The sequence below is a fragment of the Ictidomys tridecemlineatus genome, chromosome 9 (genome assembly GCF_052094955.1).
Source record: "Ictidomys tridecemlineatus isolate mIctTri1 chromosome 9, mIctTri1.hap1, whole genome shotgun sequence".
NCBI lineage: Eukaryota > Metazoa > Chordata > Mammalia > Rodentia > Sciuridae > Ictidomys > Ictidomys tridecemlineatus.
This window is the reverse complement of record NC_135485.1, coordinates 57,271,468-57,541,739: the sequence shown is the minus strand read 5'-3', so window position 1 is coordinate 57,541,739 and position 270,272 is coordinate 57,271,468. Positions and strand designations below refer to the sequence as shown.

The 270,272-nt window shown below is 36.8% G+C and overlaps 7 protein-coding genes, 1 non-coding gene and 1 pseudogene across 17 annotated transcripts; 6 read left to right on the top strand and 3 right to left on the bottom strand.

The window, feature by feature from the left end:
- Positions 1-5,766: 5,766 nt before the first annotated feature.
- Scarb2 (scavenger receptor class B member 2) lies at positions 5,767-64,220 on the top strand. The gene is made up of 12 exons (XM_078021427.1): positions 5,767-6,265; positions 25,385-25,542; positions 38,869-39,016; positions 40,242-40,430; positions 41,545-41,636; positions 48,196-48,315; positions 52,772-52,941; positions 55,133-55,251; positions 56,788-56,861; positions 58,351-58,402; positions 60,972-61,130; positions 61,654-64,220. Exons 1-12 carry the CDS (start codon positions 6,149-6,151, stop codon positions 61,690-61,692), a joined length of 1,437 nt encoding a protein of 478 aa, XP_077877553.1. The 5' UTR covers positions 5,767-6,148; the 3' UTR covers positions 61,693-64,220.
- Positions 32,422-32,933, bottom strand: LOC101968676 (superoxide dismutase [Mn], mitochondrial pseudogene; annotated as a pseudogene).
- A 5,587-nt stretch (positions 64,221-69,807) lies between the features above and the next one.
- Nup54 (nucleoporin 54) lies at positions 69,808-101,986 on the top strand. 4 transcript variants are annotated; one of them, XM_021734538.3, is made up of 13 exons: positions 69,808-69,980; positions 70,656-70,817; positions 74,064-74,147; positions 74,240-74,389; positions 81,163-81,389; positions 84,221-84,408; positions 85,160-85,356; positions 86,948-87,002; positions 87,385-87,478; positions 89,440-89,547; positions 94,253-94,372; positions 94,660-94,770; positions 100,360-101,986. In XM_021734538.3, exons 1-13 carry the CDS (start codon positions 69,914-69,916, stop codon positions 100,453-100,455), a joined length of 1,659 nt encoding a protein of 552 aa, XP_021590213.2. In that variant the 5' UTR covers positions 69,808-69,913; the 3' UTR covers positions 100,456-101,986. The 4 variants fall into 4 exon arrangements, with proteins under 4 accessions (XP_021590213.2, XP_021590212.2, XP_005337315.2 ...); XM_021734537.3 differs by lacking the exon at positions 100,360-101,986 and adding an exon at positions 97,069-97,870 and having other exon boundaries at positions 69,812-69,980; XM_005337258.3 differs by lacking the exons at positions 70,656-70,817; positions 100,360-101,986 and adding an exon at positions 97,069-97,870 and having other exon boundaries at positions 69,816-69,980.
- On the bottom strand, positions 100,145-190,274 carry Art3 (ADP-ribosyltransferase 3 (inactive)). 5 transcript variants are annotated; one of them, XM_040292293.2, is made up of 10 exons: positions 190,148-190,274; positions 128,730-128,807; positions 121,503-122,214; positions 110,390-110,422; positions 109,194-109,226; positions 107,321-107,350; positions 105,553-105,585; positions 103,768-103,800; positions 102,453-102,485; positions 100,145-100,589 (listed from the first exon to the last, which is right to left on the bottom strand). In XM_040292293.2, the coding sequence occupies exons 2-10, from the start codon at positions 128,796-128,798 to the stop codon at positions 100,414-100,416; spliced, it is 1,152 nt and encodes a 383-aa protein (XP_040148227.1). In that variant the 5' UTR covers positions 128,799-128,807; positions 190,148-190,274; the 3' UTR covers positions 100,145-100,413. The 5 variants fall into 5 exon arrangements, with proteins under 5 accessions (XP_040148227.1, XP_021590214.1, XP_005337314.1 ...); XM_021734539.3 differs by lacking the exon at positions 190,148-190,274 and adding an exon at positions 150,245-150,475; XM_005337257.4 differs by lacking the exon at positions 190,148-190,274 and adding an exon at positions 130,110-130,244.
- Positions 150,575-160,216, top strand: Cxcl11 (C-X-C motif chemokine ligand 11). 2 transcript variants are annotated; one of them, XM_078021430.1, is made up of 5 exons: positions 150,575-150,792; positions 154,478-154,551; positions 159,005-159,131; positions 159,232-159,304; positions 159,522-160,216. In XM_078021430.1, the coding sequence occupies exons 2-5, from the start codon at positions 154,545-154,547 to the stop codon at positions 159,561-159,563; spliced, it is 249 nt and encodes an 82-aa protein (XP_077877556.1). In that variant the 5' UTR covers positions 150,575-150,792; positions 154,478-154,544; the 3' UTR covers positions 159,564-160,216. The 2 variants fall into 2 exon arrangements, with proteins under 2 accessions (XP_077877556.1, XP_040148230.1); XM_040292296.2 differs by lacking the exons at positions 150,575-150,792; positions 154,478-154,551 and adding an exon at positions 157,854-158,291.
- Positions 153,450-153,553, bottom strand: LOC120892460 (U6 spliceosomal RNA). Its single transcript, XR_005737183.1, has one exon. It is a non-coding gene; the product is annotated as a U6 spliceosomal RNA (small nuclear RNA).
- Cxcl10 (C-X-C motif chemokine ligand 10) lies at positions 164,497-171,301 on the top strand. Its single transcript, XM_005337256.5, has 6 exons — positions 164,497-164,971; positions 165,894-166,028; positions 168,153-168,978; positions 169,711-169,837; positions 170,062-170,151; positions 170,420-171,301. The coding sequence occupies exons 3-6, from the start codon at positions 168,918-168,920 to the stop codon at positions 170,436-170,438; spliced, it is 297 nt and encodes a 98-aa protein (XP_005337313.1). The 5' UTR covers positions 164,497-164,971; positions 165,894-166,028; positions 168,153-168,917; the 3' UTR covers positions 170,439-171,301.
- Positions 190,275-190,375: 101 nt separating the features above from the next.
- On the top strand, positions 190,376-199,772 carry Cxcl9 (C-X-C motif chemokine ligand 9). The gene is made up of 4 exons (XM_005337255.5): positions 190,376-191,811; positions 193,119-193,245; positions 195,867-195,951; positions 197,459-199,772. Exons 1-4 carry the CDS (start codon positions 191,664-191,666, stop codon positions 197,558-197,560), a joined length of 462 nt encoding a protein of 153 aa, XP_005337312.2. The 5' UTR covers positions 190,376-191,663; the 3' UTR covers positions 197,561-199,772.
- A 12,505-nt stretch (positions 199,773-212,277) lies between these two features.
- Positions 212,278-265,065, top strand: Sdad1 (SDA1 domain containing 1). Of its 2 annotated transcripts, none has more exons than XM_078021424.1 (22): positions 212,278-212,501; positions 217,371-217,475; positions 217,908-218,006; positions 220,778-220,888; positions 222,271-222,342; positions 222,419-222,519; positions 223,983-224,040; positions 224,744-224,818; positions 225,891-225,992; positions 227,419-227,488; positions 228,322-228,425; positions 242,796-242,853; positions 244,279-244,337; positions 252,231-252,307; positions 253,065-253,162; positions 253,279-253,355; positions 253,892-254,018; positions 255,579-255,673; positions 255,825-256,015; positions 256,121-256,205; positions 256,684-256,845; positions 261,352-265,065. In XM_078021424.1, the coding sequence occupies exons 1-22, from the start codon at positions 212,412-212,414 to the stop codon at positions 261,397-261,399; spliced, it is 2,064 nt and encodes a 687-aa protein (XP_077877550.1). In that variant the 5' UTR covers positions 212,278-212,411; the 3' UTR covers positions 261,400-265,065. The 2 variants fall into 2 exon arrangements, with proteins under 2 accessions (XP_077877550.1, XP_077877551.1); XM_078021425.1 differs by having other exon boundaries at positions 259,345-261,388.
- Positions 265,066-270,272: the final 5,207 nt, after the last annotated feature.

The window sequence follows — 270,272 nt, the reverse complement described above, 5'->3', positions numbered from 1 at the left end:
GGATTTGTAACCTGTCTTCACAAAGAAGTTTGCAATGCCAGAACTTTGGAACGATAGAAGAAAGGGAGGAGACAGTAATTTTTTTTCTTATGAATCCCATGATGGTCAGGGTAGAAGATGCTCCACAAACATTTAGAAATAACACGTCAATTACTACAGTGTGATGGTACATTTTATAGATCATCTTCAAATAATAATAAAGTCAAGAGTTTTAGAAGCGTGTTGAACCCAGACTTATCACTAATTTAGCAAAGCCTAGGGTCACTTCCATTCTTTTTCAGGCTCCTTGAATATTAAAATAATCAATAAATAACAAAACACATGATGAAACAATTCACTCCAAGAGTTAGTAGTTTTGTACCTAGTCGTTCATTTGCTCACCATTCTGCAATTCGGGCAAACCTCAGCAGCAATAGTTTATTACTTCTGACCCATGGGGCATAGGTTATTTTCAGCTGGGAACTTGGTTAGGAGTATGACATCATGAATGGCCTTTCATGCTCCAGGGTCCTTCCCATGTGGTCTCTTATCATTCAGTCATCTAGTCTGAGCTTCTAACACAAGTTAGATCCCAAAAAGGCAAAAGAAGCAGCTGCCAAGCTCAGTAAAGTCCAACCCTAGATATGGCTCAGTATCCTTTTTGTCATGTTCTGCTAGTTAAAGCAGGTCACCTGGCCAGCCCCAGCTTTAGGGAAGGACTTTGATAGTACACAGGACTATAGGAAGAACAAGAACCATTAGCAATTACAGGGAACCATCCTGGTTGTTAAGAATAACGATGTATTATATGATGGGCATGATGGAGTACATCTGTAATCCTAGGAACTCAGGAGGCTGAGGCAGGAGAGTCAAAAGTTCAGGGCCAATCAAAGCAATTTAGAAAGGCCCTAGGCAACCTAGCAAGACCCTGTTTCAAAATTCAAATTATAAGTTCTGGGGATGTGACTCAGTGATGGAGCTCCTTGAGTTCTGTTCTTAGTACTGGGGGAAAAAAGTGGTATATAATAAATATTTACACTATAAATGTTTTCAGCATAAAAGCATATAATGACTATATGACTAACCTCCTTTAAGTGTAATGTCAATATTCTAAATTTAAGTGGCCCAAACCGCCTCTTGCTTCCCCAGGTAGCCCTGTCTTGCAAGATATGGACAAAGTTCTTTTTTCATCCTGAATGACTGTGTAATTTCAAAAGGCACCAAAAATTATTTATTCATTAGTATACTTGCTCTTTTTCAAGTATTCTGATTTTATGTGTAGAATTTTTCTGATTGTCTCCCTACTAGGATATGAGGCTCCCCATGAAACGTAGGAGCAGTGGCCCCTTGCCTTAGCACCTCGCCCTCTGGAATTTCAGGGGTTATTAGTATATACTGCCAAGCAGTGGCCACACCCTGAAGTAAAGTGCAGAATGTCACCTGTAGGGTGAGATGATTCTATGGCAATTAAATTAATGATGTTAATTAGTGGTAGAGGCAGAAATGAATGGCTATGTACAAAACTACTATCTCTTAGAGTGATTTGTTTCATCATGTGTTTTGTTATTTATTGATTATTTTAATATTCCAGCTCAGAAATGAGGAGGAAGTTCCAAGGAGCATTGAGAAGCTTATATCAGATTTTTATATGGGGAGCCACCCGTGAGCTACTTGAGGGATCTTCATTTGGTACTGAGCCATGGAGACTCAGGTTTTTTCCCTGGGAACTATCCTGGCTCTCCTGTGTGCATCAGATTGCCCAAGGCATGAGATCTCTGCCTCTGTTCTAGGGAGACAGCTTTCGTGGCTCTGGAGTGGGGTGTAACCCATTGGGAACTGGACAGCCCACCTCCTACCTTATTTGGCATAGAACATTCCATGGAAAACCTTTGATGTTTCCCCATATAAATAAAGCAAGCAGAGGCTCCAGCTCTCTCTTTCTAATGTGGAAGCTCCATCCCTAAGATCTGCTAGGCGTTCCACCCCTGCTTTTTAAGAATTACTTTCTGTGTCCTGTGGGGTTTTTTTGTTTTGTTTTTTTACCGCCTGCTCTTTCTTAGCTTGTATTTCACAGCCAGACAACTCCACAAAGAGGAACTTCAGTTCCGTTGACTGTGAGGGACGCAGGCGAGAATTTTAGTCTTTGGACCAAAGTCCCTGAACATAGAAGTCATAGGGTGGAGATGAAGGATGCAAACAGAAAGGCCAATAGGTTCAAAAGTTATGCTAGCCTTCATGATAAGACAGAAATTACTGCAGGATTAAAGACTGCTATTTAGGGAATATGTATTCTTTTTAAAAGCTGTTTATATTTTCTGTAATTAGGTCATTTTTGTTCTGTCATAGTGTTTAGTACATTTTTAGAATGCTGGTCTAGTCAGCTGTGCTAAGAGGAACCAAGAAAGAGCTTTTTGTCAGCTTGGGCCAGAGATTTAAAAGGGAAGTGGTTCACAACAGCCTGACGCAGTAGAAACAATCAAGTGAGAGATCCTCAATGGGAAGGTAAACCGAGGACATCAGAGCAGGAAGCCCTTGTTGAGAAACTCTCCCCACACTAGATATCTGTCATATATGGCTCCATCTCTCCATCCTCCCAGTCAGTGACTTATCCTGAGACCCAGACAAGAGGCAAGAAGGAATCTCAATGAATAATGAGATAAATGCGGTGGAAATGGTGACCAGGGCAGGAATGGGTAGGGAATAATGGACTTTACACTCCAGAATGACGCCAGCAAACAGAAAATATGGTTTTAGTTGTCAGAGGTCGGGGGGTAGGGGTTCAATTTGAGCATGAACCTGTGAGTTCCAAGCATTTGTTCAGACATGTTACCAAATCATTTTTCTAGTTAGAGAAGGAAAAGACACACAAAGATTGCTGCAGAACCCCCACCTCTCCCCCACCCCCAAAAAATAAAAACCTAGGAAAAAGACAAGTGAGGGTTGATGGGTTAGTGTGGTCCCTCAAGCAAACTGGAACACTGGACAGAGTGAAGTTGTTCAGACAAATGAAATCTAGAGCAGAAATGGGGACAAAATAGACTGTGACCATAGCAGAATTCCAGGTAGGGAAAGGCTGCTGGTGGTGAACACATGAGGACTGCGGGCCACACAGGCACAGGAGCCACCAGGCTTGGAATAGTTGAATCATTCCAGTCTCCAACAGGATCTGCCACTCAAAGATTGTTGTAGCTGCAGCTGGGTAGAGCCAAGGAGTGTACAGCTACAGTCACTGCCAATATTCCAGCCTCAGTCCTGTCCCACTATCTGCTGCAGTTACCTATGATTGAGTGACATACCACACCAAGACTTGATAGCTTAAACCAACAATCCTTTATTTTGCATTTCAAGCAGGGCTCAGCAGTGGTCACTCATCCCTGCTCCATAATGTCTGGAGCGAATGACTCAAATGGCTGGGGACAGGTGGGAGACAGGAGAACATCTTTTTTTCTTGCAGGCTCAAATCATCTCCCTGCAGTCCTTCCCATGCCCTCTCTGGGATAGAGTGTCAATGTAGTTAAACTTAGGGGAGGCTCATGTTCCAAGAGAGAGTATGTCCAGAGTCCCAGGTAGAAGTTGCAAGATATTTATGTCCTAGCTTCAGAAGTTCCAGGATATGGTCATTTCTTCCATGTTCTGTTGGATTAGTAAATCATTAAAATTCAAGAGGAGAAGGTATCGATACCACACTTAATAGGAGGAGTGGCAAAGAATTTGTCACCTTTTTAATCCATTACTCCATCTCAACAAGTCCTAAGCAACACCTCTTGATTCCTGTCCCCAGGTTCTCATTAGTGACAGCAATGCATGGAGTAGAAAAGGTGAGGGCATTAGAGGTCACCAACCCTAAATTGGTCCTAGGCAGGATCCACCACTTAGCAACTAGTTAAACTTGTTAGGTTGCATAACTCTCCGGAGCCCAATTTCCTCATGTAAAATGAGGATAATATGATGTTCCACAGAATCTTTAGGAGATTGGCTCCGGGACACCCTCATGCCCATGGATATCAAAATCCCTGGATGCTTAAATCCCTAATAGAAAAATGGCACAGAATTTGCACAGAACCCACACTCATTCCCCATATACTTTTAGGGTGGTGTGTGTGTGTGTGTGTGTGTGTGTGTGTGTGTGTGTGTTGCTGGGAATTTAACCCAGGGCCTTGTGCTTGTGAGGCAAATACACTACCAACTAAGCTATATCCTCAGCCCCCTCTACATACTTTTAAATCATCAGTAGATCACTTATAATACAAAGTAAATGCTGTATAAGTACTGTTGTACTGGGTTTAGGCAATAGTGACAAGAAAAAAGAATTTATAATTCCACACAGATGCAACCATCCTAGGTCTAACTATATAATACACATTAGCAAAAAGGTAGCTTTTATTTCTAAATTTAACTACATTGTATATATCAGCAACAATCTAGCTTTTACTCCAATGTTTTCAATCTGTGCTTTGTGGAATCCTAAGGATAAGGAGGACTGACTGTACTACTGCACTGGCCAAGAAATGTACTTCTCAGATCTTCCAGAGCAGATAGCATAACTGCCCAGGGGCTCTGCCCTAGCTGCTGATCTCTGCTGAAATCTATCCTCTGATATCTATCTCCAGGTCGGGCAAGAGGCTAGCTTTCCAAGGCTGCTCCCAGCCCAGGAGGAAGCACAGCAGGGATACTAAGGCAGGACATGCCAGACTTTGGGGACAAGGTTCAAGAACCAACACCCCTCCCTGCCTCCATGACCTTGCTAGACTCGCACAGCAGTGTCACCTGCTTCCTTCCATCCACCTTCCTTCTTTGCCCCTTTCCTTCACAAGAATCACATCTGCATCCCAGGTCCAACTCCTTGTCCAGTTCCCCTCCTACATTTCATTGTGCAATACTCCTATGGGACATTGTTCCTTGAGGACTCAAACACAACCATTTAATCATAGGGCTGCCGCAGGTATTAAATGCATGGGTGTGTGTAAAGCACTAGGAAAGGCTTAGCACAGAACTAACATTCATTCCACATTTATTGAATCCTTGCTGTGTGTAGGCCTGACCTGGGTGCATGGGACGAAATGATGAGCAAAGCAGATGACACTACCAATTTAATTTGCTTAAAGCTCTTGCAGAATCCCAGCTCTTCAACAGGACACAAGAGCCTTTCAAATCTGATCCCCAGGGCCTAGATATCCATCCAATGCCCTGCACATCTGAGCCTATGGTCAATAGAAACTTCCTTCTTCCCTCCTATAGATTTGGCTCTTTCAATGCCTTGCCCTCTGTTTCCTACTCTGAAATGCCTTCTCCACTCTTTCTTGCATACTTCCCTTTGGAGACAAACTCTTACATATCTTCCAAAACCCAGTTCAACCATGGGGTCCTAGGTCATCCAAGAGAAGTCGCTGGCTGGCTCAGATCTCAGCATGCATTTTGTAAAAAGCACTTGTTACACTGTGCTATAATTTCTGTGACAGTGTGCTGGCTAACTTGGAAGTTCCTCTGGAGCAGGAGCAAGGTCTCATCCTATATGAAGCCCCAGCATTTGGCCCATGGTAGGCTCTCAGCATTTATCCACAGAGTGGGCAAGTCAATGAGCAACCCGAGAAAAGCTATTTCCCACTGCCCTAGCCCGGGATGACTGCGGAGCCTGTGGCGAGGGGCTGGGGGCGCGGCCCGGGCTGGCCGCGGTCCCACAATCACAGCCGCAGCCGCTGAGGGCCTGCGGGGACCTGAAGCTGCTGGCATCGGCCGAATCGCGGCTGCTGCTGCGAAGCACATGACTGCAGCCTCGCCTCGGCCCCGCCCGCTTCCCCGCGCAGTCGCCGCTGGTCGCCTCCCCGGGTTGCTGCGAGGCCGACCGGCAGGCGTCTAGGCTCTGCGAGCTCCCTCCACCCTCCCAGCTGTCCCATCGAGGAAAACCGAAACCAAGCCTGTCCTTCACCCCGCGGCCCCGCCTGCCCGGTGCTCCGAGGGCCGCGCTCGCCCAGCTGCAGAGCCGACACAGCGCACCGCCCCGGCAGCGCGGCGAGCTGGGCACCGAGGACACGGGCACCGGGAGGGCGCGGGCGCCAGAGGGTCCCAGGTCTTCTCGCCGCTACTGCAGCGGCCTTGGCGGCTGCTCCTCCCTCCTTGCAGTTAAGAAGCAGCGGGTGCGGCCTGACCCGGCCCGGGAGCCGCGCGCAGAATGGGCAGATGCTGCTTCTACACGGCGGGGACACTGTCCTTGCTGCTGCTGGTGACTGGTGTCACGCTGCTAGTGGCCCGGGTCTTCCAGAAGGCCGTGGACCAGACGATCGAGAAGGTGAGCGGTACGGGGCGTGTGAGTGTGTGTGTGTGTGTGTGTGTGTGTGTGTGTGTGTGTGTGTGTTTCCAGGACACCGGGCAGGGAAGACCTGCACCCGGTCAAACCCTGCAGACGGGGACCCTCCTTTCTTCCTGTGCTTTGTAGAGAGGGTTAAAGGATGAAGATGGAGTGAGAGGAATGCAGATGACTGTGTTTCCTTTCATAATAACAAATTGGACTGTGACTCTTGACTTTTCAAAAATGCTTGTGTTTAGATTGTCATTTGTATTTTTCCCTACCCTCCTCACACACCTCAATCTCTGTTGGACCCAAACTGTTTTTCTGTTTCATGAAGAACTAAAAGTAAATGAAAGACACCACAGAAGAGGCAGGCTACGTTAGCTTCTTGCCTAGCCTTTGAAGTGGTGTAGGGCTGGGGAGGAGAAGTGGGTGTGTGGTCTATTGTGTTCTTGCCTTCCTGTGCTGGGTAGGGCAGTTGGAGTAGACAGACCAAGTCATTGGACTAGGTGACATTTCATCCATCACAATCTGCTTACACAGACTTAGCAGCTTTGTATCTTGTACCAACAACCTGTGTCACCTTGTCCCACCATCATTCTTGCCTTTCTCAGACAGCCACCACTCTCAAGCACAGGTGCATGTAGATCCCTCTAGGAATTGGGACCTGTCTGTCCCCTTGCATGAGTAGGCTGCAAAGCTAGTTATGTCAGGAGCCCTCTCCATCCTTTAGACTTAACCGGTCATTTCCTCTGCCCTTTCACCCACATCCACCAAGCCATGTGGAAAGAGGAACAGAGAAAGGTACTGGGATCTTTTTCCTTTTTTTTTTTTTTTTTTTTTTTAAGTCTCTGGAGCAGCCTTTCTTTTTAGCACCAACAATTTCATGCCTTTATACCACTGATCTACACTTGTTATCAGCTAGATAAAATAGAGTCCAGGCCTTGTCCAGGTTGAGTTACTCTACTTCCTGGTTAGTAAAGTTGTTTTATTCCAGGTGATAACAGCTATCTCCTTCTAACAGAGGTTTTGAGAAGTAATCAATTACTTGGAATCTGACAATTAAAGGCAATTTTTAAAGAAAGTGCCATGGCAACGCATCATTTAATTTTTCACAAGTTCACATTGCCAAGGGAAGACAAGGCCTACTGTCTGAGCTTCTCAAAGACCATTCTTTTCCTGAGCACCGAATTCAGGAACAAAATAAGGCAAATCTTTTCTCTCCACATTCAAATGAAGATTTCACAGGACTTGTTTGAGGATGTAAACCCTTGTTTTGAGGGTCTAAGTAATCTGATAGTTGATACATGAATTTTTTTGTATAGCTTTAAAGAGTTGTTTCAGGGGAGCCAGATAGGGTGAGTGATCTTCCCAGTTCCTCAGCTCTAGCCAGCCCTCAGATTCCCTGTGGGTCTCCATTTCATGTTGGCCCGGATTGCAGGTGGGGTGTTGCTGTAAGGCAGCCTAATACCTAAGTTTGTATAGGTTTTTCCAGTTGATTTTCTCCACAAGGAATGGCCTCAGACTGATGTTCCAGTACAGGGGTCCTTTAGAACTGACCAACCCCAGCTCTGGAGCACTGTACAATGGGATGTCTGAAATAAAAGGTTAGGGCTAGTTTAAGTGAACAGATTCAGCAATGTTGTAACTCCACCAGAGGACACACCTTACCATTTCGCTCTTTCCTGGATAATCTGTAGGGTACAAGGTAGCACAGGACAGTGGGAAAGAGTAAGGACTTTGCAGATAAAAACTCCTGGGAATGAATCCTGGCTTCAGGTTCTAGCTGAGTGACCATGGACTAGTTGTTTAATCCCTCTTCATTCATTTCCCCTATCTGTAAATGGAGATAATAACAAATAGTGTATGTAGAAAGGTTATAAGAATTATTCAAGGGGCTGGGGATGTGGCTCAGGTGGTAGCACGCTCTCCTGGCATGCGTGCGGCCCGGGTTCCATCCTCGGCACCACATACAAACAAAGATGTTGTGTCCGCCGAAAACTAAAAAATAAACATTAAAAAATTCTCTCTCTCTCTCTCTCTCTCTCTCTCAAAAAAAAAAAAAAGAATTATTCAAGAAAATGGATATGATTTTCCTGGGATATAGTTAGTACTTAATACATGATAGCAATTTTGTTTTTATTAGAAGACACACAATGAAATCGTACATGAGATTGGGAGTCAGACACACTGTATTTAGATCCTAAATTTGCCATTTTCACGTTTTTTTCCTCTAGGCAACTTCTCTGAGCCTCAGTTTCATTACTTGTAAAAGTAGGAATGAGAGATGTTAGTATTTTGGACACAGTGGTATATTTACTATGGGGCTCATAAAACTTAAGCTTTAGATCCCTCACTTGCAGAGGCCCTTCCAAAGCCCCTGTACCTAATTCTGTATCCCAATTTTTATTCCCAGGAAGGACCCCTCAATTTATATGAGGTTCAGGACCCATAAAATCTGAATCTGCCTCTGCATAATATTATGGGGCAAATGTAGAATTTTACATAGTGTCAGGCAAGAAACACATGACCAATGTATGACAGTCTTTATATTCCTATTAGTATTATCATGTAATAATTCTTTCATAATTTGACTATTATATAGTTGTAATTGAATCCACTCTTATATTTCCAGTTCTTAGTGTTTTCATTGGAAAGTTGTCCATTGAAAAAAAAGGGGAGGGAAAAGGGATGAAGTTCAAATGCATAGTTTGGCTAATTGTGAGAAATAATTAGTACAGTAATTCCTGTAAGAATAATTTGTCTCAAAGTGAACATTGTCCTTGTGCTCTGAAGTGACCAGAGGTGACTAAAGGGAGACTTTTATGATGGCCAGTGACTATAGTGGAAAAAACTAAAATATTCTTGTACCAACAGCCTGTGTTGGCTCACTGGAGACTGCCTTGTATTGGGCAAGCCCTGTAATAATTGCTGTTCAATGTTCTGCTTTGCAAAAGAGGCCTTGTAGTACCTTCCTCCTTTTGGGCCCATATATTCATTTCCTGGGGGACATTATGGCATTAACAAGGCCTTTTCTATCAAGCACTTGAACTTTCCTAAAGACCTAGTGCAGAGACCCGGCAAACCCTTTTCCTCTTACAAGGGAGAAGGGAGAATTTCATGTTGTATTTCATGTAGTAGCCCAACCAATTGTCTTGACACCTGGCACAGTGCCTGCTACATTGTAGGCACATAATAAATGCCTGCTGTTTCTCTTTTTAATTTTATTCTCAGAGCTTTGCACATGCTAGGCAAGCACTCCAAAACTGAGCCACTGTTGTCTCACTTTTGATCGTTTTAATGGAAAGAAGAGTGCCCTGAGAAACAGCAGAACTAGACTCAAATCCTTTTGTCACCTACAAATACTTGGATTATGTTGAGTAAACTAAATAGCAAGTTATTTTAAATTTATTTTTTAATTAAACAAATTTCCTAGTAGCAAATTATTTAACCCTGAAAGGTTCAGGTTTCTCATTTTCAAAATGAGGATAATAAGAATATATTGGGTTGTCAAGTAATGAAATAAAATTATTTCTGTAAAGCCATCAGCTTAGTGCCTCACACAATGCCAGAACATTAACATTTGTTATTGTGTTTAGCTATAGTTTTCTCTCCTCCTCCTCTTCCTCCTCCTCCTCCTCCTCCTCCTACTACTAGTACTATTCTAGGGATCAACAACTATACTAAGTTGCTAAAAGTCTCACTAAGTTGTTTCTAACTTGTGATCCTCCTGCCTCATTCTCCCAAGTCCCTAGGATTACAGGCGTGTGCCACCATGCCCATCTCATCTGTTGACTGAAGCTTCTATGGTAACTCAAATTCCTTCTAGCTCCAAATTTCTGAGATTCTATGATACAGGCACAGTGACTTTTATTTAGGGGCAGTTATACACCTCAGAATAGTAAATTTACCTCTTGATCCCTACAGACTTGTTGACAGTTTGAACATTTAATAGAAACAGGAGTGTGGAACTAACCTTAGGCTAACAAGAAATGGGTTGGCAAGAAAACTAATGAGAGGAAAAGAGACTTCATACCTTTTACCTCTTCTTCACAGGCCAAGGCAGGGTATAGCAAATGAACAGGACAAACACACTTACCCTTCACCTGGATGGAGGCTTTGGGCAAATGAGTAGCAGCTGGCCTCTTTGGGAATGTAGCAACTTTCAAGGGTTCTACTAATGCCTCAAGAAATAAAATAGAATCATTTTTAACCAAGTAGCTTTGGTTGGTGAATATATGGAGTCTTCTTTTTGATTTTCGTTTTTTGTTTTTTGAAGTCTTCTTTTTTAAAGTCAATGCAGTAAAACAGCTTTGTTGCTGTATATGTAAAGGCGATCAGCTATATATTATCCTAAAGGGCCCTTCCTGGGTATGTACTTTATCTCCTGAGTTGCTTCTATTGGAAGCTAGGAAAACTTAGAATCTTAATGTAAGATTTTTCTTTTTCTCCAGTTTCTATATCTAATATTTTTGTCTTTTAAAATTATAGTTATGAACATATCGATTGTACAAATTAATGAGATTCACTGTGAAATTTTCATATGTGAATATATCATGCATTACAATTTTTTTTTCTGAATCAGAAAAATGAAGAGATTGCTTTATATGTTATTTTGCATTTAAGCAAAGTGAGGCCTAGGGAAAGTAAGTAATTTACCCACAGTCCAATGGAGAGGTAGGGGTAGAGTTAGGCATGTGTGCTGAGTCTCCTGATACTGAACCCACTTTCCCCACCTCAAGGATGGCCACACGATCTGTTTGCCCAGGATCATCCTGCCCGGTACCTATTGTTCTGGTTTAAATATTAGCACCCTCTTTCCTCCAAAAGATTTCTGATTTGGACAATAAATCCTATGCCTCCCCACCCCCCTTCATGTCACATTCTTCATATACTGCACTGTCTTCCCCACTCTTTGGCATTAAAAAGGACTCATGCTCTTTAAGAGCTGTGTCCTATTCAAGCTAGCTCAAGCTAAGCTGGAGGGGGGGCAGCCCTTAGATACCTAAGGATGAGAAGCACAGCATATTAAGTCCTCCTGAGAGTACAGCAAAAATTGGAAAGTCAGCAGGAACCAGGCATACTTTCCCACTCTTTCCTTTTCTTTCTCCACCAACTAGCTTCCTCTTCTGACTCATCCTGCCCTAGCTGTTTATGCATCTGGGGCTTCCCAAGCCCCACCTCTGCATGGCTTTTCAACTGCTGAGACTCCCATAGTCATGCTTCATCGCTTAGTTTCGCCTTTCTGGATTTATATCATAGTGATGTGGTTGACTCAGCACAAGCAGAAATGACTGACCTACAAAGGCAATATCATTTATTTCCTTGCAGAATTCTTTGATTCCTAAGCAAAATTATGCAACTCTTTGCTGGCTTCTAGAAATATGATCTTGTGATAGCACAATCATAGTATGTTTCTTTCAGCTTCTTACTATTCCACCTTGACCACAAATGCACCTATTATTAATATTTATGGCAATGGAGTAGACCAGAAGTTCTCAGCATAGTACCTAGACTCTAGGGAGATGCAAAATCGCTTATGGAAATGTAAAAAATAGCAGACCTTGCCCAAACCCGTTAATCAAGTTAAAGAGCTAACCATGAGATCCATTACTAGTTTGGATAGCGATTATAGTAGCCCATATCTTCATTTCTTGAGATGGGGATTCTAGTTGAGGATATTACTATTAATAATTACTACCATTCTCCAAATTAAATTAAAACAAAGATTGGGGTGAGGGGAAGTTTTTGCCTATGAAAATTGTTTTGCTTTGCTTAATAAAGAGCAAAATTTCAGACTGTCAGGCCACAGCAAAGGGGCCGACCATCTGTTCTACCAGACATTTGCTTGTTTCCCAGAGAAGAATCAGCAGGTGGGAATAAGCTCATTAATGATAACATAGGAGGTTGGCCAAGTGAGGCGACATTTGTGGCCTTTATCATCAAGATATGTACTATTCATACACAATACACTGAGAAAGGGACTGTTTTTAATCAGAGATGGTAACTAAGTATCTAAAAGAAAATAAAGGTTGTTGAAGCTATTTGCTTTCTATTTCTAAAAGCACTTTTAGGTATATGCTTTGACAGTCATTCGTTTATTTAGCAAATATTGACAGAGTGTGTATCATTTTCAAGGCAGAATGGATTAACAGTGAACAAGATACCATGCCTCCCCTTACAGACTTTATAATCCAATTCAAACATTTTGGCATCTATCTTTTTTAACCTCTTAAAAAATGTTGAGGATCCCAAATAATTTATGTTTCTGTGGGTTATAACTATTGATGTTTACACTATTAAAAATTAAAACTGGTGAGCTGGGGCTGTAGCTCAGTGGCAGAGTGCTTGCCTAACATGTGTGAGGCACTGGGTTCGATCCTCAGCACCACATGAAAATAAATAATATAATATAAAGACATTCTGGTCCATTTACAACTACAAAAAAAAATTTTTTTTAAATTAAAACTGATATTTTTAAAGAACTTTGTCAAACACAAGAACACACACATACTCCAGTAACCATTAGAGCAAGGAAATGTTACATGTCAGGTAGCATCTGGAAAACTCCACTTTACTCTCAGAATGCAAGTAAAAAAGGCAAACACTATCTCAGTGTTATTATGATAGTTTTGACTTTGTGGAATCCCCTGAGATCCCAGAGGTCCACATACTATACTGATCCAGTTTTCATTTAACTATGTTAATTTTTAGAATAATTTTTAAAATACATAATTTCCTTGTCTTACATTTCTGTAAGACCAGTTTGGAAACTATACTACTAACATTTTCAAACCACCAGAATTTTTTTTTTAAGTGTGTTATTTGTTGACTGTGTCCTTCAAGTGTCCCCAGGAACCCAGTGTTAACAATAGTTTGGGTTCACTGTTTTAACCCAGTGTTAAAACAATAGTTTAACCCAGTGTTAAAAACAATAGTTTGCATATCTCCTGTCTTTAGCTGTGTGATGTTCAAATTAAATGAGAATACCTGCATCTCTATAATTAAATTTCACTGATTCCCTTCTAGCCGCATCCCTGTAAGGATTTTCAATCCATATGACATTGTTTGGCATTTTAAACTAGCTTGAAATCTCTTTCTGAAGGTAGAGGTCCTGTCTTATTTAATTCTATACCATCTTCTCATACTGTCAAATCAATACCTTATACAAAATAGGTGGTCAGGGGTTGGGGGTATAGCTTAGTGATAGAGCACATATCTAGCATGGTTAAGGCCCAGCACTGAAAAAAAAAAGGGGGGGGATGTCAATAAAAATTATTGGATGAATGGAAGTATGGATGAAATTTATGTCTTTGGGAATGATTTTGTTTGCATGTTATCATTTAGCTTTACATTTGTCCCATTCTGTAGGACAGTGGTCACATATTTGCCTCATGAATGGCTTATACATTTAAAATTGGGAAACTGCTGTGATTGGTGGCACATTCATGTAATCCTAGCTACTCTGGAGGCTGAGACAGGAGAATCACAAATTCAAAGCCAGCCTCAGCAACTTAGTGAGTCTGTCTGGAAATAAAATTTTAAAAGGCTGGGGATGTATCTCAGAGGTGGAGTGACTGCCCAGCACATGTGAGACTCTGGAGGTTCAATCCTCAGTATTGGAGGTCGGGGAAAAGATCTGGAAATTTCACCCAGTGATCCAGATTTCTAGCTTCTCTTGAAACCTGTGGATACTCTGCAGTGCTGGCCCCACCAAGTCCTGTGTAGCAGCGGTCCATGAAGATAGGGACCAGCCCTTAGTTGGAACCTGCCTTCCCTGTTCTCTGCTGTCTTAGCCAGTTTGAGCTGCTTCCATAAAATGCCAAGGACCGGATGGCTTATAAACAATAGAAATGTATTTCTTACAGTTCTGGAGGCTAGGACAGATTTGACATCCAGTGAAGGCACTGACAGATTTGACATCCAGTGAAGGCTTGCTTCCTCATAGATGGAGGTCTTGTCAGTAGCTTCACACAGCAGCCTCTTTTATACGGGCACTGAATCCAATTCGTGAAGACTGTGCTCTTAGGACCTAATTACTTCCCCAAAGTACCTTCTACACCACTACCTTGGGGGTGAGGATTTCAACAGAGACATTTAGTAGAGACATTCCTACCACAGCATCCACTGTCATTAACACCCTCTTAGATTCCAATGCCCAAGAAAGTTTCCCTTGTCATCATGCTTTCTCTGTTGTCTTTTTTAGAATAGAGAAATATCTCTCTGTATCTGACCCTATTTACCAAAAGAGAGAAATCGAAACACAGCTCGAAGAGGGTCACTTAACAAAAATGGGACAAGGCATATTTCTACCTAGAAGTGAGTTCTTTCATCCATCTGACCCCTTCACTGATTTTCACACCCTGTCCAGAAAGATTGAAGCACAATGCCATTGCTATAGTAAAGTCCCATTTTAAAAAATTTATTTCACTGATTAAAAAGCTTTTTAAAAATTGTAAATATTTATAGTATACAACAAGATGTTTAGATGTATGTTTACATCATGAAATGACTAAATCAAGTTAATTAACCCATGTATTATTTCATATACTTATTATTTTGAATGGTGAGAACTTAAAATCTGGGCCAGGTGCTGTGGTGCACCTATAATCCCAGCCACTCCAGAGGCTGAGGCAGGAAGATTGTGAGTTCAAACCCAGCGTCAGCAACTTTGCGAGTCCCTAAGCAATTCTGCAAGACCTTATCTCTAATAAAATATAAAAAAGGGATGGGAATGTGGCTTAGTGGATAAGTGCCCTGGGATCCAATCCCTGATATCCCTCACTCCCCCTGGAAAAAAAAAGAACTTAAAATTTACTCTTAGCAATTTTGAAATACAGTTACACATACAATACATTGCTATTTAGCTATAGTCACCATGATATACAACAGATCTCTTGAACTTTTTTTGTCCTTTTCAATACCCACCCCCCCATGCAAGTCCATTTTAAGGGAATCTTCTTTTTATACTTAATTTCTGATAATCAATGATGGAAGGAAGAGGGGACACAGGTATAAATAAGAAGGTAAGGAACACATCACATAGTTCAACTTTAAGAGATATAATCATAACCAAACAAGTTGTAAAAAAAGACTGGACATACAAGTTACGCATAGAACCTGGACATTGTTCCCATGGCCACATTTCTTGTTTATTCAAACCTTAAAATTCTTTTTCTCACCCACTCTCTTATGTTTAAGTTCCCTTCTGATAACTGCTTTTTCCCATTAGACTGGCAGTTCCTAACCTTGGCTGCACATATGTAATCACCTAAAACCTCTAAAAACATACCTAGTAGGTATTTCATGGCAGGAGGATTTTTGGGATAGCTATTCCTCCACATGGTCCTGTATGGACTTTATAGACAGAGCAGCAGCTTACTCACGAACTAGCCTTTGAATCTCAACTATCAGATCTTATTAGCTAAAATCATTGACAGTTGCAGTTAAAACCAAATGAGTTAAACAACAGTGCTACAAAAACAATGAATGCCAATATTTTGGTTCCTAAATTAAAATAAGGATAGAATGATAATGGCAGCTTATTTCTTTTAGCACTAGAAAGAAATGTTGAGTAGTAGGCATTTCTTAAATAACCATAAGAGCCTGGTTTGAGTTTGGTTAATTGAGAGAGAAATTTTTTTATTTAGTAAGTTTTATTAATCTGAAATCCAATAAGATCCATTTATATACTATTCAGCCAGGTCTGCATCACCTCTGGGTGAATTAGACTTTGTAAATGGCAGCATGGATGTATAAGTTGTGTTTAATTATTAAGTCATCCTGTTGCCCTGAAACAGTGACTAGCAGTGCTCTTGAGTCATGAAAGTTTTCTTAAAAGTATTGCTGATTGCCATCAAAGTCTAATGCAATTCTCTAAGTGCTTATTTTTATCATTTGGAATGGCTTATACCAGGACAGTTTGTTCAACAACTCTTGTGGCATTAACTTCCTGAAAGGTCATCTCCAGACCAACTTGGAGGTGATGTGCCTTGTGGCTGTATTAAATCATGTCGGTGGTCAGCAGTCGAACCTAATCCTCTGATCTATTTGCATACACATCAGGCCACAGCCTGGTCAGTGACTTCCTGCCCATTGTCATCCACTCATGGAGATTTCTTCAGTCCTGCCCCTGATCTACTTTTTTTCCATTCAAGTTTAAGATTATGCTGGTGGAAACTTTACTTTTATTTTAAAGCAGTCTTACTTTATACATAATCAAAAGTATCATACTTTCCTAGTAATCCAAGATGCTATTTTGCCACTATTAAATAATCAAAAATTTCTAAAAATCTTTTAAAATCAGTATTGATGTGGAAATGCTGAGGTAATTGCTCATAAACTGTTTTCTGAAAATAACTTGGCAATATTTACAGGCTCATCTGTTTGTGACAATTTTGACCCACTAATTCTAATTCTAAGAAATTAATCAATGACTTGATATTCAAAGATATTCAAGAACATTTGCTGCAGTAAGAAAAAAAAACCCACAAATATCCAATAATAAGAGAATGACTAAGTAAACTGATTTATCACTGCAATGGAAAAGCATACAGATATTAAAATAATATTTTCAAAAACTAATAATAACCGTGTATAAAAGGGCGAGTAAAAGTTGATATGAAATGAAATAATACATATCTTATGATCTTCATTTTATCCAAAATACACTTATACACATATATAAAATACCAGAGAGAAATAAATCCACCTGTTAATAGTGATAGCATGGATGACAGGGCAAATAAATTTTCTTCCTTTTAGTTCATTGTCCCAATTTTCTACAAGCAAGATGGAGTGGGTAGGGAAGAACAGAGGAACAGTTTGCTTGATTTAAGGTAAACAACCATCAGTAGCTTCTTAGGTGAGTAGAGATTGAAAGCAGCACTTGATTCTTTGCTGAACATTTGAAGTAATATTATTTGCAGCTTTAACTGTCTCTTCTAAATATCAGTATACAAATTCCTGTTGATTGATAATTTATCATGATATCTAAGTATTTTTACCTGATGAAATGCAATATTTTCTTGCTTATAAGTCAGTGGGACTTTTGTGTCTTCACCTAAACAGGCTTATGCCTGTCAGACATATTGACCTCACTATATACATATTGGCTGATTAACAGAAAAGTAAATTCTCAGAATAAATTATAAGTTTGGCTGTTGATGCTGCAAATTCAGCACATAAGTTGGTCATCATTCTAATATTTCTTTTACTGATAGTGTCCCAGTATTGTGCTTGGAAACATTCATCATGTTCTGCTTGACCACATTTAGTGCCATCCAAAGTCACATGGTAAAATTGATTTAGGATCAATTATGCTGATTTTTTAAAAATTGGTTTAATGAAGAAAACTCAGCTGATTACAAGTTTCATCCGGTGGCTGTCACTGAGGCAGAATCCTCAGAGAAGGGGATCAGTTGTTCCCAAGCCATGGTGTTAAGTTTAGGCTGGCACTGGGCTGTGACCGGGGATACTGGCTCCTTGTATCCCACAGAATGAATGCCTTCTTGTGCCAGACATTCTCCAGGCCTGAGCTTAAGGTTATTATTTGTTAGTTTCCCAGTCCTTCCCTTGCAGAGCAAGCTCTGGGAGTACATGTTGAATATCTGGGGCAGAAATTTGAAATTTAAATCAAAACAGGACCCTCTTCTGGACATCTTTGGTGGCAAGGGTTAGAGGGGTTTTCTCTGGATACATTAGCATAAGGGGGACTGCGCAGTCACCAGGAGCTCTAGGTTTCAGTTCACCCTTTCTTGGTTCCTCCTGTGTGGGGAGCTGCCCTGGTTTCCTTTCCTCAAAAGATCAGGGTGACTCCTCCGGAAGTAAGAGATCAATTTATGGCTTTTCTGTAGTTTTACAGTCCCTCTGGGAGTAGGGTTGCCAGATAAACTATAAGATGTACAGTTAAATTTGAATTCCACATGGTAACAAATGTTTTAGTGATAGTATGTGTCCTGCAATATTTCTATTCACTGTGAGTTATTAGTTGTTAACATCCTGCCATATTTATTTCGTCTCTCTCATGTACACTTTTTTGGGGAAAGTATTTAAATATAAGATACAGGCATCAAAACACTCTGCCCCTAAATCCTTCAGTATGCATCTCAGAGGGATTTAAGCATTTTGTTTACAAAACCCATGTGGTATTTGGGACATACTAATTCAAAAAAAAAATTGTTGTTTATATGAAATTCAATTTAAACTGGAAAATCTGTGTTTTTATTTGCTAAATCTGTGACTGTAAATAGGGGTGCTGTGGGGTGGCCAAGCACAGGCTTTGCAACACTACAGACCTGGACTTGATCGATTTTGACTTAATTTATATATACGTAGATAAAAGACCAGAGAAAAATAAACCCACATGTTTACAGCGATAGCATGAACACAGGGGTAAATTCTCTCTCTCTTTTTCCTGTGACTCTGAAATGTCATTGCAGTGGGAAAGTTTACAGAATTATACAAACCGAAAAAAAAATGGGAATTCTTATTTTGTGCGACTCGAATTAAAACTCATAGATAATGTACGTAAAGCCTCGTGCAGCCCCTAACTCTAGCCGCTGGCAAGTGGTACTGATAGTAACTCTCTTCTGAGCCGAAACTCAGGAGAAGATAAAAATAAAGATGCAACTGTTTTAGAAACGCTGGCAGCTAACTGTATTTACAACTCCCCTCTGTTCTCTCCTTCCCCTTCTCGCTGCGGACTTGGCGATGGAGGGCGGTGGAGGGGACGCGCGCGCGTGCGCAAGGGCGCGCACCAGTGCACAAACACAGAGCCCCCGGTGTACCCGGGGTTTAGAGAAGGTTCCCTGACGACCCTCAGCCGTGAGGTGGAGAAAAAGAGACACATGAAAAGTACATAAAAAGCACCACTGTTGAAGGGGAGATTCGAATGGAATAAAAGAAGTGGGAGAGTTTGTTGGATGTCATCCACTCAAGTAGGAAGCTGCCAGGGCAGAGAACTACCCCTGAGAGGTGGCCTACCAGGGACAGCCAAGCCGGGTGGAACCGAATTTGCCGCCAGCTGTGACTCTGGCCTGCTATCAAGGATTGTGTGTGTGTGTGTGTGTGTGTGTGTGTGTGTGATATAGTGTTTTCATTTGGCTTATTTAGTTAAGGAGTCGAGTCTACCAAATGTTTATTTCTATCCTAAAAGTTGGAGTGACGAGTTCAAGTCAGACTATTCATAGATGCCTGAACAGCATGGCGTATCCCCCTTTCTGGAAATGGTTTTGTCTTCCTTCTTTCCTTGCTTCTGGAAACTTTCCCACTTTTCCTTTGGATCTTTGGTTACCTAAGAGCTGGATGGAAACCAAAAGAAAAACCTGAGCAGTGAAACATCTGTTCACTCACATTTGCTGATTCTCATGAGGTCATCGTTTGGAGTTGGTTATCTATAACAAAGAAAGGAGATCTGAAGTCCTGTCTCCCTATAAAATTCCCCATGAACTGTGATGGCTGTCAGCATATAGGCTGGTCTCCAGGTGAATCACTGACTCGCATCCACCCTAATTCTTCCCATACCCTGTTCTTTTGGACCTGACTGCTTCCTGTAGAAAACTCTTTTGCCTAACCCTTGAGATTGCTGGAGATATCATTGTTAGAGCTGTCTCTCAAATATTCCTTGCAATAATCCTTTCAAATAGTCTCTCCTCACCAAAGATTTGGTTTTTATTTGACACTCCTGACCTTGTGCCAACTGCCTATGTTGAGTTGACACAGGAAAGAGTTGTAGAAGATTAGACCAGTGTAAATGGGAGGAGGGTGGACTGGGAGCAAGATAAGGATTAATTGAGAGGAGTTGTGTGTGTATCTCAGGACCTGTATTTCAGGACCTAGTCAAAGGGCTCAGTAAATGCTTGTGGTCTTAGTTATTACCATCTTTAGGTTGGGGTTAAGAGGATGTTAGGGCATGGTTTAAAGAAGAAAACAAACAAACAAAAACAGATCATGTCACTCCAGTGAGTCTGGTGAAATATAGACAACTCAGCAAACGTGAAACAGAACAAGGGGGCGGGGCAGGAGTCATTAATCACGGTCCTCTCTTCCAGCCCAAAACAACAAGCTGTTAACATAAGATTGGAAACAAGGGCTGGAGTGCAGCTCAGTGGTAAAGCTCTTCCCAGCAGTATCTGCCCTGGGTTTGGTCCCTGGAGGGGGCAGAGAGGGGTGATAACCGGAAGGTGGAACAGGAAAAGAATGACTTAGAAATTATAGTTTAGATTAGAAAAAAAGCAATTAAAAAATTAAAAAGACTACATAGATATAAGCAACGTACTTAATGATCTATGTTAAATGTAAAAAGCAGATGTAAAGCATGCCTGTGTGGGGACACAATGAGCAGATAAAGTGGGGAAAATAAAGATAATTTAAAGATTTTAATTTTTTAGTTACCCTAAAAATAATTGTTCCTTTTTTTTTTAAGTGAAAATCAGATTCTATTAAATGCTACTGATAAACTCTAAGGGAGGGAGAAGGAATGGAAACAAAGAACCGGTTCCTTCTAGTCTTCCTTTATTCTTGCAAAACAAGGTGAGCTTAGTGCTCCTAGGTTCAGCTCCCCAGAAGCCCCAGGCGCAGCCACCTGACATTGCACTTCCCTGGTTGATTTAGCACTCTAAATTCCTTGCTGATTTTTCTGGACACTTTTCACAGTGTATGAATAATTTTACCTATTTAAAAAAAATCACCTCAAAACTATGTACCCTGGGGTGGTGGGCTGGGTTGTGGCTGGCTCAGCAATAGAGCGCTTGCCTAGTATGTGTGAGGCCCTGGGTTCTATCCTCAGCACCACATATAAATAAATAAAATAAAGGTATTGTGTCCACCTACAACTAAAAAATAAAATAAAATAAAAAGAATTATGCAACCCAAGAGAATTCTCAAGTGTCAATCAGCCTGGTTAGTCCTCTGGTTTTTCTTGCCTGCTTTGACTTTAACATGTCCCTCTGTCTCAAGAGAGAAATAAACATTTAGTAGACTCGATTCCCTAACTAAACAAGCAAATTAAAATATTAGTGATAACAATTAAAAAAGCCCCTGACGGCTTACTAGAGTCATGGCTAATGGCAGATTGTGCTGCACCTGGCTTCTCCCCAATCTTTGCCTCCACCCTTGTTTTTTTCTGCCTGGCTGAAGGAATCTGATCAAGACTATCTTCTCTTCCAATATCACAAGCAAAATCAAGGGAAGCTAGTGTCTATGTTTCCTAGGATTATATTTAGTTGATTGAACAAATATTTCTCCAGGGAAGTCACTGTTCTAGGTGTCCCAGGTGCTATAGGAAGTATTAAACAAACAAACAAACAAACACCTATTCTTCTTTTTGTAGATAAGCACTTTTCATTTTGAGACACCAACAGATAACTTAATACATTGACATACTGAGTAGTGGCATTTTTCTTTCCATTTTAGGTTGCTAGATTCATATGTTTTGTGTTAATTCCTAGAAACTTCAGTTTTTAAATGTTTTCTGTACTGACCACTTTTCCCCTCAGCAATTCCTGTATAATATGTCAGAAGGTTCAAAGGAAGGGAGAATCTGTCCTGTTGAGGGACACTCTAGCAATTTGTGGAAGAGGAAAAATTATTGTCTTGCCCTTTTCTGGAATGTCATGGACAAGAAAAAGAGATCCTTGTTTTAATGAAATCAACTTTTTAAATATCCATGGATCTTCAAAATCCTTTAGAAGTTAAGTAATATTATTTACACATTAGACCCCATTTGTAACATATTAGTTGTAGGTAGGTTAAACTCCAGTAACTGAGCTGTTTTTTTAAGTGAGTATGTATACTTCATCATGAGGGACTCCACCATATAACATGTATAATCAACATGTAAATATTTTATTAAAATGTTTTATGCAGAGATGGCATAAGAGAATGGAGAATGGAGGAAAAGCTTCTCCGAGTTCCAGACTCAGATCTGACATAAATAGAGGAAGTTTGGGTATCTCTTACCAGCCACAGGACCTTTCCAATTATGGTGTTTTCTTGTACTCTGGGCTTGAACTGACTGTTCCTCTGTCCTCCTCAGATAGGTTAGGCTTCTGTTTAGAAGGTAAGACAAAAGGTTACATCCTAATGATTGATTAAATATCTCCCACACCTGGGGCAGGAAGTGATCAGTGTGTGGCAGAACAGATCAGACCTTGCCAAGGAGTCAAGAGCAGGATCTTGGAGGTTGGAAGAACACAAGGGATTTCATAGTTTGATTTTTTTCCATCTCATCATCCTGATCTCAGCTCATCCCATTATGTCCCAACACCTATAAATACCTATAAAAATTTTAGGATACTTATAAAATTGCTCAATGTAAGTTTTTATAGGAATCCTGTAGATAGGATGATGGGACATAATGGGTTAAATAGTGAAGACCAAGAGTATTTGAACAATGCATGGTTTGGATAGAAAACTGAAGGTTGGCCATTTCAAACTGACTTGAAGTTTTTCTGCATTTGTTTATTCTATAGTCACCTTGCATTTTTGTTTTTGTTTTTTGTTTTTTTTTTTCTTCAGCAGAGATTCTTGGTATTTTTTCTGTTCAATAATAGAGCTGTGTCATTGCGTTTTCTTGCAGCATTGCTTCTATTAAATTGGAGCCCTGGGCTACTCAAAGTTGACATTCTGTCATGTGCTTGTTACATTTATAGCCAGTGGTTTTCCAACCTGTTCCGAAGCTGGGCTCTGTTTATTGTCACTCAGAGCTTCTTTGTCAGAGGATTGACAGGGAGAGCAGGGGCTGCTTTGCTTGCAATCTGATGCTGTTTTGTGGGGGAGGGGATAATACCAGAGATTGAACTCAGAGGCCTTTGATCACTGAGCCATATCCCCAGCCCTACTTTGTATTTTATTTAGAGATAGGGTCTCACTGAGTTGCTTAGTGCCTCGTTGTTGCCGAGGCTGCCTTTGAACTCCCAATCCTCCTGCCTCTTCCCCGTCTTGCAATCTGATTCTTATTGTTTCACTAGTGTCCTGATATTCTGTCAGTGGACCCCATTTTCCTTTCTTAGTTTTATTTTTAAAATTTTCTCAATATTAATTTCCCTACTCATTATTTTAAAAGTTGGAAAATACAAAATCTCATCAAGGAGAAAATAACAGTGATCCAAAGTCCCAACTCTTAGAGTTAACAACTATTTTCCTTTTGGTTTATTTATTTTTAGTGTATGCTTCTATCTTTCTTGTGTCTTTTAATAACTTCTGCTATGGAAATACAGTTTTTCTCCTTTAACGTATTGAAGACTGTTATGGCTACAAGGTAAAAGGAGTCTGCCTGTTAGTTGTGGCCACTTTATTTATCAGGCTTATGTTATCAGGCAACTGTGAATAACATACAGCACCCAAATCTCACTGTCTTGAAGTAACATCTATTTCACCTTGATGGGTGTAGGCTGGCTGCAGTTCCTGCTTGACTGGCTGAGCTCAATTAGGCTGGCTTCTAGGCTTCTAGGCTTCTAGTCAACTTCAGGCCTGGTCTGCACATTTCCATTTTAGGATCTAGGCTGAGGATCACCAGCTGCCAGGCTCTTCTCTTGGCAGAAAGTGACATCTCCAAGACATCTGATAGAGAGGTGCCATGTATCTTAAGACCTTAGCTTCAAATGGTGCATTGCAACCACCCATTTACATTCAGTTGGCTAAACCTTGGCATTGGCCTGGCCTGAAATCAGTAGGGTGGGAAGAATACTCCTGCCCTAGGGAACCGTGACAATTCATTTGGTAAGGCTGCCATAATAAGTGCCACAGGCTGGGTAGCTTGAACAACAGAAACTAAGAGGCCATTGTTTCAGACAGAGCTCTGTACCAGGTCCCCAGAGATGCAATTAAAAATCAAAATGGAGCCATTCATAATAAAGTTAACCAAACTAAAATTAAGTTATCTTCTGCAAAATAAAGAGAGAACCAAATTTCCTAGAACCTGAAGTAAATTGTTGTTAAAAATGAATTTCTATTGCCCCTGCTTACAAGGAAAATAAAAAAAATGACAAATCTACTTTATTGTTTTGTTTCTACTTTCCTCATGCCTTTTCTGTCTATAATATCAACCTCCTCTGCTCAGTACATCAGAACACTTATTCTATTTTGCAGCACATAAAGTCAAGTAAAATATTTAAATTATTGTTATCTTGTCCTTTGACAGCAAGATTGACTTCTTCTGAAGCCTCTCTCCTTGGCTTGTAGATGCCCATCGTTCCCTGTATCTTTATGTGATCTTTTTCTATATATGTATATATATAGATATATATAGATATATATATATATAGATAGATATGTATAGATATATATATATATATATATATCTCCTGACTTCTTACATGGACACTAGTCATATTAGATTAAGGCCCAACCTCATGACCTTATGTAACTTTGGTTACCTCTCTAAAGAACCCAGTCTCTGCATATAGTTACATTCTGAGGTCCTGGGAGTTAGGACTTCAACATAGGAACTTGGGGGTGATAGGGGTATATAATTTGGCTCAAAACACCTGGCAAGGGTAGGAAGCAAAGGAAGGATTATGGACAAAGAATACAGTCTACCGTAGTTGCTTAACCTCAGTGAGGCTCGATTTCCTTGTCTTTGAAACAGGGTCAAGCATCTCCATTTTATGAATTTGTTGGGGATTTATATAAAAATGCATATAAACTCCTGGTGGTGAAGTGAGTCAGGATCAATGTGGTTTCAGCTCAACTAGAAGGACCCAAACTGGTCTGGAGCCTGTCTCCTTGTTCTTGTCTCACCTGGGCAAGCTGGAAGTGTATGGTACTTTTCAGAAGAGGCTAAATTCTTCAGCAGCTGTACCATCAGTGACATCTTTGAAAATAACAAAGCCAAGTGGGGCATTTGGTTTTGGCAATGTCATGTTCCCACCCATGAGCTATGTCTCTAGCAACCTTCCTTTACAACAAATATTCATTGAGGACCTAATGGCTTTGTGGGATTATGGGGCCTCTTGGTGTAATGCATGGAACTGTTCTCAAGAAATAGCCGTTGAATGCCTGTGAAATAATTAAAATAACTGAGGTAGGACATCTGAGTAGGGAGCATACTTCCTGCTTCATGTCCAAAACCAACGGCCTTACAGTTTTATAAATCTCCTTTTGTTTTTTCTTCCCTAGAATATGGTGTTAAGGAATGGTACCGAGATCTTTGACTCCTGGGAGAAGCCCCCACTGCCCGTGTATACTCAGTTCTATTTCTTCAATGTCACCAATCCAGAGGAGATCCTCAGAGGAGAGATCCCTCGGTTAGAGGAGGTGGGGCCATATACCTACAGGTAAGTCCCGACCACTTGCCTCCTTGCCATGCTAGAAATATGGAAGGACCCCATTGTGCCTGCTCCTTGTTGCCTCTGCTGGCATCACCCCGTGAGCCCTGTGGGGAGCACAGGTGTTGGCTCCATTCTGTCTGAAACACTGCTGATGGGCGTGATACCTCCATAGAAAATGACTGACTGTGTGGACTGGGCCCAGTTCTAGTGTATTCTATTTGCCATGAAGAACTACTCCACACCTCTGGCCATTTTAAGGTCACCCCTTGATACTCTTTAGTGACTTTCAGGGTCTCCCCTACCATTTCCCTTTCCCATATACCTTTTAAAGTCAGTTTCCAGAATTCACCATGGGTCTGAGATACCTTTCTGTTTCTTCTCTGCCCCTTCCCCTGACGTATCCTGGGTATGAAAGATAACTGAGTGGCAGGGTTGGTTAGAGTCTTTGGCAATAACCACCAGTTTCAAATATTGGGGAGGTAGAATTGCATTAATTATTTTTTAAAAGATGAGCAGAGGGAGATGCTTGTGGATCTTATAATCAGAACTTTTTCCCTCTTGCAATATCCCCCTTCTCCCTGCTAAAGTAGCTCCTCCTCCCCTCTGCAATAATCTTTCCAGTAAAGTCTCTCCTTGCCAAGTTAAAAATGGATAGGTTAACAGAGGAAGCTGAGAGTAAGTTCTTTCTTTTTTAGGACCACTAAATGGTCGAAATGCCTATAATCTGTCATAACTGTCCACTCAGTGTTTGATGCATGGCTGATTCATTTGTTATGAATCAATATTTTTCTTGGTGCTGAAAATTCAGAGATAAAAGCCCTGGTCCTGCCTTCAGTGATCTCACTCTACATTTGGAATCAGACGATGACCTGTTTCTAATCTTACCTCTGCAACTTATTGACTCACTGTGTTTTAGTTTCCTTATCTGTAAAGTAAGGATAAAAATAAAACCTCCAAGTAGGATTATTTGAAGATTAAATGATTCGATGAGTCAGTATTTATAAAATGCTCAAACTAGTGCCTAACACACAGTCAGTGATGTCAAGTAAGTGTTTGCTATTATTATTAGTCTTAATGGATTTATTTGGTCTGGTCATAATTTAAAAATCCAGAATGGTAAGATGAACCCAGTTGTTATGTAAAGGAAATTTAAGAAAACGCTTAGGTCCTTATTTTTATTTTCTTATTTATCGAGAGACAAGGTCTCACTGTGTTAACTCAAGTTGACTTCAAACTCCTGGGCTCAAGTGATTCTCCTGCCTCAGTCTCCCAAATAGCCAGGGCTGCAGGTGTGTGACACAGTGCCTGGTGGGGTCCTCATTTGTTAAAGCACTTTTATGTCTATGACTAGGGACTGGGGTTGTGGCTCAGTTGTAGAGTACTTGCCTGGCATCGAACCTTGTGAGGTCCTGGGTTTGATCCTTAGCACCATATATAAGTAAACAAATAAAGTGGAAAACCCATTAGCAACTAAAAAATATTTTTTTAAAAATGCTATGACTAAAGAAACTGTGCTGTGTGGTAGAGCAGTTCTCTATCTGAGGCTCTCCTGGGCAGCAACAAATGGTTGCAGGATTAGGATCCAGTATACTGCATGGTGGTAGTTTTATTGTTTTAACTAAATTTCTTAAGGTGAGGGGGAGGCTGCCTCCACAGGAACAAACCTCCCCTGAGAACTCAAAAAGAACCCCAACACACGACTTCCCCTCTGGGTCTCCTGGCCTGTTCCTGTGGTCATTACCCTTGACTCCTGAGAAAAAAAGACATGGACTCTAAGCTGGGTGCTGTAGTATGTGCCTATAGTCCCAGCTAGTGAAGAGGGTAAGGCAAGGGCTGGGGATATAGCTCAATTGGTAGAGTGCTTGCCTAGAATGCACAAGGCTCTGGGTTCAATCTCCAGGACCACAATAAATAAATAAATAAATAAATAAATAAATAAATAAATAAATAAATAAATAAATAAATAAATAAGAGGGTGAGTGAGGCAAGAGGATTACTGGATCTCAACTCCAAAAACAAACCACCAAGAAGACAACATGTTTTCTAGTCAACTGAAAGCAAATTCAACATTCTGCTGAAATGTCTCCTGGTTGTTGTATCTGGGTGTAGGTATGCTCTGTTAGATGTGTTTTAGGAATAAATCCTAGAATTAAAACAGTGTTCAACTATAAACATAGCCCTCCATGTTCCCATTTAATATGGGCCTTGACTAATTACTCCTGGGGAAAGTTCAGGAACATTGTTTTCAGAGCAAACTGTTGAGGACTTCTAACTAGATTGAATGGGTTGTGAGAACTGGGATTCATAGAAAAACATGGCTTTTCAGGCCCCTCTATGGGGCCTGTTGGGCTCTATATATTTGCTTTTGGTAGTCATTCCTTGGATCTAATTTCTGTCACTTGAAACTGTTGTTTCCTGTACAGGATAGGCTGAGCATTCAGTAGCTCCTGCTCAGGTGTTTGGTAGCTCCACAGGCTCCCTCCCTCCACCTGAGTCAGCTGACTGTGTCCGCTGTGCCAAGGGACCTGGGGCAAAGGAAGGGGAGGGTGTGGGGCTGCTGGTGATGGGAAATCTCTGAGTGGGGAAAGGCTGTGCTAGGCCTGACTCACCTGCCCACCATTGACAGTTGGCACACTTCCCCCTAGGTTGACACCTTGGGCTAGTTCAGACTGTGATTGTTCTTGGGAAAAGATGACGCAGTTCCACATGTTGATTAAAACCAGTCCGTCTGGTGTGAGGAATGTAGTGCCTTATTTGTATTTTTGTAAAGCTGTGGATCGACACGACTTTGCTTCATGAATTCTTTGTTTAGTGACAAATGTGCCTAAAATTTGTATCAAATTTATAATATCTTGTGACTTTGCAACCATTTTGAGATTTAAAAAAATTTTTCTAGGCATCTTTTTTCTTTTTCTTACTATTTAACATTTCAAAACTTAAAAAGATAATTGTCCAAGTCCTTTTCAACTAATTTCTTTTTTCTTTCTTTCTTTCTTCTTCTCCTTCTCCTTCTTCTTCTTTTTTTGGTGCTGGGCATTGAATCAGGGTCATGTGCATGTGAGGCAAGCACTTTACCAACTGGCTATATCCCCAGCCCTCTTATATGAATTTGTTAAAATGTCCCAGTATATAATGTTGGGTTTCTTAGTTACACTGTCGGTTTTGTTCATTTCTTTTTTAGGCCTGATAGTAAGAAAAAAAGATGTGAGGCAGGTGTGTTACCGCACACCTGTAATCTCAGCTACTCAGGAGGCTGAGGCAGGAGGAGTGAAACTTTGAGGCCAAGCTGGGCAACACAGTGATACCCTGTCTAGAATAAAATTAAAAGGGCTGGGGATGTAGCTCAGTAGTAGAGTGCTTGCATAGCATTCACGAGGCCCAGGATTCAAAATCCAATACTAAAAGAAAAGAACATATGAGGGATATAAAGTGTGCTTTTAAAAAACTGTTCATTGATTATAAAGTAATATTGAATTATGAAATAGTAATCAAAATATATAATATCATATGTAGCATTATCTTTAAAGGGATAAGCTATATTTTATATTATAAACATTATATATATGCATGTATGTATACCTATATTTGTGTATTTATATGTTATACATACATATACAGTAATCACTAAATATAAACTTGAAACTGCAATAAAGTAAAACAGGAAAAATCTACTATCCAAAGTTTCACTATTGCAAAGATAAGCAATGTTAATATTTTGGTGGATGTCCTCTCAGCCAGTTTTCTAGGGTGAGTTTAACTTTTAGGTAGTCCTCATACTATATGCACGTGTAAATACATTCTATATATGTAAATATACATAGGCATTATATAAGTATATATAGTAAGTATATATATAGGCATTTCCCCATGTTATATCTTTTTTAAAAAAACTGATAGATTATTAACAATCATAAAACTATACAACTGCAATAGGAAAATCAATGTTTCTTTAATGAATTAAATGAAAACTAACCTGGATCTTACAGGGTTTTCAGCAGGTTCTGGGTTTGGTGCATACCTCCAAGGACAGGACATCAGCTTGCTGGGAGCAGCAAGGAGTGAAAAGGAGGAACAATAATTTATCAAACATTTTCCTAATGGTTTCCCCCCAAAGTTATTCCCCTGAAATTAAAACAGAAAATAAAATATAGGTATACCCAATTTTGGACATGACTCACCACCTGCATCAATCTTCATTTTACTGTTTCGTTATTACTTTTTTAAAGGTGCTCAACACAAACTCAAATTTCATTTTAAAGCCATGAAATTGAGGGATGTGATATAGCAATTTCTTAACATCAAAGTTTAATTACTGCACAACAGTTCAAGCAACAAATACAAAGAAAATATTTGTATTGCTTGCATCTTTCCTTCCAGCACAATCATGACTACAGCAGGCACTGTTGAACTGGTCACAAAAATCCTTGCATGAACAATATTCGTTCTTTTTTTTTTTAAATGGAAATTTTACTTGTTTTTCTTTTCTATTATGGAAAAGAGAGCTAGACAGTTTTAGCATCGTTTTCTGCTGGCTGATTAAAGTCGTGAGTATATAAGTCCTCTTGGTCACTTAACCTCCATCTAGCATGGAGGAGACACAAATAGTGAGGGAGTGTGCTTCCCTCATTCTTATCAATAGGAAAGCCAAAGCAAAAATAGAGCCCCATAGAAATTTCAACATTGAATTGTTTTGAAATCTGGAAGCTTAGGAGTCAAAGCTTTATGTGTCAGTAGACTCTGCAAATCTTTGTTAGCTCAAAATAAACCCTGATCTAGTAGATGATGTGTATTTCGAAGCCTATCTCTCAAAAAGCCCCATGTTCCTAGAAGGTCTATTAAACAGAGGCCAGCGGTAACTGCGGTTACTACGGTAACTACTTGCCTCCCATTTGCACTCTGTGAGAGTCAGGTCCCTGTGGTATAAAGGACAGCTATAAGTCTCCAGAGCATTTCAATCCATGCACACACACACACACACACACACACACACACACACACATACACACAGTTATCAATAGCCAACACTGCTGATACTCAGAAAACTAAATACTTTCCTAACTGAATTCTAAAGGAAAAGTACCTTGAATTTAAGGTTTTTTTTTTTTTTAACTTTAGTCTTCAGTATTGAAACTGCTGTGTTACTCCATTTTTCCATGAAAAGAAATAGAAAAATTAAGTTGGGAGAAAAATGTTTAAAATGAATGACCTTGGGAAAACATTATTAAATAGGTTGAGAAAAAACCTATGTATAAAGAAAGTATCCTGGGCTGGGGTTGTGGCTCAGTGATACAGCACTTGCCTATCACATGTGAGGCCCTGGGTTAGATCCTCAGCACCACATATAAATGAATAAAATAAAGGTATTGTGTTCACCTACAACTAAAAAAATAAAATAAAAATAAAAATAAAGAAAATATTCCAACAGGAGGTAAAACCTACATGCATAGGGTTGCTCACAAGAGCATAACTGATAATAACAGAAGCAAATGAAATATTCAGTAATAAAACTATGAAATAAATGAGGAAATGCCCAAATGATAAGATGTCATATAGCCATTAAAGATAATTAGGGAGATGATGAAAGATGAAGATCCGTGACGTTGCTAAGCCAGATACAAGCAGAATCCCTGCCACGTGTTAACAGCATGTATACTGCGCTCCTGTGCAAAAACCACCTGGAATGTATGCTGAAATGCTGTGTCACTGATATGGGTAGTTTTCCCTCCATTGAAAAATGATAGAAAGCTTTTATAGTGGCTAAAAATTCTTTAGAAGAAAACAAAAATATAAAACATATCTTTGAAAGAATGCACCTGAGGGAGGCACAGTGCTGACACTAGGCAGAAATCCATTTGCCTCGACTAGGGAAGGTGGCATCTGTCCAGGCGCAGCTCTCAGGAGAGGGAGGCCCTTCAACAGGAGGGAGAGGAGTGCCCTAGAATATCCATGGCCTCACCAGAGGTCCCCAGTGTCCCCACTGTGTCCCCAGCCAGGCCCTGATGTGCCCACCTACAGCACTTTCATAAATACACACTTCTATGTTTGAGAACAAAATTTTACATCAGTCTTTGTAAATACAGATGCATAATTATCTCCTCATAATAAAACAGTTTTCAATCAGCAATAAGTTATTTGTTTTTTAAATGACAAGATGGTGTTAACTATTTATACATGTGACCATAGAGACCATTGGATGATAGCCATCACAAGTACCACTAGATAGAGCATTATGTAAGAAAAGAACAATTTCAATACAAAAGAGAAATACTCCATTTCCTATTTTACTGTGAGAACTGGGGCAAAAGATTACATTTTCTCTAAGTGCAATAGAATGGAGTTACAAAGGCTTCTCCATAAGCCCCAAAATATAGGGATGGAATATTTTTTATTGTTTTATGTTGACAATTATAACTACTAGCAAATTTAGCTCTCTGAGGAAAATGTTCAGTTAAGACTAAATCACGCAGAGCAGTAATGATTCTCAAACAGTTGCCTAATAAAAATTTTTTTTTAAATAGGAAATTATTTATAACACTAAATTATTGTTATCAAATATACGTATATCAATGAATCACCATGTCATCATATATCATCAACATCAATAAATGCTGTAGTCAAGTGGCTTATTAGTATATTGCAGTATTCTACTACAAATAGCCATAAGGAGTTTAACATACTCAATATAATGATAATGCTTTAATTTTTGCATGCCATGTATCTTTCAGTTACATTCTCCCAATTGATTACATTCCAAATAGCTTTTAGATAATCAGGTCTGACTTTTTAAAAAACATTTTTTAAGTTGTTGATAGACCTTTATTTTACTTATTTATATGTAGTGCTGAGAATCAAACACCAGTGACTCACACATGCCAGGCAAGTGCACTACCGCCCAGCCCCAGCCCCAGTCCCAGAGCTGACGTTTTTATGCTGAAGGTAATAAGCATGCTCCCAGACATCCATCCCCTGCAGTGGAATAAGACCTGTTGTTCTTTGCGAAGGATCCTAATTAGAACAGGCAGCCATCTGCAAGCGTCCCTGCTCCTTAGTGAAACAGAGCCAACCCCAACCAGACCCCCCCCCCCACACACACACACCAACAGAGACAGCTGCCAGCTTCTCTTTAAACTTGTGGAAAGAACCAAAGTCACATTTGATGGCTTCCAGCAACTCTCCTTTGGGTTCTCCACCACCATTAGGACTCAGATTTGTCCAGAAAATAGTGTGATTGACATGACCTCCGCCATTGAACTTCAGTGCAGGTTGAAGGGCCACCTGAGCCGTAACACCTCCCTGGGCCAGTGCCTCCCGGTACTTTTCTCCTCCGCCACGTTCAGGTTGTTCACATTGGCCGCATGGTGCTTGCTGTGGCGCAGCTGCATGATCTGGGCGTTGACGTGCTGCTCCTGGACGCAGTAGTTGCTGGGCAGGCAGGTCGGGGAGGCTGGGCTTCTGCCCACACCCTAGAGGCACCTCACAGCGCTCAAGGTCCTCAGCCGCAGCCTCAGAGCCTCTCAACCGCAGCGCCCACCCCCGGGGTAGCTAGTGTCTGCCCCCATGTTATATCTTTTTTAAAAAAAATAAATTATTTATTTGTTCTAATCAGTTATACAGGACAGCAGAATGCTCTTCGATTCATTGTACAGAGATGGGGCACAATTTTTCACTTCTCTGGTTGCACAAAGAAGGGTCCATGTTGTATCTTGATCTTTATAAAATAAATGTTGATCATGATGATATTTAATAGAGTGAATAAATTATTACTACACCTTCTTCTATGATTCCTTCCTTTTTGAACATACAGATCCAGTTCTTGTATCAGAATAGAATAGTATTGAAACTTAGAAAAGGAGGAGCTCCTATCTTTTGTGGCAACATAACTGAAGGCCGATATGTTAAGTGAAATAAGTCAAGCACAGAAAGGCAAAGACTGCAGGATCTTATGCATATGCGGGATCTAAAAACCTTGCTCCCCTAGAAGCAGAGAGTAGAATGGAGGTTACCAGAGCCTGGGGTGGGGGGGGTTGAAGAGATGGAGGACAGTGAGTTCAAGAGATAGGAGGAGGAACTTCTAATATTCTAATAGCACACGGTAAGACAACAATTAATTATTTCCAAATAGCTAGTAGGAGAATGCTCCCAGAACACAGGAAGGAACACTGCTTCCTAAGCTGGGCCATAGATATGCCAGTTACCCTGATCTGATTGTCACACATTTTATAGTGTATTGGACTACACTGTGCCTCATAAATGTGTACAATTATTATGTGTCAGTTAAAAAGACAAAGGTTTGATATTCAAGTCTATTTTCTTGTAATTCAGACTTTTTTTTTCACATGTAACTTTTTAAGGATCAAACTGTCTTCCTTGCCATTTAGCAAAGGTAGAAACTTTGTTCAGACTTTTAAATTGTGTACTTCTGTTTCTTGGATTCTTATCTCTCAGCTAAGCATATAATTTTTTTAATATCAAAGAAATGATAAAAAAATTAAAATCCCACGATTGTTTCCAAGAAGAGTGCCTACCCTTCTTCTAAGCCTGACTTGCTCTTCTATGATAGTCTTTTAGATTAGTAGCCCCCCCCCAAAAAAAAGGAACAGAAGTGGTTTTGAATGAAATAATGTATTTTTTTTTAAATCCTTAAACTCAAAAGTAAGAAAAATAGAAAAAGATCCCCCACACCTTAGTAGTGCTTGTCTTTGGCCTGCTTCCCCTCTGAGACTTGGAAACTCATCTCCACGAGACGTGTTTTTTCCGTGCAGCCTTGCTCTTACCTGATGCTGCTCTTTCACATCATCTCAGTCATGTCATCCTCTGCCCTGACTACAGCTTTCCCCTATGCACTCAGAAGTGGGTCCTATGCTGTCATTCTGTGCTGTCTGTCCTGTTGTCCATCCAGCTGTCTGTCCGTTGTCCCTCTGCCTCTGTCTGAAAGGCATCCTCCACCTCCTACCTAGGGGCAGCCTGTACTATCCAGAACCAACCCACAGGTGCACGATGATGTTCTCAGGATTTGCTTTCCCGTTGCTACCCTCCCCATGGTCCTCCAGCTCCTGTGGTCTTCCAGCAGAGCACTTACCACAAGGAAGGAAGTGTTTCAGTGGCAGTTTCCCTGTCCTGCTGTGGGTTCTCTGAGGACAAACAAGAACCAGGACTCATCCTGCCTCTCAAGAGCTAAACACAAGCCTTTGCACATGGTATTAGTATGTGCCAGGTGTGTCTTCACTGGATGGTCGATTTCTGTGGATTTAATTCTCACAACAACCCTACAAGATAGACATGTTATTACCTCCATTTTGCAGATGAGGAAACTGAGCACAGAAGCAATGAGCAACTTCTTAGTCCCAGAGCACGTATTGATGATGCTAGGGTTGAATGCTAAACCAAGCAGTTAGATCTCAACTTATGCTTCTCTCTTGTGCTCAGTTACTCCCTACAGTGATTCTCAGCAGAGGATTAGGTGAATAAAGGAACCAAAAGGACCCAAAGAAAGGGTTGAATGACAGTATTGCAGACAGCCAATTTATCCAGTAACCTAGATGATTAGATGCACAGATGTTAATTTTTCAGCCAATTAAAATTATTCTTTTTGGTTTCCATCCCTCATCTCAGACTATTTTTCCTAAAATTATTTCTAAAATCAATTGTGTGTTTTCCTGCCTGATTAAATAGTTCACAGCGCATCATCCAATCATTTATTTTTCTTCCTTCCTTTCTTTTTTTAATACTCTGTTTCTTTTTTTAGTACTAGGGATTGAACTCAGGGCTGGGCACATGCTTGGCATACACTCTATCACTGAACTACACCCAGCCCTTTTATTTTTTATTTTTTATTTTTCTTTTTTGAGACAGGGTCTCACTAAGTTGCCCAGCCTGATCTCAAACTTTTGATTTGCCTGCCTCAATCTTCTGAGTTGCTTTGAATTACAGGTCTAGAGCACAGGCCCAGGTCATTTCTTAATGACTAGAACCATCTTTGAGATTAACAAATGTTAACTGTGGTCTGAGTTTCATTAGCATCTCTTAATTAAGAGGGACCTCCAGGCACTTTTAAATATGGTTTCTTGACTGATTTACTTTTGTTTTTGTCTTAAACTCTTGTTTGTATTTCTAGATGCTTCTTTGGTCTATTTTTAAAAGTGTCTTTTCGTGTTCTCTGATACCATAGGGCAGTAAGTCACTTAAGATCACTTCTTGCTCTCAACCCGCTGTTTACCAGTGGCCTCCTTGATTTTAGTTGACTGTTGGTGATCACTCATGGGGGATTGGGGTCACTAGATTTGTTGATGTTATTACTAAAAACCCTTCTTTGTGTGCTGTGTCCATCTCATTGTTGCCAAAGTGACCAGAGTGCTTGGGAGGAAAACATTTTAGTTTCCTCAGACTAACATATATATTTTTTAAGTATTTCTTTTTTAGTTACAGATGGATACAATATCTTTATTTCATTTTCAAGTGGTGCTAAGGATCGAACCCAGTGGCTCACACATGCCAGGCAAGCGCTCTGAACCACCATCCCAGTCCCTAGCATGTTGTTTTGAGAGGAAAGCCCTGGCTGTCTCTCTCTGTGGTTGCTTGGCCTCTGTGGAATCAGAGGTCATGTCTTACTGTCTTCTTTCAGTGAGAGCGTAGAGGCCAAGTGTCAGTCATGCCTTACGATGACTGGTGGAGGACTCCAGACTGTGAGAGAAGTCACGTAGTTAACTGTAAGTGACCCGACACAGTCAACCTTCAGGGAATTACTTTTTTTTTTTTTTTTTTTTTTGAGATTTGGAAAACCTTGATCTTCCAGGGTAAGCAAAAAAGAAAACATTTAAAAAGCTATCTCTAGTCAGTAAATAGAAATAAACATAAAGAAAGCAGGCTCTAGGTTTGGGGTTATCCAGGCTTCTAAGTTCATGACCTAGGGCCTGGGTGAAGAAAATAAAATAAGCCTTACTTAGCCAGGTCATTGACTTTTGACATTAGTCTTCTAACTTGGCAGAGTTGACCCCTGGACCTATTCTGAGTTCTTCCTCTTGGCTCCCCAGCCTGGCTTTCTTTGCCTGCAAACTGGTGTTCACTCTCGAGTCACTTTTTCTACATCTAGTTCCTTAGCATCGAGCTCAGTTAATGTGCAGAGCTAAGCACATTTTGTAAACGGCTACTCTTGCAGAAGGTTTGGTCCTCATACTTGCCACAGAGAAGCTCTGGGGTTGCCAGTTGAATGTGGAGAAATGTGTCCTCTCTGTCAGCACCAGCTGTGGCTGAGCAGGGGTTTAGCTTTGAAATTCCCTCTCCTCCTCCATCTTCTAACAAATCACTTTGTGTTGTTATTTCTAGTCTAAACCTTAATTTTATTCATTTATTTTTCCATATTTTTATTGGTTCATTATAGTTGTACATAGTGATGGGGCTTCATTGTTACATACTTAAACATGAACACAATATAACAATATAATTTAGCCAATATCATTCATTCCCCAGTATTTTCTCTTTCCCTCCCCGATAGGCCCTTCCTCTACTCTACTGATCTCCATTTGATTTTCAAAAGACACCTACCCCTGAATACCTTTCTTTTCCTTTTTCCTCTCTAGCTTCCATATAGGAGAGAAAACATATAACATTACTGAGTTTAGCTTATTCCACTTAACAATAGTCTCAAGTTCCATCCATTTTCCTGCAAATGACATAATTCTATTCTCCTTTATGGCCAAATAAAACTCATTGTGTATATATACCACATTTTCTTTATCCATTCATCAGTTGATAGACACCTAGACTGGTTCCATAGTTTGGCTATTGTGAACTGTGCTGCTATAAACATGGGTATGCATATATTACTATAGTATACTGACTTTAATTCCTTAGGATAAATACTGAGGAGTGACATAGCTGAGTCCTATGGTGGTTTCATGTCTAGTCTTTTGGGGAATATTCATACTGATTTTCATAGTGTTTGTACTAATTTACAATACCATGAACAATGTAAAAGTATTACTTTTTCTCCTTATCCTCTCCAGAACTTATTCTTGTTTGTATTCTTGATGACTACCATTCCGACTGGACTGACATGAAATCTCAATGTTGTTTTGATTTTCAATTCCCTAATTGATAATGATGTAGAACATTCTTTCATATATTTTTTGGGCCATTTGTATTTCTTCTTTGAGAAATGTCTATTTAATTCATTTGCCTATTTATTAATTGGTTTGTTTTCTTGGCATTTTTTGAGTTCTTTATATATTCATGTATGTAGACATATGTTTGATTGACTTAGTAATTATATATATTGATGCTGAACAGTGTGACATTTCGATATATGTATTATATGTGGGATGTGGACTGATCTAATCATGACAACTAACTTATCGTCTCATTTATTATTTCTTTATGTTAGGAACATTGAAAATTCTTTCTATTAGCTATTTTGTACTATTCAGTTATTAGAGTCAACCATAGTTATCCTACTGTGCTCTACCAAACACTTTCTAAGAGATTTCCTAATACCTCATTTGGGGAACTAACTTGAACCAAACTGAACTATGCATCACAAACAAGAGTAAACTTTTTTAACTTACTAAGCCTTGGGCCTCATTTTTTTTTCCCTCAGTAGTGGGGTTTGAACCAAGGGAAGGCCCTTGCATATGACAGGCAAGTGCTCTATCACTTAGCTATATCCACAGCCCTTTTCAAAATTTTTATTTTGAGATAGAATCTTGTTAAGTTGCTGAAGCTGGCCTCAAAGTTTCAATTCTGTCTCACTCAGCCCCCTAAGTAGCTGGTCTTACAGGCATGCACCACCACATCCAGTAAACCAAAATTTCTTCAATGAATTTTCAACTGAATTCAGGATAGAAATAAGAAGACATTAATAAATAAATTGAAATTCAAACTGAAGCTATAAACTAAAGTGAAAATGTTGATAATATTACAGGATCAAACCATACCCAAGGAAAAAGAGTTTCTTGGTTGCTTCAATTCTGAAACTATAAACTAAAGTGAAAATGTTGATAATATTACAGGATCAAACCATACCCAAGGAAAGAGAGTTTCTTGGTTGCTTCAATTCTCTGGTCAAGATGGCCGTTGATTGCCGTACTTTCCCAATCATGGGGGGAAAGAATGAAAACAACCTTTTTGGAGAAAACTATCTGAAGCCTCATTTTCTTCAATCCCACATTTGAGCTTCAATCTCAAGGTTTTAAGGGTTTTTTTTTATATACAGCCTCTCTAAATAATTTATCCTTTAGAAAGAGTTATATTGAAAGTATAACTTTGATACTGAAAAAAAAAGGAAAAGTCTTGTTTATGAAAGTGGTATCTATTTTCAAATATTTTTTTTTCTTTTAGGGAAATCAGAAACAAGGCAAATGTTCAATTTGGAGATAACGGAACAACAATATCTGCCGTTAGCAACAAGGCATACGTTTTTGAACGGAACCAATCTGTTGGAGACCCTAAAGTTGACTTAATTAGAACACTGAATATTCCTGTACTGGTAAGCAGACATTTTTATGTCATTGTGAATTTTAGAAGAAAGGAAAAAGATAAGGCTAGTATATGGTTTTGGTTTTAGGAACCACTATTTAGGAACCTATTTAGGAACTACTATGTTTAAAATATATATAAAAATATATATATATAAAATGTAGAAAATGTATCTTCCTTCTCTTCTTTAAAGCCATCTTAGACTTTTTCCCCCTGAGGTCTATTAACAAGGTCTTTTCAAATGATAATAAAAATACAAATTTTAGGATTTGTTTTCACAGTTTCTTCCTGTGTGTTCAACATTAGCACTTGTGAAATAAATAAGAATTTCTTTGGTAGCTAGTAATTTAAAACATACTTATTTGTCCCCCCCCTTCTTAGTTGAGATTTCTATCTGGTATTTCAGATTCTAGAAATATGCGGATTGACTTTTTTCTCCCTTTTTCAAATTGCAAAGAATGGGCCATTGATTAGAACCTATTGATAATGGCAATTCCACCTTATAATGGCACCTATACTCTACCTATACTATACTGAAACCCAGGAAACTTGTTTTTGGTGGTTGTGGAGGACCAGGGATTGAACCCAGAGTGCTTAACCACTGAACCACATCCCCAGCCCTTTTTATATTTTTTAAAATTTTGAGACAGAGCTTTGCTAAGTTGCTTTAAGGCCTCGCTAAGTTGCTGTGGCTGGCTTTGAACTTGCGATTCTCCTGGGACCAGGAAACTTTCTGATTCAAGTACACCAACCTCTTCTGAGGTTCTCACTGTACCTCCTAGGTGACTGCCCCATACATATTCAGTTAGACACTTGTTGGATCTAGAACCTAAGAGAATATGGATCCCAGATCCTGCCTTACCCTGCCACCTAGTGGTGTACCGTTTATAATGAGGGTTCAACTTTCAGCTCTGCTCAGAAGGAATCGTTGCGCCACCGTGTGGTCAAAAATGCCACGTATTCACAAGAACTTCCCCCTTTGTGATGTTGGGATAACAACCTGCAAATGAGGATGCTAAGCTCACGTTTACAAAACGTAATATGAGAAGGAACAACAACTGAAGAGCCTTATTATTCCACATGCAACCAGAGAGGAGCTCACAGACTGATTTTCAGCTCTTTAACCTCAACATAGAAGTTTCCAGCCCCTCTTGATGAGGGATAGTAGAAGAGAGCAGGGTGGAGGTGTTTGGGAGAGGAGCACACTCTGATCTTAAGTTGCCTTTGTCACCCAGACCGTCATAGAATGGGCTCAGGTCCGCTTCCTCAGGACGCTCATCGAAGCCATGTTGAAAGCCTATCAGCAGAAGCTCTTCGTGACTCACACGGTTGACGAATTGCTCTGGGGCTACAAAGATGAGATCTTGTCCCTCATCCATGCTTTCAGATCTGACATCTCCCCATATTTTGGCCTGTTTTATGAGGTACGTTGAGTTTTCTTCAAAGCTTCTTTGTTCAGCTTATGGTGAGGGCAAGGGGAGAGGCACCCCAACTAAGATTTCTTCTTAGATTTTCTTCTAGAATTCCAAAATTGTCATTCTAGATGTGTCTTATACTGTATGAGAAGTAAGAAAGTGTATGTGTGTGTGGTTTTTTGTTTTGTTTTTTCTTTTTTACCCTGAAGCTGGGGATTGAATTCAGGGCTTGCACGTGCTAGGAAAGTACTCTGCCCCTGAGCTACATCCCCAGACCTTTTTAAATTCTATTTTGAGACAGGGTCTTGCTAAGTTGTCAAGACCGGCCTCAACCCTCCCTGTTTCAGCTTCCTGAGTAGCTGGAATCATAGGCATCTGCCACCATGCCTGACAAGAAAGTGGGGTTTTTTTGTTTTTTGTTTTTTTTGAAGAAAAAATTATCGAATAACATAAATAGTTGGCAAGTTGGTAATAGACAAAATTAACCTCAGGAACAAAGTGTTAGATTAGGGGTAGGTAGGCTCCAGGATCGCAGGTAGCTTGCTTATCTTTAAATATGTAGTTATTTTCAAGTTCAGCCTATCTGAGAATCTTACTCTTATCTATGGCACAGCCGTCTGAAAAATTCCTTCTCCAGGATACTTCAAATTTTGTTCTCAAGCCTTTGAATTGATTGAATGAGGTCCACTAACTCACAGTTTTTTTTTAATATATATATATATATTAAATACACATACATACTAGGAATTTAACCCAGGGTTAAATTAATCACTGAGCCACATCCCCAGTGCTTTTTAAAATTATTTTCATTTTGAAACAGGGTCTTGCTGAGTTGCTTAGGGCCTCACTAAATCCTGAGGCTGGCTTTGAATTTGCAATCCTCCTGCCTCAGCCTCCTGAGCACTTGGGATTATAGGCATCTGCCTCACCTACTCATGTTCTTGAGGGTGATGTCTTTTAGTTAGTTAACTGATTGCAGGTATTTATTCCATCCATGAAAAGCTGTCACAATAGCACATCTAGATTTGTGTTTAACCAAACAACTGAACAGCCTATCCTAGACAAAGTGACACAAAGTTAACCACCATAGTTATTTTAAATTATCACATTTATTTATTTTCAGAAAAATGGAACTAATGATGGAGATTACGTTTTCCTAACTGGAGAAGACAATTACCTTAATTTTACAAAAATTGTGGAGTGGAATGGAAAAACGTAAGTCTAACGACTTATAGGTTTAATTATTTTTTTCGTTTTTTATTTGAACTAAGTATACATTCTTTAAAAATTTTAGCATTTTTGGATGAAAATGTCTAAATATGTAAATGTGAAAATGTATAAATATTCTTTAATTATTTTGTAAATTAAGGGGACATAATATATGTTTCAAATTAAATAATAATGACTTATAGAGTTATCGGGATCAGGTGTAAATTACAAGTCAGGGTCAAATCTCTCTCTCTTTCTCAGTAGTCATGGAAAGATGTGCAGTAGCCACAGCACAAATGCTTTACAACCAGTGATTGTTTGAGGAGGGAAGGATGATTCTGGTTCTCTTTTTAATTTCATGATTGTGAATTTTTGATGTATTTTTTTAAAGATAAAATATGTGTAAGTTCAGTATTATAGCATTTTAAGAATGTTTTATATTTTAATACTTACATTGTATCACTAATCTACTTCCAAAACAGGAGCTGAGATAGCTTACAATAAAGCTACATAGAAAACAAAATAATTTGATTTTTTTAGAGTCAGAAAAATGAGAAACCTTTAGGGAGAAGGAGGCTAATTCTTCAAAACCCAAAGTCAAGGAGTTCCATTCCTGAACATTTGATTTACTTGTAAACTTCAGAGCAATCCAGGAAAAGGGATGTACAAAGAGTTTTATAAGTTTTATTGGCTGTATTATTTCAAGAGAAATAGTCTGCATCCTGACTTCAAAGAGAAATTCATCATGTGTATTTTTTGTAAAAAGAACTTTGGGTAACATAATGAAAAATGTTAATAGCAATTTTAGGTGTAACGTAAGCATTTCATATTACCATATTTCTAATTCATTGGAATAATTTTATAGAAAGCTTAGCTAATATCTGTGAGGTGCAATTCTTTCTGTTTCAAAGATATATTCCAGAAAACCCAGGAAATGAGCGGTTAACTTGTCCTGTTAGTACTTATTCTGTATCAGTCATCTGGCTAGTTAAAGAACAGGAAAAAATAAAAAGCATTTTCTGTAAGAATTATTAAGGCAAAATGCTTCACGGTGTACCTAACATACTACTTCTTTTAAGAAATACAAATTTATAAAGACATTAAACAATTTTTTGAATATACAAAAAAAAAAGAAATACAAATTTAAAAAGCATGTCCACACATGAACCATGTCAAACAAACCAAGGAGGCACCAAGGAGGGTGAGCAGTCACTTCACAGAAGTGAAAACATCAAACTCCTCCTCAGTCAGGTAGCCAAGGGCATCAACAGTGGCAGGTCGTGTGGATACCCAGGTGATAACAGGCACAAAGTGGTACTTGGTCTCTGTGGTCTTCTTCCCAAAGCCCAGCCATGAGAAAAATACCAGACTAATCCTCAAGGAGGGATATTTTTAAAAATACCCAGCCATCCCTGCTCAAAACTGCCAAGGTCATCAAATACAAAGGCAAGTGTGATAAAGTATCACAACACAGAAGAACCCCAGGAAATATGACCATGATGTGACTTCGTGGTGTCCTGGATGGATCCTGGAACAGAAATAGAACATCAGGGAAAAACTAAGGGAATGGGAATAGAGAGTGGACATCAGTTAATAATAACATATCTACGTTACTTCATTAATTGTAACAAATGTTCTACAGTAATGCCCAGTGCTAACAATGGGAGAAACTGGGTGCAGAATGGGAGAACTCTACTAGTGTCACAATTTTTGAACTATTTTTAAATTAACAGTCATATAATTTTTAAAAGCATGCACATATATGTACACAAACATATTTACACATACACACCCGAATATATAAGATCTCTAAAAGAATTTAGAAGAAGCCAGGACAACTGTCTTAACAGTCTGGTGGTGGGGTGGAGGAAGTCCGAGGTGGCTAGGTATTTGTACTTGTAAACAGGATATAGCTGGATGTCATTCTATATCCAATCTGTTTTCCAGGCTTTTAATAGGAGAGCTTAATCTTTTTATACAGATGTTGTAATTATGGGAACATTTGTGATACAATGATATGTTATTTGATATATTGGACTTATTTCTACATTTGCTTCCACACTTAGGTTTTTATATTCATATTTAGCCATACCTTTTCCCAACATCTGTTTCTTCTCTTTTCTCCTTCCAAACAAGACAATAACCTTACCCAGATCTTACCACCCACACATGTACCTCTTCCTTGTTACTCTTTTCTACACCTTACTTCTCACTCTTACCAAGTTAAATATAAGCTAAAAAAAAATCATTATCTCACCAACATATTTACTAATTTATACTTCTTTTCTTCTCATGTCTTCCTCCTGGGTTCATTTTTTTTTCTTGCTAAAGATTGTCTGTTAATATGGTGATTTGAAATCACAGGTCATTTTGCTACCCGATGCCACTCCCCTACACCCCACCCCAGGAGACATTTGTTGGTGTCTGGGCGTTTTTTTAGTTGTCTCAACCTAAGAGTGCTGCTGGCATCGGTCTACTGGGTAGTGGCATTGCAGCCCTAAAGCCTACCAATACAGGACAGAAAAGTCCCAAGTCCAGAAGGTTAATAGATGGAGAAACCCAGCATGCTTAGCTCTTTCATTCAGTAAGGCTCTGAGGTGGTAAAATCTCTATGACTTTGCATATATTAAATGTCATTATTCCACTCTGAGTTTTGAATGATTTTAGCCAGGTACAGAATTCCAGGACAACCATTCAATATTACAGTGCTGTTACTCCATTGATCTTTGGTCTTTATCTTTTCCCTTTATCTTCTGCAAAACCATATCCAGATCTGAATTTATTGTATTTATTTTGTTTGGCCCTTGAGGGATACCTTGAATACTTTCAGCAATTATCTCTCTTCAATCACTGTTTCTCTGGTATTATTTTTAAAATATTTTTTAGTTGTCAATGGACCTTTATTTTATTTATTTATATGTGGTGCTGAGAATTGAACCCAGTGCCTCACACACACTAGGCAAGTGCTCTACCACTGAACCACAACCCAGCCCCTCTGGTATTTTTCAGCCTAGTCTTACATACTCCCGGAGTCCCTGAATTCCTCTCACACATTTATTGAAGCCTCTCATCTACTTTCTGTATCTTGGTCCTTTAATTTTTAATTTTTCTGAGCTTTTATTTTTGTAAATTCCTTAGAACTATCTTCCAGTTCAGTTTTCTCTTTAGCTATGGGTTTTATTCCTATACTGAGTGCTCCCGCTCCAAAAAAATAACCTATTTTTTTAATATCTAAGATTTCTTTATTTTACATTTTTGTATATTCCTTATTTCATTCTTTTTTATTTTTAAAATAGTTTTCCACTATTTTTTAAGGCTGTTATTTTTTTCATTTGCCTCTTGGAGGATACTAACCAGCATACATATTTAAAGTATTGGCGAGGTTGTTTCATTATTTTAATTTCTTCTAAAGTGAATTCATTTCTTTGTTGTTGATTTTGTTTCTGGTCCTTTAATGTAAGTTTCCTTCAATTAAAGGAATCTTTTTTTTTTTTATTTTCTTAGTTGTTAATGGACCTTTATTTTTTGCTTATTTATATGTGGTGCTGAGGATCGAACCCCGTGCCTCACACATGCTAGGCAAGTGCTCTGCCACTGAGCCACAATCCCAGCCTCTAAAGGAATCTTGATTTGCAGAATTACCTTAGTTGGGAAGGGAGTCTGTTATCAGTGTGCATGGGTTTACTTATCTCTCCTTACCTCTCTTTGTACCGATTTTGTACTTTCCTCCAAGTCTCACACTCCGAGCCCCCAGTCCAAAACCAGTGTGCCCACGGGAGCCTCCGGCAGTTGCACTGGGGAAATCAGCAGAAAGCTGGGCTCCACTTCTGGTTATGGGTGTATATCTGGGTTTTCCCGCCTCCCCAGCCACTAAACTTTTTACAAGTTTAAATCCAAGCAGCAGGTACAAGCTGCTTTCTTTGCCGTTTTTTTTTTTTTTTTTTTTGGATTGGGGGACTTTGCACTCTACCACTGAACCACACACAAGCCCCCCTCCTTTTTTTTTTTTTGATTCAATAACTCTTTATTGTCCTGCAGGAAACCCCCAACAAAGGGACCTTCGAAACAGGGGAATGAGACAGGCATCACAGAGACCTTTCTGACAACTTGAACAAATGGGGGACTGTCGTCGGGTGGGAGGACACAGCTCACCTCTGCTTTCTGATGGCACTCTCTGCTCTGATGGGCCATCCATGCTTGGACCCAAGGAATGCCATCAATAGCACAAGGCCCAGACCTGGGCTGGGGCCAAGTGTGGTTTACATTACCTGTTCTACAGGGGACACTATGGACATGTCACCTCCACTCACCTCACCCCAAACTACAGAGGGAGACAGACCCAAGTGCTGGGAGGCCTCGGGAGAGGGGAAGAGGGTGTTGCATGGGCTGGAGGGCACACAGTGCCCTAGTGCAGCTTCTGGCAGACATCTGAAGAGGGGGCTCATCCAGACCATTCTAGGGGCCAGTGGAGAAGGCTCCAAGGGCACTGAGCTTGTAGAGCCCCCTTTGTGTGCCCCATCACACCTGGGGACCAGAGCTGTCTGCCAGGGGCAGGCTCCTCACCCATGGTGCTGCCTCACAGGTAGGGGAGGTCATTGTCTGCCGGGGCACCAGGCTGAAGCAGGAACCCAGCAGGCAGGGACAAGAGCTCTAGGGGAGTTAGGCCTTTTGAACTGGAGGACAAAGGGGTTTCCTCAAGGTGGGGTCACAAGCCCAGAGGAGGGGACAGGGAGATTCTGAGTAGCCAGTGAAATACAACAGCTCTGCCACATGCTCACCCTCAGCCATTCATTTTATTTTATTTTTTATCTTGAGATAGGATCTTGCTAAGTGCCCAGCCTGGCCTCGAACTTGTTATCCTCCTGCTTCAGCTTCCCAAACAGCTGGATTCCAGAGGTGCACCACTACACCCTGCTCTTTGGCTGCTTCTTTTTTTCTCAGTATTGGAGACTGAACCCAGTTGTGCTCTATCACAGAACTACAACCCCAGACCTTCGTATGGCTTTAAAATGTTGAGACAGTATTTCTCTAAGTTCCCTGGACTGGCCTCAAACTTGCAATCCTCTTGCCTCAGCCTTCCCAAGTCATTGGCATTACAGGACTGCCACCGTGCCCGGCTCTTTGGCCTCTTTGATCTCTGCCCATTAGACCCTGATTTCAAACCCATGGTGGACCACTTTTAATCTTTATTAACTTCAAGGTGGAACTTCTAGTTCTTTCTCCTTGCTTTCAAATCTGCCACCAAATGTCTTTAGACCTACTCACCACTTGGCATCTCTCATCTCTACCATATCTAAGGAGAAGTTTGAATTCTAGTATAGACTTTCCAGATATTCTCCTTTCATGTTTTATCACCCACAACTTTACTTGGACTTGGGAAAAGCCCCAAGTTCTTGAACTTAAAGTGTCATCTTGAACTGAAATTGGGGAAATTACTATGTATTGCCTGCCCTGCCCTTTCCTTTCTTTTGTATTTTGAACTGTTTTAGTCCCTTCAAACCACTAAAACAAAGTATCATAGACTGAGCAGCACAGAAACTGGAAGTTTATTCCTAACAATTTTGGATGCTGGGAAGTCCAGGATCAAGGCCCTGGCTGACTCGTGACTGGCGAGGGCTCAGTTCCTCATGGTGACTTTCTTCTCACTGTAACTTCACATGGGAAGGGGAAGGGAGTCACTGGCTTCTCTTTAATAAGGGCACTAATGTCATTCATCAGGGCTCTGCTTTTGTGATCTGTTTACCTCCCAAAGATCCTATTACTATCACCTTGGGGATTAGCATTTCAACACTTGAATTTGGAGCGGACATAAGTATTTATTCCATTGATGTATCATTAGTTTAAAATATACATACAAACGTGTGTGTGTGTGTGTGTGTGTGTGTGTGTGTTTGGTGCTGGGAATTGAACCCAATGGTGCTTTACCACTGAGCTACATCCTCCTTCATTTGTTTGTTTGTTTGTTTGTTTAGACATTATGTTGCTAAGGTTGGCCTCACATTTGTGATCCTCCTGCCTCAGCCTCCTGAATTGCTGAAAGTATAGGCATGTGCCACCACACATGGCTAAAAACTGTTTTTTTAAAAAAAACATGCTATCTCAACTGCGCTTTCAGTTAGCATAAAGTCATTTCAGTATTTCTTGTGATTCAAGAGAAGTCCTCCATTATTTTTGGAAGAGAGTAGTATTCAGAAGATGCATTGACTCTGTCATGAATATTATAGAGCCAGATATGTCTATTCAGAGTCTGTCTGTGGCCTGGGCTGGCTGTGGACAAGGCATTATTAATGTTAAATTGGGTTACTGCTTTAAGTAAATCAATATTCCTAAATCTTTATGTAGGATACACAGTTTGGAAGAAGAAAATAAGGCTTTGGAGCTTTTATGTTATTAAGATGGATTTGAGGTCCAGGACCTACTTTTTCTCCTCTCCTAATCCCTAGGACTCTGTGTCTGTGTATGAATATAGCCACCTCCGATTCCATCATGGAAAGTCTTGACCATTTAAAAGGATCTATATTCCATTTTGATCATCATGACTCTTTCTCGTGCTTATCAATTGTAGGTCACTTAACTGGTGGGCAACGGACGAATGCAATATGATTAATGGGACAGATGGAGATTCTTTTCATCCATTAATAACCAAAGATGAAGTCCTTTATGTCTTCCCATCTGATTTCTGCAGGTAAGAACTTTAAAAATGAGTTCTATTTTTTAAAACTACGGATTTTTACTACAAGAACACCTAAAGCATGAGGAATGTGTGCAAATGTACTTATTATGCCTAATAGTGATAAATGCTGTTGGCACATTGAGAGAGAGCACAGACTCCAGAGCCTGTTTGGGTTTTTTTCCAATTATTTTTTTATTTGTTCTTTTTATATATACATGACAGTAGAGAGTATTTTGACATACATACATGGAGTACACTTTCCCATTCTTGTGGTTATACATGATGTGGTGTTTCACCGATCACATATTCATATGTGAACATAGGAAAATTATGTCCAACTAACTCTACTGTCTTTCCTACTCCCATCCCTCTCCCTTCCCTTTAGTCCCCTTTGTCTAATCCAGTGAACGTCTATCCCCTTACCCCTTATTGTGCGTTGGCATCCACATATCAGAGAGAACACTGGACCTTTGGTTTTGGGGGATTGGCTTATTTCACTTAGCATGATAGCCTCCAGTTCCATGCATTTATTGACAAATACCAAAATTCCATTCTTCTTTAAGACTGAGTCATAGTCCATTGTATATATTTACCACATTTTCTTTATCGTTCATCTGCTGAAAGGCACTTGGTTACATAGTTTAGCTACTGTGAATTGAGCTTCTGTAAAAAGTTGATTTGGCTGCATCACTATAGTATGCTGATTTTAAGTCCTTTGGGTATATGCCGAGAAGTGGGATAACTGGGTCAAATGGTGGTTGCATTGTAGGTTTCTGCGGAATCTCCATACTGCTTTTGAGGATGGTTATAACAATTTGCAGTCCCACCAGCAATGTATGAGTGTACCTTTTCCCCCACATCCTTGCCAACATTTATTATTATTTGTATTCTTCCTAATTGCCATTCTGACTGAAGTAAGATGGAATCTCAATATAGTTTTTTTAATACATTTTTTTTAGTTGTTAATGAACCTTTATTTTATTCATTTATTTATATGTGGTGCTGAGAATCAAACCCAGTGCCTCACACATGCCAGGCAAGTGCTCTACCCACTGAGCCAGGACCCCAACCCCATCTTTTCCACTTGTGCTTTGCTGGGGTCTTACACTTGGTGTCACCTTCTCTGCTTGTGGTCACCACACTGGCATCTGTCCATGCTGGTCTAGAGGACTGATTTATTTATTTATTTTTAAATATGTCTCCATTCCAAATGTCTGCCTTCTTTTCCTCCATCTCTTCTTTTTGACACGGGGTCTTTCTATGCTGCCTCAGCCTCCCAAGTGGCTGGACTGCAGGTGTGTGCTACCACACTCTGCTTACGTTATCTTTTTAATTTTTAACCACACATTCTGTTTTCCCTGGCCTCATCCTCTCCACCCTGACCCTGCTCTTCTGTCATGCCACCTCTGCTTCTATTCTCAGACTTCTGGAACAGCCAACCCCTGCTTCCTCTAACTTCCTGCTTACCAACTCCTTTGGGGCTTCCTGTGAAACTTCTCCTCCAGGCAGAAGGAACCTGTAGCATTTCACACTGTGATTCGTTGCTCTCACACTTCTCTACACTGCTGTTCTGCCAGGGTTTCCTGTCTCCCACGACTGCACCACCTGCCATCAGCCACACCCCAGAGTTCTTGGCCTGCAGACCTGTCCATCTCCCTCCTGTATTACACTTATGCAGGCACCACGTGATATCAGTCCACCCTCAGAGGTGGCACTTGGATTCATCCTGCCTCTCCATCCCTGCTCCCTGTGCCCACAGTTTGGACCCTTTTGGATCCTTGCCACCTCTCCTATAGAACATCACACTCACCTTCTATCTAACCACTCTCTTTAGTAAATACCTATGGAAGGAGGGAAAGAGGAGATGTTTGAGTGCAGTGTAGAACAGAGGAACTCAGAAGGGCCAGAGGAAGTTTCAAAGGTTTGGGACAGACATCATACTGTAGTGATGCATGCTTACCCAGGTTTATAGCAGCACCTTTCATGGTAGCCAAACTATGCATCCAAGGAGTGTGTCACCATAGGCAAGGATAAAGAAAATGTGGTATATATACAAAATCGAGTTTTATTCTGCCTTAAAGAAGAATGAAATTATGTCATTTGCAGGAAAATAGATGGATCTTTAGACCATTTGAGATGAGTCAAATTCAGAAGGTCAAGAGTTGTGTTTTCTCTCATATGTGGAAACTAGAGAGAAGAAAGGTGAGGGGCAGGGATCTCATGAAAATCAAAGGAGACCAGTTGAGTAGAGGAGAGGGACAGACTAGGAGAAGGAGGAAAGGAGGGAAATGAGAAACACTGGGAAATTATATTGGCCAATTATATTGTAATATTGTGTGCTTGTATCAACCCCACCATTATATACAACCATAATGCACCGATAAAAATATGGAAAAATAAATTTTAAAAAATGTAAACCCTACCCTTCATGTACTCAGTATCCTGAACCAGACTTTGGTTTGCTGATACTCCTTTTTCCCTTTATTAAGGACTTTATGGGACATAGATACTAGAGCTGGCTTGTTCTGACAGACCAGTTGAATTTGGGGAAGTTTTGTGACTCTGTTGATAAATATAGATATAATTAAAAATTAAATTACATGAATGTATAATTAAATAAGTTAAATGTATAGTTAGTGTTTTTAAAATAAATTAAATAAGTCTTTTAATAAATACTCAAAGCTTAAAAAAAAAAGATTGGGGACAGAGGAAACATATTCTTGTCTGGCGTAACTGGCTTTGGAGAACCATTTTGGTAAAGATTAGTAAAACAAAGAGGTACAAACTCATGACTCTGTAATTCTCTACTAGATGGTTCCAGGCATGAACTCTTGTATCTGCATGCAAGGAAACACAGAAAGGAAGTTCATTGCAATATGGACTATCCTAGTGAAAAATTAGAACCCAATCTGTGCTTATGAAAAGGGAGAATGTAAATAAGTTGTGGTGTATTCATATGATGGAATATCTTATAGGATTTAAAATAAAAGAACCAGGATATATGTACATTATTGTTAATATAATAAAATTTTAAAATATAATGTCAAATGAAGCAAATTACAGAAAGAGAATTTGGGGTATTGTTTATATTTCTAAAAATCAACAATGACATAGTCTGTGAATACACAAATATGTGAAAGTAAAAGACTTGAATGGAATGACAAACCCCAGATTCAAGAGAGTGATTTCCTCAGGGGAGGAAGAGAAAGAATGAAACCAAAACATTATATAGAGAGCATCAGTGGTATCCATAATATAGTTTTTTACTTACCTAAGAAGTGGGTATAAAGGTATTTTCTATACTCTTTCTCTGTTTGCTTAAAATATTTTATTAAAAAATGCCCTGGGCTAGGATGTACAGTGGAAGGCCTCTCTCATGTGATTCACAACCTTGCAAAGATGCATCAATGTCTGGTTCCAAGATGAAAAAGTGAGGCCCGGGAATCTATTCCCCTCATCTTCAAATGAAGAGCTGGAGGATCAGTGGGGGCGGTGTATGTGAATGTGCTGTGTCCATCAGGCCCCATGCAGATGTAAGGGGAGGGGGTGGTATAATAATAGGTGGAACTGCATTTGAAACATTTAGGAAGGCGGATAATATTGAACTCTATTTAAATGAATGATTGGGACAAAACATGGAAACTCTTTATTTGGGGAAATGGGTATCAAAGTGCAGTCATGCATCGTTTAATGACAGGAAAATGTTCAAAAAAATATGTCATTAGGTGATTTCATCATTGTGTGAACATCATAAAATATACTCACAAACTCATAGGGCACTGATGTCACTAGGCAGTACCCTATGGGACCACTGTCCCATATGTGGTCCATCACCCACTGAAATGTCATTATATGGTTCAAGACTCTATGTTCTGAAATCAAATATCTCCCTGATGTGGCACTTTTCAAGTTCCTAAGACTCTACCTGGCCAAGTCTTTGGCTGCCTTTTCCCCTTGTGCTTTGCTTGGGTCTTACACTTGGTGCCACCTTCTCTGCTTGGGGTCACCACACTGGCATCTGTCCATGCTGGTCTAGAGGACTCTTTTATTTATTTTATTTGGAATGTCTCCATTCCAGATGTCTTCCTTCTTTTCCTGCATCTCTTCTTCTTTTTGACATGGGGTCTCTCTCTGCTGCCTCAACCTCCCAAGAGGTTGGACTGCAGGTGTGTGCTACCACACTCTGCTTATGTTATCTTTTTAATTTTTTACCCCACATTCTGTTTTCCCTGGCCTCTTTGGATATTACCATAGTTTCCACCTCTTCAACATCTTTCATTACAATCGACCTACTTTATTTCACAGTGAGTTGACCGAACACCTTTCAATCATTCTTTTGCATCTTTATTTTCCACTTACCCATAGCTTTGGGCTGTGTAGTCCCTGAGAACTATTGCTCACTTACCCATTCTGGGCAGATCATGCTGACTAGAGCCCACACTGACTTTTTATTCTTACACCCTAACAGGTCAGTGTACATAACTTTCAGTGACTTTGAGAGTGTACAGGGACTGCCCGCCTTCCGGTATAAGGTGCCTGCAGAAATATTAGCCAATACCTCAGACAATGCCGGCTTCTGTCTACCTGAAGGAAAGTGCTTGGGGTCAGGAGTGTTGAATGTCAGCATCTGCAAAAATGGTAAGAACTCAGAGAGACTTGGATCGTGGTGGTCTAGGGTACAGAAAGATGGGGAGTGCAATCAAGAACATGACGCCAGCCCAACAGAAAGAATGATTCTGACCTTTCCAGAATAATGTTTTGTAGCATGGCTATTGAATGACAACAACCAAAAAATGTGTGTGATGTTGTTTTAGAATGCCATGTTTTTGTTTTTGTTTTCTGAGCAGTAGTTTAGAAGTCTTAATTGTAATAATACCTTATATTTACTGAGCATTTTCTACTGCATGTGCTGCTATTCTAATGGCTTTGCATATTTACAAGTAGTTAATACATACAAAGCAATGAACTGGTTTTATGTTTCACACAATGCTAAAGGAAAAGCTGGACAATCTGATTTCCAGGAAGAACATATCTTGGCAAAGATTCATAATGATTTTGAGGTAGAATCAGTTTTGAACCCTGACCACAGATTTCCCATTGTCTTTTACTGTCTGCTCCTTTATCTCCTTTATCTGTACCACTGATAATACTGAATGAGGCAGAATTATCAGTGATATGGCTGACAGAGCTATCTTCTTTTTTTAAACATTTTTTTAATATTTATTTTTTAGTTGTAGTTGTACACAATACATTGATTGATTGATTGATTGATTGATTGTGGTGCTGAGGATCAAACCCGAGGCCTCGCACATGCTAGGCGAGCGCTCTACCGCTGAGCCACAACCCCAGTCTCATCTTCTTCTTGAAGATTAGTTTTAACAGTCGTATGTTGAATTATCCACAATAACTTACTAAATAGATGTTCAGAATCCTCTTTTTATAATTGTAGACAGTGTCTGGCCCTTATTAAACCCTCAAGAGACATTTAAAAGGTCATCGTAGGTCAGAGAGAAGAAAATTGGGGCTGTGTGGAACTGTTTAGCAGTAAAGTGCAAACTGCTATGCACATGAGAGATGATGTATACCTGGAGCCATGGGCTGGTATGTTTATAAACGGATTTAAATTACTTGCCAATAAGCTCGTTCCTCCAAAACCATATTTTCCTGGCAGCAATATCTTCTTTTCAGTATCCAGATCTGGAATAGATTTCCTTTAATAATTATTTCTCTGTTCAGTTCTTAAAATGAGTAAGAAAGAAAAAAAATCCGTCTTCATATGGGCAAACCTTGATCTGGTTAACAGACGTACAGCACAACCAGGCAAACTCTCTTTTTTAATTCTTTAATTGGTGCATTATAATTATATATAATAGTAGGATTCATTATGCCAGGCAAACTCTTTAAAAATTCTTTCATCAACATATCCAGGAGCACAAAGTTTATCTTTGGTAAATAATAAAAAATAAATTTAAAAAAAAAGCAGAAACAAGGAAAAAATACATTTCTATTCACTGGTAGAGAATTTTTCCTCTCTTGGTGGTGGGCATTGAACCCAGAACAAGATACTTACTAGGAAAGCACTCTCTCACTGAGCCAGACTGCCAGCCCAAAGAATTGCAATTGAAATGGGTACTTAGAGGTGGGATGTCCCTATTCAATTAGAATTCTGCCTTCCTAACCTGAGAGCTACATATCCTGGGAAAATTTCTTTCTTTCTTTTTCTTTTCTGGTACTGAGGATTAAATTTAGGGGCACTCCACCATTGAGCCACATGCCCAGTCCTATTTTTTGTTTTTTATTAAGAGACAGGGTCTCACTGACTTGCTTAGCAAAGCCTCACCATTGCTAGGCTGGGTTTGAACTCTCGATCCTCCTGACTCAGCCTCTGGGGTTACAAGTGTGTGCCACCACACCCAGCCCCCTGGGCAAATTTTGTAACTTCTGTGAACCTCAGCTTCTACAAATGCAAAACAAGGATATATTAATTCTAATTTCATAAAACTACTAGGAGTATTACTTAATGTACATAAAGTTTGCACTTTATAGGTTCAATAAATATTTGTTGAAGAATAAATAATTTAGCAAGGACTTCTGTATATATAATGTGCAATAAAATAATGTGGGGTATATGAGATGGAAGAAAATGATGCATAAGTCTTGAATTAGGAGGTACAGAAAAGTATTTTAGTTTGTCTACTGTCTTCAAGTTTATGTATGGCTTTTCTTTTTACTTTAGGAACCAAGTTTGTATTCAGGAACTTTATATACATTTTATATTTTAAAAATTTAATAACCACCTTCATTCATTTCTATTTCCATTAAAATGCAGGTGCACCCATTATTATGTCTTTCCCACACTTTTACCAGGCAGATGAGAAGTTTGTTTCTGCCATACATGGCATGCATCCAAATAAGGAAGATCATGAGACATTTGTGGACATTAATCCTGTAAGTACACACTTCTTCTTGGTAAAAGAGTATATTTTTTATTCTGTATATGCAGTGTTCACTTAGTCCTGAGCATCTTAAGAAACACACTTTTTTACATATGTGTATTCCTTCAAGTGGGGAAGAAAAAGTAGATCAGTGCAGGTTGAGGGATGGTCTTACAGCCCTGTCATTAGAGGGCTGAGTCTGAGGATCTAATATGCAGAAACACCTTCAAACTTACTTGAAAAAAAAAAAAGGAAGGAGGGATGGAGGAAGCAGCAGTGAAAATTCAGCTATTGGAAACACCTGAGATTGGATCCATGTAACTAACTTCGTCTTCTGTTGCCAACCCTGGACCTGAGCATATATATGTTTTTCCCATTGGGACACAAATCAGTAAGGTTAAAGACATCTTTCTGCTTGCTCACTGTCAGGAACATTTTGGCTGAAATTTAAATATGTATATTAGCTTCAGTCACTTGTGGTAAACTTCTTTCTATGGTACTTTTGAGAGTTTATTATATGATATTATTAATTTTTAAAACATCAGATCTATTTATGCATTTTTGATCCTGTATTCACAGAGGAGAAAAACTAAAACCATGTTGAAATGATAGGAATATCATTTCACAATGTGAGAGTCTCTCACTGTAGAGGCTAAATCAGGTCAGATAACTTTATCTTGGAACTTTGAACATTATGGGATAATAAAGAAAAGCAACAATATTCTTTTTTTTAATATTTACTTTTTAGTTTTTCGGTGGACATAACATCTTTATTTTATTTTTATGTGGTGCTGAGGATCAAACCCAGTGCCCCGCACATGCCAGGCGAGCGTGCTACCGCTTGAGCCATATCCCCAGCCCCGCAACAATATTCTTTTAGTACCACATTTCATGGGCATTTCACTCTCAGCTACACTCATCACATCGGTATCTGAGAACCAGTGATCTTACCCTTCGTTGAATGAGATCAGGTGTGACTCTCTTCCTTCTCTCTTAGCCACCAATCAGTTCTCATCAGCCAACGGAGTGCAGTGCTTGTTGCCAAGGGGTGGACATGGTTCTATTAGTGCAAAGATGGAGCTGCCCTGGGGAAGACAACTGATGTAGTTACTCTTCCTGGGCTCTGTGATGTAGGCCTAGACTTGGATGCCATTCCCTAGATGGGACCACCATCCTCCTCTTAGCTCTGGACAATTGTCCAGCCCTGACAGGGGATCTGGGGCTGTCCTTCCTGCTGGGATCCTCTCAGGTTTTGCCATGCAAAGTGGCAGTATCCTGGGAGCTTTTTAGAAATGCGCAGTCTCAGACCCTACTCCAGACTTACTGAATCAGAATTTTTATAGAATTCCCAAGGATTCACATTCATATGAAAGCATTGGTCTACCTGACACGATCAATTCTTGTTCAGTTTTCCCTTGTATTACTCTGCCCATTAAACATGGTAATAGCCGCCTCTTTATCAGAGCCTCATAGAAATGATGCTTGATTGAAAATATCATGTTTGTGATATAATAAATCCTAATGTTCTCTTCTCACTTCTGATTTGCAGTTGACTGGAATTATCTTAAGAGCATCCAAGAGGTTCCAAATCAACATTTATGTCAGAAAATTAGATGACTTTATGTAAGTTTTGCTTTTTTCTACAGAAGCAAGAAACTAGTTTTGCTACCTTGACTTTCTGGTGGGGCAGTGTCTAATTGCTCACCCCATTCTTCAGGGAGGGGAAATGATCAGCATTTTCATGGGTGCCAAGGTCTTAGAATTTACTTGTTTTGTTTAATCAAATGATTTCTGTAGATGTTCTAAGTCCTTAGTTTACAGCTTTGTAGTATCCTCATTTTACAGATGAGGAAACCAAGGCACAGAGAATTTAAGAAACTTGCTGAAGCTCACACAGCTAGTAAGACTTGTGCATACAACCTGCTTTAGCCTACTCCATCGAGCCTTTCCCATCATACACCATGACTCTGGTTGCCATCCCTTCCCTGTTTCTGCTCCCATATGGGGCCAGCCAAAAGTCTCATTTGGACAGTTAAAAGAGTTTCTTGAGTCCAGGCTTTTCCTCCCATTTTCCACCTTTAAACCACTCCTTAGATAGAATTCTTAAGTATAACCTCCTGCCCAAACTGTCAATGGGACTTTTTTTAGCTATGCGAAAATGCTTATGATAAAATGTTGAATGAAAAACAGGATGCAAAACTGTACATACTGTCCTATTCTATTTATCTATCATCTTGCTTTGTTTCCCCATTGAATTCACCAAATTTAATCTTAATGTCATGGTTCTTTTTAAGAAGCAAATGGGGTTTGTAAGAATATGCTTTCTCAATCAAGTATGGAGGAGTGTACCTTAGTCCCCGGTAGTTGGGAGGCTAAAGCAGGAAAAGTAAGAAGATTGCTTGAGCCCAAAAGTTCAAGACCAGTGTGGGCAACATAGTGAGACTTTGTCTCAAAAAACAAAAAAAGAAAAACAAACCAACAAACAAAAAAAAAACCCTGCATATATGTATTAAAGAGGCAATATAATTTAGTAGCTAAAATCTGGAATACAATTCTGGCTCCACCACCTGCTCTTGGCAATTCTCAGCAAATTATCTTCTCTGAGCTGTAATTTTCTCAGCTGTAAATCTTTATTAATGCCTTCTGCATGTGACTGCCATCAAAAATTGAATCAAATAATGTCCTCAAAACACCCATCACAAAGCTGGCACATGAAAAACATTTAGTTGACTCTTGTTTCAAAGTTAGTACTTAAGTGGCCTAGTTACAAACCTTTCTGAGGAACAGTGGCATTGTTCTATCTGGAATAGTCTTCTTGTGATGATTCTAGGGAGAACAGTGATCATTTTGATGAGTTTAATTTCAGTGATTTGTGTTTTAATAAGATGATGATAATAATAATAATAATACAATGATAATCTAAGTGCAACCCTTGGAGTTGCTAGACTGACACACTGAAATATAACTTATGATTGATGTTTGCAAACATAACTAAGAAGTCTGCTGTAAATTTCAGTAATTTAATGAAAAACATGTACTGAAATTTTTATAAAAACATGTTCTCCAGGTGATGAGGAAAACTATTAAATAATGTCATCATTTGTCTTTGTAGTGAAACAGGAGACATTAGAACCATGGTTTTCCCGGTGATGTATCTCAATGAGGTAAGTTTTGAGAGGGAGAGAGCCACAGGTATGTTTTAACTGTCTAGTCTTGGAAAACTTCCATTATAATGTCTTCTATTGTAGCTCTGAATAATTTAAGATATGAAAAAGTGGGGAAAGATACTTGTAGAGGAGCGGGTTCTGGGAATAGCACATGCTAGGCAAGTGCTTTATCACTGAGCTGTACCCCCAGCCCTTTATTTGTATTTTGAGAGAGAGGCTTATTAAATTCTCCAGACTGGCATTGAACTTGTGATCCTCCTTCCTCTGGAGTGGGTAGGATTACAGACACATGCCATGCTGGAGGAAAGATGATTTTAAAACTGTTTGTCCTCGGAAAATTTCTCTTAAAAATGTTTACATGGCAATGCCTGTGTCTGGGAGTTTTGGAGAAATGACAGAATTTTTCCTTCTCAGAAACATTAGTTGGGTAAAACTCCCTTCTGGAACTGGTTATGTGAGAAAAAAAATGCAGAAGTGAAATGAGGCATTGTCCAGCTCTGCTAAAGCAGAATAGCCAGAGCTCAAGTATATGTCTTAAGTCTCTGCCTCCTTCTTTGAAACCCTGTCAGTTTAAGACCCCTGTGATAACTCTCTTTAAAATCACGTATCTGATTTACTGTGATTATATGTCTTCATTTCCCCTCTTTCATCTAGTTTTGAAGGGGAAAACATGTAAGTTTTTCTCCTTAAATAAATTATTGACCATGGATGGTGGAAGGAGACGCTCATCATTATACAAAATACATGTATGAAGATGTGAATTTGGTGTCAACATACCTTATATACAATCAGAGATATGATAAATCGTGGTATAAAGGTGTATTAAGAATTGTAATGTAAGAATAACAATAAAAAAGAAAATAATAATAAATTATTGATTGGTAAACTTCTATTATTAACAGTTGCATTTTAAAGTTTTTATTATTTCTCTCCATTTCCTTAAGATACTTGTTATTCATAGAAAATTTAATGAAATTAGTAAGAAAAAGAATTTTTTAAATCACTATTCACAAAATCTAATGCCCACTTAAGGTATCGTTTTTATTTCTCAGTGTTTTCTAAAAATTTTTTCCAGAGACAACTAAACAAAGATTAATGTTTTCTATTTAGTAAAACCTGTGCCCTTTGTAGAACTGTTGGGAAATGACAAAAAAAAAAGTGTATAAAGTAAAGCACTGATAAGACTTTCAGTCCTTGAGGAGGACAGTTGACATCTTCAGATGTTTGTTGCCTCCAAGTATTTTTCTAGTTTTGATATTATGAGTTATTGAAATAATACCATAGATGCAGGTTTGCATCGTTTATTTCTTCATTTAGCATTATGTTGATGGTCATGTTTATAAATTATGATTACAGTTCTAAGACAAGCCTTATTGTTTCATAGGAAAAATTCAGCCAGTATTTGCCAATTTAGAGGACCTGGTTGAGATCACTCCAGGAATTGTCATTGTGATTGTTTGTGGGGAAGGACACAAACATAGAACTTTTTGACAGTACAGACAGATGATTTCCTGCCAGTTTGAGTTCAGAAGAGTGGCATTTTTGAAGTGCTCTCCCCCTAGCTTTTGCTTTGCTTTTTTGTTAAATACCTGATTTAATCCCAAAACATTGAATAAAAGCTTTTGCTTTTGCTGTCTCCTAGAAGTTCAGTTTTTCTCTTCTCTAGAAAAATGAAATATTAGACCTGGAAATGACCTTGGAGATTCCTGCCTCAACATCTTTTTACCAATAAGGAAATTCTGACCCTGAGGAGTATTGGCCAGTTTTTGAAAGAATCGCCATTCCATCTTGTGACTCACTCCAATGCAAATTAAGTCAGAATTGTTGCCTTTAGTTTTTATGGGATTATGGTCTTTAGATACCTCATTCATGACACTAGATGAGAATTCCTCTGCACTGCATGCTAAAAACACTCTGGAATTCTGGGTAGCCCTACAACTTACCTGAACTTTCTGTTAAGACATCTGGTCCTGATTACTATAGATGAATCAAGAGAGAAATGACACTTTCCATGCACCATTTTTGGAGTGTTTCATTCATCCATGGAGTCAACCAGGATTAACTGGTCACTTTATTTGTGCTGGGTGCTGTATCCAGTGGCAGAGGTGACTGAGATGTCTTACATTCACTGACCCTACAGTCACTGGGAGATAAACAGGTAAACCACAGTTATGATGGGGAATGCAGAAACAACAAATGGAGGTTCCATAGGGTGAGGAGGAAGTCTAGAGAACAGGCCTTTTGTCAGGTGGCCAGAGGTAACTTCTGGAAGGAAGCAATGCTGAGCCAGATTTTGAAGAAATTATCTGATACAAAATGCATTATCTCAGCATTTCTGAATTATTTTTCACTCTTTTATAATTTATGTTAAGAGTAACATATGTCTTCAGGAGAAAAGATATTCATGAATAAATTCCTCCTCTGGTTACTCTAATATATAAATCAATTTTCAATATATGTGGCTTGCTAACAAAAGGACAAAACCAAATTGTGTTCAGTGATTTGAAAGAAAACCATTATTCCTGATACTTAGTCATCAAGGGAATATTATGTTCTTGCTTCGCAGAGTGTTCTCGTTGATAAAGAGACTGCTAGTCGACTAAAGTCTGTGATTAACACTACTTTGATTATCACCAACATACCCTACATCATCATGGCACTGGGTGTATTCTTTGGTTTGGTCTTCACCTGGCTGGCTTGCCGAGGACAGGGATCCATGGAGGAGGTGAGTACTGATTAAATGAACTTCTTTCTCCCTTACTTGGTTAACTTTCAAGAGGATTCCTCAACTGTGCTTCATTGAAGGGCCATTAGCTGGCTCAGTAGGATGGATTCTGGGGCTTTCTATGTGGGAGCACAATGATTTCCTGGTTACATTATTGATGGACCAAATGGTAAGCAAGGCAGTGTGTCAAAGAAGAGTGTGTCAAGTAAGGCAGGGGGATAGAGTGGAGCTTTCTTGGTGGGAATGGAATCCACTCACATTTCTTCTCTTGGACTGCTGCTTCAAGGGCCCCTTAAGAAGCTTCAGACGTAACCTTCTCCAGTAGGCCTTTTCTGACCACTTTCACGCCTATACGAGAGAAGCACCCTTCTCTGTGTTAGCCCAGGCCACACTTACTGATCACACTATTAGGCTGTCTTCCTCCATCTTCCTCCACCTACCACCCCAACCCCAATTCTTCACATATGGGGCAGTTTCTGACATGAACACCTGACTTCCCTTCTGTCTGTCTTCTGTATCTCAGGGAACAGCAGATGAAAGAGCACCACTCATACGAACCTAACTGAATTTAACCATCACTTGAGCTTGGTGAAGGAACATGTGAACTGTCCTGAAACAGATGAGGGGAAACTTCACATCCTCGTAGACTCCTCGCCTGTTAGGAGAGAGAAGACAGTGCTGGCAAGTGATGACAGCATGTTGGCCAGAGGTGAAGAGCAGACTGACATGGCTGACCATTATGCTTCATGAAAATCACATGGTTTCTGAAACTGTTTTTTTATGTGTCTAGCAAGTATTTAATAAACTCTTGTATAGTCATTTTTTGTTGTTGGGTAGCTACAGAATTTTGTGACCAGTTGTAGATATAATGTCTCTGCATCTCTTGTTAATACTACCTGTCAATATGTTTCATTCACCAAATTTTGTGCTCAAAATACGTATATACTACTTTATGTTGTATTCCTCCACTTCACTCCCCAAACAAAAGTAAATAAGAGTTTCGAATACAGGGTAAAATGATAACCTTTTCCAGTACATTATTCAAATGCATTTGATTTCCTCTTTAAAACATTACATATTGCATTTCATGTTAGTCTTTAGTTCAAATTCCTCCAGGAAAATAACATGGTCTTCTGGTTACATTCATACTGTGTGGGAATCAAGCAGGGAAGGGATCAGGTGAGGTGGTACCCATGAGTGGATAGTGATATGCTCCTAAGGATTTTTAAGTTGTACTTTTGTGAACAAAGAGAATGCATAAGTAAGCTTGGTGAGGATAGCTCCAGATATTTCATGTAGAGTAGAACTAAATGCTAGGTATGATATTTGTAGATAGTTAACTTTACTTTTAGTCAAAATTATCTTGATGTGGAAAGATGCTTCTGGGAGGATATAATCAGTGATCCCCCACTCAATACTACTGAGTGATTTTTTTGGGTAAAATTATGAATATAAAAAATCTACCCATCCATAGCCTAAGTTACACATAAATTTCAGGGAGTCTGTCTAGATCAGAAAGACATTTCTTCTTCAGCAGTCTTCTTGGTAACTTGAAACTTTATAAATTCTTTCCTCAGATTCAGTTTCTTCCAGTGTTTTGTGGCTCACTGTCATTCACTGAGTAGAGAAAATGCCCTACATTTCCTGCGACAATCATTTTGCTGACAGAATGACGAGTAAAGTACTACACCTAATGTGCTTTAAAGATAGGTCCCCTTGGGATGAGAAGCAGAGACAAGTCTCTTCAAAATACTTCTTGGTTTTCAGTGTAACCAAAGGCAGAAGATTGGGAATCATCATTAGTCACAGTGTTCAGGATTCAAGGGTATTTTCTTTGATTCTCAAAGTTCACCATGCATTTTTAATTGAGAAGCCTATACAGTTATCTGGCAAAGTGCCTATAGAACTTCCTATCAACTGAATCATTCGAAGGGATTTTTTTGATATTTGTTTAAAACTGAATTTCACTGTAAGCAAATGAAGAAAAAAATCATGGATTTCACTTACATAGTTTCTTAGCCCTACAGGGAAGTAATAAATCACGTTAATTTACATGCCCAAATTTTTCTTCTCTATAGACTAAAGCAATATATAATGTGTTTCCCTTCTTGAAGGGGCAATTCATTATACACTCAAACGTTTCTATAAATCAACATAAAAACCTTAGATACCACAAATCATCAAAACATGAAAATTTATATCAAATATATTTGGTCTTCAATAATGTCAAATACCTACATTAAATATTTATCAATATTTAATTATATAATTGGAATATTTTGTTCATCATGTATCTACTTATCCACACTAATGAAATGGATAGGCCAGTATATACTCATTGGTTCTGTTCTCAGGATATGAACATCTGTGAGAAGACTTTTAAATACTATAAATGATGTACACATTTAGACTAAATTTCATATAGGCAAGGAGACCAAATATACATTGATTATATTTTTGTGCCATGATTCTTAACAGTGACAACTTAAAACTACATTTGATATTTTCCTTCTGAAAAGTCTGTGGCAAATCCATAAACTATAGTCAAAATTATAGGTTGGTTAAGAAGAATGATTATTCCTATTTGATTTTAGGTTGAAAATAGCAAACTGTTCCTCTTGCTTATTCCCTTGCAGCCATCATCCTGGAAAGACCCCAAAGGCTTTGTGATTGTCAACATTGCTGTGATCACAGCATGGCAGGCAGGGAAAACTGGGAGTTGAGCACAGGGCAGGAAATGGCCGTTGCCACTTTTAGCTCCCGGCTTTTCCCATTAGACTTTATTTCATCATGTTCTAGAAAGATCACTAATGGTCAAGTGGAATAAGCACTACACAACTAACCCCTATTGGGGTTTTTACTTAAGGAAGACTAATTTTTAATTTAAATTGCTTGAGACATGAATTCTGCCAAAAATGATCCTCATAGTTGGCCCTCTGGACATTATTACTGGAGTAAACTGCTTGTGTCAGAATGTTCTTCATGTATCTTATACAGTTGGTTTATTTCATGTGATTCTTGGCCTGATTTATTTCTACCCTTAATGCAATGAAATATTTCACTAATAAAAAAACTTTATATAAAAGTTCACTGAGAATCATATGTCATCTGATGTCCAGTTGTCTATGGAGTTTCTCTTAAAAAATACATCTTAACAGATGCAGCCCTGAGGCACACCCCTTCAGGCTACCCTCAATTGGTCCCATACTCTGCTTTTCTGCCTCGGGGGTTTCTCCAGAGCCCTTGGAAGCCCCAAAGGAGTGTGGGGAGAGCTAATAATACAAGAGCCACCCTAAATCAAAGAAGGCACAATGAGCTGATCAGTGTTCTAATCCACAGAGGAGCAGTGCCCATGCTTATTCAAGATGGCTCCTGAACCAGGACTGGGCACAGTGGGAGCTGCTTTCTATTAGCATTTCCTCATTCTGCCTCACTGGTCTTGTGCCTGAGCTGCTGCTTCCTCTCAAATCATCTATCTGCACTAATATCCTTATCTCAAATCTGCCTTCAGGAACACGCAAATAAAATGCAGACAAATCCACCCAGAAGTGCTCAGGAGGATAAGAAAGCTACTGGAGAGGTTCTGAAGCTTCTGTTTCTAGGGACACTGGGACTTTTATTATTCCACAATTCCAATATTAGGAATTATTATTCCTATCATTAGTCCAAAAATTCAGATCATCTTCAAAATTTTTCCCTTCTCAATATTGCATCTTATTCCTCAAATCAGAGAAGATCCAGATCAGTCATACAGTTCCTTGCTCTGTGTTACAAATGTCCCTATACATCAAGGACGTGGTCCCTAGCATATGCCTTTCCTAGGAATCCCAAATCCAATTTCAGTTGGTTTGTGTCACAAGGGGAATGCCTCGAACCTATATCATCATCTTTTTTTTTTTTTTTTGAGCATCGCACCATTTATTTGTTCTTTCAGTAATTGTTAAGCACCTACTGTGTACCAGATAGTAAGACTCTGTACAGTTTCTCCCCATTTTTCAAAGTAGCTAAATGCCACCAGAGGACAGAAAGGAGGTCCTCAGTAACCCCGGAGTCTTGGCTCTGCCCCTTCGGCTTTGGGCTTTTCCTGCTCCTTCCATCCCTACTTCACTTAGAGGTTGTTACAGGCCCATGAAGAACACAGAAACCAGTCTTCATCCACCACTTCTCCAGCCTAGGGCTTAATCCCTTTGGCTGAGAAGGCAAGGTCTAATGTTATACCTTTAGTCTTTTCTCCTTCAGTTTTGGGGTCCAACCGGAAGGCTTCCAGAGAGGATCCTCTAAATCTGTATCTTCTTAACCAAAGATATATAAAGACACATGGAACTTTGTAACATACCAAGCCTAATTATTTCAAATCAAGGAGTAGAAAAATCCAGAAAACATATTCAAAAGGCTAATAGGTATTAAAACATACCCAGGAACAATAATTAAGACAGTATGGTATAAGGTGAAAGGTGTAGAACACAAAAACCAGAAACATGTGTACGTGTATAACAAGATGAAAGTTCCATTTCCAGCAATTATATTCTTCCACTTGTTCAACTATTTTTAAACTTTTAAACACCTTGACATACAGTTTACACACCATAAAATTCGCCCTTTTTATATATACAATAGAATGATCTTTAGTAAACTTACTGAGTTGTACAATTTTATAAGATTTTCATCATCTCAATAAAATCTCTCATGCCAGTTTACAGTCATTCCCTTTACCCAGTCCCTGGGAACCACTAAGCTGCGTTCTGTCTCTATAGATTTGCCTTTTCCACACATTTAATGTAAACACAATCATACAGTATGTGCTACTAAGGCCTGACTTTTCTACATTATACCTAAAAATGTGCTCAACTAATTTTATTGGGCATCCACTATATGCCAGGTACTAAACCATAAACTAGGCTACTGATGACCAAAAAAGAGACATGAACCTTATAGTCTAGTGGGAAAAATAGTAACTAAACGATCATACAGGTAAATGTAATAATTCAACTAAATTTCATGCAAAGCAAAGCATCTCAGACAGAAGGAATGAATGTGCCCAAGAGCAGGAAGAAGCATATTTACTCCAAGTGACTTGAGATGTTTGGCTGGAGTTCAGAACGGGAAGCTAAGGCTGTGGAGAAAGGAGGGGCCATGTCATGTTGGGTCACATTGAGCTATATAAAGATTTTGGTATTTTGGCTTATTTTATTTTAAGACCAATGGTAATTTACTGAAGTATTTTAAACTGGATTGTGAGGAGAAGGTAAGTGAGATAACAGGTTTGTTTAGAAAGACCCATTGTAGCTTCAGGTGAAGAATGAATTAGAAAAGTGGACATGAATGCAGAGAAATGCTAGAAGGCTGTAGTGCCAAGTGGGTCCTTTTGATGTCCCCACTGATAGGGAAGATAGGTATTCTGTTTTCAGCTGTCATATGCCATCCTTCCTGATGAATTCCACAAAGCCATATAGCATGGGCTAAGGAATGGGTTTTATGGGGGAGAAGTTAAAATGTACAAGGTGAAGACTGTCAGAATAAAAGAAGGTACAGACTCTCCATCCTCCTGCTAGCCCATGGGGAAGTAAGTTGAGGGTCACAGTGGTCTCTGTAGGGAGAATGTGTCTCCCTGCTCATCCTCCTTCCAATAGGAGAAGCATGAAGAAGCAGTCATAGCAACAGGTGGTTTGGATTTGGACTGCCATTGGTTTACTGTTAGTTGGGAATGCCAGTTGTCCCTAGAATGTTACAATCTTGCTGGGGAGATGGCATTGGTTCCATGGGACCCTGAGTTTGGGTGCTCCTTACTAGAAGAGGGTTACTCCAGCCACAGCTAATTCATTTTCCAGGTGACCCAGAATGAACTGCCTGGGTCACACTCAGATAGTCCTGCTCACGGCTCTACAAGGGCCCCTGCAGAAGTCTAGGTTGGGATTATTACTTTTTCTGCAAAGGACCAGATAGAAAATAGTTTTGGTTTTGCCAGCCACAGCCACATGCTGGCATTAGTTATGCTCTGCCAAAACTTATCAATTCTGCTGTTTGCAGCCTGAAAGCAGCTATAAACAATTGTGAAAGATGTGCCTGTGTTCCAATAAAGCTGTATTTTACAAAAATAGGCAATGTTCTGTGCTGCAGTCCGGCTGCAGCAAAATAACCGGGGGTTACGAACAACTTGTGTACATTGATACAGCAGGAGTGGGAGCCATTTATTGTAGGACAACAGAGGTATTTATACATTCCACAGAGCTTATCTTAATTAACATAAACTAGATACATCAGTCAACCAATAAGGAATTTCCACACTTAATGGCTGGCTGGAGTTACTTCACAAACCACTCCCTCTGGCAAAATGCCAGGCGCCATCCAGACTTGTTTACAGACCTTAACAGTTCTGGACTTGGACACTCTATCTTAGGCTCCCATGAGGGGTCTCGGCTCTCTTCTTAAAAATGGTGCACAGGGCTGGGGATGTAGCTCAGTTGGTAGAGTGCTTGCCTTGCATGTGCATGTACAAAGCACTGGGTTCAATCCCAGCACCACAAAACAAAACAAAACAAAAGGTGCACAATTGAAACCTCCCTCCCTTCATACTTTCTCCCTAATAATAGCATTTATTTCCCTGCTTTCAATTATAATCTACACATGAATCTCTCTGCTCCATCTCAACCCCACAAATCCAAACACCTGTTGGATATCCCCAGTCACCTTGTCCTCAAGTCAGTAAGTAAAGAAAACTCATTTTCCAAAATGTGAAATGGCATCACAATCTGTCTTGTTGTTCAAGCCAGAAACCAGAGATTCCTGATAGACACTTTCCCTCCCCTTTACATTGCATCAACCAATCATTTTTCAGTCTTCATCCTCACCTGCATATCATAGCTTTCACTAGGAATCTGGCAATAATGACTGTTAGCATATTATTAATTTTTAAATAAGTAACCTTTTTACATTTTCAAAAAGTGAAAAGTCTTCCTTTACTATTATCTCCTAGCCACTCAATTCATTATCCCAGATACAACCAATATTGTTTTTTAAAAAAGTATATCTTCCAGGAATATTTTGAATATGTATATTTATATTTTCTAGCTCTCTCTTTTTTAAACCCAAATTGTGGCATACTATAGTTGTTCTGAATTGTTTTGTACCTGTGTGTGTATGTGAGATTTATCTTTTGAGAGCTTTCTTATTAATGCATAAAGAGCTTTTCTTTTTGTTCCAAGTCTATGGTTGAATAATACCCCTTTGTAAAAATGTCAACAATTGATTTAGCCAAATCCCTGTTTCCAACCATTTATCATTAAAGTAATACAATATTGAATAACCTTTTGCCAAGTCATTTATAAGGTAAATTCCTAGCAGTAGCAATGGACATTCGTTAAGTTTTTGATAGATACATGGACTTTTATGTTTTTATTTTTATTAAAATTATCTATACAAGCACATACAGAATTCTACAAAGTATGGTATTAAAAAAAAAACCAACACACAATGGTACCTCTTTTAGTCTCTTTTTTCAAATTTAGCCCCTTGACTCTAGATAGCATCTGCTTTGTATATTTTCAGGTTTATTTATTTATTTTAAAATTGAAAATTTTAGTATTACCCAGACTCCCATCTATGAAGGATGAAGACTGGCTCTTTCCTACCATTTTCCCTATACCCTCATATTTTTTTTTCTATTTCCCCCATCTTTTCAGTAGGGAGTTGTGTTATAATTTTGGATCATAATTACTGGGATTATGTGAAAACTCTCCACAAGTAAGCCATGTCATTACCTTTTATTATTTTTCCTTTCTGAGATATTGTCTCTTTTCTCTACTTTCAAATTTGTTCTGTCTAAATATCTTTATAATTTAAAAAAATTTGGGTTTTGGAGGCAAGAAACCTGAGTTCAAAATTAGGCTCCAAAACTTACTAGCAAGGTGATTTGGGGTAGTTTGGGTAATCTGCTTAGCAACTCTACCTCAACCCAAAAGGGCTTAACAACAGACTCTTCTGTAGGTTATTGCGAGGCACAGATGTCAGCAGTTACAAGGCTCAATGGCTTCAGCAGGGCCCATTCTATTCTCAGTGCTCACCTTACTGTTTATGGGTCAAGAGTACAACCTCCCCAGTACCTGTTACTTCCACCATAAAATAGGAATAATCGTCAACAATCGTCAACTGTCTCCTTGGACAGTTAAGGATTAAAATAGTGTAAAATGATAAGCAGACTGCCTGGCACATGGTACACATAACGTGTTGCCACTACACAATTATCTTTCAGTTCTTCCGACATGCCTCCTCTTTCTGCCTCTGCTTCTCCAACTCAGCTTTCAGGGCTGGGTTCAAACATCACTTCCTCAGGGAGCCTTCCCCAGATCCCAGGCCCTCTTTTTAGTGGGTCAGCATCATGTACTCTCCAGCACGAGCTCATCCCAAGCGGCCGACCGCCCATCTCTACAGTAACAACTTCGGCCCCTGCAGAACTTTTCCAAAGAACCCCGCTATGGCAATTTCTAAGGGCGCTCAGGCGGGCGGCACATCCTGGCCAGCTCTCCAGCATTTTCCTGAGTTGTGACGCTCCACGCCACGTGAAGCCACGAAACACCCCCCCGGAAGCGAGCGGGTCCTGGGCGTTCCCTTTCGACTCTCCACCCACTACGCCCAGGGTCTGTTCCCGCCTCTTGGGCTAGGCCCGAAAGGGGCGGAACGCTGTAGTGCGGCTGGTGGTTTCTCTTCCGGACGGAAAAGAGGAGCGTACTGAGCGTCGCGTCGCGGGAGCAGCTCTTTGGTCCGGTTTGGTTCCCCGCTCCCGCGACATGGCCTTCAATTTTGGGGCTCCCTCGGGCACCTCGGGCACCGCTGCAGCCACCGCGGCACCCGCGGGTAAGTTATCCCCCGGACCTTCTCGGAACTGGGGAAGCTTTTGGTCCATCTCCCGGGTCCGAGACGCGGGCTTGGAGATCCTGGGTCTCCCGACCGCGCAAAACACTTTAGGGGGGCAATGGAAGAGGGTGGGCGGCCGCAGGTCGGGTGGAGGCGGTTCCTGAGGAGGCCGCTGGGGTACTCGAGGCCCTATCTGGATCTCGCGCCCTGCGCTTGGGTCCCCGCGGGGCTCCATCCTCCCGCGGATTGCTTCCCGCCCATGAGGAGTCCTACTCGTAGAGGTTGGAGACTGCTCCGATCTCCTCGTACCCGACACCCCCAGCTCCTCTCCGCATCAGCCTCCGGGCCAGGCGGGAATACACACTGGTTCGGGCGAGTATAAGGTTGGGGAGCCCCGAGCTGCCCGGAGACTCCTTCGTCCTAGCCCTGGGGCGGAGTGGGGGGGCGGTGCCTAAGCCCTTAGTGGTCTTCGCCGAGGGAATTCACGCTCCTGCTCCTTCCCTCTGTGTCCCCATCTCCTCTGCTTTCTCAACCTATTTGAAGCGAAGTAGGTTTGTTCACTTCTGTGAAATCCCTTGCTGAATCTTGTAATCCTTATCTTACTTTCTTTTTCTTTTTCTTCTTCTTCCCCTTCCCCCTTTTAAATTTTTGTTTCTTTGCCTGCACGCCTATCAGGATTTGGTGGGCTTGAGACTGCCAACTCCACCGCCAGTGGGTTTAATTTTGGGGGTTTCGGATTAACTGCTAATCCTGCAGTGAACTTTAATATTGGGAATTTCGGTGTTTCTACTACCTCGGCGACTCCGTTCAATTTTGGTAACAGTCTGGCAAGTGCAGGTAGATAACTGCGGGTCATAAACGAGTGTTGGGAGCTGGAGTCCAAGAATAATATTTCATGGTTTCCAGAGTTTGGGAAAGAACAGTGACTTGTCTAATAAGGGAAGGAAATTTATTTCTTAATGAAAATCGAAAATAAAACATTTTTATCAAGTGGTGACTGTCTTAAATTATGTGGGTTTTGGAAGGCCTTGCAAGTTATAAGGTTCCCTTGTTAAATCTGCATTTCATTGAACGAATAAAATAAGAATTTGGAATGAATTTTTATATCTTCCAAATTATTAGATATGTCTTTCAAATTGTAAGCTCACCAGACAGGCTGATTTTCCTGGAATTCTTGGACTCCTGCAGTCATTTTTCATTTTTTTTTTTTTTGCATTTTTCATTGGGATATCATTTTATTGTTCTTGTGTTTCCAAGAGAAACAGTCTTATACGAACAGCAGTAAGTCTTGTTTTATAACCCTTTTAAAATAATGTACTTCTTTGGTCAACTCATCAGATTAGGATATATTTCTATAAGACATATAATTATAGGAAAAATTATCCACATCTTTACTGGATTTTTAGGAAATTCTCAGAGAAATTTAACTTATTAGATAACATTTTGAGTTTTAAAAGGTGGACCAGGTGTCTTTGCATTCAAAAAGATAATTATGAAGATTGTTTATGGATTGTTTGAAGCTCATCAAAATTTTTTCAAGACACAAACAATAATAGATATATGTCTGAATTTAAAATAGATTTATGTATACTTTACATATAATGATACCATAGAAAAATCTTGTTTTTCAGCTGCTCGTATATGAATTTTTCATCCATTATGCCTTTTATGCCCATGCCAATTATATGCATTTTGTAAACTTTCTTTACTTCTTAAAACATGCTTGGAAAGTTATGTATTTTTGTTCATTCACTTGTTACTGAAATAAGACTATTACCTTAGCATCTGAAAACAGTTTGAGAAATAGTTTAAATTCCAAAGATAAAATAACCTGTTATCATTAAGATATATTTGAAGTGGACACTAATTACTGTCCTTTGGTATGTTTACTTTCCTGATTGCTTAAAATTGGCACTGGGTAAAACAAACCTTAATTTGAAGTTTGTGTTTCCAAGTAAAGCCACCCAGCTCATAATTCAACAACAATAAATAAACCTGTTGGTATTCGCTTGATTTAATGTTGATTTGGAGTTATCATGGTTAATTTTGAGTTTTGATAATAAAATGATGTTTCAGTGCCTTTCATATGTTGACTAATTTAGTTTTCAGCAAAGGACTGGTAGAAACTCTTTTTACTTTCTTATTTTGTGTCCATGCAGATCCACTAATTCAATAAAACATTTTTGGTATTGTGGAACATGATAAGTCACTAACTTGTGTTTTCAGTGTGTAGGCAATTCAGATTATATCATAAGTTATTCTGTGGAAGGTGAGGAGTAATGAAAAGATTAAGAACAGTGTTTAATACTTTAAGGTTTTTTTTTATCATTTAGTTTGCAGTATGGCAATAAACCTACAAGTTAATAGAATATTTAGTTGTGCCTATACATGGAAAACACAGTCTACTCTGAGTAACTTTCCAAATCAGAATTAAATGGTGATATCAAATTGCTTTTTCTTCTTATATCTTTTATTTTGCAATACTGATGAATCAGTTTTATTACAAGAACATGAGATTAAAGTTAGCTCAGAAAACCTGTGTTATAACTCGGTATTAATATTTCAAATATATACTTTGAAAGGTTTTTTGCCATCACATTGATAATCAGCTAAAAACTGACAATAAGTAAAAACGAAATGATTTTAGATTGGCTCCTATTCCATTCCATTCATATGTTGTTAGATATGGTTAAGGTTAATTTTGTTATTATTATTTGTTATTTCTACCTAAAGTAGACATTTGTTGGAGTTTCCACATTGTAGTTCAGAGACTGGTGCTAGCTCTGCTCATCTTCCCTGCCACTGCTCCCATTTGTGTTTTTTCCCCTTATTTCTTCCATTAAGAAACACATTCTTATATAGTAAGTAGTATGTTTTCTTTGAAAAGTTGCTTAGTCTTGACATGGACTTAAATAGAAATATAAGGTAATGTAGATATAAATTAATTCGCCAATTTCAGTCTCTCTCTCTTTTTTTTTTTCTTTTTCTTGAGACTGGGTCTTGCTGTGTTATCCAAACTGGGCTCTAACTTGTAATCCTCCAGTCTCAGCCTCCCACAACACTATTTTTTAAAACATTTGAAATTGAATTAAGATTTAGAAATCTATAAATGAGGGCAGGGGTAGTTGTCTAGCATGATTAAGGTCCTGGATTTGAGCCCCAGCAACACACACATACACAAAACCAAAAACTGTAAATTCTGTGTAGAAAATTCAGATTTTCTGACTCTTGGGGGGGAAATGGGAATAGTATTATGATCTACTAAACTACCATTCTTTTGCAACAATAATCTGCTGGAATTTAGGAACTGCTGTCATTTTTAAAAAACAGTTCAGAAAACATCTGGTCTACTTTACTCATTAATTTTATTGGTCTAAATCTTACATTTGAATTTGCAATCCTACTCTAAAAGTACATGTAAGAGCCCGGCGCGGTAGCATACACCTGTAATCCCAGCAGCTCATGAGGCTGAGGCAGGAAGATCGTGAGTTCAAAGCCAGCCTCAGCAGCAGCAAGGTGCTGAGCAACTCAGTGAGATCCTGTCCCCAAATCAAAATAGGGCTGGGGATGTGGCTCAGTGGTGGAGTGACCCTGAGTTCAACTCCCGCTACCAAAAAACAAAAAAGGTACATGTAAGAGCCAGGCATGATGGCTCATAACTGTAATCTCAGCTACTCAGGAGGTTGAGGCAGGAGGATCTTGAGTTTGAGACTAGCCTGGTCAACATAGAGAGATCACATTTCAAGGTAATAATAACTATAATAATTAATAATGAAAATGCGTAATAATCATTTTAGAGTTATGGCAGTAGGCTTATATGTTTTCTCAGCTGTAAAAGAATCACCTCTTTAGGTGGAAGATATATGTGATATTTCTATTTAAAATATTTAGCTGCATTTCTTGTTATATATTGACTTATTGATTAGTATAGTTTTAAAAAATTAACGTTGAAAGTAGAGGAAGGAAAATTTAGATCAATATATTTTGACTTTATGTGTAGCAATTACTTATGATATAATTTGAAAAATTGCCTTTATATGTAGAAAAGAATCTTTCTTTCTATTTTTATCCTTTTTTAATTAGGTGGGTTTGGAGGATTTGGTACAACATCTACAACTGCAGGTTCTGCGTTCAGCTTTTCTGCCCCAACTAACACAGGCACTACTGGTAAGAAGCCATCGGAAGTCATTGTTAAAGTAAATGTGGTAGAGGACAACTTTTTTTTTTAGCAATTCCAATTTTTATTTCTTCATTCAAAGGACTCTTTGGTGGTACTCAGAACAAAGGTTTTGGATTTGGTACTGGTTTTGGCACAACAACAGGAACTAGTACTGGTTTAGGTACTGGTTTGGGAACTGGACTGGGATTTGGAGGATTTAACACACAGCAGCAGCAACAGCAGCAAAATAGTAAGTATAAGGTTTTCATCTTCAACTGTAAAGCCATAACAATAATAGCTAACATTATTGAATATATCATTTTAAATGCTTTAGTGAATTATCTTCTTTTTTTTTTTTTTTTTTTTTTTTAAGAATTATAAACATTCCAAGGAGACCAAAAGCTACTTTTTATGTTTGTGTATGATAGCAACTGTGGAGAAAACTGATGGACATGATTAGGATCATAAGGTCCCTTGTATAGGATCATTTCATTAAATTCTTTTTGTTAAAAATAATACAGAAAACTACTCAAGAGTTCAGCTTACTGAAGTGTGCATAAGATGAACGCTGGAGAGATGACCCTGGCTACCCACTTCAGAAGTCCACCACCTTTTTTGTTCATAGTCAGAGGAACTATAGACCTCTTTTATTATCATTTTCTTTTCTCATGTGTGTAATAGTATTGATTGCCTGTGTTAAATCTCTGTATGTTCTCCTTTTATTGCTCTTTCTTATTTTTCAGTTTGTTGAAGACATCAGATTACTTGTCTTAGTTTTTTGTTTAGAAATTTATTGGTTGCATTTTTTTTTATTGGTGCATTATAATTATACATAATAGTGGGATTCATTATGCCACATTCATACTTGTTTATAACATAATTTGATCAATCTCATTCCCCTGATTGCATTCTTGTAGTATGGTTTAACACGTCCTCTATATTTCTTAGTAGTTGAGTTGGATCCAGGGGCTTTTTTATATTGATAGTTTAGATTTTTGTTTTTAAGCCTATTTCCTAGGTAGTGTATTCATCATCAGAAGGGCATATAATATCTGATTGTTTCTTCGTGTATGATGTTAGCAGCCATTGATGATCATTACCTAGATCCATTAATTCAGTAGGGGTAAGAAACAGTGCTATTTTACCTTGATTTCTCTTCCATTTGTTTGTTGGAGTTATCTATAAAGCAAACTTTATCTATTTGGTTGATTCTTTCCCTTTATTACTCTTTTCAGAATTGATTCCCTAACATTCTTCAAAGTTGACTATTTTTTGGTCAGGGACTCAAGCATTTTTTAATCCAATGCAGTTATTCTTATTGATGTTTAAATATTTCCATCTTTGACCTTTGCTTACCTCTTAGGTTAGCTCCCAAGTCTGTTTGATATAATCTCTTTAACTGGCTTAGACTGCATGGTCTTACATATCAGTGACTCTTGTCAGTATGCTAAATTCCCTTAGTAATGTTTCCCATTAGCCTGGGGGCGGGGGGAGTCCAAGCCTGTGTATTTGTCCAACCAAATAGTGCTTGAGAAAAAAAAAATCACACAGAAGATTGTATAACCTCTATAAATTCTGTGCATCCAATCTCAGTTGGAACCTCAGCATTGCTTGGTAATCAGACAAATTTTCTATTTTTAACTTATTCTCCCACTTTCTATGGTAGTTATTTTGGACCTTTATTTTCCTAAAAATCTCAAATTTCTCTGTTCTCAGTTTAGCAGATGGCCTTGACCCCCCCCCCAAATTCAAAGAATAGATGGAATCCTTCATTGCAGTTCCTTCAACTTTCCCTACTTTTAAATCTCTTTCTCCATCTGTAAGCAGTTTTTTCTTCTTACACCTGTGCTGTGCATCTCTTAATGCCTATCTTTGAGAGGGGCCCTTGTGCTGTTGGTCTTCTAGCTACATTAGCTATGTTCCCCAACCCTTAAAAAGTCTTCAACTTTTCTCTGTGTCCTTTTTATCGAAAACAACCTGAAGTTGTTTTTTTCCTCTTCAAAACAATAATAACAATTGTAAACCAACAAAAAAACACACTTTCACATTTCACTTCAACTATCACTCTTCTCCCTTTCACAAACTACTTCAAATGATTGTTAGAGTACACCCTCTAGTGCTCTTTCCTTTTAGCCCACACTAATCTGGTTTCTGTTTACTCTGTCAAATAGTTAAGGTCAATTATGATCTCAGTGAATCCAGTGAACATTTACTGTTTTTTATATATCTGCAACCTGGAGTCATCAAGTCAGAATGTGCTACATTTGTTTTTATCTAGCTCCTTTTCCCCTTTTTTAAAAATTGGAATACTTTAAAGCAAATTCTAAACACATCATTTCACCCTTTATTTAATGTTTCTCTCTTTAAAAACGTGGACTTCCAGGGCGCAGCGGCACACACTTTTAATCCCAGCAGTTTGAGAGGCTGAGGCAGGAGGATCGTGAGTTTAAAGCTAGTTTCAGCCACATTAAGGTGCTAAGCAACTCAATGAGACCCTGTCCCTAAATAAAATATAAAATAGGGCTGGGGATGTGGTTCTATGGTCAAGTGCCCCTGATGAGTTCAATCCCTGATACAAAAAAAATAAAAAACAACCATGAATATCATTCCAACCCATGGTAATTCCTTGTTATTATCTAATACCTGGTCCATAATCAAATTTCCTCATATGTCCCAAAATGTTTTATTCATTTGTTGTTTTTTGTAGTTATAGGTGGATTCAATACTTTTATTTTATTTTTATGTGCTGCTGAGGATCAAACCAAGTTCCTCACGTGTGCTAGGTGAGCACTCTACAATTGAGCCACAACTCCAGCCTCTCATTTGGTTTTTCTAATCCTAATAAGGTTCACACATTAATTTTCTTGTTCTGTCTCTTTAAGGTTTTTAGTATACAGAATTTCCTACTTTCTTGTTCTCCTTCTCAGGAACTGTTGCAGAAATTGGGCCAGTTGTCCTGTGAAATGTCCCCCATTCTGGATTTTTTTAATGGTTATTTCTTTGTATTATTTAGCTTCATCCTTCATAATTCTTATAAATGAAGTTAACTTTAGAGACTTGCTTAGATTCAGGTTAGACTCGTGGGCAAGAATCCTGGCAGTGGTGTTATGTACTTCATATTACATCACACTGGGAGGCTATCCAGCTTTCACTAATGCTAAAATTGATTAGTGGGTTCATGTGGTAGTAGCTGATCTCTTTATAAAGTTCCTCATCAGCCTTTAATCTGATGGCTTCATTCATTGGTGATCATTGCCTTAGTTATTTTATGAGAAATTACAAAATGTTAATTTTCTAATTTCCTTCTTCCTCACTGAAATTCTCTATAAAATGAATTTTTTCTTCATTTCCCCAAGCCTACTTGATCACCCTGATACAAAGTTTATATGGGAAAGACAGGAAAAATTCTAACAGACAAATTTTTGTAAGGAGTTGGTGGCCTCATTTCCAGTAGTGTCCAATGAGTTGGAATTTTTTAGATTTTTGATCTTTTTAAAATTATCATTTGAAAGTGGGGACTTTAATAAATATATTTCAGTTAGTTGCATTCATTATTAGTATTATTATTATTGGTGCCTGGGGTTGAACCCACTGAGCCACATCCCCAGCCCATTTTTGTATCTTAGAGACAGAGTCTTGTTGAGTTGCTTAGGGCCTTGCTAAGTTGCTGAGGCTTTCTTTGAATTTGTAATTTTCTTGCCTTAGCCTCCCAAGCTGCTGGGATTACAGGAGAGTGCTACTGTACCCGGCTCAGTATTATTCTTGATGCTCACTTACCTTGTCACGTTTCTAGGAAATGGGAACACTTCATTGATACTCTCATTCTATTTTTATCACTGCCACATCCTTCAGTACTCTTTAAACTTTTTGCCAGTTTCTTCTTCCCCAGAGATTTTGCACATTCTGTTTGTCTATACGATTACCTCATGGACTAGCTGACAAGTTCCAATTAGACAGATTTCTCTTGACTCCCTTTCTCAGGCTTTATTTACTCCCTTACGTAGTACTCATAGCCTTTGTTCTTCTCTGAGAAACTTATCACAGTTGTTATGATATGCTCAATTTGTTTAAAAGATATCATCTGTCTTATTTACCATTGTATCCTTAGTATATAGCTCTATCTGACACATTTGTTGCATGAAGGTATGGTAAACACACACACACATATGCACTGTATGTAGCCAGACCTGGTGGCACACACCTGTAATCATAGCTGCTTGGGAAGCTAAGACAGGAAGATCTCAAGTTCAAGGCTAGCCTGGGCAACTTAGCAAATAAAGTAAAAAGGTACTGGGGCTAGGTGTGGTAGTCCATAATCCCAGCAGCTCAGGATGCTGAGTTAGGAGGATTGCAAGTTCAAATCCAGCCTTAATAAAAGGAAGGCACTAATCAACTTGGTGAGATGTCTCTAAATAAAATATGGAATAGGGCTGGGGATGTGGCTCAGTGGTGGAGTGCCCCTGAGTTCAATCCCCAGTATCAAAAAAAAAGGTGCTAGGGATGTAGCTCAGTGGAAGGTTCTACTAGGGTTCAATCCTCAGTACCACAAAAAAAAAAAAAAAAATATATATATATATATATATATATAAAATATATTATATATATATTATATATATATAATAAAGAAATAATAAATACATACATACACATGTGCACTTACACATATACCAGGAGAGACAATTTTGTTAAGAACTCTAAATGACCATAACATGTTCAGCCTCCCAAAATGGCTGTGCACTCTATGTAGGTATGATATGACAAAATACATTCTACTCTTACATATAACTAAAAAGAACAAATTAAAAAAAATTCTAAAGGTGTGGTATGTTCAATGAAAAAGATTTTCTTTGAGTAGCTAAAGAAATAATGGCAAAAGGACTCTGACAAGGTAGGAAGATATAAGAAATCTGATACGCTAAGGCTTGAAGAGAGTCTATTGGATTTTGTAATTTGAGTTCATTAATGTCTTCTAGCTTATGAATTTTGAGTAGACTAGTGTGACTGTAATCCAGTGTGAAATGTAAAAGGAGAGGCAGAATATAAATCAGTAAAGATCTTCTCTCATTGAAAAGTTGAGGAAGGAGTTGGGGTTGGGGCTTAGTGGTAGAGCGCTTGCCTAGCAGGTGTGAGGTATTGGGCTTGATTCTCAGCATAAATTAATAAAATAAATGTTCATTAACATGTTAAAAAAATTTTTTTTAAAGTTGAGGAAGAAAAACCTTGGAATTTCTTACTCAATGCTAAAAAGTAAGCTTATAATAAGCCAGGATTCATGTTTTGATTTCCAGTCCATTTCTTTCTAATTTTTATGTACCCATTTGGGTACAAATAATACTCTTCTGGATGGTAGGTAACAGGAGCACCTCTCTATCTCTGTAGAAGACCTACAAACCTTGGTGATACTTTTCACTCTTTAGAGCTGAGAGAGAACTTAAATGTAAGATATAGTGTTCTAAAACTCAGGTCATTTTGGTAATGTCTTCATGTTTTTTTTTTTCTTATCTACATATCCTTTTAAGAAGTTTCCTTAAATCTATTTCCTCTTTAATATCATGTAGTTAAAATTTTAAGGAAGATCTATATTGCTGATATAAATGGAAAGCAAACCTGTATAATTTGCTATAAAGAAAATAGAACCAGCCAAGCACAGTGGTACCAGCTGCTTAGGAGGCTGAGGCAGGAGTGTTACTTGAGCCTACCAAAGCCCAACTTGGGCTGTAATACTGAGACCTCATCTCAAAAATTAAGAGGAAAAAAAAAGATGACCAAAATTAAGTACAAAGAAAATATGATATTAATTATTAATAAGCTAGATAAACTTTGCCTTAAGCTCTGAGCCTTAGACTTTTTCTTTCCTTTGTTTGCAACAACCTGAGACTTTTGATATAATCAGATCATCAAAAGGTAACTTTTTTGTTATGTGAATTAATGCCATGTAGTAGTAACTCAGCTCTTGCTTGACAGCTTTCTTTGTTATTTTGGCTGGGGGCAGGGGGGGGCTCTTTTTTTAGTCTTTTCTTTTTTGGAACTAGGGATTGAACCTAGGGCTTCCTGAATGAATGCGTCCCAGTCCAAGCTTGACAGCTTTCTTAACTCATACTTTGGGAATATTTTTCTGCTCTATCAACTTTGCCATTGTTACATTGGAGAAATTGTAGCCCAGAGACTTGCTCCAAGTTACACAGTTATCTAAAGCTTTAGCCTGGCATCCTGATGCCGATTATGTTAGTCTTTTTACTACATATTACTTTATAATCAGTGATATAATGATTTTTAGAATCATTTTATATTATTTATATTATAGAAACTTATATTAATAGAAATTTATATTATTGAAATACAATAGCAATATTGTTTTTTTAAAATCCTGTAACTTCAAAAACTTTACTTTTTCATATTCATACGGTTTTTTGGGGGGGGGTCCAGTTTTAGTAATGGAATTAATTGTATTAAGCTATCGTCATTAGAAAAAGCAAGTTTAGTATTTAAGACTTGTTTTGTGTCCCTTTGTCTTATTTTCCTATACTGCCATAACAAATTACCAGGGTGGCTTATGACAACAGAAATTGATTACTTTACAGTTCTAAAGATAAGAAATCCAGGAATGGGTTTCACTGTGTTAAAGTGATGGCAGATCTGTGATAAATTCTGGAGGCTCTCAGGGAGAATTTAGTCTCTTACCTTTTCCAGCTCCTAGAATCTCCCTACACTTCATGGTTTGTGGTTCCTTCCTCCATCTTCAAAGTCAGCAGCATAGTGTCTTTCAATCTTACTTTGACTCTGAGTTCCTTTTTCTATCTTAAAGGACAATTGTGATTATACTGAACCCATCCTGATAATCCCAGGGTAATCTCCATATTGCAGTACACCTAACTTAATTGTATCTATAAAGTCCCTTTTGCCATGTAAGATAACACATATATAGGGTCTGTAGATTAGGATAAGGACATCTTGGGGGAGGGGCATTATTCTGCCTATCCCATCTAAGGATTTGAATTGGGTTTTGTTGTTGTTTGTTTTTAGCATTAGGTGGTCTCTTCAGTCAGCCTGCCCAAGCTCCTACCCAGTCCAACCAGCTGATAAATACTGCAAGTGCTCTTTCTGCTCCGACACTATTGGGAGATGAAAGAGATGCTATTTTGGCAAAATGGAATCAACTGCAGGCATTTTGGGGAACAGGAAAAGGATATTTCAATAATAATATTCCACCAGTGGAATTCACACAAGAAAATCCCTTTTGCCGATTTAAGGTATTAATTCTGTTTCTGCTCTTTATTTTAAAAAGAATACATTCGAAAGAACATGATTTTTTCATTAAAATTATATCAAGAAAACAGTTGCTTGTTTCTTTAGTACTCCTTGAACATGGTATGATTATACTTTTAAAAATATAGAAATTATAAAATCAGAATGTTTTCTTTTATGGCTCAGAGGGATCAGAATATGGCTAAAGATAATGTATCACTAGAATGTGACTTATAACTTAAGGGAAAATGGTCTGCCTTGCACACCTGTAAAGGGGAGACTCAAAATTAGACATTAGTTGTATTCATATAACATTGGTAAGTAAACTGCAGCCTGGCCAGTGGACAATTGTCCTTGGCCCGTGTAACCCTATTGCCATTTTCTTTGTTCTAATTTCTTGTCTACCAAGCAACCATCTCATTTTTAAATTTTTTTTAATTAGTTACACATGACAATACAATGATCTTTACATATCATGCATTTGAATCAGATGGGATATAATTTCTCATTTTTCTGAGTGTACAGGTTGCAGAATTACATTGGTCATGCAGTCATGTATATAACCAAAGCAATAATAATATCTATTTTATTCTGCTGTCCTTCCTTTCCCCCCTTTCCCTCGCCTCTCCTCTCATCACTTTTCTCTACCCAATCTAATGTGACCCACTTCTTTTTTTTCCCCCCTCACATCTTCATACCTGTATTCTGTACAATGAAGGGGATTTCCTTCCCTCTTCCATGCAATTCCCATTTTCCTCCCTTTCCCTCCCACCTCTCTTCCCTATCTAAAGGTAATTTTCTTCTCATGCTCTTCCTCCCTACTCCATTTTGAGTCACCTCCCTTATATCAGAGAAGACATTCGGCATTTGTTTTTTGGGGATTGGTTAACTTCACTTAGCATAATTTGCCACCATTTCCCTGCAAATGCCATGATCTTGTTATTTTTTAGTCCATTGTGTATAAATGCCACTTTTTTTTAATCCATTCATCCATTGAAGGGCATCTAAGTTGGTTCCACAGTCCAGCTATTGGGAATTGTGCTGCTATAAACATTAATGTGGCTGTGTCCCTATAGTATGCCATTTTTAGGTCTTTTGAGTATAGTCCGAGAAGAAGAATAGCTGGGTTAAATGATGGTTCCATTCCCAGTTTTCCAAGGAATCTCCACACTGCTTTCCAAATTGGCTGCATCAATTTGCAGTCCCACCAGCAATGTATGAGTGTACCTTTTTCCACGCATCCTTGATAGCACATGTTGTTGTTTGACTTCATAATGGCTGCCATTCTTACTGGAGTGAGATGGTATCTTAGAGTAGTTTTAATTTGCATTTCTCTGATTGCTATCAATGTAACCATCTCATTTGAATTTGACTTCATATATTTATTCATCAGTGAAAGAGAGTATGTAGGTCTACTTAAGCAGTGTATTTTCCATAAAAAGTTAATGTATTTTAGTCAGTTTTATATTTCAACCTGTGTTTGTTTGTGTATGTGTGTGTGTTGCTAGGGATGGTACCTAGGGCCTTTTGCATGCTAGGAAAATGTCCTACCACTTAGCTGTATACACACGCAAGCCTTGTAATTAAGCCTTTTCTGAGTTATGTTGACCTGTGTCAGTCCCTTAAACTTAACCAGTAGTCTTGGGTTTGGAGCTACAAGGCTGAGGATCAGATGCTTGAACAGAGTGAAACAAAAAGTGGTCAGCCTGTCTTTGTTAGAGTACATATCTTAGTCTCATCACTCTAACAAAAAAGTACACATTTGGGATCAAAGGCATTTCAGATTGCACATCTGAATAAGAATATTTGCATATGCATAATGAGACTCACCTTGGGGGTAGGACCCAATCTAAACGTGAAATTCATGTATTATATAGTTTTATGCACAACCTGAAGCACGTTGTTGTTTTGACTGCAACCCATTACATGAGAGCAGGTGTGAAAGTTTCCACTGAGCCATCATATCAAAACAATTTCAGAATTTGAAGCACTTTGGATTTCAATTACTCAACCTATATATTTTTTGAGTAAATTAGTTGAAATTTTAATCCTTTTGTTTAGTGATAAGAAATGCAATAGTAGATATAAGTTGAATATAATGATTTAAACTTTTTCTTTTTTCAAAATTTGAAGTATACTTGATAACAAGATAAAGAGCAATGTTTTAGCCTGGGTCTGGGTAATGGTTCAGTGGTAGAGTGCTTGCCTAGCACATGTGAGGCACTGGGTTCAATCCTTAGCATTGAATGAAAAATAAATAAATAAATATATAGATAAAGGCATTCTGTCCATTTACAACTACCAAAAAAAAAAAACAACAAAAAACACCCAAAACTAACATGTTTAATAAAAGTTTTGTTACATGAAACCATAAAATGATAGACATTTTTTTAGTGATTTTTAACCTGACAGTTTCATTATTGTACATTAAAAGTATTTATTTGTAAATCATTTCCTTATCTAGAACTTTAAGATTCTATGAATCAGGTATATTGTGAAATAAATTCAGTTGGCCTGTGATTTTTGCATTAATGTTTATAATGACATGCAAAGTAGTTTGATTGGTTCTAAATATTCAACAATAATGAATATCAAACTTTTTTCTGAGTAAAAGCTCTTCAGTTACTATTTTAAGGAGCAAATTTTAATTTCACCCTATTTATATTATTCTTGGGTAATATAGTTATAATTGTGTGACTTCTTTGGGTACAAAATAATGTATTCTTCATAACCAAACATAAGCTGTTTTGCCTCATTGTAGCAGCTATTAAGCTATTAATTTTAAACACTTAAGATATGTACATATTTTTATATTATTTATTTTGTCATTTCGCAGGCAGTAGGTTATAGTTGTATGCCCAATAATAAAGATGAAGATGGGCTAGTGGTTTTAGTTTTCAACAAAAAGGAAACAGATATTCGAAGCCAACAACAGCAGTTGGTAGAATCACTGCACAAAATTTTGGGAGGAAACCAGACCTTAACTGTAAATGTAGAGGGTATTAAAACATTGCCAGATGATCAGTAAGTATATATAAAATATACTATTTATTTTTATGTCCCCTGGTCCAGAGAGTAGTCAGCAGAGTTTTTTTGTTGTTGTTGAAACACAGATTATATCTTAGAACAGAATGTTATTTCCCAGCTGGTGGTTATTTAGTATTTGTAGAAATGTTTGTTTAAAAGCTTTTTTTTTTTTTTAATTTTGGATTTCTTATTAGATGCTAATAATTTCATAGACTTTCATTCAAGACCAGGAGGAAATATTTTATCACAGTTATACAAACTGAATGCCACATGATATTACTAGAAGGTTTAATTAACTTATTACCATTCATGTTCATTCATGACTAATTGTGATTACTTTACTTCCCTTGTCCTCATATGATTTTTAGTCTTAGTGGCAAGGCATTTTACTTTAGAATTTTAAGATTGAATTTTATTTCTTGCTATCAGTAATGCAGAAAAGTAACCCATAAGTTTCAGCAGAATCTTCAAAGTATTTCTTAGTTCTGGAAAAAATATCAGATAACATTTATGTAGGACTTCGCAGCTGACCAAACCTTTTCACAAATTTGATCTTGTTGACCTGCATTTTAACTTTTATCATTTAAATTGGTTGACGACTGAATTTGAGGGCTTATTCTCCAAGATTTGAGGGGAAAAAGAATTCTGAATTAATCTAGCACCCTTCTAAAATCATACGTTGTATTGATATTTGTGGCTGTGGGTTATATGTACTCAATATTTTATAAGTTGGGTTTTTTCCCTACAGGACAGAAGTTGTCATTTATGTTGTTGAACGTTCTCCAAATGGTACATCAAGAAGAGTTCCAGCTACAACATTATATGCACATTTTGAACAAGCTAATATAAAAACACAATTGCAGCAACTTGGTGTAACACTTTCTATGACTAGAACAGAACTATCTCCTGCACAGATTAAACAGCTTTTACAGAATCCTCCTGCTGGTATGTTTCTAGAGTTATACAATTGAGAAAATTAAAGATTTAGAAATAAGTGTTCCCCTTTTAGGAGATGTATTAATGTTAATCAGTATGAGCTTATCACATGTGTACTTATTTGTGAGATCGTTTTGAATATTTGCATTCATTCATTCATGTAACTTTATTATATAGCTAATATATTTGTTAGAAATATTGAGAAATTATCAACTAAAGAAAAAGAATACATAATTCATCTACCCTCTTATATTATTTTGATTTCCTATAGCTTATCTCTTAAGCTGAATATTCAAATAAAACCTGAATTTTTTTCCACCGTAAGAAATTCTAGATGGCCTAACTATGTTGACTAGTTCTCCTTTATTTCCCTTCCCTAGAAGTAACTATTAATTCTTTTTTTTTTAACAAATTTTTTTTTTTTAAAGAGAGAGTGAGAGAGGAGAGAGAGAATTTTTAATATTTCTTTTTTAGTTCTCGGCAGACACAACATCTTTGTTGGTATGTGGTGCTGAGGATCGAACCCCAGCCGCACGCATGCCAGGCGAGCGCGCTATCGCTTGAGCCACATCCCCAGCCCTATTAATTCTTTATCTGTGATTTTAAATGTAAGCATACGTACTTGTAGTTTCTTTAAAAAAGGATTTTGCGCTGTACATTTGCTGTAGCTTGCCTTTTCACCTACAGTCTTCCTTAGTACTTTTCATGTCAGTACATGAAGGTAAATTTTATTCTGTTTAAACACCTACATAGTATTTTACACATATGTGTTGCTGTTTAATTCAAGTGTTGTTTCTGAGTTTTCAGTTTTATAAACTGTTTCCTTGTAGATATGTCTAGAGTACATGGGTATGTACTTTTTTAGAATGGATCTCTGGAAATGAAATTGGAGTCAATATTATATATGTTAGATATATACGTTTCATATTGCCAAATTGCCCTCTAAAAAAACCCCACCATTTAAATTTCTTGTTTTTTAGGGGGCTACTGGGGATTGAATTCAGGGACATTCGACCACTCAGCTACATCCCCAGCCTGATTTTGTATTTTATTTAGAGACAGGGTCTCACTGAGTTGCTGAGGCTGGCTTTCAACCTGCGATCCTTCTTTCTCAGACTTCGAGCTTCTGGGATTGTAGGCATGCGCCACCACACCTGGCTCCATTGGAATTCTTAACAGCAATATTTTTTGCTGCTGCTGTTTTGCTACAGATGGCAATAAATTAATTTAAAAATTAATATTTATTTTAATCTGCATTTTCCTGATTACTAGCAAAGTTGAATTAGCTAAATATTTGCATTTTTGTGTTTTACCTATTTATATCCTTGGTCCATTTTCTATTAGGGTCTGTCTCTGTCATTATAGGAGCTCTTAACTGTATTCTGAAGGTTAATCTATTATTCTGTAGGTTTTAGATATTTCCTTTCAACTTGTATTTTTTGTTTTAGCTTTGTCCTATAAAACTTTTTACTTTTAGAATGATCATATTTGACAATCATTTTTCATTATAGCTTCTGAGTCTGTCTTTGGGGAAAATCTTTCCCATACACATATTTTAAACACAGAAAAGTGTTTAAAAAATATTTTTTCTTTGTGGTAGGTGTTGATCCTATTATTTGGGAACAAGCCAAGGTGGATAACCCTGATTCTGAAAAGTAAGTATATCTTCAAGCTAATATTTACTACTATGGAAGCAAACAGATGTAAGCTAAGCTCTTAATTGTATTTCTAACATTTGAGGAGTCTATTTTCATTGCTTTAAAAAAAAAAAATGTTTGGGGAGACCCATAGTGTGGTGAAAACTACTAGAGATGAAGAAATCTGAGTGCCATTTCCCCAATTAACATTGAGTTTCATTATAATTTTTGACAACTATATTTCCTCATTATTTCCTCATTTGTAAAATAGGGAGGAACACTTGATTTCATATTGATCCATCTAGAAATTTGATGTAAAATTATATATTACTATGAAAATCTTATATATTTTGTAGTAACAGACTTAAGATCAGATAATTGACTACTTGCATTTCTTCAGGTTAATTCCTGTACCAATGGTGGGTTTCAAAGAGCTGCTTCGAAGATTGAAGGTTCAAGATCAGATGACTAAGCAGCATCAGACCAGATTAGATGTAAGCAACTAGCTTTTTATTCTCTGGTTCTGGTAGTAGGTAGAGGGACTAGAGACATTTAATTATTTTATCATGGGTGCCATTTTTCTCTTATGGGGAACCAGTATACTGCACATTAACAATTATAGCTTTATACAACTACCTTCTTTATAATAGGGTTCTTAATATCATATAAATATGATTTGATATATTTCAAAAATATTGATTTTCTTTTTTGGTACTCAAAATATTTTCTAATTTCCTTTGAGAATATTGATTGTTTTTGATTAGTGAATTATTTAAAAATATTTTTCATTTGCAAGTGTTGGAGGTTTTTCGGGGATTGAACTCAGGGACAGTAGACAACTGAGCCACATCCCCAGCCCTATTTTTTATTTTATTTAGAGACAGGGTCTCACTGAGTTGCTTAGCGCCATTGCTGAGTTTGGCTTTGAACTCATGATCCTCCTGCCTCAACCTCCCCAGCTGCTGGGATTACAGTTGTGTGCCACCATGCCCAGCCCATACATCTTAATATTACAAGTAATTTTTAGTTTTTCATCTATTATCTCTGCTTTGATGTCCTTTGTGGAATAGAAATCCTTAATTTTATTGTAATTAAATTGGGGTGTTTTTGATTTTCCTTTTTTGTCCTTAGAAATTTTTTAAACCATTCTTTACCCTAGGATCTAAGAGTCACCTACATTTTTTTCTAACATTTGGAGTTTAATCTTTCACATTTGCCTCTTTTGCCCTCAGTAGTGGAGTTCACCTCTTTACATGTTATGTGACTTGAACTTTTTTCCTGAATGGTGGGTCTATTTTTCAAATATCCATAAAACATTTGATTTACCCCATTTAACTAAGAATTTGAATTATTATATGTATATATATATGTATATGATCTAATTCTAGATCTATTATGTTTCAGGGTCCAGTTGGTCTGTTCTCACAAGAGTTTTTTACTTTTGTGGCTTTGCAACACATACTAAAAGCTAGTAGATTGAATTTCCAGTTTTTGTTCTTCTCAGGGTTTTCTTGGCTCTCTATGGACCTTTATTTTTTCATAAAGATACTGGAATCAGTTTTTCAAAATGCCAGAATTTTGAAATTGCATTAAATGTAAAGACTAATTAGTAAAGAATTGAATCCTAATGCTAAATCACTCCATACATGAATATAAATTGTCTCTTTAATCACTGATGTCTTTTATGTCCTTCATAATTATTTTAATATATTCTTTTTAAAAATCTTACATGCTCCTTTTTGGTTAATTCCTGGATGGTCAATAAATACTGCAGATGGTAACATGGTTACCTAGTTTTGTCTCTTTATAATGGCCTGGCATTTATTTCCTTCAAAGGTGATATGCACAGATAGACTTGTTAAAATATGTTATACAATCTTCTTATCCTCTTTCCTATGTCTATGTTAGCCAGTGACATAGAATGACTCATTATGATGGGACAGTTATGGGATTAAATCCAGTTGGAATGCTTTAGTGACATGGAGAGATTTTTAACCTAGTTTGTTAAGATTTTGTAAGGTAGAAAGTAGGATTTTAAGCCAGCAAAGAATAAATTAAAGATCCAGTGTCATAAAAATGTATTCAGTTGTAGAATTTATATTTCTTTTCCTCTCCAATCTGATTACTCCAAATATTCTGTAAACAGTTGTATTGGGCTATACTATATTTTATGGCAATAGATTGAGGTGATTAAGCCTACCCCTACCCTCTGCCCCTTTTTACTATGCAATGCCCAAATATCCTAGTGCTCTGAAGAATTCTTTTAATAGTAACTTATGATTTTTAGATACATAAGAAGGAAAAACTGCAAATGCATAATTAAAGGGAAAGAATTTTATATTTTGAGAGATAAATTTCAAGTTTATTTCAGATTTAGGCATTGCATATAGGCATACCTGATAAATAATTGTAATACTCATACCTGACTTTTATAAAAGGCATTTTTCCCCCACAGATTATATCTGAAGATATTAGTGAGCTACAAAAGAATCAAACTACAACTATGGCCAAAATTGCACAATACAAGAGGAAACTCATGGATCTTTCCCATAGAACCTTACAGGTAGTAATTTGGAATTTTTCCCCCAACATTTACAAGATGATACATGTGAATTACGTGCTGAATATAGGAAAAAAAGAGACTCAGAAGAAATAATGATCCAATCTGTAAGTACTAAACTTAGTAAAGCCTAGACATTGGAGGAGAAGTCTTACAGGGTTGGGTAAGGAGAGTAAAACTCTAAAGTTCACATCTTAGTAACAGAGTAAAGGAAAACCATGAAGAAATAAAGCATTTTAGTATGAGGAAAGCATATATGAAATCACTGATATCTAGTCTTCATAAAGTAGAAAATACTTCTTATTTTTGAATGCCAGAAAAGGGAGTGTAACCACTAATGGTTGAAAAAAACAACAGAACTTCCAAACTAACAAGAGAAAATTAAAAATGAACAACAACAAAAAAAAAACACCCTGAAATTATAAACTATCATGAAAACAAATATTACATACCAGAATCAGTGGGATGCAGCAAAAACTGTCCTCAAGAGGAAAATGTATAGGCTTAAAAAAAAACAACTTTATTTCTAAAAATCAAATGAAAGAAAATAAACTCATGTTGTAGCATGTTAAAGTACTTCATTTTCTTTTATTGCTGAGTAATACTTCATCATATGAATGTTCTGCATTTTTATTCACTCATCATTTGATGTACACTTTGGTTGTTTTCACCTTTTGGCTATTGTGAATAATGTTGTCATTAATATTTGTGTACATTTTATTAGATGTATGCTTCCATTTTCTTGGGTATAAATCTAGGAGTGAAATTTCTGGGTCATATGGTTAATACTGCATTTAATTGTTTGTGAAATTGCCAAACTGTTTTTCAAAGCAGCTGTAGCATTTTACATCTCTATTTTTAGCACCTTAAAAAAAAAATCTATGAACAGATATTTCTAATAAAAATGCAAATTATGTTTAGTGAAAAAAAGACTTACTGGCTATATAAGGCAAGATTTCATTTATATGACATGCAAAAATGGGACAATGCTGCTAGAGGCTGGAGATGAGAACTTTGGGGGATGATGGAAATAGTTTATACATACTTTTGTGGGTTGTATGGGGGATTACCCTAGGGCCTTATACATACTAAGCATGAATTTTGCCGTTTAGCTATACTCCAAACACCTTTTTTATTAATTTTTTTTTTGCAAGTTTTTTTGTTAGTTTATTGTTGTTGTTGTTGTTTTTTAATAAAGAAGGATAAGTGTTTGAAACTAGCTTCTAGAGGGATAAAAAATAATGATGGACTTCCTCTATCAGATTTATAACTTACTTTAAACTTCTTGTACTTTTGGGGTATCTTTTTTTTCTTTTCATTCTCTCATGCTTTTTTGTGGCAGGTGGGAGGCTCTGCAGTACTAGTGATCAGACTTAGGTCATCATAATTTTGGTGGTGGTTACATGACTGTATATATTTGTCAAAATTAACTAGAGACCTATAGAACTCTACACCTAAGTGGGTGAATTTTGTTGTATGCGGATTATACCTCAGTGAATTGGGACCAGAAAACCCCAGAAATTCTAAATGAAGAAATGACAGTCTTTCAATATAACAGTGTTCTAACACATTAAAGGAAAATATATAATAGACTATATCCAAAAATAGCAAATATTTCAAAAGGCAAAACATAAAAATGAATATTCAGAACCTAGACCCTGAGATACCCAATCTTATCATTATTAATCACTGTTATCATGGAGGTTTTCAAAAATATAATAAGCAATAAAATAAATATCAATACTGGACAGGAGATCAAACAATCAGTTTGCTGATGACATTATTTAGAAAACTCAGGACAATTTATCATAGAATTAGTGTAATCTGGCTAGATATAAAGTGTAAAAATTAGCTTTTCTTATATCATCATGAAAACAGGAAAATACAACATTTGTTATGATGACAAAACTATAAAATACTTAGGAATAAATTTATGGGGAAAGTACATAATTTGAGGTCTTTACAAATAGAAAAAACCATATTTTTAAATGAAAAGACTTCATAAAGTTTAAAAAGGAATTAACATTTTTTTTAAATAAAGAAGGATAAGTGTTTGAAGCTAGCTTCTAGGACAATATAAAAGAAAAAATGAAGAAGACCTTCCTTTATAAGTAAGGTTTAAGAACCTACTTTAAAACTCTGTGGTCAGGCTGGGGATGTGGCTTAAGCGGTAACGCACTCGCCTGGCATGCGCAGGGTGTTGGGTTCAATCCTCAGCACCACATAAAAATAAAATAAAGATGTTGTGTCCACCGAAAACTGAAAAATAAATATTAAAAAAAATTCTCTCTTCTCTCTCCTCTCTCTCTTAAAAAAAAAAAAAACTCTTGTGGTCAAATCAATGTTAAATTGACAATAGGATTAGACATAAAGATCTCTGGAAGAGAATCAAAAATCTAAGTAGATGCAAGTATATCTGTATGCTTGACATATGACAGAAGTGGTAGCATTTATTTTATCTTTAGTGTTAATATATGTTAATATATGTATTATACAAGAGATTCTATAATTTGACAAGAAAACCTAATTGAAATGTGGGCAAAAATATTTGTAAAGGCATGTCACAGAAAAACAAAGACAAAGTTACTTCTTAACCAGAGATGCTCCTCTAGCTTACTAGAAGTCAGGGATTTGCAAATTAAAGAAAAAATTTTTTATATTCATCAGATCAGAAAACTTTAACCACCACTACCAGTGGCTGGCAGGAATGTGGGGTAACGATAGCTCTGACAAGTAGTTTGTGAATCTACACTGTTGGAATTTTTGGAGAAAGCCATCTTAGCAGCTTCTATTATAACTGAAAACATACTTTTAAGCCCAGCAATCTCATTCTTGGGGGTCTACAAAGATCTTTACACAAAAATATGTAGTAAAGCATTGGTCATAGAATCATAACTAGAAATAAATACGTGCCTATCAAGATAATAATGATTGATTATTGGTTATTACTCATGAAAAGGCATGAAGCTGTTAAAAATAACAAATTAGAGCCACACCTCTTAAGGATTTTAGTATGATTATAATTGAGTTAACTTTGTGGGGGAAAAAAAGGATTAGGAGTGTGGATGAAAGTTTGAAGGAACTTGCAGTTTTGTCACTGTGTATCTTGGGATTGGGAGTAAGAACAGAGCAAGTCTGCCTTTAGTGGTCTCAGCACTTATTCCCGATGTACTATTAAGTTTGCTTAAAGAAAGAAGCACGACACAGAATAACAAACAGTATAGTTGTATTTTAGATACATGTATGTGCATGTATGTTTTATATGTGTGAACGAAAGTATAGGGGAATGAACTTTAGTCAGGGCTGTTTCTCTTGAGAGAATGAGAGAAAATTTGCCAAAATTCTTGTATAGTTTCTAGACAGGCAAATACTGCTTTTTAAATCTGAAGCAGAAGTCCAATAAAATTTTTAAAAACTTAAAATTATTATAAGCTCACATTTTTATATAAAGAACACTTGATTCTGAAAGGCTATAAAGGTGTAAAACTGTGAGGTGCATAGAGAGCCTACATCTTGGGGGCAAATCTTTACCCCTCACACAACCAACAGAGCACTCATTTCTAGGGTATATAAAGAACTCAAAAAGCTAAGCACCAAAAAAATAAATAACCCAATTAATAAATGGGCCAAGGACCTGAACAGACACTTCTCAGAAGATGATATATAGTCAATCACCAAATGTATGAAAAAATGTTCTTCATCACTAGCAATTAGTGAAATGCATATCAAAACCTCTCTTAAGATTTCATTTCACTCCAGTCAGAATGGCAGCTATTATGAAGACAGACAATAATAAGTGTTGGTGAGGATGTGGCGAAAAAGGTACACTCATACACTGCTGGTGGGACTGCAAATTGGTACAGCCAATATGGAAAGAAGTATGGAGATTTCTTGAAAATTGGGAACCACCATTTGACCCAGCTATCCCTCGCCTTGGTCTATACCCAAAGGACTTAAAAACAGCATACTACAGGGACACAACCACATCAGTGTTTATAGCAGCACAATTCATAATAGTTAAACTCTTGGAACCAACCTAGATGCCCTTCAACAGATGAATGGATTAAAAAAATATGGCATGTATATACAATGGAATATTATTCAGCAATAAAAAAGAATGAAATCATGGTATTTGCAGGTAAATAGATGGAGTTAGAGAAGATAATGCTAAGTGAAGTTAGCCAATCCCAAAAAAACAAATGCTGAATGTTTTGAAATAAGGAGGCTGATTCATAGTGAGGTAGGGAGAGAGGGAACCTGGGAGGAATAGACAAACTCTAGATAGGGCAGAGGGGTGGGAGGGGGGGTATGGGGTTATTAATAATGGTAGAATGTGTTGATCATTATTATCCAAAGTACAGGTATGAAGACACAATTGGTGTGAATATACTTTGTATACAAACAGAGATAAAAAATTGTGCTCTGTAAGAATTATAATGCATTCCGCTGTCATATATAAATTTTTAAAACAGTGTTTTACAAAAAGAAAAAAAAAAGTATAAAAACCATAGGTTTAAAAGAACTGTTGTACTCCTTCTACCAGCACTTAAGTGATACTTCTACGTAGTACCACAGAAATGTGAGTCAGCTCTTGAACTGTTAAGCCCAGCTTTATTGTTAATTTTCAGCTAATTTCTGTCAACAGCTAGTAAAATTACTTGCATAACTGAAAAAAGTTCTGTTAGTATTGATGATTTCTTTTTAATAGGTCCTAATCAAACAGGAAATTCAAAGGAAAAGTGGTTATGCCATCCAAGCTGATGAAGAGCAACTGCGGGTTCAGCTAGATACAATTCAGTGTGAACTGAATGCACCTACTCAGTTCAAAGTAAGCATTTCTACAACATAAAGCTAGAATTTATTTCAGGTGGATTTGCAGACAAGTTTTGAGTAGTTTTCAAACAATAACTTTGCATTTTTTTAACATTCTTTAATTAAAAAACTCTAAATTGAACTTAGTCATGATTTTTGGCTTGTGTTAGTGCTTCAAATAATGTACAGAGCAAGAATTGGAAATTTTTAATTGATAATTTTGAAACTCTCCTTTCAAAAGGTTCTCTTTTTGAAATGGTTGCTGTTGTTAGCAGTTGTATTTTGACCCATTCTTACTCTTAGGGCCGACTAAATGAACTGATGTCCCAAATCAGAATGCAAAATCATTTTGGAGCAGTCAAATCTGAAGAAAGATATTATATAGATGCAGACCTATTGCGAGAAATTAAGCAGGTAAGTGTTGTACAAAGATGTACTTTTAAAAAAGTGTCAGCTTACCACTTCACATGCATTAGAATGGCTATTATCCAAAAATAATAATAATGTGTTTGCAATGATGTGGAGAAGTTGGAACCTTTGAACTGTTAAGGAAAGTGGAGCCTGTAGAAAACAGTGTGGTAGGGCCTCTAAATGTTATAAACAGAGTTACTAGGTGATCTGGCAGTTCCACTCTAGATGACCCAAGGAAATTGAAAGCAGGTATTTGAACAGATATATATCCATGTATATACACACACAATGTGTTATTTCTTCCTAAGAAGAAGAAAATTCTTACACATGCCATAATATTGATAGACCTTGAAGATGTTATCCTAAGTGACATAAGCCAGCCATAAAAGGACTAATTTTGTATGACTCCACTTACATGAGGTACCTAAAATAGTCCAGTTAATAGAGAATAATGGTGGTTGCCAGGGGATGAGAAGAGGGGGGAATGGAGAGTACTATTTAATTGGCACAGAATTTCAGTTTGGGAAGATGAAAAGTTCTAGAGATAGATGGTGGTGATTACTGCCCAACAGTGTCAATGTACTTAATACCCCTGATTTGGGCTTAACAGTTCAAATGATAAATTTTATTTTCTGTTTTACCACAATAAAAAATAAGTGAATCATGCCCATCACCATCTCCTCTGAGCATATAAAGGGTGAATTTAGAGGTAATAGAATCCCTAAAGTTACCTAGACCTTACTACTCAAAGTGTAGGTGGCAGCAGCACCTGGAAGATCATTAGAAATGCAAAATCTCAGTCTTTATTCTAAATCTACTCAGCTTGCATTTTACCAAGGTCATAGGGAGATGAGTGTGCATGTTAAATTGAAGAGCAACTATTGGAGATCATACCTTCTCAATCTGTATGCCACATACAAGTATATAGAGTTAAGGGACCTATGCAGAGGTTGGGGTAGCCAGAATCTTCAACCATGTGTCTAAGGCTCACTTTAAATGAAAAAAAGATTTTTTTACTATAGCTTATTTTCATACAAATTTATTTAATGAAAGCTATTCAAATATTGATTGTGCATAAATAAAATATTAAACGAGGTATAGTGTCTCATGCCTGTAATCCCAGCAATTTGGGAGGCTAAGGCAGAAAGGATCACAGGGTTGAGGCCAGCTTTAGCAATTTAGCAAGACCCTGTCTCAAAATAAATTTAAAAATAAAAAAAGGACGGGGGTGTAACTCAGTGTTGAAGAGTGCTTCTGGAATCAGTCCCTAGCAACAGCAGCAGCAACAATGACATATATATATATATATTATACCCCCCCCACACACACACACATAAGTACCTATATGTATGTGTGCATGTATATATATATATTATGTATATATTTATGTGTGTATGTATACACATATTTATTTGTTGTTTGTATAAAAGATGGTAACTTAGTGAAACACTAGGTGTACTGGCATGAACTTGAGGATTTTAGATAGTTATGTCATTAACAAAGCAAATCTAGTGCTTTGTGGAAATGTAAAATAATACATATACTTTTGATTATTATGTGCTTCTCTTTTTAAAGTAAATATAGCTTTAAGGGGTAAATCTTTTGAAGGTTTTGAAGAGTTGTGAGGTGACTATTAGCACATTATAGTACAGAGCCATATTAAAGAGTCTGTACGTGCAGTAATATTGGAAATCATATAAACAGCCATCTTTCTAAAATGTTTTGGAATTGAACCACAACTTGCCCTCTACTTTATTGCCTTGGGCAAATGACTTATCAACGTCTTTAAAGTAAAAATGACCCTGATACTCCAAAGGGTGCTCAAGGATTTTAAATGAATAAGCAAGTTAATTTCAGTGAGGCTATTAAACAGTATGTTAGTATATGGGAAGGACTCCTAAAATGTTATCAACTATATTCATCATCACCCTTACCATTATTACATATACTTTGTACTTCAAAACATGAAAATTGTTTTTAAAATGTTTACTAGAAGTCATCTGTATTCATCTGTATTTAAGTACCTTCAACTTAATTTTGTTTTAATATCATACTTTTGTTTTTAATTTAAAAATATATCTGTTAAAGAAGCTGCTCATATTTTATCTTTCTTGAGAGTTTACTTTTACTGTGGGTTATGTAAAAGTTTTATTAGTAAAAGATGTAAAAATGTTTATGCTTGCCTGTTTTATTTAGAGCAGTTACTACGTACTGTATTATTGCTAGTACAATACTAAAATTTCTTATGAGTAGCTTGCAATTTAGCAGAATAATACATTAATATGTTCTATTTTATTCTAGCATTTGAAACAACAACAGGAAGGCCTTAGTCACTTGATTAGCATCATAAAAGATGATCTAGAAGATATTAAATTGGTAGAACATGGATTGAATGAAGCCATCCATGTCAGAGGTGGTGTCTTTAGTTGACAGTTCACAAACTTGTGTTGGTGGTTGGTGAAATACATCCTCTCAACTTACTTCATCAGGCCTTCCTTAAGAGAATGAAACTGACCACGTGGAAAAAAAAGAAAATGATCCTCTCCTGGCTTGGGTTTTACCGAAAAATCTGAAATAAAATAGCCACCTCACAACTCTTTAAAGATAACCTTCAAAAGATTTACCTCTAAAAGCTATATTTACTTTAAAAAGAGAAGTACACAATAACCAAAAGTATATGTATTATTTTACATTTCCACAACAGCATTTTCTTAACTATAATCAGTGTTTAATGATTATTCTTCATTCAGCTTTCCATAGCAAGTAAATATATGTCTACTTTGCACATAATTACTGAGCTGTTGGATATTTGTACTTCAGAGAGTAAATGTACATCAGTTTTTATATTTGTGAATTCATCTGTGGGAGGAGTAGAGAAAAATCCAAAAGTATTTAATGGTTAATGTGGTTTTCTTTTTTGTTCTATAAAGATTTGAAAATATATTTTTATATTACTTTACTTGTTTGGAATTTACAGAACACACCTAAGCAATTAGGATATAACACAATTACCATTTTTGCAAATTTTTTGTTTTTTAAATCTTTTTATTTCTAAAAAAGATGAAAACTTTTAAATAAATTCTTTATTTGTAATTTTAGATAATTCTGTCTGTGCTTTCTTTATTTGGCTTTTGGGGAAAGACCATTAATGTCCACTCAAATCCTAAATTCATAATTATAATCAATCCAGGAGTTTTAGTCTTAAGAGATCATCTAGGATAAGAATTCCCTGTGGTAGCATTATTATGTGAAAACAGATAATCTGAGTTAGACAACATAATGTTTCTTTAACAACCCAATTTTTTTTTTTTTTTTTTTGTATTTCTGGCTGCAGTCTATAAATACCTGGGCTGCATATTGTTGTCACCTCTTAAAATGCTATAACTTTACATTACTATGTGATGCTTTGGCTTATATTAAGAGGTGTAACAAGAAATTATCTCATAAGTCTTCCTATTGTATTTATGGGGAAGGTGAGAGATAGGATGCATGTATATCCAGAATGAGACCTCACTGAAGATTTCTCTGTTAGTACTGCAGACTAGGAGTTGCATAAGACGACTAGGAACTTTTAAACTGATTGTTCTTTCCAAGTTAACTGCTATAGTCACTTTTGACAGTTTAGGGCATGCAAAATTTGTTATATTCACTGAGCCACATAATCTAGTGGGCACATCACTAACCATGTATGCCGTGCTCATTTTCATGTTCTGGTACTATTAGGTTCTTGGTTCCACAAGATAAAAACACCTAGATAGAAGTCAGGGTCTGCCTTTTAAAGACAAGCCAGTCATCCTAGGCCCCACTGGGAACATATGCATACGGCACATGTAGTACTACAGGTGTGTTCCTATTAAATGATAACCGAGTGCTGTAGACTAAATCTGTTTCCGTAAAGTTCATAATTAAATTCTAATACCTAGTATGAGAGTCCTTGAATGTGGGGTCTCTGGGAGGTGATCAGGTCAGGAGGGTAGAGTCTTCAATCAATGGAATTAGTGTCCTACCTCTCCTGTTCGAGCATTCTGCTATGTGAGACCCAGCAAGAAGACAGCTCTTCTGCAAGAAACAAAAAGGGCCCTTACAGGAAGCAAATCTGCCAGCACCTTGATCTTGGACTTCCTAGCCTCCAAAACTGAGAAATAAATTTCTGTTACAAACTATCCAGTCTACAGTATTGCATTATCATAGCAGCCTAAACACATTAAGTTCTAAATTTTGGGTGAGTATGAGGAAGAATCACATTATCCTGACTACTAAGTTGTATTCTATAAGTCAGTTTACCAGAAGTAGGTGGTTCTTTTAATTTTGAATGAGGGCTACTTAGCTTGTACAAGACTCTGGGTTCAATACCCACCAACACACACACACACATACACTGCTTTTTAAACTTGTACAGTTGGGTTCCTGTTGGCTTTTGCATTCCATCCTGGGATCCCAGGCCTCTTAAATGAGTTTACAATTTATGTAATTGAGGTTTAAATCCTTGTGTTGCAAAGTTCTGTGGATTTTGCCAAATGTGTCATATCACGTATCCATCAATGCCATGTCATATAGAGTATTTTCACTGTCCAGAAAAAAATCTCCAATGTTTGCCCTGTTCAGCCTCCTCCTATCCCACCCCTGGCAGCCAGTTACCCTCTCTATAATTTTTCTTCTTCCAGTTCTGGGGATTGAACCCAAGGGTACTTAACCACTGAGTCTCATTTCTAGCCCTTTTTATTTTTATTCCTTATTCCTTTTATTACTCATTCTGAATCCTTATCACCTAGTTCAGATTTGAAAGTGACCTTAAATCTGTTTTGAAACACTGACAAAGGCAGAGCACAGTGGTATGCACTAGTGTACAAATCCTAGCAATTCTGGAGGTGGAGGCCCTAGAAGTATTGCTGGTTCAAAAGCCAGCCTCAGCAACTTAGCAGGATTCTGTCTCAAAAAGAGGGCTGGAGATGTGACTCAATGGTTGAGCACTCCTGAGTTCAATCCCTGGTACTAGGAAAAAAAAAAAAAACCATCAACAAAGTATAAACCAGTCTTGGCTTGGCTACCAATATCCACTGCTAAATTAGTCACTATTCAACTGCCACAGTACTATATAACTTCTTTTTTCCTTTTTTGATATATTCACTACCCTGTCAACCTTCCTAGATTAACATGAGATTCAAGTTAAGAGACTGAAATGTTTTGTAAACTGTCAGTGTTTATAAAGACAACGATATTCATATGTACTAAGGGAGGATGAAGAGATTGTCAAAGTCTTCCTACAAAGAGATGAGAATATCTTTTAAAACTGATTCAGGTATTAAATTTATGTTAAATCACTAACAATAGTGATGGACAATTTAATAGCTGGCAATTCTACAGAAATAATATCTACTAATATTAAAGTCTTTTATTGAATCCAATCAAAAGTACAGTTTTGTTTTTTAAAAATAAGATTAATATAGAAATAAAAGAAAAGTTAATTCTGTGACATTATATCTGGACCAACTTTCTGAATTGCAAAACAAATAACAAATATACAGTTCTCATTTTATAAAGTGGCTTTGGCCAACAAGTGAAAAATACATCATTCCTTTTGATCTCCTATAGGATCCCTGTAGTGTATTTCAAGTAAAGAATAAGAAAGATAAAGACTGTATCAAACTATGGAGCAACAAAAAGATTTACAACAGAAGCACTGATTAAAATGATGAATGTCCCAAATGGTGGAAGAAGCCTTTTGCCAGAGGATGCAGAAGGATTGGTTTCGGGACCTGGAACAGGAGCTGGACCTGGACCTGGACCTGGACCTGGATCTGGACCTGGAGCTGGAGCTGGAGCTGTTAATGAGAACACACAGTCACTGACACATCATTTTTTGGTATCAAATATCATCATCTATACCATATATCCTGAATATGTAAATGCTATAAGTTAGAAGCTTACTGAAATGCTTCTACTCGGGAACAATTTTCAAATAAATGTAGTTCTTAAGAACTACATTTACACACACACACACACACACACACACACACACACAGATCATCAGGTCATGCTGCTCTGGGTTTTATCTAAGGTTTCACAGGATTTAAAAGCCAAGATAATTTTTTAAGTTCTCTTGAATTTCTTAGAAATTTTTGTTTCTATTTTCTGTATATTCGTGCAAAGTAAAGACTGTCTCTTCTATTTCAAACAAGACAACACATTTCACATGCATATGCAAACCGCTTCCAGATAATAGCTTCCTTTTAAAGCATTGATTCTGCAAGCTGACAGAAAATAGTTTTTCCTCTACGTATACATGGCTATAGAGAAAACTGCTTTCCTTGCATCTGAATTCTTATAGAGAATCAGTGGACTCCATCTACAGGATAATCCGTTTTATGCTGCTCTAAACTCAGATAATGGATTTAAGGTATGTTTTTCTTTAAACAGACTGTACAGGGAAAGATTATCCCAAATGGGATAACCAGACTTCATAAGTGAAACCAAGAAAAAGAATTTTATAAAAGCCTTCATGTCACAGGACGTGGTGGTGCATGCCTGTAATCCCAGCGGCTCAGGAGGCTGGGACAGGAGGATCCTGAGTTCAAAGCCAGCCTCAGCAAAAGCGAAGCACTAAGCTACTCAATGAGACCCTGTCTCTAAATAAAATACAAAAACAGGGCTGATGTGGCTCAGTGGTCAAGTGCCCCTGAGTCAATTCCCAGTACCCCCCTCAAAAAAAGCCTTCATGTCAATTTATTTGCCATAGTTATAAATCTGCAGTTGTATGAGACAGGGAAATAGGATAAACTCATGCATTAGTATGTCATCATAGAACAGTGGTTCTTAAGAGTATAGTAAGCCCTGAGAGGCAATCTGGACAACTGTCAAAGGGATTTTCTCTTTTATTCTTTTTTTTTTTTTTTTTAATGGTGCTGGGGATTGAACCCAGGGCCTTGTGCATGCAAGGCAAGCACTCTACCAACTGAGCTAGACACCCAGCCTGATTTTCTTTTTTATTGTTATACCAATGGGGTGCGGGTAGGAGGGCTAGATATGCTGAGATGATTAAGAGAGTTTTGCACAATGAAAAATCAACCTACTTCATGCCCAACTTTCAAATGCACTGCTAGACACATATGCAAGTTAAAAACCTATTTATAGTGATTAAATCCAGAATCTAAATCAGTTTTACATATAAACAAAATATTTTCAGATGGTTTTAATAAAAATTAAACATTTTTATCTAGTATCCACTGTGTTTCTTTAGTTCATTTTCTTCTTACATAGAACAATTTCTAATCTCTTAAATTCAAATTTATTTGAATTCATAAATGAAAACATCTGTTTTCATTAAGCCTTTCAATATAAGCTAAGCATTTACATATTGAAATATGTTCTTTTGTTATAAATTACATTCAGGACATTATTTTTTATGGGTATAAGTACATCTGATCTATGAATCTTATTTTAGGATAATACAAGGGCTTTGTAGAATATTATTTAAAAAAAGGGTTGAAAAGATTTCAACTACTGTTTTAAAACAGCATAGTCTCCAGTCATAGCTGAAAATGATTTTTCAAGAAACGAAGTTGCCCCTATACATATTGTTATAATACCTTAAATTCTTGCAACTTCCTTTGATAAGAAAAATTAATTTCTCACTTTTTCTACATTGCAGAAACATTAATCAACAAAAGAAATGAGATATTTCTTACTAGGACTGTTGGTATCTCTTTGACTTTCATCTTCTAAAACAAAAAGAGATTTTGAGTTAATTGTATTATACATCTATTTATCTGGAAGGAAAAGATAAAAAAAAAAAAAAGGTCCAATAAAGATTAAGCAAACTTGATTATCTCGAGAGCAGGCAGGATTAATAAGTTTAGAAGTATATGGCAGGTTGCAGAAAAGTTTAGTTTTTACTCATTTATGCTCTTTGAAAAATTTCTCCATGAATATGCATTTCCATTAAAATAGAGGTTAAAATGTTGTTTACCAAAAAGGTATTTTTTCTACATACTGAACTCAGATTTTCCCAAGTATACCATTAATGATTTATTGTTTATTATCTGTCAGGCATAATGAAAATGCTTTATGTACATTACTTCTTACAATCCTAATAGGCAGGTATTGTTAGCCATATTTCACAGATGTTCTTTAAAACACGTGTGACATGTTTTGAGGTATGACATACCAAAAATCACAGAGGTTAAGTGGTAGCAATATCTGATTTCAAAACCTTTACTTTTAATCACTATTCTATACTATCTCCATGTGTGTGTCTCGCATTGAAATATTTCATTAGTTATTATATTTTCACAGTTTTAAAACTAAATTCTAGGAGCTCAGGATAGAGAATAGAGGTGTATATCAAAATCTGTCTGGAAGACAAGTGTCAAGTGGCAGAAAGTGAACAAAACTTGAAACGTTTGAGTCATGGTTGTCTCTTTCTAGCCTTTCACTGTTCCTATGTTCCACTTCCTCATCTTTGAAGTGACACTGGATTAAATGAGAACTTGTGAACTGTTTTGACATTGCCTTTTAAAAAGGCTGCACTGTACATAGTTTTAAAGGAGAGTGCACAATCCAACACAGTCTCAGCAAAACCCAGGGTCCTATTTGTGAAATAAGGGAGAGTGTAGTGAGGAGCTCAATGTTAATATGTCATAGTTGTCATTCACAGTTCTTTGATGATGCTATTCCTATGTCCTCAGATTCCCTCCCTATTCCAGTTCACTCTGGAAAGCCTCCTGCCTCATTCTGGAACAGAAAAGCCCAGCTGGACAGTAACTGTTCCAGTTTCAGGTCAAGCATCATTTTTCTTCTTGGCCCAGAGAACCTTAATAGCAGCCCACTGCTCACAATAATAAGTTCTCAACCTTCCCCTCCTCTGCCATTCAGAGAAGGATGTCAGAAACTGTAGAGCCCAAATATCTTCCCTAGGCCCCCTTAAGCCTGACATAACTGAGTGATTACAGTGAAGGACTTAGAACCGCATGGTGCCTCCACCCCCAATACAGAATTTATTACCTTTTATTTCATCTGGTTCTACCACTTTTATTCCTAAGTGAAAAAAATATTTTCAGTTAATGATTATTTACTATTTTATTACTATTTATTTTATCATGTATTTTATACTTCATTAGGTCCTAATTTACTCCCAAAAGACTGAAGTATCCTCATCTCACACAGGTAGAAGCAGAGGCCCACAAAAATTAAGTAACTTATACAAAGTTACCTAAAGGAAAGTGGCAGAGGAGCGACTTCCTGAAGCTAGGTATGTCGGTCTACACAGCCCATGTTCAACCCCCACTCCCTGCTCAGTGGCCATCTTTCAAACAACCACAGTGTTACTATCAGACCCTGACGAAAGCATCAGACAAACTCAGGTCCACACAGTAGAAGAGATAAGGACGGATGAAGTGTGTCATCAGTATCACTAAGGGTTCACTTTCAAATTGTGGCCAAACAAATCCATCAATGCTAATCTTGGTTAGTACAAAAGAGTTGCTGAGCCCGCTTTCTGAGCCTGTATCCATAACTGAACTGTGACCATGCTGTTTCTGCACATGGCATGCAGTTTTCATAGGCAGCACTCAGTACTATGTGGTTAGATTTAATTTAGCAGATGCTGAAAATCTAATTTCTTTAACAGGTTACCATTGCCCTAATTAAAAAAAAAAAAAACAACTTTAAAAACAACTTTTTTTTTTTTTGGTAGATGCACACACAAAAAAACACTTTTTAAAGCACTATAATGAACTCAGGAAAAAGGATTTTAAACATTAGATAGGGGATGGCATCTGAGATTTTATGGTTTGATAGTCCTTACAGATATTCCCATGAAGTAAATATGACACTTGAAAGATGACAATTTTGAGGCATAAAAGTGCCATTACTATCATAGTTCTCTGGCAAAATATGATATGTCCATTTTTTTATTATCTCAGGAAAAAATTAATTTGAGGAGCTTTTTTCTTCCCCTGTACATATAAAGTTCTGTACACATAAAGTTCTGAGGTTCTTCTGAAAAATGGGACTGGAGTCACTGTTCAGTTTCTCTGGCCAAGAAACTCAAGGTCCCTCAATAGCCTTGCCCTCAGTTACAGCTCTCACGTTAAAAATGCTCATTTTTATAAAGGTTATTTATTCAAGGTATGTTAAATCTGTCATGGTAAATATGCTGGAAGAACACACTTGTGGAATCACAGGTGTTTTCAGTGACTTTCAGTTTGTGCCAGTGAATACGATTTTCAAATTCTGGTCTGATGTATTCAAGAGATATGAGCCCCAAAGGTCTGACTGCACTATAGTTTTTGGGTTTTGACTGAAAAATTCTGGCTCCATAAATCCTTATTGTACAAATCTACACCAAGCTTAGAGGAGCTTTCTTCATAGCACTTCACTCAGTGTGTGTCCATGCCAGGAAAATACTGGGTTTTGTAACCTGGAGATCCCACATGATGAGTTGTTAACCAAAACTAACAGCTTGTGAAAGAGCTGAAGTTTCTATTGAGTAACTTTAGCTGTAAAACCTGGAAGGTGCTGGCCTAGTGCATCCAGGTTCCGGCAACTTTGCTCTTAGCCAAGATCCCAACACAGCTAACTTCCTGTCTTGGAGACTGTTCCAAGAGCACAAGAACACTGGAGAGGAAAGGCACTTTCTCTAACCCTCGTCCCAGGCACATTTTTGTAGGTGATTGATGCAGTCATAAGGGAATATTAGTGAACACTGCCTCATGATAATATTCTCTTTAGTCTAGGTAACCATTCTCACCTCATACTTGGGTTCAGACCAACAGAAAACTATCTTACCAGGTATTTCAGTGGATTCAAGGCTTTTCATACCTAAAGGAAGGAATGATTATTGATTAGTGACAATTAATTACCTTGCATTGTTAATGTTCCCATCCTTTTACTACTTCCCCCAACAGCAGTCGAGGAAAAAAAAGAGGGAAAGAAGAGAAAAGGAGAAGAAAGAGAAGGAAGAGAATGGAAAAAGAAAGAAAACAGCCACAACAAAAAGCACCTTTTCAATGGTTTTTTCACTTTCCAACAGGATGAAGTCCAAACTCCTTAAGCTAGAACTACCATGATCTACCCCTTATATCTCCACCTCATCTTCATAAGGCAGTCCCTATAACAACCATTTTTAAATGAAATATTAATGGGTTGAAGTCTCTGCTTGGTTTAGCTCCTGTCATTACAGTTATTAGTTCTATAATTTTGGGCAGGCTACTTATTTACATTAAATTGGGAGTACTTTCTTATATCATTAAATGATTTTAAAAACAATTTTAAGCTTAGTGTTTCATAATGTATACATAATTTATTTAACAACACTCAACTGCTAAACACTAAGAATGTTTCTAAATTTTTGGTACTGTAATATCTGTGATGAAATATTTTTGTACATAATTTTTTGCGTTTATTTCTAATTTCTCTGGACAAATACCAACAGTGTTATAACTGGATAAAAAGATAAAAACATTTTTAAGGCTAGTAATATACATACTATTAAATTACCCTGCAGAAAATTTTTTTCAGGGGCTCAGGGGTGTAGTTCAGTGGTAGGATATTTGCCAAACATGCAGTAGGCCCTAGGTTTGATCCACAGAACCCCAAAAGAAAAAAAAAAAAGGAAAAGGGAAGTCATTCTAATTTATAATCTCACTAGAAAATTATAAAAATAGAGTCCTCTCCCAGGACTCTTAAGAGAATCTGAATAATATCATTAAAAAATAAGCCAGCATGGTGACACGCATCTAATCCTAGCAATTTAGTAGGCTGAAGTAGGATCACAAGGTCCAGGGCAACCTCAGCAATTTAGCAAAACCCTGTCCACAAAATTTAAAAGTTAATTAATTAAACAAAAGGGCTGCAGATGTAGCTCAGTGGCAGATCATCCCTGGGTTCAATCCCCTATTTAAAAAAAAGTAAATAAATAAAACAGCTGGGTGTGGTGGCATATGCCTATAATCCCAAATACTGAGAAGGCTAAGGCAAGAGGATTGCAAATTCAAGGCCAGCTTAGGCAATTTAGCAAGACCCTGTCTCAAAATAAAAATAAAAGATCTGGGAGTATAGTTCAGTGATAGAGCACTTGCCTAGAGAAAGGCTCTGGATCCAATCCCCAGAATAATAGTAATTATAATAATGATAACAGCAACAACATTTAAAATAAAATAAAAATTTGGAGATAATGCTGTGGCATGTACTAATAATCAAATGGCTATAGCTAATAGCATCTATTATTGAGACTGCTAGAGACAGAAATAAATAATCATCATTTTCATTTAGAAAAAAAGTAATGCTATTTGTTATGCCCATCCAAAACTCCCAGTCACAAGAGTTCATGTAACAAATGTTCTCTATTTTCAGGAATTGCCTGAAGATTGTTAGACAAGAGACAAAACTGCTGAGTCATTTTTATAAAGAGATGCCAAACTAAGGCACTAGCAGTGCTAAGGCTGGCACTGCTTTCTTCCCATTCTTCCTTGCTATACAACATGCCTGCCTGCTCACACCCATAAAGTGAACTGCTGCAAAATGAAAGCCCCCAGAGTTCATGAAAGTGTCTTACCAGGGTCCTCAAGACTCTGGTTTTCTTTACCTAAATTACAAAAAAAGAAAAATCAATTTAATTGATATAAATAACAAGAGATCAAAAGAAATAGGACTTACTAAAGCTACAACATAACTATTTTCAAGGAAGGCTGAGACAGGAGGATCACAAGTTTGAGATCAATGGGGTAACTGAGCAAGACCTTGTCCAAAATAAAAATTTTAAAAATTTTGGACAAGATCCAAAATTAGCTTTGTAGTAAAGCATCTTCCTAGCATATGAGGCCTTGGGTTCAATCCTCAGCAATACACACACACACACACACACACACACACACACACAAACTTATTTTCATGGTAGTATGGCTATAAAGAACTCCTTGGTATATCCGTAACTACTGCCACTGAATTTTAGTGTCAGCCAGAAACTAAATGTAACTTGGCTCTCTGGCCCTCTATATTAACAAAAACCAATATATATATATTGGATATATATATATATATATATATATCCAAGTAGTCTCAAGAAAGCAGGAAAATATCTGTTTTGAATCGTTAGCTAAGGTCCCTGTGAAGTGACCAGAATTTGGGACTGCAATAGGCCATTTAAGAGGGGTTGCTGCCAGTCATGGTGGCACACACCTGTAATCCCAGCAACTTGGGAGGCTGAAGCAGGATAATAGCAAGTTCAAGGTCAGCTTCAACAACTTAACAAATCTTTTTTCAAAATAAAAGATAATAAGGGCTGAGGATGCAGCTCAGTGGTATAGCTGGGTTCAACCCCCAAAACAAAAAAGACAAAAAGGAATGTGTCTGTCAAGTCCATTAAGACAGGAAGTATCACCCACTTGAATCAAACTGTAAAATATGATATATTAAGAACTATGTAATGTTTTGAACGACCAACAATAAAAAAAAGACAGGAAGTATCTTCCAGAATATGAAATAAATGACATATTTAAGGAAAGGGTGAATTTTTCTCAAGATAAACTTATTGTAGCCACACGGGCCAAACACACAAGGAATGTAAATACAAAGACATGATTTTATTGTATCTCCATTAATGGAAACTTAAAAAAATTTATAATCACCTGGATATTTTTAGTCAAACAATACTTGTCCAGGGGCAAAAAATTACAATGGAGTAGCATTGGTTTGGGGCACTTAAAATGGAGTTCGGGAAGCCATGAATCAGATCCCAGGTGGAGTGCAGACATGCCCACTCCTAGCTCTGAGATGACCTTTGAAACACTGTTAACCTCTACTGACCTTCTGTTAAGGTATCCCTTATCCCAAACTACCCAGAGATTTCATGCCCATTCCCTCTCTTACAAAACAGTCTGATTATAAAACACCAATCACAGTTCCTAACAAGTATTTCTAATTTTCACCCTTCTTGCAGTTTAAAGCTATAAATTCAGCTGCCATTTTATAAAACCCTGGAGCACATTTTCAAGATTGCCTGAATCTGTTTTCCTGGTTTGTGATCCCATTAGTCCCGAATGAATGTAATTTAGATTTTATTCTCAGTGGACATATCACGTGTCAGTATATTTTAGAGTTGCAAATATAGTTTTCTACTTACATTTGAATGTTGGCTTCACACAAGTTAATCTCAATGACTGAATATAGAGCTACAGCTCACAAACCTCCCAGACCAGGTCTTGAGCAATTAGCTTTTCAGATCTCATCACCCTATTCCTCAGAAAGTTTCTATATTATTCAGATCTCCAGAGCCAACTCTCTCTCCCTGGAGGAAGGTAAATTTCCCCAGAATAGGTTTTATTCATCTAAGATTTCATTTGCTAAACTGGAAAGAGCCATTAAACATTCTTATATTTATGTTAACTTTATATTATAATTTTATTTTTTAAAATTAAGAGCATACTCACTAGGGTTGTAGATGTAGATGGGCTGAAAATATTCTGAAATACAAATATGTTTTCATTACTTGCTATTCTACTCAGATGTGAATGTCAGTTTCAGTCTATCTTTAAATGATTACTAAAAATATAAAGATCTGAGTTGGCTTACTTTCAAGAAACATAAAACATGGTTATTATAAGAAATGTAAGACTTCAATCAATAGACAAATGGATGTGGGTTCTTTTTAATTACACAAAGAAGAGAAAAAGTAGCCAGGAGGGCATTTAGAATTGGACCCTTGTTTTCAAAACTTTTAATAAGGAAATCTTCAAAAGGACCCACTGACAGGATACATCAGGTACAAGACATTTTCTGGCAACTTTGGTTCAAATCTATTAGACTTTCAATAATGCCATTCAAGAATACTCTTGGGGGGGCTGGGGCCGGGGCTCAGTGGTAGAGCGCTTGCCTGGCACATGCGAGGCACTGGGTTCGATCTTCAGTACCCCATATAAATAAATAAATAAATAAATAAATAAAGATATTATGTCCAACTAAAAAAAATTAGAAAAAGAAAAAAAAAGAATACTCTTAGAATTTCCTGTCTACCTTCCCAAATCTTTCCTGACTTTCTTCTAAGAAACATTTTTTGTTACATCCTGTTTTTTCATGGCAAAGCGGAAACACCTCACTATTGTTCTGTCAGCCCATGTTTTCCCTTTCAGTCATTCACTCCATTCATTAGTCTTCCAAATGTTATTTCCTAAGAATCAGGAATGGGAGAAGTTTAGCTCTTTGCAGATGGGCAGTGACTAGAGATGCAGGCGCACTCTGGAGTCCTTAGGCTCCATAAGGACAAGCTGGGGTGAGTGGCCTGTTCCCTGTTTGCCTGAAGGCAAGGCAGTGTTTGAGAGAATAGCAAAAGCAAGAATGGGAGGGCAGGGGTTGTGGCTCAGCGGTAGAACACTTGCCTAGCACATGCAAGGCCCTAGGTTTGAGCCTCAGCACCACATAAATAAAGATATTGTGTCCAAAATAAATATTTTTTAAAAAAGCAAGAATGGAGCTGGGGAGGGGAGTTACAGTAAAGGTGGAGCTCACCACCTGAGAAAATGATGGTGGACAGAACAGGAGCACCATGGTGGGAAGGATTTGACTCATACTTGTGAGAAACAACACTGACGAAATTCCATTAGAGAGAACACTTGAAAGCGTATCTTACCCAAGTTCTCGACACAACTTTCAGTTTTCAGTCCTGAAACAAAAAGATTAAAGCTTTGTTACATATAATCTAAACTAGTAAAAATTTTAATTGATCAGTGGCTATTGATAATTTAGTCTGTCAATTCTTAGCCTATAGACCCATAATTTTGTGGGATGCAAATGTGTTCTTAGAACAGCCACTGAATACTATATAACTTTTGACAAAATATCTAACTTTTCTGGAATTCAATTTCAGATAAGTCTGTATCTTTTATTGGGCAAAAGAGAATTAAGATTGTAGTGCAAATAATCCTGCAAATTAGCTGAACTTCAGAGAGGACAACTATCCTGCATCATCCAGGTGAGCTTAGTCTAAACACAAAAATCCTTAAAAGTACGAGAGGAAGAAGAGAGCATCAGAGAGAGGCAGTGTGAAGAGGGCTCAACATACTGTTTGTGGTTCTGAAGATGGAAGAAGAAAGGCCACAAATTTAGGAATGGCAAGTAGCTGTCAAAAGCTAAGTAAGGCAAGGAAACATTCTTGCCCAAGATTCTAGAAAGGAATGCAGTTTTACCAACACCTTAATTTTAGCTCAGTTAGATCCATGTCAGACTGCAGAAATGCAGAATAAATAACAATCATATATAGGTATATATAAAACAATATAACAGACATTAATAACAGAATTTAATGATATATAAATATTAAATAAATACATAATTTACATAATGAATATTTATAATATATCTTATATATAATAAATATCTAAGATAATAAAGCTTTGATGTTTTAAACCACTAAATTTGTAATTTTTTTACAGAAGCAACAGAATACATGTACACATACATAAAAATAGAAAATATCTAAAATGAAAGGAAAAACTAAAAAACAATAGAGACTCACTGAATTATGGAACAACTTCAAGAAGCTCACTTTAAATAAATAAATAATAAGTAAATAAATCACTTAAAGAAAGGGGAGAATAGGCTGGGGTGCGCCTTGGAGGTAGAATGAGTGCTCAGCATGCACTCAGCCCTTGATTTTATCCTCAACAGCATACATGAAAAACAAAAGAGGAGTGAAAAAATATTTGAAGAAACAATGGCCAAAACTTCCCAAAATTCGATGAAAACCACAATCACACAAATCTTCTATCTTTAATAGATAAAAAACTCCAGCAACAGTAAGAAAACAAGCCACCCCATTAAAAACGGGCAAAATATTAGAACAGATGCTTAACTTTATATATATATATATATATATATATATATATATATATATATATATATAAATGGCAAATACATACATGAAAGGATATTCAACATTACTACTCATTAGGAACATGCAAGTTAAAAAACATATCTTTTTGGAACTATAAAAATGAAAATGACATAGCATACTAAGTGTTGGCAAGGATGTGGTAGAATTGGAACTCTTATTTAGTCCTGGTAAAGATGTAAAACTACTTTGGAAAAATACTTTGGCAGCTTCTTTCAAAACTATACAAATACCTACCATATAATTTAGCCAACATACTCCTAGATATTTATCGAATGGTAATGTATGTATATATCCATACAAAGACTTATAAAGTTAACAGATGATTTATTTGTAATAGCCCCAAAGTGGAAACAATCTAACTTTTCTTCAACAGTTGAGAGTATACAAATATATTGTGTTGTCTCCAGTATTCTATAATAGAATGTAAGGAACTATTGATATATGCAGCAACATGAATAATCTCACAATTATTATTAAGCAGAATGAAAGAGGCTATGCAAAAAAGAATATGATAGTACTTGAATGAAATACTAGAAAGTACCTACTAATATTTATGGTCAGAAAGTAACCTGTAGCAGAGCTGGGGTTGTGGCTCAGTGGTAGAGTGCTTGCCTAGCACTCTAGTTTTAAAATGTTTGATACTCCGAATGCTACCAAAGGATATTTCAATGCTTCAAAAGAAACACAGTCACACTTGTTATCTGTCTGGACACTGAGTGAACTACTAGCTTGGGTAGAAGGCAGTTTCAGTTATATGTTAAATGTTACCTATCATGTTACATTCTGTTTGATGTCATCATATATTCGCAAAGCTGGGTCTTAAGCAATTGTGATAAAAGGCAAGTATATGTGGAAAACAATGTGGAACATGAAATAAGATAGTATTTAATCTGATTCCAAGATCTGAGAAGCTGTGTGCAGTGTCTAACAGGCACATACCTTCCATCAGCAAGTTAAGTGTGGTAAAGAATGAAATAATCACACTTTATTGAAAAAGTAAGTGTAGCATTTTTTATAACAATTACTAAAATATTAGGATATACTTACTGAGTTATTTGTATTTACTTAATAAACAGAACTCTTGTGTATTTGTTTTAACCTAGGGACATGGAAAAAAATTATGACTAAGCATCATGAACTGAAAAAGTTTGAGAACCCCTGCATTAAACACTGCTCTAGACTTATCTACGACTTTACCCAAACTACTGACTCAATGAGTGCCTTGCTTACAAGACTTGATACATGAAAAGACAACATAGTTCACTGATAAAATAGCCTGCCCCAGGTTGGGCAAATCCAGTGGAATGTTGCATTCATCTGTTGTAGTGATGTAAATTGGTCTTTGCCTTGGATGCTCTGTGGGATGAGGTGAACCTCAAAAGGGCATCCTGGAAGGGATACAATACCTTGAAAGTGAAACACACTTATATTGGCTCATGTGACAACACTAATACCTTAACTGTAATGGTCAGGCTACTGGGTCACTCAGAACCGGATTACTAAAGATAAATCCATACTCAAGTGTCTCTATATGGTGTTTCCAATGCAGAAAATATAACTTGTGATTTCAATCTTATTTTACTCACATATATAAACATGAGTGATAGCATCTAAAGAAACCATCTGGGAACTGACAAAGCAGGTGAGGTGTATGTGACCATCGTCTCTATTATAGCTTATGAATCTATAAGCAAATCTACCACAGTAAGAAAATCATTTATAAGGACTAGGACTTCAAATGAAAAATTCTACCAGTCTTCCCAATGAGATTTCTTCAGGGCTGTCTGGTCTGACTATCTTCAGATACTTATAAGCTGTAAACAGCCATCCTAATTTACCTTGATTGAGTTCCCAAACACCAAGGAATCAGGAGTGGAAGAAAGAAGGGAAGTGAAAGAAAAGTATACTTATGTAGGTATGCTTGCTCTGACCTCAGTATTTTGGTGGATATAAAACTGGCTTTTACTACAGTAAAAGAATATATTTCCTGTAACCTCAGCAAAGTACAGATCATATTAATCTGATAAAAACACTAGTTTATGAAATTAGAGGCTGACTTTGCTTCCAGTGGCTAATTTTCTCTTGTTCTCAGAGGTCAACACAGAATTCATCATCATGGGAAAAGGACAACCAAACTGGATTTTCCCCAAGAGGAGGTGACAAGACTGTAATGGATTGGACTGGGATTAAGCAGGCAGCTTCTGACATGGCTATCAATGATCCTGTCTCTTGGTGTTCACACTCCTTTGTAATCCTCTTCCCTTGAGTGTGGGCTGAACCTAGTAACTTGTTTCTAGCAAACAGAATGCAGCAGAAGTGATGATCTGACACTTCCATGGTTAGGTTGTAGAAGTGTAACTTGTTGGTACTCTCTTGCTCATCTGATGAAACAAGTTGCCTTGTTGTGAGATGCTCTATGACAAGATCTATGTACCTAGGAACTAAGGAAGACCTCCAGCCAACTACTCATGAGGAACTGAGGTCTTGGTTGAACTCATGAAGGACTGCACCCTGCAAACAGCCATGTGAATAAGCTAAGAAACAGATCCTTTCTAGTCAGTCTTAAGATGATTGCAGTGTCCACCTAAGTATGCCTGGATTCCTGACCCACAGCAACTGTAAGATAATAAATGTTGTTTTAAGCCACTAAGTTTTGGAGTAATTTGGCATTCAATCAGAGGATGACTAATATAGGCTTAGGGTCTGTTTTCTATATCAAACTGTCTTGGATACAATTAGTCCTCAGTTATTCAATAAAACACTAATCCAGTTGTCATAATGAGTGTGTTTTGTAGATATGTCTAAAGTCCACAGTTGGTTAATTTTGAATAAGGTAGATCACCCCAAATTACTGTGCAGGCCTGGTTCAATCACACCTGAAAGGCTTTAAGAGAAGATGCTTTCCAAAAGAAGAAACTCTGCCTGTGAACAGCAGCATAAACTCATGCTTGAGTTGCTTCCAGCCTGTCCTTCACCCCACCCTGCCTTGTGGATTTTTAGAATTGACTTGCTGGTTTCTTAAAAGCATAAGCCAATTCTTTTAGCAATACATTTCTAAATAAATATTTCCTGCTAATTCTGTATCTATGGTTGAACCTTGACTGATTCAATAGTGATAAATGAATCTGGTGGATGAGAGTCTGAAAGAGTTGTTAGTGAGCAGTCTTCCAAATTCTTCTAAGCATTGACTCATAGTGGTGAACTGGATATGTCACTTACTCTATGGTATTGGATATGTGCTTTCTTATTTGTTTTAGCTACATGGATTGATATTCCAACCCCAGACATTCTTAGACAACAGCACAGAAATTTTGCCATTCCAAGGAAATGCTAATGGGTATCAATCAGAACCAATAGAGATACATACATTTATTAAGCTCTCAGGAGCTGCAGGTGAATTTATAAGAAATAAGTTGGATAGCCTCATGGACTCATTTTCTTTCCCCCTTTAATGTCTTAACAGAGAGCTGGCTTGACAGGCCTCAGTAAACTCAATAAAATACGCTAAAATAGCCATTGAAGTCCAGAGGCATATTCTTTCTAATGAGGCCACTTTCCCAACTGGGGAACACTGATATTCTCTAATCCCCAGGCTCTGTAAATATATAAATCATTATACCAAGGTTGCCCCTCATTACAGAAACATTGGCCAAAATACCATATCATCTATGCCAACCCTTCAGGGGATAATATTGCTCTATAAATCTTTCTCCTGATAAACCTGTTATGTTTGCATTGTAGGGAATCCAAAAGCTATTGCTTTCCTCTAGGTATGAATAATTTATCCACTGTTCTACCAATCCAGAAGTAATTTTCCAATTGTGTAATTTTTAAAAATAAGGAAAGTAGCCTGATTACACTGCTGATATTCTACTTTTATCAAGTTTTGTAGGAAAATAGTATCAATGATAGTTAATCTGCAGTGATTTTCTATTGAGAAACAAGAAAGGATTTTTTCCCCCTCAGAGTTCATTCTCTTATTAGATGACTTCCATTAATGAGATATCAATAGTCTCTCTACCTCCTAACAAACTATTTTTAGTTAACTAGTTTTTATAAAATCCACTAAAAATTTTTAGCTTTAAATTCGTAGACAGTAACACAGGTCTGTGTTTAGTACATTAAATTTAGTGCTGTAATTTTTTTTTTTTTTTTTTTTTAGTGCTTGAGATTGAACCCAGGACCTTATGCATGTGAGGCAAGCACTCTACCAAGATATATTCCCTAGACCCTAGTGTTGTAACTTTTTAAAAATCCTTTTAGAAATATTGTCTCTTTGTAGCTATAGTCATAGGTAAATCCTGTCAGTGGAACAAGATTCTGAATGTATCCTCCTGACTTGAGCTTTTAAAATCCCTAGTCAGATTCTTGCAAACAGCTTGTTTCTATTTTTAAATCAAGCTTGAATTAGTTAGCCATAGGGAGTTTTTGGACTCCATTCTCATAGTTATCTCTAGATGGCAGCAAAGAACTCCAATCTAGGATTAAATACCATAATTCCTCTCAGTTTCAATCAACACTCAAGTACAGTGGCTTAGAGCTCCCCAAACACATGATACATATAAGTATCCACAAAGGCCTCCTTTTGTGGCTAGTCTGAATATTAATTTGCTGTGCATCTTCTGCCTAATCCTTGTTCCCCTCCCAACATCTTCACATAGGACTCATAATGCATTTTTCCATGTAGGTCTTAAGCCCTGGCTCATTCAGAATCAAACCAGTTAGCTCTACCTCTTTTACTATATCACAATTCCCATCACAAACATGGAGTCATTGCCCAACATAACCCAACAACTAGGGATTAGTACAAAATCTGGCTTGTAGCCAGGGACCCATAATTAACATTTGTCTAAGTGCATGATAACACCAAAAGTAGAAGTACTTCATTTGTGTACAATGTGTCAAAATGCATTCTACTGTCATGTATAACTAATTAGAACAAATTTAAAAAGAACACCAAAAGTACTTCAACTATGTTTCTGGCTGTGATACGCTGGTAAAGTTTAACACACTTGGTGGTGTAGTACTCCTTAATTTTCCTTTTTTTTTCCTTTTTTTTTTTTTTTAGAGTTTTAGAGTTTTATTAAAACTGTGTTTTAAAAAATTATTATTTGTTTTAATTAGTTACACATGTCAGTACTGTGATCTTGACATATCATACATTTGAATCTAGCAATCAGAGAAATGCAAATTAAAACTACTCTAAGATAACCATCTCACTCCAGTAAGAATGGCAGCCATTATGAAGTCAAACAACAACAAGTGCTGGCAAGGATGCAGGGAAAAAGGTACACTCATACATTGCTGGTGGGACTGCAAATTGGTGCAGCCAATTTGGAAAGCAGTATGGAGATTCCTTGGAAAACTGGGAATGGAACCACCATTTGACCCAGCTATTCCTCTTCTCGGGACTGCATACTACAGGGACACAGCCACATCAATGTTTACAGCAGCACAATTCCCAATAGCTAGATTGTGGAGCTAATCTAGATGTCCTTCAATGGATGAATGGATAAAAAAAAATGTGGCATTTATATACAATGGAATATTACTCAGCACTAAAAAATAACAAGATCATGGCATTTGCAGGGAAATAGATGGCATTAGAGCAGATTATGCTAAATGAAGTTAGCCAATCCCCCCCAAAAATGCCAAATGATTCAAGTGGGGTAGGGAGGAAGAGCATGAGAAGAAAATTACCTCTAGATAGGGAAGAGAGGTGGGAGGGAAAGGGGAGAAGGGGAATTGCATGGAAGATGGAGAAAATCCTCATTGTTATACAGATTACATGTATGATGATGTGAGGGGGAAAAAAGAAGTGTGTCACATTAGATTTGGTAGAGAGAAGTGAGGGGAGGGGAGGGAAAGGGGAGATAGGAAGGACAGCAGAATAAAATAGACACAATTGCTATATGTATATTTGTGACTTGTTAATTTTCATTGTAAAGCAGTTTCTACTTCTCAGTGATTTCACTTTCAGTTATCAGTGGCCAACTGCAGAAAAATCTGCCTTAATTCTTTCAAAAAAGAGACAGCATTCATAGCTTCTATACAGTATACTGTTATAATTATTCTATTTTATTAGTTGTTACTGTTGCTCTCTTGCTGTGCATAATTTATAAATGAAACTTCATCACAAGTATATATGTATAGGAAAATATAGGGTTTGTTATTTTCTGCAGTTTCAGGCATTCTCTGGGGGCCTTGAAACATATCTCCCATGGATAAAGGGGGTAGAAATATATAACCAAACCATGGTCAATTTTAAACTCCTGTGACATAAGAGGAACTGGGAAAAAGATATATGCCTTTAATTTGCTTTGATTAATTCTCAGTTGATTATAGTTAGCTTGGTTTTTGGTCAGGTCCAATGTATAGTTGTTGATGAGAATGAACATTTTCTTTCAACACAAATTTACTCACGGTATCCTTCATCTATCCCCTCAAGAAAAATAGTCTTATTCAGATGCAACTCAAATACAGGAATAGAATAAGACAAATGAGGGGCATAGAGTATAAAATTTAAGGAGACACTCCCTTTCAGAATCATGCAAGTGCAAGTAGTTTAAGTATATGGCCCTAAAAGTGAAAACTTCCTTCAATTTGCAACCTTGGTACCTCAAGAGCCACAAACCTTCTGCCATCCAATCCTATCAGCTCCTAACTCAGGCATGTCTCACCCTACTCAGCTTTTTAAATTTACAGTACCTTGGGCACAATGAGGCAAGATCTAAAGGTCTAACCCACTTCTAAGACCTATGTAGTATTTAATCATAATGCTTGACACAGCAGCAATAGTTTTTGGTTCAGCTAGAGAGTCACACTTACAAGACCCCAAAAGGCCTAATCCTCATCAGTTTACTAAGTTTTGCAGAGAAAAAGAAATGCAAGGCAAGGAACATATGCTATTTAGCAGCAGGTGAGCATTAAGTATGGCCCTTCAGTGCAAGTCTTCATAGTCCAGGAATATTCTTTAATCCCCCAAGATTACAGTTAGTCACAAGGAAAGATTACACAGGGAGGTGCAGGAACCTCTGTAGTTTAGTAATCTCATACCACATAAGAAGACAGTATCCTTGAACCTGCCAATCTTGTACAGGATTGATACAGGTCCTGTTTGCCTTCTGGCATTCAACAAGGAGAACACGTGGGTGTGCTGCACCACATTCAGGAAGGCCCCAAACAGTGGCCTCCTGCGGGTATTTATAGTTCATTCACAATCCTCCCAGCTCACATGAACTTTGTCAAGTTAGAAATTTATTTCCCATAGGTTGTGATTCTACCTGTTGTGCGAGAAGATCAACAGGAGGCCAATTTCACAAAAGAAAGGTTTTTTTTTTTTTTAAGAGAGAGTGAGAGAGGGGAGAGAGAGAGAGTTTTCATTGACCCTTTAATCATATACATCAAGGCACAATACCATAAAGTTTCAGAATTTTAGGAATAAAGAAAACACATTAAACCTTTCAGATTAAAAAATAGGTTTCAGGAAGGGGTTTTATAGCCCAGTAAGAGAGTGTTTGATTAGTATATATGATGCTTTGTTTGTATTCAGCACCACAAAAAAATCAAAACAGGGGCTAGGGCTATAGCTCAGTGTGTGAGGCACTAGGTTTGATCCTCAGCACCACATAAAAATAAATAGATAAAGATATTTAAAAAAAACAGACTCATCCAAAGTTTTAGTAGAGTAGCTTTCAACTTTTTTTTACAGAAGTTACAGATTTAGATGTCATTGGAGGAACATCTTCAAGTTTCCAAGGAAAATAATCTCTAAAACAGAAATATAAATTTACAAAAACTACTACTCAAGCAAAAAAGTAGATCTTTCAGATCACAGTCTTAGAAAATTTGCCTCAGTGTATAATTTATTAGAAAACTGGAGAATCCCCAGTCCCACACCACTAAACAAAGGAGTGAATCAAGGAAGAGCTGCAAATGCAAGAAATAAGGAGTCTCTCGTAGGAAAGGTTCCAGGACATTCAGCAAACCTAAAGAGCATATTATAGAGCAGGATGTTGGGGAAATGCAGGAAGAAGAGAAGAGGAAGAAGAGGAGTAGGAAGAGGAGGAGAGAGAAGGGAAGGAGGTGGAAAAAAAGAGAAGGAAGAGGAAGAAGAGAAGGAAAAGTAGAAAATGGGGAAAGGAGGAGGAGGACAAAGAGGAAGAGAAGCGGAGGAGAAGGCAGAGGAGAAGAAGGAAGAGAAGAAGGGGAGGACAAGAAACAGAAGAACAAGGAGGAGGAGGAAGAGGAGGGCAAGGAGGAGGAAGATAAGCATGAAGAGGAGGAAGAATAAAAATGACAGATTATCTGACTGTATTAAGAGATTTCTATTTCTGTCAAATAATTTGGAGATGAATTAGTGATGAGATATTAAAAAAACTCAACAAGTGGGAAAAAACCCTAAACAAACAAAAATCATAAAATAACCCTTAAGCACTGAACAAACAACTCTGATTCAGCTACGACTGGTCTTTGCTACACGGGGAGAACAAGAATGGCAAAATGCACACATGGTGGAGAGGAGGGTGGTAGTTATCAAATGCTTTGGGTTTAGTGACATAACAGCCATTTCTAATTCCCTTCTTTTTTGTCTCCCTACACTACAGAAGCCAGTAAAGCTAATTTTTCCATTTCCAAGCATGTCTTCCAGCTATGATTGAAAAAATAGTTCTAGTAAATCATCTGTAATCAGAAATCTACTAAGGTTTCTGGAAAAGTTTTTACTTTCCTAATTAAATAGGTCGATTTGGCTGTTAACCCCCTTCCCTTTCTGTCTTGGACATAGATCAATGCATACAGCTGCAACAGTTACACTGCAAACAGGAATCCATTCACCAAGGATGGTGAACAGACAGAAAGGTCCTGAGTAACTGATGATGCAGATGAGCCACTGCACTAGACAGGCTGCCTTGAGACTTATTAAACAAATATTATCAGCCAGGTTTTCTGTTGGAGCTAAAAGCAATAAAGAATTCTTGGGCTGGGGATGTGGCTCAAGCGGTAGCGCGCTCGCCTGGCGTGCATGCGGCCCAGGTTCGATCCTCAGCACCACATACCAACAAAGATGTTGTGTCCGCCGAGAACTAAACAATAAATGTTAAAAATTCTCATTCTCTCTCTCCCCCTCTCTCTCTCTCTCTCTCTCTCTCTCTCTCTCTCTCCCCCCCCTCTCTCACTCTCTCTTAAAAAAAAAAAAAAAAAAAAGAATTCTTAACTAAAACATTGTACATGAGGGCTAAGTGCTCATGCTTTTTAGCAGGAATTTAATAGACAGTGTCTAAAATTTTTTAAATGAAGAAATAACATGTTGAAGCACGTTATTTCTTTAGATACATGACAATAAGTACCTGAAAAAATAGCTATAATAATTAAAAATAAATGCCACTGAGGAGTAAGTGGATAGGTAGGGCGGGGATTGCTATTTTTCATTGTAAAGTAGGTTTAATGGTCCACCAGGGGTTCTTGACAATAGCACTACCCTATATTTTAGGTCAGTTAATTCTCTGTTGTGGGTCAGAGTCCCTGACCTCTATCCGTCAGGTGCCAGTATTAGTTCCTCACGTCTTCCTCAGTTGTGACAATCAAAAATATTCTGACCACTGTTAAATGACCCTGCAGATCAGAGCTGCTCTGGCTGTTAACTACTCTTATTATACTATTCTGCTTTTTAACTTTTAATAATACTGTAAATGTATTATTTTGATAAAATTAAACTATGGATAAAGAAACAGTACAAAACAAGCTAGACTGGAAACTGCCAATGTCATTTCTCCTTTCTAACACTTCTCTCCTGGGCCTAAGAAACCCATTCAATTCCTCCCAGACAAGCAGAGTTAAGAGAGACACTTACCACCTAGAAACGCACACTCATAATGGCTGCAGGTCTTGTTTGTGCTTTGAAGGATAAGATTATTGCTATCCCCTTCCCGTGAAACCTGGAAAACCTCACTCAGAGGTATTAAAGTAATTTTTTCATTTTCTTTATCAAAAAACTTTTCAACAGCAATTCCAAAGCATGTGTGGATGGTTAATACAATTTGTTGCTCATCAACTGTTTGAGGTTTGGCTGAGTATGCCATTGTGAAATTGCTAAGCCTGGCTTGGTTTAGCTCTCCAAATGTAAATGAAGTGTCCTGGCTTATTCTATACACCACATTTTTGTAACTTTCCTCACAAGGTCTTCTCAGCAACTGCAGGGCTCTTGTCAGGTAAAAATGAAAAGCTTTGAACTGAAAGTCATAGATATAAGCTTTTCGAGATTTCCCGGCCATCTTCACAGCTTCGTTGAAGAGATGGTAAAAAGGAGTTTGCTGTTGATATTCAGAAACATACGCTGTCAGGGCTATTCCATGGTTATCCTTAAAATTCAAAGGAAGAAAGAGTTGAGCTTTCTGGGCTTCCCATTTGGCTTTTGCATTTTCCCACACAGTCTGTAAGAGCTGATGGGTTGATTTTTCCTCTGTGAGCAGTTGGGGAACATATTTCGTTTCCATCCTGTCAATACATTTCAGGTATTCATCATCAAATGTATTATCAGCCATGTCCAACATTTCAGCCTTCACCTTCAAAGGAAAAGGAAATTAATACTCTTGAAATGAGATATTTAGATATTTATTTATCACTTTGTCTTACATTACTATACCCGGCCTCTCATACCATAAGATTCTCTCCTTACTTACAACCAACTGTGGATATAATTTTTATGCATAAAGCATATTCCATTGCTATTGATGTTTTTTTCCCAGTTATGACTTTTTTCCCTGGGGATTGAACCCATGGGTGCTCAACTACTAAACTGAATCCCCACTCCTTTTTATTATTTTGAAATGGAGTCTTGCTCTATGGTCCAGGTTGGCTTTGAACCTGCCTTAGGCTCCCTAATTGCTGAGATGACAGGAGTGTGCCATTATGCTAGGCTTTAATTATGACATATTTATGTGAAAGAATACATATAAATAGATGAGAGCTATATGAAAGAATAAATATAAATGGCTGAGAACAGGACTAAGCCTGTAACTCATTTACCTGCATACTGTGATGCAGAGGAAACTGAAGAACTTGGGGGAAGGGGGTAGTCCTGGCTTGGAACAAAATCCTTAGCTACATTTCCTCAAACAAGATTGTTGAGAGAGTCTAAAATATCATATGCAAAATACTGTACATGATAGGTAAATATAACGGCAATATTACCTCCTTTTCTTTGGGCATACCCTGTCTCTTGTCCATATGGCATAGACAGTACTGATTTTGCACTTCCAGCCCAAAATATAAGCAAGTGATCAAGGCCTAGCAAACAGAAAATTCCCAAAGGAAGAAAAAGATCTTTCTTCCTCTAAAATCATAGGCCCTAAAGATAATATTGGTTGGGGATTTCTAATAATTTCTAATAATTATCCTTTTAGTTTAATAAAGAATCATTTCTGAAAGTAAAGTAATAAAGACTTAAATAACTGAGAGGGAAAGAGAAAGATAAGGCTCATAAAACATATTTGAGGCCGTTAATCTAGCTGAATCAGAAGACCATGCTTTATACCAGTCATAAAAGTTAATAAAGTCTCTTATTTCTTGAGCTATTTTGAACTATATTACTGTAGCATACATTGGAAAAGGCCTAGTGCATCATCTAAATGACACATATGCTCATATACTGTAAGAAGCAGGGTGGTATAACATTAATTTAAAGCCAGTCAGCTCTGAGTTCAAATTTAATTTCCATTACTAACCAGGTACTAACTACATATGGGAAAGTAACTTGATATTTCTGAGTTCAATTTTTCATTAAAAAAGGATAAAGCCCTTAGCTCACATATCAAGCTTTCAACTAACTATAATTATTGATTATTATTATTTCAGGATAGGAATCATGCATTACACTGCAAGTTTCTCAAGAGCAGAATCTGTATTGAATTTATCTTTAATTCCCAAACACTCAGTATAAAACCTGGCTAAATATTCAAGTGAACTAAATAAGAACCCTATACACTGACTTATGGATCAAAAGTAAGATGAGAAAGTCTGTCCAGGAATACTATTTATGAGTTTCTACAGTTTCTTTTTCTACTACTCCACAGTTTTATGGTACATGGCGACCTACATCTGCTTAAGGATTTCAGTTGGAGACTTTATAGAGAATGGAATATAGTGAAGAGCTGTTAAGTTAGAAGCTTCATGTGAACAAATCATAACAGTGTGTGTGTGTGTGTGTGTGTGTGTGTGTGTGTGAGAGAGAGAGAGAGAGAGAGAGAGAGAGAAACATTTTTTTAAAAAAAGTCTAACCCAAAACTTGATCCTACTATCTCTTTTCTCCCTCATAATCAAACTTCTTGACAGAAATATCTATCCTTGCCATCTCTAGTTCATTTCCATCTACATCTCAACTTTTCCAACCAACATTCCTCCACCTATTCAGCTCTGAGGGGATATTTCTTTTTGTTCTACCTGGTCACTAAATGTTGAGGTTTATTTTTTAAAAAATATCTTTTAGTTGTAGATGGACACAATTCCTTTTTTTATTTTTTATTTTTTTAAAGAGAGAGTGAGAGGGGGGGCAGAGAGAGAGAGAGAGAGAGAGAGAGAGAGAGAGAGAGAGAGAGAATTTTTAATATTTATTTTTTAGTTCTCGGCGGACACAACATCTTTGTTGGTATGTGGTGCTGAGGATCGAACCCGGGTCGCACGCATGCCAGGCGAGCGCGCTACCCGCTTGAGCCACATCCCCAGCCCCCTTTTTTTATTTTTATGTGGTGCTGAGGATCAAACCCAGTGCCTCACACATGCTAGGCAAGTGCTCTACCACTGAACCACAACCTCAGCCCAAAAGTTGGGGTTTCTTAGGCTATTTTTATTCTAATTCTCAATTCTACCCTCTCAGCAATTATGTACACTCTCATAGTTTCAATTATCATCTAAATACTCTGACATGTCTTGTAAATGCCAGATTTACACACCAACTGACTACTTAATACCTCTACTTGAATATCCAAAGAACATGTCTAAAGCCAAACTTTTAAATTAATTGACTGTAATTACTACTGATAACAACCTGGTTCTTAATTTGTGAGGCTTTCCTGGGTAACTCTTTCTTAAGTCACCCTCTGTGTCTACATCATCTCTAAGGCCTAACAAATATTTTCAGAGTTCTTTCCACATGCCAGGCACTAAGTGCTTCATATGAACTATGTCATTTAATCCTCGAGGAAGGTACAATCATTAGAAACTTTTTTAAAAAAGACTTTGAGGAAACCAATATACAGAGAGATTGAGACTTACATTGGGATTTGAATACAAGTAGCCTCCTCCAGAGTCTTGTCCTCTTAGTCAAAATGTTCTGTTGCCTCTCAAGATTAAAAATGTTTCAAATGATAAAGACAACTGACATTTATGTAGCACTTTTAGACTATAATTTTGTTTTCATCAAAACCCTTATGAAAGTCGGGACAGATGATTATTAATTAATATTAATATTTTGTATATTAATATGTATTGATATATTAATTATATGTTATTATTATTTTTAAAATGAGGTAACTAAACTAGAATAAGAAACTGTCTTGATTATTAGCCACAGAGTATCCTCCCGCAGAAATCACTGAGACCCCTACACTCCTGGGTTTGTAGGTCAGTGTCTTGACATGGGAATTTGAGCTTCAGGAGATCAAATCACTGCTGTCTCATAGTCAAGAAATGCACTTTCCTCTGCAGCACAGAATGTACCAGAATGCAGTTTGGGCACCAATGCCTGATTTATCTGCAAGACTTCAATATAAGACATCAGACTCTGAAACCACTTCCCACATTCCTCACCTCATATCAGAGTTGATCCGATATGTTCCTGTCTTTTCCCTTTGCCTCTAACCAGTCTCCACATGTCTAATTTTAGATGTTAAGCCTTTCTGGCTAGACACCACAGCTGATTGTGTGTTCTGTACAGTGCGTGCCTTGAGCAGTGATAAAGTTCACAAATGCCACTAGTACTCAGGGACAACTGAATGGATACTAAGAAACAGGTACAAAAGACTAGGTGAACAAGGTGATTATATATTTTTTTTCTGATTTAGCCATTGAAACAAAAGCTCATACTGATGAAATTCAATTACTGAAAAATGTAATACAAATATATGGAAATGATTTACATAAATGCTCAAGAAGAGAGAGGGTTAAACAAATTACAGAACATTAATAAAACATTAACAAAAGCATTACAATTATGTTGCAAGAGAAAACTTAAAAGTACAAACTAAAACCACAAGATACCACACCCACTGCTATCTTGATAAAACAAAAACAAAAGGAAAATAACAAGTAACACAAAGACACAGAAAAATCAGAATCATAATACATTGTGGTAGGATTAGAATATGGTATAGTCACTATGGAAAATGGCTTAGTAGTACCTCAAAAAGTTAAACACAGAGGTGCTCAGGTGATCCAGCAATTCCACTCTGGGTATATACAAAAGAGAATTGAAACATGTTCACAATTTTGTTAGCATGTAGCAAATAGTGTAGCCCCTGATATACCACTTACATATATATTTCCTGTATGTATGTAAGTAAACATTACTAGGTAATGCTACCACATAGTGTTTGTATTATTCTCCAATATATATAAAAAAGATTGTGATTATATAATTGTTTAAAGAGAAAAGAAGGAAAACTTATGTTCACACAAAAACATGTATACAAATGTTCACGGGAACATGAACATAATACAATAGCTGTAAAACAGGAGCAACTCCCCAGCAGCTTGAGAGGCTGAGAGAGGAGAATCCAAGTTCAAAGGCAGCCTCAGCAATGGCGAGGCACTAAGCAACTCAGTGAGATCCTGTCTCTAAACAAAATTCAAAACAGGACCGGGGATGTGACTTAGTAGCCAAGTACCCCTGAGTTCAATCCTGGTACCCAAACCAAAACAAAACAAAAAGAAAAACAGGAACAACTCAAATTTCCATCAACTGATGAATGGATAAATAAAATGTGTTATAGCCATACAAAAGATATATTATTCAGCAACAAAAAGAATGAGGAACTAATATGGGCTACTACCTGAATAGACCTTGAAAACATTGTTAAGTTAAAGAGACAAGACACAAAAGACCATTGTTTTTAAGATTAATGTCCAGAATAGGTGAATCCACAGATGCAAAGTAGAGTACTGGTTGCCAGGCAATGGGGGAAAGCAGGAATTAGAGCTGCCTACTCACAGGTTTTTTTAGGGTGAAATTTATGAAGTTAAATGGTAGTGATGGTTGCACAACATAGTGAATATACTAAAAATCAGTGAAATGTTCACTTTTAAGTGGTGAATTTTTCAGGTATGTGAATTATTGCTCTTTTTTTTTTTTTGGCTATACTGGGGATTGAACCCCCCAGGAGCACTCTACCACGACTAGAGAGCTACATCCCCAACTGTTTTTATTTTTTCATTTTGAGACGAGGTCTTACTAAGTTGCCAAGACTGGCCATGAATTCATGGTCCTCTTGCCTTAGCCTCCTCCCAAGACTTTGGAATAACAGGCCTGTGCCACCACACCTACCTAGCTCAATTTTAAAAACACACAAGAGAATGTGCAGACAATAGAATATACAATGATTCTCTAGACAATGTATCAAAATATTAAACTAGAAAATAGATAGAATTTTAATAATTTAAGACATTTTAAAGAAGGCATTCAAAATCAGTGTATAAACAGTGATGATGTAGGTGGCTGACATCTGGGGGAATCAAATGAGATATGTCTGATATTTAAATGAAAATATATTATACAATCTTAAATATTTAACTGCAAATAAATACAATTTCTATCAGAGAAAAAAATCTTCATATGAAAAAAGAGTAATTATATAATTTGATTTTAAAAACCATGTAATATATAGAGGATAAAAAGTGTTATCTTAATTTGTCTGAATCCAGCATGAAGTATTAAAGTGGGAATTAGGCAGCTGAAAGTGTAGTAGCCTTTTGATTATAAATAAAAGTGAAATATGTATCTGGTTACATGTAAATGTTAATGGTTGGGAGTAAGAATAATGTAATCTCTTTCTTGTCAGTGCTATCCTGGAGCATGACATCCTTTGCAACTGAGGTCACACAACTGAGTCATCGGAGTTCCTCTTTAAAGCAATGCCTGGACTATACTCTAGACCTTCTGACTCAGAACATGGCCCCATCCATGTAGATTTTAAAATTCCCAATAATTCTGATGTGTGCCACTGGTGTAGTAACACTGACCTGGATACTACTTAGCCCTAGCTTTCTGATTTTGGTATCTTAGTATCCTCATCTGTAAAATGGGGATCAAATGAGATTCTTAGCCATGGGAGAAAGTATTTGGTCAATGACTTTAAATGAATAGACTGCTGTGTTGAAAAGGCTTTATTGCCCTGCCTCAAAGTATATAAATACAAGATATATATAGATGGATTTTCTTACCTTAGCAGTCTTGCAAATAGCCATTTGTCTTGGGAGAAAGACAAGTTTTTCTAGGTGCCATGAAGGAACACTGATATTGTTGATGTGTCTTTGGAAGTGGGGTATGATTGAAAAAGGTAAACTGATATTTTTGGTTCATATGTACACACTAGAAGAAGCTTTTCATAATAAACTACACAACAATAAAAAACATATGTAAACAAACAATATAGCATTACCTTATTTTGGGAAAAAAAACATGATATTTTCAGACTATTTTTTGACATGAAAAGACATGTATCGCAGTATTAACTTAAAAGCAAGGTTAAAAAAAATACTATGTATAGTGTCAATCTATGTTCTGTAAATTACACACACACTCATACACACAGAAATGCCAAAGGATGATATGTACCAAGACCTTAAAGAGTCTTTGCCTCTGAGTGGAGAGATAATGGATGATTTTTATTCTCCTCTTTTTGCTTAATTTTTTCAACTTCCCACAGTTAACATAAATCATATCGGCAAAATGACCAAAAAAACCCCCTACTTGTAATAAATTCATTTACCTATCTTACCTTCTCTTATTTCCATACAGATGCCTCAGGCAATGTTATATCAAGTGTTTCCATTCCAGTGACCCCATACTTCCCATTCCCAACATTACCTGGAAGACGTCCATTAGAATCATGGCTGCCAGAAGCATGGTGACCATTTCAAAATGTCCTGTCTTCATTTTTCTCTTCTAAATTAAAAAGAAATTACAGGAGTTTAGGGTAATAAAGCAGGATGACACTATATTTTCATCCTGGATAGTAGTGGATATCATGATGGTCAGGAAGTGGTTATCAATAAATTCCTAATGAATGCAAGAACCATTAAGTTTCATCTACTTTTCTAACACCTTCATTTTAGAGATGAGGAAATAAAAACTCAAGAGAATTTCAGTGCTCAAGTTTAAATCTGTCCGTTTCTTTATCCCTCCAACATGTCCTCTCTCCTACCATAGTTGCTGATAGACAAACTTGTCCCTCTAAATCTCAGTATGTACAGGAAATAATACAAACTAAAATACCACAGTCTCCAATGGGTACCTTAGGCCCCAGTTTCTAAGAATTCTCCAAGAACACATTCATACACATCTTCCATTCTTCTTCTACCTCAAAGAAGGTAGACAGAGAAGATAAGTAGTGGTACAAAGCAGATTATCAAAGGTGATCGCCTTCTCCATATATTCATGATAAGAAAAGCCTAAGGAAAAACAAGTGTCTCATCAACTTTCTGAAGGCGGGGAAGAGAGTAAGAAAGAACTGGGTAAGCAGCAATTCTAAAAGATTATATAACTCTACTGGCTGAATGCCCAATATTCATTCCAGTATTTGTGATACTGAAAGGGGTAAACAGGAAGATGAGAGGTCCTCAAGAGCTAAAGCCATCCTAGAGCCATTAAGCAATTTAATTAAAGGATACAGCAGGTCAGTCTTGGTTTCTTCCACATACCAAAAAAAAAAAACAAAACCTACTTGTAATAAATTCATTTACCTATCTTACCTTCTCTTATTTCCACACAGATGCCTCAGGCAATGTTATATCAAGTGTTTCCAGAAAAGGGAAGAAATATTAGTGGATAGAAAAAGATCTGGAGGATTCTCAGAGGCAGCAGGCTGCAGAACGTGGGCTTTGAAGTTAGAATCAACATTACTGCACTGAAATGAAACCTCTATTTTATCTTACCAATTACCATATTCTAGATTCTGAAAATGGGAATAAATAACAGATTAAGGGGGATAGTCTTCCTTTTTATAGCTCATTTTGGCCTTAGGTTCCCATCATTCTTCAGAAGCAGTTTCTTTAATTAAAGATGTTAAAATATAGTACAAAATGTCACTTCTGTGTTAAACTTACCTTTCAAAAAAATCTGGAATATAACATTGGATAGGTAGGTACCTGTCACAAGGCAGTATGTATCAAGCAAGCTCTAGATCAGACTTTTCCTTGTAATTCTTCACCTCTATAATCTGAGTGTAAATAAAGTCAAAATGTTTACCTGGATTTTGTGCCTTTGAAGGAGATTCAAATGTTTCTAGATCTGAAACTGACTCCCTGCTTTCAGCTGTGATGAGTGTGTCTTCAGAATGGGATGTTGTTGACAGTGAGAGTTCAGAAGGGAATGCTTTTCTTTTTATAAACACCCCCAGCAGTAGCTTGGCAGTGGCATATTACCCCACTTGTGTTCAGCTATTTATATCTGGCTCCCACACAGTGCCTTGGAATCACCAATGTTAACACTTTAAATTTCCAAGAGGCTTGTAAAGCCACAGCAATTCCCTGTAACCACAGAATGCTCAGTTCTGAGTTCAAAGTTCTGGGTTTCTTTCAGAAAGCAACAACTTCCCATTCCTAACCCTTTGACACTAAGATGTCAGACTAAAGCATGGATTTTATTCTAGCTAGATGATTCACATAACTATGAGGACTTGCTTGTTAATCACTGGCAGAGTGATGGCTATCACCATTCACTTGGCTGGCTTACTATATTTCAGGTACTGTGCCAGGAGCAGGGATACATAAGCATGTGAAACAAACTGAAAAGTATTCACAATCTAATAGCAGACAGGAATGTACATGAATAATCTAAATATAACATGTTAGGAATCCTAAGTATAAACAAAGTCCAGTAAGAATAGGAAAGATTTGATAATGCCTGTGACTATAGTTCCCATTTTTAAAAATTTGTTCTCATTAGTTATTCATGACAATAGAATGTATTTTGACATATTATTCATATTTGGAATATAACTTCTCATTTTTCTGGTTGTACATGATGTGGAATTACATTGATCATGTAATCACATATGCACATAGGACATTAATGTCCAATTCATTCTATATCTTTCCTATTCCCATTCCTCCTCCCTTCCCATCATTCCACTTTGTCTAATTCAAAGTATTTCTATTCTTCCCCATCCTTATTGTGAGTTAGCATCCGCATACCAGAGAAAACATTCAGCCTTGGTTTTGGGGGATTGGCTTATTTCACTTTGCATGTTAATTCTCCAGTTCCATCCATTTACTGGCAAATGCCATAATTTTTTCTCAAATGGCTGAACAATTTTCCACTGTGTGTGCATATTATATGTATCACAACTTCTTTATCCATTCATTTGTTGAAGGGGACCTAGATTGGTTCCATAGTTTAGCTATTGTGAATTGTACAGCTCCCAATTGAGTAAGGTGAATATCTTGGCTACAATGCCAAAGAACACTTTGGACTTCACTGACTATGGGTAAAAAATCTTGAGATGTCCTTCAAAATTCATGCACATTGACATCAAAATACATTAAGAGAATATTTATTGCATCATTTCATAACAACCCAAAACTGAAAAACACCCGAATTTCCACCAACAACAGGCTAGATGGAATTTTATGTAGAATTGAAAATGAACAAACTAATGTATGTTAACAAATCTTATAAAATTTTGAACAAAAGAGAAATAAACATATATACTGTATGATTTATCTTATACATATAGAATATTTAGCAAAACACGTTAATTTCATTAGAAGTCAGAAGAGGCGTCACCCTGGGTAGTAGGTAGTAAGTGGAAGGTATACAAGGGAAGCATCTGGTATGTTAGCTAGGTTTTGATTACACTGCTGTATTATTCAGTTTGTGAAAATTTACCAAGTTGTACACTTATGATATGTGGATTCTCCTGTACATACACATGTATTACCTTCAATGATGCATGAAGGATACCCACATTTATATAATATTTCTCTGCGGTACAGAGTTTGCCCAGTTCTTCTGGACCAACATTACCTGTCTGTATCATGACTGCTGGAAAAGCTTACATTTCTGGCCTAGGCAGAACTTCCGTTATAAACCATGGGAAGAGAGGTGACAACCCTTATTACATTATGTCCTGATCCGATGGAACTGAGCCCAAGTCTGACCCAGCCATAAGTACTAGAGTATATAACCAGGGGGGAGAAGAAAGGACACTGCCCCAAAGCTTACAGTGTTGTAGAAATCTATGCATTTGTTCTTGATTTTTAAAGAAAAAAAATGGATGTTTTAATTATTTTTGTTATAATTTGCAGTCCTATTACTATCAGCATCCACTATGAGCAAAACTGCAGATTAGATATTGGCACTGATTTGCACATTAATTCATACCTTTGTCTGCTTGGTATCTTAATTTCTTACACATTATTTGTCATCATGACTGCCATTCTCCCCTGAAGTCATCCAGCTAACAAATGTGATTCTTTCGTTTGTTATTGTGTTGTTGTTTTGTTTGCAGTATATGTTTATTTTCAGAAACTTAATAGAGTTGCCCCTGGGATAAGACTTTGATATCAAAGATAATACTCAGGAGCATGTGGTAGATGTAGCAAAAACATCACAATTTAGCAGTCATTAGTTGTTGTCATTTGGAATAAGGATAACATTTAATGAAAATAAGCCTTTAGTTGCTCTCTATTTTGACTTGTAAGGATACCACATGAGCTGAATCTTTATTTTTCTTTCATGTTTGATTTTTTCTTTTGCTGAGGATTTTGGGTGGATCTTTTAGAGTTATGTAAATTTATGCCATCATAGCTTTTGCTGTAATCAAAATGGTAATATTAATTCATAAGGTATCAATTAAAAATAAAAACCCAATACACTTTTGTAATTTAAGAATAGAGTCAACAGCCAAAAGAAAATTATAAGAGACTTCAGAAAGATTCAATGGAAGGTCATTATTTCTGACTGCATGTTTACTTAGGTTGCTGCATGCAATATATTTTATATCTAATGTTTAGGGAAAAAACCTTCCCACAAAGCACAAATTAAGAATTTATATACATTATAAATACTGGATTTTTTAAAAGAGTGGTTTTTTAATTCAAAGAACTGGTAATTGACTGCAGGAAGGCAAGTCTCAATCAATAGAATGGTTCTGAATAGGAAAAAAGAGCCCATAACAGAATGTCCTATACTACAACTTATATGAAATCTTGATGCAGAATATTCTTAAAGCAAATTTGTGGATGGTGGGTAAATGCTCTATTGCAATGCTCTATTCTATATTGTACTATTTATTTATAGTAGTAAAGAAATTATGTCTGTGATTAAACTTAACTGATTTAAAGCCTCTGTGTCAGACATTAATGAACTTGGCAATTCCTAAGTCACACATGCGCTCTTAGTTACAATATCCTGGTGCTTATACCATTTTACAAAGTTTCAGACCTTGTCCAGAAAACCAAACAGTTCATCTTAGCTTTCAAATACTAAGACAATAAACAATGTAGAAATAAAATAAATAAACTAGACACTTTTTTGTTTTGTTTTGTCACCAAGGATTGAATCCAGAGGCTTAACCTCTCAGCCACAACCCCAGCACTTTTTTAAGACAGGGTCTTGCTAAGTTGATTAGGGCTAAGTTGCTGAGGCTGGTTCTGAACCTAAGAGTCTCGGCTTCAGCCTCCCAAGCCACTGGGATTACAGGCATGACCACTGTGCTGCCTAGACATTTTTAAAACAAGTTGTATAATGGTAATGCTAAAGAAGTTTCTATACAAAATAAGATAGCCTGGGCAGAGTTGCTGTCTGAATGAAAAACTACCTACTTAATTCCTTGGATTTATCCTATGAAGTGTGAATAGAATTAAGACCTGAAAGTACTACCATGGACTTTTTTTTCAGTGCTGGTGATGGAACCCAGAGTGTTGTGATCACTCTAGTACTAAATTAAATCCCCAGCCCTATGAACATTTAACATTCACTCTTGGGCAGCAGAGAGTAATATGCACACAAACAATTATTGTGTGACTATATATCTTCCATCTTCTCCCTGTGTTTTGGAATTCTGGGGACAATCTGGATATGACATTGCAGAACAGATTTAAGTTGCTGTGTTTATGTGCTGTAGTGTCCTTCTGCCATCGTGAGTATGGCTTGCTTGTTATTTTCTCCAGTGTTTAGTTTTAATCACTGGTTCTCAAGCTACAGTTTGTTTCCAGAAAAGGAAAACAAAACTGTGTGTGTGTGCGTGTGTGTGTGTGTGTGTGTGTGTGTGTGTGTTTGCTGATTAAAAATACTTATTAGATTCTCATCTTTTGAAGTTACCTTCCGAGCTTATTTGGTAATAATTGTTTTTTCCAGCCCAGACATGGTTTAGTTTTTTGGGATTCTGAAAATCTATACAATAAATTTTGCATTAACTATTAAAAATCTTAAGACAGTTTTCAAAAGGTAGCTGAAGATATTTTTTGCTTGTTTTTTTAGGAAAAAAGGAATGATTTCTGCCTGACACAATCTTTCATAATACTTCAATTTTGAAATAAAAGAAAAAATGGTATTTTATAACCAATGTTAGTCAGAAAAATATATATTAATTGAACTAAGAAAATTATTTAACAGATGGGTAACTTAAATATTTTAAAAAAATTTGTAGTTGTGTATAGACATCATGCCTTTATTTTATTTATTTTTATGTGGTTCTGAGGATCAAACCAGAGCACCACTGAATTACAGCCCTAGCCTTGGTAACTTAAATATTTATTTGTGTTTTCTTAAAATGAAGTTAGAGTTTTGTAGCCATGTTACGAAAGATCATATATAACCTGCAGAAATCTACTTAATTAGGTGAATTAAGTAAAAGTTTTGCAATAGCATCCCTCTTCCATATACTAAAGTAACACTTAGATTATAAAAGCTGGAAGATTATACAGCATCAAGCTCAAATGAAGAAAAAAACAAAACAATGGCAAGAAGTTATAAAACCCAAACTTCATTTGGTGCTAAAGGTTGTGAATAAATGTGCCCCCAAGTTCTTAATGCTATGTTAACAGAGAAGGTCCTTCAAAAAATTATTTCTGACCTTCAACTTCACCTAAATATCTCAAGAATAACAGACTCTGTTGTAGCCTCTCCTTGATGTGACACAAGTCACATGAAGTGGCAGACTTTTTGAAAGCTATAACATTTGTTGTTCTATGCGATACTGTTTGTACAAAATGCAGGGATAGGGGGAGACATATGCAGTTTTATTACAGATTCATTTTTAAAAAATATTTATATTTTAGTTTTAGGTGGACATAATATCTTTATTTTATTTTTACGTGGTGTTGAGGATCAAACCCAGTGCCCCTCGCATGCCAGGTGAGCACGCTACTGCTTGAGCCACATCCCCAACCCCTGCAGATTGATTGTGATTGCAAACTTCAGACATTGTGATTCATTAAAATCATTTTTCCAACATCAAATACACATACCTTTTCTTTATGTTGGTAATTTTGTTTATTTTTGCTTTTTTCTTTCTTTTTTTATTTTGCTGACATTTTTTCAATAGTAATGTAGGCTTTGAAGTGAGACAAATTTTTATTGTTCTTTGCAGAAAGATTGTTTTTTTGCTATAAAAAACTAAACATTGACATACTTTTCACCTATTTTGTATTTTATTTAAGGAGAACTCAATCATTAGTAAAGTTGTTTTAGGGAGGAAGTTTCAGGGTCAGAGTCATAATAATATTTTGTATTTTTGCTTGGAATAAATTTTACAATGCTAAAAATTTTATTTGGTACTCTTCAATAAAGGCCCACTTAAGTTTTAAAATAAAATCACTTAAGATGGTTGTGTTTTTCTCCAGCTACATTCAGTTCCACAAGCAGACAGATAATAAGCTGAACCAAGGATATAACTTTTCCAAGCAAAGAAAGAACTGATTTGAATGATTATTGCAATACAATGTGAACTGACATTTCACCAAGGAAAACAGATAAATGACAAACAAGTAGTAAAGATTTTCAACATCATTATATTGGGTAAAAGCAAATTAAAATGACTATATATCCACTAGATTGGCTAAAACTAAAGGCTGACAACATTGAAGGTATGAGGGTATGAAGCAACTAAAACTCTCATGTTGCTCATAGGAATGCAAAAATGGTACAGCTATCTTTGAAAATGATTTGAAAGCTTTTAATAAAGTTAAACATGTATTTACCGTAAGATTCGGGAACTCCCACTTGTGGGAAGCCGTTCTTGCCCGTGATTGGTCTACCTCCCTGACTGGGTGAGGCACTCAGGTCAGCTGTGTCAGAGCTTTCCCCACCCTTTCCAGGTGCAAGGGCCTGTAGATGTGGGGGTGTGACTGACCATTGACCTGAAACCAATCACTGACCCTGACCTTGGAATGCTGTCCCCCTCGACCTTCACTGGATGGAATTTTCCCTTGAATTTTTTGTTCCCCAATAAAAGCCCACTCTCTGGCGTGCTTCCTCCTCTCTCCTGCTGGTCTCTTGTGTAAACCTCGCTACCACATCAGGTAGCTCGAGGCAAGAGCCGGGAATGGCTGTCTCTTAGCTGGGCAAGAAAAAGGTAAATTGAGTTTTATGTGTCTTTATTTTGATCTCACTAATTAACTTCTATGTTTGGAACCTCTAGTATGAAGCTAGGGTGCTCGTAGTATAGGAATTTACTCAAGAAAGATGAAAGATTATGTCCACATGTCATAGCAGCATATGACTATTTATAATAGTCAAAAGACAGAAACAACTCAAATACCAATCAATTGCATTGCCAAGTAGTATTCCATTTAGAATAAAATTTTTAAAAAATAAATAAAAAGGGGAAAGTTCTTATGTTTAACACAAGAATTACCATATGACCCAGCATATGTACCCACTCCCAGGAATATATCCAAGTTAAATAAAAATATATAATCCACAAAACAGTTTTGTACAAATGTTCAAAAATGTTCACAGCAGTATTATTTATAAAATAGTCAAAAAGTGGCTCTAGAGAAATGCAAATCAAAACTACTTTAAGATTTCATTTCACCTCAGTCAGAATGGCAGTTATCAAGAATACAAGAAATAACAAGTGTTGGTGAGGACGTAGGGAAAAAAGGTACACTCATACATTTCTGGTGGGATTGCAAATTGGTACAACCACTTTGGAAAGCAGTATGGAGATTCCTCAGAAAACTTGGAATCACCATTTGACCCAGCTGTCTCACTCCTCCATCTATGCCCAAAGGACTTAAAATCAGCATACTATAGTAACACAGCCACATCAATGTTTATAGCAACTGAATTCACAATAGCTATACTGTGGAACCAACCCAGATGTCCATCAATAGATGAATGGATAAAGAAACTGTGGTATATATACAAAATGGAATATTACTCAGCATTAAAAGAGAATAAAATTATGGCATTTCCAGGTAAATGGATGGAGTAGGAGAATATCATGCTAAGTGAAGTAAGCCAATCCCAAAAAACCAAAGGCCAAATGTTCTCTCTGTTAAATGGATGCTGATCAGTGATGGCGGTGGGGCATGGGAAGAATGGAGGAACTTTGGATTGTGCAAAGGGGAGGTTGAGGAGGGGTCTTGGGAGTAGAAAAGATGGTGGAATGAGATGGACATTATTACCCTCGGTACATTACGATTGCAGAATTGGTGCATCTGTATATCATGTACAACCAGAGAATTCAAATGTTGCACTCCATTTGTGTATGATGAATAGAAATGCATTCTGCTGTCATGTATAACTAAGTAGAACAAATTAAAAAATATATAAATTTTAAAATTTATATATAAATTATATGGAGTTCAACTTAATGCCTATCAACTAATGAGTAGATAAACTGAGGTATATCTATCCATAAGTAGAATATTGTTCAGCTGAAAAATAAATAAGTACTGATACATTTATATGAAATATCTAAAACAGAAAAATCTATAGAAATAGAAAGAATAGTGGTTTTTTGGGTCTAGAAACATAAGAGGAAATTAGGAAGACTGCTAATGGATTCAGGTCTCTCCTTAGAGCAAATGAAAGCAATTATAAAAGTCCTTTCATGACTTTTTTGGGGGAGAGGTTGAACCCAGGGGCACTTAACCACTGAGCCAGACCCCCAGCCCTTTTTATTTTTTTGAGAGAGGGTCTCACTAAGCTGCTTAGGGCCTCACTAAGTTGCTGAGGCTGGCTTTGAAGTAAACTATTGATTTCCTCTCACCTCAGACTCCAGAGTCACTGGAATGACACTCTCATGACCTCTTCAGTCAATCTCCTCCCTCCACCAAAGACCTTTGCAAGCACCAATCAGCTTCCTATCACTATAGTTTTACTTTTCTACTATGCCATTTAAATAACATTGTACAGTCAGTATGTGGTCTTTTGTTACTTCTTAGAATAATGCTTTGAAATCTACCCATGTTGCTACATATATCAGTAGTTCTAAAAACAACTGCAAGGATGGTTATACAACTTTATAAAAAGCCTAAAAGCCATTTAATCGTACATTGCAAATGGATGAACTGTATGGGATACGAATAATGTCTCAATAAAGCTGGTTTTTAAAAATGAACTGCTGATACATACAACATGGGTATGAGGGAATTCTTTTGAGGGTTGAAGTAGTTCATATCATGACTACAGTGGTGGTTACATGATAACATATATTTGTCAAAAATCATGGAACTGTACATTCAAATTGATGCATTTTACTTATATAGACTATATCTAAGTACAGTGGATTTTAAACAAACAACAATAACAACAACAAAATCTTGCCCAGATAGCCCTTGGATTGTCTTTGGGTAGCCCCAGAGGTATACCAAAGACTACTACAGTAAATCATCTGTCATGCTGCAGTGGCTCATGGAAGAAGTTGAAAGAGAGCTGGGTGACAAGGTGAGTGCAAAACACATAGTCTTAAAGACTGGAAGCCAAGTCAGGACATTACAATAACCAAGGGAAATCATTCCCTTTGAAGACTGAGCTGGATCAGACAACCCAGTGAAAGCCAATAACCACTAGAGGTCAGCACCAGAACAAGCTATTTCTTCAATGGCAACATTTACACTGCTGAGGCAGAAGAGAATGGAAGGGAAAAACTCTGAGCTTAATTGAATATTTACTCAAAGTAAGACTGCTTCACTCAGAGTGACTAAATTTTAGTTGGTAAGAGTAGTGTTTTATAGCTGGAGTGGCAGCACCCACCTATAATCCCAGTGAGCTGGGAGTCTGAGGAAAGATTGTACATTTGAGGCTAGCCTCAGCCACTTAGCAAGACCCTGTCTCCAAAAAAGAAAAAGAAAGAAAAAAGGGGGGCAGCCTGGGGATATAACTCAGTGGGTTCAATTCCCAGTACTAAAAAAAAAAAAAAGAGGAGGAGGAGGTTGTTCTGTTTGTTTTTATCATTAGTAGATATGGAGGTTTCTGAACTACTGATTGCCAATACAGAAAAATACATTTTTCCTTTTTGCACATGGCTCCCCATCTACATTGCCACTCTGATACTGGGAAAAATTGTAATTTGCTCTCTGTTGGCTCTAGCTATTTGACTGGTTTCCTACAATGGTGACAATGGTGAACTGTTGGCTCAGTATTTTAGTATCTTCTACATAATGTGGGTGTCCTGTTAGTATCCCCCTAATTGGGGCCTGGGCACTGGGTATTTTAAAGTGAAACCATCTCTCTGCCCTCTAACCCTATTAAGTGGTAATTGTACATGAGTTCCTTTGCTCTTGCGCAGCATCTTATAGAATAATGTAAGCTGGCTTGTACCCCCTGACTTACTTTCCCTAGGTAGGCTCCAAGAAAAACCTAGGGGTTCCATAACAGCAACCTTAATTTTGTAAAAAACTATAAAGGAAATTTTGTCCTTTCTTAATTCTTATTGCTACTTTGCTGTTTCCAACTTGTTAGACACAGAGCTTTTCTTTTTTTTTATTAGTTGCACATGACAATACAATGATCTTGACATATCATACCTTTGAATCAAATGGGGTATAATTTCTCATTTTTCTGAGTGTACAGGTTGCAGAATCACATTGGTTATACAGACATGTATATACATACAGCAATACTAGTGTCTATTTTATTCTGCTACCCTTCCTATCCTCCCTTCCCCTCCCCTCCCTCCCATCACTTCTCTCTACCCAATCTAATGTGACACATTTTTTTTCTCTCACATCATCATACATGTTTTTGTATAACTATGAGGGTCTCCTTCCATCTTCTGTGCAATTCCCCTTCTCCCTCCCATTCCTTCTCACCTCTCTTCCCTATTTAGTGGTAATCTTCTTCTCATGCTCTTCCTCCCTACCCCATTTTGGAGCCAACTGAAAAGCAGTATGGAGAGTCCTTGGAAATCTGGGAATTGGATCACTGTTTGACCCAGCTATTCCCCTTCTCGGACTATACCCAAAAGACCTAAAAAGAGCACACTACAGGGACACAGCCACATCAATGTTTATAACAGCACAATTCACAACAGCTAGACTATGGAACCAACCTAGATGCCCTTCAATAGATGAATGGATTTTAAAAATATGGCATTTACACACAATGGAATATTACACAGCACTAAAAAATAACAAGATCATGGCATCTTCAGGGAAATGGATGGCATTAGAGCAGATTATGCTAAGTGAAGTTAGACAATCTCTTTAAAACAAATGCCAAATGTCTTCCCTGATATAAGGGGGGTGACACAGTGCTTTTCTAAGAGACCTTTAATTTCTCCAGTTTGCCCAAAACAGCTAAAACAAAACCCATCTCTGTTGCTCTCTAGAATTTCAGTCCATAGAAGACAAGACATAGAAGTCTGATTTCATTCCTTTCTTTTCTACTCTAGAATCAAGTCTTCCTTGTTTGGGCTTTTTTTTTTTTTTTTTAACCTTTTCCCTCCTTTAGTAACTTAAGGTGACTGGAGTACAGACAGAACAGACTTTTACAGGGGGAATGAAGAGCATATGTATTGCCGGGTGTGGTAGTGCATGCCTGTAATCCCTGCAGCTTGAGAGGTTGAGATAGGAGGATACCAAGGTTGAATTCAGTCTCAGCAACTTAGCAAGGCCCTCAGTAACTTAGTGAGACCCTGTCTGAAAATAAAACATAAAGGCTGGGGTTGTAGCTCTGAGGTAAAGCACCCCTGGGTTCAATCCCCTGTACCAAAAAATAAAAACATAGAAAGAGCATATGTATTGAGTTTTTGTTGCCTGCCAAGCTGGGGATAGAACCGAGGGCCTCAGGCATGCAAGTAAGTTCTCTACCATAGAGCTACTCCCCAGCCTTAGTATTTGCAAAACATTGCAGAATATTATCCCTATGGCATGCAATATATAATTATTATGTTATTATCTTTAATATATGCATGCTATATGTATTAATGCAAGTATTGAAATGTAAATATGGTTAACAGTTTGACTAGTATATAATTCTAGGTCCAAGATAATTTTCTTTCATAATTTTGTATAATAAATGAATCTCTAAAAAAAAAATTGTGTAAGACACTGGGCATTGTGGATCATGTTTGTAATTCCAGTTAGTTGGGAAGTTGTGGCAAGTTTAAGGCGAATCCAGGCAACTTAATGAAACCTTGTCTCAAAATAAATGTGGTGCTGGAGATGAAGCTCAGTGATACTGTATTACAAAAGTAAAACAAAAACAAAACAAACAGGTTCGTATAAAACTAATTTCTAGAATTTAAATTATTTTATCTTTTAATGTCATTGTTGTAAACCAATTTTAAGGTTTATACTATGTTTTCCTATTGTGTTCCCCAAGTCTCTGTCAAACAGTTAATCATATGTAAACATATAACTTAAATACTTGTGTTCACTGAGTTGTGCTTAAATGTGACTTGGTGATGAAAAAAGTGAATTTTTAATAGGACTTAATTTAATTTAATTTAATTTAAAGACTGATTATTGATTTACGGGAAAATTTAAAGTTTAACAACTCAGGTATGTACATCTACTTTTCAACTTTAAATTTTATAAGAGCTAATTTTATAAGATTATCTAATATTAATAAATACTGTCTAAAATATATCTTTTAGACAATGCTGAACTAGAAAAAAACAGCATGCCTCCTATGTCTGAGGAAAACCAGGAAGGTTCAGAGGTGAGTGTGGCTGGAGCCAAATGAGTAAAGTGAAAACGATAAGGTCATCATGTAGACACATACATTTTAAGTCTTCCTATGATAACAACAATGACTGAAATTGCAAAGTTGGAAGTAAAACTGACACATGAAACCACTACCTGTCTAGGAACCATTTTATTCTATAATCATGCTAACACACTCTAACATGCCACAAGGTAGGATTGTGGTAGAAAAAGACGTTATGATAAATCTCATTAAATCTGTGGTGGTAAAGAGACAACCATTCAAGAGCAGGGTACCCAATTCCATGATTCCGGACATAGACAAAGATTTTAGCAGGCCCAGACGAGATCCAGTCAATTATTCCTTCACTTTTTCTCCACATTCCTCTAGACTTTCCAGTCAAGGCTGTGTCTCTTCAAGTATTTTGATCTGCATTTTTTCCTCCATACAAAACTGATTAATTGATATAGGTTTAAGAATAAATATTATTATTTTTTTAAAAAATATGTATTTTTTAGTTTTAGGTGGACACATTTATGTGGTGCTGAGGATCAAACCCAGTGCCTCGTGCATGCTAGGCAAGCGAGCACTCTACTACTGAGCCACGATCCCAGCCCAAGAATAAATATTATTTTAAATGGAATGAACAACTATAATTATTTACTATCAGTGTAAGATGTGACAAGATGACCAAAATAGGACCTTGTGGATTAAGGACATAAAATGAACAAACAGAATCTGATTTGATCCAGACCCTGTGGAAGTTATATTCTCCTAAAAGAGGAAAAAGGGGAAGAAAAAATTTTACTTTTAGCCTTGTACATTTCCTTCTTAAATGAAAGTAAGGGTCACTATTAAATAGGGAAGCATTTTACTTAACATGAAGCACAGAATAAAACTGTCCCTAGGCATAGCTAATGTTGTAATCAAGAGTTTCATTATTACTCTTTTCATTATTACTCTTCCAAGGCTGGAAACCCCCACATACTACTGTTAAAACATCAGTCAAAGTTAAAAGAAAACTGAAGATAATTTAATGTCTTGTTAACATGTGTACTCTTGTAACAAAAAATCTTAGCTTTTGAAAAAGGGGAAGCAAAACCAAAGGGGGTAATCCCTTTGTCAATGAGAACAGTGTGTGCCATGAGTGGGTCTGGTAGCATTCTTACATGTGTCTCATCACCCATATGACTTTCTATTTTAAAGTGACTCTTCAGTGAGCTGTCTACTCTTGCCCCAAATACCAAATTCAAATGCTGTCTTACTAGCTTTTATGTAGAATTGACAAAAGGCTACCCTTGAACAATCTCAGAAATTGCCACCTAAAATTGTCCTTAGAAAATTAGGGAAAGAAATGCTTAAAAAGCCCCTATCCCCAAAAAACTTATAGTTAGTAGGAAGAGGATACCACATAAACAAAAATTATCATGTTGTGAGATAAGCATAATGTCAGAAATGTGCATGGGGTGCTACAGGTCCTACAAAAGGAGGGCAGCAATATGAAAAGGGTGACAGGTATTGAAATAACAATTTGGTTGAAGACTGAAAAAGTAGGAGTTACTTAGGGGAAAAAAAAGGAATGAACAGCATCCCAGTTAGAGATAAAAGTACAACAAGGCAGTGAGGGCATAAAAGGAAAGCACAAATTCAATAAAATGTAAGCCAATTATTATAGTTAGCATGATATGTGTCAAGGAGCACAGAAATTCAAGGCTGGAGAGAAAATCAGGGTCAGATCATTATAAAGAGCTTTGAGTCATACTTCTTGAAGCTTTGCTAAATTCCTAAATCATAATCCACTCTGAGAGAAGCCTTCATCAAACTCCAAATTAGGTTGCTGAGTGATTTTTAGAGCTATAGCCAGTAAATAAGATGCAATTATTCCCCAATCCCTACCTATTCCCACTACCCATAACCAATGCTGTTGGTTATTAGGGTCTCTCAGAATAGCATCCTGTACTCTGTATTCATAAGAAAGTCTGCTTAACTGGAAGTCATTTGGAAGAGAAGGCTGGAACATAACTCTCTGACTGCCAGGTTTGGCATATTCAGTCATTCTCTCTTGCTTGGAGGTTCCAGATAGTGAAGAAGCAGAGGGAGGATAAAGGAAGGGAGATTTCATAAGACAACAATGACTGAAACAAATTTATTAAGGTTTTATTTTATGTAAGATAAATGAGAGGAAATGCAAGGTATATCAGCAAGGTTCCTTCTGTGGAGCAACCCCTTATGTTGAATGATTATCACCACCATTTTAACATCTGTAGGAAAGTAGGTTCTGATTTCCCAACCACTGACTCAATTTCCTATTCACTGACACACTATCTGGCACATCATCCCACCAACAATCCCTCTGATAATTTTAGAAGTGTTACATATCTAACACATTTTGGCTTTTTTTTTATCCTCATATCCCTCCTTTGTCAGACTTTTACAAACTTGGCTAGTTTTTCAATTTATAAGGTTCGCTTGTTTTTTCTCTAAAGTAAATTCCCCTGCCCTTATGACTACTTGACTACTAAACTTCACTAATTAATCTCTCTAAATTGTCAAAGTCACTTAGAACTTTAATTTAGTTATCCATTCAATTGAGACTGCCTGAATATGAACATTTCTTTTTCTTCTGAGATACCTGTAAGGGAAAAAATTGATTGAAAATATATATAAGCTAAAAGCCAATTAATCATAATATTTTAAGTAGAGGAAAAAAAGGTTCAACTTACAGCCTTTTATATTTAAAGCCAAGAAACAGCCTTTTAAAAATAATTTTACAATTGCCTGTTATAATTAATCACAGAGTAAGGATGGAGAAAGAAAAAGGGTTAGAAATACGAATGAAGATTCGTGAGAGGGGGAGGGAGAGAGAGAAAGGGAAGACAGTGAAAAAAACTAAAAGAACTTTGACCTCTGAACCTTCCAAAGCAAGCATCTGCTGTTAGATTTTCTCCTGGACCACAAATCTAAAAGCAGAAAATAAATGAATAGAAAGAAAAATGCTGTAACTATGTAAAGGAAACCATTTGTTACTTCTGCAGCAAAGACGACATGTTTGCCATGTATGTATAAATAGATAGGAAATTCCTATTACTTTTCTCACCTCATAAATAATAAGGGTAATTTTCTGCCCAAGAAAACAGAAAGATAGAAATGAATATGTATAAATATAAGGATGAATCGGTAGTGATTGATTCTTTGAAATATGAAACTTACTGAATCAGTAAGTGTTAATATATGCATTTTTATCAACTTTCTATTTAACTCAAAGAAAGTCTTCATAACAACATATAGCTTGTAGAACCCACTATCTTTAATTGAGGAAGCTCAGTTCTACATCAGACAGATTAATCAGACCAGATTCAAGTAATTCATTCAGACTCTCAATGGCCCAATCTACCATGATAAATACCATATTCTTTCATCAATTTTAAAGATGACAAACAAAGCTATTGTTATAATGGCTGAAAAATTGTTGGTTTAAAAAAGTAAACAGAGAATGCCAATACTAAGATGAAAAAGGTTTTCTTTTTAAAAATTAATTTATTTTTTTAATTCAAATATATCTGCATTTAATAATTTCTTTTACTTTTTTATTTATATGTGACAGTGGAATGCATTGCAATTCTTATTACACATACAGAGCACAACTTTTCATATCTCTAGTTGTATACAAAGTATATTCACACCAATTTGTGTCTTCATAACTGTACTTTGGATAATAATGTCCATCACATTCCACCATCATTTCTAACCCCATACCCCCTCCCGTCCCCTTCCACCCCTCTGCCCTATCTAGAGTTCGTCTATTCCTCCCATGCTCCATTCTCCCTACCCCAATAGGAATCAGCCTCCTTATATCAGAGAAAACATTCAGCATTTGTTTTTTTGGGATTGGCTAACTTCACTTAGCATTATCTTCTCCAACTCAATCCATTTACCTGCAAATGCTATGATTTTATTCTCTTTTGTTGCTGAGTAATATTCCATTGTGTATATATGACACATTTTTTTAATCCATTCATCTACTGAAGGGCATCTAGGTTGGTTCCACAATTTAGGTATTGTGAATTGTGTTGTTATAAACATTGATGTGGTTGTGTCCCTGTAGTATGCTGTTTTTAAGTCCTATGAAAAAGGTTTTCATACTAATCAAAGCACTCATAAAAGTTACAATAGAACTTGGCTACATTAAATTAAATTTAGCTGGGCATGGTGGCACATGCCTGTAATATTAGCAATAAGGGAGGCTGAGGAAGGAGATTTGCAAATTTGAGGCCAGCCTTGTAAACTTAGTAAGACCCTGTCTCAAAAATTAAAAAAAAAAAAAAAAAAGAGGATGGAGGGAAAAGGATATAGCTCAGTGGAAGAGCACCCATGGGTTTAATCCCCAGTAACTCTCACACACACACAAATTAAATTTGATTCTACTTAACTTTATTGTCCAGACTGTACCTGGTAGTCATAAGCAATTAGTACTTTACTCCTAATGTCTTTCTATCTGACCAACTAGGATTCCATAGTTTCCAACGCAGCTGCTACCTACAATAGTCAGTGTGTCATGAGAAAATTTTAAAGAAAAACCAAAACACTGCCACAGTACAGCTTTGAATATTACGGATAAACTCTAAAGGAGGCTGTTATCCAAATATTAAAAGGTAAATTCTTTTTTGAGCAATTAAAAAAATCTAGTAACAGATATTGCCTTAGAGGATGGTACTGTATTTATGAATTACTTTTAAAACATGAGCATATATGAAAGCTGGTATGCTGCAATGACTTTCTGAGTCTGAAATGACTCAGTTCAAATTCCTACTTGAGCTGTTGTCTAGCTATGTGACCACTTAATAGCCAGGTGAGCTGGACATGTTTATTATCTTTCTGTATCTACATATGATAAATGGGAACAACAGTTTCCTTCACAGGGTCACTGCAAGGAATCAAAGAGTAATAGATGCAGAGTACAGCTAGTACATAGCAGTATAAAATTCAGAAGAAAGTTACAATAAAAAGCATCTTGTGGAAAACTTTTCAAAATGGAGCCAGGAGATCATTAGAAGAACCAGATCTCTGCACATATTAGGCAGTTGCCTGGGAAGTGAACCATGAACTCGGCAACAAGAGTACTAACCATTAAACTATGCCAAAGCCTGCAAAGCATTAATATCTTTTTTGGAGATAACGGCAGAGCAACCGTCACAAGTAACCAACAAACTTAACACCTAGAGATAGCCCTAGCAATCAATCACTGATATAAAAATTAGTGTTAGGATAGCTTCTTTGCACTAATCACCTTTCTCTTCATGTAACGTGTGGAGTTTCCTTTGTCCTCTGCTTCTCCTTCCATTTTAAAGTCACATATAGCTGGGCACAGTGGCACATGTCTATAATCCTAGCTATTCTGGAGGCTGAGGCAAGAGAACAGCAAATTCAAGGCCAGCCTCAGCAACTCAGGGAGACCTTCAACAACTTAAAGGCGACCTGTCTCAAAATAAAAAATAAAAAGGACTGGGGATGTGGCTCAGTGGTAAAGTATCCCTAGGTTCAATCCCAAGTACCAGAGGGATAAAAAAGAAAAGTCATGCACAATCTGAATGTCTTCAGAATATTCATTCAGAACTGTCTGAACCCGTGTTTCCCCCACACTGCAATTCTTGGGTCCCAAATAAAGTTATTTTTGCTTTTATAGTTTCTAAGATTAAAATGATCATCATAAGCACTATGTAAGTATTATATATCATCATATTTTAACTTTTAAGTTAATTTTTTACTTATACAAAATCAAGAAAATAACAGTTATCCTTACTTCTCTCACTCCTCTTCTCCTAATGATAATATCTTTTATAACCATAGTATAATTATCAAGAATAGGAAATGAACACTAGTACAATATTGTTAACTAAATTTCACTCTATACATTGCCATTAATGTCCTTTTTCTATGGTCCTATCTAGGACTCACACTGTATTTAGTTATTTCTTCTTAGTCTCTTCTGATCTGTACCAGTTCTTCCTAGAAAATTCAAATTTAATAACATGATCAAAGTAAACATCACTAGTAATAACACATATCAACATTATGAACTTTGACATAATGTACTGAAAATATTATTTTGTAGTTTTTCATGCCAAAAATCAATAACCTCATTCTAATTATGAGAAGACATCAAATAAACCAAATTGAGGAACAGTCTATAAAATAACTAAAGAATATTCTTCCAAAGCATTACTATTCTTTTTCTAAATTAAGGGTAAATTATCTTCATAATAAATTTCCGTAAGCAATACGACACTAAAGTTTGGCTTCCTTTTCTCTGATTCTAAAGAATTAGAGTGGTTTCCCACTTATCAATGGAACCTAATTCAAATTTCATTTGAAGACCCACTGTTGCTGATTTTTTTTTTTTTCATGATAATCAGAAATGTCTTCCAGGTCTCAATCTGAGATGTCCCTTATTTACTCCCTTCTGAATCTAATGGGCAATAAGAACTTTGCCCCTTTCCTGGTCTCTTGAAACACATCTAACACCTGTCCTTCCCACCCACAATTACTCTGCAGCTGTTAAACACTAATTCTGATACTTAACAACTTTCAAGCTGGTTGCTCCCTTACTGTAAACCTGACACCTTCTCTCTTTCCCTAACCCCTGATTCCTAGTTTTTGGAACCTTTTTGGAGCTCTTGGTTTTAGAACATGTTCATAGGCCTCTTTGGCTTCCCAGATTCAGCTCTAGCTAGGTCCTACAAGATTTTGGAAAGGCTCCACCAGTATAAGTAAAAGTTTCCCTCTGCTAGTTTAACCCTTACAGAATTCAATCTATTAACTGGGATGATGTCTGGCATCTTTCTAAACATGCAAACTCAAATATCAAGGACTCTGGAAAATAAGAGGCTTGGGATGAGGCAACATGGTTACTGGGTCTCTAAGAAAGGATTTAGAATGTAAGTTAAAGGAAGGGAAAGGTAGTAGGAGGAATTGATGGGAAAAAGGGTGCAGTCCCAAGGCAGTTTCTTTCCCCCCTCCTCTATCCTTCCCTATTACCTTTGAAAGGACACAGGGCCTTCATCTGGTATAAGTTTCTAAGGCAGGAGTCGACCTGCTGCTGGCTACCTATTGTACCAATTTCTCCTCTGCCTCAGAGCAGTTTCTGTCCTCCTCAGCTAACTGTAAACAACACAGGCTTCTTGCTTTCTCCCCCATCCCTGGAATAAGTATTGGCTGTTTTGAGGCTTTCTAAGGGTTACTACTGCTAGTTACAATGGGGAAACAGAGGATAAACATTACTCACTAAAGGCAAATTTTACCAATTCATACAATAATAATTTGAAATGTACATTAAACAGGGCTCTAGAACTTCTCCAGCTTTCTCACCAGGACCCTCAGATTCTATTTCTCTCAAATGGTTCCACACTAATCCACTCTAGCCTTCTTCTACATTTCCTATTTTCCAGGGAGGCCTGGGTCTGAGAATTATATAATTAGACCTCTGAGGTTGCCTTTTCCTTCCCATTTCAACACACAAAAAAGGTAACTTTTTCATTGCTGTTGTCCCGACTCTGCTTTTTATTACATATGTTCTATGATTTAAGATTATGTTATATAATCTTTTGACACTTCATTTTCTTCTTTAAGAAGTGGGTAATGTGCCCAAACTTAAGAATTGTTAAGCACCAATGAGACACTATGAAACACAGCAGACATTAAACAAAACTATAATCTCCACCAGCCATCCTGCTACCACCATACACCCAACCACCAACTGGCACAGATACAAGGTAAAGGTTGGCAAATAGAGTTGAAGAGTAGAGCTGTAGTTCTCTGACCATGCTTTTTTACTGTTTATCTACTCACATATAACAAGTAAGAGCACAGAAAAAAGAAACAAAAATAAAGCTAGGTTATGAGTTCTAAGGTAGAACCAGGATGTTGGAAAAATCTTCGAAACAAGACAATGATAGGAATGTTTTATTGGCTTTTTATTTAAAAAGAAAACAATATTCAACATAATATGCCAACCTTAAAAAATAGCCTTTCTAAATATTTAAGTGTTGTTCTAATCTTGAATCCAAAAGAAAGAAGGTCATTTAAGTATTAAGAAATTTAAAAACTGCAACAACAACAAATTCCTTCCAGTTTTTTTTGTGTTATTACTAGCTGTGCCTCCTATTTAAAACATTAAGTCTACTAAGTTCAAACTAGCAAATCATGTATATTGAAATGCTCCTTATAAACAGTCATTTATATCCTATAAAAATAAACTTAACAAATCTGGTGCAGCTTCATACCTTGCAGACACAGCAGACATAGCTCTTCTACCTTTCACATGTAGGGCTCATCTCTCCAGGCAAGATCCTTTTGTGTATTACTGTTTCAAACTAAACCTGAAATAATATCAGCTGGATCTATTTCCCTCACCCCCTTCCAGCTTTCCTGAGTAACAGAAGCAATAAACAGTAAATGAAGCTACTACACAATTTTCCCCTTCTTATTGAGCCAAGCTTCCTTCAGTTAGTTGTTTGTAAGTTGTTCATGGCTAATCTCTAGCATGTTTCTATCCCTTAACAATAGGCATGTTGTTTCCCAACTTGAAAAATTAACATGAACATCCACATTGCCCCAGCAGTTGTCAACTGCAGTCATTTTCTAGGTGGCCAACTGAAGGCCATGCATAGAGCTGCCTTTGTTATGAGAAAAACAGTTTCTCTGAAGTTTATGGTGATACTGAAGTTGGTCTGTACTACACATTCCTCCTGGCTCAAATACATGCAAACGACAGCAAACATTCTTTGAGGAGTATAGAGGACAAGGAAAAGGGATTAGTCTAGACAATAAGGTAACAGCCTGATCATTTCTTCTGTGTTCTTAGTTTCTACATATGTGGTTTTTGAATTTTACCTAAAATTCTAAAGGAAAGAAATTAGTTTTCAAACTCACGTTCTTTGTTGTCCTTTCTGAATTACTGTAAGACTAATATATGAAGTAGCTTTTCTTTTGACACTTGTTAATTATATTGTAATAAAGTAAAATTCCAAGGCAAATAAAATTGGTTATAGTTAGAACAATGTTTATATACACTGCTTTGTCAAGTTAAAAAAAAGCAAATAATGGCTATTATTTGATAATTATTCTTGTTTCAAAGAAATAGAGAAACATTGCTTTTTCAGAAGAACAACAGATTGATGTTCTTAATCATCCAATTTCCAAAAATGAAATGGAAGTATTTTAATTAAACTACTGCAGTTTATTGTTTAGGGATATCTTTCCTTTGAAATAAATCTAATTAAGCCAATGAGAAATCATCCAATTCTAGGAACAAGATGCAGAAGTTTACATGTGATCAGCAAGAATAGGTATCAGTGACTAGTCTTCAAACCTTCAATCATGGAAGCTAAAAAGTTATTCCAAAGTACATCTTTCAGAGTACAGATAAATGTCTCTCCTCTAACATAAGAAATTTGACACAGAGTTCAGTAATCTCTCCTATGAGGTATGTGATAGTTTTGATTCCATCCCTTTCTGGCATGCCAACACGGAAAAAACAGGTAGTTGACTAGCAGTGGCTCTCTTAAACATGGAAAGGTTGGTAAGGTGATGGAAAACCAGTCCATTTTTTTTTTTTTGTACATGCATTTGAGATTGCAATGTTTGGGGGAGCACATATCAAGAAAGAAGTTTTCCTTATAAAACATGAGCTCTCTTATACCTTATTCTCACATACCAGATTGCATTAGCAGAATACAGTTTTTTGAAAATGTCTTCATATGTCAAAGTCATGGAAAGAGATTAAGTTCAGGCTCACAAACAGTCTTATTCAAAATGAAAACCTTGGAACTCTACAATAGCAATAAAACAGGCACTAGTCTTCAATGCCTTAAGAGATTTTTTTGTTATTTAAACAATTATATTTCAAGCTTTTGTGGGAAATATAGCCTTGCCAGTGCCTAATGACTGGCTTGAATAGAGGAATTTGTCTGACTTCTAAGACAAATAGGTTAATAATGTTATAAGAAAATCACAAAAGTAGTATTGTATGAAGGATTCAAAAAACGTCACTAGCAACTCTCTAAATTCCTTAACCTCTTTGTAAAAGAGCATCAAGTACTGCAAGTACTGTATTTTTAAGAGTTCAGGATTCAACATGAATCTGTTCACTCTATTTACATTATTTCAGGTGACTAACACATGCTTGGCAACATCTGCTCCAGGAGTGAGTCATCTGCCTCCTATAAACTCAAACTGGATTCTGTTAAATCATGCTGATTTATAATAAATGGAAATACTAGTTTCCATTTCTAGTCCATTTTTCTTTAACAAGTGAACTAAATACTCTTGATATTAATTTTTTAATTTGTTTTTGCAGGTAATATATTATTTATCGACCTAATGAATGGTGAATTGGGAATTATCTTTTTAAAAAATGTTTTCATTGGTGCATTATAATTATACATAATAGTAGGATTCATTGTGACATACTCATACATGCATATAACAATTTGATCTATTTACTTCCCCAGTATCTCCCCTTCCCTCCTGCTCCTGACCCCCTTCCTCGGCTCTATTGGTTTCCCTTCTGTTTTTTTCTATTAATTGGTGCATTATAATTATACATAAAGTGAAATTCATTGTGATACATTTGTACATGTACCTAGCATGATTTGGTCGATTTCATTCCCTAGTACCTCTCCTCTCTTTTTCCTCCTCCTCCCCACACCCCCTTGGTCTCCATCTCCTTCCTCTACTGATCTCCCTTCTATTTTCATCAGATCCTTTTTTTATTCTTTTTTTTTTCTCTCTAGCTTCTGCACACGAGGGCATACATTTGGCCCTTGAGTCTGCCTTATTTATTTCACTTAACATGATGATCTCCAGTTCTAGCCATTTATCAGCAAATAGCATAGTTTTGTTCTTCTTTATAGCTGAGCAAAACTCTTATTTTGTACACATACCACATTTTTTTCATTCATCTTTTTATTTTTTTGGTACTGGGAATTAAATTTGGAAGCACTCGACCACTAAGCCACATCCCCAGCCCCTTTTTGTATTCTATTTAGACAGAGGGACTCACTGAGTTGCTTTGCACCGTGATGTTGCTGAGGTTGGCTTTGGACTCATGATCCTCCTGCCTCGCTTCTCGCTCCAGCTTCACTCATCTTTTGACAGACACTAGTCTGATTCCCTAACTTTATTGCTATAGTAAGCTTACTTTAGTTCTTTTGGATAGATATGAAGGAGTGGAATAGCTGAGTCACATGGTGATTCCATTCCTAGTCTTATTTTAAGGAATCTCAATACTTATTTCCATAGTGGTTATGTTAATTTGCAGTCTCACCAACAGTGTACAAGTATTTCTTTTTCCCTGCATCCTAGTCTGAATTTATTATTATTTGTATTTTTGATGATTGCCATTCTAAGTGGAATGAGAGGAATTCTCAGTGTAGTTTTCATTTGCATTTCCCTTTCTGCTAGGAATGTTGATCATTTTTTATACATAAAAGTATGAAATGCTTTATGAATTTGTATGTCATTCTTGTACAGGGGTCATACTAATCTCTATATTGTACTAATTTTAGAATATATGCTGCTGAAGCAAGCATGGGAATTATCTTTAAGTGAACTTTAAAACTCCCTACTCCCCAAACCCATGCTGGGGATCAAACTTAGGGTCTCAGACATGCCAGGTAAGTGTTATATCACTGATCTTCAACCCAGCAAATTGTAAAATTTTACATTAAGTGAATAATTTGGCAGCATTGCTAATACTTTAGATGAATCACAGACTATGAAATTTTTAAGCTGGAAAAAACTCTAGTGATTAATTATGGAAACTAGATTCATTTCCTGGGATGCTCCTTTAAATTGAAAGGAAACTTATTTGAAGGGGTAGACCTAGGAATATAAAACAGAAAATAGTCCAATTCCGGAAACAACAACAGAGGCCAACACTACTAAAAAGAGAATGTAGCTTAATCTTTTTTGCATTTAACCAAAAGAAAATGAACAATGAGGCATACTGATTTAGGGAAGAGAGGAAAAGAAGAAAACTGGGGAAACGCAGAACTGTCTTTAAGAAAAAAAAAATTCAAGGTATCTAACCTAGTCTTTCCTAGCTTAGTTTTATTTATTTATTTATTTTTAAAATTTATTTATTTTTTTAGTTTCGGCAGACACAATATCTTTGTTTGTACGTGGTGCTGAGGATCGAACCCGGGCCACACGCATGCCAGGCGAGCGCGCTACCGCTTGAGCCACATCCCCAGCCCCCTAGCTTAGTTTTAAATTAAAAAATCAAGGTGATGTATATTAAATGTCAAATGAATAACTAGATCCCCATTGTCCAATACGGTAGCTACTAACCACAAATGACTACAGAGCATTTTAAATGTGGCTAGTTCAATTCAAAGACTTAGTACTAAAAAAGAGAATATAAAAATATTTCATTTAATTTTTATATTGCTTACACATTGAAGTAGTTTTCATATTTTATTTTATTTTTTAAAATATTTATTTATTTATTTTAGTTTTAGGTGGACACAATATCTTTATTATTTTTATGTGGTGTTGAGGATCGAACCCAGCGCCCCGCACATGCCAGGTGAGTGCACTACCACTTGAGCCACATCCCCAGCCCTAGTTTTCATATTTTAGATTAAAAATATCATTTAAATTACTTTCATCTGTTTCTTTTTACCTTCTAAATGTGGCCACTAGAATACTTAAAATTATGTGGCCTGTATTATATTTCTACTGGATAAAATAGACAAGGCAATTAGTTCTATGAAGTTAAAAGAATCATATTGCGCAATATGATATCAAGAAAGTTTCATAAAGGTAAGACTTCACAAAGATATACAGATTTGAATGAAAGGATTCAGAAAAGGAGAGGAAAGTGCATTCCATGCTAGACGAACCAAATTTTATAATCAGAATAGGAGATCTCTCAGACTTACTAGATGAGGGAATGTTCTCAAAGAAAATCTACATGTTATGTCAAAGAGTATTTCGTATTTACAAATCAGAATCAATCCTGAAGACATACTTGGTCCCACTCTGTCTACAGAGTCAGCAAAAATCAGGCCAATACAATATGGCAGCAAAGTGTCAAAATTTACAATATACAAAAAGAAATTTGATTGGTTTTGTTCAATGTTCTATCATCCACAACTTTAAGAGGCCAGGCATGTGACATATATCTAAAGTAAACATTTCATGAGTGAATGACTAGGTGAGCAAATTAACTACAGAAAGTGGTGGTGCTTTCCAGGAAAAAATGTAAAGCAGGAACACAGGGAAGACAAGGCAGTGAAGAGGGAGTGTGTGTTAAGGAAGGAGCAAACACCCATATACATTATATTAGCACCAGCCAAAGCACAGTAAGGCTTATTTTTTATATGGCTCAGGGAAATGAGGTGAAAAGGTTACAGCATGAAACCAACTGTTCTTCCAAACCTGCATAATTTTGGATTGCTTGAAGGCTTGAAGCAAAGAACTAAATAAACTTTCCTCAGCATTCATTCTGTGATTTGGCTCCAAGAAAAAGCAGACAAGGCCATACCCACATGGGTAGGATTAGTTCCTCTATTCTAGGGTCACACACAAGCAGCAGCAGCACCCTCCCTGTGGACTATGGATTAGTTTTTCTTATAGAGGAGGAGAGAGGATACTTTTTTCCTCTCCTGGTCTTCGGCCCTGCCTCTTCCTAAAGTATCTATAAACACAGTATCCATGTATAATCTTAAAAAATGTTACATAATATAATTTTCTAGGGACTTTTAAATTTTTTAAGTGCAAATTACTAGCCAGGTGTAGTGGCACAGGCCTGAAATCCCAACTATCTGGAGGCTGAGGGAGGAGGAGCACAATTTTGAGGCCAGCCAGGGCAACCTAAGACCCTCAAAATAATATAAATAGGGTTAGAGATGCAGCTCAATGGTAGAGAATTTGTGTAGCATATATGAGGTCCTGGGTTCAATCTTCAGTATGAGACGAAGGGTTGGGGGGAAGAGGCAGGGAGAGAAATTTCTGTTTAAAAGTTATCTAACATTAAAGCTACATGACAGTGTAATACTTTAGGTAAACAGAATAGTTACCATTGTTCTGCTATATTTTTAAAACCATGCTGTGTGTTTGTACACAAGACTACTTAAAATTTTCAAGAAGAGCAGACTATTTTAACATTCACAATTACAATTTTAAAATACTTTTGTATCATATAACAATATCATCCAATCTTTTATTAAGTGGGCATGCTTATGCTAATACTGAGTAAGATGTGATATGTCAATTTAAGAAAGAACATTGTAATATTAGAGATAATAATAATAGCAGTTAATACTTTTTGAGTGTCAGATACTTCTAAATGATGTATGTGCATTACTTCTTTTAATATTTAGCTTGTAACAGATCTTTGAAAAAAGTATTTTTATTATCCCCCATCTATAGATGAGAAAAAAGGCTCAAAAAGGTAAGTTACTTGCTCAGGAACACACAGCTAATAAAATAAGAGCTTGGATTTGTACACACACAGGTTGACACCACAGACTTCCCTGTTAACAGTTATGCTGTACTGTGTTTCCAATGCTCAGAGAATGAGAAGCAACATTAAAGAAAAAATAAAGGGTTGAGTATTTATGAGCTCCCAGAACATATGTGTATCTTTGACCTTACCCATACACCTATGGGAAAATTAGTCTTACATTATGTTAAAGAACTGAAAAAATGAGAAAGAATGTTACAGCTACTTAGATGCTTATTAAAGACTTTCAGAGGTTTTAAAGACTGAAATGGTTGTTAAAAATATTTGTGTCCAGGGTTGGGGTGGTGGCTCAGTGGCAGAGCGCTTGCCTAGCATGTGTGAGGGGTTCGATCCTCAGCACCACGTATCGATAAATAAAATAAAGGTCCATTGGCAACTAAAAAAATTAAAAAAAAAAAAAGAATTTGTATCCAAATAAAGATATGATTTCAATATAGTAATATAAAATGGTAATCTGAAAATATATAAAATCCCAAATGTATACCAATGATAGGAAGAAATGTTTCAAAACTATAGATATAACAGGGAGAAAATAGAAGATATTATTTATGATTGATATAAATAATCAGAAAATTTCAGGTAAAAAAATCTTTATAAAGAATTTTAAAGCTTAATATCAAAATGTAAAATAATGGATTCCTTTCAAATCACATAAGAAATATTTAAAATGTAAAATTAGAGGGTTAGGGATATTCCTCAGCATTGGAGTTTGCTTAGCATATGCAAGGTCCTGAGTTAATCCCCAGCACCATGGACGGGGTGGGGGGGGATTTTTTTTCAATTAGAAAAAAATCAAAAAATCAAAAAAAAAATTTTAAAAAAATAGCAAGAAAACCTTTTTAAAAATTACAGATTACCAGCTATATAGTAAATATGCTTTATTAAATTCACCCATTTAAAAATCTTTTGGATATGATTTTAGGTGTCCACAAAAGACATACTTAAATAGATTTAGAAAGCTTAAGAGGAAAGGACAAAAAGAAAATAGGGATTACAGCCAAGTACAATCTAAGAGTTGTAAAAACATCACATGAAAAAGAGGATAAAATTTTTTTACAATCCGTAACACAATTCATACAACTTTATGTACTCAGTGCTAAAATACGTATAAGGTAAAAAACTTTAAAATGCAAAAGGAAATGAACATCAAGTACAGAAGTATAGGAAGACTTCTCTGGACATGACATTATAGATAAAAATGTAAAGTTAAAGGTTGCCTGGTGTAAAATAATATATGCCTTATCTATGATAAGCAACTAAGACTTAAAAGCAAAAGTCAAATGATTTTTAAATATTTTTAAGAATGTTCTTTTGCATAGTGTGCAAAGGGTGAAAGGACTGAACTACAAAGACTTTCTTCCTGACTGAATGGCAATCATAATCCCAAGGCCCAGGGAAGTCTAACAATTAAGTGCATTTCTAGGAAAGACTACCTTCAGAAATGCTGGTTCCTGTTTGTATATGCCCTCTTTATCAAGTGCTTTCAAATTCATATCACTTTCAATACTACAATAAATAGGAAGGGATAGTGACACTGAGGTGAGAATAAAATAGAAACTCTTGGAAGCAAAAAAGGAAGATGACTCGAGGAGGGAAATTCCAGTTGCTCTAATAGGATGGCTGGTGGATAAAATGCTCTTTATATACCAATTAAGAACTACCTTTTAGGTTTAGTGTTTCTAATCCCTCCAAGAGTTCCAAAGGTGAAGCCGAACAGCAGCGGCAACAAAGAAACAGAATGAATGTGAAGGGCATGGCTATCCTCTTGGCTGTGATAGTCTGTGCTACGATTACTGAAGGTATATGATACTTTTTGCTTCAGTCTATAAACTCCTTTTGTAATGTTTCAATGTCTTTTCTTTCACTTTTATCCTAAAATACATGCTAAATTTTTACTAAATCTCATATATTAGAAGTTACTTAATAGCTTTGACAGAAAATGTTGGAAATGTTTAAGGCATTAGAGATGACTCTTAAATCTAGAGATGATAAACTTCATGGGATTTTTTTTTTGGCTACAATATCTGACAAGATGCTTGAAAAATAGCTTTAAATGTTTGTAAAGAAGACTTTAAGTGGTATTATGTTAACTTCTTGGAAAAATTCTTAAGTATAAAAGCAACAGACAAATAAGCTTCTTTTAATAAAAATCTTTCATATTCCTATAATAATTACTACTACTACTACTACTACTACTACTACTACTACTACTTCTTTTTTGGTGCTGGGGATTGAAGGTAGGGCCTTGTGCATGTGAGGCAAGCACTCTACAAACTGAGCTATATCCCCAGCCCTGTCCTATTATTTTTAATGACTTTTTTACAAATTTCAAAAGAAAATCATCAACATCTTACTTAACTCCTTTACCAATAACATTGGTATCAAGGGCTATTTGACAGATCACTACAAACTACAATCTTTATCTTTTATGAAAACTCTTCTCACATTCACCACCAGGATAATAACTATATGTTGCAATCATATTACTAATCAATATTCTGATCTGTCCTAGGCTTTCCTATGTTCAAAGGGGGACGCTGTCTTTGTATAGGCCCCGGAGTAAAAGCAGTGAAATTTACAGATATTGAGAAAGCCTCTGTCATCTACCCAAGTAACAGCTGTAACAAAATTGAAGTGATGTAAGTAATGTACTTTCTGAAGAGGACAATTGTGGAACTTTTTTGTTTTATTTATTTTCCCATGTGAAGTTTAAGACTCACTTTTATCTTCCCTTAACAGTATTACCTTGAAAGCACATAAAGGACAACGATGTCTGAATCCCAGATCAAAGCAAGCAAGCTTTATAATCAAGGTAAATTTCTTGTTACTCCCATGTTAGAATCTATTTTATTCAGGAAAGAGCTTCTGAGAAAAGAAAGCAGAAAGATTCTGCTATAATTTCATGTGAAATATTCTATTAAAGTGGGCCTTGGTTATGATAGCATCCCTTTCCTGATGTTATGTTTTTTATGTATTCCCAAGGAAATGAGAACAGTCTAGTAAATAAAGCTCTCATTTTCTCATTACAGCAAGTTGAAAGAAAGAATTTTTTAAAATATCGAAACAAATGAAGTTCTGGAAAAGAGGATTTGAAAATCTAGAACAAGTTTTATTTTGGCTACTGACATATGAATTCTGCAATAGAAAACTGACTTCCTCTTGCCTAATCACATTGTTGCAATACACATTCATGTATCTCAGGTTAAAGAACATTTGAGAAATTTGATTCTTGTGACTATTTTGCTGTGATTGTAAAAACAATTCTATTTCTAAAAGTCAGCTGTGTGTACTTGAGCTATATTTCATATTACTAACTCTGGTTATAATTGAGACATTAATTACTGGAGACAAACCCTTGAATCAAAAGCATCCATGTGTGTAATAAAACATTCCTGAAATAATTTTTCATACAACTTACACATTCTTTCCCCATGTAACACATAAGTATCTAGGGAAAAACTTCTTATGTATTATGTATTTCAAGAAATGTACCATAAATAAAATTTTGAGCTACAGGAAACTGGCTAGCACACAAATATAATTATTAGCAGCATTGGTCTTTGATTTTTTTTCAACTTTTTTTCAGAGATGTTTTAAAGCAAAGAGAATATGTGGGTTTAGTGTACATTTGGGTTTTAAATTTGTTATAAAGAACAGCAAAATCTTGGGACACATTTTAGATATAAAATGTTTTTGCCCACCAAAGTAAAATGCTGAAAAATAAATAAATATATGCATATCTGGCAATCATATTTACTTTCTGTGACTTTATTTCTTAGAAAAATATACATTCATTTCTTTAATCATGCTTATACTATAAAATTTAGGGATACCTAAAATTGCTTTTCTCTGAAAAGAAACAAAGTCATCTTTCTCTAATAAGCTATCACAACTCTTTTTAAAACTGAAAAAATCATATACTTTCCAGAACACTTGAGATATCTTTAGCAGTTTTACCTTATATTTCAGTAGCACACAGCTATTTATCATCATGAAGAATTGTTTAGAAATACATTCTAATGGGTATCTGTAAAGGGAGGCTATTTGATTTTACTTCGAGTGTGGTTTTTCCTAGACCAAAACCCACTACTCACTTGGGGCAGATTCCTTATTAGGTGAGTATTGGTGAGAGGCTAAAAGGAAGAAGCCAAAGGGAAGAGATCTCCCCTTCAACCAGAACAAAGACTCAACCAAGCTTGTATACTTTAAACTCCAGCTAGCCCCACGAAAAATATTACCAGTAAGAAAATCATTAAAAGCAGCAGCAGTAGCAAAAGTCATATGGTAGTGTCTTCCTTTAGCATGACTTTGACTAGTCCTTCCTGCTACCTAGCTCCCTTACTTAGGTCCTTGGTTCATTTTCCAAGCCTGATTCTCCAATCTTTCTGTGGTTTCTTCAACAACCAATTAAATTCCTTTTCTCCTTAATCTAGCCAAAATCCTTGACTGATAAAGCCTTCTTTATAGTAATCTCCACATCTGAAAAATGAATTGTTTGTTATAGAATCACAATTAGATATATCTCTATATAGTTATGCAATATGTTTATATTAAATAATTTCTACATAGAAATGGAACTTCTATATAAATTCCTTGGAAAGTTTTCAGATCAGAATCTAATCTTTGTCTATGTACAGTGGTTTTTAAAAAAATATGGTTAAAAGTTATGGTTTTAATTTTACTAAGTTAAGGCTGCATGACTCATTCTGTTTTTGTTTCTGAGGTTCTGGGATTGAATCCATATTCTTGCACATTAGGCAAGTGCTCTACCAGTGTTATACCTCATGTCCTTTTTATTTATTTTTTAATACATCATTTCCCTAAGTTGTCCAGGCTGACCTCAAACTCACAATCCTTCTGCCTCAACCTCCCATGTACTGGAATTGCAGGCCTATGCCTCCTTGCTTGCTAAGTGTGCTAGCTTAAAAAAATAAGATTATATATCATAGGCCAGTAAATTATTATTGAGAAGATAGCACATACCTATACTTCTTCATAGAAAAATAAATATATGAATAAATAACAGACCAGGCAAGGTTCCTCTCATCTCAGTACCTTTGAAAACATTATTCTCTCTGCCCACTTTTCACTTAAATCTCAGCCTAAATGACATTTTCTCCAAGAAGCCTAAGAAACCACCTCTTCAATCCCAACTAGATTAGGTGTTCTATTTATTTGTTTTCATAACATTCTTTACTTTTCGTCACATTATTTATTGCAATTGTAACAAAAGAATTATTTCTCTGTTTAGTATCTGTTCTTCCCACAAGGGCAAGTTCAATATGAAAGCCACTGTAGTTCTTCTACTACACAGTACAATGCCTAGCACATATCAGACCCTATTGAATGGTAATGGAAACTAAGGGAAAAGGAACTTACAGCCCAGAATGGTATGAAGGAATACACAGTGGTAAGAAAGTACAAGGTGATTTTCTGGAAGAGTAACTAGATTCATTTGGTTGGAGTGAAGGATAAGGAGTATCATGTCTAGCTAAACAACCTTTCCCTTTTATTCTGCACAAAATGGGGATTCATTAAATATTCACCAATGAGAGAATAACCCTATTCCAAGTTATTCTAAATTATTCTAGGAATGACAAAAAGGGCTGATTGAAGTAGGAACAAATGAGGAAGGGAAAATGAGTTGGGAATATGTTGCAATTGCTCAGGTCTTTATTTCCAAATTTCAAGTCTTTCTCATACCATCTTTAAGATTCTTTACTATGTCTCTGTTCAATCTTCATAATATTTTTTCAAATTGTGTACCTCTTTATTTCATTTACATTTACAGGAAAAGCAAAATTTCACTGCTATCCATGTGAAATCAATATTAATGCTATAGAAATAAAATAACACAAAGTATAGAAAAAAATACCAAATTCTAATTAGATAGCTTTGTATGTCAAAGGTTCTGAACTTAAGCCTGTATTTATTAAAAAGGAGATGAAAACAGTTAGCAAAGTGTTTGAAAACCATGCTAATACCATACTGATTTACTCAAAGGGACTGAAGTTAAAGAAAGTAATTAATTGCTATCAAATGTCATTATCAATGAGCCACCTGGTATTGTCCCATATGTTGGGAGAAACACATGAAAAGTAATAAGGACATTATGCAGTGAATTAGACTGAACTGCTACATGAACCAGCAATTCCACTCCTTTGCATATATCTAAAGGTTTAAAAAAAAAAAACAAAAACACTTGTACACTAATGTTCATAGCAGCACTAAGCAACAGCCAAAAGATAGAATCAACCCAAATAGCCATCAACAGATGAATGGAAAACCAAAATGTGAAATATACACACAATGGAATATTTTTCAGTGATAAAAAGAAATGAAGTTCTAATAAGTCCTACAACATGGATGAATCTTAAAAGCATTATGCTGAGTGAAAGAAACCAGACACGAAAAACCATAGTTTGTTTTTGCAGTTCTGGGGATCAAACAGGGCCTCACACAAGTCAGCAAGCGTTCTATCTACCACTGAGCTAAGCTCCTAACAAGATCATATATTATATGATACCATTTTATATTAAATATCTAGAATAGGAAAATCTTTAAAAATTAGGCAGTAGATCAGGGGCTGGCAGGGGCTCTGGGGAGGGTTTAATGGGTAATGACTGCTAAATAGACACAGGTTTCTGTTTGAGGTGATAAAACAGATTATCACTAAATTATGGCACTAGATTATGGTGATAGTTACACAACACTGACAATGTACTTAATTCCACTAGTAGTATACTTTTAAAGGGCTAAAAAGGAAATTTTATGTTAGGAGTATATTACCACAGTAAAAAATAGGGCTAACCTAAGGTAGTAATGGTGAAAAAATAAATGAAAATACACTGTATTTGCAAAACTAAAACAAAGTGACTTTTCAAACTTTTTTGTTGAAAAATATAGCTATTTTTCATAAAAGTATGCTATCTGTGTTAATATGCAATGGGCTTCTCTACTTTGCCTTTGAGATACAAAAACAGCTTTCTATTGAACATTTTTGACATCCCCTTATTAATTCCTTTAATCTTGCCTAGGCCTCTAAGTAAAATCTTTAAAATCATTTCAAAATCACAAGTACAAGTATCCTCTGTTTCCTTTCAAATCTGATACATACTCCTGTTGATACTGGTCAGGCCGACTGAGCAAGAAAAAGGGCATCATCCAAAAAGAATGCTTTTCATTGCCAGAGAGATGGCTATATTTCTGAAATTCTGGCCAGTGAAAAATTCGTTAAACTTTTTTTAAAAAAAACCTTCTTAATCTACTATCACCTTTAAAATAACCTGAAAGGTAGATGGATTCGTATTAAAATGTTCACTTGAAGATTCAAAACAAAATATAAATACCCTGAAACGCATACAGATCTAATTTGTCCAAGATCAGAGAACAAGTGAAAGATAGAACTACATACTACATTCCTAGACCATCTCCTTCATCCCATCAAGTGTGATGAAGGTTAAAACTTTGCATGGTCTAAAACGTATCTGAACAGAAACTATTCTCAGCCCTTCCAAGTATGATGATTATAAAGATCTAGCTATTCACTTTCACACATACTCACTGTGTCTGTGCTCTCTGCTCAAGTTGTGCAGGTTGAGACACATGATAATTCAAAATATAAACCAACATTACTAGATACTGAGCAGCTAAGGGAATGTTTTGAGAGCTCAAAGTCAAAACTATCAAGTTCTCCTTTGCCCTCTTCTCCCATATTTACCAGAGTACCCTATCCCAGCTGAGGGAATTTCCAGCCTAATAAAGTTCTTCTTTCTGCTCACTTTTTAGGAAATTTCTTCTAAGCATAGTAGTTTCTCAGAAAGCTCTCCCCACCAACCCCATCTATCCTAACAAGCCTGTCAGGGCAGACTATTTTTTGTTTTGCTTTGTTTGGGGCCTGATGTCATAATCAGAGGCTTAAGATAAACGACAGTTGAAACTGAAACTGAAATGAGGTATTTCCTTAACTCTCATTTTCTTTCAAAACTAGACTAGGATCAGTGAATACTAGGAAAGTGAATCTGCCAAAAGCCTTGCAAGAATTGATAGAAAAATAAATTTTAAAAGATCTATCATTAAGATTTTTATTCAAATGATCCATGCAAGGGCTGGTTGTAGGTAGAATAAGTAATAGTAGCTAATGTCTATGATCATATTTATAGGATTTCTCTCCCAAGCAGACCCCCCATTCAAAACAAGAAGAAAAGGATCTTTTGTTTTGATTCTATTCTCACCAGGCAATGTATTGATTGCTAGTTCAACTTCCAGGGACTTTGATCCTAGAAAAGGATAATCTAGATACTAGAATCAACTATGAGTAGGAACATACTCATTACAAACTAGTGAAGTGCCTTTAATTTGCATTTAGTCTCTTATAGTTTTAATTTACATAAGTAACTCTCTGAAAACATACTTAACTCTGGATTAGGAAAAACAGGCATTTCTGAACCTGTAAAAATGAAGACCGAATCCTGACAAGGTAATGCCATACCAATTAAACTCTATTAACCTTCCTGACTGCTTGGCTGACTTTGTTCTACACTATTTTTTGTGCCATTTCTGTTATTGTGTATGCTTTTCTCTCCTGGCCACTTGTCTTAAGTTTGAGGCTCATCTCACGCTTTTTTGTTTGCTTTTTCTGAATACTAGATCTTCTAAGCACTTTTGGCATAAATCAGTACACTTTCCTCTGTGCCAGGTATGGTGGCACATGCCTATAATCCTAGCTATTTGGAAGACTGAAGCAAGAGGATGGAAGGTTCAAGGCCAGCCTGGGCAACCTTGTCTCAAAATAAAATAAAAAGGTCTGGGAATGTAGTTCTGTAGTATAATGTCCCTGGGTTAGGGACCTAATAAAAATCTCTTTTCTCCAAATTTTTGCCAGCATTTGTTATTTCCTGAATTTTTGATAATGACATTCTAACTGAGATGAGATGATATTTCATTGTGATTTTGGATTTGCATTTCTCCGGAGATGAATGAAATTGAGCTTTTTTTCATGTATTTTTTGGCCATTGTATGCCTTATTTTGAAGAGTATTTGCTTAATGCTTTAGCCCATTTTTAAACTGGATTGTTTGATTTATTTTGGTGTTCAGCTTTTTTGAGTTCCTTATATATTTTGGATTTTAATTATTTGTTGGATGTACCATTTGCTAATATTTTCTTCCATTCTGTAGGCTCTTAATTCTATTGACTTCTTTGCTGTATAGAAGGTTCTTAGTTTGATATAATCCCATTTGTCTATTTTTACTTTTGTTGTCTGTACTTTTGAGGTCCTATCCAAAAAAAATCATTGTCTAACCAACTGTCTTAAAGTGTTTCTCCTATTTTCTTATAGTAATTTCATGTTTAAGATTTAGGTCTTTGGTCCATTTTAATTTGATTTTTTTTTTTTTGTAGTTGGACACAACACCTTTATTTCACTTGTTTATTTTTGGATGTGGTGCTGAGGATCGAACTTAGGGTCTCCAGGTGTGATGCGAGTGCTCTACCGCTGAGCCACAACCCCAGCCCTTGAGTTGATTTTTGTGTATGGTAAGAGGAAGGGATCTAGTTTCATTCTTTTCCATATGCATATCCAGTTTTGCCAGTACTGCTTATTAAAGACACTGTTTTTTTCTCCACTGTATAATAGGTGTTTAATTCCTGAAGCACCAAAATAATCTCAAAAATTATTCCAGCTAATTAAACTGAAGCAATTGAAATCAGAAATCCAAATTAAAAACAATATTTTCTCTCCAGAAGATACATTAAAAAGTGGCTGAGAACATGGAGCCAGAGTTACTTATTACAAAGATTAAATGAGTCAATATTCATAAAGCTTTTCAAAAAATGCCTAATTCCATTTATGCTATATTTAAAAATAAATTCAATGGAATGAAATCAACCAACAATTAACCTTATAATTATAATGTCCCAATAAAAAATAAGATAGCAAATAAAATTTCAATAAGAAATATCTGCTCCTTAAGAAAATATTTTTAGTTCACTTATCAACTTTCTGCCTCAAATATCCTTTTACTTTGTTATTAGACAGCATCTAGGCTGAGAACTTAGATGCTATCAAAAGTGAAAATATTTCCATATATCTTTTTAATTGTTTAATGTCTAAATGTTCAGAACCTCTTCCATTCGTGCTATCAGGGATATCTCTGAAATGACATTCTTACTCACAGTCCAATTTTTATTCTGCACACAGGTACAGGAAGACCCTGCCATGTCTCTATCTTTCCTAAGCTTTTCTCTCATCAGAAGCAAATCCATTTTGCTAGATGAAAATCTAGGTTCTGTGGACCCCTGCCTCATTGCTCTTCCTTTTGCCCTTCCAGTTTATCACAGCAAAACCCACTGACTTAACTATTTATAAGTTTAGTTCTGTTCTAGTCCCTGAATTAACCTAGTATTTAGCGCTCTAGCATTTCCACCTGCTTCAAATGGCAGCCCACTCCCTATTCTGATGATGTACTTCCTACATTTGAGGTTCCAAGTGTCATGTGTGCCCAGTTTGTAGATATGGGCTTCCTTCTCAGCATCTGATGCCAAGTTTTGTACCAGTTTCTGTCAGGTACACTGACCTGATCTAGAATGGAATCAATGCTATTTCATAGCCTATCCCTAAAATGTTGTATCCTACTTGACTATGAAAGACTACCCATATATTTTTCTAGATTTTCAGTATCAACTGCCTCACTACTGCAGGGTGATGCCTGCATTTGACAGATACCTGGTTGCCACTTGCAAAAAAACCCACACCCACGATATCCTTCAGATACTATTAAATTTCAACTGTCAGGTCTATCATGTGTTCCACTATATGGCTATCACATGCTTTGTATTATTGTCATTTACTGTAATAACCATCAGGTACTACTGAATGCTAAGAAACCCGAATTTTATCTCTATTTTTATCCAGCTGAAACTGTGCTAATTTCAGTTATCATTGTTATCAGCTCAATGGCTGACATGTTTTTTTCCGTTTTCTTTGAAGTTGTCTCCTGGAGCTGAATCCTGTATTAAATTGATTTATTTCCCTCCTGTCTCAAGCTGTTTTCCCAAGGTCTGTTTCTAATCATACTCCATTTTCAATTTATTTCCTCATAGCTATAATAACACTATTATAGCTATGAATCCTTTCCTCACACCATTCTAGATACCATCTTATGATATTTTCATTCAGGGACTGACTCTGAAAAAATGAAACTTGTTTTAACACACCAGAAATCAGATATCCAAATGACTAGAGTTTCTCTCAAAATATTTACATTGGAGGTTATTCATTTATTCTGATGATATTATAAATGGCCAAAGTATTTATGGAATTCTTTGAAATTTACCAATTCCATATCTTTTACCTTGTCCAAGACCAACTTTTTAGTACTTGATCAAAGGGCACAGCTCAGCTAAATCACCTGTCATCAGATACAACTTGCTATTACCCAAAATTAACTCACCTACAAAAGATGAAAAACTGCTATTAATGAGAAGTAAGAGACTATTAAAATATACTTCACAAAAATTTAAAATAAATACTGGAAAAATGTACCAGTTACAATACAATAAATGGACAGCAACCAGTTTGTAACCTAATACAAACATCAAACCTCTCAAGAGTCTTCTTCCATTTGTGAAATGAAAATAACTTTACTACCTTCTTTACAGGGTAACTATAAGAGAAAATGGCAACGTATAATGCTTCTGAAACCTGTAACAGTAAATAACGGAAAATATTCCCATTCATGCCTATGGAGTCAAATTAAGATGGACACAGTGTTGGAGAATGCAGACAATCCTCTCTCCCTCTTTCCCTAACTCCCTCCTCCCTCCCTTCCTCCTCATGGAATCTCTGCCCTGCTCAGTCCCTAAAGGAACTGTGGTTTCCTGCCCTCAGCATTAATGGTTTCTTTTACTACTGCCCGGAGGATTTCCTGACTTAGATGCCTCTGTCAACGTAACATATAGGAAAAATATTAAAAAAGAATGATGCAAAACACATTAAGGCCTACTTACTTAAAAATTGTACTTAGGACTTTGACTTAAAGATTAATTTGATATTTTACAGGAGGCAAATGTGAGAATTAAATGTCCATTAAAAAAAACTATTTCTGTATGCAATAAAGATCTGATTTTCAAGAAACAGTTATATTTTGGAAAGTGAAACCTAACTCACTGAAAAGAAAGGACAGGGGGAAATTCCATAACTCAGAGGCTATAATAAATACAAATAATTCCTTTGATTTTGCAACAGGGGACTTCCCCAAAGACTAGCCAGCAGATTTTGCTGAGTCAATTGTTATCCAATCAGAGTTAGGGAGGAAAAATGCCTTTGCATATAAATACTGCACACCAGCTCCACATTTTAAGAGACACTCCTCAACTGCTTAAACTTTCTGAGCCTACTACAGAGGAACCTCTGGTCTCTGCACCATGAACCAAAGTGCTGTTTTTATTTTCTGCCTCATCTTTCTTACTCTCAGTGGAACTCAAGGTAAGAAATATTAAGGAATATTTCATTTATGAAATCAAAAAGCAGGACTGGGTATAAATTCTATATACAATATAGAAATAGTATATTTTCAAGATTCAGTGTGTCTATAAAAATGAGAGGGCAATAAGCAGAGATTACTACCTCTGGTCACAGTTTATATGACTGAAGTAAAAGAAACAAGTAGAATTTAAAAAAAGAGGGATAGAGGAAGTGAAGGAAAAGATAAAAAAAAAAGGGAGAAGCTGGTGGAGGTAGCGCATGCCTGTAATTCCAGCCACTCAGGAGGCTGAGGCAAGAGGATCTCAAATTCAAATACAGCCTTAGCAACTCAGCGAGACCCTGTCTCATAATAAAATATATAAAAAGGGCTGGGAATGTGGCTTGATGGTTAAGCATCCCTGGATTCAATCCCTGGTACAAAAAAAAGGAGGATTAAAAAAAATGTGAGGAAATGAGGAGAGGATAAGACCCAGATACTCCTTACCTAGCTAAGCTTGCTCCATTACATGAACTGTGCCCAAGGGTGACTTTATAATCAACAAGTTACAATTCCCCTCTTCAAGATAATCAGCTATTATATCATTTAGAGCTGTGTTACAATAGGAAACGTTCCCCCTCAGATTAAGTGACTATATAACAATATAGGGATAGGATTCCACTAAATACTACCAATCCACATGTCTTATGAGACCTGTACTAATTTTCCCTGCCATCTTGTCGCTCTTCCTGCAGGAATGCCGCTCTCAAGAACAACACGCTGCAAGTGCATCCAGATTAGTAATCGACCTGTTAATCCAAAATCATTAGAAAAACTTGAACTTATTCCTGCAAGTGAATCTTGTCCACGTGTTGAGATCATGTGAGTAAAATTCCATCTGAGGGTCACCTCCCTGGTTGTAAAGTATTTTAAACATGTGATGATTATCACAAAAGATCAGTAAAGGGTTTGTGATGAACACTATTGTATAGAAGAGGAAAATATCTACAGTGAAACTTAGATGTCTGACTTTGGAACTGTGTATTCCATCTACTTTGTAGCCTCAACATTGTTTTAAATATTTTTACTCCTACTTACTTCTACAGTGCCACAATGAAAAAGAGCGGGGAGAAGAGATGTCTGAATCCAGAATCTAAAGCCATCAAGAATTTACTGAAAGCACTTAGGATAGAAAGGTAGGTTTGTTGTTGCTTGCAGAACAACTGCTCTTTAGGGAATGGAAATCCTAGGAAGTTAGCCACATTTGCATTGGGCTTTACTGTGCGACCCTTGGATTAAACATATGTTACTATCATGCCTTTTTCTACCTGCATTTACTCAGACGTGAAGCTCATGCTTTACCTGAGGATCTTTGGGTTATGTATATACTCAGTGTATTTTAAGCAGAACCCAGACTAATTCCAGAGTCTATACAACTTTCATATTCCTTTTCTCTTCTTACAGGTCTAAAAGATCATCTTGAAATCAGAGATAAGCAAAATCACTGCAGTGCTGAGAAAGATGGACCACAAAGAAGATATTTCTATTACTTCCTCACAGAGAGTATATGTTGAATTCTAACTGTTCCTAGTTTGTAGTTCTCCTGAAAAGTGAACCAACGACAGTCATCAAATTAGCTGCTATACCTCCTGTGGTTTATTATCCTGAGCTGTAATTTCTCTAGTAGTAAGAATTACTAGCTATATTGCTAATAGCTAGTAATAGCTCTAATAACTAATAATGACTCTGTCCTGGCACTACACTATAAGCTATGTTGAGGTGCTACCTTCCTAGCAAATGTGCCAAGTCCTAGCCTGCTACTGACACTTTCCTCACCTATCCTATCTGCTAAGGGTTATTAAGGGATCCTTTTTACTTCTGGATTTATCAAAATATTAAATAACTAAAGGTATGCAACCAAAGGTATAAAATCTGCTTATTAATGAATAATCTTTACTTCGTGGGTTTTTATTGCCATCCCCCCCAGGAATTCATATTTTTTCAGTGGTTACATACACATAATTCCAAATACCTACAGGAAGTTGGATATGTCTGGAAATTATGTGTAAATATTGTTATTTAATGAAAGACTGTAAAAGGAGTTCTTAGAGATATATTTTTATATTGTTTTCAATGTATATGAAATAATATAATTTGTATAATAAAATATTACAGACCAATGAGTTAGTAGGGAAATTTTAAAATCTAGGTATATGCTTTGCATGTTATATAAGACAAATGTATTGAATGGTTTTCAAAACAAAAACGATGTGCTGTCCTGGAAATATTAAAAAAGACTGCATAACTGTTGTAAGACCATAAAGGTAATAAAGTAATTATCACTAAGATGAAGTGTCTTGTGGGTCTCTGACTGGAACATTTATTTCATAAGGAGCTTATATTGGAAAATCCATGGCTTGGAGAAGCTGGGATGAGTAGAAGACAAACGTGTTAGAGAATTACCACACTCTCTCCAACTTTAGTCTCCTGAAAGGCCCACTATATAAGATTCCTATATAAGCAATGTAGTATGAGAGAACTTGGACTGTTTCAGACCACTATAACCAAGTTTCTATGCGACAACTCCCTCTGAACATTCTATAGGGACTTCAAAGTACTAAATATTGCAAATTTATTCTCTCTTAGATCTGTTTCTTCTACTCTATTCTAATGTCCTAGTTGAAAACTGCACATCATCCACACAGTTCCCAAACCAGAAACAGAAATACTTCTATACTACTACTACTACTCCCTCACTTCCCACATCCAATTAGTTACTAAAAAGATATCTGCAACAGATTCAGTTGAGAAATTATTAGTGTCTAAGCTATATAAAGATTCCTATGGATAAAAAGGGAAAAACAAGTTGAGAAGTGAAAAACAAAAGTGAATTGGAATTTCACAAAAAGAAAAAAAAAAGAGGCACAATCCCCTAACATGAAAAGATATTCGGCCTCCCTCTCCCCCACCCCCTCTCTCTCTCTCTTTTTTTTTTTGTACTGGGGATTGAACCCAATTATACTCAACTACTGAGCCACATCCCCAACCCTTTTATCTTTTAATTTTTTTGTAAGTTGTCAATGGGCCTTTACTTTATTTTCTTTTTTTTTATTGGTTGTTCAAAACATTACAAAGCTCTTGACATATCATATTTCATACATTAGATTCAAGTGGGTTATGAACTCCCATTTTTACCCCAAATACAGATTGCAGAATCACATCGGTTACACATCCACATTTTTACATAATGCCATATTAGTAACTGTTGTATTCTGCTACCTTTCCTATCCCCTACTATCCCCCCTCCCTTCCCCTCCCCTCCCATCTTCCCTCTCTACCTCCTCTGCTGTTGTTCAATTCTCTCCTTGTTTTTTTTCCCATTCCCCTCACAACCTCTTATATGTAATTTTGTATAACAATGAGGGTCTCCCTCCATTTCCATGCAATTTCCCTTTTCTCTCCCTTTCCCTCCCACCTCATGTCTCTGTTTAACGTTAATCTTTTCCTCCTGCTCTTCCTCCCTGCTCTGTTCTTAATTGCTCTCATTATATCAAAGAAGACATTTGGCATTTGTTATTTAGGGATTGGCTAGCTTCACTTAGCATAATCTGCTCTAATGCCATACATTTCCCTGCAAATTCTATGATTTTGTCATTTTTTAGTGCAGAGTAATACTCCATGGTGTATAAATGCCACATTTTTTTTTTATCCATTCATCTATTGAAGGGCATCTGGGTTGGTTCCACAGTCTAGCTATTGTGAATTATGCTGCTATGAACATCGATGTGGCAGTATCCCTGTAGTATGCTCTTTTAAGGTCTTCAGGGAATAGTCCGAGAAGGGCAATAGCTGGGTCAAATGGTGGTTCCATTCCCAGCTTTCCCAGGAATCTCCATACTGCTTTCCAAATTGGCCACACCAATTTGCAGTCCCACCAGCAATGTACAAGTGTACCCTTTTCCCCACATCCTTGCCAGCACTTGTTGTTGTTTGACTTCATAATGGCTGCCAATCTTACTGAAGTGAGATGGTATCTTAGGGTGGTTTTGATTTGCATTTCTCTGACTGCTAGAGATAGTGAGCATTTTTTCATGTACTTGTTGATTGATTGTATGTCCTCCTCTGAGAAGTGTCTGTTCAGGTCCTTGGCCCATTTGTTGATTAGGTTATTTGTTATCTTATTGTTTAATTTTTGTGTGTTGATTTTATATCCTGCCACTTTGCTGAATTCATTTATTAGCTCTAATAGTTTCTTTGTAGACCCTTTTGAGTCTGCTAGGTATAGAATCATGTCGTTCGCAAATAGTGATAATTTAAGTTCTTCTTTTCCTATTTTTATGCCTTTAATTTTTTTTTGTCTAATTGCTCTGGCCAGTGTTTCGAGAACTATATTGAATAGAAGTGGTGATAGAGGGCATCCCTGTCTTGTTCCAGATTTTAGAGGGAATGCCTTCAATTTTTCTCCATTCAGAATGATGTTATCCTGAGGCTTAGCATAGATAGCTTTTACAATGTCGAGGTAAGTTCCTGTTATCCCTAGTTTTTCTAATGTTTTGAACATAAAGGGATGCTGTACTTTGTCAAATGCTTTTTCTGCGTCTATCGAGATGATCATATGGTCCTTATCTTTAAGTCTAATGATGTGGTGAATAACATTTATTGATTTTTGTATATTGAACCATCCTTGCATCCCAGGGATGAATCCTACTTGATCATGGTGCACAATTTTTTTGATGTGTTTTTGTATCCAATTCGCCAAAATTTTATTGAGAATTTTTGCATCTAGGTTCATTAGAGATATTGGTCTGTAGTTTTCTTTCTTTGAGGTGTCTTTGTCTGGTTTCGGAATCAGGGTGATGTTGGCCTCATAGAATGAATTTGGAAGAGTTCCCTCTTTTTTTATTTCCTGAAATAACTTGAAAAGTATTGGTATTAGTTCTTCTTTAAAGGTTTTGTAAAACTCTGCTGTATACCCATCTGGTCCTGGGCTTTTCTTGGTTGGTAGTCTTTTGATTGCTTCTTCTATTTCATCCATTGATATTGGTCTCTTCAAATTGTGTGTATCTTCCTGACTCAGTCTGGGCAAATCGTATGACTTAAGAAATTTATCGATGTCTTCACTATCTTCTATTTTATTGGAATATAGGTTTTCAAAATAATTCCTAATTATCTTCTGTATTTCTATAGTATCTGTTGTGATATTGCCTTTTTCATCCTGTATGTTAGTAATTTGAATTCTCTGTCTTCTTCTCTTCATTAGCATGGCTAAGGGTCTGTCGATCTTATTTATTTTTTCGAAGAACCAACTTTTAGTTTTGTCAATTTTTTCAATAATTTCTTTTGTTTCAATTTTGTTGATTTCCGCTCTGATTTTAATTATTTCTTGCCTTCTGCTACATTTGCTGTTGTTTTGCTCTTCCTTTTCTAGGGCTTTGAGATGAAGTGTGAGCTCATTTATTTGTTGGTTTTTCTTTTTTTGAGGAATGACCTCCAGGCGATGAATTTCCCTCTTAAAAACTGCTTTCATTGTGTCCCATATATTCCGATATGGTGTGTCTGTATTTTCATTTATCTCTAAAAATTTTTTTGATTTCCTCCTTTATGTCTTCTGTAACCCATTGATCATTCAGTAACACATTGTTCATTTTCCATGTAATGCAGGATTTTTCCTTCCTTCTTTATTGATTTCCAGTTTCATTCCATTATGATCAGATAAAATGCATGGTATTATCTCCACCCCTTTATATTTACTGAGGGTTGCCCTATGGCATAATATATGGTCTATTTTTGAGAAGGATCCATGTGCTGCTGAGAAAAAAGTATATCCACTTGATGATGGTTGATATGTCAGTTAAGTCTGAGTTATTGATTGTGATATTGAGTTCTATAGTTTCTTTATTCAACTTTTGTTTGGAGGATCTGTCCAATGGTGAGAGAGATGTGTTGAAGTCACCCATAATTATTGTGTTGTGGTCTATTTGATTCTTGAACTTGAGGAGAGTTTGTTTTATGAACGTCGCAGTACCATTATTTGGTGCATAAATATTGATAATTGTTATGTCTTGTTGGCGAATGGTTCCTTTTAACAGAATATAATGTCCTTCCTTATCCCTTTTGATTAACTTAGTCTTGAAGTCGATTTTATTCGATATGAGGATGGCCACTCCTGCTTGCTTACGAGGACCGTGTTCGTGGTATATTTTTTCCCAACCTTTCACCTTCAGCCTGTGTATGTCTTTTCCAATCAGATGTGTCTCCTGGAGGCAGCATATTGTTCGATTTGTTTTTTTAATCCATGTTGCCAGCCTATGTCGCTTTATTGGAGAGCTTAAGCCATTAACGTTTAGAGTTACTATTGATATATGATTTGTACTTCCAGCCATGTTTGATTATTTATCTTTTTTTTAAAATTTAGTTTGTTTCTCCAAGATTAGCTTTTCCCCTGCCCTCTGTCTTTACTGAGGCACTTCCCACTGTTGGTTTTGGTTATTGTTTTTCATTTCTTCCTCGTGTAGTGTTTTGCTCAAGATGCTTTGCAATGCTGGTTTTCTGGCTGCAAATTCTTTTAACTTTTGTTTATCATGAAAGATTTTTATTTTGTTGTCATCATGAAAGATTTTTATTTTGTTGTCATACCTGAAGCTTAATTTTGCTGGATACAAAATTCTTGGTTGGCATCCATTGTCTTTCAGTGTTTGAAATACAGTGTTCCAGGATCGTCTCGATTTCAGCATCTGTGATGAAAAATCCATTGTTAACCTTATTGGTTTACCCCTGAATGTAATCTGCCTCCTTTCTCTTGTAGCTTTTAATATTTTCTCTTTGTTCTGTATGTTGGATATCTTCATAACAATGTGTCTTGGCGTTGGTCTACTGTGATTTTGTATGTTCAGTGTCCTGTATGCATCTACAACTTGTATATCTGTTTCCTTTTTTATATCTGGAAAGTTTTCTATAATTATTTCATTCAGCAGGTTGCTCATTCCCTTGGTTTGAACCTCTATACTTTCCTCTATCCCGATGACTCTTAAGTTTGGTTTTTTTATGTTATCCCATATCTCTTGGATGTTTTTCTCGTGATTTTTTACCAGCCTTTCTGAGTTGGCTAGACTCTTTTCAAGATGATATATTTTGTCTTCATTATCTGACGTTCTGGCCTCTACTTGCTCCACTCTGTTAGTGATACTCTCATTTGAGTTTTTAATTTGGTTTATAGTTTCCTTCATTTCTAGAATTATTGTTTGATTTTTTTTATAATCTCTATCTCCTGATAAAGATGCTTATTTGCTTCTTTTATCTGTTTATGTAATTCATTTTCAATGTTTTCTTTCACTGTTTGAATTTGCTGTCTCATATCCTCTTTAAGGTTCCATTCCATCTGTCTAAGTTCTTTGAGTTCTTTATTTGACCATTTTTCTGATGCCTCTAGGTCCTCCTGAATAGTTAGGCTGTCCTGCATTGTTTGTCCTCCTTTTCTTCCTTGCTTTTTCATGCTGCTCATGTTACTTCTTATTCTGTTTGACTGCTGAGTTACTGTTTACTCCTATAAATTTATTTGATGCTGTCGCCGCCAGTTTCAATGAAGTTATCTCCTCCGCCGCATTCTGGTGATGTCAGTTCTCTGCCACAGTGGTATCCCATGCAAATGGTGACAGTTTGTTCCCTTTGCCGGGTGACCAGTGCAACGGGTGGATCCTGACTGGCTCTCCCAAGCCCCGTCTCAATCCTGTGGTCACTGCCTATGAAGGCTCGGTTGCTTCTAACCTCCACAGGTTCAGAAGGGCCGACCAGTTGTTTCAGCGGGATCGTTTAGTGCTGAGTTACAGCAGTTTGTCTGCGAGACGCAGGCGAACAGGAGCTTGAATTCAGCCAATCCAGGCTCGGTGTGTGTTCTGAGAGACCCAGACTGTTCGCCCCAGATCCACGTCAGCTCAGCATTGCCTAGTGGTCCTGAGCAAACTGCATTTAGATGGTTTATGACTCCCTATGCCCGCACAGCTGAAGAGGTCAGAGACTTGATCTCTCCGCGCCCGCCGCCATGTTGGGTCCCTCTCGGGCCTTTACTTTATATGCAGTGCTGAGAATCCAACCCAGTGTCTCTTACCTGCTAGGCAAGCCCTCTACCAGAGCTACAACCCCAGCCCCACAATCTTTTAATATTTTATTTAGCGTCAGGTCTCACTAAGTTGCTGAGGGCCTCACTAAGTTGCTTGAGGCTAGCTGTGAACTCACCATCCTCTTGACTCAGCATCCCCAGATACTGCTATTACAAGTATGTGCCAACAAGCCAGCTTCGTTTTTTAATCAAGGAAAGGTACTTTCAAATCATTATGGGATACAATTTCACACCAACAGACTGGCAAAAAAAAATTTACTTTGGGTAATACCACCTGTCAGCAAGAATGCAGAGCAATGAGAATGCCTCTTCATTGCTGGTAAAAGAAAATGTTGACTACTTTGGAAAATAGTTTGGCACTAGCTTATAGAGTTGAATACGGATATATCCTATATCCCAGTATTTCTACTATATGTATACCATAGATAAATTCTTTTATCTATGGCATAGGACATGTTTAAGAACATTTTAGCAGCACTGGTCATATATGAGCAAAACTCTGAACACAATCTAAATGTTGATAAGTGGATAATTAAGGTATATTTATTCAATGAAAATAAATAAAGTACAACTACACACATCAATATGGATGAATCTCAATGCCGCACAAAAGCAACACATTACAGAAGAATACATGCATCATGACTCAATTTACTATTAAGTTTAAGCCAGAAAAACTGAACATTTTATTTAGGATTAAAGACAGGGTGAAAACAAAGAATTAGCATGAAAATCAGGATGGCAATGGTTTTCACAAAGAGAAAAGAATGCAGTCAGAGAGGAGTATATAAGGGATTTCTGGACTATGGTAACTAGGTGGTGGGTGGATGAGAGTTTGTTACTTTATCTGGACAATATACAATTTCTTTCAAATACAAACACTCTATATTAAACTTAAGGTAAAGCAAATTATCAAAAGAGCCTTGGAATGTTACCAATATGAGACATCTTCATGAATATCAAGGAATTTCATATAACAAAGTGGAAAAAATTTATGTATTCTGATATATAAAAAACAAATACAGAATGTGACAATTACTATGGGAGTTGTAGGCAAATCTCAGAAATACTTGGATATTGAAGAATCCTCCTTCCTACCATCTTATTTTCCTAACTTTCTAAATCTATAACAAAGGGGGTACCTATTGTTTTAAATCCATTTTGTGCTTCTACATCAAAACATCTGAGACTGAGTTAGTCCATCACTGTTTCATATCAAGAACTTAAGAACTGGCTAACACTACTGTTTCTTCATTCAGGGGCCAGCTTAAAATATCAATAGAGCAGTAAGAAAAATCACAATGGCTACTCTGCTAATTCTGAGTAAGTCATCAAAGCCTGACTCATCTATAAAAAGGCATGTTGTACCTAAAATGTACCTAACAAGGTCCTGGGTTTGATCCCCTGTAGCAAATGTGTGCACAGAAATAGCATCATCCTGAAGTGTTACAAAGAGAAATAACTATCAAGAGTTCTTTAAAATACTATTCCTATGTGATAGTATTACAGATGATTGCTTTTTGTTTCCTTTTCCAAATTTTCTATAAAGAACTTTTTTTTACTGTTTTTAATCAGAAAGAAGAGTTCAAATGAAAACCATTTTTAAAAACTATTAATCTTAAAGTTCTAGGATTTCAGTGACTTTCACTAAACTACTCATCTCTAAGAAAGTATGAAGTGAGAGCTGAGTCATATACATATCAGAACTTCTTTCTCCATGCTAGGATAAAATTTAACAATTTGTGTTAAAATTCATTGCACTGGTACTACATACATTTCAGGTCACAAAGTAATGGTATGTTTGCTGTTACTGTTTTCTTTGCTCATCATCTTCCCTGCCACCATCTCTAAACAGCCAGGGGGATACTTTTAAATACATAAATTAGATTACAGCTCTCTTGCCCACACTTTTCCAATAGCACCCCATCACACCTGTAATGAAATCCAGACTTTCATCATAGTCTGTAAAGCTCTATATAACTCCTCTCTGTCAGTCCTATCATTCTGCTCTTCCACCTTTCTACTTTAGCCACCTATGCCTGCTAAAGCAACACAAGTACAGCAAATATATTTCCAGAATTTTCACAACTCCTCATTTTCTCACTTTTGTTTAGGCCTCCACACATACGTCACCATCTCAGAGAGGGCTTTCCTCGCCAATCTATTAAAACAGCACCATTTCCATCACTCTCCCCCTTTGTATCCTCCCTTAATTTTGTTTATTGCCCTTATTACTATTGGTAAATGCATATTTCCAATCCTTTGGATATCCGTGTTACCTCCAAGGACAGGCCAAATTTCCAAAGACTTTAAATAGTTCTTAAACCTCAGCTGAAAGTAAACTTAGAACCACGCTTCATGGCAAAAACCTGTAGCCCTAACTACTGAGGCAGGATGATTGCCAGTTCAAGGCCTACTTTGACAACACAGCAAGACTCTGCAACAAAAATAAATAAAATAAACTTGGAAATGAAGAGAAACTTACCAGTTTAAGTCACTGGACAGGCACAGAATGAATGATGACCTTCTCCCATTACAGTATCCAATATGTCTATTGGCAAACTGTTTACTAAACTATGAGAAGCCTCAACGTGGGAAAAGAATTAAAGTTTAAATAGAGGCTTATAAGCCTTTCAAAAATAAAATACTTTGGGCTGGGTATATAGCTCAGTGGTTAAGCACTTGCCTAGCATGTGCAAAGACCAGGTTGAATTCCCAGAAATGAAAAACAAAAACCAACAAAAAACAAAAGTAAAAATGTTGCAAAACTAATGCTTTAACAGCAATAGTAATAGCTGTTCAGAGAAACAGAAATCCATACCATTCCAAGGTTTCATTTTAAGGGGAAGTTCTTTCAAAATGATAAACAACTCTTCTTATTTTCACTTGTGACAGAGACAAGCATTTTAAGTGATGTTTTTCCAGGACACTCAAATCTAATTAGAGTCAAAATAGCACTCTATCTAATTTCCCAGGTTCAGATGTAAGAGAAAAACCCCCGTACTTAACTTTAGAAAGGGAAAGAGAGAGAAAAGAGAAGTTGAAAAAGTTCAACATCAATCTAAACTTAAAGAGAGTTAAAGTGCCTGCAGCACCAATGCTCCAAGAGCAGATTTTTATCTTGGGATTTATGGATTTTAGAGCTCAATAATTTCCCTAAAACTATATGTAAAATGTTGTATAACCATGCATACATCCACAGCTTTTGCAAAATTCTGAGCTCTATAACCTCAGAAATGTTTTTTAAAAAAACATATGTCTGTTCTAATTTTATCACAGATTTTAAACAGATCCTATCAGTTGTGCACTTCAGACAATAGAGACAACAGTTAAAAAAATGTAGTATTGGAAATCTTATACACTAGAACACTCGGCCACTATGAAAATTTGTTTAATAAAACAGGTGACCTCAAAGATCTGGGCCCAATGAGAGACATTTTTTAAAAATATTTATCTTTTAGTTGTAGTTGGACACAATACCTTTATTTCACTTATTTATTTTTATGTGGTGCTAAGGATAAAACCCAGGGTCTCACACGTGCGAGGTGATCTCTCTACTGAGCCACAACCCCACTGAGCCACAACCCCAGCTCCTAGGAGAGATATTTAATGGTTCTTATTTCCAAGGTATTCCCAGAATTTCTAAGACTGTACTATTTTATATCTCTTGATGACTGGATGTGAAACTCAAAGTGAAACTCTTCAAGGACCAAGAAGAAATTCAGCTTGGCCACAAAGCCAGAATCAAAATTAGCACTGTGGGAATACACCATCTAGACATATATACTGACTTCTGTAAATACCTTTATTTACCTCTGGGACTAAGGAAAATTATTACTTAGCTTGGAGAGAAAGAATGATTTGAAATAGAAAATATTAGAATCCTAGGCTAGCCGGGGCAGTGGCACATGCCTATAATCCCAGTGGCTTGGGAGGCTGAGGCAGGAGGATCGCAAGGTGCTAAGCAACTCAGTGAGACTCTGTCTCTAATAAAATACAAAATAGGGTTGGGGATGTGGCTCAGCAATCAAGTGCCCCTGAATTAAAAAAAAAATCCCAGGCCAAAGATCCTCTGATATGGAAGTTCCCCACAGATGTTTTGCAATATAAACACTAATTATAGGGATAAGGTTATGGCTCAGTGGTAGAGTGCTTGCCTAGAATGTGTAAGATATTAGGTTTGATCCTCAGCACCACATAATAAATAAATAAATAATGAAGTTATAAGTCCATCTACAACTATTTGTAAAAAGTAATTATAATTATACATTTCTTGGAAAACATGAGTAAAAAATGAAGTCTGACATCACATCGAATTGCTCAAAATATAAATTTACAACTGATAACAAATGACATTTCAGTTTGTTTAATTAACAAATACTACAAAACTAGAGGAGAAAAGATGAAAAGAACATATCCATATATTCATATCATGATGAGTTAGAGCACAATTCTCATCTGGGAGCACAACCATCCTTCCCACCATTTGGAAATAAATATTTAATTCTATAATTATAAGCAAACAGTAACAACTATTATTTTTGTAATATTAACCACAGAAAATAAGCTTATACAAATCCTATTGGCTGGTAGAGATTCTCCGAAGGTGAATATAAAAGATTTTAGAGTAAGCCTTATCATTAATGCTATGTATTAACCTCTATGAGCTATGCACATAATAGGAATTTTCAGTTAAAGCATTTGTTTTATTTTAAAATTGTTTGCTTTGGGGGCTGGGATTGTAGCTCCATGTGGAGAGCTTGCTTAGCACATGTGAGGCACTGCGTTCCACCTTCAGCACAGCTTAAAAATAAATAAATAAAATAAAAGTATTGTGTCTGTCTATAACTAAAATTTTTTTTAAAAACTGCTAAAAAAATTGTTGGCTTTCTGTGCTTATTATAATACAAAAAAGATTCTAATCCCCAAAAGTTAACTTTAAAAGTTAACTTTTGTTCATCTACTGTTCCATTTTACTACTTGCAGATCCTCTTGATTATGCAAAATAAGAGTATTTTAAGAATACTACCATGTAGATCTCCTGGAAGTTATCATTAAGAGGTGGGATTGCACAGGCTGAAATATGAAACATGAAATAATATATTTACTTATTTCAAGTATGAATTCAAGAATATTAGAAAGAATGTTACATAACTACATTATTTTGACATAATCAAAATCAATTTTTAGAATTCAAATTTGATTCAGATCTCAATGATAACTTTCTGAAATTTACTTTGGATAAACTTAACCATACACATAAATAGGTTTTGTGTGTAATTCCATTTCTATGACCTATATTTATATTTAGAAAGACATGTTGTCCACATATCTGACAGTATTACAAGCTTGAGATGGAAGTGCACTGAACTTTCCTCTTTTACTTATGGAAGAGAAAATTATGTATGAAGACAAGGCTCACACTGCTGTCAAATCAAGCTGAACACCATGTACTAGTATCCTTTAAGATGAAAACTGTTTTCGTCTGACTTCTAAAGATGAAAGGGTCTTTATAAGCATAAATGATTTTAACTATCATCAAAAAGTAAGGTAGAGGGCTGGGATTGTGGTTCAATGGTAGAACATAGAACACTCACCTAGCATGTGTGAGGCACTGGGTTCGATCATCAGCGCCACATAAAAATAAAATAAAGGTATTGTGTCCATCTATGACTAAAAAATAAATATTAAAAAAAAAGTAAGGCTGAGGGCTGGTAGAGTGCTTGCCTCACATGCACAAGGCCCTGGGTTTAATCCCCAGCACCACAAAAGAAAAAAAAAAAGATACGGTTGTTTTTAAAGGCAATCCAAAAGTAACAAAACAATAATTAACTATTTTCTACTATAATAACTATATTTTAAAGTTACAAAAATATCCATGAAATCAATTACATTCCTCATATTTGTAACACACAACAAGAAAACAAAATGGGAATAGAAAAAAATTCTATTCATAAGAGCTACCAATAGACTTAACAAAATACTTGGTAGTCAAGAGCTATATAAAAGAATATTACAAAACTTAATGAGTATATATTAAATTTAAGAACTTCCATTCATCAAAAAGTATTATTAAGAAAATGAAAAAACAAGTTAAATTTTAAGTTTTACAACTCATATAACTGGCAAAGAGGCTTATTATCTAGAACATATAAAGACTTTTTACACATTAACTTACAAAACAGGACAAATAACAGGATAGAAAATAATGAGCAAAAAATGACAAGCATAGTCAAGAATATTAAAAGACTTCAGCCTCATTAGTAATTTAAAAAATGCAAATTTAAGGCCATAATATTTTATACCTATTATACTGGCAAAAATTCTCATAATCTAAGCATTAAAATGTATATCAAAAAGAAACCTTATCCTTTTGTAGAATATACATTGGTATAAATAGTTTGAAAAACCAATTTTTCATTGTTTTTTAATTTCCCATTCTGATAACTTATGATCAGCAATTTCAATTATACTCCTAGTTATATATCCCAGAAAAACCTCCTCAAGTCACCAGGAATATGCTTAAGAATGTTAATATACAGAGAAACTTACTTACTAAAAAGAAATAACTGGATACAAAATTCAAAACAGTGGTTATATGAGGTAGAGAAAAAGTAGATTAGACCAAATGGATGGGTTATGGAAGGATGCTATGGTTTGAGTGTTTGTGTCCCTCTAAAGCTCACATGTTGAAATCCTAAAACCAATAACTAAATGGCTTCCTTATCAATAATGATTTTAACTATAAATGCATTAATATTCTAAATGTATGTACAAAAGAAAGTGTAAGTTATAAAAGATGATATACTATCCTCCTGCCCCCCACAGTGACAGAATTAGGAGGTAGCATCTTTTGGGAGGTCTTTTGACTCTGTCTTATTGAAGGGATTAGTACTTTATCAAAGAGACCTAAGGGAGCCTATCTTTCACATGTGACGATGCAAGATGGTACCATCTATTAGGACCAGGCTCTCACCACACCCATATCTGCCAGCACCTTGATCTTGAACTTCCCAGCCTCCAAACTATGAGAAATAGTTGTTGTTTATAATCTGCATGGTTCATGGCTTTTTTTTTTTTTTGTACCAGGGATTGAACTCAATGGCACTCAACCACTGGGCCACATCCCCATCCCTATTTTGTATTTATTTTATTTAGAGATCAAGTCTCACTGAGTTGCTTAGCACCTCACTTTTTGCTGAGGCTGGATTTGAACTCATGATTCTCCTGCCTCAGCCTCCTGTGGTTTGTGGCATTTTTGTTGTAGTAGCCCAAAAAGACTAAGACAAAGCTATATAGAGACAGATGCTAATAACTGGTAAGGTTCTGGACCTTGGGTTGGTACTGTCTATGCAAGAAGTTCATTTATTATACCATCTTTCATAATTTACATGTTCTTTTGTACACACATTTAGAAAACTGAATGCATTTATAGTTAAAATCATTACCGATAAGAAAGTCATTTAATTAATGGTTTTTAAAAAATACCTTTCTGTTATTGCAGTTCCTCAATCATTTCATGACAACTTTTTTGTTACTTAGTTGAATTTTTTTAAAGTAGCATTTTCCTTTTCTGTTTAATTTTAATAAATTTTTTAGTGGCTACCTTAGGGATTACAATTAACATCACAAACTCATAACATCCTAAACTAAACATTACCACCTTAGTTTCAATAGTATACAAACACTCTGCTCCTATACACTTCCATCCCCCATCCTTGACAAATGTTATTATCACAGACTTCAGTTTTGTGTGCTCATTCACACAGATTTATAAGTATTGATTTATGCATCAGTCTTTTAAATTCACATGGAAAAAAAGAGAAACCACAAAACAAATGTACAATTAAACTGGCTTTTACATTTACCTATGTAGTTACATCTTTGTCAGTGTTATTTATTTCTTTATATGGCTTTGAGTTACTGCCAGTATCCTTTCATTTTAGCCAGAAAAACTGCTTTTAACATCTCTTGTGGGATAGGTCTACTGATGATAAACTCCACTAACTTCTTTTATCTGTACATGTCTCAATTTTTCCGTCATTCTTGAAGAACAGTTTTGCTGGATATAGAATTCTTGGTTGACATATTTCTCTCTTTCAGCACTTTAGATACAGTCATGTGCCACATTATTGTTAACAACAGACCACATATATTATGTTGGTCCCATAAGAGAACAATGGTGCTGAAAAATTCCTATCATTGTAATTACTCAAGTTTGTGATAATCAAGCCCGTTGTGCTGCATACACAAAAGTGTGTGTGTGTGTGTGTGTGTGTGTATATATATATATATATATATATATAAAACTATCTTACTTGTTTATGTGTTTATTGTATTTCTTTAATTATTTTAGTGTGTATTCCCTTTAGTTATTAATAAAAAATATTTACCATAAGATCATATGTCATGATATATTTACCACATCTCTTCATTTTCTTGTTATTTGATTTAATCTCATTTTGTTCATCATGGCCCTAAGAGCAATAGGCTATACCGTACAAACACAGAGACCATATATCTTAGTGTGTGTCAGTACACTATACCATCTCCATTTGTATAAGTACATTCTTAACATCTCTCAGAATAGATCATTAAATGATGCAGTAAGAGTATGTTGTTCCACTGCCTTCTTGTCTGCATGGTTTCTGATAAGAAATCAGTCATTAATCTTAATTAGGATCCCTTGCATGTGATAAATCACTTCCCTTTTGCTACTTTCAAGACTCTTTCTTTGGGGAACGAAAGGAGGATATACTGGGAAATGATACTGGTCAAATTATACTGTTATAATGTGTGCATGTGGGGCTGGGGTTGTGGCTCAGTGGTAGAGCACTCACCTAACATGTGCAAGGCACTGGGTTCGATCCTTAGCACCACATAAAAATAAATAAATAAATAAAGGTACTATATCCAACTACAACTAATTTTTTTTTTAAAGAAAAGAATGTCTGCAAAAAAAAAAAAGAATGTGTGCATGTACAAATATGTTACAACAAATACCATCATTGTGTACAATTATAATGCACCAATAAAAACCATGGAAAGAAAAAGATTCCTTCGTTGTGTTTTGGTAATTTGACTACTATTTATTTCTGTGTTGATCTCTTTGGATTTATCTAGCTTGATGGTCATTGAGCTTTCTGGACATACAGATTCATCAGATTTGGGAAGTTTGGGGTCACTATTTCTGAGAATATTCTTTCCATCCCATTTGTTTCCCTTTCTGAAATTCAAATTATATATATGTTTATCCACTTGGTGGTTTTTTACGCTCATTTTACTTTTCTCCATTCTTTGTAAGTTGTTCCTCTAACTCAATAATTTTAATTGTCCTGTCTTCAAATTGCGTATTCATTCTTCTACCAGATCAAAACTGTTCTTGAATCCCTCCAGTAATTTTTCACTTCAGTATTTGTAATTTTCAATGACAGAATTTTAATTTTTCTTTGGCTCTTCTTCTTTTTATGTTTTTATATATTCATGACAGTACAGTGTACTTTGACATATTATACATACATGCAGTACAACTTAATACTAGTTAGGATCCCATTCTTGTGGCTGTATATGATGAAGAGTTTCACTGGTCCTTTAGCTCTTTTTTTTTTTTTTTAAAGAGACAGTGAGAGTGAGAGAGAGAGAGAGAGAATTTTTTTAATATTTATTTTTTTAGTTTTTGGCAGACACAACATCTTTGTTTGTATGTGGTGCTGAGGATCAAACCCGGGCCGCACGCATGCCAGGCGAACATGCTACCGCTTGAGCCACATCCCCAGCCCCAAGCTCTTTAAGCATATTTAAGACAATTGAATTTACAAATTTGTTTAGTAAGTCCAAAGACTAGACTAACTCAGGGACTTTATGGACCTCATTTTAATTATCTCTTTAAAGACCCTATATCTAAATACAGTGACATTCTGAGGTACTCGCAGTTAGGTCTTCAACATGAATAGTTTGAGGGGATACAATTCAGCCCTTAGCATATATTATATTCAATAATAAATTATGAAAAAATGGAAGCAACAATATGAATAGCAGATGTTTTACCTTAAAAAAAAAAGGATTAACGAGTCAACAAGAAGAATGAGTACAGTATAAGAAAATACTTTGAGACCATATTTACATACTTTTTACTATAATATATTGTTATAATTGTATCACTGCATTATGGATGTTAATGCCTATGCCTAATTTATAAATTAAACTTTATTATAGATATGTATTTATAGGCAAAAATTGCATATAAAAAGATAGTTTTTATCCAGGTATTATCCATGGTTTCAGGCATCCACTGGTGTTCTTAGAATGTACCCCCCCCCCACGCACAATGATGGACTACAATACTCTGTACTTGAAACTGATCTTGAAAAGGTAGAAAATGCAGATGTTAAGCCAACACAAACTAAAATGTCAATATTAAAAAGTGGAAATAAACACTAACCTCTGGTACCAATTTCCGCATATTAAATAACAAAAACAAATACAAATGGTAAGAGAATTGGGAATCAGGTACATCTACAGTTTGGAAGGGTAGTTACAAATTTAGTCTACTCTTTATGGCAAACAATCTGCCAAAATGTTAACAAGACAGTTAAATCCTTTTCTAGTTTTGTTTTCTTTTCTGTTAAAATTCATGGGTCTTGCTATGTTGCCCAACTAGCCCCAAACTCCTAGGACCAAATAATTCTCCTTCCTCAGCCCCTCAAGTAGCTGGGAATACAAGCACATGCTTCCTTGCCTTGCACCAAGAAAGTAAAACCTTTTAAGAAATAAAAAGAGCACTGTTGTATTACTGAAATATGGGGGTGGGTGGGGCGGATTCAAGTGGCCAACAATGCAAATAAACAAACTAGATATATGAAGAACCATTAAAGTAAGATTAGTTAAAAGGTATTGTTCAGTAACAAAGGCTAGATGTGTGTAAATCTCTTCCTGTCACTCCCTTGATTAAAAATCCTTCAATGTCTCCTCACCTAGAGTATTTATAAGGCTTTTTATCAAACTCTGGTTCCTGCTTTCTTTCCAGCCCCATTTCTTACTCATTCCCTCATTATCACTTGCTTAAATGTAGGACTATAATTTCCCCTCTATACACTACTTTGGTACAATTAATCTACATTCAAAATCCACACTAGGATCACTAAACTTTTAAATCACTAATTATTACCCTCCCCCTTGCCAAAATACTTGGTACTTCTGATATTTGTCATGTCTCATGTCTCATGTCTCCTGCTCAGAATACCTTGCCACACCTTATTATAATAATGAACTCCAAACAAGTCTTCCTTCCAGATACAATTGAAACAGCTGTGTTTGAACCCTTTCAGCAAAGGTTTGGACTTCCCTGAACTTCCAATTATTTTGAACAATCTAATGTAGCACTTCTCCTACAGTAATTATTAGTTTATATGCTGCTTTCCCCCACTCACTGTACCCTCTCTAAAGGCAGAAATTATTGTAAATAACTTGTGTCTTCAGAGTCTAGAATAATAAAAGCTCGATGAATGAAGTGAAATGAATGATAAATAGTAAATAAGAGTTTCAAGAAAGTGGATGTTTTCTTATAGAGTTAGGTAAACAATTTTAAAGTAAATCGTTTAAAATGAAAATGAATGTTTTAAATACAGTAATATTTTCTTTCTTTTCATGATGCTTTTTCTTCAGATTAGGGAGGAGTTTCTTCCCAACTATAATCACAACTAACTTGCCAAAGTCACAGAACAAAAATGCTGTGTTAGCGCCAATGTTTAGCCACAGCTGTTCTTGAAATGAAGTCCTGACTTTCCCTTTCAAGACTGCTTATTCACCAACTTAACCCAGTTCTCAAGCTTTGCATGAGACATATAAACAAAAAGGCCAGCTAGTAAGATTAGCTAAGGAAGAACCTGATCCATTCTCTTAATGAGGTGAGATGCAGACACCATTAAGAAACACTACAAAGCTATGACTTGTACACAGACAGTTCACCACATAATAATTTTATAGAAGGAAAGACTAACTTCCTGCATGGGAGTAGAAGAGGAAAAAGAAAACTCAGAGTGCTGTAAATCAGGGCTTCTGAGACTTTAACAAAGTACACTTTTTCCGAGTCAGCATCCTTTTAATTCTAGCAGTAGCTGCTGAAAGGAGGGGAAATCCACCCCGTGAGAAATTAAAACAGGCCTGGAGGTTTCAATATGAAACTTCCTCTCCCGTGGTAAAAATGAAGCCTCTCATCTTCACTGTGACACAGTGAGTCACACTATATATAAAATAAAACAGATGACACTGATTCCGTAACCAAAAAGATGGAAGTGGGAGGCCAGACAACATGTGAAAACCAAGGCTCTTGGGGGTTACATCAGCATTCAGGTGCTCGGGGACCCAGAACTGGAATTTTTCAAGGCAAAAGAAATTAAAACTCTGGTCCAAAGGGGGAATTAAGAACTATCTGTTGATTTCAACAGTCCTGACAAACTTTGGCTCCTTTCCCAGGACTGTGGGAAACTCCTGCAATATCCTCTCACCAGGTTTCTATTTCTCCTAAAAGCCCTGTTTAGTCATAAGTGTGCTGTCAGTGGGTTTTCTCTTTCCCTCTGCCCAATCAGAAGCGCACTTTGAGCTTGCATTATGATTCCCCCCCCCCAAAAAAAAAACGAGGCCTGGGAAGCAAGTGTCCGAATAGATCTAAGTAGTGGGCAATGGCCCAGTCTTCATTTCCATCCCAGTCGTTCCGCCACTCACCTGGGAAGCCCTCTCCTCCCGCTAGAGCATCCACCCTCCTGGGTAACAAGGAGCGGCCTGGCCTCGAACGACTCTTCACTGACCCCAACTCCCACTTTCTAAGGTCCAACAGGTCCGGTTCCAGCCCCGGAGTCTGGGAGCCTCGCCTGGAGGCCTCCGCCCGGTGGGCGACCCAACCTTTCTGGGGCCTTCATTCCCGAAGGCCTCACCCAAGCCTACTGTGGAAGCTCCCAAAGGGCCTCTGTGAGCCCCCTGCCTCCTTCCCCCTCCCCAGGAAACGCGGCCTCCCCTTGGGGAGGCTACAGGACAGTGGCCAGGGGACAGAGGAGAGATCCCGAGGGCACACACACTACCTCTCCTCCTCAAAGCGATTTTCTTCCCCCTGTGAAGATACGAGCGGCAGCGGATAGCCAGCAGCGACACCAGCGGTGGGCGAGAAAAGAGTGAGCGTTGGGAGCTCCAGCTGTAACCTCCTCGCGGAAGAAGGTTCTGGAATCACAGCTGGTTGGGCATGCGCAGTGCGCACGCCAAGGGCCTCTAGGAGGTCACGGGGCCAGAGATGCCGAGACCTGGATGCCGCCGCAGAGCCCCTTCACTCACTAATAGAGCATTTGCTGTATACTTACTGTGCCAGACTTCCAGAACTTTCTTCTGGGACGAATGCTCTTTTTCTGCAGAGAGATTAACAAAAATCAATATTTGTGCTTAAGCAAACTTATCTGTCTCCATCTTATAGTTCAGCTTCTTGGGTTTTGTCTTTGTGCCTCTTTGGGGATGGGAATGACAGTCTTTGCTTTCAAATGCTACCTTTGGGGCTTGGAGAAGTGGCTGCTGCGGCACTAAAGATCAGGAGAGAGTAAGGACAGCCAGAGTCAGAGGAAGCCTCGGGCCAAATCAGGGGCCTGGGCTTGTGCGCCAAATGAGCCGCCCTACCTGAGAAACACTGTTTTGTGGTAATGGAACCTCTGATGTTTAGCGGGTCAACCAGAATGAAGATGACATTTCTTAACTTCCCCTGCAGCTAGGTGTGGCCATGTGAATAAGCTCTTTTGCCAGGGCTGTGATGGAAAATGATAGCTGCAACTTTGAGGATGAGTTTCAAAAGGAATAAGATGCCCTTTTTCAGCCTTTCTGCTATTTTGTACTTGGAAATCAGACATGGTAGCAGGTCATCTTTGCCTTGTAGATGAGGCCAGTGACCTAGAAATGGTGGCAAAGCAATAAGATAGAGGGAGCTTGGACAACCTCAGGGAAAAGAGCCTCCATACAAGTGTTGGTCCACCTATCTGTGTCAAGGAGAAATAAGCCTCTATCTTGGCCACTGTTAATTTGGGTCTCTTACATGTATCTGAACCATAATGTTAACTGATCTATCAATTTTAAAAATAATAGGCTATAGCAGCAATGACACAAAATGAAATTACCACCAGTAGAAAATAACGTGGCCCCTGAAGAAATTAAGGTGCTTAAAGTTGCTGGATGGACAATATGAGAAAGATAATGTAGCCATGCATTTATACAGAAGGCTAGGCCATAAGTAATAAGGAAATCACTTAAGTGAACTGTAATATTTCCCATCTGGAAACCACATCTCCAACTCTTACTGTATGACATTATTATTTTCATTGCATAACCTGTTCTTCTCCCAGGTGAACAGCTGTGAGTTTGCTAAAGGCTGCAAGTGCTGTTGGTTTCACATCACTTTCTAAAAACTACCCATTTATGTGAAATGGAAATAAAACAAACAGAAATTCCCTTGGATCGGAGATTAGGATTTCCCCCAGCACAATCAATTTGTGGTTGGTTTAGCTTGATCTAAGGACAACATCCAATCAGAGTTTAGGAGGAAAATTGATCTCCTAAATAAATATGGTTCCACAGAGCATGTTCTCAAAAGAATTCCTTAGGTTCAAAATATATAGCAGTGACTTGGTAGAACTCCATTCCCTGACTATGAAGAAAACCGGTATTCCTTTCCTCTTGGGCCTCATCTTCCTGGTTCTGTTTGGAGTTCAAGGTAAGGTATTATGAGTTTTATTACATTAGTAGAATCAGAGGTATGACTCACTATTAAGCCCTATGGGTTCATCAGATAAAGTTGAATATTCTGCATGTCCCCAAAGTAATGTTGGTCACTCATAAAAACATCTTGGTGATGTGGTTGATTATCTGAAGATCATAACTTGGACCTGCCAAGTCAAACACAAGTCTTCTCAATTTAGGTGTGTACGTTCCTAGTTAAGTCTTAATAAATGTTTGAACATTTAATAACAAGAAGCCCTATCTCAGCGCCAAGAAATTTCTGCATATTTTATTTCCATTTCACATAAATGGGTGGTTTATATTAAGGGATGTGAAACAGCAGCACTGGCAGCTGATAATGAGATGAGAGATTCTGTTTCCTATACTGTTTTCATGTTTTTTCCTAGTATGGATTCTTGATAAATATGTCTGTGTTTTACCAATTAAGAATCGAGAAATCAGAAGATCACCCCTAATCCATTTACTATTTTTGTTATGTTGGTTAATAGCCTTACTGGAACTCAGTTTCCATATTTGTAAAATGGTATTTTGAAGTTAATGTGTGACACAGTAAGCACTGCATAGACATATGCTGAATGAGTGTCAAAACTTTCCCAAAATTTAAAGCACTATTGAAAATCAATCAGTGGGGAACAGAGAGGATGAGGATGGAAGTGGTAATTATAGTTAAGTAAAGCTCTCTGTTCAAACCTACATCAACTCCATTTCACCAAGATCAGGGAATAATTGTATTTGGGAGTTCCTTAGGAAGTTGGAACCACATAATGCTAATGAATTATATGTCTGTGTGTCTTACCTATAATAGGCATTTATTAAATGTTGTGGAGGGCTGAATTTGTGGCTCAGCAGTAGAGTACTTGCCTAGTATGAGCAGGACCCTGGGTTCGATCTTCAGCACCACTTTTATATTTATAAAAATAAACATAAAAAATAAATTTATTTGAAAAAAAAATGTTGTGAAAGTGTCTACTCCTCTTAAAGTTGTAAGGTGATGTATTTAAAAGAAGCACCTTGGGACACAGTAAAACCTGAGCTGAAATCCTACTCGTACTCTTGCCCCCTGAAAGCTATTGTGTTTGGTCTTTATTTAATCTAACTGAACCTTAACCTCCTTATCTACAAAGGGGAGAAATACCTGCTTCAAAAGTTTGTGGTTATGATCTACCGACAGCAAGTGATAGAAATAATTATGATCAAATGCATGTATCATTTTGATGGATTGCCTCAATGGGAGAATTGACCTAACACGTGCATGTATTCCACTCTTTCTCTTTCTGATAGGAGCCCCAATAATGAGGAATGACCGTTGTTCCTGCATCAGTACTAGGCAGGGGAAAATCCACCCTAAAGCCTTAAAAGACATTAAACAATTTGCCCCAAGCCCTTCCTGTGGGAAAACTGAAATCATGTAAGTAAAAACTCATTCAATACACAGATGCTACATTGGCAAGGACATTAAATTTAGTGTGACTATTATTACTTCACAAAATGAGGGCAGTGATCTAGAAATGATGGCAAATAGAGTGCTTGCCCATGCAGACAATTAAAAGTTCAGATAGTTACCCTTTCTGTAAGTCTGTCTGCTGCTTTCTTTTTTTTCTAAAAAAAATTAAATTTCTGGTAGAGAGTGAGAACCAAGTATGATAGACTTCTGAAGTAGCACATGTTCAATGAAGAGAAGTTTGTTTTTCAAGAACAAAAATAAAATTTCATTTATTTGAGACTAATTAGGATTGCAACCTGGAAAACATAGATTCAAGCAGTCTAGAAAATGGGCTCCTAGAAAATGCTTAAAGAAGACACTGACAATCTTCTTAAAGAAGACACTGACAATCACCTATAATCCTACCAGCCAGTGATAAATAGTATCATATACCTTCTGGGTACATGGTATTCCAAAGCTTCCTCATTTGCTTTGGGTATATGAGTTTATACACACACACACACACACACACACACACACACTATATGTATATATATATATATATATACTAATATTTTATGCATATAGATACACAAATAAAAATCAATAAAATCATGTACAACATACCATAGTTGCCCCTTATCTGCTGATTCACTTTACTCACAGTCAATTATGGTCTGAAAATACTAAGTGAAAATTTCCAGAAATAAATAGTTCATAAGTTTTAAATAATTTTTATTATAGTATATAATTAAAATTATTAAATCATAGTATTATTTATTGTTAATCTCCTACTGTGCTTAATTTATGAATTAAACTTTATCATAGATAATAATGTACAGAAAAAAACAGCATACATAGGATTCACTGCTATCTGAAGTTTCAGGCATTGGCAGAATATCTTGAAATATATCTTGAAATGAGATACATTTTAGTCTAAAAATCCTTTGAACAGCTTTTTGGTCCAAACCTCCACCAACTCCATTCCATTAAAGTCCACTTAAGTTCCTAAGAAATTGGTCCACATCTCTTGAGAACCCTCAAATAGGAGTGTTTCAAGCCCATTTTATTTTTTTAATTATTGTATTAGGTATGTTTGTGTACATTTGCTTTTATGATGCTTGTAACTTATTTTAATGCTCCTGCAAAGTCAGTGTGATATTTACTCATCCTACAGATCCCTCATCTTTGGCTAATAGCATTTCAAGACACAGCAGTGGACCAAATAAAAATTATTGCCTTTGTAGAGGTTGTTCTCCCATTGCTGTTCTTTTAAAAACCTAATTGTTATTAAACATAAATCTAATTGTTATTTTAATCCAATTATGTTATTGATCTAGGGTGCTCAGCAGGCATCTAATCAGAAAGGCCACACACCCAAAGCAGCTGCTCTGTGCACTTTGGGAGCTCTTCAGGTAGCCCTTAAAGCTTTATACTGTGGATTCCAGAAACTGACTGGTCCTTGAAATTAGTGGTATTCTATGTACATAAAGTGTTCCCTTCCCTTATGATCAAAGCATATGATCCAGGGAACTCTACATCCTCTGCCTTTCATAAGGGTGCTTAGGGTTAAGGTCAGGCCTGGAGTTGCCTTTGGATGATTTCAGTTGGCCTGGTGACTCTTAGTTATGCCTTCAGGGTGTTCTTGCTCTGCATAAAGAGAAAATTCTGAGGAAGATGTGATTGAAGCATCAAGAGGAACAAAAATGGAATTTCACACAGTTTCCCAAATGATTATGTCCTGCTTTTCTGCTGCTAAGAATTTTGTCTAATAGACATTTACTTACATAAAAAGAAGTTGGTGCACATAGCACCCATGAGTATATGTATGTGTCTAATCTGTAACAGACATTTATTAAATATTGTGACACTGTTTTCCATCCTTTTGAATTGTCTTAAACTGATGGGAGACACTTAGGATAATATAATAAGATAGGGTCCCTACCTGTACAGTTCCTTTACTGAAAAGTTTTGCAATGTGATTTTCATTAACACTATAATTATGAACATTTTCTCATGTTTATGTCTGTAAATCTTCTATAATAATTTCATTTTTTCTTAATAATTCCTCTCCCTTTTATTTTATTCTTTGGTGCTGAGGATTGAACCCAGGGAGCATGCTTCTGTCACTGAACTATATGCCCCAGCCATAATAATGTCATTTTAATGGTCAAATTATATTATATAGAGGTGCCGTAATTTATATAAGCAATGCCTGCTGTTAGAAATATAGATTATTTCCAAATTTTGACTATTGCCAAATTCTTACTGTGGCAGTATTGTCTTTAATTCTTCCTATCATTGCTAGGATAAATGATATGCATATTTTAAGTTCTTTCATACCTACATTAAGAATTATATATGAAATTTCTACTATTATTTTCAGATTATACAGAGAGATGAATGAAATATCATGAAGTTATTCCTGGATGGACTGCTATAATTTTTAAAATGCAACCAAATAATCTTGTCTTTAAATTTTTAAGTAATTTAAAGTAATTTCACTAGAAAATTCAGCAAAATTCATACCTATTTTTATTATTTCTACAAAAAAAATCAAATTATTTACAGAGAAAAAAGAAATCTCATTGCTGTTTCTTTGGCAGTGCTACAATGAAGAATGGGAATGAAGAATGTCTAAACCCAGATTCAGGTTATGTGAAAAAAGTGGTGAAGATGTGGAAAGAAAAGGTTGGTGAAAAGAAGAACAGTTTTCTATCTTTTAGAAATTGTGGAAAACAAAGAATTCTGTGTAGCTCAATGAAGGGTACAGTTTTCAACCTTTCATCCTTTTGAATTGTACTGAATTGATGGTAGACAGAAAGGATGCCAAGGTAATAAGATTCTATAGCAAGAATTAATTAGTTGTGATGCAACGCATACATATAATATCAAGGTATATATAAGAATCTTGAAGGTTGTAGAGAAAGTAGTAATTGATTTTACCAGGAGAGTGATAGGGAGAAATTATTAAGGAAGATTTCATATATCAGGTGACAATGATTTGGAGCTTGAAGGGTAGGTAGCTCCCCAGGCAGCTAAGGGCGGTGTGAACAAGAGTAAAATCAAGACAGAGCTTGCTGTGTTCAGGCAACCTCATGTAATGAGACTGAAGTTTATGTGGACAGAGAAAGGTGTTGAGGTGGAAGAGTCAGTGAGGACAAAGTGGGAAGAATTCTGCATGACATGCTCAGGAGTTGGGTTTGATGAAGGACACAGAATATGTGGTGGGGAGCATTAGTTCTGTGGTCTGACAGACTATTGACTGGCCACGTACTAGCTGTCCAACTGTTGTAGGGACAAACGAGGCAAGGCACCGAAGATAGCAGGAAACAGTTTTATTTGGCTGCAGCCAGGTTCAGAGGGTACAGCCTTTGCTGTAATCAATCAATCCCTTGAACCCTGAGTTCAGGGAGTTTCAGAGTTTTATACCCAGCATGTGAGGGAGGGGCTTAGAAGTTCACAGTCTGCAGAAGTTTACATAAAAGCAGCTTTTTATTTCACTGATCTGGGCAAGTTAACTCTTCACGGACAACACCTGAGAAGGGAAGAGCTTCTTCTCTCCTTTCTTTCCTCCCCCTGCCAGCTGTTACCATGGAGCCCGGTTGTAACTTATCTTAAAAATGTAGACTTCTCTGTGAAGCTCAGCTCAAGGCCAGAGGCCTTGTTTGCACATTTCTTCAAAGTACTATACTGGACACATTTGTGAAAAACTAGTAAGAGGGTGTCCAGCACCTAGAGTGCTGGTATCTTCTCGGCCAGTGGCCAAGTAAACAGGGTGACGTGAAAATAGTAAGTTTATCTACAATGGACTCTTTTGCTGACAGTCCTAAAATCAGCCATGGTGAAGAGGGCTTTTCTGTGGAGAAAGGGGGTGCCACTTCACAACTTTGGACAAGTCATCCTTTCTTAACCTCAACCCCCTCATGTATAAAAAGTGGATGATGATATTACCAACCTCAGAGGGTTTCAGCCAGGGCAGGTGGCTGGTAAGCAAAGTTGGTGTGAGGACATCAATAAGCCAGGAGAACAAACAAAAGAAGTGAGCAAATCAGAGAATCAAAAGAGGCCCCTTGGAGAGAAGACAACTTTAAGACAGTTCTGAGAATAAAGAAAAACCACAGTCAGGAGTTTGAATATAAGGAAGGGTAATTTGTAAAATTAAAAAATATTATCCTTTCCCCGCCTCTCTCTGCAGGTCAGCCAAAAGAAAAAGCAAAAGAAAGGGGGAAAACAAAAAATGAAGACATTTTTAAAAGCTAAAAGACCCCAACGTCCTCATCAAAAGAAGACTACATAAGAGACCACTTTACCATCAAGTACTTTATGTTAAATTTTTTTAATTATACTGAAATAATTCCAAGAATGGATGACCTCTAATAAATCAGCTTGTTAGTTTGAATAGAAAATCTAAAGTACTCTTTTGAAAATGTAACTAAAGTTAGAAAGTTGATTTTAAAACCAAAATGTTAAGACTTGTTAGAGGCAATAGTTGTCTTTGTTCCTCTACCCTCAACCAACTGAATTTCATCATGTGTAAGACTATGATCTCAGTAACACCCACATTTGGACAAATATCCACACAAATACATCCCACACACAACAGCTGCCTGGGCTTCCGAGGCCACAAACTACAGCCTCTAGAGAGTATTCTGAGGTATGTGTCAACAAGCCCCAGACCTGTCCATGAGCCAGTGAGTCATGCAGTTTGGAATTGAGCTGGACTCGCCAAGCTGCCATGGCTGTTGGCATCTGCATTTGAACCAACCTGTAGGCCTTTCACACATGTGTCTGCTGCTTCCTTCTGAGGATCCATCACTGGCGATCACCAGAGCTTAGCTTTCAGAAACTTCTCTCTGGCTTTTGAGGTCATGTGATTCTTGCCTGCCCAAATTGACCACACTATTTCTTATCATTACCCTTCACTTTACTCAAGCCAATTCTTCACCATCTTGCCATAATTTAGTGCCTGCCTTCTCTCCACTACACAAGTCATGCACTCATTCATGAAATTCATTCACCTGGGTGTACTCCTTTCTCACTTTTCCTTCTATACTCCACAGGAATGCCTTCTTCTCCCTGCTTATCTCTACTTGATCCCAGTCTTCAAGGTTCAGTTCAAGTCCTGCCTCTTAAATAAAACCTTTCTGGAGAGTTGAGTGTATAGCTCAATGGTAGAGCAGTTGCCTAGCATATGTAACATCCTGGATTTGATCCCTAGCATTACAAAAATAAGTAAGTGAATCTTTCAAAATTTTTTCTGGATGCTCAAATCATCATAAAACTCCTATTTCATGAGTGTTTAGTACAATATGGAAGATCACTTAATTGTCATCTAATTAATTTCTGAATGTCTGTTTTCTCTCTCTAACCAGATTGTCAGCTCCTTGAGGGCAGAGTCACAGTTTACTTCCTTGAGTCTGCCACCACATCTAAAAGACTGTGGAGCTGGGTTTTGAATAGTTTACTAATTGTATCTGTTATAGGTAGAAAGGCCATCCTCTCAGAGAAAGCAGGATGTTTCCTGGCTACTCTACTGTGTCTAACCCTGGGTAACCTCTTTTAATCATTATCTTCTGGCCATTATAACTGCAGGAAAGAAGGATGAAGTAACATCCTTGTTTATTATATAACAGGATATTAACTTGGCTTCTCTAAAAATAAGAAGCACATGTTTCAAACATTTGTGACTATTCTGGACTGTTATTCCAGAACATTCCAGATATATATATGGCATCTAGAATCATGTAATCTTATAATGAAAAGCAGCTTTAGAGATCATGCATTGTGACTGAGGATGTAGCTCAGTGGTTAAGTGCTTGCCTAGTATGTACAAGGACTGGGGTTTTATCCCTAGCACTGAAAAACCAGAGAAAAGAAACACACACACAGAGATGTTAGCCAGTGCCCAACCTTTTGCCACCAATATGAAAATTCCTTCAATGACAAGTTCCAACTTTCTGTAGTTTAAAAAGACAGCTTCCAAGATACTTCTAAAAACTAATTGAAGGCAAAACGAATTTCATTGCCAGATGACCTTGTTTTAGAATTTGCAAAGTTTTGTGATTATCAATTATCACACCATCTTTCACAAAGAAAAGGAATGATAAGACACTAAGAGCCAACGGGAAGAGTAAATTCTGCTAGTGGAGGCATGTTTGGTATCTAGTTAGCCTCTTCGAGGCTGGGAAATTTCTTCTGAGAGCATGTTCAGGAATTGAATAGGAGAGAATGTCTTTGGCCAGAATGTAAGCCTATACTCACCTTCCCAAATACTGTCACTCCTCATGCTGCTCGTGATTTTGAGTGCTGCCCAGTGGTGATCCCATCTAAACATCTTTACCTAATCATGAAACTCTGTAGGTCCTTTCATATAATTTCTCTAAAAAAATATAAAAATGTTCCATATTTTGAGTCTGTGGCCCGGTTACCTTGCACCTTACAGATAAAGTGGACAGTGTATAACTAAAAACCAAAGACTACCTATTTTCAATAAATATTTGTGATAAACATATAGTCCCATATTCTAATCATTCATCATTTATACATGCATATATACTAAGTAAATAATGTTTAAATTCAAAGTAGTATGACATTAAATACTTTGTACTTTGAAATATTTTATTTCTTAAAAGACAGTAGGATCAATAAATAGATCATTGATTGGAAAATAAATCTTGGTTTTCTTTTTCATGTCTCAAACATGCCCTTTAACAAGTTCATGCTTAACAGTAATTCTGATGTGTCCTTATTCATTTACTTTTTATTTTTTATCTAATGACATGCAATATTAATTAAAATAGACATGAACCCAGGTGTTGTGGCACACTCCTGTAACCCCCATGATTCAGGAGGCCGAGGCAGGAAGATTGCAAGTTCAAGAACAACCTGGACAATTTAGTGAGGCTGTCTCAAAACAAACAATAAGGGGCTGGGATTGTAGCTCAGTTGTAGAGTGTTTGCCTTGCATATGTGGGGCACTGGGTTTGATCCTCAGCACCACATAAATAAATAAAAGAAAGATATTGTGTCCATCTACAACTAATAAATAAATAAATAAAAGGACTGAGAATGGAGCTCAGTGGTAGAGCACCCTGGGTTCAATCTCCAATAACAACAACAACAAAAAGATAAAGACACAAAAGCTCTCTAAAAGGAGCTCTTTGGGGCTAGGGGAAAAAAAACTTCCATGGAAAACATGACAACATGGCCTTATGACATTGTTGACTTGTAATTTTATATGGAATTCAATTTATTTCCTAATCCTCAGGGGTAACACTATTCCAATGAGATTTAAACCCAGGAAACCAAAAATGTCTTCACCATTTTCTATCTCCTGAAATGATACAAGTTCAAATATTATAAGGCCTCAAGTAGGTATGGAGGAAATCTAAACACCAGGTAAGTTATTTAAGAAGTTAGTGCTATAGTTAAGTGTTCCCCAAAGGCCCATGTGTTAAAAGTTGCTCACCAGTTAGGTGAGGCCTACTAGGAGGAAGTTAGGACCTTAGTCCCTTCCTCCTCCTCCTCCTCCTCCTCCTCCTCCTCCTCCTCCTCCTCCTCCTCCTCCTCCTCTTCCTCCTCCTTCTCCAACGCTCACTTCCCAGCTTCCATGAGAATCGGCCTCTACTACTACATGTCCCTGCCATGATGAATCATGACACCAAGGCCCAAAGTAATGGAATGAAAATTCTGAAACCATAAGCCAAAATAAACCTTTCCTTTTTTAAGTTGATTGTCTCAGATATTTTGTCACAGTAACAAAAGGCTGGCTAACAGCTAGGAAACGCAGGCTGGAGATATTATGCAGTACAGAGTCTCTTAGACAGACCTGTATATTTGAGGTACTTTTGAGGAGCCAGGTATCACATAACTAATGGTGAACATGAATTCTCATAATTAACGTGAGAGGCAGCAGGATGCTATGGAAAGAGCAAAGATTCTAAGGTATTGGGGTTAGGATCACAGGCCCATTACTGTGTAACTGTGTTATCTTGATTAGGTACATTCCAACTTCCTGTGCATTGGTTTCCTCATTCAGGACTACTGTGAGGAGAAGGCTCAGCATAGATCTTGGTGCATAGAAAGTAGTGGACCCTCTCTGACCACTTACTTTTGCCACACATAACTTTCAAAGTGTATCACATCTCATATTACAGAGAAATGTTTCTAGGTCTAAAAAAGTATGTTGGAAAATGAAAACAAAGACCTTCCTGACCAATTCTCTGTATCTACACTTTTTTTTCTCTCCCTTTTTTAGAAATATGGGAGTTGAACCCAGGTCTCACATATTAGGCAAGTGCTATACCTCTGAGCTACATCCCCAGCACTTTTTAAAATTTTATTTTGAGAGAGTCATGTAAAGCTGCTAAAGCTGGCCTCCAACGTGAGTTTTTAATGCCTCATTCTCAGAAGTAGCCACGGTGCCTGGTTTGTATTTTCATTTTCATAATCCTAGTCCAGATCATGATTATCTTTTTCCTATTATCCCTGATGCCCCTTTTTCTCAAATTTTCTCTTGCTTCCCCATCATCCATGACAGAAAGGATGATCCTTTTAAAGAATACTTCAGAATCCCACCACCTTGCTTAAAATTCTACAAGTTAGAATTAAATCAAAACTGGTAGCCTGGCTGCCAGGTGCCCTATTACATCAGCGGGGCTCTGCCTTCTCCACTTTATCCCTCACTTATGGAGCTTCAGTGTCACCTCCCTTCTATCTGTCAGATACTCTGAATTCGTTTCCTTCTTGAGCCCTTTGTATATGCTGTTCCTGTTGTGCTGGGTTGTTCCCTGCTATGTAAACTTGGTTGGGCTGGGAACTACATTTCCTAGATCCTTTTCTCCATGTGGTTCTAAGTTAAGAGTTAGGCAATGAGGAACTTATGTGAAATTTGGGAAGCAGAAATGAAGGAGTGACCGTTAATCTTGATAAGACTTATTGACCCACACAGTGGTATCCAGTAGGTCTCAGCTTATCTTCTTCCCTTCTTTTGTGTTTGGCTCACCTTCACAATTGCTGACTAGTGATCAATAATGCTTCCAGGCCCTCCACCAGTTATTGGCAATAGACCCACAGAGGTAGATAGTAGCTAGAAGTAGCAGTTTCTCTTAGATCATAGCATTCCCCATGTGGCAGCTGGGCAGAATCTGCTTTTTTTGGATTTTCTCACAAACTTATTATCCAATTGTACAAGAGATTCTTATGGACCAGTCAGTGACCAGCCAGTCTTTCTCCAGTCCCCTGGTTCTCCCTTTTAGACTTTCAATTCCTAACACCCTCCCTCATCTGTGTAAGATCTTATTCCTATAGAATATCCTTTGTTCCTGTAACATCCATAGTGACTCTATTCCCTAAACCATACAAGTGCCTGAAGCATTCTTCTCTGCATGGCTGTCCCCACCTCATCATTTAATTTTCACTTTAAATGGCACTTCAGAGAGTCTCCCTTAATCTTAACATCCTCAGTAAATCAGCCATCCTCTCCCCAGACCCTTTCTGTCGTACTGGTTTATGAAGTGGGGTATGTGTTCCTGGGGAGAGGATAAAATGAAAATATGTAAAACTTACATTTTTGCTTAAAAAAATAAGAACTGAATATTATAAACCTGAGCCCAGCTTCACTCAGTGCACTTAGGTGGTCGTGTGTCACGTGCTAGATTCCTGAGACAAAAGTGAGACCTCCACAACTGGGAGAACACATGCCCGTCTCTCCTCTCTTCACTTTTGCATAATGTCCACTTATGTGTATACAATTAAGTGGACATAAGGGTTATAAGAGTGCTAACTACGCTATCTTCATGTATTATAAGATAGAATGCTATCTGATGATATACGTGATTTCCTTCTCGAAATGGGCACATAGTTTAAAAAAAAAAATTCCTGATGGGTGCAATGGCACAAACCTGTACTTTCAGCAAATCAGAGGTTGAGGCAGGAGGACTGCAAGTTTGAGATCAGGCTGGGTAACTTAGTGAGACCATGTCTCAAAATAAAAAATAAAAAGGGCTGGAGATGTCACTCAGTGAAAGTGTCCCTGGGTTCAATCCCAGCAATAAATAAGTAAATAAAGCCTGCCAAGAGATTCATATGAAAAATAACAGTAACAATGCAAAATAAACTAACACAAGAATAAAATGTGCATACAGGGGATACTCATTTTAATTTTACCTGTAAGGGTACATAATTTCAAAAATCTGATGGCTATAATCTGTCTCATTTTCTTTTATCACAATTAATACATTTTTAATCACAATTAGACGTAGTAATCAAATATCATCAAAAGTGGAAATTATCTTTAAAAAAATTGCATGGTCAGTTCTTATACCCCACACTACTGTACAGGCAAGTTTAAATTCCCTGACTACAAAAATTATTCTCTTCACTGCTTTGTTTTTAGTACTTATATCAGTCCCTAGCACTTAGGAAGCACTCAATATGTTCTTTTTGCTTGATTGGCATATCTTTCACCCTAAACTTTCTTCTGGGACTTTTCCAAATCAGTTTCAACTACTCTCATTACAGTCATCTGAGCTTATGTTCATTTCTACCTTCAGCTTTTCTCATTTTCTTTTATTCACCTGCCCTACTTCCCACCTCATCTATGTGACGCCTGCTCATACAAGATTAAAGTCCCACTTTTCCAAGTCTGTCCTAGAATGCTCCTAAGTCACGCTGAAATCTATGTCTGCCTTGTCCTAAAGACTTAAGAATAGCTCTTTGATTAAAACATTTAAATTGTTTTTCTATACCAAGAAGTGATTTAAATCATAAAAGAGTTTAAACATTAGAAGAATTGTTAAAGAATTCAGATTTAATCTGTACACTATAGTGTTGAATTACATACTAGCAATCTCCCCAACAAATGGAGACAGGCTTAGGAGATGACAAGGATTGAAAAAGCATATGGAACTTGAATTGAAATCATCATGATCATCATCATCATCATAACTAGGTTTATATTTTAAAACAGACCGACTCATGAACTAATTTAGAATTGCCAAAATTTGAAAAGGCTACCTTTCTGGCTTTAGTTTATTTTGATAACAGAATTTGGAGAAAATTATTTGTCCCCATGATGGAGATTGAACTCAGGGCCCAAATTGTGCCAAACAGTTCTCTACCATTGAGCTACACTCTCAACCCAGCAAGAGGGCTTTTGACCTTATATTTTAAGGACCTGAGTAAATCACAAAAGAACTGTCTCATCTAATTCTAAACAAAGATTATAGACAGGGGCAATTGATAAAAGATTAAAGAGTAAAGTTTCAAGTTATACATAACCATTTGCTTTTTTATAAAGTTTTCTACATATAAGCCAGGCATAGTGGTGCACTCCTGTAATCCCAGTGACTCAGGAGGCTGAGGCAGGAGAATCACAAGTTTGAGGGCAGCCTCAGCAACTTAATGTGGCCCTAAGCAACTTACAGAGATCCTGTCTCAAAATAAAAAATAAACAGGGCTGGGGATGTGGCTCAGTGGTACTGTGTCCCAGGGTTCAATCACTGGTACAAAAAAAAAAAACAGTTTTCTATGTACACATAAAGAAATCATGTCCCTTAAATAGAATACACTGTTTCAAGTTGACTGTTTTAATAAAAAAATTTTTGCTTAAAAAGGCAATGGGGGGTAGGATGGGGACAATTGCTGGAATCACCATCTCTCGGTACCAGGTCTCCACCTTGGCCTTCTGTAAACAGCCTAGGACCAGTAGGGTCAGCCAATTACCATAAGCGTTGTTTAACCTTCAGAGTAGACAAACTGAACCTCTTTGGGAAGGAGAAACTGTTAAGGGAGAAGAGGTGTATCCAAAGAAAGTTCTGAAGAGTTCTAGGAGAGAAGGGGGAACTCCATTCAGGGGTTTTTGGCATACACAATATGAAAAAGATTTCGGCATATGCCAGTCAAAGACATAGACAGAGATTTATTTAGGAAAGTAGATACATATTCAAGGGAGAATGAGGACAATCTCTACAGAGATGCTTTTGGGGGTAAAGCAAGGAATACACATTCAAGAGAGAATACAGGCTATCTCGAAAATGAGAGGTGTACTTTAGGGGTTCTCAGCTCTTGTTTTAAAGAAAACTTGATGAGGAATGAGTATGGAAAGGTATGTAAGAATATCAATCTGATGATCTCAAGAGGGGTTCTGGCAGTCTGGTCAATCTTAGGATCCTCAGGCTGACGTGGTCTTCATTATCTGATCAGTAGACAGTGCTGGCAAGTCCCGTAAATTATATGTTTCTCAAAATATCATATTTCTATTTATTGTGGAGTTAATCAACAATGCACAGGTTAAATTTATAGATTTCCCAGGAATCTGGGAATAACAGGACTGGAATGGAGACAGGCTTAAGGGATGACGAGGCTTGCAAAAGTATGTGAAACTTGTAAATTAAAGTAATAATAATAATAAAATGTTTATATTTTAAAACAGTCTGTAGTATGACCTAATTTAGAATTGCCAAAATAAAAAAAAACCTGAAAACGCTACTTCTCTGGTTTTAGTTTATTCTGATAATAGTGAGGTGGAAATTAAAAGACTCCAAAAAGGTTTCATTCACTCTATCTCTATTCCCTATCAAATGCAAGATCAAATAAAGTCCAGTTACTTCCCACATTACTCATTCCTCTGCATAATGGTGGGATTCCCCAACTGTCCAGTTACCTCTGTAAGTCCCTCAGGTTGGGGGTATACAACAGAGAAAATGCTGTTCCTTTTGTAACTCAATACCTGAGGGCATAACCAGAATATTCCAGGGTAAGGAGAAGAGAGAAGTTCTAACCCCTTTGATTCATTTCTTAAAAGAAATTAAGGGTCTTTAAGCCCACTCACCACAACTCATATCATTTGGGTTATAGAAGAATAGATTTCTTCCTGATACTGTGTGTATATGTGCACATATACATGGAGGCCAATATAGCTTATAAACAAAGAAATAAAGAGGCAAATTATTGACATATGTTCTCTCCCTTTGTTGTGACTTGTTTTCTGAAAAGGGACCCACAGATCCTTATATATCTTGCCTAAAATTTAAAAAAATAACAGTCACAGCATACTATGTTCCTCATGAGATGAAAATATTATATAGTTGTGTGGGAGGATCTTGGGCCCCTTGGTGGTAATTTTATTAATAGTTTCCTATAACAACAAAGATCAGCAGTATCCAAATGCAACCACATCTATAGTCCTTCCATAGTCTAATTTAATCTAGCAGTAACAGCAGAGCTTATAGAATAAGATGGTTAATATTGTAAGGTTCATCTGGTACCCCCAAGAAATCTGATAGAAGGATAGGTCAAGACTTGGCTTCTGTTATCCATATGGGATTAAACGTTAGCAAAATGTGCAGCCGTCTATCTACAAAGGGGCCAGTTATTGACTCCCTATTCATGAAATCATTACTTATTTTAAGAAATTAAGTAAAAAAGAGAAAACCAAAATGTTTTTACCCTTTGAGGTGTTAAGATAGACACAGACTTAAATTAAAAAATTAGTGGTTTTGAGAAACATTTTGATTTAAGAACTCGGATGTGGTATATAAGACCAGAAACAAAACAAATTGAAAATCAAACAAACAAACAAACACCCCACCTAAAAACCAAAACAAAACAAAAAAAAACAGAGTGATAGAGGAACTAGACCCAGACTCCATTAAGCCTGGGGTTGATAGAGTTGTACAAAAGCAGTTCCAATAGTTTACACTGCCCACAGGAAAGAAAGAAATAGATGGTCTGTGCAAAAATTCACAATAAATATGAGGGAGGAGAGGGAGAAAAAAGAAAAAAACAATGAAAAATGAAATTAGCTTTGGAAAGGATTCAAGATTCTTCTGTCAGTTTCCTGTTTGCCTGTGGTCATTTTGTCCAATGGTGTGATTTTCTTGTTAAAAAGAAGAGCTCGAGCTCCCTCTAATGGATGGTCTAACAATTTTTAGAACAATATATTTTTAAACAAGAGGGAATTGACACATGCCTGGATTGTCTCCTTTTCTTTCTTTCTTTCTCTCTCTTTTTTTTTTTTCTTTTTGGGTGCTGTGGATTGAACTCAGGGGGCCCTCGACTACTGAGTCACACCTCCAGCCCTATTTTATATTTTAATTAGAGACTGAGTTTTACTGAGTTGCTTAGCACCTCCCTTTGCTGAGGCTGGCTTTGAACTTGCGATCCTCCTGCCTCAGCTTCCAGAGCTGCTGGGATTATAGGAGTGTGCCACTGTGGACGGCCGGGCCTGGCTTTTCTCAACATACTCAACATAATTGGTTTCTAAATAGAGACAATAACTAGAATTCACATGTTAGTCTGTGGTTCTGAAATAAATTTTGTTTTCTATCACACAATTGAAGCATTAGAATAGGCTTTAGAGATTATCCATTATTCATTCATTCCACAAATATTAGCTGATTGATTACCTACTATGTGCCATGAATTGCTCCAAGTGTTCAGGATAAAGCAGTGAACGAAACAGAAAGTCTTCATTAAACCCCTATTCTAGTGCATAAAGATAGAAATCAGCTAAATTAGTAAATATATGATATGCAGAGATTGGTAAGGGCTATGAAGAAGAAAGAAAAGAAGGAAGGGAGCGTTGGGTGGAGGAGGGGTGGGAGGTCAGGTGTACCATCATTGAGGAGAGACCTGAAGAACAAGACCTGTGGTGTTTCAGTCAGAGCAAACAGCAAGGACAAAGGCCCTGAGGCTTGAGAAATTCAAGGCTGCTAGGAGGTCATCTTTCTGAGTAAAGTGGGCAAAAGGGAGAGGATGGAAAAGAAGCCCAGAGAGGTCATTTGAGATCAGATCATATAAGCCCATTGTCTTACTTTGCAGTTGGTATAACAAAGCACTGCAGACTAAGGGACTTCAACAACAAACATTTTCTGACAGTTCTCTAAGCTGGGAACTGACTATCTGTAAATCAAGAAGAGGACCTGCAGATAATCAGCTTCTGGTAGCAGAGACCAGAGAGGGGAAGCGAGCACTGTCTCTTTCTGTGAGGGCATTAATCCTACTCTGAGGATTCTTGACTTAATTACCCTGTTGACCTAATTACTTCTCAAAGGCCACACCTCTTAATACCATTCCATTGGATCTAGGGTTTCAACATATGAATTTGGGTGTGTGGTAGGACATGTAGTCCATAATAGCCTCTATGTCCCTGAAGAACTTTAGCCTTTTCTGAGTTAGGAAACTGGAGGAGTTCCCTGATACATATGAAGATCCCTAAGTCTTCTACACATAAATACTCTGTAGGTGGCCAAGGGGAGTAGGGATCAGTTAACCAAACATATTTCTAACAGAAGGAAGAGACCAAACGTGTCCAATGCTACTAGTAAGATAAGTAATGAAAAAAATATTTAGCAACATGAAGGTAATCAGTGATTTTGATTTAAAAAAAAAAACAGTTTTAGGGGCTGGAAGTGTAGGACGGTGGTAGAGTGCTTGCTTATCATGCACTAGGCTCTGGATTTGATTCCCAGCACTGTGAAAAACAAAACAATAAAATTTTAATGGAATGGTAGAAGCAAACGACTTGTAGTTTCTACCATATGATCCAGCCATCCCATTCCTAGGCATTTACCAAAGAGAGTGAAATCATGTCCACAAACTTGAATATGAATGTTCATAGCTCCAAACTGGAAACCCCCCAGTATCCCACAAAAAGAAGATGTACAAATAAATTGTTGTTTATCTATCTGATGGAATATTGCTCAGGAATAAAAGGAGTGAACTATTGCCAGGTGCAGTGGTACATGCTTATAATCCCAGCTACTTGGGAGTCTGAGGCAGGATTCCAAGTACCAAACTATCATGGGCAACTTAGCAGGAATCTTTCTCAAAATAAAAATAAGAAGGGTTGCGCATATAGCTCAATAGCAGAGTGCCTGAGTTCAATCCCAAATACTGTGGGAAAAAAAGAAGAAATGATGTAATGAAGCATTGATATACATAACATGGATGAATTTCAAAATAATATGCTAAGTGAAAGAAGACTGGCTCAAAAGAAAATGATGATAGAGTGTATGTTTTATATGATTCCACTTGTATAAAATTCTAGCAAATATGAACTTGCCTCTGGTGACAGAAAGCAGATACCTATTTGTCTAGAAAACCTTTGACAATGATCAATATAATCATTATCTTGACTGTGATAATGTTCTCATGGGTGCATACATATAAAACTCATCAAATTGTACACTTTATGGGCAGTTTCTTATACATCAATTATTCCTTATTTTAAAAAAAAAGAGAGAGAATTTTTAATATTTATTTTTTAGTTTTCGGTGGACACAACATCTTTATGTTATTTTTATGTGGTGCTGAGGATCGAACCCAGTGCCCATGCCTGCCAGGTGAGCACGCTACCGCTTGAGCCACATCCCCAGCCCATCAACTATTTCTTTTTAGAGCTGTAAAATACACAGTTAATCATAAAACAGAAAGGGAGATGGAGATGATGGTTAATGGGGTACAGGTGTACAGTTGGATAGAAGGAATAACTTCTGATGTTCAGTAGCACAATAGGATAACTATAGTTGATAATAATTGATTGTATATTCCTAGTAGATAGTAGAGAGGAAATTTTGGGGGGAAGATACAGGGATTGAAACAAGGGCGTTATGCATGCTAAGTGAGCATTCTACCACTGATATACATCCTCAGCCCCAAGTAGAGAGAATTTTGAATAGTTACAACATAAAGAAATGATAATTTTCTGAGGTGATAGATATGCCAATTACCCTGATCTAGTCATTACCCATTGGCTACATGTTTAAAATGTCACACTATACCCCATAAATCTGTAGGATTATTATGTCAATTAAAAATAAATAAAAAGAAATTAAGGCTGATATCTCATATGAAAACAGATGTTGGCTTTAGATAGTCTCAGGAATATTTCATTCTATTGTGATGTGGATTGGAAAAAAATCCATCATTCCTGATATTATTGCTTTGAATAAAGTTAAATGAATAAAGGTATATTTAACATCAATTTTAAAATAGTTTAATTATCATAAGGTCATATGGCAAGTATAATAAAATCATGAGGTTAGCATGCAAATTGACTTTGTTCAACACTCTCATGGAAGTATTTCCTAAGGAATGACCTTAAGTTCCTACATTATACTAATAAACTTATATAGACATCATTACCTGTTCCAATTGAATTTCTTTTTCCTCTATGTATCCCTTCATATAAAATCTCTATATATTCTTCCAGACATATGTTAAATACAACAATCTTCATGAAATTCTTTTTTTTTCTTAAAACAAGACCTCTCCTTCAAGACTTTATGGTGTCCAGCCAAAAGACTATTTTTCAAACTCTCTGATAGAATTGGCCATATCACTAAGTTCTGACCAATGAGATATACGCAGAAGCATTATGTTACTGAAACTTAAATTATACTAATACCATCTAGCCTAGTACCTGGCATATAAATTGTGCTAAATAAAAGTGTGTGATGTGGTTTGAATGTTTTATTAACAAGTCACATTTTGCTAACTCTAGGTAAAAATTTATAGTACATAAACTTGTGATTTTGACAATTTTATTAAATAATTTCAAATATTTTGTGTTGAGAATGCTTCTTTTTTCCTAATACAACTTAACCCAAAACAGTTGAATCTATGATTTGTGTGTGTGTGTATGTGTGTGTGTGTGTGTGTGTGTGTTAGTCAGGATTGAACCCAAGGCCTGCACACAAGCTAGGCAATCGCTCCACCACTGAGTTATATCCCTAGCCCGCCATTTTTAAAAAAGTTTTGAAATAGGGTCCACTAAGTTGCCAGGCCTGCCTTTAACTTACTTACCATTCTTCTGCCTCAGTCTCCTTCGTAGCTGGGATTAAAGTCATATGCCACCATGCCTGGCCATGGATGGGGTTTTAAGAAAAGACTTATTGCTTATATTTACTTCATAAAAACTTCTCAGGTATTAGATTCAACAATCGATACATTATCTATTCTCCAAAGCCAATTAAATAACAAATTGTGCCTTGTGCAGTGTTTTTTATTTTGTCTTTACTCAGATGTGATTAGAGAGTTGTCTTGTTTTAGACTCATTCTATTATAGTTCTGGTGACCTTGACTGAAGTTGGTGTTCTGTGAACCTGCTTAGGTTAAACTGGAGAACACCATAGTCTTTCTGTTATGGCAGATCAGTTACCACTCAATAGGTTGTTTTTGCCTTTCCTCCTCTAGTTATAGAAATCCAGGCTTCCTCAACAGCTCTGAACTTGGGCAGTCAACTTCCCTGAGCCTGTTTCCTCAATGCAAAGTGGTTAATATTAAAGGGGTTAATATGAGAAAAGCCTTTGAACAGTGTCCAGCACAGGGTAGGTAATAGTATGTTTTTTTATTAACAACACCCTGTCTCATTAATTCATTTAACCAACTCATATTTTCTTACATATATCTTGGGACTGTAGAAATTTATTTATTTCCTCATTTTGCCAGAATATGAATTTAATACTCTGGTTGAAGAATGTTTGCAAAAGTTATAATAATGGTTGAAATTTAAATACAGGCTAATTTGCATTTTTTAACCAATCAGCACGATCAATGGTTCATTCGTTACGTATCCTTTTCCTTTTCTAGATCATGATGAGTTGAAACACCCAAAACCAAAATAAAAACAAATATTTAAAACCATACAAAAACTAATTTACTTCCCTCTTTGCTCATTTTTCCCTTTCCAAATTTAGCTAGTGCTATGTGTACCAGCCCTTATGGTCTTCGGGTTTTTGTTTTCTTCTAGTTTCTAACGTTGGGCTGTGGGATTAAAAACAAATTATTAACCCTCATTTGTCTGGTTCATAAAAGTGTTGTGATGATGCTCATGTATATGGGGTGGGGGGAAGCAAAAGAAAAACCTTTACAATTCAGATCGTTTCAGAAACGCTTGCCCAAGGGAAGTGAGAAATCACCTGTCAAAACCCTGCAAGCATTTCCACGGTGAGAGGAAGTTTGGCACTCTGAGGCTCCCATAGCTCGCTTTCCAAGTCAATGTGGTGCCTCCCACAGAGCTTCCCCCGGCCGTTTCCGGTTGTACTTGGAAGCACGAGTTCAGGCCGCCGCTGCGATTGACTGGCTGCTGGCGGCTGCGTGAGCCTTCTTAGAACGGCGGCGGGGGAAGCCAGTCTACAGCCAACATGTCCAGCAGAAATAACAACAAGCTGCCCAACAATCTGCCGCAGTTACAGAATCTGATCAAGCGGGACCCGCCAGCCTACATCGAGGAGGTGGGAGTGGGGCAGGGTTAAACACGTTCCCACCCTGTCGTTTATCCGCCAGACCCGCCTCCTGGAGTGCAGCCGCGGCGGACACTAGAGGCCTGGGCACGCTCGGTGGACAGACCAGCGCTGGGGGCGTGGAGGAGCCGGGGTCCCGGCTCCGCGGGTGCCTTTAGGATCAGGGGTCCCTGCGGAGGAGAGAAGGGTTTGGGGAAGGAACTTGCATAGAGCTCGTTTTCCACCTGTTGGCCTCTTTGGATCTTCTACCTGATCTGTAGACCCCGCTACCACGAAAACATTCTTTAAGACTTCATCTTGTCTCCATTTATCTGGCTACCTCACTGAGGTGCAGAGACAAAGGACCTGCCCCTATCCTCCACCTTTCATCAGGTTTCTTAGCTGCTGCTTTTCAGAAACTCTTAACATGAATTAGTGGGTAACCCTTTAAATCGTGTATTGAAATGCTTTCGAGGGACGTCAGCTCTGCGCCCTGAGCTGTGCCTGAAGAAGGCGGGGTGTTCTCGAATACTAGGGACAGAATCAGGAGCTTAGTATACCTTGGTAAGCCAGGATTCAAACCCATTGGAAGCAAGTGTGACCTGGATGAATTGTGAATATTAAAGGTGTTTGAACTGAGGAATAACAAAATGAAAGTGGTGATTATAATGTAATATTAACTAACATAATTAATACATAAGCTCTAGATTATGATTTACAACCTATTAATGCATCTGTTGATTTCATTGCAATATATGCAGAATTGAAAGCTTAGGACTTAATGGGGGAAAACACTGTACAACAATTGACAAGAGTATTAAGCTGAAAGCCCATATATTTCTGTATTTAAGAGCATTGATTTTGGTTCTATTGATGATCAATTGTGTAACCAGGGAAGGTTAATCAATGAACCTATGTGTATATTTTAATGTGTGAGAAGGCTCTTTTAGTCACTTAAATACACATACAAATCCACACATGTTGCCCCTGGTGTGTATCAATGTAATTCTAAACCTTAGGGATACAGTGATAAACAAGGCAGATGAGAGCTTTCTTCTCCTGGTCTTACATTCTAGTGAAGGTAGATTTATAGGGTAAGGACTGTGAAGAAAATAAGACTGCATAGGAATATGTTAGAGGCTGTTAATTTTGATTCTGTAACTAGAGAAGGCTTTTCTGCAATAGTGATATTGAGCCAGACAGGTCAAAAGCATAACAGAAAAATGAGGAAGGGCAGAAGCTCTTGGTGAAAAAAAAGTGGAGAGGAAGAAAGTATGGTTAAAATGTAGTTAACACAGAAGAGAGCAGTGGAAAATGATGTAGGAAATACAGGGCTGTTGTGGATTTTACACTTTGTGCTTTGGGAAGCCATTGAAGAGTTTTAAACAGGAAAGTGACATGATCTGATTTATATTTATATTTTTATTTTATTTTGGTACCAGGGATTGAACTCAGGGACACTCAACCACTAAGCCACATCCCCAGCCCTATTTTGTATTTTACTTAGAGACAGGCTCTCATCGAGTTGCTTAGGGTTTCACCGTTGCTGAGACTAACTTTCAACTCACGATCCTCCTTTATATTTTTAAAAATGTACACTGAAGTTATGTGTGGAATGAATTGTAGAGGAGTAAGACTGGAACTAGGTAACATAATGGCTATTGGAATAGTGCCAATGAAATTATCGATAGAATTAGGACAAATTTGAACTAGTCATGGAGGTAGAGCAAGTAGGACTTCCTTGCTCCCTTGTGGAGGGAATATAGGGAGAGGGGAAAAGAAAGAACAACAAATGATTTTTGTTTTGTTTTGATTTTTTGCACACGGGTAGGTGATAGTGCCGCTTATGAAGTTCATTCATTTGACAAATATTATTAATTGCCTGTGGTGTGCTAGGCAAGGTGCTGGACCCTGGGACTGTAGTAGTGAACTATACAGAAAAAAATCCCATCCTCATTAGATTGCATTATTATAGGAGGAAACAAAATGGCAAGGAAAGTATAGTTTGGTAAATAATGGTAAGTACTATAAAAAAAAAGGTAAAATGGAAAAGTCCTCAAGTAACTGCTTAAAGTGGATGAGGCAGAGTTGCGTATATATTTAAAGGAGAAGCATTCTAGGCAGAAGGAACAGCAAATATAAAAACCCTGGGATAGGAATGTGCTTGGTAGGTTTGAAGAACCTAAAGTAGGCTATTATAGCTCAAATGGGTAATGAGGAAAGGGAGAGTAATCAGAGGCGAGATGGAGCTTAATCTTATAGAGCCTGGCTGTTTTTAAGAACTTTAGATTTTGCTTTGAGTGAGATGGAAGCCTTTTGGGCAGAGGAATTCATGAATAATCTTATGAGATTTGGATCAGTGTGGCTAGTTTTGAGGATAGATTGTATTGCAGGAAGGCAAAGGTGGAAGCAGACATAGTTAAGAACCCATTAAAATTATCTACAGAAGAAAAATGGTGCTAACTTTGACCAGGATGGTAATAGCAGACTAAGTGAGAAATGATCTCATAAGTGGACAATGCCCCAGGGATTCCCAACATTTAGAGGCTAATAAATTGCTGAGTAACTATCAAAAAGGACTGAAAAAATTTGCCCATGAAGTAGGAAAGCCAGGTAGTATGCTAGAAGCCAAGTACCAAAGGTATTCCCACGATGAGGGGGAGACCAAGAATTTGAGGTGCTGATGAATCAAATAAGATAAAGACTTTCAGTAAATCTAGCAATATTAATGTCATTAGCTACCCTGATATGAGCAGTTTGGGTGGAATAATGAGTCCAGAAATCTGATTACAGTAGGCTTAAAGGCAAATGAAGTATGATCCCATCTACGAAATGTCCAGAATAAGTGAATCCATACAGACAAAAGTAGATTAGTGGTTGCCAGGGTCTGAGGGGAAGGGGAATAGGAAGTAACTTCTGACACATAGGAGTTTCTTTTATGGTGAAACGTTTTCTAGAATTAGATAGTGGTAATTAGATAGTTATTTGACCTTTTGAATATATTAAAAACCACTGAATGGTGTACTCCTAAAGGCTAAACCTTATGTATATGAATTATATCAATTTTTTTAAAAAAGGAAAGAAATTAGATTAAGTATGCACAATTCAGTTTTGCACACTTTATTTTTTATTTTGAGAGAGAGTCTTGCTGATTTGCTTAAGGCCTCACTAAGTTGCTGGGGCTGGTTTTGAAATTGTGATCCTCCCACCTTAGTCTCCCAAGCCCCTGGGATTACAGGTGTGTGCCACTATGCCCAGCCTGGGCAATATAGGTGTTTTTCTGAAAAGGAGGGAGTAGCCAGATATGTGGTGGCATTTACCTGTAATCCCAGCTACTGGGGAGGATGAGGCAGGAGGATTTCAAGTTCAAGACCAGCTTGGGCAACTTAGCAAGACTTTGTCTTGAAATAAAAGAAAAAGGGTTGGGGCTGTAACTCAGTGGTAAAGCACCCCTGGGTTCAATTCCCAGAAGTTGAAAAAAAAAGAGGGAGGGAAAAAAAAAGAGAGGGTGGAGAGAGAAATGGAGTGAAAGCTAGAGAGTGAAGTGGAACCCAAAAAGTTTCTCATTAGATGGTAGAAATAAAAGCATGTCTATATTCTGCTGATGGGGTAAAACTTGATTGAAAGCTGGGAGTGGAGACAGTGAAGAAAAAAAGAATCAATCTGGATGGATGCCAGTGCTCTTAAAATAGGATTGAGGAGCAAAGAGGACACATTCTGACTCAGCTATTTTAGAAGAAAATAATGTGCTCTCCACGAAGTATCAGGATAACTTGGCTCTTTAAAAGATATAAATGCCCGATGCCACCCCAAAGAGTTTTGGGATACTACTAATATGAACATGCCCTCTTTTGAGTAGTGGGTTGAGGGATGGCCTGGGAGACCTGTGTTTTTGTAGGACATATTAAAGACAGCCGTTTGACTCCTACACTTGGTAAAAGCTGGTGAGTGGACACCTAGATTTTTTTTTTTTTTTTTTTTTAGGGAAACAAAAGTTATGTTGTTTCCCTAAAAAAACTTAAGTTTAAGACATCTTTTAGACATCTAAACAGATGACAGATAGGCAAATGAATATGAGAATTTGGAGTTCACCGCACCATTTAGGGCTGAGCTGATGATAAATAAATATGCATTTTCTGTATATATGTGTCTATTCTCACACATATACACAATTTAAAAACACCAACTATGGGAAGCTGGGAGTGTAGTTCAGTGGTAGAACACTTGGCTAACATGTGTGAGCCCCTTAGTTCAAACTGTTACTCCACAAAGAAACAAAACAAAATTAAAAAACAAAAGAGAAAGAAATTGGACTATGGAAGGAGAGTATTTATAGAACATGGAATTGAAGCCTGGCTCACCAGTTCTAACATTAGACTATTGGGTTGTTAGGACTAATTGCAATGAAATAAATAATGTACATAATGAAGTTGGCACGTAGTAAGTGCTGAATAAGTGGAAGCTATGTAATTTTTATGTGTCTCTTGCCCTTGACTCTTAAAAACATGTTTTCTGTCGTGGTATTTTTCTGCTGGTTTGAGTGTTCTCCAAACAGACAATTTATAGGGGTCATCTAGCTAGTAAATGACAGTACAGGGCCAGAATCTGAGTCTTTGACTCTTGCTTATTGTTTTTTATACTACACTACCTAACTTTCTAATGATAATTCTAAGGAAAGAGTTTTTAGATTATCTTTGATGGCTTTAGGTTTTTCAAAACTTATTTAGAAGAATGCAGATAAGGAAAAAGAAAAAATTTTTATATATGAGATGCATCTTTTTCTCCATGCCACTGTCAAAGACTTTACTAAATAGTTTTTCATTCTATACTGGGATACTCATATAATTGAACATAACAAACTTAAATTTTATTTTTCAACAGTTTCTTCAGCAGTATAATCACTACAAATCCAATGTGGAGATTTTCAAGTTACAACCAAATAAACCCAGCAAAGAATTGGCAGAGCTGGTGATGTTTATGGCACAGGTAAGAAGATAATTTCTGAATAAAACAAAGGTCAATGTTACTCACTTTTACAGAATATTTTTTTAATAATAATACTCAACCTCATTCCATTCTGGAGTGGAAGCTTAAGTTTTTCTAAAACTTGCCCTTTCTTACAGATTTTATTTTCTTCCTACGATGAGTGGAGAATTTGTTAGGTCTTTTCATAGAAACAATCAGAACCAAACTGTCAAACTATTTTTTTCAAATTCATTGAGCAGGTTCTCAATGATATCATTAATATTTTACAAAGACTATAGGAACTATGAGAATAGCAGGAGAAATAGCACATAGGAAAAAAATAATTTGGGACCATCTGCCTTTGTGAAATACTTTCCTTTTGCAGAACATCTTAAATCTGTGCATCTCAATTTTAGAAAGAGGAACTTCAGAAAAGCCTTTGCTTTGTTATAGATTGGTCACTGCTACCCAGAACATCTAAGTAACTTTCCTCAAGAACTGAAAGATCTTCTTTCCTACAATCATAGTGTATTGGATCCGGATCTTCGAATGGTAGGACAAGTTTTTTGATCAATAAACTATACTGTGTTTAGGTGTGCATATGATAATGTATTTAAATGACAATAGGCTGTCAGCTAAACATCTTTTTAAAATGTCAATCAGAAGGGTCACCTTTTCCTTAAAATTTCTGTGGGTTCTCATTTATATCTATAATATAATTCACACTTATCATCGTGGCCTGTTAAGTTCCTACCTATACTCTGCTTCCTGCCTGTTTTTGTTCCCTCATCTCCTTTTCTGCTACTCTCCTCTCTGATTGTTCTGTTCTTCCACCATGCCCTGTTTTGAGTAGGTGATTACTTCAAATCTCATATGCATGAAGAACCTTAATTGTTATAATATGTAGTTTTTATATAATACTTAATTCAGTAAAGTTATCCATTAAATGGCCAGTTTGAGCATTTAAACATTGTCACTCTAGTGGTTGATCTTGGGTCCTGGTTAAGATCCCGTATACCAACTGTTGTACCCATTTCCCCTATCTGCTGAGAATGTCAACTGCTGATCCCCTCTAACCCCCCAACTTCTGCCGCCACCTTACTCTGAAGCATAGTCCCCAGCTAAATGAAAGTCCTAGATCTGGGAGGTTACACTCCCAGCTGATTATCATGACCTGCAAAACCCAACTCAGTTGGGTCTAACTGTATTGTAAATTGTACTCCAGGGCTTCCCTGTGATTGCACCAAAGCTAGTCTCCAGCCAAGTACGTGTCTTTGCTTGGTTTTTCTTTTCTCTGTACTTATTCTGCATTCTTCACTTCTCTTTTGAGAGCATGTATTCACAAGTGACTTAGAATGAATCAGACTCTGCTTTTAGGGAACCCAACATAGGCATATCTGCCTTTCAAATACCTTTACAGCAGGTACTTACAAAAAATAATTATGATCACAAAGCATACTAATATCCTATGCCAAAACTTGTAAAAATATTTAACTAAGTTTATAGATTTAACATACTACTTATTCTTTTTACTTTTTATTTGTTCTTTTTAAATATTTATGACAATAGAGTATATTCTGACATAGTATACATACATGGAGTATAACTTATTCTAATTAGATCCCATTCTTGTGGTTGTAGATGATGTGGACTTTTAACTTTTTTCTTATTCTTAATGTTTTTCCCAGACTTTGTGTAATTCTACCATTTTTACGCTGTTTTGGGGTTTTCTTTTTTGTTTGTATGTTCCCTCCTTGCTATGTTGCTCAGGCCTTGAATTACTAGGCGCAAGTAATCCTGCCTCAGCTTCCTGAGAAGCTGGCACTATAGGCAAGCACCACCACACCCAGCAGTATGTTTCTTTATGTTTTATAAAGATTAGTAAGATTCTTTTGTTTTTGTTTTTTAAACAGAGATTTCCTTTGCTAGAACATGAAGGATTGAGTCTGAATAGTTAGCATTGCTCTTTAGAGGAATAATTTAGTATATACAGAAGAACTTTTTGTGTTCTAATATGTATGTGTGTGTGTGTGTGTGTGTGTGTGCGTGTGTGTGTGCGTGTGTGTGCGCGCTCACACATGTGCATGCATTTGTTACGGGGAGTGAGCCCCAGGACCTTGCACATGCGAGGCAAATGCTCTTGCCCTGAGCTGTATCTATAGCCCGTCTTCAAAAAACTGGCAACACAGGTGTTTGATACTATGCCTGGCCTATTTTATTGGTTATTGTGATAACCACCAATTCTGATTAACCATTGGACTTTCCATCTAGTTTATTTTGCTGTTATTTTTGTACTTTGGAATCCCCAAGTATTTGTTTACTCTTTCCTGCTTACATAGATGGAAACAGATTGTATTTCTTTGTAGAAGAAACTAAATATTCACAACTTACTTATGTAATGAAAAGCAAGAAAAATTAAGCAGATTTTTTTCTTTGACCTTTTAAAATACTTTTATTAAGTTCTTTTGGGGTCTTATTATTTTGTGTTCACATTGTCACCACTTGGCCAAGGGGGAGCTTCTTAGTTGTTTTAGAAGTATCCCTGATTTTTTTTTTTTTAAGACCTTTCTTCTATTTATTTTTATGTGGTGCTAAGGATTGAACCCAGTGCCTCATATATTCTAGGCTAGTGCTCTACCACTGAGCCACAGCGTAGCTCTACTGCGCTGAGCCCAGTCCTGCCCCTGATATTTTTAAAGCATCCTTATTATATTCTAGAAGAAATAGTCCCAAGCCCATTCTTATTGTTTCCCCTGCACAAACAGTAAGCAACCAACTATTCTCCAAATATTTCTTATTAGATCTTATGGAAAGTAGTATTAGAGGTCATAATTTGGATAAGACTGCATATGAAAATTGGTGGTAAGCAAGAATGCTACAAGTCTTGTAAGGTAACAGACTTATTTTGATTATTCCATTTCATGTATCATTTCATTGTTGCCTGACCTATGTTATCCTCGTGGAGTCATTGATCACTAGGGTTTTCTCAAATGAAGACAGTCTTCCAGGGAGGCCTTCCTTGACCTCTCTTTGTAAAGTTGCCTTCTTCAGTCAGAATTTATCAATCCTATTACCCTGTTTTACTTCTTCTGTGACATTTATTATCTCACATACTCTTCTTTATGCCTATATCTTCTTCTGCTCCACCCCTAGTGGAAGCTCCATGAGGGCAGAGACTGTCTGTTCCAATGCCTAGAATAGTGCCTTGTTAGGAAAAGACCTAAACCTCTTTGGGATATATATAAATGCTCCATTTTCTTATTTGATTTTTCCCTTTGTCCATAAGACATATACTATAACTGTGTTTTCTTTTCCTTTCAAAGACATTTTGCAAAGCTCTGATCTTGCTGAGAAATAAGAATCTCATCAATCCATCAAATTTACTAGAGCTCTTCTTCGAACTTCTGCGTTGCCATGATAAGCTTCTGCGAAAGGTAAAGAACAAAAGTTTTTCCCTACATCTCATTCTTCCTTCAAGTTATATAAAATGTGGAGAGTTTGGAATCCCTTGAATTCTTTATGCTTTATGTCCTTGGATATGGCAAAGAATAATATTTTTATATTATTTTAGTTGTTGATGGACCTTTATTTTATTTATATTCAGTGCTGAGAATTGAATCCAGTGCCTCACACATGTTAAGCAAGTGCTCTACCACTGAACTGCAATCCCAGCCCAAGAATAATTTTAACAGAAAAAAAAATAAACCTTTGTGTACATGCAATATGGTATTAATATCAAACATTTAATAGCTAACATTTACTTTGTGCATACTTTGTGCCAGGCACATTCTGTGAGCTTTTGTGTATTTGTTTACTCACAAAGCTCAATGAGATAGGAATTTTCATTATAATTTTTATTAGCACTTTACAGATAAAAAGACTGTGGCACAGAGAAAAAGAGTAACTTGCCTAGGATCACACAGTTTCTGAGTGGTGAGACTGGAATATAAAACCAGGTAATCTGGCTCCAAAATCCAATTCCTTTACCACTGCTCTGTTGTAACAGAATCAGGGCATGGACATTCATAACTGTAATCATCCTAAAAAAACTAACTTTTATTGTTGTTTTTGACATTTTCACGTGACCTTGTCTTTGCTACATAAAACTAGAAGCTGAAGGTTTATGAAACAAATTTAAGAAAGAAAAATCAAAAGTTTATATTCATTAACCTAAACATTTTTTTTTCAGAGTATTGAAAGACTACTACATTTGATTTTGAATAATCAGCCCCCATCTTTTCCTGCCCTAGACAGTTACTATTCTTCTTTTTGTCCTCTATAGATTAGCCTATTCTGGATATTTCACATAAGTGCAGGCATATAATATATGTCTTTTCTGGCTGTCTTCTTTTATTGAGCATAATGTTTTTAAGGTTTATCCATGGACACTGCATTCTTTTTGTTTCCAAATAATATTCTGTTATATGGCTATACTCCATTGTGTTTATCCATTCATCAGTCAATGGGGATATTTGGATTGTTTCTGCTTTTTGGTTATTATGAATAATACTGCTATGAATATTTGTGTGAACACTGATATGGAAATGGGTTTTTCATTTCTTTTGGGTATATACCAAGGAGTGGAATTGTTGGGTCCTATAGTAACTTGATGTTTAGCTTTTTAGGATAACTTTACTTTGGTTTTTAGCTGCTTTTTAAATTATTATTATAAATTTGCTTGCTTTTATTTTTTGTATCTTTTATGATATAATGAAAATAGGTAAAATTAAGTTATTCTTATTTGTATTTTTATCCAAATTTAATAGGTTAGAAATGTTGGTTAGGTTTAATGTATGTTTTTGTTTCTTTTCCTCAGACTTTATACACGCATATTGTAACTGATATCAAGAATATAAATGCAAAACACAAGAACAATAAAGTGAATGTAGTAAGTACCTTTTTATTGTCCATGTTTGTAGCATTGTACCATCAATGTATTAAGACTTCTTTCTCTTTCTCTTCAGGTTTTGCAGAATTTTATGTATACCATGTTAAGAGATAGCAATGCAACTGCAGCCAAGATATCTTTGGATGTGATGATAGAACTCTACAGAAGGAATATCTGGTAATAGATATATGACTTTGTCTTTTAAGAAGTAGATTCTTTTTTTCACTCATAATTAATACAGAGCACATAAACAAATACTTTTCATCATGTGCTCTTCGATATACATCTATCATAAACTAAGTTAGAAGTAAGAATATGGAGGCAATCCAAATGACTAGATAACATTGACTACTGTTTCTTGATTACCTCATTTACTCTTAAGAACATCCTAAGAACAAAGGCAGCCTGTATGGAACTAGCTCCATTTTATAGGTAATGAAATGGAAGGTAATAGAGTAAGAGTTTAGGTATTAAGAAGAAGAGTTGAAATTGAAACCCAGGTCTTCTGACCTCAAAATCTGCCCTACTTCCTTTGCCATTCTAAAGATTTCCAAGTCAGTTACTACTGCACATGTGAAATACTGTATTTCATATACTTTGTTTTGTTGATATAATGCCCCAACTCATGTCTTCTGCTCTTTGTTATTGATGAACTTTATTTTTTTTTTCTTCCTTTTTTGGAACATTTGGAGAAACTAGAAAAGTTTTTTTTTTTTTTTTTTTTAAGTTGTAGTTGGATACAACTTTATTTCACTTGTTTATTTTTGTATGTGGTACTGAGGATCGAACCCAGGGTCTCGCACGTGCGAGGCGAGCGCTCTACTGCTGAGCCACAACCCCAGCCCTGTTGTTGTTTTTTATTTTTTTTTATAAAAATCCCACCACCCAAACATGATTAACTGTTAGTATTTTATATTTCTTTTGGGTATTTATATAACATGCATATTTAACTATGGTTGGATTTTTGCTGTATTACAGGTTTTTTCTTCTGGGTTGTTGGGGTGTTTTCTCCACTTACTTTAAGTAGATTCTGTGTCATTAAAATACTTCAAATACTTCACCTTACTTGTTGCAAATTTTCTGTCTTAAGAGTGGGCAAAATTAAATGTTTTACTTGTGGTTGACTAATTTAGGAATCCATGACATTTTTTGGCACTGGGGATTGAAGCCAGGGCCTTGCACATGCTCAGTAAATTCTCCACCACTGAACTATACCCCCAGCCTATTTAAAAATTTTGTTTTGAGACATGGTGTCCTTTGAGTTGCCCAGGCTATCCTTGAACTTTTTTTTTTTTTTAAATATATTTAGTTGAAGATGGATACAATACCTTTATTTATTTATTTAAGTGGTGCTGAGAATGGAACCCAGTGCCTCACACATGCTAGGCAAGTACTCTACCACTGAGCCACAACCCCAGCCCCTATCCATGAATTTTTGATCCTCTTGCCTCATTCTCCCAAGTACCTGAGATTTATGGGTGTGCACCACCACCTGGATGCAAACCATGATTTAAAAATTTTAGAGTTGAAAATTCGAATGTCAGAAGTATTTTTTATGTTGTTTCTTTTGTGCCATTGTCTGTACTGTGAAATACAATACAATGAAAGTCTACTTCAAAACATTCATTGTCTCCCCCCAGGAATGATGCCAAAACTGTTAATGTTATCACAACTGCATGTTTCTCTAAGGTCACCAAGGTGAGCACTTGTAGGGCTGTGTGGAAACACTGTCTTTGTGGTCTGTTTCTATGGATAGAAGGTAAAGGAACTGGATATGTAAAGAAGTGGTGGGTGGAACGTGGGATTTATGTTTAATGAGGCTTTCTTTGTACTTAGACTACTTCCTTAGATTGTCTGTGCTATAGAAGAGTCAAGCAATTATGAGATTATAAAGCATTGTAATGAGTGATAGCTGTTTACATTGTTTTCCCCTCTAATTCTTCTCTTCTGTTAGGCTCTGATACAATTGAAAGAATTTTAAGAACTATATTTGACTTTCTGTTAGAAGGGCCATGACATTACTTTCCTTATGTGGAATGTAGAAATTCTTGGTAGTCTACCTGAAAGACAAAGATAACAGAGCCTGACAGTTTTATCCTAAGTTTATTTAATTTTTGTGATGCTAGAGATTGAACCCAGGAACTCATGCATGCTAAACATGTGCTCTACCACTGTACTACACCCCCACCTGTAGTTAAGGATTTTTAAAATTACATATTTATGGTACAGATGACATGTTGAAAACATTTTTAAATTAAACAAAAGGAGCAAAAATCCCACTACACTTTGCATATTTTTCTTTAGATCCTAGTTCATATGTATATGTAAAATGTAAAAAAAAAAAATTTGTTGTTGTTGTAAGCTGGGTTAGATAACTGACTTTTTTCTGATTGGTCTTTAGATACTAGTTGCTGCTTTGACATTCTTCCTTGGGAAAGATGAAAATGAGAAACAGGACAGTGACTCAGAATCTGAGGTTAGTTTAATGATAGATGCTTCTGAATTTTATAATTTCTCAGATTTCATTTTTTTCTCTGAGAACAACTTGTAAAATTTTGGACTACTAGAGTTAGAAAAACTGTTGTATTTCACCTTTGTCCTTCATTGAGTTCTATATTAAGATTTTATTTCACTTTGAATTTATCACTTGTATTCAGTAAGATTGATGAAGTAAAAAGCAGATTTATTCCATCTTATTCTTAACCCTAAAGCTATATCTTTATCTTACTGTACAAATTTAGAATAAAAATTGCTGCCAGTATATTTTGAGATAATGTCAACATCATAGAAATTTACAATGGGAGGAGGGGAGAAGATTATGGCATCTTTAAAAGGAAAAATAATCAAGATTTATGACATCATAAAATTTTCTTAGAAATATTAAAAAGAAATTCTAAAAAGTCTCCCTTTTCCATTTAAAGCATTTTGATAGCTAGATCTAAAATATGTGATAGCCATCTTTTAAACAATGTGCGATTGATACATTTTTGCTATAAAACTTTTTAGATACTATGGATAAAATTTGTTTTACTTTAATGTTATTTCTACATTGCTGTTCCTTCTTCAGAGATGGTGCATTTTTTTTTAAGAGAGAGAAGAGAGAGAGAATTTTTTAATATTTATTTTTTTAGTTTTCAGTGGACACACATCTTTATTTTATTTTTATGTGGTGCTGAGGATCGAACCCAGCACCCCGTGCATGCCAGGCTAGCGTGTTACCGCTTGAGCCACATCCCCTGCCCAGGGTGCATATTTTTTAACTTAATTTTTAAAATTTATTCATTTTTAATAGGTGTGTGCAGAGCAGATAAGAACCAAAAAGTTGTTGAAAGGATTATATATTGCTTCTATGCAGATCTATTCCTAGATTCCAATTTTTTTTTAACTTTTATTTTTTAGTTGTGGATGGACACAATACCTTTATTTTATTTTTATGTGGTGCTGAGGATTGAACCCAGTGCTTCATGCATTAATTAGGCAAGCGCTCTACCTCTGAGCCACAACCCTAGCCCCTTGTTTCCAATTTTACAAAGTAGTATCTCTTTCAGGATGAGGGCCCCACAGCAAGAGACCTGCTAGTGCAGTATGCCACAGGGAAGAAGAGCTCCAAAAACAAGAAAAAGTTGGAAAAGGCAATGAAAGTACTCAAGGTGAGATTGATACCTGGGAAATGAGGTAGGAATCATTAAAATACTGAATATATGGTTTTTAGCTAGAGCTTTATAAGATTTAGAAATCCAGAAATAGCATTTTTTCAAAATTTAGAAATTTGTGATGAATTTTTCAACACTAATTTTTAATAAGATATTCAGCTCTAGCAAAATCTGTGGCTTAAATAAATTAATTTGATTAAATTCACTTTCTTTTTTTTTTATTGGTTGTTCACAACATTACACAGCTCTTGACATATCATATTTCATACATTAGATTCAAGTGGGTTATGAACTCCAAATTTTTACCCCAAATGCAGATTTCAGAATCACGTCGGTTACACATCCACAATTTTACATGATGCCCTGTTAGTAACTGTTGTATTCTGCTACCTTTCCTATCCTCTACTATCCCCTCTCCCCTCCCCTCCCATCTTCTCTCTCTACCTCATCTACTGTAATTTATTACTCTCATTGTTTATTTTCCCATTCCCCCACAACCTCTTATATGTAATTTTGTATAGCAATGAGGGTCTCCCTTCATTTCCATGCAATTTCCCTTTTCTCTCCCTTTCCCTCCCATCTCATGTCTCTGTTTAATGTAAATTCACTTTCAATTGTTCTGATAGAATGTGCCTGTATTAGGATATCTTTGCTAGACATGTTTTTTTTAGAAAAGTATAGAAATCAATTGCATTTATTATTTTATAATGATTATTCTGAGAATCATTAGTTTGGTCCCTCTGAGTATTTTGTGTGTGTGTGTATGTGTGTGTGTGTGTGTGTGTGTGTGTGTGTATGTATGTCCTGGGTAGTACTGGAGATTGAACATAGGACCTTGTAAATGCCAGACAAGCCAGCTACCCCTGAGCTATATCTCAGCACCTCCTCACCTCTTTTTTTTTTTTAATATTTATTTTTTAGTTGTAGTTGGACAGAATACCTTTAGTTTATTTTGAGGATCGAACCCAGGGCCTCACACTTGCTAGGCGAGAGCTCTACCATTGAGCCACAACTCCAGGCCCCTCTTCACCCCCCCTTTTTTTTTTTTTGCTTTCTATCAAGGTAGAGTCTTGCTAAGTTGCTGAGGCTAGCCTTAAATCTTTGGTTTCCCTGCCTTACTCTCCCATGTAGCTGGGATTATAAGCGTGTACCACTGTGCCCAGCTCTTCTATTTTTAATTGTTTGTATTTCCAGATTCCTTTAAGTTTCACAGATTCTAATGCCTAGAAGATTCCTAGGGTTTAATCTTAAATGGCAAAAACCATCTTTAGTTCTTTCAGTTGAAAGAAAGGTTTTTAGATCAAGGATTTTTTTTTTTTTCTTTTTACACAGTCTACAGCCTTTAGCACCGTAGCACATTGAATTCCAAGGACAATATCATTATAATTCAGATTGAAAAGTTGTTTCGTTCTGTCTCTTTTAGAAACAAAGGAAGAAAAAAAAGCCAGAGGTGTTTAACTTTTCAGCCATTCACTTGATTCATGATCCCCAAGGTACTGTAGTTATAATTTCCTAAGTTCCTTATTGGCTTTATCTCTGCCTGTTTTGTTTCTTGCTTTCAGGATTGTCAGGAAATATATGATCCTTGGCACTTAATAGACATAAGTGCTTAATTTTTTCTACTTGGTTGTAGCCTAGAGAATTGTATTGTTAAGGAATGATTTCCAGTCTGGCAAGATAACAAAACTGGATGGACAAGTTTTTCAGAGATTCATATTTTTAACAACACAAAAGTAGTAGAATATTGTACTTAAACGAAAACTGATTGTCTGTTTCCTTTTTTTCTAAATTGATCTTCAGAAACCAAAAGTCTGGGAAACTGTATTCTAAAACACTAGTTCTCAAACTAGGTCACACATTATAATCACCTGGAGAATTTATTATAGATGTATTCTGATGCCCAGAGATTGTGACTTAGTTTGTATGGAGTGTGGCTCTCTGTACTCTACTGTATAGCAATATTTGCTAACCCCTGTTCTAGGTCAGTACTTTTCAAATTTTATGTGCATACAAATCACCTAGAGAATTGGTTGAAGTGCAGATTCTGATTCAGCAGGATACAAGTAGGACCCGAGATTCTACATTTCTAAGAAGGTTCCAGTTCTGACTGCTGCTGGTCTGTAGACTATATTTTGATAAACAAAGCTATTAAGTGAAGCCCCTATTAAACAGTTACTCTAGATACGGATGCTTAAAACTTTGAGGCTCTTAAAGATGTGACTTTGAGCACCATAAAGTATATTCATCTATGTTTGATCTTTTCACTGATCTAATTATGTACAGACCATAGACCCACACTGTACTTCTTTGATCCTCTCCTTTCCAGATTTTGCAGAAAAATTACTAAAGCAGCTGGAGAGCTCTAAGGAAAGGTTTGAAGTGAAGATGATGCTCATGAATCTCATCTCCAGATTGGTGGGAATTCACGAGGTTTGAAATACCTTATGTTTCTCTTCTAAAATCTAGAAATCTAGAAATATTCTCAGTAAAAGGAAAGCCATTAGGTTAAAGCAGTGTCTTAATTTTTTAAAAATTTTTTTATGTGTTCTTTTTAGTTATACATGACAGTAGAATATATTTTGACATACATACATGGAGTATAACTTACCATTTTTGTGGGTGTACATGATGTGGAGTTACACTGCTTATGTATTCATATAAGAACATAGGAAAGTTATGTCTGATTCTTTCTACTATCTTTCTATTTCCATCCCCCATCCCTTCCCTTCATCCACTTTGTCTAATCTAGTAAACATCTATTCCCCCCCATCCCCGCTAGCTTATTGTGAGTTAATATTTGCATATCAGAGAGAATATTCAGCCTTTGTTTTTTTTTGGATTGGCTTATTAATATTAGCATGGCAGTCTCCAGTTGCTCCATTAACTGGCAAATGCCATCATTTCATTCTTTATGGCTGAGTAATATTCCATTGTGTATATGTACCACATTTTCTTTATCCATTCATCTGTTGAAGGTTGGTTCCATCCCTTAACAATGTGAATTGAGCTTCTATAAACATCGATGTGACTGTGTCACTATAATATGTTGATTTTAAGTCCTTTGGGGATATGCCGATGAGTGGGATAACTGGGTCAAATGGAGGAATCTTCATACTACTTCCAGAGTGGTTGAACCAATTTGCAGGCTCACCAGCAATGTATGAGTGTACCTCTTTCCTCATATCCTTACCATTGTTATTGTTCCTTGTATTCTTGATAGTAGCCATTCTGACTGCAGTGAGATGGAATCCCAATGTAGTTTTAATTTGCATTTCTCTAATTGCTAGTGATATTGAACAAAATTTTTTCATATATTTGTTGATTGATTGTATTTCTTCTTCTGTGAGGTGTCTGTTCACTTCCTTTGTCCATTTATTGATTAGATTATTTGATGATTTTTTTTTTTGGAGGGGGGTGTCAAATTTTTTGAGTTCTTTATATATCCTGGAGATTAATCCTCTATCTAAGGTGCCATGTAGCAAAGATTTTCTCCTATTCTGTGGACTCTCTGTTTATATTCTTGATTGTTTCTTTTGCTCAGAAGAAGCTTTTTGACTTGATATTACCTCATTTATTCATTCTTGATTTTACTTCTTGCACTATAGGAGTCTTGTTGAGGAATTCTGTTCCTAACCCAGTTTCCAACAATGATGGAAATTTGGCCCTGCTTCTTCTTTTAGTAGGTACAGGATCTCTGGTAGAATGCCTAGGTCCTTGATCCTTTGAGTTTTGTGCAAAGTGAGAGATTGGGTTAAATTTCATTTTGCTACATGTAGATTTCCAGGTTTCCCACACCGTTTGTTGAAAAGGCTGTCTTTTCTTTAAAGTATGTTTATGGAATCTTTATGAGTATGAGATAACTCCATTTATATAGGTTTGTCTCTGCATCTTCCATTCTGTTCCATTGGTCTTCATGTCTGTTTTGGTGACAATATCTTGCTGTTTTTGTTGCTGTACTCTGTAGTATAATTTAAGGTCTGGTATTATGATGCCTCCTGCTTCACTTTTCTTGCTAAGGATTGCTTTGACTATTCTGGGCCTCTTATTATTCCACTGATTTCATGATTGCTTTTTCTATTTCTATGAAGAACATCACTGGAATTTTAGTAGGAATTGCCTTAAATCTACATAGCACTTTTGGTAGTATGGCTATTTTGTCAATATTTATTTTGCTTATCCAAGAGCATGGGAGATCTTTCCATCTTCTAAGGTCTTCAGTTTCTTTCTTCAGTGTTCTGAAGTTTTCATTGAAGAGGTCTTTCACCTCTTTTGTTAGATTGAGTCCCAAATATTTTCTTTTCTTTGAGGCTATTGTGAATGGGATAGTTTACCTAATTTCTCTTTCAGTTGATTCATAAATGATGTCTAGGAATGTAGTTGACTTATGGGTGTTAATTTTATATCCTGCTGCTTTGCTGAATTTATGAATTTTAGAAGTTTTCTAGTGGAGTTTTTTGGGTCTTCTATATGTAGAATCATTCATTTACAAATAGGGATAGTTTGAGTTCTTCTTTTCCTATTGATATCCTTTTATTTATTTATTTATTTATTTTTCTCTGTCTCATTGCTTTGGCTAGAGTTTACAGAACTAGGTTGAATAGAAGTTGTGTAGGAAGGCATCCTGTTTTGTTCCAGTTTTTAGAGGGAATGCTTTCAATTTTTCTCCATTTATAATGATGTTGGCCTGGGGTTTAGCATATATAGCTTTTTTGATCTTGAGATATGTTCCTGTTATCCCTAGTTTTTCTAGTGTTTTGAACCTGAATGGATGCTATATTTTGTCACATGCTTTTTCTGCATCTACTGAGATAATCCTGGGATTCTTGTCTTTAAGTCCATTGATGTGATGAATTACATTTATGGATTTCTGTATGTTGAACCAACCTTGTAGCCCTGGGATGAACCCTACTTGATTATAGTGCACTATCTTTTTAATATGTTTTTGTATGCAATTTGCCAGGATTTCATTAAGAATTTTTGCATCTATGTCATTCAGGAATATTGATCTGAAGTTTTTCTTTCCTACATGTGTCTTTGTCTGGTTTTGGTATCAGGTTGATACAAATCTCATAGAATGATTTTGTAAGCATTCCCTCCTTTTCTATTTCATGGAATAATTTGAGGATTGGTGTTAATTCTTTGAAGATTTGCTAGAAGAACTCAGCTGAAAATCTGACTGGTCCTGGGCTTTTTTCCTTGTTGGTAGGCTTTTATGCTGCCTTCAATTTCATTGCTTGAAATTGATCTGTTTAAATTTTCAATGTCCTTGATTTAATAGAAGTTTGTCAATGTCTTCAAGATTTTATATTTTATTAGAGTATAAATTTTCAAAATAGTTTCTGGTTGTTGTCTGTATTTCAGTTTTTTGTTGTTGTTTAATTTCATTGATTTCTGCTCTGATTTTAATTATTTCCTATGTTCTGCTGCTTTGGGCATTGATTTGTTCTTCTTTATAGGGCTTTGAGATGTAATGTTATGTTATTTTTTGGGTAACTTTCTCTTCTTTTAATGGATAAGCCCATTGCAATAAACTTTCCTCTTAGCACTGCCTTCCTACTGTTCCAGAGATTTTGATATGTTGTATTGCTATTCTCATTTACCTGTTAGTATTTTTTTATTTCATCCTGATTTCTTCTGTTATGCATTGGTCATTTGCAGGGTATAGTATTCTTGGCTAGCATCCATTTTCTTTCAGAGCTTGGTATGTATCATTCTTTCATTTTGTATTTTATTGGTGACTTTTAATTTCAGTCAGTTATGATTGATAGAATGCAAGGTATTATCTATTTTTTTGTATTTGCTAAAAGTTGCTTTGTGGCCTAAGATGTGGTCTATTTTAGAGAAGGATCCATGTGCTGCTGAGAAGAAAGTGTATTTAGTCATTGATGGATGAAGTATTCTATATATGTTCATTAAGTCTAAATTGTTAATCTTATTTTTCAGTTCTATAGCTTCTTTGTTTAATTTTTGTTTGGAGGATCTATCCAGAGTGGTGAGAGATGTGTTAAAAGTCATCAAATATTATTGTGTTGTAGTCTATTTGTTGAAATCGAGAAGGGTTTGTTTGACATACATAGATGCTCCATTGTTTAGGGCATAAATATTTATGATAATTATGTATTGTTGATGTAATAAGCAGTATGAAATAGCATTCTTTGTCCCTTCTGATTAACTTTGGCTTGAATTCCACTTTATTTGATATGAATATAGCAATCCCTGGTACTTTTTTTTTTTTTTAATTTTTTATTTTTTTATTGGTTGTTCACAACATTACAAAGCTCTTGACATATCATATTTCATACATTAGATTGAAGTGGGTTATGAACTCCCAATTTTACCCCAAATGCAGATTGCAGAATCACGTCGGTTACACATCCACAATTTTACATAATGCCCAATTAATCCCTGGTACTTTACATGATACATGTGAATACGTTTTTCCCATCCTTTTACATTCAGTCTGTGCATGTCTTTGCCTATGAGGTGAGCTTGTTGGAGACAGCATATTGTTGACTCTTGTTTTTTAATCTAATCTGCCAGTCAATGTCTTTTGATTGATGAGTTGAGGCCATTTACATTTAATATTATTACTGAGAAATGATTTTTATTCACAATCATTTTGATATATTTTTGGTTTTTAATTTGAATTAATTTCTCCTCTGATTGACTATTCTAGTATTTTCCTCCCTTTGCTGGTTTTCACTGTTTTGTGGGGGGGGGGGGGGAAGGCAGGGATTGAATTTAGAGGCACTCAACCATTGAACCACATCCCCAACCCATTTTTGTATTTTATTTAGAGACAGTGTCTTACTAAGTCGCTTAGTGCCTCAGCCTCCTGATCTGCTCAGATTGGTTTTCACTTTTATTTTTCATGAAGTATTTTATTGAGTATAATTCATAGTGCAGGCTTTCTGGTTGTGAATTCTTTTAAATTTTGTTTATCATGGAAGGTTTTTATTTCATGATCAATTCTGAAGCTTAATTTGCAGGGTATAGTATTTTTGGCTAGCATCCATTTTCTTTCAGAGCTTGGTATGTATCATTTCAAGACCTGCTCTCTTTGAGGGTCTGGGTTGAGAAATCAGATGAGATCCGGATTATTTTCCTTATAAATGTTACCCATTGTTTTTCTCTGGCAGCTTTTAAAATTCTATCCTTATTCTGTATGTTAGGCATTTACATAATAGTGTACCTTGGTATAGGTCTATTGTAATTTTGTATATTTGGGATCCTGTAAGCCTCCTGTATTTTATTTTTTTTTCTTTTTTTATTGTTGGTCGTTCAAAACATTACATAGTTCTTGATATATCATATTTCATAGTTTGATTCAAGTGGGTTATGAACTCCCATTTTTACCCTGTATACAGGTTGCTGTATCACATCAGTTACACTTCCATTGATTTACATATTGCCATTCTAGTGTCTGATGTATTCTGCTGTCTATCCTATTCTCTACTATCCCCCCTCCCTCCCCTCCCCGCTTCTCTCTCTACCCCCTCTACCGTAAATCATTTCTTCCACTTGTATTATTCTTCCCTTAACCCTCATTTCCTCTTGTATGTAATTTTGTATAACCCTGAGGATCACCTTCCATTTCTATGCAATTTCCCTTCTCTCTCCCTTTCCCTCCCACCTCTCATCCGTGTTTAATGTTAATCTTCTTCTCAAGCTCTTTGTCCCTACTCTGTCCTTAGTTACTCCCCTTATATCAAAGAAGACATTTGGCATTTGTTTTTTAGGGATTGGCTAGCTTCACTTAGCATAATCTGCTCTAATGCCATCCATTTCCCTCCAAATTCTATGATTTTGACATTTTTTAATGCAGAGTAATACTCCATTGTGTATAAATGCCACACTTTTTTTTATCCATTCATCTATTGAAGGGCATCTAGGTTGGTTCCACAATCTTGCTATCGTGAATTGTGCTGCTATGAACAACGATGTAGCAGTGTCCCTGTAGCATGCTTTTATTAGGTCTTTAGGGAATAGACCGAGAAGGGCAATAGCTGGGTCAAATGGTGGTTCCATTCCCAGCTTTCCAAGAAATCTCCATACTGCTTTCCAAATTGGCTGCACCAATTTGCAGTCCCACCAACAATGAACAAGTGTACCCTTTTCCCCACATCCTCGCCAGCACTTGTTGTTGTTTGACTTCCTAATGGCTGCCAATCTTACTGGAGTGAGATGGTATCTTAGGGTGGTTTTGATTTGCATTTCTCTGACTGATAGAGATGGTGAGCATTTTTTCATGTGCTTGTTGATTGATTGTATGTCCTCCTCTGAGAATAGACACCATATCTTTATTTTTATGTGATGCTGAGGATCAAACTCAGTGCCTCATGCATGCTGGGTGAGCACTGTACCACGGAGCCCCAGCCCCAGCCCTATCAGTGGTTCTTAACTGGAGTTAATATGTTTTTGAATCCGATTCGCCAGAATTTTATTGAGGATTTTTGCATCTAGGTTCATTAGAGATATTGGTCTGTAGTTTTCTTTCTTTGAAGTGTCGTTGTCTGGTTTAGGCATCAGGGTGATGTTGGCCTCATAGAATGTATTTGGAAGATCTCCCTCTTTTTCTATTTCCTGAAATAGCTTGAAAAGTATTGGTGTTAGTTCCTCTTTATAGGTTTTGTAAAACTCTGCTGTATACCCATCCGGTCCTGGGCTTTTCTTAGTTGGTAGTCTTTTGATGGTTTCTTCTATTTTCTCTATTGTTATTGGTCTGTTTAGGTTGTCTATATCCTCCTGACTCAATCTGGGCAGATCATATGACTTACAAAATTTATCTATTCCTTCACTATCTTTTATTTTATTGGAGTATAAGGATTCAAAATAATTTCTGATTATCTTCTGTATTTCTGAAGTGTCTGTTGTGATCTTGCCTTTTTCATCCCGTATGCTAGTAATTTGAGTTCTCTCTCTTCTTCTCTTCGTTAGCATGGCTAAGGGTCTGTCGATTTTATTTATTTTTTCAAAGAACCAACTTTTAGTTTTGTCAATTTTTTCAATTATTTCTTTTGTTTCGATTTCATTTATTTCAGCTCTGATTTTAATTATTTCTTGCCTTCTACTTCTTTTGCTGTTGTTTTGCTCTTCTTTTTCTAGGATTTTGAGATGAAGTATGAGATCATTTATTTGTTGGTTTTTTCTTTTTTTAAGGAATGAACTCCAAGCAATGAATTTTCCTCTTAGAACTGCTTTTAATGTGTCCCATAGATTCCGATATGTTGTGTCTGTGTTTTCATTTAACTCTAAGAATTTTTTAATTTCCTCCTTGATGTCTTCTAAAACCCATTGATCATTCAGTAACCTATTGTTCATTCTCCAAGTGATGCATGATTTTTCCTTCCTTCTTTTATCATTGATTTTCAGTTTCATTCCATTATGATCAGATAAGATGCATGGTATTATCTCTACTCCTTTATATTGTCTATTGATCTATTTTTGAGAAGGATCCATGTGCTGCTGAGAAAAAAGTGTAACTGCTTGATGTTGGGTGGTATATTCTATATATGTCAATTGAGTCTAGGTTATTAATTGTGTTATTGAGTTCTGTAGTTTCCTTATTTAACTTTTGTTTGGAAGATCTGTCCAGTGGTGAGAGAGGTGTGTTGAAGTCTCCCATGATTATTGTATGGTGGTCTATTAGACTCTTGAACTTGAGAAGAGTTTGTTTGATGAACATAGCTGCACCATTGTTTGGGGCATATATATTTATGATTGTTATGTCTTGTTGGTGTATGGTTCCCTTGAGCAGTATGTAGTGTCCCTCTTTATCCCTTTTGATTAACTTTGGCTTGAAATCTATTTTACTTGATATAAGTATGGAGACTCCTGCTTGTTTCCGCAGTCCATATGAGTGATAAGATTTTTCCCAACCTTTCACCTTCAGTCTGTGTATATCTTTTCCTATCAAATGCGTCTCCTGTAGGCAGCATATTGTTGGGTCTTATTTTGTGCTCCTTTCAACTAGCCTGTTTCTCTTGATTGGTGAGTTTAAGCCATTAACATTTAGGGTTATTATTGAGATATGGTTTGTTCTTCCAGCCATATTTGTTTATTAATGTTACTAAACCTGATTTGTTTTCCTCTTTGATTACTTTCCCCCCTTTACTGTCCTACCTCCCACTGTTGGTTTTCATTGTTATTTTCCATTTCCTCTTCCTGTAATGTTTTGCCAAGGATTTTTTGAAGAGATGGTTTTCTACCTGCAAATTTTTTAAATTTTTGTTTATCGTGGAAGGTTTTAATTTCATCTTCCATCCTGAAGCTTAATTTCTCCAGATACACGATTCTTGGTTGGAACCCATTTTCTTTCAGTGTTTGAAATATGTTATTCCAGGATCTTCTAGCTTTCAGAGTCTGTGTTGAGAGATCAGCTGTTATCCTGATTGGTTTATCTCTAAATGTAATCTGCTTCCTTTCTCTTGAAGCTTTTAAAATTCTCCCCTTATTCTGTATGTTGGGCATCTTCATTATAATGTGTCTAGGTGTGGATCTCTTATGATTTTGCACATTCGGCGTCCTGTAGGCTTCTAGGATTTGGGATTCTGTCTCATTCTTCAAGTCTGGGAAGTTTTCTCGTATTATTTCATTGAATAAATTGTTTATTCCTTTGGTTTGGAGCTCTATGCCTTCCTGTATCCCAATGACTCTTAAGTTTGGTCTTTTTATGTTAACTTATCCCATATTTCTTGGATGTTCTGCTCATGGTTTCTTAGCAGTCTTGCTGAGCTGTCTATGTTCTTTTTAAGTTGAAATACTTTGTCTTCATTGTCTGATGTTCTATCTTCTAAGTGATCTACTCTGCTGGTAGTATTCTCAATTGAGTTTTTAAGTTGGTTTATTGCTTCTTGCATTTCTATTTCTATTTGTTTGTTTTGTATTACCTCTATCTCCCTGTGTAATTGATCTTTTGCTTCCTGGATTTGTTTATGTAATTCCTTGTCAAAGTGATCTTTCATTGTCTGATTTTGCTGTCTCATGTCTTCCTTGAGACTCCAGATCATCTGAAGCATGTATATCCTGACCTCTCTGTCTGACATTTCATCTGTTGCAGCTATTACCTCTTCTAAAGTTGAGTTGACCTGCATTGCTTGTGGTCCTTTCTTTCCTTGTCTTTTCATACTGCTCGCGTTTCTTTCTGCTTGGTGAAACTGTTGTGTTTTTGGAATTTTCCCCCTATTTATTTATATTGCTCTTGTATAGTTGAAAAATCTCCCTTGCAGGGCGGGTAGTGGCTGTGCTCCTCCTCTAATTGGGGTGATCTGTGTAGCACGCTGGCGGGCCACTAGGCCTGCTCTGCTGGTCGGTCGCAGGTCTGCCCACCCTGCGGGCGCGGGTGGCGGCTCTGCTCTGCCCCCTCTCCAATTGTGGTGACGTGACTACCACGCCCTCGGGTCATTGGGCATGATCTGGATGAGGACAGCGGCTCTGCTCGGCCCCTACTCCAATTGGTGTGACGTGTCTACCACGCTGGCAGGCCTCTAGGCCTGTTCCGCTGGTGGGTTGCAGGTCTGCCTACCTTGCGGGCTCGGACGGCAGTTCTGCTCAGCCCCCACTCCAAATGGGGCTATCTGACTGCCTCTTCGGTGGGTCGCTGGGCCTTTTCCGGACACGGGCGGCAGCTCTGCTCCACCCCCACTCCAACCAGTGTGACGTGACTGCCTTGGTGCTATGTGTCCACCACGCTGGCAGGCCACCGGGCCTGTCCTGCCAGTGGGTCGCAGGTCTGCCTACCTTGCAGGCTCGGGCGGCAGCTCTGCACAGCCCCTACTCCAAATGGGGTGACTTGACTACCACGCCGTCAGGTCGCTGGTCCTATTCCAGGCGAGGGCGGCTGCTCTCTTCAGCCCCAGCTGAAGTTGGGGTGACGTGATACCACGCAGGCGGGTCGCTTGGCCTGTTCTGGGCTCAGGCGACAGCTCCACTCTGCCCCTCTGGCCCCTACAGCACCCAGCAGGACCCGGACCGAGAAGCAGTTTCCGCGGGTTCCCCAGCCCTGGGCCAAAGCTGCTCCGGGAGCCTGAACCCGGCCGCTCCGAGCTCAGTGCACGCTCTGCTAGGAGCAGGTTCCCAGAAGCAGTCTCCGTGGGTTCCCCAGCTCTGAGCCAAAACAGCACCGGGAGCTAGAACCCGGCCGCTCTGAGTTTGGTGCACGCTCTGCTAGGAGCAGGCTCCAAGAATCAGTCTCCACGGGTTCCCCAGCCCTGGGCCAAAGCAGCTCCGGGAGCCAGACCCCGGCCGCCCCGAGCTCGGTCACACTCTGCTAGGAGCAGGCTCCAAGAATCAGTCTCCGTGGGTTCCCCAGCTTTGGGCCAAAGCAGCTCCGGGAGCCAGAACCTGGCCGCTCCAAGCTCTCCGAGCTTGGTGCAAGCTCTGCTGGGAGCAGGCTCAAAGACGCAGTCTCCGAGGGTTCCCCAGCCCTGGGCCAAAACAGTTCTGGGAGGCAGAACCCAGCTGCTTCGAGCTCGGTGCATGCTCCACTAGGAGCTGGCTCCAAGACGCAGTCTCCGCGGGTTCCCCAACCCTGGGCCAAAGCAGCTCCGGGAGCCAGAACCCGGCTGCTCAGAGCTCGGTGCACGCTTTGCTAGGAGCAGGCTCCAAGAATCAGTCTCCGCAGGTTCTCTAGCCCTGAGCCTGAACGATCTGACTGCAAGACGCAGGCAAATACCAGCCTGAAATCACCTGTTCCGTAGCTGAATGAGCTGAGATCAGTAGAAAACAGGGATGATTATGTCAGCTCTCCAAGATGGCGGCCGCTGGCCTCCTCCGTGGTCCGACTGGTGTGGAGAACCGAACCCTCCTCCGTCTCAAAGCCAGAACTCAGCACTAAGCATGGCCATTGCACCGCTGGCAGGAGCCCCCAGAATCCGCATTGCTGCGCCCCGGCTCCGGCACCTCATCGCTTCCCAGCGCGCGCTGCAGACTCCAGCCGCGGGGCGATCCACCGATCAAGCAATGCGACCCTCCGTGCGGAAAAATCGCCCGCATCCGAGCCCCCGCAGCCGAACCTCCCGCGATGAAAATCCCTCCACTAGATTCTGGAGCACCTCAATTTCGCTGGAAATTCCCAACAAGACAGCCTTCAGCTGTTTCACCTTGTCATTCTCCTGCTCAGTGACGTGGCGCACGGGGGTGATGCACTCCCTTCGCTGTCATCTTCCTCTCTCTCTCCCTCCTGTATTTGATTTTTCATTCCATTCTTTAGGTTTGGGAAATTTCCTGATATTATTTCATTGAAAATATTGTGCATGTCTTTGTTTTGTATCTCTAAGCCTTCATCTACCTATTAAATCTTAACATTTGTTCTTTTTAGGTAATCCCATTATTTCTTGGAAATTCATCTTTTCTCCATGATCAACTTTATTTTCTAGATTATATATTTTGTCTTCATTGACTAAAACTCTGTCTTCCAAGTGATCTAGTCTGTTAGTGATGTCTTCCATTGAATTTTTAATTTGGTGTATTGATTTCTTCATTTTAAGGATTTCTGTTTGATTTTTTTTTCAGAATCTGTATCTCTGTATTGAAGTGATCTTTCACATCCTGAATTTTCTCTCTGATTTCACTCCTTACATCATCTTTTACCTCACAGATGAGTTTAACTCTGTACATTCTAAATTTCATCTCTGATATTTTCACTGTGGTGTTGATGGATTCTGTTATTGGAGTATCTTGGTTTGTTTGGGGTGACTTGTTCCTTTGCTTTTTCATGCTGTTTGTGTGTCTACCCATCTAACAATATGGGTCTGAGGCAGTAGAGTTTCTACGCTGTGGACTTACAGTGTCCCTGAAGGTTTCCAGTACCTCACCATTTTGGGGAAGACAAGTAATAACATCAACTAATACAAACAACATACAGCATTAAATCAAATAGTTCCTGCTATAATGTCTACAATATTAATTGTCATAGCAAACAGAACTTATATGACAGTTATTGTCTACAATAAAAAAAGTGAGTTTGCAAAAGGGTTTACAATTTCAAATGGTAGACAGTAATAGAACAGAAGTGATGTAGGATGTAATGATTATGAAGGAGCAGAAGAGGAGATAGAAGTGAAAAATTGATAGAAGTAAAAATTGAAAAATTACAAAACAAAATAAAAATAGACTAATCAAACATCCTAGTCCTCAAAAACTGACCCATGAAAAATAACTGGCTTCAAAAATGATAGAAATGAGAAAAAACATCAATATGAATATGTATAAATGTCCATGAACCATTAAGGTCACAAACAGAAAACAAACAAACAAAGAAGGCACAAAAAAACATGAAAAGTTAAAGAATTGTTTCTGTTGGAGTTCAAAAGATTCTCAGTTTCTCCTCTCAGCAGTATTAGGTGGGGTTATCTGGAGTGTGATACTGCACCCTGTGGGTGTATTGCTAGAGTAAGAGAGGTAATCCCACAGGCACAATTCCTGGAGGTGGGGTTTAGGTTTAGGTGGGCTCCAGGCTCTTTGCTAAATACCAGTTGGTCTGGAGATTTTATATCAGTGTACCTCCAGGGCCCAGCAATTCCTGGTCCACACTAGAAGACTGTTATCTCAGGGATCTCCTTGGATTTCACTGTTGTGGTGGAGCCAATTCTTAGCCATTATGTCACCTGTGGACCCCACTTTTCCTGGCCTCGGGTTTAGTCATCAAATCCAATCTCTCCCTCCCATGCCCTTTTAAATTCCTGGTCAGGTGCATTTCTCCCAAGCCAATCCTGCAAGCAGCCTGATTAGAGGGATAGAGGGAGAGCCAAGTGGGTTTCCACAACCAGTATTCCCCTGTGTAAACCTCTCTCCATGCTTGATTTTCTCCTGATCACTTAGGCACAGTCTGTGTCCTGCAGTGTGGGTTTTCCAGGTCTGAATTTCAGGGCAAACTCGGGTTTCCCAGGAAGCAACTTCACCACTTGCCTGGCCCCACACTGCATCAGCTGCAAAATGGTTCCTTTCTCTGTCTTCTGCACCAGGAGAGAGTTGGCTTCTTTCCTGCACAAGGATGTTGTGCACTATTCCTTTCGGTTTAGTCTAGCTGTGTCTTTCATTTCTAAACTCCCCATACCTCCAGGCCTCCAGAAAATGTGGTTCCTTAATTCCCTTATTCTTCCACATTGCTCACAGAGAGAGTGCTCTTGCTGGTGCCTCCGGCCACGGCAGTAGCTTTGGCACTGGGGATTTTTTTCTTTATTTTATTGTATCCAACCTCCAGAGTCTCCCCAATCTGCTTAGTATTAAATTCCAGGAAAGCCCTTTCCCTTCTTTTTTATTTTTTTGCTGAGAAGCTGTCTAACTGCTTTCTTGGTTTCATGCCACACAACAGCCGGGAAAGCAACCTTTTCTATTCTACCATCTTGAAACCTCTCTTGAAGTATCTAAATTTTAATTCCTAAGCCATTTATACCTATATTATTAAGAGAACTATATAGTCTTTCAGTCTTAAATAGTTATTTTGATTATTTTCTTTCTAGTTAAGTATTTATATTAATTTGTATATATGTCCATTTTATTGGTAATTATTTTGTGTTCTATTTTAATATTTCTTAGTAACTTTATTTCACATATGCATTTTTCCCAAGCCATTATAACACACATATTTTTATTGACTCTTAACTACATTTTACAATTTGTTTAGCCCTCTAAGGCCTTCTTGACTTTCTGATCTCTCTGGTAGGAAATTGTCATGTTTGTAAAGATGAACTCCATGGTTATTTATTTTGTATTAAATTAGATTGTTAAAGTTCCTCAGTGGTGTGTGTGTTTAGATGTGGTATACATATATGGGAACTTCACACATACTCTTAGTATCATTATAGAAAAAGAAAGATGCCTAAAAATTTAAGCCTTAAAGAAATGACTATTGAGGTTGTTTCCTGTCAATTGTACCTAGTGACTGGTATCTACATTTTAGTGAATATATTGCTTTTTCTCCCCGGGGTTATATTCCCAGTGGGATCACCAGGTCAGTTCTTTTTACATTTGTGTAGCAATTTTATGTCTGACCTGAATTTGAGTGTGATAGGAAAGCAAAAGTGGTTTGTGATTTAAACAGGAATTGTTGGAAGTAATACTGGAATTTCACACTTACTGTAGTTAAATAAATCGAAGTCTTCCCTATTCCTTCCCAATAACATATCTTCATTTTGCTTTGTGGCTAAAATAGAAAAAATTAATTTATTCCCAAATGATGAACCTTGAAAAATCCCAATCCATCTCTAAAGTTTCACTTCTTGAAGGTAAACTTTACCGTTGCTGTAATAACTGGACCCTTGTCAATTTTGTTTATGTAGTGTTTAGTGTTAAAATGCAGAGCACAGAGTAATTCCTCCATATAGCTAGGCTGGGAGATAATAACAAATCAGGACTATAGGAGTTTTGGTGTTCAAATTATACTAGGTCTGTTCATATTTGAATTTCTATTTTGTCTCTTGCTTTGAAGCTTTAATATCAGTGTTATTCCTTCCTATAATCCCTTCTCTTTGAACACAGAAATATTAGTTCTGTAGCCGCACCAATTTTAAATGTGGATGAATATTGTGTTTTGGTTGCCTTTCTCTCCTTTATTCTGCATGCACTTTCTTCCTCCATTACATAATAAAAATAGAAGCATAGTGTCAGTTGAAAGAGATCCTTTTCTTAGTTACTCCAGCATATTGAATTGGGCTGGGGCATGATTTCTTACTGAGACAAAGCAAAAGTAACAAATGATTCCCAGTGAGTTGTCTTGATGATATAGTTGCATTATAGAAAACTGAACCTCCATGCTTCAGGTTACATAAATACTAAAATCAGTGTTTTTTCTCTCCATAGCTTTTTCTCTTCAACTTTTATCCCTTCCTGCAAAGGTTTCTGCAGCCCCACCAGAGAGGTAACCTGCCCACTTGCTACCACTTGCCATGTCTCTTTGGTGATCTTAGTGTTAGAATAGCTATTCAGAGCCTTTTGTTTTGGAATCATTAAAGACCGTGTTAGGCTGGGTGTGGTTGCAGTCTTCTGTAACCCTAGTGAGTTGGTGGGCTGAAGCAGGAAGATTGCAAATTTGAGACCAGCCTCAACAATTTAGACCCTGTATCAAAAAAAAAAAAAAAAGGACTGGGGGATGTAGAGCAGAGGTATAAGGCGCCTAGATTCATTCCCCAGTACCACAGTCAATCAATTAATCAATTAATAAGATAGTGTTAGGAGTAGAAATGTGTTCTATAACAGACAAGGAGAGACACGCTCTTACATTTTCTTGGTATAATCGGCCATGGGTTAGTTGTTCTAATTTTAAAATTAAAATTAATTCTCATCAATTTTAAGAAACAATTATTTTTTAAAAAGAAATTAGACCTTTTACCGTAACTTTAGAATAGGTAGCAGAATTTTATTTTAACTGTTCTCATTACATTTTTGTGCATTTTCATTTAAAAACAACAGAAAAGCAGGAAATAAGATGTTTTGTCTTTGAATTTGAACCAAGATAGGAAAGAAACATTTATTGTGAGGCTCTAACATGCGCCAAAGCATGTGTTAAGTGCTTTCCTTCCATCATCTCATCTGGCCTTCATATCAATACTGCAAGGTGCAGAAAGAAGCAAACTGAAAAGAGTCAGTCAGCAAATAAATGGCAAGTCAGATTTGCTTCACTTCCTTTCACCAAAGGCCTTGTTCTTTACATGTACTGTACTGCCCCTTTGAAGAGAGAATATGTGTATTTGCTTATGTTTGTATTTATTTATTCATTCAACAAGTATTTAGTGATTTCTATGGCAGGCATTGTATTAGACACTAAGAATTTCACAATGACCAAGAAGTCCTTACCTTCATAGAGCTTACATTCTAGATAAAGATAATACAGTACATATGTCAATGTAAAAGATAAGTGTTTTGAAGAGAAAGGAAGCAGAATAGGGACAATAGGAAGTGCTGGGGCAGGTTTTATTTTATTTTTTATTTTTTTAAAGAGAGATAGAGAATTTTTTAATATTTATTTTTTAGTTTTTTCAGCGGACACAACATCTTTGTATGTGTTGCTGAGGATCGAGCCCAGGCAAGCGCGCTACTGCTTGAGCCACATCCCCAGCCCCAGGTTCTATTTTAGATTGTGTGGTCAGGAAAGACCTTTCAGCAAGGAAGCAACTGAGCAGGTAGCTGAAGGGAGCAAAGGGGTGAGCCATGCAGATAGCTGGGGTTGGGTGTTCTAGGTGGAATAAACAGCTGTTGCATAAGGCAGGAATATGCTTGCCATGTTGCTATATATTCTGAGAGGCAGAGTGATAACTGTGACCTTTCTCATCTCTTGTGTTTTTAGAAGTAACAAAGATCCTTCTGTTTGCTGCACAAGCTTCTCATCACCTAGTACCCCCAGAGGTGAGAACTCTTTTTTTATTATTATTTTTAATTCTAATTTGTTATATATGACAGCAGAATGCATTATAATTCATATTACACTTATAGAGTGCAATTTTTCATATCTCTGGTTGTATATAAAGTATATTCACACCATTCATGTCTTTATAAGTATACTTAAGGTAATGATATTCATCTCATTCCACCATCTGTTTTACCCCCATGCCCCGTCCCATCCCCTCCCATCCCTTGGTCCTACCTAGAGTTTGTCTAATCCTCCCATGCACCCCCTCCCAAACCCAATATGAATCAGCCTCCTCGTATCAGAGAAAATATTTGGCATTTGGTTTGTTGGGATTGGCTAACTTCACTTAACATTATATTCTCCAGCTCCATCCATTTGCCTGCAAATGCCATGATTTTATTCTCTTTTAATGCTGAGTATTATTCCATTATGTATATGTACATGTTTTCTTATCCATTCATCTACTGAAGGGCATCTAGGATGGTTCCACAGTTTAGCTATTGTGAATTGTGCTGCTATAAACATTGATGTGGCTGTGTCTCTGTAGTATGCTGTCCTTTGGTATAGATCAAGGAATGGGATATCTGGGTCAAATGGTGGTTCCGTTCCCACCTTTCCAAGGAATCCCCATATTGCTTTCCATATTGGCTGCAACAATTTGCAGTCCCACCAGCAATGTAGGAGTGTGCTTTTTTCCTCACCAACACTTATTGTTGTTTGTGTTCTTTTTTTTTTTTTTTTAATTGTTGGTCGTTCAAAACATTACATAGTTCTAAATACATCATATTTCACAGTTTGATTCAAGCGGGTTATGCTCCCAACTTTACCCCGTATACAGATTGCTGTATCCCATCAGTTACCCTTCCATTAATTGACATATTGCCTTTCTAGTGTCTGATGTATTCTGCTGTCTGTCCTATTCTCTACTATCCCCTCCCCTCCCCTCCCCTCCCCTTTTCTCTCTCTACCCCTTCTACTGTAAATCATTTCTTCCATTTATATTATCTTGTCTTACCCCTCCTTTCCTCTTATATATCATTTTGTATAACCCTGAGGATCGCCTTCCATTTCCATGCGATTTCCCTTCTCACTCCCTTTCCCTCCCACCTTTCATCCCTGTTTAATGTAAATCTTCTTCTCAAGCTCTTCCTCCCTACCCTGTCCTTGTTTACTCCCCTTATATCAAAGGGGTCATTTGGCATTTGTTTTTTAAAGATTGACTAGCTTCACTTAGCATAATCTGCTCTAATGCCATCCATTTCCCTCCAAATTCTATGATTTTGTCATTTTTTAATGCAGAGTAATACTCCATTGTGTATAAATGCCACATTTTTTTTATCCATTCATCTATTGAAGGGCATCTAGGCTGATTCCATAATCTTGCTATAGTGAATTGTGCTGCTATGAACATCGTTGTAGCAGTGTCTCTGTAGTATGCTCTTTTTAGGTCTTTAGGGAATAGACCGAGAAGGGGAATAGCTGGGTCATATGGTGGTTCCATTCCCAGCTTTCCAAGAAATCTCCATACTGCTTTCCAAATTGGCTGCACCAATTTGCAGTCCCACCAGCAATGAACAAGAGTGCCCTTTTCCCTGCATCCTCTCCAGCACTTATTGTTGTTTGACTTCCTAATGGCTGCCAATCTTACTGGAGTGAGGTGGTATCTTAGGGTAGTTTTGATTTGCATTTCTCTAACTGCTAGCGATGGTGAGCATTTTTTCATGTACTTATTAATTGATTGTGTGTCCTCCTCTGAGAACTGTCTGTTCAGGTCCTTGGCCCATTTATTGATTGGGTTATTTGTTATCTTATTGTCTAATTTTTTGAGTTCTTTGTATATTCTGGTTATTAGGGCTCTATCTGAAGTGTGTGGATTAAAGATTTGTTCCCAGGATGTAGGCTCCCTGTTTATCTCTCTTATTGTTTCTTTTGCTGAGAAAAAACTTTTTAGTTTGAGTAAGTCCCATTTGTTGATTCTAGTTGTTAACTCTTGCCCTATGGGTGTCCTATTGAGGAATTTGGGGCCCGATCCCACAGTATGTAGATCATAACCAACTTTTTCTTCTATCAGATGCCGTGTCTCTGATTTAATATCAAGCTCCTTAATCCATTTTGAGTTAACTTTTGTGCATGGCGAGAGATAGGGGTTCAGATTCATTTTGATGCAAATGGATTTCCAGTTTTCCCAGCACCATTTGTTGAAGATGCTATCCTTCCTCCATTGCATGCTTTTAGCCCCTTTATCAAATATAAGATAGTTGTAGTTTTGTGGATTGGTTTTTGTGTCCTCTATTCTGTACCATTGGTCCACCCGCCTGTTTTGGTACCAGTACCATGCTGTTTTTGTTACTATTGCTCTGTAGTATAGTTTGAAGTCTGGTATCGCTATACCGCCTGATTCACACTTCCTGCTTAGCATTGTTTTTGCTATTCTGGGTCTTTTATTATTCCATATGAATTTCATGATTCTTTTATCTATTTCTACAAGAAATTCCGTTGGGATTTTGATTGGCATTGCATTGAACTTATAGAGAACTTTTGGTAATATTGCCATTTTGATGATGTTAGTTCTACCTATCCATGAGCAGGGTATATTTTTCCATCTTCTAAGGTCTTCTTCTATATCTTTCTTTAGGGTTCTATAATTTTCATTATATAAATCTTTCACCTCTTTTGTTAGGTTGATTCCCAAGTATTTTATTTTTTTGTGGGATATTGTGAATGGAGTAGTTGTCCTCATTTCCGTTTCAGAGGATTTGTCGCTGATATACAGGAATGCCTTTGATTTATGCGTGTTGATCTTATATCCTGCCACTTTGCTGAATTCATTTATTAGCTCTAATAGCTTCTTTGTAGACCCTTTTGGGTCTGCTAGGTATAGGATCATATCATCTGCAAATAGTGATAATTTAAGTTCTTCTTTTCCTATTTTTATGCCTTTAATTTCTTTCGTCTGTCTAATTGCTCTGGCCAGTGTTTCGAGGACTATGTTGAACAGAAGTGGTGAGAGAGGGCATCCCTGTCTTGTACCAGATCTTAGAGGGAATGCCTTCAATTTTTCTCCATTCAGAATGATGCTGGCCTGTGGCTTATCGTAGATTGCTTTTACAATGTTGAGGTATGTTCCAGTTATCCCTAATTTTTCTAGAGTTTTGAACATAAAGGGATGCTGTACTTTGTCGAATGCTTTTTCTGCATCTATCGAGATGATCATATGGTTCTTATTTTTAAGTCTATTGATGTGGTGAATAACATTTATTGATTTCCGTATATTGAACCAGCCTTGCATCCCAGGAATGAATCCTACTTGATCATGATGTATAATTTTTTTTATATGTATTTGAATCCGATTCGCCAGAATTTTATTGAGGATTTTTGCGTCAAGGTTCATTAGAGATATTGGTCTGTAGTTTTCTTTCTTTGAAGTGTCTTTGTCTGGTTTCGGAATCAGGGTGATGTTGGCCTCGTAGAATGAATTTGGAAGTTCTCCCTCTTTTTCTATTTCCTGAAATAGCTTGAAAAGTATTGGTGTTAGTTCCTCTTTAAAGGTTTTGTAAAACTCTGCTGTATACCCATCCGGTCCTGGGCTTTTCTTAGTTGGTAATCTTTTGATGGTTTCTTCTATTTCCTCTATTGTTATTGGTCTGTTTAGGTTGTCTATATCCTCCTGACTCAATCTGGGCAGGTCATAAGACTTAAGGAATTTATCTATGCCTTCACTATCTTCTATTTTATTGGAGTATAAGGATTCAAAATAATTTCTGATTATCTTCTGTATTTCTGAAGTGTCTGTTGTGATCTTGCCTTTTTCATCCCGTATGCTAGTAATTTGAGTTCTCTCTCTTCTTCTCTTCGCTAGCATGGCTAAGGGTCTGTCAATTTTATTTATTTTTTCAAAGAACCAACTTTTAGTTTTGTCAATTTTTTTCAATTGTTTCTTTTGTTTCAATTTCATTTATTTCAGCTCTGATTTTAATTATTTCTTGCCTTCTACTTCTTTTGCTGTTGTTTTGCTCTTCTTTTTCTAGGATTTTGAGATGAAGTATGAGATCATTTATTTGTTGGTTTTTTCTTTTTTTGAGGAATGAACTCCAAGCAGTGAATTTTCCTCTTAGAACTGCTTTCAGTGTCCCATAGATTCCGATATGTTGTGTCTGTGTTTTCATTTAACTCTAGGAATTTTTTAATTTCCTCCTTGATGTCTTCTGAAACCCATTGATCATTCAGCAACCTATTGTTCATTCTCCAAGTGATGCTTGATTTTTCCTTCCTTCTTTTATCATTGATTTTCAGTTTTATTCCATTATGATCAGATAAGATGCATGGTATTATCTCTACCCCTTTATATTGTCTAAGAGTTGCCCTGTGACATAATATATGGTCTATTTTTGAGAAGGTTCCATGTGCTGCTGAGAAAAAAGTGTAACTACTTGATTTTGGGTGGTATAGTCTATATATGTCAATTCAGTCTAGGTTGTTAATTGTGTTATTGAGTTCTATAGTTTCTTTATTTAACTTTTGTTTGTAAGATCTGTCCAGTGGTGAGAGAGGTGTGTTAAAGTCACCCAGTGTTGTTGTATTGTGGTCTGTTTGACTCTTGAACTTGAGAAGAGTTTGTTTGATGAACATAGATACTCCATTGTTTGGGGCATATATATTTATAATTGTTAAGTCTTGTGGGTATATGGTTCCCTTGAGCTGTATAAAATGTCCTTCTTTGTCCCTTTTGATTAATTTTAAAGTCTACTTTATTTGATACAAGGATGGAAACCCCTGCTTGCTTCTGCAGTTCCATGTGAGCAATATGAGTTTTCCCAACCTCTCACCTTTAGTCTGTCTTTTCCTCTGAGGTGAGTCTCTTGGAGGCAGCATATTCTGTATGTTAGACATTTTCATTATAATGTGCCTTGGTGTGAATCTGTTGTGATTTTGTACATTTGGTGTCCTGTAAGCCTCTTGAATTTGGTTTTTTAATTTGTTTTTCATGTTATTATTTCATTGAATAGATTGTCATTCCTTTGGTTTGGAACTCTATGCCTTACTCTATCCCAATAACTCTTAGATTTGGTCTTTTTATGCTATCCCATATTTCTTGAATATTTTGCTCATAGCTTCTTACTATTTTCACTGTGTGGTCTACATTCTTCTCAAGATTATATATTTTGTCTTCATTGTCTGAGGTCCTGTCTTCTAAGTGGTCTAATCTGTTGGTGATGCTTTCAGTTGAACTTTTAATTTGGTTTATTTTTTCTTTTATTTCAAAGATTTCTGTTTGGTTGTTCTTTAGAATATCTATCTCCCTATTAAAGTATCTTTTGCTTCCTATATTTGCTTACGTAGCTCTTTGTTGAAATGATCTTTTGCTGCCTGTATTTGCTCTCTTATATCACCCTTAAATTCACAGAAACTTTTAATCATGTACATCCTGAACTCCTTATCTGTCATTTCCTCTGTTGTGCTGGCCATGGATTCTAATGATGTGGTATCTTGATTTGTTTGGAGCACTTTCTTCCCTTGTCTTTTCATGTTGCTTGTGTCTTTTCCTTTCTATCTCTATAGATCTGAGGTGTTACTGTTTTTACCCTATAGGTTTATAGTGCCCCTATAGGGTTCCAATACCTCATCTTTGAGGGGAAGGACAATATTAACAGATCCCAATATAAACAAAATACCATCTAAAAACAAATAGTTGTTATTAAGACGTTTATAGTTTGGTCACAGTGTACAGAAATGGTGAATTCAATTATTATCTACAATATGATCAGTAGGTTTGTAAAAGGGTTTACAGTTTCTGATCGTGTACACAGAACCAGGGGTGAGGTGTAAGGTGATATGCTGAGGAGGTAGGAGGTGAGGCTATGGAGTTATTATATCTCAGGAAGTGTGAAACAGAAATCTAAAGAAGAAGGTTAGTAGCAGGAGAGTAGAGAGGCAGTAATTTGGGGTAGACAAGTAAGAGGGAAGATGGTAGAGTACATAAGACAAACCCATGTATTAGAAAAATAAAAAATGTTAAAATAGTAAAAATTGGAGAGAATAAACAAGAAAAAGAATGTACAACACAACTGTAATATACCATTCAGTCATCTTAATCCTCAATATCCTAATTCATGCAAAGTACTTGGTTTCACATATGTTGGGGATGTGAGGGCGGGAGAATAAAGAGGGAGAAGGAAGGGAGAAAAAAGGGTTGTTTTCGTTGGAGATCAGTATATTTCTTACTTCCCTTCTCATCCAGTAGGTGGGGTTGTCAGTTCTTAGTTGGCATCTCTGCCCTCAGGATGGTGTGGGTTACCAGGGTGTGATGGTTGGTCTTGGTGCAGGGCACCTAGAAGTGGGGTATGGCACCTGCCCGTCCTGTTGGGAGACTGCACCTCAAGGATCTCCTTTGGGGTCTGCTCCTGTGATATGGGCGCCTGGTCTTATTTCCTCATCTTGCCTATAGACCTCATAGTTTGTGCCCTCTAAATCAGTCTCTAAAGTTATCTCCCGTACCCTCTCCCTTTCTACTTCCAACCAGGAACCTTTCTCTCTGGGAATCTTGTGTGTTGTACTCTGATGGTTGCACACCTGTAGCAGAGGGTTGTTTTGTAATAGGCACTCACTCTGCTGAGTTAGCAGCTGCCGGGGCTTGGGGGGCAATTAGAAAACTCTGGGTACCTTGCTATCTCATGTTTCAAACTTGTAGTTGCCCAGACTAAAGGTGGTGATGGAGATGACCCGAGATGGAGGCTGCTGCTTTCAGAGATGAAGTGTCAGGTCAGGTGGGAGGAGCCGGGCGATGGCGTTGTACCATCAGTTCAGAGATGAGCTCTGAGGCATGCAGTGTGTTGCTTACAGCTTTCTTCAGAGCTTGTGATATCCCCAGGTGCAGGCAGTTTATCTCCAATAGGGGACTATAGCAGTAGCTTCGAGTCCCAAGATGGAGGTGACCTGGGGGTCCACATGGGAGTTGCACCCGGAGTTCTTGCATGTAGGTAGCAGCTTAATGTCCTTTGTGGGAGCAGCGACTGGGAATTCTGTGCCAGCGCTGATGCTGGTAGTTGCACTAAGGCATCCAGAGACCTGCATGGGAGGGTAGTCGAGAGTCAGGAATCCTTTTGTAACACTTGAGGTCTGGGTCCCTGCGCAGCAAGGTGGCCATGATTCCTATGCGGGATCAGCTGTAGAGGGGTCCTCCGTCACTCTCACCAAAGCAATATTCCCAGAAACCCGGGTCACAGGGCGACACAGAATGCTGCCTCCTCTGGCCCATCATCTTGGATCTTCCAAGGTGAGAACTCTTAACCTGAACTTTGGATCTAGTGCACACAGAGCAGTGCCTGCCCCTATTAGATATACTTATTCCTTTTTTTTTTTTTATACTTATTCCTTTTTAAGTGAGCAGAGGAGATAACTAACCCTGAAGAAGATGTAATACAGAAGTTCAGTTGTACAATTTTTAGAAAGTGGAATTTGGGTTTTTTGTTTTGTTTTGTTTTGTTTTGTTTTTGACAAGTAGAGACTTCTACTTAGTTTGCTAACTAAATAATTTTATGATTGGGAGAGATCAACAATATCAATTTATAGTGATTATTTTTCAAAGGTGGTAATTTCTTTGATTAAAACAGCTTTGGATTATCCTGTGTCAAAGCAGGGGTTTTTTTTTTTCATTTATACTATAAAATGATATTAAAGAGGAGTAAAATTTATTTTAAAGGTTAAGAAAGATTGATCTCCAAAGTGGCATATTTTAATCTCTCTTTCTTAGTCATGATTCCTCCAACTCCCAACTGAAGGTGGAAGGCTATTTTTCCACTATGAATAATCTGTTGTCCTTTCATCCTCAGGTGTTTGTGTGGGTACAGACATTTCACTTATATTCATCTCTTCTTTTGTTCCCAACTCAGATCATTCAATCAGTGCTCATGACTGTGGCCAACAATTTTGTTACTGACAAGAACTCTGGGGAAGTCATGACAGTAGGGTATGTAGAACATGGTTGGGGGCAATAGATATGTTTTCAATGTACTAGATTTGCTTTAAGTTACCAAGTTGTGTAATTTCAGCTGATAGTATGGCCTCTAGAATAGCAGTTTAAAATACGCTTGAGTCTTTGAGGAGGCTTGATATTTTTATTTTATTGGTCATAATTTTTAGAAGGGAACCAGAGATAATCTGCTTATTCTTCTAATCAGAATTTTTTTTTTTTTTACTAGTTTTACACTTTGAATTGAATGATTATTTGGCTACCTCAGTATTTTTTTGTTTTTGTTTTTTTATCTTCCACCATGAATTTGTGTCTTACCCTGGAATAAGTGATATATTATTGAATCAATCTTCAATTTTAGGGCAAGTCAGTGGCCCTTTTGATTAATTAAAAATTATTAATGACTAAATCATCTTGGTAAGTAAGTGATATACTAAACAGTTACTTTGTATTTCCCTTGAGAAATGTTACTGGGAGAATAGCCTGAAGATTTTCTGTCTTTCTTGTTTAGCCTAGTCCTTTCTTTCCTTAGGGTTGGCAAATAAATACTGCCATGATTTAGTTTCCTGACATTACTCTTCATGCCACTAGCAGCAAAAATTGCTGTAATAAAAGCCCTCTACCCACTTAACATTCTCTACTATACTGTACTGCAGTTTTAGAAACTTAGGCCACATAGAACGCAACTTGTATTCCTTTTGATTCTTTTTTTTGAAAAATTTCTTAGATTTAACCACCGCTTTTTTTTTTCTAGAATTAATGCTATAAAAGAGATAACAGCTCGATGTCCTCTCGCCATGACTGAAGAACTTCTCCAAGACCTGGCTCAATATAAGACACATAAAGATAAGAGTAAGTTGCATGTTATTCTCTGTAAGCCAAAGAGTACAATGTTTTTACCTCTTTGCTTCTTTACCTCTTTAGCTTCTTTGCTCCAGAATTTGTAATTAAAGGTATTATTTTTGTAGATGTGATGATGTCTGCTAGAACTCTGATTCAGCTCTTCCGGACACTGAACCCTCAGATGTTACAGAAGAAATTCCGGGTAGGTGAACCCTGTTTATGTTGGTCTAAAGGTTATGGTCTTTTAAATTTTATTACAATTTGGATTTAGGTATTTGTGATAGTTTTGAGTACTGGTAATGTACATGGTTTTATTTAAAGTTTGAATACAATTGATTGAATACCATTACCTTAAATATTTTGTAGTTGGCTTGTGTTCTTTGATGATGACTAGTTTTTATAAACATATCAAGCTGATTAAACTTGATGATGCCAGTATTAAACAAGACTATTTCCCAGCCAGGTACTACCTCTTTCAAGGGCAGAAGGATGCTTATATATAAAGAAAGAGATGGTACTTTGGACACCTAAAATATTTGAACAGTAATTCTTTAATAGCTGCCAATTTCTTGATTTGGATTAGAAATGAGAAAATAGTGGACAGTATTCTGACTCAGTATTTACTTTGACCTGAGATATAAACAGAATATTTTGTCATTTGAGTATTTCCATTTTCTGTAGTGCTCCCATCTCAATTCATAATCTTAGAGATATTATAAACAATTTCTTTTCCTTTAGGGTAAACCTACAGAAGCATCTGTTGAAGCAAGAGTACAAGAATATGGTGAATTGGATGCTAAAGATTACATTCCAGGAGCAGAGGTTCTGGAAATTGAGAAGGAAGAGAAAACAGAAAATGATGAAGGTTCATTTTTCTTTCTTTCTTTCATAGTATTGGGGAAATTGAACCCAGAACCTTTTTTGTTGTTGTTGTTGTTTGTTTTGAATTTTTAACATTTTATCATTGTAAATATATTTACTGCAACTTTATAGTTTAGTTAACAATTATATACAAATTGACTTTTAGCTATAAAATCCCAACTGGTTACATCTAAATCACTGTTCTGAAGAAAACAAATTAGAAGTCTTCCAGTCCTTTAACTTTACCTTTCTTAAATTATATAGGAAAAATAACATCTGATAGTTTTGATTTCAAGTTACAGAGGAGAAGGTATTATCACATTTTATCACTTAGGAACCTAGGGCCTTATGCATGCATGTCAAATGCTCTGTCCCTAGGCTATATCTCCAAGCTATGAAGGTTCATTTTATTTCACCATTCTTTAAGGAGAAAACCACATGGCAAGATAGGAGACTTGAAAGAGAACTGGAAACATTATTATGTGGGTGGTTTTATATATACCAGACCAAAAAGTTGGGACACTGTCTTACAGATCCCAGGGAGCCACTTTATTGAAATGTCTACAAGGTTATTTTATGCCCAGAATCTTTTATTTAATTCTCTGAATAACTGCAGCTAGTTTCTCATACATGTATAAATATATTTAGATGAGTTAGTCAGATACTTGCTATTTGCCCAAGTCAAATGTATAAGTGCCATTTTTTTTTTAATGTGCTTTATTGTCTGTCATCTTTACTAGATCATGAGCTTTATTAGGGCAGGGACCAAATCTCTTTTGTTTACCATTGAATCACTAACCAATCACAGCATAATAATATCTGCACAATTCCCCAATATCTGCTTAGTGAATGGTTAGTGAACTTCCATCAAATCATGTTTTTCATAGATAAACAGTTATATAATGTGAGATCTGTGTTGTTCTAATTAGTTATTCATGGCGGTAGAATGCACTTTGACACATCATACATAAATGGAGTATAACTTCTCGCTCTTCTGATTATGTATGATGTAGAATCACATTGGTCATATAGTCATATATGCACATAGGGTAATAATGCCCAATTCATTCTACTATCCTTCCTGCCCTCTCCCCTTCATTCCCCTTTACCTAATCCAAAGTAACTCTATTACAAGTGCCATTTTGATGGGCACAGTTGGCTCCGTGAACATGGACTCTGAAGTCAGTCATAGTTTTTGTGATTTCCATGTAGGCTACATTTTTTGGCTGTGATATTTAACTCTGGGGAATGATCCTTTTCTGCCAAGTTGTGATGACAGTTTATTTATTTTTATGTGGTGCTGAAGATTGAGCCCAGGGACTCGAATGTGCTAGGCGTTTGCTCTACCACCGAGCCACAACCCCAACCCCAGTGTATAGTTCTTATTCCTTAAATTAACTAAGTTGAGATGGCTTATTTAACAACAAACATTGCTCAAGTTTTTGTCAGTGGAATATGTATTTAAGGTTCACTACCTTACTTTTCCATTGCATGATTTATTTCAAGTTGTTGTAAATATTCAACATAAAGTGGTAGTTACATCATTAAGCTCTTTTTCACACAGATGAATGGGAAAGTACCAGTCTCAGTGAGGAGGAAGATGCCGATGGTGAATGGGTTGATGTGCACCACTCTTCAGATGAAGAGCAGCAAGAAATTGTAAGTCATACAATCTCCTCTTACAAGTGCATCACTCTGATGGTTATTAAGATATAATTTTTGCTGGACCTTGTGGGGAGACTAACACTTGAATGGCTGAGCTCTCACTTGAGCTGGTAGCCATTTAAGCCTTTGTTTGTGTACTCTTAAGTCTAAGAAACTAAACAGCATGCCTATCGAGGAGCGGAAAGCCAAAGCTGCAGCCATCAGCACTAGTAGAGTTTTAACTCAGGAAGACTTCCAGAAAATCCGCATGGCCCAAATGAGGAAAGAACTTGACGCTGCCCCTGGGAAAGCCCAAAAAAGAAAATACATTGAAATAGACAGTGATGAGGAGCACAGGTAAAATGCATTTTCACCAGGTCTTCGGTCAGCTTGTGTGCGAATGAAAGCCTCGGGGAAAGGAATTGCACCCTTATTTCTTATTTTATTTTTCCCTCATTCCAGGGGTGAATTACTTTCTCTTCGGGACATTGAACGCCTTCATAAAAAGCCAAAGTCTGACAAGGAGACAAGACTAGCAACTGCAATGGTGAGTGATACATTAACATTAAAATGAAATATAATCTGGATTTTATATAGCCATAGAATGGCAATTTTTTAAATGTCTTAAATTAACAGAATAAAATGTATAGATATTAGATGTTGTATTAGATGAGTTTTGATTGCTGTACATACCATGTGACTATGTTCATGGTATTAGGAGATTCACCCCACCATGAATGCTTTTATCTGTTTAAAAAACATTAGCTTACTTAATTCCCTTTCTGGGAACCTCTCTTACCTCACCAGGCTGAATTATGACTTTTCTTTTCACTGAGCTTCCTTATTCCATTGCAGTACTTCAGCCATTGCTCACTGGGACTGAGCCCTAGGGAGCAAGGACTGTGTTCTGTCTGTGCTCTGTCCTTGGTGTCGGATAGAGTGCCTGGCAGAGAGGAGACATTGACTTAGATTAGATATCTTCTGAAGTGTGTAATTTCACAAATGTCAATCTTTTGTGCTGATAGGCTGGAAAGACAGATCGAAAGGAATTTGTGAAGAAGAAAACCAAAGTGAATCCATTTTCTAGTTCTACAAATAAAGAGAAGAAAAAACAGAAGAACTTTATGATGATGCGGTATAGCCAGAATGTCCGGTCAAAAAACAAGCGTTCCTTCCGAGAAAAACAGGTGAGTTCCACTTAAAGCTGGATGGCTGGAATGGTACTATAATTTGAGCCCACTTATATCTGAGATGAGTTGTGCTTTCTGAAGACTATCACTGTGTGTACCTTGGTGCTAATGGGCACTGTTGGAAAACATCAAGAGGTGCTAGGCAGTCATGCCACATAAATCCTGGACCTTACTTAATAGGGACTCAACTGTGTGACAGGTGGGTTAGGGGTTGTGTGTCCATTTTTCTTCTTTGTCAGTAAAGGGATATAGCCAGCTATAGTGATGCACACTTGTAATCCCAGAGATTTAGAAGACTGAGGCAGGAGGATCATAAGTCAAGGCCAGCCTTGGCAAGTTAGGGAGCTTCTGTCTCAAAATAAAAAAGGGCTGGGGGTGTGGCTCAATAGTAGAGGGCCTTGGGGCTCAGTTCCCAGTACTACATGCTAAAATATAATCTGTCATTTGATCTGTGAAATATACTATTGAAATTCATTGATATTAGCAATTGTATGCCTGGGAGTTTTAGAAAGGAGTGATTTTGTGTGGTAATACATCAGAAACCGTTTCAGGAAAACAGTCTAAAACAAACTTCTATTTTGGTATAACCCTTCCTATATATTTATACCCTTTTGCAAAACACTTTCTGTTTACAGGCCTTTGGGTTTTCATTTTATTTGTTTGTAGCCTTTGAATGGTAATCCTGTTCTGCTCAGAAGGCTTGCTTATTTTAGTAATTCATTGTAGTAAAATAAATTTATGCTTTTTTTGTATCTTCCCCTCCTGGGAAGAACATATCAGAATATATCTAAACATCATTTTGAAGAATCTCCAGGAAATCAGGTCCAGGCTAAAATAGTCCCTCATTCTGAACCAGTGTTCCTAAGTAGATGACAAGCCTGCCAAGTCTGCATGTTACAGCCTGTCCTCTAGGGCAGCACTATGTCTGTGTGGGAGCCAAGTCAGGGTGACCTGAATTAGGTACTGTTTAAACTCTCCCTATCTGTTTTTTTAAATCTTCCACGCTGTGGGTCAATACATCATGTAAGCAATAAAGTGATGGCATATTTAATAAAGGCTGAAGTACTTTAAATTTTGCCACAAATTGACTTAAGCCCATCATTCTAACTTTCATTGGCCCTTAAAAGCTATTTTAGGTGGCCTTACTCTATTACGTAGTTTATGTGACCTGCCTACATTTTAGCTAAGTGTGTCATCCATCCCCTACTTCTTTTTTTTGTTGTTGTTTTTATTTTTTTTGTTTTTTGTTTTTTGGTACCTGGGATTGATCCAGAGGCACTTAACCACTGAGCCAAATCCTCAGCCCTTTTTAAAAAACAAAAAAAATTTATTTAGAGACAGTCACACTAAGTTGCTTAAGACCTCGCCAAGTTGCTGAAGCTGGCTTTGAATTTGTGATCATCCTGCCTCAGCCTCCCAAGTTGCTGGGATTACAGGCGTGTGCCAACTGGCTCCTACTTCCAGGTTTTTAACATGCCATTTTCAGCATATAAAAAAGCCCTGCCTTGTTCCTTGTCAATACCTCATAAAATCTCTCTCTCAAAGAGTAAAGAATTTTTATTTAAGAATAAATTTAGAGTTTGTTGGACATAAACCTTGACTCAGAAATGTTATTTCCAGGCTGGGGTTGTGGCTCAGTGTTAGAGCACTTGAATAGCACATGTGAGGCACTACAATCCTAAGCACCACATAAAAAATGAAAAAGAAGCCTGGCAAGGTTGCATGTACCTCTAATCCCAGTAGCTCAGGAGACTGAGGCAAGAGGATCACCAGATCAAAGCCAATCTCAGTCAGCATAAGCAAGGCGTGAAGCATCTCAGTGAGACCCTGTCTCTAAATAAAATACAAAATAGGGCTAGAGATGTGGCTTAGTGGTCAACTGCCCCTGAGTTCAATCCCCAGTACCAATAAATAAATAAATAGATGATAGATAGATAAATAAATAGATTAAGAAAAAATAAAATAAAGATATTGTGTATGTCTATAACTAAAAATATATTTTAAATGTTATTTCCTGTTCTCTAGTTTTCTTACTAAAATTAATCAATTTCTGTGTATATTTCCTTGCCTTATGTTTTCTTTAAAGTCTCTTTTATTATAAAAGTTTGGTTTTCATATTTTCTCTGTTTTCTCCTTCTTTAGAACATTTTGTTCAATTGAAATATACAAATCATATGTGATTTTTAAAGAAAAAAGAAATGAAGTTAATTTTAATAATATATCTTATTTGGGGCTGGGGTTGTGACTCAGTGGTAGAGCACTTGCCTTGCACATGTGAGGCACTGGGTTCGATCCTCAGCATCAAATAAAAATAAATAAAGATTAATAAAGATATTGTATCCATGTATAACTAAAAAAATTTTTTAATTATATATCTTATTTAACCTAGTATATCAAAATAGTATTCTAATGTAACCAATATAAAAATTATTAATAAGATATTTTACATTCTTATATTTGAACTAATTGAAATCCTGCATCTCTTTTACATTATAGCACATCTCAATTTGAGATGCTCATCTTCTCTGTATTGTTCCAGTTTTAATATGTGTACTGCCTAAGTAAGCACAAACCGTGTTTCAAATGCTCAATAGCCATATGTAGTTCGTGGCTGCCATAATGATCAACTCTACTATACAGCAACCTCAAACTGTCCCATGACCCATGCACTCTGTGGGGATTCAGCATCACATCACATTTTCCTTTGCCCCTCTGTGGTATTTCACTGTCTGAAATAAAAGATCTTTTGTGACTAGAATATGTACATGAAGTCTTACTGTAAATTTTTAGAATAAATAAAATGATCTGGGGTTGAGACTAGAAGAGGAAAGTAAAGCATATGAGAGAGAAAGAGAGAAAGATCTTATAGGGATTTTCAAATGAAAAGAGGAGGCTGTACCTGTTCCTTGTGTTCACTTGGTGGCATTGAAAGGGAAAAGGACCTCTGAGAGTCACCTGTGCTGTTATAGTTTAATGAGCAAAATTAAATCTATGCAACCAATATTAGCTTAAACATACAGTTTTTGCAATATGACTTTATACCAGAGCTTTCCATTAATTTGTTTAATCATTATACAACATGAGCAGACACAGTAAATGAAGTATGCAGATAGAAAATAAGACACAAATAAGTCTTGAGAAATTCCTCCTTAGCTAGGCATTGTGGTGCACACCTATAATCCCAGTGGCTTTGGAGGCTAAGGCAGGAGGATCTAGGCAACAAATGAGTCTGTCTCAAAAAATACAAAGATCTGGGCTTGTAGCTCAGTGGTAGAGCACCATTGGGTTTAATCTCCAGTGTCAAAAAGAAAAAGATAGAAAAGAAATACCTCTTTTTGGCCAAATTAGATTAAAATGAACTTGCCAATTTTTTTCTCTTAAAGATACTATTTTTCCTATCTACAAAGATACAAAGACATATAAAGCCCATATTCAAGCTAAAGAAAAGGAATCAATAACTTAAATCATAGAATCCAAAAGGGTTGAACATTTAGATATAATCCATGCAGTTTTGATCCAAAAAAATGTTTTTTTAACAAAGCAATCATATCAATCATTCCTTGTTAAAATTTATAATCGAGAGACTTTTATAAGTTTGAAGGACAAAGAGTAGTGCTGAGGAATTAATGGAATAGTTTTCATCACATACTTAAAATGTGTCTTGGCCTTAGTTACTCTTTTTGTAAAAATTGGATTTATTCTTGATAATCTGTAATATTCTGGGGCTGGGGATGTGGCTCAAGCGGTAGCGCGCTCGCCTGGTGTGCATGCGGCCCGGGTTCGATCCTCAGCACCACATACAATCAAAGATGTTGTGTCCGCCGATAACTGAAAAATAAATATTATAATATTCTGGGGGTTTTGTTTTGTTTTTGTTTGTTTTGTTGTTTGTTTTTGAGGAAAATAGTAATCTTTAAATGGCCCATATGTTTAGTTTATCTTGGAAAGGTGACCTGTATTCCTGGTACTCAGGAAATTGAGGTAGGAGGAGAGCTTGAGTCCAGGAGTTTTTCAACCTGGGCAACACAGCAAGACCTTTAGTGAAAAAATTTAAAAAAGAAAAAAATGTGTAAGTGGTGCTCATGTTCAGTAGGATATAAATGATTTATAAAAGATGATTGTGAATAAAGATCTGCTTTTCTATTTTAATTTAGATAGTATGTCCTACCCACAGCTCTCAAAAATTAAGAGCTGTGTAGGTCAGAGTAGTACTGAGCAGTATCCTCGGAGACAGGTGATATGCAAGTCGCAACATTTCAATGCACCTGCTCTAGTTGTGAGCCTTGTTTCCATGAGTTGGGAATAGTATTTAAGAGCATTGCATGTTTCCTAGCAGTGTAGAGGCCCCCACCCTGAATACAGATTGGATCTGTTAGGGAATATTTCATTATTTGTAGTTTTTCAGGATGATTTATGATTTAGTGATTCCTTTTTTGTACATTCCTTATAACCAAATTAACATAATGGGATACTCAAGACATCACTTTTTTTCTTACCTTCTAGCTGGCATTACGAGATGCGCTGTTGAAAAAGAGGAAAAGGATGAAGTAACTTGCAAGCAAGTTTTTCATTTCAAGGAGAATGCCAAGTTTGTGTCACTACTATGAAAATTAGTAAATCAAGAATGTTTCTTACATTAAAAAGTCCAGAAGCACTATATGTAAACTAAAGTAAACTTGGTAGCAGTTTGGTGTTTTTAACTTGGAGATGGGTAGTAGTGGGAATGTTTAAAATGTAAATAGTAGTGATATTATAAAAACATTTTCATTTAAACATTTATGCAAAGAAAAACATTGAATGCCTAATAAGTGTCATTCTAGATATAAAATTAAATGAGCCACAGCCAGTTCTCTCAAAGCATTCACAACTAGTGTGGGAAGGGAGGCAGGTATTATATGTGTGTTTACAGTTCATTGTAAATAGTTCTCTTGCAGAGATCGGTTTATATTTCTATAGGGTCACTGAGGCCTGATGGACTAAATCTGCAAGGGTGGGAGTTATGTATTCTCTTAAAACAAAAAAGGACGATGTTACAAGAGTAAGAGGTTCTTACTTGTAAATAGGCTTACCTGCTAAAAACAGGTCCCTGCTGTACAGACTTTGGGTAGACAATTTAGCTCTTTTAGTCTATCCAAAAGATTTCAATATTTTTTTTAATGCTATGTAAAGGATTTTTTTCTTCAGACCTCATTTTTTTAAACAGCCGTAAAGATAAATTATAATTTTGAAATGTCTTTGTTTCATCCTTTGATCTGTGCTCTTCCTGTTAGTTTCCTCAGCTTCCTTGGACTCTTATCATATTTTCAACTCATTGTTTGTCTTGTCTTCAATAAAGGGTTTCTAACATCAAATAGGTATTCTTTTGTATGTGCAATAGTGTATGATGTTTACCAGTCATACTTAAGTCAACTTCAGGAGACAATTTGTTTGCATTCAATTAATTGCACTTAGAAATAGTTTGGTCCTTCTACCTTAGGTTTTTTAGCTGATGTTGTGGTAGATGAGAAATTTGTTTTATGTTACTTCAAATTTGAGTAATGGGCAATTTTCTGTCCAGAGTTAGAACAATTTCTAAAATCACTTCCCCTGTTCCCTTTGCAGTTTTTTTGTTCATCTTCTGAATTCAGTTTCAGTTTTATTTGGATGAAACTTTGTGACTTTTGCCCAAGATGTTCCAGATCACTGTTAGACAGTTAGTTGAATATAAGAGTCAACTCCCAGCAACTTGATTGTTTCATGGGATGTGCCCAATGCAAATGTGTTTATTTCAGACCCTTTTCTTTTCTTTCTTTTTTTTTCCTTTGGGGTAATGGGAATTGAGCACTTGCTAAGGCAGGCACTCAACCACTGAGCTATATTCTCAGCCCCCCCCCCTTTAACATATATTTTTTAGTTGTTGATGGAATTTTATTTTATTTTATTTATTTATATGAGGTGCTGAAAATTGAACCCAGTGCCTCAGTCATGCTAGGCAAGCACTCTACCACTGAACCACAACCCCAGCCCCTCTTTAGCCCTTTTTAAATTTTATTTTGAGATAGGGTCTCACCTTCCCAGTCTGACCTCGAACCTGTGATCCTTGTGCCTGAGCCTTCCGAGTTGGTGGGATTGCAGGTGTATACCCAGCTTCAGACCCTCTTCTTTGTGTATTTTCAAATGGGGTATCTCATGTGTCTGGAGCCAGAAAGTGAATAAAATCCAAAATAGCATAGTAGATAGTGTCCACAGCTTTGCTATGTGTTTTCTGATGGTGCCTGGAAGTTTCATCTTTCCCTTGTATTTCCCCACCCTACTTAGATACCAAGATGCCAAAGTTTTTTCTGTGCTCTGACTCCAATTCTGCTGTGGCCTCACCCTGCTCTTAACTAGCCTGAGGCTTATATGCAAGATAAAGGTACCTGGCTTTAAAAGATAAATTCTTCTTAACTGTTTTCTTTAATCCCACAGTCTCTTATTTCTGGTTACTTTTAATAATGTATCAGTTTTCTCTTGAGAATTTTTCTTTTTACGGCTAATTTGAAGATCAAATTCTCACAAATTGGATGCAGCCAGCAAAGGTCAAGTAACTTTGCGGGGTGACTTTAATCTTGAAGAAGTCATCAGTGTTTAAAACTTTTTAGTCTCGAACTTTCCTTAGCACTGAGAATGTGTCCATGTCATGATGCACTCGCATTGTCCAAGCTCATAATATATAAAAGCGGTATGTAAATCTGGAATGCTGACCTGTCATCTCTGTGATCTTACTAAGTTCCACTAGTAAATTAGCTCCACGTGAGGCAGAGATTTTGAACTGTTCTCTGCTATATTCCCTGTGGTAGTTCAGTGTCTAATATGGTATAGAGGGACTAGGAAAATGTTTGAACATATGATTTAATCTCTGTCAGTTTTCTGTCTGTAAATATACCAGCTCCCTCACTGACTATTTTGAGAATTTTGAAAACTAATGTTTATAGGCATTTACCATGTTATCTGACACAAAGAAAGGTTTCAGCAAATTTCTCATCAAAAATTAGCTACCTGTTACATTGATTTTGCTTAATTTATTTAAAATAAAACAGCAATTACATTTGCCACAAATATTTTATCCCTCAAATCCAATTTTTTGGATTACTAGTTTGAAGTATAAAAATGTATGTTGAATACCCACTGTATACAAAGTACTCTGCTAGATGCTGTGTGGTTTGTAGACAGCATTTGTCCCTTATTGAAACTTTCAGTGCATTGAAGGCAATAGATTCACAAAATGACTTCATAATACAAAGCAGCTTACAAAAAGTTGTCAGAAAGGTACAGTTATACAAAAAAGTATGTGAGGTGATATAAAGGTATCTTAGTTAAGTCATTCTCAATACATGTCAATGTTAAAACATCACATGGTCTATCATAAATAGATCTAATTTTGTCAATTAAAAAATCACAGCGCAGGGTGTGGTTGTAGCTCAGTCAGTGGTAGAGTGTTTGCGTAGCACTTGTGAGGCACTGGGTTTTGTCCTCAGCACCAAATAAAATAAGGTATTGTGTCCATCTACAATTAAAAGTATTTTTTTAAAAAGTACAGTATTAGGGGATCATAAGGAAGGGACAGATCAGCTGGCAGGAAGGTCAAATGCTGGTTTGCTAACAAACTGATGCTTATGATGGTCAGGGCAACCAGTAGGAAGACATTCCCAAACTGTAGAAGAAAAGTTGTGGTTTAAAAGTTGAAATAATTTTAGTATGATTTTTAAAAGGTTATTGTTATATAAATTTTAATTTTTTATATTATAATTCCTTGAAAATTTTTATATAGGGTATTACATTGCAATTGTTTTAACTAAAATGTTCAGTCATTTTGAGTATTAATGCTATTTTAAATAAGATGTTTAAAATATATGTAGATAACATAGTTCTGTACTTTCAGAAATTTAAGAAATATCTTGAATATGATTAAGAAGAGGGATAGGGTTATAGCTCAGAGGTAGAATGCTTGCCTAGCAGGTGTGAGACATTGGGTTTGATCCTTAGCACCACATAAAAAAATAAAGAAAGGTATTGTGTCCATCTACAACTGAAAAAAGAAGAAGATAGGACAATGACCTAGAGCTTTTTCTTTTACAAGATCAAAGTTGGAAACAACTTTCACTAGTGTAGTATTTGGTCTGCACTTGAATTAAAATTTAAGCAAAAGTAGCACAGCTAATGCTATATTATTGAAAAAGAATAAACTCGTATAGGACACTTTTTGTGTGGTAGTCTTATTTCCTTTTGCTGATTCTACTTTCGTGTTTTGTCAGTCTGATCTCAATACAGAAATGTTTAAGTAAACTATGATTTATCTACATGATGATATTATATAGTCATTAAAATGTTTACAATAGGAAATACATATTATAACTTGACAAAAAACAAATACATATTATAACTTAACAAAAAACAAAGCTTTTTACATGTAAGAAAATTGTACATGTAAGAAAATGGAAAATAATAAAAGCCCTAGAGAAAATATACCAAATATTAAATATAGTTTTCTTTAGTGTTTGGAGCATTTTTGTTATTATGTAAGAGGCAAAATAAACTAAATAAACTTTGTCTTCTTAATTACTCTCTTCCCTCATTTAGTCATTGGGGCTAGAGTCATCTTTGTTTGGTTCTAGCCAAAGATGCCTGACATTAGCAAAAGTACTATTAGTACAATTCTTTAAGTTCTATTTACCAAGAACTTAAAAATAGTCATAACCTTTGGCTGAAATCCACTTCGGAAGGTCTAATCTGAGAAAATGATCCAAAATATAGCTGTGTCTGTGACTCTTTGGCTGCAAAAAGCAGTATGCGTTTTAAAATACCCTAACCAAAGTGGAGTTTGTCTCACTAAGTATAGAGATGGACTGTTGATTCTTTGGGGTTCAGCTTCTCTATAATGACACCAGGACCTTGGGCTCCTCTTTGGCTTTGTCATTCTTAGTGTGTTGAAGTAGGACCATGTTGGATGCTGGCTCTGACAGCTGTATGACCATGTGGAACTCACTCATTTCTGCATCTCAGTTTGGTCTATAAAATGGAGATAATGCTGACCTTGCCTTCTGTGTTTAAGGCAGCAAGAAGGGACCGAAGTGACATTGCCGTATCTATCCCTTTTCTAAGAAAACAAGAGCTTTCATAGAATTCCTTCAACAGCCTTCATACTTTATATGGATTAACTAGCCACCCTACTATTAAGAGAAACCAAGAAAGCAGGAAATGGGATTGTTGACCCCTCAGATGGACCATAATCATCTCAACAGAACTGAACTTATGTTAGCAAGGAAGGAAGTGAGAGGGAATTTGGATAGACTATTTGCAATCTGTAAACTATCTATAGGTAAATATTCACTATAATTTTCAATGGCAAGAATAGGTACAGAAAAAAGTTCTAAAATATGGGAATACTTAAGCAACTTGGGATATAGTTAGTTGGTGGAATATTCAACTGTTAAACAATATTATTTTGATAAGTTAAAGATATAACAATGTAGTAATGTAAAATATGTACCCTATTTTTTTAAAACTGTAAGCTGATATTATGTGATTTTTAAGACTTTTTTTTACCTTTTTAAAAAATCTTTTTTTAAACTTTTGTTTGTAATTATAAATGGACAGAATGCCTTTATATTATTTGTTTCTTTTTATGTGGTGCTAAGGATCAAATTCAGTGCCTCACACATGCTAGGCAAGCACTCTGCCACTGAGCTACAGCCCCAACCTTTTTAAAAAATCTTTGAAATTAGGATTTTTAAAAATTTTTTTGCAGCCAGATGATAGTCTTAACAGTTGTCATTGCCTTCACTCTCACAAACTTGGTCTAAAATCTTCAGTTGACATCAGTTAAAATCAAAAACCTACATCAGAAATATACAAGTATTATTAAGCATATAAGCTCAGTGGATTTTCATAAGCTGAATACATCCCAGTATTCAGCACCTGATCAAGAAACATAACATGACCAATACCTTACAAGACCCTTTTTGAGTGGAGAACTCAGAAATACTGTAGATCACCAAGATTCATGACACAGAGGAGTGGTGTGTTGTGGAAAATGGGCATCTATGATGCCAAATCAAATGGCAACTCAAGTCTAACTCTGAATCTAAAGGCACTTAAGCATTTCTTAGAAAACATGCAAGAATAAATGTATGAGGGCTGGGGATGTGGCTCAAGCGGTAGTGTGCTCGCCTGGCATACGTGCAGCCCAGGTTTGATCCTCAGCACCACATAGAAACAAAGATGTTGTGTCCGCCGAAAACTAAAAATAAATATTAAAAGGAAATTCATTCTCTCTCTCTCTCTCTCTCTCTCTCTCTCTCTCTCTTTTTAAAAAAGAAAAAGAATAAATGTATGATATTTGTATCTGTGACAAAAGACTTATTGAATGCATACACATTTTAAAATTCTGGTAAGAGCATTTGTTATAGTTTAAATGGAGTTTTTATTTGAGGAGTATAAAATAATGGTGCTTCTTACATGTTTAAAATATGCCTATGAAAATATTGCTAGATTTAAATGATAGAATATAACTGAATTTAGATTTTCTTTTTGTCTACACTTTACACATTTCACAATATTTATAAAATATTTGTACCAAGCATTTAGAAAAATCTAAAAAGCTAGTTCTAACTTAGTAAGATGTAATTTGGCTATACCTACTGTTACTAGTATCTAAATTAACCTCAGAGGTTTTTTAGGCCAAGGAGGCAAAGAAAATTAAGGACAAAATGGAAACCATGATTTGTATCTGGGAAATATTATAAAAAGGGAATTTTAAAATAATTACATAAAGGTAAATGATGATATTTGATGCAACTTCTTATTTTAAGGATATGTGAATCTTCCTCTTGTTAAAATTTTAAACTATGATTTGAGCTGTAATTTTTTTTTAAATACACAGAATAGAAAATAATGAAAACCATCCCTGATTTTATTCAATGTCTTATGTATATATCACACATATACACATATATACATATATATTAATATATACCTTAGTATAAAGACATATGTATGTATATGAATGTATATATATTCAGAATGGGAATATTTAAGCATAAAAACTATAGCTTCACTCAGCCATATCTCCTCCTTTTTCAGGACAACGATTATCTTGAAGTTGATGCTATCATTCTAGTAGCTTTTTTTTTTCTTTTACTGCATACATATAGTATACAGTATTATTTAGTATCTTAAAATTTTACATAAAAAATATCATTGGATATATTATTTTGCTGACCATGTAACAGATTGTTGATGAATAAAGATACTTTTCATTTTAATCATGTCAGTTTCCATTGCTTATTCATAAATCCACAATTTATCATTTTCCTACCCAAAAGCAGTAAGATTGTTTCTATTTTTCCTGCTATTTACAAACCTTACTGCAATAAACATCTTTGAACATGTTCTCTAGGGTTCATAGTTTTAGAGGGGTTTTGTTTTTTCTTTTTTTAACCAAAGATGAGATAGAAACAAAGAAATGTACTTTGCCATGCTGTAGATTTATTCATATTTTATCATTGGTGTTTAGAATATCCCACATCTATTTTAATTTTTTACTTGTTCTTTTTAGTCACACATGACAGTAGAATGTATCTTGACATATCACACATGGAATATAACTTTCCATTCTTGTATATTGTATATGATGTAGAGTTAAACCGGTAATGTATTCATATAAGAACATAGGAAAGTTTTGTTTGATTGATTCTACTGTCTTTCCTATTCTCATCCCACTACCCTTTCCTTTATTTTCCTTTGTCTAATCCAGTGAACTTCTCTGTTCTTCCTTCCCCGCTGCTTATTGTGAGGTAGCATCCACGTATCAGAGAAAACATTGGTCTTTGGTTTTTTGAGATTGATTTATTTCATTTAGCATGATAGTCTCAGTTCCATCTATTAACTGGAAAATGCCATCATTTTATTCTTCTTTATGGCTGAGTATTATTCCATTGTGTATATGTACCACGTTTTCTTTATCCATTCATCTGTTAAAGGCACCTAGGTTGGTTCCATAGCTTAACTATTATAAATTGAGCTGCAATAAACGTTGATGTGACCATGTCACTACAGTATGCTGACAGTAAGTCCTTTGGGAATACCCTGAGGAGTGGGATAATTGGGTCAAATGGTGGTTCCATTCCAAGTTTTCTGAAGAATCTCTATACTGTTTTCCAGAGTGGTTGCATCAATTTGCAGTCCCACCAGCAAGGTATGAGTGTGCCTCTTTCCCCACACCCTTGCCAACATTTATTGTTCCTTGTATTCTTCATAATTGGCATTCTGACTAGAGTGAGAGAGATCTTCAATATGGTTTTAATTTGCATTTCTCTAATTGCTAGTGATATTGAACATTTTTTATGTATTTACTGACTGATAGTATTTCTTCTTCTGTGAAGTGTCCAGTTCCTTTGCCCATTTATTGATTGGGTTTTTTGTTTGGTTGGTTTTTGGTGATTAATTTTTTTAATATATATCCTGGAGATGAATCCTCTGATGTGAAGGTGAAGTGGCTAAGATTTTTTCCCATTCTGTAGGCCCTCTCTTCACGTTCTTGATTGTTTCCTTTACTGTGAAGAAGACTTTTATTTTGATACCAACCAACCCATTTATTAATTCTTGATTTTATTTCTTGCGCTTTAGAAGTCATGTTGAGGAATTTGGTTCCTAAGTTGACATGATAGAGATTTGGACATATTTTTTTCATCTAGTAGGCACAGGGTCTCTGGTATAGGTACTTTCCAGGTACTTGATCCACTTTGAGCTGAGTTTTGTGCACAGTGAGAGATAGGAGTTTAATTTCATGTTGCTACATATGGATTTCCAGTTTTCCCACCACCATTTGTTGAAGAGACTATCTTTTCTCCAATGTATGTTTATGGCACCTTTCTCTAGTATGAGAAAACTATATTTATGTGGGCTTTTCTCCGTGTCTTCTGTTCTGTTCATTGGTCTTCATGTCTGTTTTGGTGCCAATACCATGCTGTTTTGTTACTATAGCTCTGTAGTATAATTTAAGATCTGGTGTTGTGATGCCTCCTGTTTCACTTTTCTTGCTAAGGATGGATTGCTTTGAATTATTCTGGGCCTCATATTTTCACAGTTTTTATGACTCCTTTTTCTATGTCTATGAAGAATGTCGTGGAATTTTAAGAGGAATTGCATTAAATCTGTATAGTGCTTTTGGTACTGTGGCCATGTGGACACTTTATTCTGTGTTTACAAGAACATGGGAGAACTTTCCATATTCTGAGGTCTTTTTCAATTTCTTTCTTTAGTGTTCTGTAGTTTTCATTGTAGAGGTCTTTCACCTCTTTTGTTAGATTGATTCCCAGATATTTTCTGTTCTTTGAGCTATTGTGAATGGGATAGTTTTCCTAATTTCTCTTTCAGTTGATTCATAAATGATGTTTAGGAATGCA

Excerpts from the sequence above, each read along its gene's own strand:
- Scarb2 (XM_078021427.1), top strand. The coding sequence starts at position 6,149 with ATGGGCAGATGCTGCTTCTACACGGCGGGGACACTGTCCTTGCTGCTG. Across the intron at positions 25,543-38,868 it reads GTGGGGCCATATACCTACAG|GGAAATCAGAAACAAGGCAA; the intron begins GTAAGTCCCGAC and ends TTTTTCTTTTAG. Across the intron at positions 55,252-56,787 it reads CATTTGTGGACATTAATCCT|TTGACTGGAATTATCTTAAG; the intron begins GTAAGTACACAC and ends TCTGATTTGCAG.
- Nup54 (XM_021734537.3), top strand. The coding sequence starts at position 69,914 with ATGGCCTTCAATTTTGGGGCTCCCTCGGGCACCTCGGGCACCGCTGCA. Across the intron at positions 70,818-74,063 it reads TAACAGTCTGGCAAGTGCAG|GTGGGTTTGGAGGATTTGGT; the intron begins GTAGATAACTGC and ends TTTTTTAATTAG. Across the intron at positions 87,003-87,384 it reads GATAACCCTGATTCTGAAAA|GTTAATTCCTGTACCAATGG; the intron begins GTAAGTATATCT and ends GCATTTCTTCAG.
- Art3 (XM_040292293.2), bottom strand. The coding sequence starts at position 128,798 with ATGAAGACAGGACATTTTGAAATGGTCACCATGCTTCTGGCAGCCATG. Across the intron at positions 105,586-107,320 it reads CCAGAGTCTTGAGGACCCTG|GTATGAAAAGCCTTGAATCC; the intron begins GTAAGACACTTT and ends TCCTTCCTTTAG. Across the intron at positions 102,486-103,767 it reads AGAACCAGATGAAATAAAAG|AAGATGAAAGTCAAAGAGAT; the intron begins GTAATAAATTCT and ends TTTTTGTTTTAG.
- Cxcl11 (XM_040292296.2), top strand. The coding sequence starts at position 158,231 with ATGAATGTGAAGGGCATGGCTATCCTCTTGGCTGTGATAGTCTGTGCT. Across the intron at positions 159,132-159,231 it reads TGTAACAAAATTGAAGTGAT|TATTACCTTGAAAGCACATA; the intron begins GTAAGTAATGTA and ends TTCCCTTAACAG. Across the intron at positions 159,305-159,521 it reads AAGCAAGCTTTATAATCAAG|CAAGTTGAAAGAAAGAATTT; the intron begins GTAAATTTCTTG and ends TTCTCATTACAG.
- Cxcl10 (XM_005337256.5), top strand. The coding sequence starts at position 168,918 with ATGAACCAAAGTGCTGTTTTTATTTTCTGCCTCATCTTTCTTACTCTC. Across the intron at positions 168,979-169,710 it reads TACTCTCAGTGGAACTCAAG|GAATGCCGCTCTCAAGAACA; the intron begins GTAAGAAATATT and ends CTCTTCCTGCAG. Across the intron at positions 169,838-170,061 it reads TGTCCACGTGTTGAGATCAT|TGCCACAATGAAAAAGAGCG; the intron begins GTGAGTAAAATT and ends TTACTTCTACAG.
- Cxcl9 (XM_005337255.5), top strand. The coding sequence starts at position 191,664 with ATGGTTCCACAGAGCATGTTCTCAAAAGAATTCCTTAGGTTCAAAATA. Across the intron at positions 191,812-193,118 it reads GGTTCTGTTTGGAGTTCAAG|GAGCCCCAATAATGAGGAAT; the intron begins GTAAGGTATTAT and ends TCTTTCTGATAG. Across the intron at positions 195,952-197,458 it reads TGAAGATGTGGAAAGAAAAG|GTCAGCCAAAAGAAAAAGCA; the intron begins GTTGGTGAAAAG and ends CTCTCTCTGCAG.
- Sdad1 (XM_078021424.1), top strand. The coding sequence starts at position 212,412 with ATGTCCAGCAGAAATAACAACAAGCTGCCCAACAATCTGCCGCAGTTA. Across the intron at positions 228,426-242,795 it reads GATTGGTGGGAATTCACGAG|CTTTTTCTCTTCAACTTTTA; the intron begins GTTTGAAATACC and ends TTCTCTCCATAG. Across the intron at positions 256,016-256,120 it reads GACAGTGATGAGGAGCACAG|GGGTGAATTACTTTCTCTTC; the intron begins GTAAAATGCATT and ends CCCTCATTCCAG.